Source organism: Podarcis liolepis, assembly GCF_965112155.1.
Source record: "Podarcis liolepis genome assembly, chromosome: 15".
NCBI lineage: Eukaryota > Metazoa > Chordata > Lepidosauria > Squamata > Lacertidae > Podarcis > Podarcis liolepis.
In genome coordinates this window covers 25,737,401-26,020,946 of record NC_139566.1, presented here as the reverse complement: position 1 = coordinate 26,020,946, position 283,546 = coordinate 25,737,401, and the positions used below count along the sequence as shown (strand labels likewise).

The 283,546-nt window shown below is 48.5% G+C and overlaps 8 protein-coding genes and 3 long non-coding RNA genes across 27 annotated transcripts in view; 5 read left to right on the top strand and 6 right to left on the bottom strand.

Moving 5' to 3' along the window:
- The window catches only part of POLE (DNA polymerase epsilon, catalytic subunit), a 54,454-nt gene extending 36,340 nt beyond the window's left edge, over window positions 1–18,114 (top strand). For both annotated transcript variants that reach the window (XM_083478399.1, XM_083478400.1), the window contains 17 exons: window positions 886–1,026; window positions 1,911–2,064; window positions 2,160–2,266; window positions 4,017–4,193; window positions 5,128–5,351; window positions 6,336–6,556; window positions 7,659–7,863; window positions 8,907–9,080; window positions 10,731–10,856; window positions 11,585–11,717; window positions 12,256–12,445; window positions 13,156–13,287; window positions 14,266–14,459; window positions 14,629–14,829; window positions 15,753–15,878; window positions 16,753–16,842; window positions 17,556–18,114. In XM_083478399.1, the coding sequence (XP_083334525.1) occupies window positions 886–1,026; window positions 1,911–2,064; window positions 2,160–2,266; window positions 4,017–4,193; window positions 5,128–5,351; window positions 6,336–6,556; window positions 7,659–7,863; window positions 8,907–9,080; window positions 10,731–10,856; window positions 11,585–11,717; window positions 12,256–12,445; window positions 13,156–13,287; window positions 14,266–14,459; window positions 14,629–14,829; window positions 15,753–15,878; window positions 16,753–16,842; window positions 17,556–17,669 (2,709 nt within the window). In that variant the 3' untranslated portion in view covers window positions 17,670–18,114. The remainder of the gene's footprint in view (window positions 1–885; window positions 1,027–1,910; window positions 2,065–2,159; window positions 2,267–4,016; window positions 4,194–5,127; window positions 5,352–6,335; window positions 6,557–7,658; window positions 7,864–8,906; window positions 9,081–10,730; window positions 10,857–11,584; window positions 11,718–12,255; window positions 12,446–13,155; window positions 13,288–14,265; window positions 14,460–14,628; window positions 14,830–15,752; window positions 15,879–16,752; window positions 16,843–17,555) is intronic.
- A 2,278-nt stretch (window positions 18,115–20,392) lies between these two features.
- On the top strand, window positions 20,393–24,139 carry LOC310695036. The gene is made up of 3 exons (XR_014519881.1): window positions 20,393–20,764; window positions 22,823–22,892; window positions 24,016–24,139. It is a non-coding gene; the product is annotated as an uncharacterized lncRNA (long non-coding RNA).
- P2RX2 (purinergic receptor P2X 2) lies at window positions 22,321–42,666 on the bottom strand (the record flags this gene model as incomplete). Its single annotated transcript, XM_083478769.1, has 12 exons — window positions 22,321–22,542; window positions 23,970–24,047; window positions 24,144–24,209; window positions 24,586–24,676; window positions 27,546–27,676; window positions 33,423–33,561; window positions 33,819–33,899; window positions 35,000–35,093; window positions 35,913–35,979; window positions 36,769–36,840; window positions 39,396–39,531; window positions 42,536–42,666. 12 exons carry the CDS (start codon window positions 42,664–42,666, stop codon window positions 22,438–22,440), a joined length of 1,191 nt encoding a protein of 396 aa, XP_083334895.1. The 3' UTR covers window positions 22,321–22,437.
- A 2,426-nt stretch (window positions 42,667–45,092) lies between these two features.
- LOC310694992 (ubiquitin-like protein ISG15) lies at window positions 45,093–48,819 on the bottom strand. Its single transcript, XM_083478950.1, has 2 exons — window positions 48,700–48,819; window positions 45,093–46,525 (listed from the first exon to the last, which is right to left on the bottom strand). Exons 1-2 carry the CDS (start codon window positions 48,700–48,702, stop codon window positions 46,031–46,033), a joined length of 498 nt encoding a protein of 165 aa, XP_083335076.1. The 5' UTR covers window positions 48,703–48,819; the 3' UTR covers window positions 45,093–46,030.
- A 5,267-nt stretch (window positions 48,820–54,086) lies between these two features.
- OAS1 (2'-5'-oligoadenylate synthetase 1) lies at window positions 54,087–66,484 on the bottom strand. Its single transcript, XM_083478824.1, has 6 exons — window positions 66,163–66,484; window positions 61,464–61,755; window positions 60,952–61,127; window positions 60,274–60,500; window positions 58,793–58,943; window positions 54,087–54,232 (listed from the first exon to the last, which is right to left on the bottom strand). Exons 1-6 carry the CDS (start codon window positions 66,343–66,345, stop codon window positions 54,188–54,190), a joined length of 1,074 nt encoding a protein of 357 aa, XP_083334950.1. The 5' UTR covers window positions 66,346–66,484; the 3' UTR covers window positions 54,087–54,187.
- Window positions 66,485–88,820: 22,336 nt separating this feature from the next.
- Window positions 88,821–101,620, top strand: PLA2G3 (phospholipase A2 group III). Its single transcript, XM_083478676.1, has 7 exons — window positions 88,821–89,491; window positions 92,309–92,441; window positions 94,776–94,910; window positions 96,224–96,750; window positions 97,400–97,529; window positions 99,707–99,841; window positions 100,765–101,620. Exons 1-7 carry the CDS (start codon window positions 88,933–88,935, stop codon window positions 100,922–100,924), a joined length of 1,779 nt encoding a protein of 592 aa, XP_083334802.1. The 5' UTR covers window positions 88,821–88,932; the 3' UTR covers window positions 100,925–101,620.
- A 137-nt stretch (window positions 101,621–101,757) lies between these two features.
- INPP5J (inositol polyphosphate-5-phosphatase J) lies at window positions 101,758–138,734 on the bottom strand. 3 transcript variants are annotated; one of them, XM_083478534.1, is made up of 13 exons: window positions 138,643–138,734; window positions 131,306–132,144; window positions 123,898–124,008; window positions 121,213–121,321; window positions 116,698–116,814; window positions 115,441–115,616; window positions 112,004–112,115; window positions 111,190–111,299; window positions 110,877–111,060; window positions 108,692–108,829; window positions 106,020–106,097; window positions 104,861–104,965; window positions 101,758–103,605 (listed from the first exon to the last, which is right to left on the bottom strand). In XM_083478534.1, exons 2-13 carry the CDS (start codon window positions 132,142–132,144, stop codon window positions 102,979–102,981), a joined length of 2,706 nt encoding a protein of 901 aa, XP_083334660.1. In that variant the 5' UTR covers window positions 138,643–138,734; the 3' UTR covers window positions 101,758–102,978. The 3 variants fall into 3 exon arrangements, with proteins under 3 accessions (XP_083334660.1, XP_083334659.1, XP_083334658.1); XM_083478533.1 differs by lacking the exon at window positions 138,643–138,734 and adding an exon at window positions 138,459–138,485; XM_083478532.1 differs by lacking the exon at window positions 138,643–138,734 and adding an exon at window positions 133,260–133,391.
- Window positions 105,110–272,967, top strand: LOC310695039. Its single transcript, XR_014519884.1, has 2 exons — window positions 105,110–105,590; window positions 272,862–272,967. It is a non-coding gene; the product is annotated as an uncharacterized lncRNA (long non-coding RNA).
- SELENOM (selenoprotein M) lies at window positions 133,459–168,375 on the top strand. Of its 2 annotated transcripts, none has more exons than XM_083478952.1 (5): window positions 133,459–133,569; window positions 163,619–163,654; window positions 164,114–164,148; window positions 165,238–165,316; window positions 167,009–168,375. In XM_083478952.1, the coding sequence occupies exons 1-5, from the start codon at window positions 133,540–133,542 to the stop codon at window positions 167,204–167,206; spliced, it is 378 nt and encodes a 125-aa protein (XP_083335078.1). In that variant the 5' UTR covers window positions 133,459–133,539; the 3' UTR covers window positions 167,207–168,375. The 2 variants fall into 2 exon arrangements, with proteins under 2 accessions (XP_083335078.1, XP_083335077.1); XM_083478951.1 differs by lacking the exon at window positions 133,459–133,569 and adding an exon at window positions 159,912–160,440.
- Window positions 169,280–255,256, bottom strand: SMTN (smoothelin). 13 transcript variants are annotated; one of them, XM_083478519.1, is made up of 22 exons: window positions 255,119–255,256; window positions 253,263–253,458; window positions 228,639–228,799; window positions 227,937–228,039; window positions 226,340–226,418; window positions 224,024–224,127; window positions 221,255–221,339; window positions 220,807–221,156; window positions 218,600–218,654; window positions 215,225–215,329; window positions 210,422–211,069; window positions 206,203–206,303; window positions 195,383–195,541; window positions 191,299–191,374; window positions 189,696–189,848; window positions 186,441–186,503; window positions 185,396–185,462; window positions 182,991–183,161; window positions 182,339–182,462; window positions 180,997–181,148; window positions 176,586–176,752; window positions 169,280–171,641 (listed from the first exon to the last, which is right to left on the bottom strand). In XM_083478519.1, exons 2-21 carry the CDS (start codon window positions 253,311–253,313, stop codon window positions 176,608–176,610), a joined length of 2,952 nt encoding a protein of 983 aa, XP_083334645.1. In that variant the 5' UTR covers window positions 253,314–253,458; window positions 255,119–255,256; the 3' UTR covers window positions 169,280–171,641; window positions 176,586–176,607. The 13 variants fall into 13 exon arrangements, with proteins under 13 accessions (XP_083334645.1, XP_083334648.1, XP_083334640.1 ...); XM_083478522.1 differs by having other exon boundaries at window positions 185,396–185,459; window positions 255,119–255,228; XM_083478514.1 differs by lacking the exon at window positions 189,696–189,848 and having other exon boundaries at window positions 255,119–255,229.
- Window positions 266,793–278,046, bottom strand: LOC310695037. Its single transcript, XR_014519882.1, has 3 exons — window positions 277,717–278,046; window positions 274,479–274,585; window positions 266,793–267,205 (listed from the first exon to the last, which is right to left on the bottom strand). It is a non-coding gene; the product is annotated as an uncharacterized lncRNA (long non-coding RNA).
- Window positions 278,047–283,546: the final 5,500 nt, after the last annotated feature.

The following is a 283,546-nucleotide window of genomic DNA, read 5'->3' as shown; positions in this document are numbered from 1 at the left end:
AATGAGGGCCTGTATGGTGTCCTGGTTAGAGTGTCAGACTAATTGCTTGGAAGACCAGGGTTTAAGGCCTCACTCAGCCAAATAATAATAATAATAATAATAATAATAATAATAATAATAACAACAACTATTATTATTACCGTATTTTTTGCTCTATAAGACTCACTTTTTCCCTTCCAAAAAGTAAGGGGAAATGTGTGTGCGTCTTATGGAGCGAATACAGGCTGCGCAGCTATCCCAGAAGCCAGAACAGCAAGAAGGATTGCTGCTTTCACTGCGCAGCGATCCCTCTTGCTGTTCTGGCTTCTGAGATTCAGAATATTATTTTTTCTTGTTTTCCTCCTCCAAAAACTAGGTGCGTCTTATGGTCTGGTGCATCTTATAGAGCGAAAAATACGGTATTTTATTTGTACCCTGCCCATCTGACTGGGTTATCTGAAGCCACTCCCTGAAGCTCACTGGGTGACGGTGAGCCAGTCACTGCCTCTCAGGCTAGGCTACCTCACAGGGCTCTTTTGTGGATGAAACAGGGAGGGGAAGAATCATGTACGTCACCTTGTGCTCACTGGAGGAAAGGCAATATATAGACATATTAAATAAACAGCGTGGAAGTATTCAAGAGTTATAATGTATGACTGCACATGACTTTTTTGGCAACTCAGAGCCAGGTTAGTCCAAAAGCGAAAGGCTTTTCGTTTGAAGCCAGTGAGAGATGTCTACAATTCTGGGGCAGAGTTGCCAGTTGACCCCGAACTACTATGACAAGGAAAGGAGAGTGTGGTTGTCCCCACCCTTCCACCTACCCATCCGTGCCCCACATGGTAAAAACAGGTGCAGATAGACTTGAGGGGGGTCTCACCTGAGTCCTTGTTATCATCTCTGCAGGTAAACAGGATCCTTCCTCGCTCCAACTTGGTTTACAACCTCTATGAGTATTCTGTGCCCGAGGAAATGTACCAGGAGCACATCAACGAAATCAACGCCAGCCTCTCTGCCCCAGATATAGAGGGGGTATACGAGACCCAGGTAACTAACTCCCTTTGGCTGGTCTGATGCGGGAAAAGGGGAGCTCTAGGTCTGGGGATGAGACGTAGGGTTGCACCCCATGCTAGTCCGAGTAGACTCAATGGACACAATTGACACTTGAGGTGTATATTTATAAGACCCGCCTTATTCCTGTGATTATAATTGTTTTAAATGGTTTTTTGTGTTTTAATGTGACCTGCCCTGAGACCTTAGGGTGAAGGGCATGTAATATAGTAAATTTGGAGGGTATACTCAGAATAGAATTGGCTAGAACCCCTTTTTCTTTCTTTTGAGACTTGAAGTTGATTTGAAAATACTACCATCTGTGTCATTTATGCTTTCTCTTCACTTGCCTTCCATAAATGGTTTTTTTCAGGCTTCTCGTTTCAAAATCCTCTACCTAGGCAGAAGCCACAGGTGAAACCTGCTGCATTCCGCATCCTCCTTGGCTTTCCTTTTGAAACCTCTGAGGCAGTAGCACGGAGCATCTTGCTCTGGGTAGTTCACTATGTTTAAATCCAATTTAAATGTAAATAAATCCAATTTAAATTTTTGAAAAATGATTTTTTTGGATTTTTTTTTTTTTTGAAAAAACAACATTGATTTTTATCCACCCTGGTTTCCTGGTTTCCTGTAACTTCAGTTCTCGTACTGCGGGTTTTTAAAAACCAAAGGGCTTTTCTTCTAGAAAAAGAAGAATAAAAGATGCCCGTACTGTATACCCTTGAGTGCCTCCTGAAAAAAAGCTCTGGGGCCAGATACCCTTGCCGGTTGACTTCAGATCATAGCTGGAGATTTACCAGTAGATCCTACCCTGCCAGAAGATTTGCCAGTTCTTCTCACCCCTGGTGTAACCTCTGATTCCTCTTCTCCTCCCTGCCCAGATCCCATTACTTCTGCGGGCCCTGATCCGCCTGGGCTGCGTCTGCATGGTCAACAGGAACTTGGTAAGGCACCTCACCGGCCGGGAGGCTGAAACCTTCAACCTGGAGCACCTCGAGATGCGCTCCCTGGCCCAGTTCAGCTACCTGGAGCCAGGTAAGAAGACTCGCCCCCGATACTCAGGTGGCTGGCAAGAACTAGGAAGGCAGTTCCTGCTCTCTAACGCGAGGCTCTGTTCCGTGTCTGTTTAGGTAGCATCCGGCACATCTACCTGTACCACAACTCCCAAGGCAACAAGGCACTGTTTGGCCTCTTCATCCCATCTCAGCGGAAGGCATCTGTTTTTGTGCTTGACACGGTAAGGTCGGAGGCCAGGGGGGTGGGGCTTGCTGACACTCATTGAAATATTGTCCTTTCATTTACAGTGGTACCTCGGGTTAAACGCTTAATTCATTCCGGAGGTCCGTTCTTAACCTGAAACTGTTCTTAACCTGAAGCACCACTTTAGCTAATGGGGCCTCCTGCTGCTGCCGCGCTGCCGGAGCACGATTTCTGTTCTCAACCTGAAGCAAAGTTCTTAACCTGAAGCACTATATCTGGGTTAGCGGAGTATGTGACCTGAAGCGTATGTAACCTGATGTATCATAGTATTTTAATATTCTTTTGGAAGCCGCCCAGAGTGGCTGGGGAAACCCAGCCAGATGGGCGGGGTATAAATAATAAATTATTATTATTATTATTATTATTATTATTATTATTATTATTATTATTATTATTATTATTATTAATATATATATTATATACCACTGTATTATATTTCTACGCCACTTTTTCACTCACCTGAGTCACAAAGCGGCTCGCGTACAGTAAATATCAACATAGCAGAACATCACAATTGCAACATAAGTTGTATACAGTGATACCTCGGTTTTCAAACGTTGATGAACGTTTCAGAATCCGGACGCCGAAAACCCGGAAGTAGATGCTTCCGTTGTGGGATGGCTTGCGCTGCGTGTTTTTCAATTTTCCCAATTGAATTTGCAGACAGCCCTTTGCGCCTCGGTTTTTGAACGTTTCGGAACTCGAACAATTTTCTGGAACTGATTACGTTCAAGAACGGAGGTACCACTGTATATTAAAAAATAACAAATCCTCAGTAAAACAACTCCCTTCTATAAAGCACTATTAAACAGCACAACCGCAAGAAAAGTCACATTGTAAAATTCTCAAAGCATTACAGCACTCGTAATCCACAAAACGATACGAACAACATTAACAAGCTAACAACCAAAAACAAACCGCTGGATTCACACACTTTCTCGCCACCCGCAGGTCTCATAGTCTTCCATTCAGTTCATGACAAAAACCCACATTCACATAATGATCTGTTCTCAGCTCAGCTCAGCTCAGAATGGACTGTTTTACCTGGGTGGAAATCAGGGTTCTGATAACAACTTGTAAAATTTCCCCAATCTTTATTAAATTTTATTTAAAAGGACACTGTAAACAATTAAAAACATTGGCAGGATTTTAGAAAACACAAGTGAGAACTATGGTGAGAATGGAGTACAGTCAAACCTTGGCTCCTGAACACCTCCTTTTTGAAACATTTTGGCTCCCAAATTCCACAAACCCAAAAGTAAATGTTCTGGTTTTTGAACGTTTTTTGGAAGCCACACGTCCGATGCAGCTTCTGCTTGAGTACAGGGAAGCTCCTGCAACCGATCAGAAGCCAAATGGGCTTCCGGAACGGATTACGTTCGACATCCGAGGTTTGACTGTATTAAGAAAATATAAAGAACATTATAAGATGCAGTTGGAAAAGAATAATGATGTAGGGAAATCTGGAGATTCAGAGAATCCTGTGTGTATATGATTTAATTGTGATGATAATTGTTGAAGGCAAAAATGAGTAAAAAATACTTATTTTTAAAAAGGGGGAAATCAGGTTTCTATGGGTATTGGGTTCTGCGGTTTTAGAAGCCCGGTTGGCAGCTGCAGATTCCTCGGCTTCCCCGCCTGAGGGTCCTTTCATCCAGATGGTTTCACGGAGCCAGATCTTTACCTGCAGCTGTGTCTCCAGCATCCTTCTCTCCCCTCGGCTCCAGGTGCGGAGCAACCAGATGCCCAACCTCAACAACATGTACTCGGCGGAGCACAGCGCCATGGTGGCGAAGGTGGGCGAGGAACTCCTTCCGCCCAACAAGCACGCCTTCGAGGTGCGAGCGGAGACAGACCTCAAGACCGTCTGCAGGGCCATCCAGCGCCTCCTGCTGGGCTACAAGGTAACAGCAGGGAAATCCAGCGCTCGCCTCCGTTCCTTAGCCAACCCTGAGCCCCCCAGCAGTGGCGGACTTTGGGCTCTCCAATTCCAGCGGCGCTAAAATTCAGTGCCTGCCTCTTGCACTCCATTTTCCAGCACTGTTGTGGTGCCCCCTGCAGCATGGCACTCAGTGTGGGCACCCTAAAGCTAGCCCTGCTTGCTGCCAGCCAGGGTGGATTCGATTTAAATCAAATCGATTTAAATCACTAGTCACTAAGACTTGATTTAAATTGGGGGTTTTTTTACATAAAGACTCATTCTTGCTGGTTATAATCTTAATATTTGCAACCAGATGAAGGTTTCATTTTTGGAATAATACATTTTCAGAGTAGCTTTTACAGTTATAGCAAAAAACACTGACTTGGTTATACTATTCAAAATACATAGACCGATAATTATGAAATTATTGTGAAGTTTAATGAGTTAACTATGTTTATATTTGGAGAACTTTTCTGCTGTACTTTATTGGGAGGAAAAAAACAATTTCCTTAATAACAATTTAAACCATTTAATTAACTAAATCAGTAACATGATACCATATATATCCTTGTTTGTTAGCTGATGTGGGTTTTTTTAAAAAAAAGCAGACTGAGTTTTAGCACACATGAAAAACTTAAAACAAATCCTTATTTCCTGATGAATAGCCTTTGAACTATAATGTAACTTAAATAGAAAACTATCTTTGGAAATATTTTCCCTTCAAAATTAATTTATTTTTAAAATCCAATTTAAATTTTAAAAATCTGATCTTCTTGATTTTTTTAAAAAAAATTAATTGGTTTTTATCTACCCTGCTGCCAGCTCTTGGGAAAGCCCCTACCCGCATCCCTTGAGGGCACCGTCCTGCCTTATGCCACCATCCTTTGCGTTCATCCGCTGTCTCCCTATTATCTCAGGATGAGCGCCGGGGCCCCACCCTCATTGCCGTGCAGTCCAATTGGGACTTGAAGAGGCTGGTCGGAGGGATGCCCGTCTTGGAGGAGTTCCCGCTGGTTCCCGTCCAGGTGGCCGACGACGTCAACTACAGCATCCTGGACTGGCAGCGCCATGCTGCACGGCACATGATCCGGCGCTACCTCAGCTTGGACACCTGCCTTTCTCAGGCCTTTGAGATGAGCAGGTGGGGCAGGCAGCGGCACAGGCACACGGGTTCTGGGAAACGGCAAGGGTCTTGTTTTTATTTTATATTTTATTTCTAAATTCCAAAAGTTTACAAGATGGTGCAAACTTCCAAATACACATCCACTTCTCTTTCGACTTCCCCTCCATGGTTCCCCCCGTAATTTCTAAATTTGCTGCATATTGTAGATATTCTGTGCCTTGCCTATTCCACATTATGGTTAACTGCTGTTCTTCATTCAAATCCTACGTGCATTTTATAAGAAATCAAGATAACAAACTTTTTACAAATGAAGGCAGTTTATTGAATATTCACAGATAAATTGCAAACGGATAAAAACATCGGCAGGATTGTTGTAATAACCTGCAGTTTCATAAGAGTTTATATTTAAAGTAGATAGTTAAATGGGCAAATTAAATGAATTTGTATTTGCAGAAGATATTAAAAAATAAATTTAAGGGAACGCAGAAAGAGGGGGAAGGGTGTCAAACTTTGAAATGTTAACATGATTGTAAAATTAATGAAAAGTATAAATTTGAGAAGTATAAATAAAAACTTAAGAAAACAAAAACAAATCCAAAGTACATTCTAGCATGTGTACAGTAGTTCTTTAAATATTCAACAAAAGGTTTCCGCTCCTGCATTTCTTGATCTCTAACTTTCATAGTTAAGTTTAGTGCTTTTTTTCAGGGAGTACTCCAGGGCACACAGTACCAGCACCTCTTTTTTGTTGTTGTTAAAAAAGTGTGGCATTTCCTGTAACCATGGTGAGGACTGGCACCTATTTTTCCAGGGGGAAAAGCACTGGTTAAGTCAGAAGGGTGAGACGTGCTGGCCGTGGTGGTGGCGGCTGAATCAGTATGCCGAATTCCTAAAAAAAAGTCCAGGTTAAGGCAGTTAGCCTGTTTCTGCAGTTCCAATCCTGCTTCTGGCTGATGTTCTGAAGATCGTCTTCTCCCCGTTCCACCCCTCTCTTCTGCCCAGGTACTACCACATCCCCATCGGGAACCTCCCTGACGACATCTCCACCTTTGGCACGGACCTCTTCTTCTCCCGCCATCTCCACCGCCACAACCACCTCCTGTGGCTCTCTCCCACCTCCCGCCCGGACCTGGGGGGCAAGGAGGCAGACGACAGCCGCCTGGTCATGGAGTTCGATGAGAGGGTCTCCGTCGAGATCAATAACCCGGGCTGCTATTCCACAGGTGAGCAACGAGAAAGACAGGACTGCAGTTCTCTGCTCCATGGGTGTTCAAATATTCAAACAGAATATTAGAAGATGACCTGACGAGTCTCTGAGGGTTGCTAATACCAGCATTAAGGAAGGCGTTGCCATAACCACCTATCAGGGAACGCGGCAGGTCCAATTTGTCCTGCAGAGTCATTGTTCATATGTTGAGTACATGGCAACCAGTTCACCATGAAAGTCTCTGTTTTCTTTTTCATGGACTCTGGTCGCTTGAAGTTTTCATGTTGGGTTTCTCAGTAAGCGCCATCTCCCAAATGACAGTATGCCATCCTGTATACCTGAAGGAGCGTCTCTACCCCCATCATCCAACCCAGAACTGAGGTCCAGTGCCGAGGGCCTTCTGGCAGTTCCCTCACTGCGAGAAGTGAGGTTACAGGGAACCAGGCAGAGGGCCTTCTCAGTAGTGGCACCCGACCTGTGGAACACCCTCCCATCAGATGTCAAAAGAATAAACAACTACAGTGGTACCTCGGGTTACATATGCTTCAGGTTACAGACTCGGATAACCCAGAAATAGTACCTATGGTTAAGAACTTTGCTTCAGGATGAGAACAGAAATCGTGCTCCAGCGGTGCGGCGGCAGCAGGAGGCCCCATTAGCTAAAATGGTGCTTCAGGTTAAGAACGGACCTCTGGAACGAATTAAGTACTTGACCCGAGGTACCACTGTATATGACATTTAGAAGACATCTGAAGGCAGCCCTGTTTGGGGAAGTTTTTTAATGACTGATGTTTAAATGTATTTTTAGTCTCCTGTTGGAAGCCACCCAGAGTGGCTGGGGAAACCCAGCCAGATGGGTGGAGTATAAATAATAAATTATTATTATCATTATTATCATGATGATGATGATGATGATGATTATATTATCATCATCATCATCATCATCATCATTATTATTAGCTTCCCTTCTAGTTTCTAGTAGTCAGAGGTCTTCATTCATAGCAAGCCTTTCCCCTTGGGATGGTGAGAGAGATGTTCCTTTTGGCCAGGGTTTGCGATGCAGCTCTGGGCTTTCCTGCCCTTGAACCCAGGACCCTGCCTCACTCTTTTCACTGCAGTCTGCGTGGAGCTCGACATCCAAAGCCTGGCAGTGAACACCGTCCTGCAGTCGCATCACGTCAACGACATGGAGGGGGCCTCCAGTATGTGCATCAGCTTTGACGTGATCCAGCCGGCGTCGCTGGAGGACATGGTCACGGGGAACCAGGCAACCAGCACCCTGGCCAGCTATGACGAAACAGCCCTCTGCTCCAACACGTTCAGGTCTGGCCCGTGGCTTGGCTTTGCAGGGAATCCTGCCCTGTCCCCTACAAGCTGGCCACCCCTGGTGGTGGAATATGTGAGGTATCCCACCCCACTGGCTCTCCAGACTGCCATAGGCTTGGGAGATTATAGGGGGTTTTTTTAATGGGGAAAAAACCCTGTTCTTCAGCTGTAAAAGCCTCCCAGAACTGCTTACAAATACAGTTGTGCCTTGGTTCTCAAACGACTTGGTACTCGTACATTTGGTTCCTAAACGCCGCAAACCTGGGAGTAAGTGTTTCGGTTTGCGAACATTTTTCAGAAGCCGAACATCCAGCGCGGCTTCCGCTTGACTGCAGGAAGCTCCTGCAGCCAATTGGAAGCCGTGCCCTGGTTTTTGGTTTTGGGAGTCGAACGGACTCCCGGAACTGATGAAGTTCGAGAACCAAGATATGACTGTAGCTTAAAAGGAAAACTTTTGTTTTTTTTAAGGGACCCTCAGACTTCCATTTTGATAAGATGCAGCACAAAAGGGAAAAAGGGTTTGGGAGGGAGGAGGAACTAACCAACCACCTTTTCGGTTTTGGATACCGTATTTTTTGCCCTATAGGGCGCACTGGCCCATAGGGCGCACCTGGTTTTTTGGGGGGGAAATAAATAAAAATTATTTCCCGCCCCCCCCCCCCCAGTCGCGGGGCTGGGGCGGGGGAAGCCCAGCCCCCAGAACAGGCTGCTATCCGGATAGCTTCCTGAAGCCTTGCGGATAGCTTCCTGAAGCCTGGAGAGCGAGAGGGGTCGGTGCGCACCGATGCCTCTCGCTCTCCAGGCTTCAGCGAAAGCTGCATTCACCCCATAGGACGCACACACATTTCCCCTTCATTTTTGGAGGGGAAAAGGTGCGTCCTATAGGGCGAAAAATACGGTACATCGGGGAAAAATAGAAGAATGGGCAGACAGTGGAAAGCAGCAATGGCGTCAGAAGAGAAATTGCTTGGGTTTCTGGGATTTCTAGTTGCAGCTCTGTAGATCTAGTGGCCAGCTTCCACCTTTCTGCTCGCTCACAGGGTCTTGAAGAGCGTGGTGGTTGGCTGGGTGAAGGAGATCACGCAGTACCACAACGTCTACGCCGACAACCAGGTGATTCATTTCTACCGCTGGCTGCGCTCCCCGACTTCGCTGCTCTACGATCCTGCCTTGCACCGCATGTTGCACGGCATGATGAAGAAGCTCTTCCTCCAGTGAGTCCATATCTCTCTCTCTCTCTCTCTCTTTCTCTTGTGTGTGTGTTTATAAAAAATATAGATAGCCAACTTGCCTATTGTACATTTTGGGGAGTGGTTTGTTCCTCTCTCCTCTTCGCATTCAGATGCCTCTTGAGATAAAAAGGTACAGGGGCCCCTGACCATAAGGTCCAGTCGTGACGGACACTGGGGTTGCAGCACTTATCTCGCTTTATCGGCTGAGGGAGCCGGCGTACAGCTTCCAGGTCATGTGGCCAGCATGACTAAGCCGCTTCTGGCAAACCAGAGCAGTGCACGGAAACGCCGTTTACCTTCCTGCCGGAGCTGTACCTATTTATCTACTTGCACTTCATGCTTTCAAACTGCTAGGTTGGCAGGAGCAGGGACCGAGCAACTGCAGCTCACCCCGTCGCGGGGATTCGAACCGCCGACCTTCTGATCGGCAAGCCCTAGGCTCTGTGGTTTAACCCACAGCGCCACCCCTGTCCCTCCTCTTGTGATACCATTGCCAAATTTGGCACAAATCTGGAGGAGATTGTTTTTTGGCTGTGGTTGGACACCCATCACGTGCCATTTTGAATCAAGGTGGTGGACCCAAACCATTCTGAATTGCAGTGATTTAGACACCTCTGAAGATATTCACCACCCAATTTGGTGCAATCTCTTCCTGCGATTGAAGAGAGAGTTTTGATGTACGGATGTATTGCTTCAGGTGCCATTCTGAATCAAGATGGCAGGCTCAAATGTTCCCCCCAAAAATTGTTTCTATGGATTCCCAAGCAATGGTGGTTGATTTCTGGTGGTGTGAAAAACATCCAAAAACTTATTCGCCTCTGTAATCCTGGACTAGCCCACTAGGTGGTCCTCTCTGCCGTGCTCAGCAATCCCTTTTTATCATTACAAACTTTCTGATGTGCAAATGTTTTTTCTTTAAAAACATATTTTATGTATCATACAGTTATGCGCAAATTTAACAACAGAGAGGGGAGGGAAAATAGAAGGACCATAAATACATTTTTTAAGAATGGAAAAAGAAATAATAATAAATGAAAACCACCATCAACTCTCATGAAATATATAATAACCATCAGTACATCTTTTTAAGTTAAACATGCAGGTTAATATCAGCATGTTTGGGTGGACCTCAACCTGGTGGATTTTTTTTTTTTACAACCTCCCCCCCCCCCCCCGCAACAACAACAAAACTTATAGAGAAAGCAGAGTAGTGGAGGGAGAATTGGCTGCTCAAGTCCTAAATAGGAGGATTAGATTTGTGGGATGTGGTGCATAATGAGGTTTAAAACTCCCTTCCCTGTATCAGACGGTTTCAGGAGGGAAGGATATCTTTTCCTTTCTCCAGACTCAGGACCCCTGGTATATAGCCCCCACACACACACAAAAAAAAGCCCACCAGATTTGGGACTGGTGACTTTTTACCTCCTAAATTTTCCACTGAGCAAGCCCACAAGAGCCCGCTTTCCTATGGAGGGCTGGAACCCTGCATCAGATCCACATTCCTTTTTGGGGGTCAGAGACGCGCATGCCACATTTTTGTCCCAGGTCACCACTTGTACATAGCATACAACTGCAACATCAGCTACCCCTTTTCTCCTTCCTTTTCACCTTCCACACTCTCTTTTTCCCCAGGTTGGTGGCAGAGTTCAAGCGCCTCGGCTCCTCGGTGGTTTACGCCAATTTCAACCGCATCATCCTATGCACCAAGAAGCGGCGCATCGAAGATGCCCTGGCCTATGTAGAGTACATCACCAACAGGTGCTTCTAGAACCCCTTCAAGTGTCCACCCCCCCCCTTTTGACGTTCAAATGCCTGGTGAAGGACCCTGTGTTCAGACGTGCCTTTTGGCTTTGCGCCTAGTCTAAATCTTCCCTTAGTCTCCTTCGCTCCATTAATTTCCTTCTTGGTTTCCACTTGTTAGCCACCATGAAAGGAGACTGACCTTTTTCATTTTGTTTCTATTTCGTTGTAATTTTACCCCTCCTCTCCTCAAAGAAGCGCAAGGAGGTATACATCATCATCATCATTTCATTCTTGATACGCTGCCCATCTGGCTGGCTTTCCCCAGCCACTCTGGGCAGCTAACAGCACATAAAAAATGGTAGTAGTTCTGTTCCTCCTCCTTTTGCCCTCACAACAACCCTTTGAGGTAGGTTAGGCTGAGGGAGCTTCATGGGGATTTGAACCTGGGTCTCTCAGCTTCTAGTCCAACTCTCTAACCACTGCACCATGCCAGTTCTCTTTTAATATGGGGAGGGTGATAAAGGCACCCCGGACTTGCCAGCCCATGCTCCTTGTAGCCTCGTGTCCCTTCAGGGCCATGGCTGCTACACAACAGACTTGCTTCTGGTCAAGGGAGTTGGCGGCTAGCTTTTCTCATAGTCACATTGTGGCTGTTCTCCTGACGGCTCCATCTGGGGCTGCGGAGGGATCTCTCTCTTCCTCCCTGAGAGATTCTGCATGGCTCACCCTCCTTCCTCTTCCAGCATCCATTCGAGAGAAATCTTCCACTCTTTGACCATTTCTTTCTCGCGCTGCTGGGAGTTCTTGCTGTGGATGGACCCAGCTAATTACGGCGGGATCAAAGGCAAAGTGCCGTCCCAGATCCACTACGGGGAGGTAAGAAAACCAGCAAAGAAGGCGCATTTGGGGAGTACAGTGGTACCTCGGTTGTCAGACGTAATCTGTTCCGGAAGACCGTCTGACTTCCGAAACGTTCGACAACTCAAAGGGAGAATTTCAATTTCAGTGGTGAAAACCGTTCAACTTCCAAGGCACATTCGAAAACGGAAACAATTACTTCCGGGTTTTACAATTACTTCCCCAGCCACACACCCCTCTCCAATGTTTCCCCCTGGCTGGAATATGTCCTTGAACTCTAACATTGCCCTTCCTTCTCTAGATGGAGGATAGGGAGTTGTGTTTGTAGCAACTAGCCTACTATACAAAAGATTTATTTATTTATTTGAAGTCTATTGCTCCGCCCACTTTTGCCTCTGGCCCCGCCCACCACTGCCATGTGCCCCTCGGCAGGTTTCCCAGAAACAAAGGCGGCCCTTGGCCTGAGAAAGGGTTCCCTGCCCCAGGTCCAGAAACCGTGTGGGAAGAGGGCATTTGCCATATTGTCTGCATCTTGTCTTCCGTCCCCTCCTTGCAGGGGATCAGTGATAAACAGGCAGTCTCCGTCGAAGGCAGTGAAGGGGAGGAAGAAGAAGAAGAAGAGGAGAAGGAAGAAGGGGCTGAAGAGGACAATGGCGTGGAAGAACTGCTGGAGAACAATTGGAACATCATGCAGTACCTGCCCCAAGCAGCCTCCTGCCAGAATTACTTCCTCATGATCGTGTCTGGTGAGGCAGCGCTCCTAGGTTTGCCCCAGTGTTTGAAGCTGAATCCTATCTGGGGGAGGAGGACAAAGGGTTTCGCTTCTAGCACTGAGAGCCCCTCTCCTCCCTCAAGTTCTGCAACCATCCCAGAGTCTGCTCAGATCCCATTTGCTGCCTGTTTCCCCTATGACTTGCATGCTTGCTTATTTATTGCATTATTTCCCACCTTTCCATCCAAGGAACTCAAGATAACATACATGGTTCTCTCCCTCGTTTATCCCCCACAACAACCCTGCGAGCTCGTGGTGGTGATGAGAGGCAGTAACTGGATCACCCAGTGACCTGGGTTGTGTTTTTCCAGGTCCTCTTCTGACACTCTAACCACTATGACAGGGTTTCCCAAACTTGGGTCTCCAGCTGTGGTTTGTTTTTGGGTTTTTTGGACTACAACCCCCATCATCCTTAGCTTGCAGGACCAGCGGTCAGGGATGATGGGAATTGTAGTCCAAAAACAACTGGAGGCTCATGCTGTGGCTCCCAAGAAGGCCCTGCTTAGGGGAAAGCAGTTGCATGCGGGGAGGGGATATGCTTGACCCTTCAGGTGCCCGCCATTTTTTTCACAAACGGGGGTGAAGCAGGTGGGGCTGGGAGGAGCCAGAGAGGTCCCTGCAAGCAGAGTTTGAGGCAAACGTGTCTCTACTTGTCCTCTCATGACTCCATTGCCATTTCCCCAGCATACATCGTTGCTGTCTACCACAGCATGAAGGAAGAGATGCGTCGGAGCGCTCCTGGGAGCACCCCCATCAAGAGGCGAGCAAGCAGCCAGGTCTCCCAGGAGCCTGTGGGAGAGGCAGGTGTCATGCCTGGTGAGTACCCAGCCACGTCCCTCCCTGGTCTTGCACCCTTGGGTGAGATAGCCCAGTCCTGGGGGTCTCTGGCTCAAATCTTGCCTCCACCGTGAATTAATCGAGATGGAGGTAACCTTAGGCCAATTCCCATTTCCCTTTGCTGCCCGACCAAACCCTTATAGGTAGGGCTTTTGAACAACACTCTATAAATCTTGGAAGTATTTTTAATTATGACTGCTAGGCAAGTCGCTTCTTCCTGTTTCGTGCATGCAGGTAACTTTGACATTTTTTTAAAAAACCCACATCCACAATTTAAAACAAAGGGACAATTTCCTGAAGGGGTAGGCAGATCACTATGGCCAGGTCTTGGTTTCCCCACCTGTGAAATAGGGATTTTGTTATTTACCGTATTTTTCTATGTATAAGACAATGCTTTTTGCTTTAAAAAAAATATATAGGCAAAATTTGGGTGTTGTCTTATACACAGATAGTAAATGCAGATTAATGGCAGCAGCCCCCCCACCCCGAAATTGTTTAATTCGGTTTTGTTGTTTATGTTTTAATGTGGCAAGATTCAATTTGATTTATTATTAACTGGAATGTCTTTAATTGAATATTAATATAAAATATTTACAAAAATAAGAATTAATGGCAGCAGCAAGCAGGAGATTGGCAGCGGCGATTGGGCGGGTGATTGGTGGTTGCAGCAAGGCCTGCTGGCGATTGGCTGCGGCAACTGGTCAGGCGAAGGGTGGGTGGGTTGTTGGTGGCAGCAAGCGGGTAGCCAATTGGCAGCTGTGGCAAGGTGTCCGATCGGCAGCGGTGGGCAGGCAGGTGAGCGATTGGCGGAAGTGACACCCCCCCCCCCCATAAAGCTAAGCAACTTAATTTCGGGTTAAAAAAAATAAGGGTCGTCCTATACATGGAAAAATATGGTATTTTCTGAGCCGCAGCGCATTTTCAGATACATCTTCTTCCTCTCTCCCGCCCCTTCAGGCATGATCACCTTCTCCCAGGAGTACGTCACCAACGAGCTCACCCAGAGCTTCTTCACCATCACCCAGAAGGTGCAGAAGAAGGTGACCGGTTCCCGACAGACCACGGAGCCCTCCGAGATGTTCCCTGCTCTGCCCGGCTCCCACCTGATGCTCAACAATCCAGCGCTGGAGTTTGTGAAGTACGTCTGCAAGGTGAGCATCACTGTAGGCAGAGGGGAGAGACAGCTGTGACCATGTCAGCGATGGATGAACTGTGATCTCACAATGGGGCCTTGTTCTCTCTCCTGCTCCCTCCCACCTCACTCTGTAAGAGCCCAGTTGGCTCATCTGCTGTTTCTCTTCTGCCCTCCCACCCCTAAAGGTATTGTCTCTGGACACAAACATCGCCAACCAGGTGAGCAAACTGAAACGGGACCTGCTCCGCCTGATTGAAGTGGGGGAGTTCTCAGAAGAGGCCCAGTTCCGGGACCCCTGTCGCTCTTACGTCATCCCAGAGATGATCTGCAGGAACTGCAACTTCTGCCGAGACCTGGACCTCTGCAAGGACCCGGCCCTCTCTCAGGTACCAGCTAAGTCCTGATCGTCGATTGACTCCAAAGCACTGCTTTTTAGTTTAGAGAACAGGCGATAGAAGAATATACAGCCTCCCCTCTCTGCTTTTGTTCAGGCTGTTTATCCTTGCAGCCCCATACTGTCTACTCTGGGTGGCAGTGGCTCTCTGAGGTTGAATCCTGACAAGACAGAAGTACTCTTTTGGGGGGACAGGGGGCAGGTGTGGAGGACTCCCTGGTCCTGAATGGCATAACTGCCCCTGAAGGACCAGGTGCGCAGCCTGGGAGTCATTTTGGACTCACAGCTGTCCATGGAGGGGCAGGTCAATTTTGTGTCCAGGGCAGCTGTCTACCACCTCCATCTGGTATGCAGGCTAAGACCCTACCTGCCCACAGACTGTCTTGCCAGAGTGGTGCATGCTCTGGTTATCTCCCACTTGGACTACTGCAATGTGCTATCCGTGGAGCTACCTTTGAAGGTAACCCGGAAACTACAACTAATCCAGAATGCAGCAGCTAAACTGGTGACTGGGAGTGGCCACCAAGACCATATAACGCTGATCCTGAAAGACCTACATTGGCTCCCAGTATGTTTCCAAGCACAATTCAAGGTGTTGACCTTTAAAGCCCTAAACAGCCTTGGCCCAGTATACCTGAAGGAGCATCTCCACCTCCATCGTTCAGCCTGAGGTCCAGCTCCGGTGGTGGCGCCTGCCCTGTGGAATGCCCTCCCATCAAATGTCAAGGAAATAAACAACTATCTGACTTTTAGAAGACTTCTAAAGGCAGCCCTGTTTAGGGAAGTTTTTAATGTTTGATGTTTTATTATGTTTTTAATCTGTTGGGTTAGGGTTAGGGTTAGGCTTCCTGCTCAGCCTGTCCAACTTGAAGCCCTCTCACAGTCATCGCTTTCTCTCTTCTCCTTCCCTCCCAGGATGGCTCTGTGCTTCCTACCTGGGCCTGCTCCAACTGCCAGGCCCAGTATGACTCGGATGCCATCGAGATGGCCCTGGTGGAAGCCCTGCAAAAGAAGCTGATGGCCTTCACCCTTCAAGATCTGGTAAGGAGAGACGAGAGGCAATTCCCAGCTTGCCTGTGCAGAGCCCCACTCAGCTCCTCAACCACAGTGGGAGCTCCTGCAACCTTCCCATGCCCCCTTGATTCCTGACCCCAGAGAGCGCTGAAACACAAGCTAGACCAGGGGCCAGGCATTTAATGAGACTGGTCTGCTGAAGCTTGGTGGGTCCTGGAGAAGTTTTCTCTGTGCAATTTCCATATTGAGAACCAGCACATCTTAAAGAAAAGTGTGTGTACGCGCGCACACATATGCATGCCAGTCTTCCCCAACCTGGTGCTCCCCAAATGCTTTGGACTACAAATTCCATTGGTGGACATCTGTCAGGAATTCTTTAGCCATGATTCCTGCATTGCAGGGGGTAGATGATCCTTGGGGGGGGGGGTACCTTCAATCTTGCGATTCCGTGATCTAGACGACACGAAGCTGGGAGAGGCTGACCTAGACAGGCAAGGCACATACACACACCTCCCTAGTATACGGGGGAAGCGTTCAGTCGTGCAGTTTCACACCTGCAATTTTGCAAGCGCTTCCTGTGCACCCCTTATCTCATCCTGCCCTTTGCAACATCCTGCGCATTGCAGGGAGTTAAACTAGAAGGCCCTGTGGGTCCCTTCCAACTCTGTGATTCCATGATCTGCACCCACCAAGCCGGGGTGGGGGGTGCTGTTTCTCTTTCTGCCACTCTGTGTGCAGGCAGGGGTCTCCTGGTCCTTTTTGGCTTTGTGATTCTGCACTAGAGGAGAGGTTGAGGCTGCTCCCCAGCAGGGAGGGCTCAAGCACTGCAAGATGCGGCAGGGGCAGCGTGTGGACCAGGCAGGCAGGCAGGGCCTTATCCCAAGCACCGCTTGTGTTTCAGGTGTGCCTCAAGTGCAAAGGCATCAAAGACACCCACATGCCTGTGTACTGCAGCTGCGCTGGAGATTTCGACCTCCTGCTGCCCACCAAGGTACGTGTTGGTTGACCCTGCCAACCTCCCCTTTTCCACCCTGTTCCTCAAACCATCACAGTCCCCTTCCCTTGGATGTGGCTGTTCTCCTCCCAGAAACTTAGGAAGCTGTCATATACAGCGTTGGTTTATTGGTCCTTCTAGGTCAAGATTGTCTGCACTGACTGGTAGCAGCCCTCCAGGGTTTCAGAAAGAGGGGATGCTGGGGGTTGAACCAGCGACCTTTTGCATGCAAGGCAGGTGCCCACCCACTAAGCTATGCCCCTTCCTCTACCGTGATGCTGTGGTCTAAACCACTGAGCCTCTTGGGCTTGCCGATCGGAAGGTCGGTGGTTCAAATCCCCACAACGGGGTGAGCTCCCGTTGCTCTGTCCCAGCTCCTGCCAACATAGCAGTTCGAAAGCACAAAGTGCAAGTAGATAAATAGGTACCACTCTGGCGGGAAGGTAAACGGCATTTCCATGCACTCTGGTTTCCATCACAGTGTCCCATTGTGCCAGAAGTGGTTTAGTCCTGCTGGCCACATGACCCAGAAAGCTGTCTGTGGACAAACACCAGCTCCCTCAGCCTGAAAGCACGATGAGCACCGCAACCCCATAGTTGCCTTTGACTGGACTTAACCGTCCAGGGGCCCTTTACCTTTTACCTTGCCTCAAGCAGATCCATCCTATAGAAACTTCCCCTCATTGCCTCTTCTTCTCTTACTTTCTCAGGCCTTCTTGGAACAGCTGAAGGTCTTTCAAAGCATCGCCCGGCACTACAACATGGGCTACCTGCTGGAGAATATTAAATGGCTGCTTCAGATGAACCCTCAGCTTCTCTTGTAACATGAGGATGCTATCGCTGTGGACAGGCTGGCGCACACCTGCACCTCAGCATAAGAGCCCCCCCACACCTGCCATGGGGTCCTGGGACCTAGACTATTCTCCTGGCCAGGCTGCAGGTTCAGCTTCGCCCGCCCTGGGACAAAAATATTCAGAGGCTTGACGTTTGTTGCATGCTGCAGGGAAGCAGGCAACGCCTTCTGGCGAGCGAATCGGGAGGGGGGGGTACCGTCTTCTGAAACCAAGACCCAGGAGCAAGTGAAGAGGCCTCCACAAATAGGCTACCTAACTTGCTGCTTCTTTGATCTCCTTTTGCTGGGATTTGGGAGTGCAAGATACAGAAAAAAACCTTCAATTACGGAGCTCTCTTTTTTGCCCCAATTTTATTCTGTGTTTGTGTGTGTGTGTTTTTTAATGCTGTAAATAAATCCTTTTTCCACATTGTTAATTGCTAATATGCTAGATGCCTAGTCCTACGGACACACACTCTCAATCCTGCTCTCGCTACTCTCCTGCTGTGGTTGGGAAGGCAGCGGCTGTCCCTGTCGTTGTTCTGCAAGGAGTATAAGCGAAGCTTTGGCATTTAGTTGCAAGCAGACAAAAGAGCATCAAGGAGTCCTTTAACGGAGATAACACAGGATTCTAGGCAGACCTTGGAAGCACCTAAGGAGAGCCTGGCTACTGGATCTTTCCAAAGGCCCATCTAGTCCACATCCTGGGGGGCAGTTCTGACCTGGGGAAGTAGTGTGGGCAAGACATTTAAGCATCTCCCAGCCCTGTACAGTGGTACCTCGGGTTAATAACTTAATTTGTTCTGGAGGTCTATTCTTAACCTGAAACTGCTCTTAACCTGAAGCACCACTCTAGCTAATGGGGCCTCCTACTGCTGCTGCCGCACCGCCGAAGCACGATTTCTGTTCTCATCCTGAAGCAAAGTTCTTAACCCGAAGTACTATTTCTGGGTTAGTGGAGTCTGTAACCTGAAGCGTCTGTAACACGAGGTACCACTGTAGTTCTAATCAAGTATGGAGCCACCCACACACCTCTCGTTTGCACGTGAGAGCCTGCCTGCAGGATCAGGCCAGTGGCTCATCTAGTCCAGCATCCTGTTCTCACATTGGCCGACCAGATGCCTGTAGGAAACCCACAAGCAGGATTTGAGCAAAAGAGCAATTCTCCCCTCCAGCGGTTTCCAGCACCGTCTACAAGTGCACCTCTGCCTCCAACCACAGAGGCAGAGCATAACCGTCATGACTAGTAGCAGCCCATGGCCTTCTTCCCCATGAATTTGTCTAATCATTTATGAAAGCCATTTAGGTTCGTTGCCATCACTGCCTCCTGTGGAAGTGAGTTCCATAGTTGCGTGAATGAAGAAGTACTTGTATCTGTCCTGGAAAAACATGGATGTCCTCAAGCTCTAGCATCGTGAGAGAGGAAGAAGAGTTGTTCCCTGCCGTGCATCATTTTATAAACTGCAACCATGTCACCTCTTGCCTTTTCTTTAAACCTGTGGTTCCCAATTTGGGGCACATGCCCCACAGGGGGGCAATTTGATTTTTAAGGGGGGACAATTCGAGAATGAGTTACTAACAGTTAATGGCCTTTTAGGTGTCCTCTACATGGGTAGGAGTTCACTTTTGAAATATAATAATTATATGTCACAGGTGGGGGGAGGATATCAGGATTTGAGAGATGCTTAGGTGGGGCATGGCCTGAAAAATGGTTGGGAACCACTGCTCTAAAATGCAACTGAAGGCTGTCATCCCTGGCCTTCAACCATGCTAGCCAGAGCTGATGGGAAATGTAGTTCAGCATCTGGAGGGCCAAAGCTTCATTTAATTTCATCAGATAAAATAATAATACTCGATTCTGCACTGCTGCCATGCCCTGTGGCTTTGATCTCTCAATGAAGCCTCTCTTTCCCCATACCTGTGATATGCATCAGTGGGCGTGACCATTACAGGAAACCCAGGAGCCCACCTGGGGGAGTGGCTCTGGAGGGGCCCCACCTCTGACCTTTTTCATATACTGTATATTACAAAAACAGCTGAATCAGTAAACATTCCCTTCAAAAAGTCTGAGCAACCTGAGAATTCTCCAAAGAATTCTGGAAACTAATTAGACTGCAAAAGCCGACTGATTCAATTAGTGCCAGTCTTTTTTATCTGCCTGACTCTCTCTTTCTCTCTTTCCCCCTGTCCTTGGGAAGGAGATGGAAGGATGCCAAAAATGCTGCGATGGTTAAAGTTTACTCGGTGCGGAGGGAGAAATCTTCGCCCGCAGTCTCCTTTTGGATACCTGCGGAGAGGATGCCAAGGGACTTCTTCCTCAAGGGGAAAAGTCCGGCAAGTATGTTTGCGTGGCCTTCAGAACATAAGGAGAGCTCTGCTGGATCAGGCCGGTGGCCAGCTGGTCCAGCATCCCATTCTCACAATGGCCAACCAGGTGCCCATTTATGGAAAGAAAAGTTATATTGGGCTGGCTCAGTGACAAAAGTGATTTTCTGGAGGCCTAGGATGAAAAATTTGAGAAAATGCCATTTAGCAGAATAGGAGAAAAGCTGGGTATTATATGCAACAAGGAAACCACCCTGGAGTGTATGGGCTAAATAATTTGAGTAATTGCAATATATATAATTGGAAGATAGAGAGGTGGAAGTATCTTTCTCCCTCTCTTTATCTCCCTCTCTCCTGTATCTTTTATTTCTCTGTTTTTCTGCATTGTTTATATTTAATTTTTAGAAGTCCTCTGTTTTGGATTGATGAGGACATGCAAAGAAAGCTCAGACAGGTGCGCTCTGTGTTTGAGCGACAGGATAGAAAGAAACTCCCAGGTGAGCTCTGAGAAGGTCTACTTTTCTGTAGTCAGTTGTATCTTGGTTCTTGAACAGAATGTGTTCCAGGAGTCGGTTCAACTCCCGGAACCGTTCGAAAACCAAGGCGCAGCTTCTGATTGGCTGCAGGAGCGTCCTGCAGCCAATCGGAAGCCGGGATGGATGTTTGGCTTCTGAAAATTGTTCAAAAACTGGAACACTCACTTCTAGGTTTCGATCGTTTGGGAACCGATTTGTTCGGGAGCCAAGGCATTTGAGATCCCAGGTACAACTATGGATAAAGGATATGATACAGTTGAGGGGGGGTTATATTCCTTTTCTTTTTTATAGTTGCTTGGTTTTTATTGTCTCATATGTTGAAAACTTTAAATAAAAATAGTTTTAAAAACTCGTAAGCAGGACCCCAAGCCCAAAAGGACTCTCCCCCTCTGGCTTCCAGCAAGGGTATTTCTTCTGAAATTTGTTCCCGGAGAGCCTGCCTGCTGCTGCTTTTCCAGGGGTCTTGCAATGCCCACTTGCTGCCTCTGGAATAACATCACACTCTCCCCCCAGCAAAGATACTGAATTTTTTATATTTGCCAAGGGGGAGCAGAGGGAACCGGAGAATTATTGTCGGCTGCTGTTCTCTCCTTAATGGGGTTGAGGGGAGCCTATAATGTGTTGGGATTTGCTCTGGGAACAGAAGAGGTGGGCAATCTGATTAGGGGGAGAAATATCTTCCCCCGAGCTGGCTCAATTACCTCTGAATGGTTTTCTAATTGACTTAGCGCTTCTCTGTGAGCACTTAGCTAGGTCAAACGCCTGCCGTCGAGCGAAGCGGCTGGTGGGCTTGATATGACGTATTCATTCCCAATTCCCAAATGGAACAGAGGAAGTGAGTTTTGATGGCAGAAGCTGGGACGTTTGTGGAGGAGGGGGCGCTGCAAAAGCGAGAGAAGGAAGACTCCGCTTAGCTGGTTTTGAGCCCAGTTTTAAAACAAGGGGTTTTTCCAGAATTCGGCTGTTATCAGGTGGGATTCAGTCATACAAGAACAGGCTGCGTCAGACTAGTGGTCTGTCTAATGTTGTCTACACTGACTGGTGGGACGCAGGTGGCGCTGCAGGTTAAACCACAGAGCCTAAGACTTGCCGATCAGAAGGTTGGCGGTTTGAATCCCCACGACGGGGTGAGCTCCCGTTCCTCGGTCCGTTCGTGCCAACCTAGCAGTTCTAAAGCACGTCAAAGTGCAAGTAGATAAATAGGTACTGCTCCGGCGGGAAGGTAAACGGTGTTTCTGTGTGCTGTTCTAGTTCGCCAGAAGCAGCTTAGTCATGCTGGCCACATGACCTGGAAGCTGTACGCCGGCTCCCTCGGCCAATAAAGCGAGATGAGCACCGCAACCCCAGAGTCGGCCACAACTGGACTTAATGTTCAGGGGTCTCTTACACTGACTGGCAGCAGCTCTTTAGAGTTCCAGGCAGGGAAGATCATGCTATGTTGGCCGATGGAGGCAGTGGGCCTTTGTAAACCAATTTCTGAGAACAACAGGTGGGGAGAGCCCTGCTGCACTCAGGCACTGCTTGTGGGCTTCCCAAAAGAGGCTTTGGGTTGACCACTGTTGAGAACACGATGCTGGATTAGATAGGCCTTTGGTCTGATCCAGCAACGCTGTCCTTCCTTTGCCGGGATAAAGCCAGGTCTGGCAGGTTGTAAGTCTGCAATGGCTCAGTTCCTCCCTGCTCCTCCCAATCTCTCAGGAATTTCAGAGGGCTGTTTTGGTACCCTGAGAAGAACCAATTCCACCGGTCTTGTGGTCAAAATGAGACTCCTCTCCCGACACCTTCAGGACCGACTCAATTTATTGTGCCAGGGGCCACAGGAGAATGAAGCTGCCTTTTATCAGATGCAGAGAAGACCATCCTGAGAAAAGATGGGACAGGAAAGGAGCTCCTGAACCCTCAGAGATGGATGGGTGCTTTGGAGTCTGCGGGCGAGGAGGCTTGAGTGCAGGAATCGGTGATGCTGCAGTCCGTCGTCGGAGTTCCCTCTTGGAGCTTGGGCATCTGGCCAGATGTGGGAGAAAGGGCAAGCCATTAGTAGTGTTATAAGAATCCTAAGGTCTCAAATATAAATTAAACGCTCATAAATGTACAAGGCAAACACATACATAAGTATATAAACCACGTGTCTGAAATAGTACAGAAGAGCAATCCTGAAGCCATGTTGACTCTCCCAGTGACCTCAAATATTCCTCTGCAGTAAGGGAGGAAAATTGGGAAAGCTTTCCCATTTTCGTTTTTTGCTTACAAATCCTGTCTTAAGGGCGTATTTGTGTATGAATAGGGTGAGCCTGTGACCTGGAACGCAGGAACTAAAGTATTAACCATCACAAAAGAATGGCCAGACTGCCCAGGTAATGCAATCAGTGACCAATGTCAGGTATCCTGGCAGACAGGATTTCTGCTGTAGACCGCCTCCTTCTGTGATGTATGTATGATGTTTTGGGGGTGGTCTTGGGCTACAGGGTGGGCAATTTCAAAAGTATATATAAGGGTTTGCGCACCATTGTTCAGGGTTCTCCTCCCTCCTGCGTGTGGTGAGTGGGGACCCTGTTGCAACAGTTCCTTGAATAAAGATCAGGATTACTAGCCGCTTTGCTTCTCAATATACTCTAGTTGGCCTCTGTTATTTTCTCCTACCAATAGGGAACCCACTTAAGGACTCTATACAGGCTCTTAGATACCCCATAAGGCTCTTAGATACCCCATAAGGGAAAATGAGCCGTTTTTTCTTATAAAAGTTGCAAGACTGATCAGAGCCCACCCAGCCTGAGGCTACCTAGAGGCTTTGCTCACCCCACCCCCTCAATGGTTCAGCCTGACCTACACTCGCAGGAAAGCGAGATGATGGAACAGACTGTTCCATTTTAGGTGCATGGAGGACTCTTAGCACAAACGATGAAAAAGGCCTTGGGGCTCTTTGGCGCAGGGAGGGGTGCAATATAAATAGGTGGGGGGGTTTAATCAGAATTATAGAGTTGGAAGGGACCTGAAGTATCATCTCGTCCAACCCCTTGCAATACAGGAAGTGGAACCAATGGCAGGCAGAGACACCAGACTGGTTGTAAGAAAGGAGGCAGGCAGGTCGTGGGGCTGGCAGAGGCCGGACTGAGGTTGGTGGGGCAGTGCCCCATTTGCCTTCTGATGGACCAGCCTCCAGGGCTCTTTCCTCTGTGCACTGAGCAACATTCAGGTGCATTTTGATAGTCCATCGTTGAATGTCGCTTGGCCAACAAGCTGGTGTGAGAAAGAGCCCCAGTTCTGCCAAGCTGGGAGGGGCGCTCTTTGAGAACTCCTGCCCCTCTCGACTGGCCCAGGGTTGGCAGAGCTCCCCAGGGAATTTGTCACAGAGCACAGGCATTTTGGGTCTAGGATCACAGATGGCCTGAGCTCCATCTGTTCCATCCATTCAGGGGCACCCTCCCAGCTACCTGGTCAAACTTCCGGGCACTGTAGACTTCGTTCTTGTTCATGAAGGTCAGCAAGATCCAGTCGCAGAGGAAGGAGCCCTGTTGGAGGAGGAGGAGAGTGATTAATCAACACCAGAGCAGGAAAAGAAAAAACTGAATGAAGCAAGAGAGGAGGCCATGCTCTGCGATACTCACCACTCCCACTGACGTCAGCGCCGTGGCCAGATTAATGATTGTGGGGATAAGGCTGAACTTCCCTGCCTAAGGGGAGAAAGGGACAGAATCGCTATTAGCCCTGCTTGCAGTGACCTTGAAGAATTTAACTGATGTGACAGTATGTCTGGTTTTGATGACTATTTTGACTGTGCGATGCATTTTATTCTGCTTCTACTCTGTTTTGAGCATTTTTTCTTTTGTAGTGGCTTTGGCTAGTCAAAGTAAATAAATAAATGATAACGATAATAGTGCTTTTGACATGTCTGGAACATGTCCTTGAACCAGGGCCATGCTGCTTGCTTACCCGTGAGACTTCCAACAGTCTGGAATGTAAACAGAGTCTTGTGACTCCAAAAACTGCACAGTGGCATAAACAGAAATCTAACATGTCCCTCCTATAGCAAGCATCTCTGTCCCTTACCTGCCCGTGCACAATCACATCGATGCGGATGCCGTAAGCCTTGATCAAGGTGCGGGTGCTCTTGCCCCTGTGCTTGTAGTACTTGGCAAACCTGGGGGTCAAAAGCAAGGGGCGTGAGGAAGGCTGGCTGCTGCCATAAAATGCCCAGAACCTTGGCACAGAGAAACCTGGCCCTCCTGCATGGCTGCATTGGCAGCAAGCAAGGCTGTTGAGAAAATACTTACTTCCCCCACCTAAACATACACCACCTGGTAGAAAATGTTGGAGCTTAAAAGGTCACTATTATAATGGTGAGTGCTGCTCCACTCACTCATTGGCTGAACGCCTGTGATGTCACAGAATGTATGTGCACTCTTCCCTCCCCCGGCCACACCCCTCACTAGAATGCGCCATTGAACTCTGATCATGCCTCTTGCTTCTGTGGATGGAGGAGTGATAGGGAGCTGGAGAAACAAGCCTACTCCACCCACTTTTGGCCCTGGCCCTGGCATGTTCCCCCCACCCACCCAAAAGGGAATGTGACCCTCAAGCTGAAAAAGGTCCCCCACTCCCCAGAGCTATGAGTCTTAATGTCAGCAGATCGGGGCTGGGAAGAGGGGCTCCAGGCCTTGGATGATGTGGAACCTGCAACACCCTTTGCAAAAGAAAAACCCTCCCTTGCACGCAGGTCAGCTCAAGTTACATGACCCCCTCTTCCTTCTACTGCTTACATCATAGCTCTGGCTGCCGTGAGATGTGGGAATGGCTGCTATTGGGGGGAGGGCTTTGAAAGGGGATCAGACAAATTTGAAGGAGGAATAGGGAGGTCCATCTGTTTAGCGCATGGGTAGGCAAACTAAGGCCCAGGGGCCGGATCCAGCCCAATCGCCTTCTAAATCTGGCCCGCAGACAGTCCAGGAACCAGCATGTTTTTACATGAGTAGAATGTATTCAAAATGCATCTCTGGGTTATTTGTGGGGCATAGAATAAGAGGAGGAAGAGTTTGGATTTGATATCCCGCTTTATCACTACCCTAAGGAGTCTCAAAGCAGCTAACAATCTCCTTTTCCCTTCCTCCCTCACAACAAACACTCTGTGAGGTGAGTGAGGCTGAGAGACTTCAGAGAAGTGTGACTGGCCCAAGGTCACCCAGCAGCTGCATGTGGAGGAGCAGGGAAACGAACCTAGTTCACCAGATTACAAGTCCACTGCTCTCAACTACTACACCACACTGGCTCTCATTCATATATATTTTTTCCAAAATATAGTTGGGCCCCCACATGGTCTGAGGGACAGTGGACCGGGCCCCTGCTGAAACAGTTTGCTGCCCCCTGGTTTAGCATGGTGGCTACATGGAAGCAACAGCACTGTGGGAGGACTATGGCTTTCATGCGCCGCTTGTGGGCATCCTGGAGGCATCTGATTGGCGACTGGAACAAACTGGCTACTAAATTCCAGCTCCACAGTTAAGGGGTTGCCCTGCGGAGTTATCTCTACGCGGATCAGTGTGGAACAAGAGGCTGCTCTGATCACCTTCGGGCAGCTAAATGTCTTGAGTTGGCTCTGGCCCCGTACAAGCGAGCCAGGAGATGCCTTTGTCCCATGCACACCACACCACACCACACCACAAACACACAAATGCACCAGTGGCCTCTGGTCAGTGGACCAGGGGGATTAGACTAGTTCCCCAAATGTTCCAGGTAAATTAGAGTATTAAAGCCTGGCGCCTTCTTCCCGGAGCCCAGGAAGCTTCTGCCTGGCTTAGGGAAGAGGCATGATGCTCCGACAGGATCCAAGCGCTCTCCTGCCATCTTCCCAAAGCTTGTCCAGCTTTGGAAAGGAGGCAGCAGGGCTCCATAATCCTGTCAGAGGCCTGGTGTGTCCTTCCCAAAGCCCAGGAAGCTTCTGCCCTCCCCAATCGCCATTGCATGCTGGCACCTCTGGCCCTACGAAAAGTTTCACCGCACACCACTGAAATGCACCAATACATCCCACCAACACAAACAATACAAGTATTATAAGAATTCTAAGGTCCCAGATACAAAATAAATGCTCACAAATGTACAGTGATATCTCGGGTTACAGACGCTTCAGGTTACAGACACTTCAGGTTACAGACTCCACTAATCCAGAAATAGTACCTCAGGTTAAGAACTTTGCTTCAGGATGAGAACAGAAATTGTGCGGCAGCCGGAGGCCCCATTAGCTAAAGTAGTGCTTCAGGTTAAGAACAGTTTCAGGTTAAGAACGGACCTCCAGAATGAATTAAGTTCTTAACCTGAGGTACCATTGTACAAGGCAAACACATACATAAATATATAAACCACGTGTCTGAAATAGTACAGGAGAGCAATCCTGAAGCCAGTTTGACTCTCCCAAATTGACCTCCAATATTTCTCTGCAAGGAGGAAGGAAATGGGAAAGCCTCTCCACTGTCTTTTGCTTACCTGTCTTAAGGGCGTATTTGTGTATGAATAGAGTGAGTCTGTGCCCTGGAACTCAGGAACTAAAGTCTTAATCATCACACAAGAATAGTCAGGCTGCCCAGGTAAAACAATCAGTGACCATTGTCAGGTATCCTGGCAGACAGGATTTCTGCTGTAGACAACCTCCTTCTGTGATGTATGTATGATGTATTGGGGGTGGTCTTGGGCTACAGGGTGGGCGATTTCAGAAGTCTATATAAGGGCTTACGCACCATTGTTCTGGGTTCCTCCTCCCTCCTGCGTGTGGTGAGTGGGGACCCTGTTGTTCCTTGAATAAAGATCTGGCTTACTAGCCGCTTTGCTTCTCAATATAGTTGGCCTCTGTTATTTTCTCCTACCGATAGGGAACCCACTTAAGGACTCTATATGGGCTCTTGGATACCCCAGAAGGGAAAAGGAACAGCTTTTTCTTATAACACAAGCAAGGGATCCTCCTTTGCCAAGATAGCAAAACAGCTGGAACCTTTCCTTCCAGAACAAGGATGTGCTGTTACCTGTAATTGTATCCAGAGGAGGCCTGCGCCCACTTGGGGTCTAGCCTGCGGAAGGAATAGCGGGGGTTGCACATCGTATCCGGCAGGTCCAGGTTGCAATTCCAGTTAATGATCACCCCAATCACGCCGCCCTGCCAAGGGAAAGCGGGGTCAGCAAAGGGAGAGCACCTCTTTCCAAACACCTAGACCCAAAAATTTGGCAGAAGTTTGAAGGGATAATGAAAATTGGGCTACTCAACAGAAACCTGGGACTCTCGCTGGAGTGACTGGAAGTCATAATAGAAGTTGTGTTGTAAGAAATTAATGTATTTTTTGGTAATTTGTATCATCCTTTGGTTTTTGTTTTTTTCTTTGTTGACTGTTTTTTCTTTCTTTCCAATCAATAAAGCAATTTTTAAAAAAAGAAAAGAAAGTGGAGGTGCGAGTTTGCAGAAAGGGATCATAAAATGCAATTTGATGATAGTACTCTTGGCTCAGGCCAGCAACCTGCCTTTTTCCATCTTCCAGTGTGAGAGCCAGTGTGGTGTAGTGGTTAAGAGCGGTAGTCTTATAATCTGGTGAACCGGGTTCGCGTCTCCGCTCCTCCACATGCAGCTGCTGGGTGACCTTGGGCCAGTCACACTTCTCTGAAGTCTCTCAGCCCCACTTACCTCACAGAGTGTTTGTTGTGGGGGAGGAAGGGAAAGGAGAATGTTAGCCGCTTTGAGACTCCCTAGGGTAGTGATAAAGAGGGATATCAAATCCAAACTCTTCTTCTTCTTCTTCCTGCTCTCCTCCCATGGGCCAAACAGAAGCACATTTGGGCAGCCCTGGAGCAGGACCCAAATCGAACAGCATCCTCCCACTTTGCGGTTCACAGCAGCTGGTATTTAAAGGCATGATGCTTCTGTCAATGGAGGTAGTGCACAGCCTTTTATCCTCCATGAATTTGTCCAATCCTCTTTTAAAGCTATCCAAGTTGGTGACCATTGCTGCCTCCTGTGGCAGTGAGTTCCACAGTTTAACACAGTGCAGCACGGTGAAGTTCTTTCTTTTACCTGTCCTGATTTTCCAACATTCAGCTTCATCAGGTGTCCACGAAATCTGGTGTTATGAGAGAGAGAAACTTTTCTCTGTCCGCTCTCTCCAAGTCGTGCGTAATTTTATCAGATTCCATCATGTCGCCTCTTACCTTTTCTCTAAACTAAAAAGTCCCAAAGGCTGCAGACTTTCCTTGCACAGGAGTTGCTCCAAGCTCTTGATCGTTTTGGTTGAAACTTCTCCAACTCAGATTAAATCAAATAAACAAGGAATATTTGGTGCTATGTTGGAGGGGATGCCAGGAAACAGGGAATTATGTTCACATGTGGTGGGAGTGTAAATATGTACAATTTTTTGGCAAAGGGTGTTTAAGGGAATAACAGAAATCACTGGGTTAAAGCTGACCGAAAGTCTAGAGGTAGCATTATCATCAATTTAAGATGGGGTGGAAGGTTCACAGGTTACGAAGGACTTGCTCACAAATTTATTGACAGCTGCACTAATTATTATAGCTAGGAAGTAGAAGGGGCAAGCAGAATATAATATACTGTTGTTGTTGTTGTTGTTGTTGTTGTTGTTGTTGTTGTTGTTGTTAATACCCCACCATCTGGCAGGGTTTCCCCAGCCACTCTGGGCAGCACCCAACAGATTAAAAACAGAATAAAACATCATACATTAAAAAACTTCCCTAAAGAGGGTTGCCTTCAGAGGTCTTCTAAAAGTCAGATAGTTGTTTATTTCCTTGACATCTGATGCGAGGGCATTCCACAGGGCGGGCACCACCACCAAGAAGGCCCTTCTTCCTCTAAAATGGAAAGGTGGTATAAAGAGGTGTGGGATATAGCTATTAATGAAAAATTAACATGTGCCATTAAGGTAAGATGGGGAATATGCCGGAGAAATGATTTTGAGGAGATACGGGGGGGGGGGTTGTAGAATTTGTACCGTTAAAACGGAAAAGGACAAAATGGGTGGCGCTGTGGGTTAAACCACAGAGCCTAGGGCTTGCCAATCAGAAGGTTGGTGGTTCAAATACCCATGACGGAGTGAGCTCCCGTTGCTCGGTCCCTGCTCCTGCCCACCTAGCAGTTCGAAAGCACATCAATGTGCAAGTAGATAAATAGGTACCGCTCTGGCGGGAAGGTAAGCGGCGTTTCCGTGCGCTGCTCTGGTTCGCCAGAAACGGCTTAGTCATGCTGGCCACATGACCCGGAAGCTGTACGCCGGCTCCCTCGGCCAGTAAAGCCAGATGAGCGCCGCAACCCCAGAGTCGGTCATGACTGAACCTAATGGTCAGGGGTCCCTTTACCTTTAGCTTTTACTGCAAGAGGTGTTGAAATTTTGGGAGGTCAGATGGTAACAATGGAATGGTCTCGGTGGTGGGGTGCACTTTATTTATTTATTTATTTATTTATTTATTTATTTATTTATTTATTTATTTATTTATTTTATTGTCAAAAAAGAAAAAGAAAGAAACTTCTCCAACTCTACAGTATCCTTGTTGAGGACTAGAATGGCACACCATATTCCAAGCACAGCTGCTCCATAGATTTGTATGCTGGCCTTAGGATATCAGCAGTTTCATTTTCAATCCTGTTGATACAGAATCTACTGCCCCTCACAGCCTGGTAGCATTTGTTTATTGCATTTATATCCCACCTTTTTCACCCCAGGGAGCTTAAAGTGGCATATGGGGTTCTCTTCCTCCTCATTTTATCTCCACAGCAACCCTGCAAGGCTGAGAGCAAGCAACTGGGAAAGGGCCATAGCCCATCTGTCTTGCATGAGGGAGGTCCCAGGTTCAGTCCCCAGCATCTCCAGTAGGGTTGGGAGAGACTCCCCTGCCTGAAATCCTGGCGAGCTGCTGCCAGTCAGTGTAGACAATATGGAGCTAGATGGACCAAAGGTCTGGCTCACTATAAGGCAGCTTCTCATGTGCCTACGACTGGCCCAAGGTCGCGCCTAGAGAGCTTCACAGCCAAGTGGGGATTTGAACCCTGCTCTCCCAGGCGATAGTCCAGCACTCTAACCACTAGGCCACACTGACTCTCTGCCCCACTTCATTACTCCGCTGGTCAATGAAATCCTTGCTGGGGTAAGTAAGAGTGTGGAGTCCATCTAGCTGAAGAGCTAATCCCAGGGGGATTAGGAGCAGCCGGGATGGCTGAGAGATGAGCTTCACTGAAGCAACCGATAATATACCCTCCATCCCAGGAGAGCGATGAGAGTCGATTGGGGCTGATTGATATGAAGAGAAAGGCAATTAGAGGGCGGCCAGCTACCCGGAATTGGCAACCTGAGGGAGGTTGTGGGCATCCCACAAGTTGGCGGGGGTTGTGGAGCAGGAAGCATCAGGCTGGAGCTTCCGAAGGGGGCAAACTTGCCAAGTTGCCGGAAGATACGACGACGGGCAAATCCGTCAACTTCTGTTTCTCTCAGTGTGAGATTTTTCCAAACTTAAGTTCAGTTCTCCGTGTTTTCAAACGAGTTTGTGATTTATGAAAATCCACCAGCGTTTTAATGTGATTTTCCCCCACCTCCTAATATATATACATTTTGCATTCTGTGCATTATTTAAGCTACCATTTGCAATTTTTTTGCACCCGTTATTTAGGGGAAATCTGCAGGTATGCAAATTTCAAAGGACAGTTGTTTCGGTTTGAGTGTTGTTTTGGGAAGTGTGAATTAGGCAGGTGCTCCTTAAATTTGAATTGAATTGAATAGAATTGAATTGAATTTCTCTCCTCTGCACCCAGATAGAGGTTCTAAGCCATGGGTAGGCAAACTAAGGCCTGGGGGCCAGATCCGGCCCAATCGCCTTCTCAATCCGGCCCATGGATGGTCCGGGAATCAGTGTGTTTTTACATGAGTAGAATGTGTCCTTTCATTTAAAATGCATCTCTGGGTTATTTGTGGGGCACAGGAATTCATTCATTTTTTTTTTCTTTTCCAAAATATAGTCTGGCCCCCCACAAGGTCTGAGGGTCAGTGGACCGGCCCCCTGCTAAAAAAAGTTTGCTGACCCCTGTCTAAGCCATCCTTTCAAACCTGCTGCCCTCCAGAGGTCATTGGAGTTCCATCAGCCTCATCCAGCATGACCAACATTCAGGGACGATGTTTGCTGTTGGTTTTCAACACTTGCAATGGGGCTTGCATTTAGCAATGTTTAAATTTGCTGCCCAACGCAAGTCCTGTTAAGAACGCTTCCACTCAGGCATTCCTGATCTGATCCTGCCCCTGACAAAAGCAACACGACTTGCTTTCGGTACTGAGTTTGTTCCCAGTCACTCCTTCGATTGCATTTGGCACTGTTCAAGTTCAGTGCCGAATGCAAGCCTCCAAGCTCGGAGGCGCGAGGCGTCGGGTGAATGACAGGTGAGCAGCATGTTGCCAAGAGTCTCCTCAAACCCGAAGCCGTCCTTGTTATTATGTACAGCACTGGCCCCAGCACTGCATCTCTCCTCTGCAAAATCATCTTCCCTTTTAAAGAGATCATTTGAAGAAGAAGAAGAAGAGTTTGGATTTGATATCCCGCTTTATCACTACCCAAAGGAGTCTCAAAGCGGCTAACATTCTCCTTTCCCTTCCTCCCCCACAACAAACACTCTGTGAGGTGAGTGGGGCTGAAGGACTTCAGAGAAGTGTGACTGGCCCAAGGTCACCCAGCAGCTGCATGTGGAGGAGCGGGTAAGCGAATCCAGTTCCCCAGATTACGAGACTACCGCTCTCAACCACTACGCCACACTGGCAAGTGGCCTTCAGTAACCGCTTGCTCACGCAAGAAAATTCCACCAGGAAGGCCTGGCTGGAAAGAAGGCACCCCTGATGCAATAGCGGAAGGGTAGCTCAGTGGCAGAGCACCTGCTTGGCATGCAGAAGGTCCCAGGTTCAATCCCTGCCAGCATCTCCTGGTAGGAAAGACTCCTAGAACCCTGGAGAATCATTGGAAGGACCAGGGATCTATTTGAATACTAATCTACATGTTTAGTTCAGCACTACAGTGGTACCTTGGCTCTCAAACTTAATCTGTTCCGGAAGCCCATTCCAAAACCAAAGCATTCCAAAACCAAGGCGCGCTTTCCCATAGAAAGTAATGCAAAATGGATTCATCCGTTCCAGACTTTTAAAAACAACCCCTAAAACAGCAATTGAACATGAATTTTACTATCTAACGAGACCATTGATCCATAAAATGAAAACAATAAACAATGTACTGCAGTCACACACATCAGTCAGTCAGTAGCTGAACTGGGTTCCACACAGTCACAAAAACAAAACAAAAAAGAGCCGCAAAAAACAAAAAAGCAAAAGAAGTAGCAAAAACAGACAGACCTCAGTGTAACACTCAAAATGGAAGTGTAACACTCAAAACGGAGCACATTCAGCTTCCGAAAAAAGTTCGCAAACCGGAGCACTTACTTCCGGGTTTGCAGTGTTTGGGTTCCAAGTTGTTTGAGTACCATGGCGTTTGAGAACCAAGGTACCACTGCAAAAATATTGGGGGGCCTGTGTAAGCCCCACTATGGATGTAGCCAAGGGGGAGGCAGGTGGGCAGCTGCCCACCTAAATCGATCAAAAGCAATACAAATCAATACAAATCTGAGGTTCTGAACCAAGGTACCACTATATTTTTCTTACAATCATAAGGACTAGAAACCTAACTTCTCTTTCAGGGTACATACAACATGTTCTTTGCATGCAGAAGGTCCAACGTTCCATTCCCAGCAGCACCTCTAGGTAGGCTTGGGAGATACTGCCTTCCTGTAACCCTGGAGAGACACGGCTGCCGGCCAGTTCTGAACCAGATGGACCTGACTTTCTACAAAGCAGCTTCCTACATTCCTACACGACCTTTACCTTTTCAGCCAGCTGGGTGAAGTTCTCTCCCGCTTGCTCCACAATGAAGCCCAGCTTGAAGATGGGGCAGTAGAGGCCTGTGGTTTCGTTGAAGGTGCAGCTCTTCAGGTAGCTGTCATCGTTGTCCTTGACGTTCCCTCTGGAGAGAAGACGGAACAAGGATCAGGAGCAAAAACTCTCTGCCTATTTCCTGCTGGACTTTTTCTGGCACAGCAAAAATGCATCAGAAAAAGCCAAGTTGACACACAAGGGCAAATCCGCTGTCGGACATCATTCTGCATGCAACGCAGTCACCGGGCAGGTCAAGATTTTGGAAACCAGTTTGGGAACTTCCCTTCAAGGGCCTAGGACTTGAGTCAGGTGACCAACCCTACCTGGATGCGCTGGTGCTCTTACTTGGTAAACCGGAAGCGAGGGAAATGGATGTTGTTCTTTATGAGGATGGTGAACTCTGGGGCCATCTTTGACAAGTTCTCACTAGGAAGCAAAGATGTCTGCTGTTAAAGTCAGGGTAGAAAAGATCTCTCACACACAAACACACACACACAAGCATACACATATACAGTGGTACCTCGGGTTAAGAACTTAATTCGTTCTGGAGGTCCATTCTTAACCTGAAACTGTTCTTAACCTGAGGTACCATTTTAGCTAATGGGGCCTCCTGCTGCCGCTGCGCCGCCACCGCACAATTTCTGTTCTCATCCTGAAGCAAAGTTCTTAACCAAAAATAGAGGTACTATTTCTGGGTTAGCAGAGTCAGTACCTGAAGTGTCTGTAACCTGAAGTACCACTGTAACACTGTTCCTGAAAGACCTACATTGGCTCCCACTACGTTTCCAAGCACAATTCAAAGTGTTGGTGCTGACCTTTAAAGCCCTAAACGGCCTCGGCCCAATGTACCTGAAGGAGCGTCTCCACCCACAGGACACTGAGGTCCTCCTCTGAAGGTCTTTCGGTGGTTCCCCCACTGCAAGAAGTGAAGTTACAGGGAACCAGACAGAGGACCTTCTTGGTAGTGGCGCCCACCCTCCCATCAGATGTCAAGGAAATAAACAACTATTTGACTTTCAGAAAAGGCCAGCAGCGGAGGAAACCGCTTGGGTGCCTGGGGCGGCACGCCCAGGGTGGGGTGAGCTGCCCATAGGGGTGGGGCACACCGCAGGACCTCTGGAGTCTGCCTGCCTCCTCCCACTCAGCTGCCCTCCAGCTAGGAGGGAGGCAGCGGGCAGACCATTTGGGCAGCGCAGAGCCTGACACTAAGCCACCGTGTCTCTCCCAGGAGAGATGCGTGGCTCAGGTGCCCTGCAGGCCCTGAGGTGAGAGCCACCTGGCATTTTGTCACCCCCCTCAGTGGTGACACCCGGGGCGGCCTGCACCTACCACACATCCCTTCCTCCGCCCCTGCTGAAGGCAGCCCTGTTTAGGGAAGTCTTTCATGTTTGATGTTTTATTGCACTTTTAATTCTGTTAGGAGCTGCCCAGAGTGGCTGAGGAAACCCAGCCAGATGGGCAGAGTATAAATAATAAATTATTGTTACTGTTACTGTTACTGTTATTATCTCTTTGTCCCTCCTTACCTGACAGATGCTGCGTCCTCCACTGGGCACCAAGCTCTGATCTCACAGGTTTTCATGCTGTAGTTATAGGAGATACAGCGCCCTGTCTTCTCTCCTATAAGCAATGAAAGAACAGAGGCACAGGTGAAAGCTGGCCACCCCACAACCACATTTTTTGAGCCTGATGGGGTGTTGTCACCTCAATATTGCCAGGAGGGATGGCATCTGGGAGAATGGTTTCTGCACTAGAAAGCCTTCCCCAACCTAGTAACTGCTGGCTGTTTTGAACTACAACTCCCAGCAACCCCAGCCAGGGTAGCTGTGCTCCCATCAGCCATAGTGTCATGCAGCTGCGGAGGCCGGAGCTGATGGGAGTTGTAGTCCAAAATGGCTGTACTGACTGGGGCTAATAGGAGCTGTCGTAACAAATAATGTTGCTGGCTGGGGCTGATGGGAGTTGTATTCCCAAATGGCTGTGCTGACTGGGGCTAATAGGAGTTCTAGTACAAATGATGTTGCTGGCTGGGGCTGATGGGAATTGTAGTCCCAAATGGCTGTGCTGACTGGGGCTAATGGGAGTTGTAGTCACAAATGATGGTGCTGGCTGGGGTTGGTAGGAGTTGTAGTTCAAGAATATCTGGAAGGCAGAAGATTGGGAGGTTTGTAGCTGTGGGCTCCTAGGCATGGTCTGGAGAGGCACCACCTTGCTGAATTTCTAAACCTGCTCAGTGCCTGGGTGGGTGGCCACCTGGGAATTGCATGCACACCTGGGAACAGCCCAAGGTTCCACAACAGGTGAAAAGCAGAGTACAGATGCAAGAAAAAAAATAAATGGCTAAAAACCCAGGAGAGAGCCAAGCCGGGGATTTCACAACTCGCTTGCTTAGAGCCTGAGTCACGCCGGTTCCTGTCACGAGACAACCCCATTGCTCACCATTCCCCAACATATCCATCTCTCCTGCATGGCAGTCCCTGTCGGAGCGGCACAGAGCCCTCACGTTCTGCAAAAGGCGGACAAGAGAGAGTAGTTAGTGTGGGATGTGATACATAAGTAGCAGTCAAGTACAACATTCCTTGTTTTCCTAGATTGGACATGCGGGGGAATGTTTGGTCCAGCCAGTTGAAAACTTCCTGTTTCCTCCTGGCTGGGACATCCTTCCTTTGCATGTGACTAGATGTGGGCATGACCTTACCTGTCCAGGTAACAAAAGGGCAGGGCACACTGCACACACTCTCTCTTTGACTTCCTCCATCGTTGGAGCAGCTTTTTAGCTAGAGATGATCTGTTGGCTTCCAGCCAACACTGGGATTATCCCCATATGGGATAGATCCACATGTATATGCTTTGTAACTAAGTCTGCCTTCAAGGATCCAACTGTGAACTGATGTGAGTAAACAACTTTTATATACTTTTACACAATATTGTGGTTTATTCTTTTAAGAGGGATATAAGGGAACTTACCAGGAACCTAACAGCGAGAGGCTTACACAAGCCTGCAACCAGTTATCCACTGTGCTTTTAAAAGGGGAATGTAAAACTCTGCTAAGTAAAGGAACTTGCTAGCGCAAGTTAGGAAGGATATTAATAAACAATATATCCTCTCCTGCCTCCCTGAACATTCCCACAGTTAGAAGCACAGCAAGATCCACAGTTCCTGGGGCCCAACATCTGCCTCGACAGGATGGTTCGTAGTGCCTCTTTTGATGAACGGGCAAACTTTTGAGATAAAGGAATCGGGAAGTGGATAGCCAATCAGGGATGTGAAATATTTGGCACGGCCAATTCCTACCTCAGGGCAGGTGTCCTGAGTCTGTGAGGAGGTGACTTGGACGCGGGTGATGATGCTGAAAACACTGCCTCCCTGCAGATGAGACGGAGAGTTAGAGGTGTTACACGAATTTTTATAATGATGGGGGGGGTTGCCCCTCCAGCACGCAGTGTGCACCCACCCACCCTTTATTCACACACACAATGTCTCCTCAAAGCATCACATAACACACAACACCACACCATTCCAACTTCATTTGACTCAGGGAAAGGAATGGCTACCAAGGGGAAACTTGGGAAATGAGATAATAATAATAATAATAATAATAATAATAATAATAATAATAATTTTATTTATATCCTGCCCTCCCCAGCCGAAGCCGGGCTCAGGGCAGCTAACAACAATAAAATAATACAACATTCTAAAATCATTTCATTATAAAATTAATTCAAATCAAATTGACAGCCATAATCCCTGAAACCTGGGATCATGTACGCAGCAGCCCCAGCACAAGAGAGAATTACTGGCATCCTGGCAAATGGGTGCCAGACAGGTAGCCATCCCATGGAAAATAGCAAACCGTCCAGGAATGGATTAGCTCTCAGTCTGGACGAAGAAGTGCGATTACCTGGCCTGGAAAACCAGGGACTTGTAAATATTTCCATTGTATCACTGGATGGGTGTAAGGTGGAGAGCAAGGGAGGCTTAGAGGCAAACCTGATGAACCAGTTTCTGCCAGATGACCCTTCCCTGTTTGTGACATATGGATGATGTATCTGTGATGTATGCATGATGTTTCACCAAAGGTGTTTGTGGGCAAAGCATCCAACCAATCAGCCTCGTGAGAATCCTGGGCACTTTTAGAACAGGAGAAGAGAACCTGGCTGCTGGATCAGGCTAAAGGGGGGGAGGGGTCCCTCTAGCCGATAATCCAGTTCTCACAGTGACCAAACAGATACAGTGGTGCCTCGCAAGACGAAAAGAATCCGTTCTGTGATTCTCTTCGTCTAGCAGTTTTTTCGTCTTGCGAAGCAAGCCCATTGACGGATTAGCGGATTAGCGGCTATTAGCGGCTTATCTGCTGATCGGATCAGCTGATAAGCGGCTTAGCAGCTTAGAAAAAGGGGGGAAAGGGGAAAAAACCCGCAGGAACTCGCAAGGCATTGTTGTCTTGCGAAGCAAGCCCATAGGAAATTCGTTTTGCGAAGCACCTCCAAAACGGAAAACTCTTTCGTCTACCGAGTTTTCCGTCTTGCGAGGCATTCGTCTTGCGGGGCACCACTGTACTTCTGTGTTGGGCCGGCTCAAGACATTTTGGAACCTGAGGCAAACCACAAAATGGGTGTCCCTTTCCCACCAGGTAAGAAGAGGTGAGTGATGATCTACAAAGGGGGAATAAAGATACAGTTAGGATTTGTTGCCCCTGTGGATTCTGCCACCAGAGGCAATCGCCTCAACTTGCCTCATGGTTTGGCCGGCTCTGCCTCAGTGGAAATCCTGCAAGCAGGACCTGAGTACAAGCACTCTCCCTGTTTGAGTTATCCAATAAACATAATTGAGTCTCTCCCCCCCCCCCCCAAAAAAAGGGTTCTGGAGTTCCCCTCCCCCCCAAAAAAGAATGGTTCTGGAGGCAGAGCATTTGCCCTCTTTTTACCCCAAAGGCTCTACACAATGTCCCTGTGACGTTAACATATGAGAGTGCTGGAGGTGAAATAGTTAAACAGGTTACCCAATCAGAACCAGGGGGAGGAGTCAGAGGGACTATAAAACCAGCTCTGGGAGGGGCGAAAGGGGAGTTCGTTGGGAGGTGGGTGGTTGGTTGGAGTGGGAGTGAATTGGGATAGAGTCTGTGGGTAGGTTGAGTTAGTGTAGCGAAATAAGCTGAGTCAGGAACAGTTAGGGGCTAGGAAGACAAGTAAATATCTGAGAGGTGGTTTAGTGACTGAGAGCAGGTAGCGGAAGTTATAGGTCTGGATAGGCACCCCATGATTGTAATGGACCGATTCCATTTATGAAACCACACGCTTGTTAAACTGCAATAAATAAACAGAAGTTTATGTTCCAATTTAACCCTGGCTGGACTCAGTATTGTACCAGGTAGGGCCTGGGTGGTGGCAGCGAGAAATAAAGTGGTGGCACAGGGATCAATAGACGGTGAAACCTGTGTGATCGCCACAGTCCAACACAGGTTTTTATGACATGGCATTGTTGGAGACCTTATCATCGGGGAGAACGATTGTGGTGCCCTGCAGAGGCTGGGTTTCCCAGCATGCATCAGTCCCAGCCAGCATAGCCTGTGGCCACATCAGGAATCATGGGAGTTGTAGTCCAGAACCATCTGGAGGCATAGGAGCCAACTCCTTGGGGTACCTACACACACACACACAATATATAATAGTTGAGGGTGCTGGGCCACCCCAAGTTACTGGGCATTGCCATTCAAATGGTGTGCGTGTGTCATGTCATATGATTGATTATGCAGCCCCCCCCCAAATATTCTATTCAAGTTTGTACCCCTGACAGAAGGACACCCATTTGTCTCTTTTTGCCTCCCGTAATCCGGAAACAACATCCCTGTGCTTCTTCCGCCGCTGAGTTCAGGTGTGTGTTCCTCGCCCTGTCTGCAGAGGGCGCTCTCGCGTGCTCACCTCTGGAGGCTTCACATATTCCTCCACATCCCAGACCTTGTGCTGAGAGCGACTGACACCCTTCACTTTAGTGATGACGGAGCTTTCTGGGCCCGACTCGCTCTCCTGGTAGCCCTTCTGGATGATAAACACGTACCTGTTGAGAAACCAGCAGAGTCTTGTAGCACCTTTGTTATAAGAATCCTAAGGTCCCAAATATAAAATAAATGCTCATAAACGTACAAGGCAAACACATACATAAGTATATAAACCACATGTCTGAAATAGTACAGGAGAACAATCCTGAAGCCAGTTTGACTCGCCAATATTTCTCTGAAGGGGGAAGGAAATGGGAAAGCCTCTCCACTGTCTTTTGCTTACCTGCCTTAGGGCATATTTGTATATGCATACAGTGAGCCTGTGGACTGGATTCAGGAACTAAAGTATTTACCATCACACAAGAATGGTCAGGCTGCCCAGGTAAAGCAATCAGTGACCATTGTCAGGTATCCTGGCAGACAGGATTTCTGCTGTAGAACGCCTACTTCTATGATGTATGTATGATGTTTTTTGGGGTGGTCTTGGGCAATTTCAAAAGTCTATACAGTGGTACCTCTGCTTACGTACTTAATTTGTTCTGGAGGTCTGTTCTTAACCTGAAAGTGTTCTTAACCTGAAGCACCACTTTAGCTAATGGGGCCTCCCGCTGCTGCCGCGCTACTGCTGCCCGATTTCTGTTCTCATCCTGAAGCAAAGTTCTTAACCCAAGGTAATATTTCTGGGTTAGTGGAGTCTGTGACCTGAAGCGTATGTAACCAGAGGTACCACTGTATAAGGGCTTGCGCACCATTGTTCGAGGTTCTCCCCTCCCTCTTGTGTGTGGTGAGTGGGGACCCTGTTGCAACAGTTTAATAAAGATCAGGCTTACTAGCCGCTTTGCTTCTCAATATTCTCTGGTTGGCCTCTGTTACTTTCTCCTACCGATAGGGAACCCACTTAAGGACTCTATAACGGGCTCCTGGATACCCCATAAGGGAAAAGGAGCAGTTTTTTTCCTAGAACACCTGAAAGACTATAACCTTGTATTAAGAACATAAGGACAGCCTGGTGGGTCAGGTCACTGGCCCACCTAGTCCAGCCTCCTGCTCTCACAGTGGCCGCCGAGATGCCTGGGGGAAACCCCACAAGGAGGACCTGAACATAAGAGCAACATTCTCCCCACCTGTGGTTCCCAGCAACTGGGATTCAGAAGCACTGCTGCCTCCAGCTGTGGAGACAGAGCGTAGCCATCATTGCTAACAGCCATCGATAGCCCTCTCCTCCCTGAATTTGTCCAATCCTCCAGTCGGTGGCCATCGCTGCCTCCTGTGGCAGTGAGTTCCAATGTTGAACTATGCATTGTGTGAAGCACTTCATTTTATCTCTCCAGAATCTTCCAACAAAGGGGATGTCCACTAGTTCTAGTGTTCTGAGAGAGGGAGGAAAGATTCTCTCTATCCATCCTCTCCATCAGGTGTCAAGGAAATAAACAACTATCTGACTTTTAGAAGACATCTGAAGGCAGCCCTGTTTGGGGAAGTTTTTAAAGTTTGATGTTTTATCGTGTTTTTAATATTCTGTTGGGAGCTGCCCAGAGTGGCTGGGGAAACCCAGCCAGATGGGTGGGGTATTAATAATAATAATAATAATAATAATAATAATAATAATAATAATAAGATGGTGATGATGATGAAGATTATGCCATGCATAATTTTTAAAAACGTCTACCATGTGGCCACTTACTTGTCTGCTCTCTAAACTAAAAAGTCCCAAACACTACAACCTCTCCTTGTCTGTAGTCAGTCCATCATTACCTTGATCTCTTTGATTCTCCTTTTCCAATTCTACAATAGCCCTTCCGAGGTGTGATGACCAGAACTGTGCTCTAAATGTGGTCACACACCATCAATTTGTATCAACGGGGCTTTTTTATCCCATTCGAGCACCACTCAGGACGACGCCGTTGCCATTACAGTGGTACCTTGGGTTAAGAACTTAATTCGTTCTGGAGGACCGTTCTTAACCTGAAACTGTTCTCATCCTGAAGCCAAGTTCTTAACCCGAGGTACTATTTCTGAGTAACCTGAAGTGTTTGTAACCTGAAGCGTCTGTAACCCGAGGTACCACTGTATAAGAGAACAAGGGAGGCATTCATGGTGAGTTCCGGCCCCTCTATTTCTAGAAAAATAGCACTGATTATGATACTGACAGTTTTATTTTCGATTCCTTTCCAAATTATCTGTAGCATGGACTTTGCCCTTTTCACAGCAAAACCACACACTAGGTTGACATATTCCCCAAAATATCTGGTACAATCCCAAACTCTCCTCCCCAGTCTGTCACTGCCAGTTCAGATCCCATGAGTATCTATATGAAATTAAGATTATTGTTTTTTTGCCCTGACTTTAATTTGATGACACTGAATTGTATTTGCCATTTTACTGCCCGTTCACTCAGTTTGGAGAGAGGTCCTTTTGGTGCTCTCAGCAATCTCTCTTTCTTCTAACAACCTTGAACGATTTAGTATCATCAGCAAACGTCCCCACCTCACTGCTCACTCCTAATTCTAGATAATCGATGAACAAGTTAAAAAGCACATATAGCAGCCCACTAAGCAAAACAAGCAAAAGTCACCACCCCTCCCCCCAAAAAATGCAGCAGGGCTCACTTCCCACATTTATATGAAAGTTAACAGAAAATATATTTTCCCATCACTGGCCACCCCATTCAGTTCTGATCCTAGAACTGTAGAGTTGAAAAGGACACTGAGAATCTTCTAGCCAAATTGTCTGCAATGCAAGAATATGCAGCTGGGATCAAGCCTGCAACCTTGGTGTTATGGCACTCAGTGCTTTGGGGGGGGCGCATAGGTACGCATACCCCAAACATTTTGTGAATCTTTGCACTTTTTTCCATTTATTGTATTTATTTTCCCTGATTTGAACTATAAAATTGTGATTTTCTGGAGTCAAAATGAGAGGAGTACCCCTAAACATTTTTTTTTTTTTTTTGGAGGGGGAGCACTGTCGGCACCAACTGAGCTCTATCCAAATGCTCAGTTCTGAGTCTCAAAAAAAATAATCACCGGATTGCAACACTTCCCATAGACAGCCCAGACTTACCAGATGAAATAGACCAGGATGAGGAGCTGAACAAGTCTATAGATGACCCCAAGGTTCCTGTTCTTCACCACAATCACTTTGGGAGTCTCGTAGTTCCAGAACTCCCAGAAATAATCCAGGCACCCCATCATGTATTTCCCCCCAGGGTTGGAAGCGTGGGGGTGGGGATGGGGGCAGACTCCAGGCAAACAGCAGCACACAAACCCCCTGAGGTCTTCTTCTGGGGAGGTGTGATGGTGATGATGTGGATCTAGCTCTCCCTGCTGCAACCGTATAGTGTTTCACTCCATCAGGCTCTGCTCACCGTGTCCCAGCAAGAACCACCCCACCCTCAGTTTCCACATTCTGGTCCACACCAGGGAGACCACCTCCTCCCCGCTTGCTCCTTTCGCAAGGACCAAATCACATCTGCCTGGAGGCTCCTTTGGAGCAAGACAATAGACTCTCATCCCTGTGGCCGTGGCGCCCTCTGTGGCCAGAGAGCAACAGTGCGCCTCTGAGCCAGCACCTCATCCATCTCTCGAAGGTGGTGCATACACTAGAGGAGTCTCAACAAAAAATAATATGTAGAATATACTGGACTGTTGGGAAAGAATCATTCTGCACAGAAACATGTTTGTACCTTTAAGGACAGTTTGTGTGAGCTCTGGGCTGATTGGGTACAGCTGGCCGTGACTACAAAAGGGAAAAAAGCTGCAGTTTGAACTCTGCCTGCAGGAAAAACACCCACAAGCTTTGCTGTTTGTTGTTTTGAAATAAAACCTTTATTTAGTTTGGTTTTACACCGGTCTCATGGTGTCACAGTCTTCTGTCATCTGCCACCAGTGGAAAATCCCCCTCTAACACTACGCCCCCACTACGTTTGTTTTAAAAAAAGGGCTATCTAAGGTGTCTAGCTCTTGGAGATGCAATAGGGATAATGATTCTCTAAAACGTATGTTTTTTCATTCTCCCATACTGAAAGATTTTTGGCAGAAGGCAACTCCACAGAGCCTAGGCCTTGCTGATCAGAAGGTCGGCGGTTCGAATCCCCGCAATGTGGTGAGCTCCCGTTGCTCGGTCCCTGCTCCTGCCAACCTAGCAGTTCGAAAGCACGTCAAAGTGCAAGTAGATAAATAGGTACCGCTCCGGCAGGAAGGTAAACAGCGTTTCCGTGCGCTGCTGTGGTTCGCCAGAAGCGGCTTAGTCAAGCTGGCCACATGACCCGAAAGCTGTCTGTGGACAAATGCCGGCTCCCTCCACCTATAGAGTGAGATGAGCGCACAACCCCAGAGTTGTCTGTGACTGGACCTTACGGTCAGGGGTACCTTTTTCTTTACCTTTTAACTGAAACTCTCAACAGAACTGTACGGAACAACCTTACGTTTACAGAGCAAAAGGTCCTCTTGAATTACATACCCAGCGGGGTGCAAAGAGGCAAGTGGCAGCAGGGGACTTTACAGAAGGACAACACAAGTGGACTCTCTGTGCCCTTACCACAGCAAAAAGACCGATACTGATGAATTGGAAAAATAAAAATGTGGCTCCCTTCTACGATTGAAGATTTATACCAGGCATGTCCAACAGGGGGCGAACAGCGGCCTCTTGATCACTTGCACTGCCAGGGCGAAACAGGTGCAAAACGCCGGCACCCTGTTGCCTACAACTTCACTGTCTACAACTTCATAAACATCCATCTACAACTGCACTAGCATCTCTCGGTATTGTGAATAACACCGAACTTACCTTTTGTTGGCATCTTCATGAACTTATCTAAAAGACTGAGTTAAGCATTTGAAAAAATCTATTGAAACAAGACATTATAAGTTCATTTTAACCTGTGGCTTTGTTTAATGTTTTGTATTTTTCTCAGAAGGTTGATGACAAGCTGGCCGCTTCCTCGATAAGGTGGCAGACACAAAGGGGAGTCTTCTTCCTGTCTGGTTCTCAGAAAACAGCAGCTGGGCTGATAACCACAGTGCTCTTGACTCTTGCTAATCCTGAGTCACCAAGGTGGCAAAATCGTTGAGAGATATGTCCCGCTCCCTTCTCCATCTTAGAATCATAGAACTGTAGAGTTGGAAGGGACCACAAGGGCCATCTAGTCCAACCCCCTTCAATGCAAGAACATTTTGCCCTAATGTGGCGCTCAAGCCCAGTAAGCTCTGTGGCTGAATGAGGATTCGAACCCAGGTCTCCATAGCAGAAGTACAACTAACAGTCTTTGCCAACCTGGTGGCCTCCAGTTGTTGCAGGCTACCATCTGACCCGGGCATCAAGCACCATATTGACAATGCACATCTCCAATTCCCCCCCCCCAATGAATCTTGGGAACTGTAGTTTGCCCCTCACAGAACTACAGTTCCCAGCACTGTTCCCATGGGTCTATGGAGATGGGGGAATGCTCTTTAAATGTATGTACCCATCCCATGTCAGCTACCACACCCATAATTTCACAATGTGATCACCCCAATGCCCTAAAATGACTCACTGGGACCAATGACGTTGCCACATTTCACAGCTGTGCAAACCACAAAAAAATCTTTGTCAGCAGGAAGAGCAGCAATCAGACAAGTCATTTTTGTGTTTTCTTGTATTTATTTTTGAAAGCAGTGTAAAAGCAAGTACATAAAAGCTCTTGAGTACAATACGGAATCGAAGCCACGGAAGGACAAAATAATAATTAAAAAGCCAGTTAACACTTGCTATTTATTTTAAGCATTTTTGCCCCACTCTTCCCACCCCCCAAAAAAGGCTCCCAGAGCGGCTTACATAAAACAACGAAAGGAAAAAGGGGTGGTGAGGGAAGAGGAAAACAAGCAAGCCCAGGCACCCGGTTGTTGGAAGTTATAATTTCTGACAATAGCCAGCCTGAATGGAAAGAATTCAGGGCAAGGAGAAGCCAAGTGGCTACAGAGCAGAATGGCTACAGCCATGTGCGATGTCTGCAGCCAGATGGAATACCTGCTGCAACATTGCTATAATACTGAGGTCTATTGGCAAGGCTCTCTGTACCTGCGCTAGCTGGATTTTCATGTTGAGCAATGGAGGAATTCAACTCAGCAGTTGCACTGGCGGAAGCTCCTTGCGCAACAGGTGGCTCAACAAAGTTTCCAAAAATGCTCAGTACTGCTGCAAATACATAGAGCAGGGGTAGGTACCCAAGGCCCGGATGCGGCCCAATCGCCTTCTCAATCCGGCCCACGGATGGTCCGGGAATCAGCGTGTTTTTACATGAGTAGAATGTGTCCTTTTATTTAAAATGCATCTCTGGGTTATTTGTGGGGCATAGGAATTCGTTCATTTCTCTCCCCCCCCCCCAAAAAAACAAATATAGTTCGGCCCACCACATGGTCTGAGGGACGATGGACTGGCCCATGGCTGAAAAATGGTTGCTAACCCCTGACATAGACCGTAAGGCTGGTGGCATGCTGAAGATGGGGGCAGAGCATGACCTAACTTAGAAGCAAGTCAGAAAAGGCAGAGAGGAAACAGCCTGGGGGGTCCCGAGGTCTGCTAAGCTGGCCCACCCCCCAAATTGCAGCCCCCTCGGAGGCGGAAGTTCAAGTAGACGGTGCCGTGGGGAGCGATGTTGTAGTCAGACAGCTTCTTGCCATCATCCAGGGGTTTCCCTTCATACGTCAGCCAGAATTGATCAGCCTGGATGTTCTCCTGCCGCCGAATTCGAGCTTTGAAGTGGTCCACCGAATCCGAAGGCATGACGAGGTAGCTTTTGGTTTGGCCCCTGGCGTTATGCAGGAAGATGGGGATGGACTCCTCGCTCTTGACCACCAACAGTATGGTGTCCCCGGATTTCAGCCCGAATCTGGAGAGCTGGTCGCTGTCCTGAAGGTTGATGTTGCCGTTAGACTGGCAGGCCAGCTTCTGCTGATATGGGGACAACCCTGTCTTCTGGGCTACTTGGATTTTGAAATCCCAGACAGTTTTGCTGTCATGTGTGTCCAGGAAGTATTGCTCTCCTGACAGGAGTTTTACATTCAACCGCAGGGCCTGGGAAGGAAGCAGAGAGTGTGGTGTAGTGGTTAATGTCAGATTAGGACCCGGGAGATAAGGGTTATCTGTTGCCAAAGGAGCACGTGAGCCTGCTCTCAGGTCTTTCTCTTAGCCTAAACCAGTGTTTCTAACCACAAAGCGCTCTATGTGGAGCTACCTTTGAAGGTGATCTGGAAACTACAACTAATCTAGAATGTGGCCGCTGGACTGGTGACTGGAAGTGGCTGCCGAGACCACATAACACCGGTCCTGAAAGCATCTCGACCCCCATCATTCAGCCCCAGACACCGCGGTCCAGATCCAAGGGCCTTCTGGCAGTTCCCTCACTGCAAGAGGTAAGGCTGCAGGGAACCAGGCAGAGGGCCTTCTTGGTAGTGGCACCTGCCCTGTGGAACGCCCTCCCAACAGATGTCAAGGAAATAAACAACTATCTGACTTTTAGAAGACATCTGAAGGCAGCCCAGAATAGGGAAGTCTTTAATCTTTGATGTTTTACTATGTTTTTAATATCTTGTTAGTAGGTGCCCAGAGTTGCTGGGGAAACCCAGTATAATAATAAATTGCTGTTGTTGTTAGTGGCACTTGCCCTGTGGAACGCAGGTTTTACTAGGTTTTTAATATCTTGTTAGTAGCTGCCCCGAGATGCTGGGGAAACCCAGCCAGATGGGCACGGTTTAATAATAAATTGTTGTTATTTCCTGAACCAGAGTATCCAGCTTTTTTGGACTACAACTCCCATCATTCCTAGCTAGCAGGACCAGTGGTCAGGGATGTTGGGAATTGTAGTTCAAAAACAGCTGGAGACCCCAGTTTGGGAAACACTGGCCTAAACAATATCTTTGTTCATAAGTGATGTCAGTATCAATAAAATCAGAGAGTACTGCAAGGCAGCATAACGTAAAATTCAAATCTCTCTCTCTTTCACACACACACACACACACACACACACACACACACACACACACACTGTTCATGCAACCCATTCTCATTCGCTATCCATTCCACACAAAGAGCCATTGGTGGTGTAATGGTTAGAGCAGTGGACTAGGAGCTGGGAGACCAGGGTTCAAATCTCCACTCAGCCGTGGGGGGCAGTCACTGCCTTCTCTCAGCCTTACCTACCTCAGAGGGTTGTTGTGAGGGTTAAATAAGGAGGGGGAAGAACCGTGACTGCCACTCGTTAAGAGAAAAAAGGTGGGATAGAAATCCAATAAATTAAAAATTAGGCTCCATTATTGTCAGTGGGTCTACTCAGAGCAACAGAAATAAATAAAAACTAATTCTTTCTCGGGATGAAGATCTCAAAGTTAAGCTGCTCTTAAAGCCACAAGCGCTGTGGGTAAAACCTCAGCGCCTAGGACTTGCCGATCGCAGGGTCGGTGGTTCAAATCCCCGTGGCGGGGTGAGCTCCCGTCGTTCGGTCCCAGCTCCTGCCCACCTAGCAGTTCGAAAGCACCCCTAAGTGCAAGTAGATAAATAGGTACCGCTTTATAGCGGGAAGGTAAACGGCGTTCCATGTGCTGCGCTGGTGCAGGCTTGCCAGAGCAGCTTCGTCACGCTGGCCACGTGACCCGGAAGTGTCCTCGGACAGCGCTGGCCCCCGGCCTCTTAAGCGAGATGAGCGCGCAACCCTAGAGTCGGACACGACTGGCCCGTACGGGCAGGGGTACCTTTACCTTTACCTAAAGCCACAAGAGCAGTACAAACCCGTTTTTTTCGAGTCAGTTGGCAGCCCCATTTCCTCCTCTTCCTCACACACACCCCTATGGATGTTGGGGGGGCAGGTTAGGGTTAGGAGGCATCTGAAGGCAACCCTGTTTAGGGAAGTTTTTAATGTTTGATGTTTTATTGTGTTTTTAATATTCTGTTGGGAGCTGCCCAGAGTGGCTGGGGAAACCTAGGCAGATGGGCAGGTTATATATAATAAATTATTATTATTATTATTATTATTATTATTATTATTACAAAGATTTTGACAGATTTTCCTGAGCACTTGGGGTCAAAAGAAAGTAATTTAAAACAACTGTTGTTGAGATATTTCATTCCGAATCTGCTAGACAGAGCCAGAAAGAGGATGATGACAGACGGGTCCCCACTGCGCCCCCCAACCCCAGAAATCCTGGCTACACGCATTCAGGCACCCACACTCCGCTAGCGGTCCTTTTCCTTACCATCCTGCACTTTTGCCGTCTGGGTCGTAGCAACGCCTGAAGTCAGCGATTGGGACACCGAAGCCAACAGCTGCCGTCGGATGCTCAGCTGACGCGGTCTGGCAGCAGCTCTCCCTTCGACTGGCCTTTTATAGCCGCCTCGCTTTCGCGATTTCACCGGCAGGGGGCGCTTCTGAGGAAAGCAAAACGGAGCGAAGCGTCTCCGGGAGGATTTCGCTTTCCTTTTCCTGGGCAGGCAAAGGAGAAAACGAAACCGATTAGAGACCTTGACGATCTGGTCATTGTTTTGATCTTGCAGCAAAGGGCAAGAGAGAGAGAGAGAAGATAAAAGGGACGGAGCGGCTCCCGCAAGAGGAAAGATTTCGACACCTGGGACTTTTTAAGCTTAGAGAACAGGCTCGAGTAAATAGGGAGACGATGCTGGGAATCGCTATTCGGGGAGATAAAAGTGCATTTAGAAAAATGATGCGTGGCATGGAGAAAATGAAGTTTTTTCTCACGCTCTCATAACACTATAACTCGCGGGCTTCCCATGAAAGTGAATGCTGGGAGAATCAGGGAGATATTTACAGGCAGCACGTAGTTAAACCATGGAACTCACTGCCACCGGAGACAGCGACGGCCGCCCGCTTAGATGGCTTTACAAGGGGATTTGACAAATACACGGAACAGAAAGCTATCCATGGCAGCTAGCCACGAAGGCTATGCTCTGCCTTCACGGCTGGAGGTGGCGTTTGTTTGTTTGTTTGTTTGTTTGTTTGTATTCTGCTCTATAGGGACATGGGGGGCGCTGTGGGTTAAACCACTGAGCCTAGGGCTTGCCAATCAGAAGGTTGGCGGTTAGAATCCCCGTGATGGGGTGAGCACCCGTTGCTTGGTCCCTGCTCCTGCCAACCTAGCAGTTCAAAAGCATGTCAAAGTTCAAATAGATAAATAGGAACCGCTCCAGCGGGAAGGTAAACGGCGTTTCCGTGCGCTGCTCTGATTCTTCAGAAGCGGCTTAGTCATGCTGGCCACATGACCTGGAAAAACTGTCTGTGGACAAACACCGGCTTCCTCGGCCAGTAAAGCGAGATGAGCACCGCAACCCCAGAGGCGGCCACGACTGGACCTAATGGTCAGGGGTCCCTTTACCTTTTATTCTGCTCTATACCCACAGATCTCAAGGGCAGTCCACAACATAAAATCCCAATACAGTGCTACCTCGAGTTAAGTTCTTAATTCGTTCCGGAGGTCCGTACTTAACCTGAAACTGTTCTTAACCTGAAGCACCACTTTAGCTAATGGGGCCTCCTGCTGCTGCCGCATCGCCGGAGCACGATTTCTGTTCTCATCCTGAAGCAAAGTTCTTAACCCGAAGCACTATTTCTGGGTTAGTGGAATCTGTAACCTGAAGCGTATGTAACCCGAGGTACCACTGTATATAAACCACAAAATACATACAGTGGTACCTCGGGTTGCATACGCTTCATGTTACAGATGCTTCAGGTTACAGACTCTGCTAACCCAGAAATAGTACCTCAGGTTAAGAACTTTGCTTTAGGATGAGAACAGAAATCGTGCAGCAGCAGCACAGCAGCAGCAGGAGGCCCCATTAGCTAAAGTGGTGCTTCAGGTTAAGAACAGTTTCAGGTTAAGAACGGACCTCCAGAACGAATTAAGTACGTGACCAGAGGTACCACTGTAATCAAAACGAAACCAACTCAATAATGCCCCCTGCACACACATTTTAAAAGGGCACTGGATGTCAATCAGCCAAAGGCCTGGTTCAAGGGGCATGTTCTTGCCCATCACTAAACTGGGTGCCACTGCAGAAAAGGCCCTTTCTTGTGTTGCTGTCCTCTGGTGGAGGAGGGTCTTGAGGAGATGGGTTTTGAGGAGGTGCTTAAAACCTCCTTCTGCCACAGGTTCATCATCCCTGGTTTAAAAAACAAAACCGGCATCAGGATTTTTTGGGGGGACGGACGAGGACGACAGTGCTCTCATCCTCTGTTGAAGCAGTCCCTGGACGTGAAAGAAATGGGCATGTGATTCTCTGAGTTCTCTGTGGTTGCCATTGTTATGAGAGTGTATATATATATATATATATATATATATATATATATATATATATGATAAATGTTCATAACTGAATATATAAACCACATGTCTGAAACCCCACAGAAAAAGTCCTGAAACCATTTTGTGCCTCCCTAACTGACCTCAAATATTTCTCTGCAAGGTCAAAGGAAAATGGAAAAGCCTCCTCATTGTCTTTTCCTTCACAAATCCTGTCTTAAGGGTATGTCTGTGTATGAATAGGGTGAGCCTGTGACTTGGCTCAGGAACAAAGTATTTATCATTACAAAAGACTGGCCAGGCTCCCCAGGTAATCCAATCAAGTGACCATTAGCAGGTAACCTGGTACTCAGGTAACAAGGCACTCAGATTGCTGTTGTAGACCGCCTTTTCTGTGATGTAGGTATGATGTATCTGGGAGAGGGGGTCTTGAGCTACACCCCTTCTGTGATGTATGTGTGATGTTTCTGGGGGTGGTCTTGGACTCCGGGGCGGGGAAATTAAAATGTCTATATAAGGGCAGGCACACCTTTGTTGTGGGTCCTCCTCCATCCTCCTGCGTGTGAGAGGAGCACACTGTTGCAACAGCTTTAATAAAGATCAGGCTTACTAGCTGCTTTGCTTCTCAATATTCTCTGGTTGGCCTCTGTTATTTTCTCCTCCTGATAGGGAACCCACTTAAGGACTCTGTACGGCTCTTGGATACCCCATAAGGGAAGAAAGGCAGATTTTGTTTACAACACCATTGAGGATGACAGCACCATTGAGGGTGACGACACAGTCTTGCAATTTTGACCTTGGCCAAAAGCACTTGCTTCATTCGGATCTACTTTAACTTTCTGTTTCTATTTCCCCATTCCATTTCCCCCAACTGACTGGCACAAAAGAGCAGTTAGCCGTCAACCATTCTAAAAACAAAGTGGTGATTTGGGGGAAGAAGAGAAAACCTCACAGATGGGAGTTTGGACAATAAACCTCTTGAACAACAATGCCTGGGCTTGGGTTTTAATTCAAAACTGTTCTGGAAGCCACACATACTTGCAGCTAAATTGAAATCCTCTCACTCTATTCACTCTTTATTGCAGTTTTCCAGAGTTTGGGGGGGGGGGAGTTTAGTTGCCCCCACCGTTGAGGTATTTCAAAAGAAGATTGTGCCACAATTATTGTACGGTGCAGAGATTTGGGGATATATTAATGTCTTCCCATTAGAAATGGTGCAGAACTATTTCATGAAATCACTGTCGAATGTCCCCAAAGCTACACCCACCCCCTTTTTAAGAGCTGAAATAGGACTAATCTCCTTACAAACCAGTGTACATGTAGCGCTAGCCCTATACTAGCTGAGGTTGTCTAGCATGATTGATTGCGTGACTGCAGAAAGGAATAAAAAAAACCCATCCAAACAATGACTATCGGCAGTGCAGGTAAGAAAAATAAATAAATTTTAATTTTTATAATCTACAATACTGTCTTGTTTATTTTATAGTACAGTACATTGATTATTGCTTTCATTTTATGGATCAATGGTCTCGTTAGATAGTAAAATTAATGTGAAATGGCTGTTTTAGGGGTTGTTTTTAAAAGTCTGGAACGGATTGATCTGTTTTGCATTACTTTCTATGGGAAAGCGCACCTTGGTTTTGGAACACTTTGATTTTGGAACGGACCTCCGGAACGGATTAAGTTTGAGAACCAAGGTACCACTGTACTTGGCTTTATTTGCTCTGAGTAATAAAACTAAAAGGTTAAGAACAGTTTCAGGTTAAGAACGGACCTTCGGAACGAATTAAGTACTTAACCCGAGGCACCACTGTATCTGAGAAACAATAAACTTGCTAATACTTATAAAATAAACTTGTTTATTTGGTTCAGTTTTAACAACTGTACGAACTCAGTGTGTACCCGAGAGTAACGGGTTGGTGGCAGTGGGGAAGCGAGCACAGTGGTGGCACAGGGATCAATAGACCGTTAAACGTCCGGGGACCCTGTGTGATCACCAAACCGAGGTAGACTGTTTTTGCTTGTATTCCTTTGGTGGTGTGATGTTGGGGCTGGTCTAGGGCAGGAGTAGTCTCCCTTTTTATGCCTACCGCCCACTAATGCATCTTTCTTGATGGTAAAATTTCCTGACCGCCCACCAGTGCTCGATGGAAGAAGGATTCAGCTTGTGCCATAGAACCCGTTGCCGCCCACCTAGAATCCTGAAATGCCCACTAGTGGGCAGGTTGACAACCCCTGGTCTAGGGTGTGGTTGTTTGTTTGTGATTGGCTATGGTGAACTTTGTTTTCATCTCTGTGTGTGTTTGGATCAGGTTAGCCAGATTGATTTTAATGCTGTCAGCGGGTTCTTGTTGTCTTGTTGGGCTGTGTATGTGATAAAGGGGAGCCATACCGGGGTGAAGACGTCTTCTTCTATTTGTCCCTGTGTCAGTTTCAGTTTGTTGGTTAGTTTTTCTAATAAGGCTGTTTCCCATACTCTTTGATACCATTTTTCCATGCTTACTCCTGACAGGTCTCTCCAGTGTCTGGCTATGATGTTTCTGGCTGCTGAGAGAAGGTGGGCTATGAGCTCTTTATGATGTCAGTGGCATCCACTTCTATCCAGAAGAGACCAGAATGTTCATGGCTTTGGGCCTAGAGACCTCAGGCAACTATTAGCATTCAGAAACCCAGCTCCCAAGATGCATCTGTTGTAAACAAAATCTGCCCTTTCCCTTATGGGGTATCCGTATAGAGTCCTTATGTGGGTTCCCTATTGGTAGGAGAAAATAACAGAGGCCAACCAGAGAATATTGAGAAGCAAAGTGGCTACTAAGCCTGATCTTTATTGAACTGTCGCAACAGGGTGCTCCCCTCACACGCAGGAAAGGAGGAGGACCCAGAACCAAGGTATGCCTGCCCTTATATAGACATTTTAAATTCCATGCCCTGGAGGTCAAGACCACCCCTCCATACATCATACATACATCACAGAAGGGGTGTAACCCAAGACCACCCCCCACAAACATCATACCTACATCACAGAAAAGGTGGTCTACAACAGAAATTTGAATGCTGTTGTTTTTCCTGTCTGCCAGGCTATCTGATAATGCCTTATCTGATTGCCTTTCCTGGTAGTCTGGCTATTCCTTTGAGATGGTGATTACACAATTCCTGAGACAATGGGAGGGTTCCCTCACCCCCCCCCCTTCCTCCTTGCAAAGAAAACATTTGGTCAGTTTGGGAGTCAAAATGGTTTCAGGCTGGTCTTCCTGTGCTGCTCCAGACGTGTGGTTCACATATCTATGTACGTGCTAGATTGGTACATTTATGAACATTTATTATATATATAAGACCTTAAATTTTTTATTTCAATAGCTTGGAAAGCAATAGAAGCCTCTTCAGACACCCACGGAGAGTTTCTCTTACGACGAGGCTGGAAGGGGTCTCCTCAGAGTATGGTGCAAGAGTATGGCTCTTCCCAGGGCACTTGAAGCTGGAAGGAAAATGAACAAAAATGTAGTTTCCATCTTGCCCACATTTCATGTATTTTACACCCCACTTAATACTGGAACACTCTCTCAGAGGTTTATTAAGTGATACTTCCGGCAGAGCTTTGGAAATCTACACCTCACAAACAGAGACCTGTCTGTAAGTGATTCCTGGTGAATCCACAAGGTATGCTGGAATTATAAACATCTCTAACACAGGCAACAGTCACAGCATCCATTTAGAAGCACTGTGACACCACTTCCCCTGGCTTCCTCCAAAAGTATTCTGGGAGCTGTAGTTTGTTAAAAATGCCAAGACCTGTTAGAAAACCCCTATTCCACTCAGAGCTACAATTCCAGAGTGGTTTATAGTCAACCCCTCTTCACAGGGAGCTCTGTTGAAATGGTTAAGATTTTTTTTGTTTTGTTTTGTTGACTTTGTTTGTTTTAAATATGTATTCTGCAGTTGACCTCCTTTGTAATATTTTATTTTGAAATCTTTAAGATAATACTATTTTAGTTTCCTGTTAATTATGTTGCTTTAACTGTATACTTTATATTTGACTTCCTTCAGAAATGTTTGATTCTGGGTTGTTTTATTGATGTTTAATATGCTGTAAACCGCTTTGTGATTTTTCTTTAAAATATAAAGCGGTATAGAAATGAAATTATTATTATTATTATTATTATTATTATTATTATTATTAGCAACTCTGGAAGGGAAATATGTTTGGAAGCCCCTCTTCTCTCAGCAACCTCAACAAACTACACATCCCAGGCTTCTTTGCGGGGAAGCCCTGATTGTTTAAAACGGTGTTGAAATATAATTGGAGTCGAAAGTGGATTTCATGCTCTTTATTCAGCTCATAGTGGTGAGGAGGAATGGAAGTTCCCCCAGAATGTCTGCTTTATATACATTCTTTACACAACGAGTCGCACGTGATTGGCTAATTCCGGAATTCTCCTGTAGGCCAATCAGGTTTTGGATTCACTTCCGCCTGGAGCTGGATTGGGTGGCTCCTGCGGACCAATTATACTGCTGCATTGTTCTAGGAACAATCAAACTGCTGCATTCTGAATCCTATTGTTCTAGGACCAATCAGACTGCTGCATTTTGGATCCTATTCAACTCAGTACATAACAGGTGTCCTAACACTTTAAATGCATGGTGCTTGTTTACATCAGTGTGAATGTGGCCCTAGAAACCCCAGTTCCAGGGGCCACCAGGTGGCATGTTGGAAGATGGCCGACAATAACATCTCTCTGACCCATACGAGGTAATTAAGGGGCTGCTATGGGAAGTATGCAGTCTTCCTACCCCCCCAGGAGATGGGGGGACGCTGCCTTGCCAGCGGTGTTCACAATGCACCCCCTGATCCGAGAGATGGGGGTGCCGAACACTTGGCATGAGCCCTCGGTGAAGTCAGATCTTCCTGACGCCGATTCCAATTAGCGCGTGCTGGTTAGCTTCAGCTCGGAATTATAATTGGAAACATACGATTGGAATGAAGCTGAAGCACATATATCAAGTAATGTTCGAGAGATAAGACTGCTGAGTAATGGATCTCTGTGACTGGGAGTGACGGATGGATAAGTAAATCTTCTGATGAATCACCACTAGGAGACTGTATGTTTGGAATGAAGGGGGGGGGGTGGAGGAAAAAACTTTTTTTTTCTTTGCACGATTTGATATCAATAACCCTTCACCTCAGATAGAAATAAGATCGTTGCGTTTTTATTATTCACAAGCAGGAATTCAAGAACTGTGTGGGATGGATTATAACAGGAGAGAGGATTGGTGAACGGTGAGAAAGAGGAAAATTTTCATGACGCAGTTAAAAAATGGTGTCTCGCCAAGACAGGCTTGCCGGAGAAAGAAGGACAGGGGGAGGAGAATCAGGATCATTCGAAAGAGAAGGAATGTTGGAACACAAGCTTGACCTGACAGAGCCTCCTGATTCACTTGATTTATTTGGCAAGCCTGAGAAAAGTAAAGGGCAGACCGAAGATTAATTTTTTTTTTTTAATGGAAGCGTTGAACAGAGGCTGTCCCTGAGCGATATGATCTTTGGAGAGTACAAAACCCACACAAAGGATGCCTGTTTTCAATCTGCTTGTGAAAATTATCAGAGATCGCAAAGAAAGGAATATACGATAACAACAAGAAGAGAAAGAAAGTAATAAAGGACTATCTGGATTGAACTGGATAGAACTGTCTAATTAAAGCAGTAATATAAGTGATGTTTGGACTCGTTCGGAGTTTTGGACTCTTGCGGAGCTTGATGTATGGGTACCCCCAACAAAATTTAAAATTTGGCTGTATAATTTGGAACTAATGTGATTTGGATAATGTGATGTGATTGGCCCGTTAATAAAAATTATTTTTTTAAAAAAAGAAACCCCAGTTCCATTCAGGAGAGATGTTGGGGAAACAAAGCATTTCTGTGTACATAAATTGAGGGGCAAGCTTGCTTTCCCCCATCTGTTGCTTTTATTAGGGGAGGACTTGGAGGATGATTAAACTTTGGGTGGGAATAAGGAGGAGATACATAAATGCAGACGATATAGATTGGAGTTTCTGTTGAGTGTGCTCACCTGGATTGCAAATCCTCACTTAGCAGAGGTCAGTCCATCAGGGCAAATGGGGCATTGCCCCACCAACCCCCTGCTTCCTTACTTGCAACCAGTCCAAGGGGTGGCCACATCCACCGGCTCCCTCCTGAGTATCAGTGTTACCCTTCTAGGACTCAGCCGAGATAATATCGCTGCTTCTGGCTCCGACTGTTCTTGGCTAGGGCGCCACCTACTGTTGGCCTCCCTGCCTTCTGCACTACCAGTAATAAACACATTCCAGCCACCTTTGTCCCTAGCAAATGTCACCCACATCACACATTCTGCCATCTCAGTCCGTGAGAGCTGGTTGCTCTTTGAGGGCCACACTTAGGGGCCACATATCACCAGCACAGACTTGACAAGCTGGAATGTGAGCAGAGAAGGGCGACCAAAATGTTTAAGGGCCTGGAAGCCAACCTTATGAAAAGTGATTGTGGGAGTTGGGTATGTTTAGCCTGGCCGAGAGAAGATTGAAATATGAGAGCCGTCTTCAAATATCTGCAAGGCTTGTTTTCTGCTGCTCCAGAGGGTATGAACCAAACCAATGGATTCAAATGACAAGGATATTCCAACTCAAGTTTAGGAAGAACTTTCTAAGGATCAGAGCTGTTGGACAGTGAAACGAAATCCTTCGGAAGGTGGTGGGCTCTCCTTCAATGGAGGTTTTTAAACAGCGGTTGGATGGCCAGCTGTCAGGGATTATTTATTCCTGCATTGCAGGGGGTTGGACTAGATCAGTGTTTCTCAACCTGTAGGTCCCCAGATGTTGTTGGACTACAACTCCCATCATTCCTAGCCAGCATGACCAGTGGTCAGGGATGATGGGAGTTGTAGTCCAACAAAATCTGGGGACCAACAGGTTGAGAACCGCTGGACTAGGTGGTTGGCTTGGGGTCCCTTCCAACTCTACTGTTATAATAATTTTAAGGTTTCAAATATAAAATAAATATTCATAAATGCACACATATCTAAATATATAAACCATGTGTCTGAAATAGTACAGGAGAACAACCCTGAAGCCATTTTGACTCTCCCAATGACCTCAGATATTCCTCTGCAGTAAGGGAGGCAAATGGGGAAAGCCTTCCCATTGTCTTTTCCCTTACCAATCCTGTCTTAAGGGCGTATTTGTGTATGAATAGGGTGAGCCTGTGACCTGGATTCAGGAACTAAAGTATTAACCATCACGAAAGAATGGCCAGGCTGCCCAGGTAATGCAATCAAGTGACCATTATCAGGTATCTTGGCAGACAGGATTTCTCCTGGAGACTACCTCCTTCTGTGATGTATGTATGATGTATGGGGTGTGTGTCTTGGGCTACAGGGTGGGCAATTTCAAAAGTCTATATAAGCGTTTGTGCACCATTGTTCAGGGTTCTCTTCCCTCCTGTGTGTGGTGAGTGAAGACCCTGTTGCAACAGTTTAATAAAGATCAGGCTTACTAGCCGCTTTGCTTCTCAATATTAGAATCATAGAATCATAGAGTTGGAAGAGACCACAAGGGCCATCGAGTCCAACCCCCTGCCAAGCAGGAAACACCATCAGAGCACTCCTGACATATGGTTGTCAAGCCTCTGCTTAAAGACCTCCAAAGAAAGAGACTCCACCACACTCCTTGGCAGCAAATTCCACTGTCGAACAGCTCTTACTGTCAGGAAGTTCTTCCTAATGTTTAGGTGGAATCTTCTTTCTTGTAGTTTGGATCCATTGCTCCGTGTCCGCTTCTCTGGAGCAGCAGAAAACAACCCTTCTCCCTCCTCTATGTGACATCCTTTTATATATTTGAACGTGGCTATCATATCACCCCATATTCTCTGGTTGGCCTCTGTTATTTTCTCCTACCGATAGGGAACCCACTTAAGGACTCTATACGGGCTCTTGGATACCCCATAAGGGAAAGGGAGCAGTTTTTCTTATAACACTACAATACTATGAGTCTATGCTGCCCTCACCGGCACATTCCAGGGTTGAACCATGGAGCCATCGGGTTTCCTGAAGAAGCATGCCTGCCTAGCGCAATCCGCGGCCTTTTCTGCAAGTAGATCCCAGCGTTTCCCCTCTGCTACGTTCCCGGTTGGATCTGCTGGGTCAAGAATGACAGGCCTAAAATACAGAGACAGGAAAGATTCATTAGCCTCAGGAAGGAGCGAAAGAACCCTAGCCTAAAAACCAGGCCCACCTCCCACCAAGCAATTTTTGGGGGGTATAGACTCCCCCTCCAAACCCACTCATGGTGGTTGTGGGAAGCCAGAAGTATCAGGAGATGAGGAATCACCAGCCCTGAATAAAGATACCTCTCCTCACCTCTCACCACCACTGCTATGGTCTGTATTTGAATAGAAGCCCACACTGAAGATCTGCTGCATATATGCTGGTTTGTTTGTGATGTGCCTGTGTGTTCATGGGTTTGAGAGTGTGGGAAGGCAAGGCTCGCTTTCACCATGTCCATTTTCTGGCTCTGCTTGTTCTGAGCTCTGGCGCCACCTACTGTTGGCATCCCTGCCTTTTGCCCAACCAGTCCCAATAAGCCACACCCACTCTAGCCACACCCACTGCAGCATGTAGACCTCACAAAGCATGTAACCCCACCAACAGAAAAGGATTAGCAACCTCAGCCTAGGGATTTGCAGAAACCCCCAATGTTGAATAAATAACAGTGACACTAGATTAATGAGGGGACCCTAAGTAAAACTCACAAGGCCCACACCTCTGTTGCTCCTAGTTTTATCCAAATCATGTTCACTGACTCACCCCAAGCCCCCATTTCCTTTCAAGCACAATCAGAAAGGGCTCATTCCCAGTTTTGTTAGCTGTGGTCTAAACCACAGAGCCTAGGGCTTGCCAATCAGAAGGTTGGTGGTTCGAATCCCCATAACGGGATGAGCTCCTGCTGCTCGGTCCCTGTTCCTGCCAACCGCTTCTGGCAAACCAGAGCAGCACACGGAAACGCCGTTTACCTTCCCGCCGGAGCAGTACCTATTTATCTACTTGTACTTTGACGTGCTTTCAAACTGCTAGGTTGGCAGGAGCAGGGACCGAGCAATGGGAGCTCACCCCATCGCGGGGATTCGAACCGCCGACCTTCTGATCAGCAAGTCCTAGGCTCTGTAGTTAAAAGTAGAAGTTGGCAAATGTGTCGTCTTTTTTGCTCTTCGAAATATGGCAACTTTAGAGATCTCCTGCATCTCTCAGAGAACCACCATTCTCAGGATTTCAACTTTCACTTTAAACCTACAACAGATTTGCCCAAAGAACTCTCTCTATACAGGAAAACTCTATGGGGAAGGATGTAAAGTTGGGAAATATAGATGGAAGAGTTGCTGTTCATTTGATCCATGGTGCAGGAATAGGAGGGGTTACTAGTCCATAAGAGGTTCCCTATTTTCACCTGCAAAATGGCAGCGCCTAAGAGAGAGGCACAGAGAGTACTGACCTGGGTTTCCGGAGTTGAGTATGCAGGTATTGCTTGAGAGTCTCATTCTGAAAGTCATAGTACTTTGTCCAAAAGATGCAGAGGTTTTTGTACTGTTGGATGAGCCAAAGGACCGTCTGGAAACCTTCCGCCATGTCGAAATAAGTCCTCTCACCATCTTTTTCCCAGGCGTAGACAGCCAGCAACTCGAGTGCATACTTTGGGGGCTTTGATTGCAATTTCGGCAGCTACAGTTACATGGGAGAACGTATTAAGTATAACCCAAGGCAATACAATGGGTAGCACCAATGGAAGAATATGAAAGGATCAGGCAGCAGAATTCACAGCCATGCCCCCTTCTAAGTACATAACGGAACTTGCACCCTATTCTCTTGAAACTGAAGAACCTGGTGTTTTCAGTGTCCCAAAGTGCTTTTCTTTAGAGCAGGGTTTCCCAAATTTGGGTCTCCAGCTGTTTGGGGACTATAATTCCCATCATCCCTGATTGCTGGTCCTGCCACTTCACTGAAGACCTTTTATTTCCAGCAGGTTTCTAAACCGAATTCTGCTTTTTAGAGTTTGTACTCATTTTTAGCCTTGGGTTGTTTCCGTTCTCCCATTTACTGTTCACTCACTGAGTTTCCAGTGCTAGGCTTTTAATTTGAATTCACACGTGATCTGAAGTGTGTGTGTGTATACCTGTTTGTACCAGTATTTCACCAGACGGATGAGACTTTTCAGTTTGGTAGGGCGCTCCCTGATGAAGTCTTTCTGCAACTCGGTGAAGCAGGAAGAGAACTGACCCCCCTGGCCTCTGCTGCTGTCGATCAGTCTGATGTACACCTGGGGGTCAGGCATGCCACCCCTGTAGTGACCTGTTTTTCAAAACAAAGACAGAGTCACAGGTACAAGGAGAAAGAACAGCTTTGGCTTCCCTTCCTGGGAACTGTAGTTTGTTAAGGGTGCTGTGGCCCCATCCCTCCTTACAGAACTACAATTCCCACTGTTCCCTGTGATGAGGGATTAACTGCCAAACCGCTCTGGGAATGGTAGTCCCATGAGGGGATTAGAGGGGCTTCTGGCAGCTCTCAGTGCCCTTAATAAACTACAGTTCCCATGATTCCTTGGGGGAAGCCATGACTGCTCACAGTGCTATCAATAGTGCTTTAAATCATAGGTGGTGTGAGTGGGGCCTAGGCAAGTGGACTTACCAAGAGCATCAAAGGCCGGCAGGACATCAAAATCAATGTACTCCTCTGTGAAATCGCCAGAACGAAGCTGGAAGCTGAGCACCCATGGATTGTCCTGCTTTGGTTTTTCAATCAGTATTTCTATATCGCTCCCTATTAGTTCCCGGCATTGCTTGAGCCTCTTCTCAATCTCCTGGATGATAAAGCCCGTGTCTCTCTCCTGGTCTTCGTAGCCATTGAAGATGTCAAGGAACAGCACAAGGTCAGCATCTGAGCCCCCTTTCAGAGCTGTGCCTTTTCCAGATGAGCCACCCTAGGAAGGGAAATCCGATGATGCCTCATAGAATAGCCTTGTTTCCCTGCACCCTGACGAATGAGTACCAGGGGCTGATTCCAGGCAGGTCAATTTCTAGCTTGTGTCAATTTCACACGTATCAATCAATCAATCAATCAATCATAGAATTCTAGAGTTGGAAGGGAGTCAAAGGGTCATCTACTCCATCCCTCTGTGATACATAGATATTGGAATCAGGCTTTTGCGTGGGGGCAAGTACACTTCGAAATCCTTCATCCCATTGCTAGGGGTGTACGCCTGAGTCATACAAGGCCTGAATCCTGATCCAAATTGGACCCATTTAGAGGGATTCAGAATTCAATCTTGTGGGCTGCATGATGCTCTATCGCAAGCAGAAGCCGCATGCAAAGGAGCACTCCACAGAACTGATTCCCTCTGCTCTTGGTTGGGTTCAGTTAGGCTTCAGAATAACCTAATTAAACATTAGACTCATCTCTGAAGAACACGGAAAGAGCCTGCTAGAACAGACCAATGGCCCTTCAAGTCCAGCAGCCTCTTCTCATAGTGGCCCACCAAATGTCTGTGGTAAACTAGCAATCAGGATTTGAGCACAAGAGCCCTCTCCTCTCCTGCGTTTTCCAACAACTGGTATTCAGAAGCAAGGCTGCCTCTGGCAGTGGAAGCAGAGAATAGTCATTGTGGTTCGAAGCCATTGATAGTTTTCTCCTCTATGAATTTGCCCAATCATCTTGGAAAGCTATCCAAGTTGGTGGCCATCGCGGTCTCCTATGGGAGGGAGTTCCACAGCTTAACCGCCGTATTTTTCGCTCCATAAGATGCACCTGATCATAAGACCTGATCATAGTTTTTAGAGGAGGAACACAACGGAAAAAATATTCTGAACGAAACAGTGGATGTATGATTTTTGTGGTTCATGCTGTGACCACAGACATGATATGTGATTTGACGGTGGGTTTGGAGTGGCTCAGTGCAAAAATCCTGAAGATCCATGTGGATCCGTGCTTTGTAACCATGTTTTTGCGCCATTGCGGCCCCATGAAACAGTGGATGCGTGATTTTTTTTTATGCAGGCTGTAGCCATGGACATGCTATGTGATCTGATTGTGAATTTGGGGTGCCCCAATGCAAAAATCCTGAGATCCATGTGCTTTTACCTCCCCCCTCCTAGGCAGCCTCCTTTATCTCTAGAGTCTTTTATCTCCCTCCCGATCGCTTGCCGATCAGCTGCTCAGCGGCTTTGTTTCAACACCCCCTTTCCTCTTGTTTGTCTTAGTGTCTTTTCCTTAGCTGGAGCAGTTTTTTGCTCCTCCTTTTCTTCTAATTTCTCTCCTCGTTGCTTGTTTTAGTAATTCCTGTCTCCTCTCCTTGCAAGTTCACTGTCCTTACCTTCCTCCCCCCAGGCAGCCTCCTGTATCGCTAGAGTCTCTTATCTCCCTCCCGATGGCTTGCTGATCAGCTGCTCAGCGGCTTTGTTTCAACACCCCCTTCCCTCTTTCTTAAAAAAAAGCACAATCTGCATTTTGCCCATGGGCAATTCGGCTCCAGGGACCACACATTCACTCCATAAGACGCACAGACATTTCCCCTTACTTTTTAGGAGGAAAAAAGTGCGTCTTATGGAGTGAAAAATATGGTATGCGCTGCATAGGTGTATACCTGAAGGAGCGACTCCACTCCCATCGTTCAGCCGGGATACTGAGGTCCAGCTCTGAAGTCCTTCTGGCGGTTCCCTCCCTGCAAGAAGTGAGGTTACAGGGAACCAGGCAGAGGGCCTTCTCGGTGGTGGCGCCTGCCCTGTGGAATGCCCTCCCATCCGAGGAATGGGAGGAAATAAATATCTGACTTTTAAAAGACATCTGAAAGCAGCCCTGTTTAGGGAAGTTTTAAATGTTTAATGCTGTATTGTGATTTAATATTCAGTTGGGAGCCACCCAGAGTGGCTGGGGAAACCTAGCCAGATGGGCGGGGTATAAATAATAAATTAATATTAATATTAATGAAGAAGTCCTTTCCTTTCATCTGTTCCTCAATCTTCCAATATCCAACTTCATGGGATGTCCATGACTTCTAGTGTTATGAGAGAGTGATAAATACTTTCCCCTCTCTACGCCACAGACAATTTTATAAACTTTTATCCTGTCGCCTCTTACTGTACTCACCTATTCTCTAAACTGAAAAGACCCAACTGCTGCAACCTTTCTTCGTGGGGGAACTAATTCCAGACTTGATCCAGAATGGGGGGTTCCTGAGTTCGTGCAGGGTGTGGGTTTGCTTGAATGGGGCATGGGGGCCATGGGGCAGATTCGCTGGGGCGGGGGAGGCTATGCACAGTCCTACCCATTAGACACCTTCCATTCTGGGACTGCAAGACAGTAGTGGGTGGGTCCAGGGGCAAAAGTGGGCGGGGCAACCCAATGCAGGTGGTAGCTTTGCAGGTAAGGCAAGTTCCTGCGCACACCCCTCTCTGTCCTGCATTGAGGCAAGTGAAAGGGATGATGAGAGTTCAAGGATGCATCCCAGCCAGGGGAATGACTTGGGGAGAGTTCCAAGGGCCACATAGAGTGGCCCTCTGAACTCCCTTAAATTTCCATCCACTTTCAGAGCTGGGCTCAGTGGAGACTTGGTAGTGGCTCACTCACTGTCAAAAGTAAATATCATTTAAGTGTTTATCTACAGATTAGGCTTTCTCTGCCAACATCTCACTAACTGGGAGTGGGTCTCACCCATTCTGGCTGACTTGGATTTTCTCTGCTCCGAAAGTGGATTTTGCTCCTTCTGCATTTTGGGATTCCTGACTCACATTGTTATAACTTCATGGGTCCTGATTCATGAAAGGGCTACAACATTTAACCATTTAACCAGCTAGATTAGCTGATTAAAAGCTTTCTTATTTGCAAAAATAGGTGCCCCTAATTAATAGGCTGGCAGATCTTACTTTTTTGTACAAATGCATATATAAATGGAAAATGTTTAAGTAGCATTTTTTTAAAAAACACCTGCCATTACCAAACACTATCTTTAAGAAGTTATCCAGCTCATGAGAACTTCATTAGCCTTTAAGGCACCACAAAATATTGTCACTAATTATTATTATGATTACTATTGATTTTTACTATAACATTATCATTACTATTACACTACTGCTACTGCAAATGTGTTATTATTAGGTTGTATCCAATGAAGTCCTATTCAGGGTAGACACATAGAAATCAATTGGCTTAAGCTGGTCAAGTCCATTACTTTCAATGTGTCTACTCTGAGTAGGAGTGCAAAAGTTTAAGAAATTGGTTTTCTTGCCTGATAGTAAGTTCCCGGGGCAGGCTACAGCTATGTAAAAATGCATTGTTAAAATCAAGAGAATAGGGTGGGGTTCTAATATATACAGTCGTACCTTGGATCCTGAACATCTTGGTACTCAGATGTTTTGGCTCCCGAATGCTGCAAACCCAGAAGTGATTGTTCCAGTTTGTGAATGTTCATTGGAACTCAAACCTCCGAAATGCCTGCGCCTTGGTTTCTGAACGTTTTGGAAGTCAAACAGACTTCCGGATCAGATTCCATTTGATTTCCAAGGTACGACTGTATATTTCAGTTGTCAAAGACCAGGGTGAAGAGGCGTGTCATTAGCATATGGCTGAAGTCATAGGTATGCTTCATAAGGAATATATGCTTGAAAAGGAATTTAAAATGGTTTTACCAAGCCCTACCTCCCCTGTCCAAGGTGGAATGGACTGCAATTGAAAGGATTTATGGACCAGATCTGTAGAGAGGGAGAAAGGTGCCAAAGTGGATTATCTGGGGAAAGATTTTGTGTCAAGAAAAGAAGAGAGACCCAGTATCCCTCCACAACAGGACTGAGAACATTGATTTGAATGGCTACACATGTGAAAGGAAAATATACTTATGGGAAATAAAAAGAGTACTGTTTGTAAAGTTGATATATTGGCAGCTGTGAGAATGGTTTACATCTAGCAAAGATTTCAAGAAAAAAGGAAGTGACAACAACAGAAGAGATGGGCATATGCTGGCAACAGGAACAGGAAACCTGATTTTTAAAAGTTGTGTAAATAATTTTGGTTTGATTTGTATTTATTTGAAAAACTAATAAATGGCACTTCTGTGGGGAAGGAATTCCCCAGCTCAGGGAATATCCTTTCCTGGGCTCCCTTCTGAGGACGGTGGAGCTACCAAGAGCACCCTCTGCCTGTCTTAATATGAGAGTCACTTAGCAGCTCTGCGTACAACCGAAAGAAGTCTGGGAACTGTAGCTTACCCATCACAGAGCTGCAACCTACAATCTACAACCTTAACAATCTACACTCTCGTTCTCTTCCCCACTCCCATCACGCTCTCTTTGAACCTGCCCACACCGTTCTTTCTTAGCACCCAGACTGTGGCACTGACCTTGACAATCTTCAGCACCTTGGGTCCAGGAGGGGTCATATCCCTGAAGCAAGTAGATTTCAGGAATTCACAGATGATGTTGATGGCTTTGCACACCTGCCGATTAAATTTCCTATCAGGCTGGAGATTCTGAAAAATGAAATTGTCCAGTTCTTTTGGTCCACACCTGTAGAGGGGGTCCATGGTAGAGGGGTTGAGGCAGGAGAGACGATCCAGCAGCTTCTGGATCTGCTTTCACTTCTGCTGACAATAAAGAAGGAAACGCCTGCTTTTTGACCCTGTCTTGTGGTTTGTCAGTATTTGCTCTGCTCTACCCTGTTCAGTTTTGTTTCCTTCCGTTTTGTTCAGAATAGCGGCTTTAATCATAGCATAAACAGGGTCAGAACAGAAAGCAGGAGAGTCATTTCCCTAAGGCTCTTATAATAACAATAATTTATTACTTATACCCCACATATTTGGCCAGGCCTCCCCAGTCACTCTGGGTGGCTCCTACAAGGGATAGGGCAGAAATGTTGATTTGTTAAAGGCAAACTCTCTTTCTCTTTCTCTCTATATATGAGTTAAAGGCAAATTTCTTCCATTCAAAACCAGATGCAAACTGAAATGCAAGCCTCCATTGAAACGTGGAAATTCAAACTTTTCTGTGCTCTGGCCAAGTACGGTGCTCCACTATGCATGTACTAAGGCAGAGGATTCCAAATGTTTTAGGTCCACCTCCCCCTTGCAGGGACGCAGGTGGCGCTGTGGGTTAAACCACAGAGCCTAGGACTTGCCGATCACAAGGTCGGCGGTTCGAATCCCTGCGACGGGGTGAGCTCCCATTGCTCGGTCCCTGCTCCTGCCCACCTAGCAGTTCGAAAGCACGTCAAAGTGCAAGTAGATAAATAGGTAACACTCCAGCAGGATGGTAAACGGCGTTTCCGTGTGCTGCTCTGGTTCGCCAGAAGCAGCTTAGTCATGCTGGCCACATGACCCGGAAGCTGTGCGCCGGCTCCCTTGGCAAATGAAGCGAGATGAGCGCCGCAACCCCAGAGTCGGCCACGACTGGACCTAATGGTCAGGGGTCCCTTTACCTTTACCTTACCCCCTTGCTACCACAAATTCATCCCTAGTGCCTTACCCTCAGGGCTGGATCTACAGTCATACCTCGGGTTACATGTGCTTCAGGTTGAGTGTTTTCATGTTACGTTCTGTGGCGACCCAGAAGTAACGGAGTGCGTTACTTCCGGGTTTGGCCGCTCACGCATGCGCAGACGCTCAAAATGAGGTCACGCGCATGTGTGGAAGCAGCAAAATGCGGCACGCGCAGATGCGCAGACGCGTCTTACGTTTTACTCAGCATGCAAACGGGGCTCCAGAACAGATCCCGATGCATCCAGAGGTACCACTGTACTATGAAACTCAAACATATAAACAGTGGTACCTTTGTTCTCAAACGCCTTGGTTCCCAAACACCGGAAACCTGGAATTAAGTGTTCTGGTTTTTGAACGTTTTTCGGAAGCCAAACGTCTGATGCAGCTGTCGGCTATTGTTTCCGGGGAGCCTGCACCAATCAGAAGCTGCGCCTTGGTTTCCAAACATTTCAGAAGTCAAACGGACTTCCGGAATGGATTAAGTTTGAGAACCAAGGTACTACTGTATTTGGCGCTTTTGTTTTTGCTATTTATTTGGCATTTTTCTTTCTGAGGCTTTTTCGGTTAATACGTTTTTGTGACTGTGTGGAATCCAGTTCAGCTACTGATTGATTGATTGATTGTGTTCGAAAACCAAGGCACAGCTTCGGATTGGTTCAAAAACTGGTACACTTACTTCCGGGTTTTCAGCATTTGAGAACCAAGGCATTTGAGTACCAAGGTGTTTGAGAACCAAAGGTGCCATTGTATAAGGCACAGGAGCAGGGGTTGGTAGAAAAGTTGGCAACTTGTTCATTCTTTCAGCCTTAGTCAGGGACAGTTCCTTTCCTCCTCTTTCCATGAATGTAGTTGAACAAGATTCTCCATGGTGGCCTTCCATTCTATTGTTCTTCTTTATTATCCCTCCTTTCAACTAAGAAAACACATCCATGCCTTTTCTCAAAACAGGCCTTGCCTGTCCTGGGAGAGTCAGTCAGAGCCAGATAACTAAAGCCCAGCTGGAGAGGAGGCAATTAACATCTGAAGTTGAGGAGGGGAGAGAAAGAACTTTTCTGTTCTCACCCACAGTTTATTGGGCAGGTGCAATTCAAGACAAGCCATGATTATACCGTTTGGGGACTGTGTCTGTAACAAGGGGGAAAGAGGGGCATTTCAGGGCAAATACTCAAAGGAGGAGACTGTTTAATTAACTTGTTTGCTCCAGGCTTTGGGGGAAAGTCTGGTGGTGGTGGGAGCATATTTTAACTGATCTCCAATTGAGTTTCCCATCTGATAATAAAGTTGAGTCCTTTTCCCTTTGCTCTGCCTGGTGCACACAAAATTAAGCCAGGAAGGAGAGATAAGAAATTCAGTAAGTAATTTTTAAAAATACAAAAAGAAACAACATTACTATGTCACGTGAGCAACTGAGCTAATTTGGGTAAGCACATTTGGTATGGGAATCTGGGTCCACTGGGGCTGACCCCAGATGCGTCTGGCACAGCGTGTATTTGGTTACAGATGTTCATTTCATTATTTTCACTTTCAGGATACAGTACGGTACATAACCTTTCCTGCAATGTAAGGGTACTTCATCTGCAGTAAATGTGTTTAGCCAGGAGAGGGAAGCAGAGGAGAATTCCTTTTTATTCTTGTAAGAAGTCACGATTTTGCTATGACTTACTGCATCCAGATGACCTGTTTATTGAGCGTTCATACTGATTTGTTTGACAATCAGCTTAACTTTTGAATAAGCATACTGTAAATCTGAAGGGTGGTTGGATTGAACTATGACATTTTCAAATTACCAGAAGGCTCGCTTTTGGTTCATGTTTGTTTTTTAGGGAAAGCTACTAGCAAATTCCTCATTACTTTGCATATGCTTAATTATACTTCCCTTCATTAAAACAGCACTTATCTTGTAAGTATCACCAATGACATGTCTGGGTATTCGCTGTATCTTTAAAAATAAACCTCACAGAATTTGCTCCCCCCAAACTGCTCCATTCCTTGGGAACTGGACGCATTTGTATGTTAAGAGGCAATTTGGAAGATAACACATTAGAAACATCAAGCAGTTATAACGTAAATGAATCATTGAATGAGATTCCTGCATTGCAAACTGGGGGGGCGGGAATAGCAGGGGCAATTAGAATAAGATCTATTATTTGATTATTGATGTAAACCTCCAGAATGTATTTTGTATAGTTAAGTTTTTAACCTCTGTCTTCAGTGCATTTTATTTTATTGCTACGGCTAGTGGCTGATGCAAATACAGTGGTACCTCGGGTTAAGTACTTAATTCGTTCTGGAGGTCCGTACTTAACCTGAAACTGTTCTTAACTTGAGGTACCACTTTAGCTAATGGGGCCTCCTGATGCTGCTGCGCCGCCGCCGAAGCCCGATTTCTGTTCTTATCTTACACACCGAGCGTGTAAAGATTCTCCTGAACATCTTGGGCCAGTCCTGCCTATTCAGCAAATCAGATGGTTTTGCTAGTTACATAAAAGCTGCCTTTAACCTTTCAGCTGGACCAAAGGAACTGGCCAAGAGGACACTGCCCCTGTCATACGGCAAGGCAGGGTCTGTTTTCCTTTCTGATCCACAGGCCAAAATCTCTCTGTCTCTACATACATACAAACCTATCCCCTGCTGCTGCTTGGTCTTGCCCCATCTCAATTCCTCTGCTGTTTGACGCTGTGTTTACCTGCCGGGAAAGTTCAAAAGCGAGAGAGAGATAGCCGCCTCCTTTCTGCGGTGAGCCAAGTCACACAAGGTGAAGTGACTCCCCTTTGAGGAAAGGCTACAGCTTTTTGCAACTTTTTAATTTAGAGGAAAGACAAGTTAGAGGCAACATTATAGAAGTTTAAAACAAATAAGCCATGCACAGTGAAATAGAGTCAAGAGTGGATTTCATGCTCTTTATTCAGCTCATAGTGGTGAGGAAGAATGGAAGTCCCCTCAAAGTATCTGCTTTAGATACATTATTTACACAATGGGCCCCATGTGATTGGCTAATTCTGGAATTCTCCTGTAGGCCAATCAGGTTGTGGATTCACTTCTATCTGGAGCTGGATTGGGTGGCTCCTGCAGACCAGTCATACTGCTGCATTGTTCTAGGACCAATCAGACTGCTGCATTCTGAATCCTATTGTTCTAGGACCAATCGAACGGCTGCATTTTGGATCCTATTGTTCTAGGACCAATCAGACTGCTGCATTTTGGATCCTATTCAACTCAGTACATAATACACAGCATGGAGAAATACGTTTAGAGAAGATTGGAAAACGTTTATTGAATATATGGGAAATAACTGTTTACGGCTGAAAACGCTGTCAGCATTAAGATCAGTTCAGCAGTGTGAAAACTGTGTTCATTTAAAAACGCTGGTAGCATTAAGATAAATTCAACGGTGTAAATAAGTTTTGATGGATCTAACAATGATTCGCGGAATGGTTTAGTTCATGTAAAAAATGCAGAGATATTTGGTATGCAAAATGAACCATGGAAAGAGAAGAAGGGAAGTCATTGATTTTAGGCTGTTTAAATGAATATTTTGAAATGTAAATTAGAAAATTTAATTTAAAAAAGATAAATTCAACAGTGTAAATAAGTTATGATGGATGTAATCATGTTATACTGAATGGTATAGTTTCTGTAAAATAAGCAGGGATTTATGATATGTAAAATGAACTGTGGAAAGAGAGGAAGGGAAGTCACTGATATCTTAAGGATGTAAAGATGAGTACTTTAAATTGTAAAACAGAAAATTTAATAAAAGTTATAATATAAAAAAAGAGAAATTGGATACAGAAAAGTTTTCCTTCCTCTCTCATAACACGGGGACGTCATACCTTCTGACATGAAGCAACAGAAATCCGGGACGCCATCTTTCAGGTCTTTGCGCTCCCATGCGACAGCAGTGTACATGATCACTCCCCCCAAAAAAGCACTTTTTTGGGAGGGCAGCAATTTTGCGCAGCAGCCCAAAATGTGCGGTTTCAGGTGCCATACGTGAAAAAGTGCAGCCCGAGATCGCAGAGGCCATTTTATGAGAAAATAACAGGGTGCCCCTTTTTCCCAGGGCACTTGACAGGTATGCAGTGTGTGGGCATGTAACGAATCTGAATGTTGGAAGCTTTGTCGGGACAGATTTTTAAAAGGACTTCTTCACGCTGTGCATAGTTAAACTGTGGAACTCGCTTGTGCAGGAGGTGGTGACAGCCACCCACTTGGGGGGCTTTAAAAGGTACAGGGTAAAGGGACCCCTGACCGTTAGGTCCTGTCGCGGACGACTCTGAGTTGAGGCGCTCACCTCGCTTTATTGGCCAGAAACGCCGTTGACCTTCCCGCTGGAGCGGTACCTATTCATCTACTTGCACTTTGATGTGCCTTCGAACTGCTAGGTTGGCAGGAGCAGGGACCGAGCAACGGGAGCTCACCCCGTCGCGGGGATTCGAACCACTGACCTTCTGATCGGCAAGTCCTAGGCTCTGTGGTTTAACCCACAGCGCCGCCCGCTTCAAAAGATGCAGTAGAAAGGGTTTGACTATGGGACCCACGGAGGGGAGAAGTCCAGAGATTCATGGGAATCTTGTTTTTATGTCAAATCCTGGTGTATGGGTGTAAATTTTAAAATGTAAAACCAAATAAACAAATGGGGGAGAGAGAAAACTATGCGCCCTGAGCTATGCCCCCCCAGCCCTCCCCATGCTGTGCCCCTGCATAGGAAGGGTGCTCGGAGGCAAGGGGGCAACAGGGAGGTGCTGGAGGTGCAAATGACGATCAGAACTGGAAACGCTGGGAGCACAAGATCAAGTTCGTGACTCAATGTGCAATTAATTGTTACTGTTTTGGCTCTTATCGTGTTATCATCTTCCTTAGCGGGCCATGCAACTGCTTTTCTGAATAATGCTTTCGATCAGGTAGGGTAAGGAGCACTTGTGATGGGTTCGTGGAACCAATAATAATAATAATAATAATAATTTTTTATTTATACCCCGCCCATCTGGCTGGGCTTCCCCAGCCACTCTGGGTGGCTTCCAAAAGAATATTAAGATACAATAATACATCAAACATTAAAGCTTCCCGAAACAGGGCTGCCTTCAGATGTCTTCTAAAAGCCTGGTACAGTGGTACCCCGCAAGACGAATGCCTCGCAAGACGGAAAACCCGCAAGACGAAAGGGTTTTCTGTTTTGGAGGCGCTTCGCAAGACGAATTTCCCTATGGGCTTGCATCGCAAGACGAAAGCCCATAGGGAAATGCTGGCGGTCGGGAGCAAAGACTTTCGCCCACAGCCGGCCTTCAGAAGAGGACACGGGGAGATTCATTTGCACCTCCAGAACGGGACACGGGGAGATTCAATCTCCCCGTGTCCCGGGAAGGTTTTAAAATGCTGGGGGTCGGGAGCGAAGCGCTGCCGACCCCCAGCATTTTAAAATCTCCCCGTGTCCCGGGAAGGTTTTAAAATGCTGGGGGTCGGGAGCGAAGCGCTGCCGACCCCCAGCATTTTAAAACGCTGTTCCGAAGGGGGGGCGGGGACACCTGCCCCAGCCGCCCCACTTCGGAACGCTGTTCCGAAGCGGGGAGGGGGGGCGGGGACACCTGCCCCAGCCGCCCCACTTCGGAAAGCTGTTCCGAAGCGGGGAGGGGGGGCGGGGACACCTGCCCCAGCCGCCCCACTTCGGAAAGCTGTTCCGAAGCGGGGGGGGCGGGGACACCTGCCCCAGCTGCCCCACTTCGGAACGCTGTTCCGAAGCGGGGAGGGGGGCGGGGACACCTGCCCCAGCCGCCCCACTTCGGAACGCTGTTCCGAAGCGGGGAGGGGGGGCGGGGACACCTGCCCCAGCCGCCCCACTTCGGAACGCTGTTCCGAAGCGGGGCGGGGGGCGGGAACACCTTCTGAAGGCGGGCAGAGGGCGAAAGTCTTTGTCCCCCCTGCCTGCCTTCCCAGGGGCTTTTAAATCGCCCCGGACAGCGGAGAAGTCCTCCGCTGTCCGGGGCGATTTTAAAATGCCGCCCGCCAGCATTTTAAGATCGCCCCGGACAGCGGAGAAGTCCTCCGCTGTCCCAGGGTTTTTTAAAATGCTGGGGGTGGGAAGAAAAGCCCTTGTCCCCCCCCCCCAGCCTTCAGAAGAGGTCCGGGGACAGATTGTCCCCGGACCTGGTCTGAAGGTGGTTTCCCTAGGAACACATTAATTGATTTTCAATGCATTCCTATGGGAAACCGTGCATCGCAAGACGAAAAAACCGCAAGACGAAGAGACTTGCGGAACGAATTAATTTCGTCTTGCGAGGCACCACTGTAGTTGTTGTTCTCTTTGACATCTGGTGGGAGGGTGTTCCACAGGGAAGGCGCCACTACCGAGAAGGCCCTCTGCCTGCCCCCTGTAACCAAGGGGGCAATGCCCCGCCCTCCAAGTTTGGGAACCCCTGTCCTGGATGATCAACCAACTGAGTTAAAGCTACTTTGAGAAGAACTGGTTGTGCCCCTCCAGGCCCCTGTACATCTGAAGGCAACCCTGTTTAGGGAAGCTTTTAATGTTTAATAGACTATTGTATTTTAATATTCTGTTGGAAGCTGCGCAGAGTGGCTGGGGAAACCCAGACAAATGGGCGGGGTATAAATAATAAATTATTATTATATTATATTATAATTATTATTATACCTGGCCTTCAGGACTCTTTCCCAAGCCATAACTCTCACTTCCTGTCTTTCTTGAGTGTTTTTGCCCGGCTGTGACGTGTCCCTGAATTCTGATCCTGCCTTTTGCTCGTCTGGATGGAGGACAAAGAGCTGCGTGTAGAAACTGGCCTCCTGTACAAATGAGAGATTTACATCAGTTGCTCCGCCCACTTTTGTCCCGGTCACGCCCACCACCAGCAGACACCCCCCCCCCAGTTTATCCCAAAGGGACTGCTACCCTTGGGCTGAGAAAGGTCCCACACACCCCCACCCCCACACAGTGGCGTAGCGTGGGTTGTCAGCACCCGGGGCAAGGCAAGTAATTTGCGCCCCCTAACCCGTGGATTTGCGCCCCCTAGCCCGTGGATTTACGTCCCCTAACCCTAACCCCCAGATGTTGCGCCCGGTGCGGCCGGCCCCCCCTGCACCCCCCACTTTACGCCACTGCCCCCACATTGTTCCGTATCAAGAATCTGGAGCAGCCTCATTCTACAAGCAAAGGAAAAGAGATGGCTCCGTTTTTATGGCAAAGCTTCTATGCCTATAAAAGCCAGGCGGTCTGTAGTAATGCAACCATTAATTGCACCTCCTTGCAGCTTTTGAAGGCACACCCAGTTCTTGCCAAAAGGAAGAGCTGTCTGTCTGTGAGCGCACGCACCATTTGAGCAATGCTGGATTAAACCCTCTGGAGGCCCCTAGGCAATCGAAATCTCAGGCCGCCCCTCACAAATTATCTCCTAATATGCTTTCGTAATTTCAAAAATCAAATCCATATCATTTTGAACTCTTTTCACGGAGTCCCTAAAAGACGTAGGGCCCATAGGCCTACTCTGCCTATCTGGCAATCAGGCACCGCATTTAAGTGCCGCTGGGAAATGCAGTTACCCAGAGTAGTAGTTTTACTCAAAGATGACTTATTGGAATTAATGGACGTAAGTTAGCCACACTTGTTCATTTCAGTGGGTCCACGCTGAGTAAAGCATTGAATACCACCCTCTTTCCCCAGGAAAAACATCCCCTATGGATCACTATTCCTTTAAGGCAGGGGTCTGCAACCCGCGGCTCCGGAGCCGCATGTGGCTCTTTTACACCTTTGCCGCGGCTCCGGGGCGGATACTAGCGAGGGGAGGAGGCGCATTGTGCGCCCCGACACTCCCCACTGTGGCGGGCGCTGTACTGGCTGTGACGTCGCATGGGGGCGGTGCGTGCGTTAGTCACGCACCGTCCCGACGTCACCTTCCCACCCGCCCGCTACATTGTAAGGGGCATGTACGCTGGTCACTGTTTTGAAGGGGAGCGAAGAACACACACACACAAAAAGGTAACTTGTTAATTTAACGTTTTTTCTATGAGGAGGAGTAATTCTGAGGGGTCAAACAAAGAAATAATAAAAAAGTGACAAAAAAGTTATTTTTATAATGACGAGTTTTGCGGCTCCCAGTTTTTTTTTCTTCGGAAACGGGTCCAAGTGGCTCTTCTTCTCTTAAAGGTTGCAGACCCCTGATCTAAGGAAAAGGAAAGCACCCTTTCCCCATGAGAGTTGTAACAGCAACTCTCCACACTTCCGATTCCCAGCTATTGACATTCAGAGTCATTTACTGCCTCTGACAAAGGAGGTAGAACTGTGTCGCCCCGACCCCCGTGCCACCCAAATTTTGAAAAGGAAAGCTGGCCTCCTCCTAATCCTGTTGGAAATCCACGAAAGGTTTCAGTTGAAAGCATTCCAGACAGGATTCCTAACGGGATCAGAACTGGTGACCGATTCCTCCCTGAATCCAGCTACCCGCAGAGGAAGATGTTTTGGCAAAGCCACTTGCTTGGCTGGGGCTGAGTTTGCTCCCACTTCCGAGACAGGACATGATTGCGCAGTGTGCCTGAGAGATGCCACCCCCAGGAGGGACATAGCTGTGTCCTGGATTTTGCAGCGCCCTCGCCATCAACACCGCCACCCCTCCCCTCCGCCACCTGCTGAGAGACTAGGGTGCCGGGCAGGAGATTAAGCTTAGTGGTGCCTGTCAGCGCTCGGACCGGGGCTTAGCTCGCTGTGACCCTGTGATTTCGCCCCACAACACACCTCTCTTCTCAGCCTTTGTGGAATCTGCAAGGGCCACTCTCCCCATCTCATAAGGAGAGGCCCAGTCTGTTCTAGATAGACTACCCTGGTTTGTTTGTTTTTAATTATTTAATCATTTTTTCGATACAAACAACAACCGCAAAAGACACTACAACAAAAAACCATAATAACAATAAAAATAACAATAATAACAATTCAGATTTAAATACACTGATATACCTATGACTGGTGGGACGCGGGTGGCGCTGTGGGTTAAACCAAAGAGCCTAGGACTTGCCGATCAGAAGGGCGGTGGTTCGAATCCCCGGGATGGAATGAGCTCCCTGCTCCTGCCAACCTAGCAGTTTGAAAGCACATCAAAGTGCAAGTAGATAAATAGGTACTGCTCTGGCGGGAAGGTAAACATCGTTTCCGTACACTGCTCTGGTTCACCAGAAGTGGCTTAGTCCTGCTGGCCACATGACCCAGAAGCTGTACGCCGGCTCCCTCGGCCAATAAAGCGAGATGAGTGCCGCAACCCCAGAGTCGATCACGACTGGACCTAATGGTCAGGGGTCCCTTTACCTTTACTGAATCTTTTATAATAATCCAAATTTTTATATCTCCATTACAGAGGTACATTGGGTTACAGATGCTTCTGGTTACATACGCTTCAGGTTACAGACTCCACTAACCCAGAAATAGTACCTCGGGTTGGGAACAGAAATCACGCGGCAACAGCGGGAGGCCTCATTAGCTAAAGTGGTGCTTCAGGTTAAGAACAGTTTCAGGTTGAGAACGGACCTCCGGAACAAATTAAGTACTTAACCCGAGGTACCACTGTATGTCTATGGTTCTCGTTACATTACAAGTGCTATTCCAATTCCGCTAATGATTTTAACTGTTTCCAATGGTCTCCAAGGTAAATTATAAATTCCCCCCTTCCTTATTACAGTATTGGTCTTCCTGATTTCTGATTTTCCCGGTCATTTTTGCCATTTCGGCATACTCCATCAGCTTAATCTGCCACAGGGCGCATAATTTTCAGGGGGTATGAACTAGGCACTCCCATGCTGGGATCCCCACCCTGTTTGCCATCGAGGGTCTTTGGGCCCCGGAGCCCAGCCTTGCCAATGCACCTCTGGCCCTCAGGCCAAAGGCTGCATTGGCCGGCCAGCTGGGTTCCCCCCTGCGCAGGCAGACAGGCAAGCAGTGCAGTGGGGCCCCATGAACCTTCTGTGTCCCCTGCTCAAATGTTCTGCTGGCAGAGCAGGTTTTGTTTACCCTTGGCGCCCAGCCCTTGGTCCCACCTGTTGTAGCGCACAAGCCCCAGGCACCAATAAAGGATGCGACGCCACTGTTCGTAGGTAATCTGTTATCTACTGAGTTGAATAGGATCCAAAATGCAGCAGCCTGATTGGTCCTAGAACAATAGGATTCAGAATGCAGCAGTCTGATTGGTCCTAGAACAATAGGATTCAGAATGCAGCAGTCTGATTGGTCCACAGGAGCCACCCAATCCAGCTCCAGGTGGAAGTGAATCCGTGACCTGATTGGCCTACAGGTGAATCCCGGAATTAGCCAATCACGTGGGGCCCATTGTGTAAATAATGTATATAAATCAGACATTCTGGGGGAACTTCCATTCCTCCTCACCACTATGAGCTGAATAAAGAGCATGGAATCCACTCTCGACTCCGAGTACGGTATATTTCATAATCCCACTGCCCCCCAGGGGGTAGTACTGCTCACTTGGGGAACAGCTGATGTAGCAGATGAGATTATTGAAGTTATGGGCTCACTTCTGACGTGGACGGGCTCACAGACCAGCTGCAAGGAGGAGGGATGTTTTCTCTCTAGCACTGGAGTCTGTTCCCCCAACTGGAAGGTCCCAGGGAGGGTTGAAGGCTAAACGGCTTGGTGTCCTTCCCTTATCTGCCGAATAACCCAAACTTTGAGCAGGCAGGAGTCCCTGATGCAAGCTCAAGGTTGACAAGGAGGCCCACCCGTTGCCCTGTTTGCAGCCCTGGCCCAAGAACACAGGCAGTGACATCATTTATATCCGTCATCAGATCTTATTATTGTTTTTTCCCCCCGTTTTTGTAGAGAGACAGAGCTGCAAGTTCTCAGCCAGGCTCCCTCAACCTCGGCCCTCCAGATGCTTTGAGACTACAAGTCCCATCATCCCTGACCACTGGTCCTGCTAGCTAGGGATCATGGGAGTTGTAGGCCAAAAACATCTGGAGGGCCGAGGTTGAGGAAGCCTGTTCCAGGCCCCAAGAGACCATTGCAGAGAGGGGAGAACTCTCAGGGGTCATTTACCCATCACATCACCTGGAGGAAGTCTCCCTCTGGAGTGGCTCTTTAAATGGGGGTGGAGAACCACTAGCCCACGGGCTGGACATGATCCCATAGGCCAAATGTAACCCCTCCAGCCCACAGCACCCCCTCTTTGAACCTCCATTCACTAGGCAGGCTTGAAGCAAGCCTCCAATGGACAGATTGGGAAAGGCTTTGGAAGTCAGATATGGAATTTACTGCATGTACCGTACTCAGAGAGAATTATATGAAAATGATATATGGGTGGTATTTAACCCCGGTTAAACTAGCCAAAAGGGACGCGGGTGGCGCTGTGGGTTAAACCACAGAGCCTAGGACTTGCCGATCAGAAGGTCAGTGGTTTGAGTCCCCGCGACAGGGCGAGCTCCCGTTGCTCAGACCCTGCTCCTGCCAACCTAGCAGTTCGAAAGCACGTCAAAGTGCAAGTAGATAAATAGGTACTGCTCCAGCGGGAAGGTAAACGGCGTTTCCGTGCGCTGCTCTGGTTCGCCAGAAGCAGCTTAGTCATGCTGGCCACATGACCCGGAAGCTGTACACTGGCTCCCTCGGCCAATAAAGCGAGATGAGCGCTGCAACCCTAAAGTCGGTCACGACTGGACCTAATGGTCAGGGGTCCCTTTACCTTTAAACTAGCAAAAATATTTAGAACAAGATCTAATAAGTGTTGGAAATGTAAAGAAACAGAGGGTACATTTTATCATACGTGGTGGTGGAAATATAAGATGATTTTAAAATTCTGGGAAATGACTTATAATGAAATGAAAAACATGTTTAGAGTAACCTTTGTTAAAAAACCAGAAGCCTTTTTATTAGGTATTGTAGGAGCAGAGATTTCAAAAGACCAGAAGGAATTGTTTATGTATGCTACGACGGCCGCCTGGAGACTGTTCGCCCAAATATGGAGAAGAAGCAGTCCAGACCAAAGAAGATTGGCAAACCAAGTTCATGAACTATTCAAATCAAGGGTAAATCGGTGCCCTCTTTTGCTGGTGATGCATTCACCTTTTGAGGGGAGGGTGTAGAAGTGGACATCCTCCTCTGCGAGCATCTGGACCAGTCTAGAATCTGTCAGCAACAGGATGCTCGGAAGTGCCTCATCATCGGACTCAGGAAGCAGGCAGGATGCTGCAAAAAGCAAGCAGAGAGAGAGTGAAAAGCTATACAGTACAGTGGTACCTCAGGTTAAGTACTTAATTCATTCTGGAGGTCTGTACTTAACCTGAAACTGTTCTTAACCTGAAGCACTACTTTAGCTAATGGGGCCTCCCGCTGCCGCCACGCCGCCGGAGCCCGATTTCTGTTCTCATCCTGAAGCAAAGTTCTTAACCTGAAGCACTATTTCTGGGTTAGCGGAGTCTGTAACCTGAAGCGTATGTAACCCGAGGTACCACTGTACATTTGTGACTGCATATATCTGAGTGCGTGTGTGTAAAAGAGAGAAGGAAAGAGGAATGTTCTCTGTTGTTATCAGACAGCAATAGCACTTAGTGTGTGTGACTATAAAAGTTATAAATAAATTGAAGTACTTTTTTTTAAAAAAAAAAAGTGGCTTGCCAGGCACATTTCAGCCCTTGGAATTCTCCCCAGCATTAGCCACACCTTCTGCCTTTAGGCCACCTTCCTCCCTGTCCTTGCTTCATCCGTTTCTTTGATATGTTTGCCTGGATAGAGGACAGAGAGGCACGTGTACGAGTTCTGCGTAGAAAACAGCCTATTGTACAAAGGTAATATTGACATGCATTGCTCCACCCACTTTCCGCCTTTGCTTCCTGCCAGGAGAGCGTGTGGCCTTCATCACAGTGCCCAGAAGGGAATGCATCCCTCAGGCTGAAAAACAGTTCCCCATCTCTGAAGCAGGGATGTATCCTGGACCCAAACTGTTCCAACGCTTTTGCAGTAATAACTAGCACAGCTGGGAATGGATTGTGAAGTCCCACCCCCAACGCAGCTCAAAAAACCCACAGTGTATTGTAGACAAAACCTCTGGCTGAATTCAGGTGCCCTTTTCCATTTCCTGACAGGCCTCTGGTGCTTTCTTCACACAAGAGATTTTTATACACGCCTGAGTAGCTTTCTCGCCTGGCCCAGTGATGCAGCAAGGCTGTGAAAGCTGCACCAGTTGGACCAGCAGTGTCAAATCAGACAGCTGGATTTTGTTTTGCATATAAATGAGAATTTGAATGGACTCATGAGGGTTCTGTAGTCAGTGGCGTAGCGTGGGTTGTCAGCACCCGGGGCAAGGCAAGTAATTTGCGCCCCCTAACCCGTGGATTTGCGCCCCCTAACCCTAACCCCCAGATGTTGTGCCCGGTGCGGCCGGGCCCCCCTGCACCCCCCACGCTACGCCACTGCCTGTAGCCCAACCCCCTGCGATGCAGGAATCTTTTGCCTAATAATAATAATAATAATAATAATAATAATAATAATAATAATAATCTTTTGCCTAATAATAATAATAATTATTTGTACCCTGCCCATCTGGCTGGGTCTCCCCAGCCACTCTGGGTGGCTTCCAACAAAGATTAAAAATACATTAAAATGTCACACATTAAAAACTTCCCTAATGTGGGGCTCGAACTCCCAAACCCTGGAATTAAGAGTCTTGTGCTCTACTGAGTTTATTTATTTATTTCATAAACTTTATACAGTGCTTGATTAAAATAAACCTCAAAGCAGCTTGCAAAGAGAATAGAACGATGAAATTATCAGTAAAAAAAATAATCTTAAAAACATTCAAAAAAAGAATCTAGTGTCAGAATCCCCTGCAATCCAGGAATATGCAGCTGCCCCCCTTATCAGCACCATGCTCTAACCAAATGAGCTGTGTAGGCTTGCCTAAACAAAAATGCCCTGAAAAGGGTACAGCGAAGGCACCTCCCCAGGGTCAATAGGCAGGGAGTTCCAAAGTGTAGGTTTTGCAATGCTAAAAAACACATTTCTTACATATGTGGAGAAGGTACTATGCGGCTCCACAGATTGAAGCGTACACTGGGGTAAGGTGATCTCACAGGGAAACTAGTCCCAAGCTGTTAAGGACTTTATATATACTATAGTGGTACCTCGGGTTAAGTACTTAATTCGTTCCGGAGGTCCGTTCTTAACCTGAAACTGCTCTTAACCTGAAGCACCACTTTAGATAATGGGGCCTCCTGCTGCTGCCGCGCCGCTGCTGCATGATTTCTGTTCTCACCCTGAAGCAAAGTTCTTAACCTGAGGTGCTATTTCTGGGTTAGAGGAGTCTGTAACCTGAAGCGTATGTAACCTGAAGCGTATGTAACCCGAGGTACCACTGTGATTGTAACCTCTTGTACTTGGCTGGCCCAAGAGCCCCGCTTGGGGGTGGGCCGGGAGGCATACGAGGAGCAAAGAGCGAATCCTCTTTGTGTGGATTCTGAGCAAACACCGCTGCTGACCCAACATGCAGGCAAGCACACACCCCGGAGAGGAGGTTTCTGAATGCCTTGTTTGCAAACAGGGGCCCTGAGCGTGCGCCCTCCTCAAGGAGAGAAGCCAGCCAGGCTCCAGCCAGGCAAGACGTCCCTGACCAGCCGCAAGTGACATGGCAGCATGAGGGACCTTTGTGATGCCTCAGGGGACGGCAGCTGCACAGGAGCCATGTCACAGCCCCGCGCCTGGACTCTGGACCCATCGCTGCCACTTCTGCCTCGGGGGATTCACACCAGCCGAGCGGCAAAGCTCTAATCGCAGGCACTCTGGCGATAAGGGCTCAGGGGAGATAAGGGCCCGGGTTCAATGCCCAGCATCTCCAAGCAAAGCTGGGAATGTCCTTTCTCTGAGCTGCTGCCAGTCAGAGTAGGCAACACTGGGCTAGACGGACCAGTAGTCTGACTCAGTGTAGAAAAAAGGACACAGCTCAGCTCTGCATGCAGAAGGTCTCAGGCTCGACCCCCAGCATCTCTAGGGAGGGCTGGGAAATGATGGAGAGCTGCTGCCGGCCAGTGTAGACAATACTGGGCTGGCGTCAAGGATCAGGATGGTCAGGGAGGTGCTGAGGCCCCACACTGCCGCAGGGGGGCATAAGGAATAACTCTGGAGGGAAGAAGTTGTATTTCTTTCCCAGCTGGGCTTCTCAAGTGCCATCACAATCATGCCAGGGAGAGGTGTGGGCAGTCAGGTGGGCACTTCAGCTGAAGAGGGATGCCTGGTCCAGGCGATGCTTTGCATAGTTCTTGGCTTGTTGCGGGGGGGGGGGAGCTGGGAGGAGGGAATGGGGCTACCTGCCACCCCCCTCTTTGTAGACCTGCAGCCCCATAGGACGGGGCCATGTGGCGCCACTCTGGGGTGAAAGAGAGAGGTGCCGCCCCGCCTCAGCCTGAAGGGCGATTAAAACAGAGTCTGCCCGCGATTTCGTTATAACAGCATCCCCACCCACACTTCATGTGGTTGCTTCCTGGTGCCTAGCGATGGATTTGGCAAAGTTTCTCCTTTGCTGCCAAGGAAGTTGGGCAGCCTCTCTGTAGGATGAGAGGGGGGTGGGGAAGCTGACTCCCTGAATGAATCTGCTCCAGAATTAATGAATCCATGGCTTGCCTTTCCCCACACTAAGACAAGGCATCTCCATGCCCAGATTTGGGCCCCCTTCACAGGAGAACCAGGCAGATTCAGGATCTCCCCTCTTGTGGTTTCCTTTTTTTTTTAATGATATTTATTAAAATTTCAGAAAAAAGAATTACATAAAAACAAGAAGTACAAAAATAACAGACAAAACTAAGAATACAAAGAAAATATAAAATACAAAATACAGAATAAAAAAGTAGAAACACTTACAAAGGAAAAGAAAAAAGAAAAAAAAATCAATCTTTACAAGCCTTACATTCATATCCTTGTTTCCCTGACCTCCTCATACCTCCCTTTTTTGTGTTCCAATTCAATTAGTTAATTCAGCAATTTCTTTCCCTCTTTATTTTCTCCTAATCCTTTAACTTAATATAGTATAACTTTAAATTTTTACCTGATATCAATCCATTTTTACATACACCTTTATAGCATTACTGCTTAAACCACTTAACTTCATTCTAACATCATTCTAACATTCATTAATTTTACAATATTTCTGTAAATAATCTTTAAATTTCTTCCAATCTTCTTTCACCAACTCTTCTCCCTGGTCTTGGATTCTGCCATTCATTTCCGCCACTTCCATGTAGTCCATCACTTTCATCTGCCATTCTTCCAGAGTAGGTAGGTCTTGTGTCTTCCAATACTTTGCAATAAGTATTCTTGCTGCTGTTGTGGCATACATAAAGAAAGTCCTATCCTTCTTTGGTACCAATTGGCCGACTATGCCCAGGAGAAAGGCCTCTGGTTTCTTCAGGAAGGTATATTTAAATACCTTTTTCAATTCATTATAGATCATCTCCCAGAAAGCCTTAATCCTTGGGCACGTCCACCAAAGGTGAAAGACTGTACCTTCAGTTTCTTTACATTTCCATCCCCTTTTGTGGTTTCCGCCATCTGGTACAGTGGTACCTCAGGTTACAGACGCTTCAGGTTACAGACGCTTCAGGTTACAGACTCCTCTAACCCAGAAATAGGACCTCAGGTTAAGAACTTTGGCATGGGAGCCTAGCAGGAGCAAATGATGGTGGCAGGGGGAATGCAGTGAATTTCCTTCCTAGTATGCAAGTGTGGCAAGAGCAGGAGCAATCTGTGGCCATTGCAGGTTGGCGTTGGGGAGGGAGAATGCTGCACATATTGAACAGGAAGGCCTAGGAGATGTCGGGTTATGGCCAGTCCATCTTCTCCTCCAGGTACCGACTGAAAGGTACAGAGAGAGCGCTATAATCTCCACGCGGGTTAACATCCGAGACTCACCTGAGGCTATCAGCTCCAGCCAGCCAACAGAAGTCACTCGCAGGCTGATATGATTATCAGCAGCTTATCTCCCAAAGCTCCACGTCAACCAAAGATTGAACACAGAGCAACTTTCCCTGAGATGGAAGGAATCAACTTGGGTGCCATAAAAACAAAGGAAGATGCAAGTAAATAAATAAACCCTCTTCCCATGAGGCTGGTGCCCAGAGATTGGTCTGCAGCACATTTGCCCTGCTGTGTCCACCTCAATTTACCCCTATTTAGGGGGAGGGTTGGGACGCGGGTGGCACTGTGGTCTAAACCACAGAGCCTAGGGCTTTCTGATCAGAAGGTTGGCAGTTCAAATCCCTGTGACGGGGTGAGCTCCCGTTGCTCGGTCTCTGCTCCTGCCAACCTAGCAGTTCGAAAGCACGTCAAAGTGCAAGTAGATAAATAGGTACCACTCCGGTGGGAAGGTAAACAGCATTTCCATGTGCTGTTCTGATTCGCCAGAAGCGGCATAGTCATGCTGGCCACATGACCCAGAAGCTGTACGCCGACTCCCTCGGCCAATAAAGTGAGATGAGCGTTGCAACCCCAGAGTCGGCCACGACTGGACCTAATGGTCAGGGGTCCCTTTACCTTTACCTTTAGGGGGAGGGCTGTGTGGGTCAGTGGTTAGAGCATCTGCTTTGCACACAGAAGGTCCCGGGTTCAATCCCTGGTGTCTCCTCGTGCCTGACCATGGGCGTAGCTGGGATTTATGTTGGGGGTGGGGCACCGGACACCCGTCTGTCATCATCCTCTGTCTGACTCTGTCCAGCAGATTTGGAATGTAATTTCTTGACAACAATTGTTTTAAATTGCTTTCTTTTGACCCCAAGTGTCTGGGGAGGGGGGAATCTGTCCAAATCTTCAGTCATTTGAAAAGTGGGAAAGTAAATAATAATAATAATAAAATCAGGGAGTACCTTTTATGCATTTAATGTGTGTATTTTGCAAAATTACAAAGAACACGCCTTTTTTCATCGTGAGTTTTTTTTTAAAAAATCTAAACTAAAGCAAGTTTTCTTGGATTTGCTGAAAACCTTTCCTGCAGTTCCTTCTCAACTCCCTCCTTCTTTCCCCCCCAATGCAGCTTTTCTGTACGCACTCAGTAGGAATAGCCCCTTGAGATGCTCCCGTCATCGCCAAACGTAGCTAGATCTTTATTCTCCACAAGGTACTGAATGACCGTTCTATGGCACGAGTGGTGCATGGGTGAGCAAGAGAGATGGAGAGAGCCTTTTTTGTGGTAGGGTAAAAAAACCTCCACCGCTTTTACCAGATCTCCTTATGTTCAGCTCTTTTAACTGCTTTTTTGCTATCGCTCAGCCAGGTTGCCAGCTGTGTCACTTAGAATGCTCCACAACATCACCCACGTGAGCCCAGAGAGCATTTCGATTTCTGGTTATTTCTACTTTTACTTAAGTATTGCCAAAACAAAATAAAAAAATTCATTCCAGTAGCACCTTAGAGACCAACTAAGTTGGTTATTGGTATGAGCTTTCGTGTGCATGCACACTTCTTCAGTTACAGTGTGCATGCACACGAAAGCTCATACCAATAACCAACTTAGTTGGTCTCTAAGGTGCTACTGGAAGGATTTTTTTTTATTTTGTTTCGACTACAGCAGACCAACATGGCTACCTACCTGTAACTTTAAGTACTGCCATTTATTTACTTGATTTATGAGGAGGGCAGCTGCCCCCCCCCCCCCGCCCCCCTGGCTATGCCCACATGCCTGACATATTACCAGCGCTGCTGGAACATGAGAATGACAGGCATCAAACTTAAGACCTTCTGCATGAAACGTGTCCTGCTATGACCTCGCTCTCTGCCCCAATCTTGGCTTAGCTGAGTAGCGATGATCCTTTCCCATCAGATAGGCACAGATCCCTGTTCCTTCCAGAACATATGTCCATGGTGTTCGTTTGGAAAGGCTTCTGTGGTTTTTCTGCTCGTTATGCTGATGCTCTCCCGGGAGGACCAGGAGAGAACCATGCCTGAAATCCTGGGGATCTGCTGCCAGTCAGTGCAGGTAGCGCTGTGCTAGCTGGTATAGCAGTCAGCATAAGGCAGCTTTCTATGTTCCTCTGCCACACAGGATTTCCCAGGATTTCCCCCTTCATTTTGGATCTGCTGCTCTGCCTGCCTCCATGCGGTGAGGAGGGCGTGTTCTTTCCCAAGCATCACCATCGGATGATGAGGATGAGTCACAGGTGGCCTGTTCTGTGCCAGAGGAAAGGTGGAAGGCAACCAAATCTGGAGCTCTGGGCTGGGTGGCATATGGAGGGAGCAGCTGCCTTGGGAAAGAGAGATCGTTTCGCTTCCCTGGAGACTTCAAATGATGCCGCGTGACTTCTTAGCAAACTTCGAAGCAATTTTTAATGTTATTTTTTGAAGAAATAATCCACCACCTCTCCTTGTTAGCACTGATGGAAGGGGAAGTTTTCTTGCTGCCGATTTTTTGTGAGAGAAGTTTGATGTGACAAATAGGCCCTGGATGAGGTTTCGGGCGAGCAAATAATAATAATAACAGCCCCTCCAATTGTCCCTATTTTCCGGGGACAGTCCTGGGTTTGCAGAAGCCGTCCCAGTTTTTAATTGGATCCCACTTTTCCTTAGGCTGTCCCTATTTTCATCAGAGACATGTTGGAGGGTGTGGTAGGATGTCCCTATTTTCATTGGAGCGTATGGAGTTATGTGGCCCCTGAACCAAGGAGATACAAGTTTTAGAAGACATAGGAATGCAGCCTTGTATAGGGAAGGTTTTAAATGTTTAATGTTGTGTTGTGTGTTTTTTTTATATGTTGGAAGCCACCTAGAGTGGCTGGGGCAACCTAGTCTGATGGGCAAAGTATTATTATTATTATTATTATTATTATTATTATTATTATTATTTAGAACCTCCCTTTTTCCAACAGAAAAATGTTGGCGGGTGTGTTATAACAATAATTTTATTATTTATACCCTGCCCATTGATTGAATTAAGGAGCCCATTGATGGAAACCAGGATGTTTATTTTACTATATTTGTTTAAAGGGAATACCTTTGTGATAATTCACATTAGCTGTTTAGCTACTGATTGCATTTGTATTCCACTTTTCCCCACACAGTTCTCCCCTCTTGTCATTTAAACCCCACAACAACCCTGTGAGGCAGGCTGGGCTGAGAGGCTGCTCCATTGTTACCCAGTGAGCTTCAAATGGCTGCGTGGAGATTTGAACCCAGGTCCTAGTCTGACCACTTTAACCAGTGCACCACACTGCCTCTTTACTTATAACCCCCCAACACACACACACACACACCCCAGTCTCTCAGATGCTTCTGGGATGCTTGCTAATGGGACATGCACAGTTGCCCATCCACTTGGTACTCAGAGGTAGATGCCTCCTGAACATGGAGGTTCTGCTCCAAACCATCATGGTTCATAAGAGCTGCATTGCTGGATCACGGCAATCATATACTGAGCCCAAACGGAAGAAAATTTACCTGGAAAAAGTGGGACACTACCACCAACCTCAGTTGCCGCTGCTGCTGCCTCCTTACTTACAACCAGTGTGACCCAGCAAGACAGTTCCAGTATCCAATAAAAGTTGGTGGAATGGAGCCTCTCTGCTAAAGAGCAGTCTACCTCTGAGTACAAGATGCAGGAGACAGAGGATTGTGGTCCCCAAGGCCTACCTGGAAGCATCTCCACAGTATCTGACTGTGGGCTAGAGCGGTCCAGAGGGTCTGATCCGGCAATGGTTTTATCTCAAGGGACACCATTGAGGCTCCCAGCCTCTCCCTCTCCCTCTCCCTCTGTCTCTCTCTCTCTGTGTGTGTGTGCTTGTGTGCACAAATGAGTGTGGGGATGTGCCAAAGTGAGTCTTTGATCCGGGTGAAATGAAACCTAGTTTCACCCCCTGCTATTTGGGCCACACAAGTGCAAGCTGGATTTAGAAGAGGCAGAGGAACCAGGGACCAAAATGCAAACCTGCGCTGGATTATGGAGAAAGCTAGAGAGTTCCAGAAAGACATCTACTTCTGCTTCATTGACTATGCAAAAGCCTTTGACTGTGTCGACCACAGCAAACTATGGCAAGTTCTTAAAGAAATGGGAGTGCCTGATCACCTCACCTGTCTCCTGAGAAATCTCTATGTGGGACAAGAAGCTACAGTTAGAACTGGATATGGAACAACTGATTGTTTCAAAATTGGGAAAGAAGAACGACAAGGCTGTATATTGTCTCCCTGCTTGTTTAACTTATATGCAGAATTCATCATGCGAAGGGCTGGACTGGATGAAGACAGGAGTGCCTGGCGTGCTCTGGTCCATTGGGTCACGAAGAGTCGGACACGAGTAAACGACTAAACAACAACAACTGATCCAGCGGGCTGTCTTCTGGCGGGGGGGGCGCCTACTCTAAGTGGGCGTGCCCTTCGCAGGTGGCTTTCCCACGCCCATCCCTCCCCCTGCGTCAGAGCGCTCTATTCGAACCTAATCCGCGTGTTTGAATGAGTCACAGCGGAGGGGCGCGGCTGCGCGAGGGGGGGGGGTTGCCCAGAGCCGTCCAATGAGCGGCCGAGTTCTCTTCTTGTGAAAACCGGCGGCGGTGGGAGGGAGTACTTCATTCATTCATCGGCTGGCTTCCGAAGGAGTCGAGGAGAGCGTGCGCTGGCAATACGAACTAACTAGCCAGCTAGCCGTCGGGGAAGGAAGGTGTTTGTAGGCTCCCATGACGTCCCTGCGGCCCCTCTTGGCCTCCCTGCTGGCCCTCGCCCTCACGCTGCCTCCGGGCGCCTTGGGCTCCTGGAGCAAAGCCAACACCTTCTGCCACACGGTCGCCCCCGACGGCGACGGCCGCTCCCGGTTCATGAGCTTCTTGTGGCGGCGCCCCGACGGGCTCCCGCCCGCGCTGGTCCAAAGCGCGTGGGACTCCCGGGGGCGTCTTCAGGGCTGTGCTTGGAGGACGGAGCCGTCCCTTATCAGCCGCTACGCGGAGCTGTGCGCGCCGCCTCCACCGACGGGGCCCGGGAGCCGTCGAAGGAGCGGCGTGCCAGGGAACCCCCACGGCAGCCCTTTGATACGCTCCTCCTGGGCGCCGGAGCTGCAGCGACGGCTCGCCGCCTTGGACGCGCAGAAAGACTCCTGCAGGGCGCCTCCGGGAGAGGCCGGAGCTGGCCGTCGGGGGGTCTTGGAAGATCGGGGGCACAAGCGGGTCCGGAGGGGTTGGACGATGCCCGGGACGCTTTGGTGCGGAGCTGGCGACTCGGCAGGCAACTTCACCGAACTGGGTAAGGATAGTTGGAAGCGGGGCGGCGGCGGCAGCGGTGTTCGTGTGATGGAAATGGGATGGATTCAGTTTTGGCTGGCGTCGGATGGGTACAGAGGGTGCCAACTTGAAAAAAAAATATTGTGGGGTAAGCCCCACCCCGCATAATCGATCACATGACGCAGTGCGCACACGCACAATTTGAATGGGAATGCCCATCAACTTTATCGGGGGTCCAGCCCCCTTAAATATTTTATTGTGGGGGGTCAAAGCTCCTACAAGCCTTAGGAGTTGGCTCCTTTGACCGCAAGAGCAGCTGATTTCAAAACGGTCCTGGAACGTGGAGAACTAAGAAAGAGTTTCTGAGCATGTGCAGAGCGTTGCTCCTATCCTGCTGAGTCAGTGCCGCCACCCGGGAGATTTCTTTGGAAGAAGGAACAGGCGCTGTCTCCAGACAAAACAACTGTAGTTTTGAAGCTGGAAGGCTGATTCTGGAGGCTGATCAGTTATAGTGCTCATATCTTCTTCCTCTTCTTCTTTTAAAAGTCTATTTTTCTGTAATATGAAACTATTCTGGTGCCGCTCACGTGGGATTGGGGGCATATGAGCAATTATTCAAGCACTGGGCAACTTTCATACAATGCACGACTGACTTGCGGAACTCACTGCCACTAGATGTGGCTGGTGTTGCATAAGTTTAGATGGCTTCGGAAAGGATGGGCTGCAAAATTAGTTTTAGGGCAGGTCCCTGCAGGTCATTAACTCTGGCTCCCCCTACTATTGACCTCCACCCTGTTTGTGATGGCGCAGGAGGCCACTAGTAGGGGGAGCCAAAGTTAATGACCTGCAGGGCCAACTTATTTCTATCTTTCTTCCTGCCCTCCTCCTTGCTGAGCTCTACGAGGGCAATATTGAGAGGAGGAAGGTGGCAGGCAGGGCCACCCCCTGGAACAACTGCAAGTCCAAAGGCAGGCAGGTGGGGGGGTGAGAGGGGCCAGACTGATGGGGCAGTGCCCCTTTTGCCCTAATTCACCTGCTATTCATCCAGTGTGGGGAGAAGCCAAAAATGGAATCTAGGAAGCTGCCTTATCTGGAGTCAGATTATACTATACTAGACTATACTAGCAGTAGCTCTTCCAGGTCTGTTTTCTCCCACTCCTATCTGGAGACACTGGGGATTGAACTTGTGACCTTCAGCATGCAAAGCAGGGACTCTGCCACCGAGCCACCACAGATCTTCTCTTGAGCCACCTCCTCTGATGCACATCTGAGTTCATCCAGGACGTTGATTTCATTGCACCATCATGGCTGTCAGATTTTTGGGTACCAAAAGTTTGTTAGTTTGGAACAGATAACAGCTATGTTGCCTAACGCCCGGTTTAGTTGACAATGCCTTTATTGCTTCATCACTTTTGATGTTTGCCGTCTGGGACTTGTTTGGGAAGAAGGGCTGGGTATACAGTAAATCAAATGCGTTTCATAAGAATCCTTTGGCAAAACCTCTTTCCACTGTCGAAAGAGCAGAACTGTTGCTTCTCATGTGCTGCAGTGCACACACCCGAGACCACAAGGGGGCAGTGGTGGTATCGCCGTTTCTCCGTTTTTTTAATTGCTGCTACTCCAGAGCCATGATTTGCTGGGGGGGGGGAGGGCACTGCAAGTCTTGTTGGTGGTGAGCTGAGCAGTGGGTACAAGGAGGGAGGACAGTTCAAATGTCCTTGGGTTCATCAAATGAAGAATGCTCCCTCCCACCAAATTCAAAAATCCTGTTAGATGGCACTGTAGTCCGTTCAGCCCCAAATGCAGCAATAAAGTAAAGGTAAAGGGACCCCTGACCATTAGGTCCAGTCGTGACCGACTCTGGGGTTGCAGTGCTCATCTCGCTTTATTGGCCGAGGGAGCCGGCACACAGCTTCCGGGTCATGTGGCCAGCATGACTAAGCCGCTTCTGGCGAACCAGAGCAGCACACGGAAATGCCGTTTACCTTTCCGCCGGAGCGGTACCTATTTATCTACTTGCACTTTGACGTGCTTTCGAACTGCTAGGTTGGCAGGAGCAGGGACCGAGCAACGGGAGCTCACCCCGTCGTGGGGATTCGAACCGCCGACCTTCTGATTGGCAAGTCCTAGGCTCTGTGGTTTAACAATAGTTTCCAATAGTTGCCAATTAAGGTGTCGAAATCCTTGATGCCCACAAGTACAATGCACTCTTTGCTCATTCAGTGTCTACAAACAAGGGCTGTTTCCTGTCCAGATTAACCCCTTATTTTCCTCTTCTACTCTACCGTCATGGGCAATATTATGGTTTACAACATTGTGATGTATCACCACATCGTGATTGGCTGGCTTTGCGGTTTTTCCGCACATTGTGATTTTTGTATGGCACACACACATAATCATGATTTGTAATATATTGCCAGGTCAAAAAATATGAACCCGCTATCACAGTATGGACTTCAAACTGGTTTTGGATATTTTGCCCAGCCCTAGCCATGTAGCTGCTGTAGGAGTCACTGTTGCTTCAAGCACTGTGGCACCTACTCTGAGTAGACAAGATCTCCGCATTTGTGCTGTGGGTGCACACCCCCCCCCCGATCACTAGAGCAGCCTTTGATAATCGGGTGCCTTTGGGTGGACTACAACTCCCATGAGCTGCAGCCAGTCGTAGCCCTGCTATCATACGGCTAGGGGTGGCACGATCAGGAATAAATGTTGTGAGTGTCTTCTTCCCCCAGGCGTCTCCTTGCTCCTGTGGTCACTACACCCAGCCCTTACTCGGCCACAAGCTCTGGAGCTCTTGCACCCTTCCTTAGCCTGATCTCAGCATTTTCTCTTGCAGGCGTCTTCCAAGGCCCAGACGTGTGTTGTCGGGAGCACGACATGTGTGAAGCTCAGATCTCTGCGCTGGGCTACAAATTTGGGATGCGCAACTTCCGCCTGCACACAATATCTCACTGCGAGTGTGATGAGCGGTGAGTATTGGGTGGCGCCCGTCTAGAGCATGGCTCTTGTTCAGTGCCGGATTTACGTATAAGCTGAACAAGATATAGCTTAAGGCCCCACTCTCTTGGGGGCCCCAAAAAATATTTAAAGGAAAAAAAACCTGGATGTACAGTGGTACCTCGGATTACACACGCTTCAGGTTACAGACTCCACTAACCCAGAAATAGTGCTTCAGGTTAAGAACTTTGCTTCAGGATGAGAACAGAAATTGTGCTCCAGCGGCGCGGCAGCAGCAGGAGGTCCCATTAGCTAAAGTGGTGCTTCAGGTTAAGAACAGCTTCAGGTTACATACGGACCTCCAGAACAAATTAAGTACTTAACCTGAGGTACCACTGTACATTTCCAAAATATAAGATAAACAACAAATAAAATAAAACCTACATACAGCAAGAGTGTTTTGTGTTGCGTAGGCTCCTATGATGTAAGTAATGGGCGCCGCCTGCTAGCCTGCTCCCTAAAATATCACTGGTTTGCTCATTTCTATATATAGGGTGCCTACATTCTGCATGGGACACGGGTGGCACTCTGGGTTGAACCACAGAGCCTAGGACTTGCCGATCAGACTGGCCGCGTCAGTCCCTTCTCCCTCCTGGGGAAAAGCCCGCAAGAGCCGTGCGGAGCTTGTGTGTGGCTCTTGGGAACTTTTCCTGCCTGCCTCCCCCTGCATTCGCTCCATAAGACACACACACATTTCCCCTTACTTTTTAGGAGGGAAAAAGTGCATCTTATGGAGCGAAAAATACGGTAACTCTAAGTAGGCTTGCTAAGATGTATAAGACTGAATCAGGTAATTGCTGGAGATGCAAAGAGGTCAAGGGTACGTTCTTTCATATGTGGTGGACCTGTAAAAGGAGAAGAGTAATGGGAAATAATCCATAATGAATTGGGAAAAAAAACCTTTAAAATTATATTTCCAAACAAAAAAACCCAGAGTCCTTTTTGTTGGGGATAATTCAGACTGAAATTCCCAGGTGTCAAAAAAGGTTATGTATGCCACTACTGCGGCCTGTGTTTTGTTAGCCCAAAAATGGAAAAGGAGCGAGGTCCCAACTAATGAAAAATGGCAACTTAAGCTGACAGAATATGCGCAGCTTGCAGACGTAATATATTGAATAAGAGAACAAGAAAAACATATGTTTAGAGAAGATTGGAAAACGTTTATTGAATATATGGGAGGAAACTGTGTACACCTGAGAACGCTGGCAGCATTAAGATAAATTCAACAGTGTGAATACGTTTTGATGGATGCAATAATGGAATACTGAATGGTATAGCTTTTGTAAAGTATACAGGGGTTTATGTTATGCAAAATGAACCATGGAAAGAGAAGAAGGGAAGTCACTGATATTTTAAGGATGTTTAAATGAGTATTTTAAATTGTAAAATAGAATATACACACACACATACACACACACACACACACACACACACACACAGTACTTTTCTGTGTATAAGACGACCTCTTATTTTAAACTTCAAAAATTTAGGAAAAAATATAGTCTTATACGCGGATAGTGCATTTTCTTGATTTTGAGTTCCCCCAAAATAGGGGGCGTCTTATACATGGGGGTGTCGTATACACGAAAAATATGGTATATTCATCATTCCTTTCTCGCAGCGGCCAGCCAGATGCATGTTGAGAAACCCTCAAGCAAGACTTCTGCACATGAGCTCCCTCCCCTCCTGCGGTTTCTAGCATTCAGAAGCCTTACTGCCTCTGAATGAGGAGGAAGCGCACAGAATGATTGTGAATGGTTCGATACATATTCTGCTCCAGCAGACTTTCCCAGCTGGGTGAATAGCTGGTCCATTAGGCTGAAGGCGGTGCTACCCCATCAAACTGTGCCCTCGGCAAGCCCCCTTCTGACCTCAAACCAACCCAGGGGGCGGTTTTGCCTATCAGCCTCCTCCTGCATCTCTTCAGCACTGCCCAGACTCTGTATGGAAGAGGATGGGGCAAAACTAGTATGCATTTGCTCTGCCTTCCTTTGGCTCTGGCGCCCCCTACTGCTGGACTCCCTGCCTTCTGCCCAATGGGCATAAGCCTCCAAGGGTGGCCCGCTTCATATTATTTTTAAACACATATTCTGTAAATAATTTTTTTAAAAAAGCCATATGTGGAATGTGATCAATAAAATATCAGTAATAACAAAGTGGAAGCTTTGAAGTTGTCCTGTGTGACAGGCTAGCCTGCCCAGAAGGGACTTGGGGAGGGCTAAGGAGGGACCCACATCCCTGTCTCTCTCCCATGCCAGTTGCTCTGTGTAAACCAGCACTGATGGTTGTTCCGCTTCCATTGACAGGTTCAAGCAGTGCCTGTTGGATCAAAACGACACCATCTCCAACCTCGTGGGCATCAGCTTCTTCAACCTACTGGAGATTCCCTGCTTTGTCCTGGAGAACTCTGAGCAATGCCTGGAATGGCATTGGTGGGGAGGGTGAGTGTTTGGCTTTCTCTGGTCTTCCCTGACTATAGGGGGCTTGCTTTCCCTTTAGGTGGCGCTCATCTTATTTTACCCTGTGCACTGAACAATTATATATATCTATAACTTTATATTTATATCCTTTTTACTATCTATCTATCTATCTATCTATCTATCTATCTATCTATCTAATCTATCATCTGTCTATCTATTTACAGTGGTACCTTGCTTCTCAAACTCAATCTGTTCCGGAAGTCCATTCCAAAACCAAAGCGTTCCAAAACCAAGGCGCGCTTTCCCATAGAAAGTAATGCAAAATGAATTAATCCGTTCCAGACTTTTTAAAACAACCCCTAAAACAGCAATTTAACATGGATTTTACTGTCTAACGAGACCACTGATACATAAAATGAAAGCAATAATCAATGTACTATACTATAATATTTTATTTTTTTCTTACCTGCACTGATGATAGTCATCATTTGGATGGGGAGCTTTTATCCACGCAGTCACACAATCAATCAGTAGCTGAACTGGGTTCCACACAGTCACAAAAACCAATTAACCAAAAAAGCCTCAAAAACAAAAACGGCAAATAGCAAAAACAAAAGCACCAAACTTAAGCTGCTCTGGAAGTCCGTTGACTTCCAAAATGTTCAAAAACCAAGGTGCAGCTTCTGATTGGTGCAGGTGCCCTGGAAACAATAGCCGACAGCCACATCATGCGTTCGAGAACAGGAACACTTTCTTTTGGGTTTTCGGCGTTTGAGAACCAAGGTGCCACTGTCTGGTTTTTCAGATTAAAATTTCACAGTCACATATCCAACATAAAAAAAAGATTCCAGGGAATCTCTTGGACTTCCCTCCTCCCCTTTGTGGGTCCTATTGTTAATCATTTCCTCCTGCATCTTTTATGAAAATCCAAATCTTTTCCCTCCCAAAAATGGTCCAAAATTCACCATTAAACTACAAGTGATATTTTCAGTCCTACTAACAATTTTAACTCTTTACAATGGTCTTTAAGATAAGTTATAAATTTCCCCCATTCCTTCATAATACAATTTGGTCTTCCTGATTTCTGATTCTTCCGGTCATTTTAGCCATTTTGGCATAATCCATCAACCTGATCTGCCATTCTTCTCTGGTAGGGACTTTACCTTCTTTTTAGCTTTCAATAACGAATATATTTTCAAAAATGCCTGAAGCAGTATATTTAAAAGGCCTGTTGCTGGCTTGGATTCACACGCATCATTGGTGTCAGAAGTGGGATTAAATGTCAAGACATCACTCCTTGTCTTAACTCCTCCTCCTCCACCTTGCCTTTCCAGGTGCAAGGAGTATGGCCTAAAGCCATTGGCTCGCTTGGTGGAGCAGAGCCAGTACCATGCTGCCTTGCCATACGTCGAGAGCTCCAGCCCTGCCACGCCTCCACCCCCACCCAGAAGGCATTGGGCCAGGGGCAGGAAGCGCGGCTGGAAGAAGAACCGGAAACACCGGAAACATCCAGAACAGGATGCCTCAGAAAGCCTGCGCCCGCACCCGGATCACCCAGACGCCTCGGGTTCTGTGACTCGGCCAATCCTTACCTCCAAGCCAAATGGGATTCCACACTTCCCAGTACACACCAGTCCGGGAGCAGTCTCCGTGCACAAGGAGAGAGTGCCTTTGCCACCCACCCTCAGGACTAAGTCAAAACCAGACTTGTTCAGGTCAGGAGGCGTTCACACGACGGCACATTCAGATGTGCAGCAAACTGGTGCGATCGCCACAAGGCTACCCAACGAGGCAGGGCAGGAAGCAGTGTCGTCGTCTAACGCCAGCAAACACAACCGCACTCGTAAACCGGGTAAACTAGGTGAGTAAATGGCTGGGGGGGGGTTGTGTCTGTGCTTTCTGGCGGGGGGTGGTTTTTAGGAGGTTCCCTAATGTAGAAGTATTTGGGAATGGGGTGGGGAGCAAGAGAGCAGATCATGAGAGAGATATAGTTTGTCCCCCCACCCGACTGTGTTAGAATATGAATGGTCTTCTATTCCCCGCCCCCCTAACTTTTATTAAATTTTCTCTCTTACATTTTGGAGCATCCATTTAAATAACCTTAAAATATCAATGGCTTCCTTTCGTCTGTTTCCATGGTTCATTTTGCATAACATAAATCCTTGCATATTTTATATAAACCAAACCATTCTGTATTCCGTTATTACATCTGTCAAAACTTATTTACACTGTTGAATTTAACCTCAATGCTGCAAGAGATTCAGATGTCTTCTAAAGGATGTCTAGATACTTGTCTCCTTGGCTTGCATAACTCCATACCCTCCAGTATTTCTCGATGAAAATAGGGACATCCTAAGGAAATGCGAGACATTCCGGGATCAAATCAGAAACCGGGATGGCTTCTGTAAATCTGGGACTGTCCCTGGAAAATAAGGGACACTTGGAGGGTCTACTACCTCTGGGATTGTGGGCTCCTCCTGGTTTTAACTGCTTCCCGCTTTCCTCACCAGCCCGGTCGCGGAGCTGCAGCTGCTACCGACGCCTGGACCAGTGCCCGTACAGGATCGGGCCCAACGAGGTCAAATACCAGCTCCACAATGTGGACTCCCGCACCCTCTTCCACTGCAACTGCACCCGCAGGTAAGTGCAGGTGTTTTCCTCCCCCCACCCCATCCAAATTGCACCATCCCTGGGGCTGAGCAGCTGAACTGATGGGGAGGAAACCGCTGGGAAGGAGGCTCCATAGCCTGTAGACTTGGAGGAGGCGGGGTCTTGTGGGCCACACCCATTTCAACCCACTTCTTGGGACGTTTTCAACTGATGGTGGTCCAGCCTTCCTTGGAAGACTTCCAGCGAGGGAGACTGTATCAGGTGGCAGAGGAACCAAACCCCATGACAGGTTGCCAGGAACGAGTAAGACCAGTGCCGGATTTACCATATTTTTCGCTCTATAAGACGCACCAGACCACAAGACGCACCTAGTTTTTGGAGGAGGAAAACAAGAAAAAAAAATTCTGAATCTCAGAAGCCAGATGAGCAAGAGGGATTGCTGCGCAGTGAAAGCAGCAATCCCTCTTGCTGTTCTGACTTCTGGGATAGCTGCGCAGCCTGCATTCGCTCCATAAGACGCACACACATTTCCCCTTACTTTTTAGGAGGGAAAAAGTGAGTCTTATAGAGCAAAAAATACGGTACATATAAGCTAAATAAGCTATAGCTTAGGGCCCCACTCTCTTGGGGGGCCCCAAAAAAATTAAAGGAAAAAAACCCTGGATGTACATTTCCAAAATAGAAGATAAAAAACAAGTCAAATAAAACCTACATGCAGCAACAGTGTTCTGTGTTGTGTAGGCTCCTGTGATGTAAATAATGGGTCCCACCTGCTAGCCTGCTCCCTAAAAATGTCACTGGTTTGCTCATTTCTATATATAATAATTATTTCACTATTAATATACTTCTTAATTGTATTTCAGTTCAACAGTTACTTTGATAAAATTTTGTTATGTGCAAATGGCTTTAGATACCTATTAGGTCCATAAATTACCATATAGCATATATTCAACACAAAAAATAGAGACAATTTGTTGTTGACAAAGGACAGCTGGACATATAAAGGACCCCATTACCTTCAGTAGCTTAGGGCCTCATCAAACCTAATCCCGGCCTTGGATAAGACAAGGAAAAGTCCTTACCATCTGATTTTTTATTCAGTATTAACAGAGAGAGGCTTGGGAATGCAGCCTCTTGGAATACAGTGGTACCTCAGGTTACAGACGCTTCAGGTTGCAGACTCCGCTAACCCAGAAATAGTACCTTGGGTTAAGAACTTTGCTTCAGGATGAGAACAGAAATTGCGTGGTGGCGGCGCAGCGGCAGCAGGAGGCCCCATTAGCTAAAGTGGTGCCTCAGGTTAAGAACAGTTTCAGGTTAAGAACGGACCTCCAGAACGAATTAAGTTCTTAACCTGAGGTACCACTGTAATGGCGTTGTCCTGAGTGACTCTCCACCCCCTTCTCTCCCACTTCCTCATTTGTCATCTCTTCTACGGGTGGCATTGAGAGCCCTTTGCTTCTGAGCTCTTTGCTCTCCTACTTTCAATGCTCGCCAGGTTCTGGGAGAAGGGGGCTCGTCAATGCTTTCTAAAGACACTGAGTCCATCAACTGTCTCCCTTCTGGTGCTTCTTCTTCCTCCTCCTCCTCTCCCATTATTTCCCAGCTTTTCCCTTTGTCTTCCTCTGAGCTGGGACCTCCCTCAAAGCCCTGTTGTAGTTCTGAACTGTCTTCATCTTCTCTGGAAGAGTCAGGCTGGGCAGGAGGTCTCCACCATTCCTCTTCTACCCAGTCCCTGACACAGGTGCTCTGCCACTAAGCTGAAGTCCTTCCCCTGAAAATAAAGTAGATGGTTCTGAAAAGGAAGAGCTAGATTAAACAGGAAGCTGCCCTATTCCAAGCCAGACCATTGGTCCAGCTAGTTCAGTATTGTCTACACCAGCGGTTCTCAACCTGTGGGTCCCCAGATGTTGTTGGACTACAACTCCCATCATCCCTGAGCTCTGGCCTTGCTAGCTAGGGGTGATGGGAGTTGTAGTTCTACAACATCTGGGGACCCACAGGTGGAGAAAGGCTGGTCTACACTGACCAGCAGCTCTCCAGGGTTTCAGGCAGACATACCTGGAGACGCTGGCCCTTGAACCCGGGACAGCCTGCATGCAAGGAAGGCAGACTGCCACGGGGCTAAATCCTTTCCCTCGGCTTCCTGACTGGAGGGGTGGTGTGGGCTGGACGTCTCTAGCTTCTAAGCCTCTTTCTCCTTGCAGGCTGGCCCGGTTCCTCCGGAGGACGAAGGGTCCCAACGAGGTGGAAGAGGAGGTTCTCTCTGGCTACGTCTCCTCCTCGTGTTTCATCCTGCAGAGGCCTCCAGGTTGCATGGAAGGAGAGGGCAAGCAATCCAAGTGAGTGGCCTGTTCGTTGGTTGGGTAAAAGGTGGGCTTGGGCTTCTGGAAGGGAGGCTGGAGGCGGGGCCAACACAAGGCACATTGCTGCCCTAAGAGGCTACAGCAGCTAAATGGGATGGGTGTCCCTGACCAGCCCTTATGGTTGTACAGTCGTACCTTGGAAGTCGGAACGGAATCCATTCCAGAAGCCCGTTCCACTTCCAAAACGTTCAGAAACCAAGGCGCGGCTTCCGACTGGCTGTAGGTTTGCAGTGTTTGGGTTCCAAGTTGTTTGAGTACCAAGGCGTTTGAGAACCAAGGTAGTCGTTGATGCACCGTATTTTTCGCTCTATAAGACGCACCAGACCATAAGACGCACCTAGTTTTTCGAAGAGGAAAACAAGAAAAAATATATTCTGAATCCCAGAAACCAGGACAGCCAGCGGGATTGCAGCGCTGCGATCCCGTTGGCAGTCCTGGCTTCAGCGAAAGCAACGTGAAGCCTCCGGAGCACAGTGGGAGCTCCCACTGCGCTCCAGAGGCTTCAGGCAGCTATCCCTGAAGCCAAGAGAGCAAGAGGGGTCAGTGCGCACTGACCCCTCTTGCTCTCCTGGCTTCACGTTGCTTTCACTGAAGCCATTGAGCCTGCATTCGCTCCATAAGACGCACACACATTTCCCCTTTTTAGAAGGGGAAAAGTGTGTCTTATAGAGCGAAAAATACAGTAATTGAGGAAATTATGACTGCTGAACGGCCGAGCAAGAGTCTGTGTGGCAGAGGTGAGATTCAAACCAGGGTCCTTCCCATTCCTAGCTGTGGACCCGTTCTTGAGCATTTTTATCCAAAGCCCTTGGCAAAAAAAAACCCCAATAGAATTCCCCACCCCGTTTCCCCGGAGGCAGGGAAGGCTAACCTGTTCCTATTCCTTTGCCCTCTTTCAGTTGCATTGATGTGGGCAGAGCCGTCCTGGCCCCGGCACGGCACCTCACCAATCGGCTGGCGCGGACGCACAGGGGCTCCCACCTCAAGGTGAAGCGGCAGGAGTGGGCACCCCCCAACCAGCCTCTCCGACTGTTCGATAAATGCATGCAGCTGCTGTGAAGGCGCCCACCAGACCCAGCTCCGTTGAGCCGCAGGCAGTCTTTTTCCTTTGGACACTGATGGGGTGGGGGGTTGCAGCCAAGCTCGGCCCCCATGAAGTGGACTGCCCTGGCTTGACCATGGGGCTGCCTCTACTTCCGCTGATGCCACTGAGAATATGATGCCCCCCAGCTGTGCTGAGCGCAGCAGGGGAAAGGGCTTCCCTCTGGAGGCTGAGAAATCGGTGCTTACCAGTGCTCACCATCAGCACAACTTTGTGCAGAAGAGGCCAAGAAATGGCCCGGGGGGGTGGTAAAAGGGCTCTCTTTGCGGAGGGTGGGTTTGTCTTGACCTGAGAACAGACTGCTTATCTTCAGCAAACAAATCGGTTCCAACCCCTTTGAGGACCCACGGGGCGGGGGGGGGGAAACACTGGATTACGTGGCATGGAATGGAAGTGGGAGGGGAGAGGACCTCTGGTTCCCCCCGCCAAGGAGAAATGAGCCCCTCCTGCTCCTTAATGCTCTTCCTGCTCCTTTTCCCTTAATGGTGTATTTATTAAGAGAGCTCTTGCGGTGTGTTTTGTAGGATGTTGTCGGCTCGCAGCTGGACGTACCCCAAACTCTGCACCCTTGCTTATAATTTATTGGGAGGGGGGTGGTTCTTGCTGCAGCTACTGTAAATAGTGTACTAATGAATAAAAGTGGTTTTTCTGTATGCCTGGGTTCTGCTTAGCACAAGGAAAGATGCCCGAACGCTGAGGGGGAGAGGTGTGAACACAAATCCTATCCCACGTTGGCGGGGTTCTTTGCCACTGCCAGGGGGAGAGAGACACCAATGCGGTCATCCGTAAGTTGGTTTGTAGATGATTTTATTATTATTGGAAAGGAGGCGAAAGGGAAAAGTGAGGTAGGACAGATTGCATCAACTCTGAACTCGTCCCAGCGAAGGTCATGGATCTGTCTCGGGGGAGGCCAGCCCCCCCACCCTCCCCTTTCCCCAACCCCCCCAGGCAGCTCTCGTCATTTCTGGTTCCAAGGCACCTTGGTCACGTTGCCCCGACAACCTAGCCACACATACTGCCCCCTCGCACACACACACCCGTTCTGTTTTCGGCTTCCTGGGTCAGAGTTCTCTCCCCCACCCGCCTCGTAAGGCAATGGAACCCAAACTCTCCCCCCTGTACCTCCACGATCTCAACTGGGTTGCATCCACCTCCTTCCCTCCAGCAAGAACTTTCTGCAATTTGCAGTTCTCCCCCAGTTCCTCAGGGGCCCCCCAAGTCCTGCAGGGGGGGGATACCAACTGGGTCCTAACTGGACCTGAAGCACCAGCTTCCTCCTTCCTACCTGGGGCCCACATCTGTCTCCAAGAACTCTGATTTCCCATCCCCAACATATTGCACGTTCCGTATTTCGCCTCTTATGGTCTCAGCAGCTTCCTGCAAGCAGACTGGGCCTGGTCTTGCAACAGCCATTGGGTCCAGCCAAGCAGAGCTTTTGCAACCGATAGGAAAAGTGTGTCTTCATCCCGTACCCAGCCAAGCTTCTGGCATGCGCTCCTCTTTCTGCAGCTGCCCATTCCTCTATACTGCTCAATTGTCCTCCCGTCAGATTGCAAGTAGCAGGCTTTCCTCTTCTTCCTCCACCATCGTGCCTCAGGACAAGAACAGAGATGGCGCTAGGAGAGGCGGGTGGAGCTCCATCTCGACACCAAACTGGATGTTCAATGGGGAAGGGAGTTCTCATCAAAGGATGGGTCCCCCCCCCCCCAAAACAAGGAGTGGGGAGTTTCTATGGCTGAAACGGCCGAGGGGGCTGAGGGCTTTTTGCTTGCGTTGTTCAGCCCCCTACACAAAGGGAGGGAGGAAGTTGATTGTCAAGCATACTCGAGTCGGGAGACAGGGCCTGACAAGTGGCAGCCCCCATCCCCGGGTTTTCGTGTCATACACCGGGAGAGAGAAAGACACACACGGAGCAGAAAACTGGCAGGTAAAGGACACAGAGAGATAACACTGCAAGCTCACTACACGGGATGGTTGGACAGTGGGCTCATGGCGGCCGGCTGCGTCCCCCTCAGTGTCCCGCCTCACGGATGTGGTGGTTTGGACCCTGGTGGTCTGGGGATAACCCCTCCTTTGGGGAGGTGCTGAAGAGGTTGGCCAGGGCCACGGTCGGACTGGTGGGGCTCATCCTGCGGGGAGGCAGGCCCTGGTCGGCGGCACTCTCTCGCCGGGGGCCCATGACTTGATCGATGGTTTCCAGGCGCACGGCTGGCAGCAGCCCCAGGTTGCGGGGGTCTGTGCGGGCCAGGGGGTTCTCGTCAAAGCGCCAGGGGCTCTGGAGGCGAGGCCCAGCGAGGCTCTCTGCATTCTGGGCAGGCTCTCGCGACTTGGAGCGTTGGCGGGGGCTGTCCTTGGAGAACTGGATGCTGGGGATGTCGCTCTTGAGGATGCTGCTGCCCCGGCGGCCCTGGGGTGAGGGGCTGCGGCTGGCCGCATGGTCCCGGCTCGACGAGCGCAGGATGAGTCCATGGAACTTGGCCAAACTGGGGCTGCGGCTGCGGTGACGCTTCATCTTCCCGGGGCTGGGGCTGCGGGATTTGGGGCCCAGCAGGACCAGGGTGCTGTCGTCCTCCTCTTCTGAGGTGCTGCTGGAGCTGTCGGTGGGGCTGGTGGCTTGCTCCAAGGTGGGCAGTGAAATCTGTGTGCAGGGAGACGGAGAGAGGAGAGTCAATATTGACTTGGGAAGGCCGGGCCCAGCTGCTCCCCACTACCTGATAAATTTTGGGCTGGGCAGGTTGAGAGGAGGGGTAGGGGGAAAATTTCAAGTCTATCTAATTTGCACCTAACGAAGCAAGAAGCGAATTAAAACACAGCCAACCTTCACAATCTGCTCTTCTCCAGATTTTGCAATGTAAGGTGTACAGAAAAAAGGCATTTGATAGTGTAAAGTGTGCATAATGAAATTTGCAAAATGAAGCAAGCCATCTCAAAGTTTTTAAGCTTGGTTTACTAAACACCAGTGAAAGCACACATACTGAATTAGGTCACTCCACAGGGCAATAAATGCAAATTACCCTGTGCAAGTTATCCCAAGAAGTTTCCAGTTCATAACTTCCTGGAACATAGGAAACTTGCCTCAAAGCAAGTCAGACCCCGGGCCCAGTCAGCTCTGCACAGCCGCCAATTCCTAGGGGCCGAGGTCCCTTCAGCTTCCCCACCCCCCAAATAAAATATTTCAACTGCCAGACCCGTTTCTCAAGTTGATGAGCATTGCTATTCAAATGGGGGGGGGGCACGTCTTGTTATTATAAGGCGTAAAAGGTGGTGCTGTGGTCTAAACCACTGAGTCTCTTGGGCTTGCCGTTCAGAAGGTTGGGGGTTCGAATCCCCGTGACGGGGTGAGCTCCCGCTGCTCTGTCCCAGCTCCTGCCAACCTAGCAGTTCGAAAGCACACCAGTGCAAGTAGATAAATAGATACCGCGGCAGTGGGAAAGTAAACAGTGTTTACATGCACTCATGGTGTCTCGTTGCACCAGAAGCGGTTTAGTTATGCTGGCCACATGACCCAGAAAGCTGTCTGTGGACAAACGCCAGGTCCCTCGGCCTAAAAACGAGATGAGCACCACAACTTCATAGTCGCCTTTGACTGGACGTAACCATCCAGGGGTCCTTTACCTTTATATGGGGGAGGGAGGTTACCTGAGCCCACCAATATTTTATTCAAGTAGGCACGCCTGCAGCTTGGTATTGTCCACAATGACTCACAGTTGCTCTCCAGGATTTCAGACAGGGGTCTCTCCCAGTCCTACCTGGAGATGTCAGGGATCGAACCTGTGACCTTCTGCATTCAAAGCAGATGTTCTACCTACTGAGCTAGACCACTTTCCCCCCAACTCGCATTGCTGCTTAATGTCAACTAAGCATCCCTCTTGCACATCTGTCTCTGTGCTTACCTGGAAGGGCTCTGTCACACCCACCAAACAGCTGTAGCTGTTGCTGTAGTAACCCAGGATATAGTCACCCTTCCCTTTGGGTAGAGACTCCTCTGGAAACAGTAACTAAATATTTGGGAAGAGAAAACAGGGAACAGCTCTAAGGGTGGTCAAGAGCAGCAAAATCCCAACCTAAACAGCAGAGAGCCAGTGGTGGTAGTGTCTAATGCAATAATAAATATACACTTTGCATGTGCCATACAAACTCTAAATCACAGTTTCCAAAACTTGGGTCTCCAGATTTTTTTTTTTTATTTTACTACAACTCCCATCATCCCTAGCTAGCAGGACCAGTGGTCAGGATGATGGGAATTGTGGTCCAAAAAGAAGCTGGAGACCTAAGTTTCGGAAACCCTGCTCTAAATGATAACATAGGTATCAGTAAGAATATCATACAATGGTACCTTGGTTCTCAAACGGCAAAAACCCAGAAGTAAGTGTTCTGGTTTTCAAACGATTTTCGGAAGCCGAACGTCCAATGCGACTGTCAGCTATTGTTTCTGGAGCACTTGCACCAATCAGAAGCCGCGCCTTGGTTTTTTAACATTTCGGAGGTCAAACCGACTTCCTGAACCGATTAAGTTTGGTGCTTTTGTTTTTGCTATTTATTTTGCGTTTTTGTTTCTGAGGCTTTTTCGGTTTATTTGTTTTTGTGACTGTGTGGAACCCAGTTCAGCTACTGAGTGATTGTGTGACTGCGGAAATGGATAAAAGCCCCCCATCCAAACAATGACTATCATCAGTGCAGGTAAGAAAAAAAGAAATTTTTTATCCTCTACCACACTGTCTTATTTATTTTATAGTACCCAGTGCATTGATTATTGCTTTCATTTTATGGATCAATTATAGTAAAATTGATGTTAAATTGCTGTTTTAGAGGTTGTTTTTAAAAGTCTGGAACATATTCATCCATTTTGCATTACTTTCTATGGGAAAGAGCACCTTGGTTTTGGAACGCTTTGGTTTTGGAATGGAATTCTGGAACGGATTAAGTTTGAGAACCAAGGTACCACTATAATCCAACATATCCTATTATACAGCACTTTAAATACATACTCCCGTGATATAAGAATGCAAAATTGTTTACTGTTACCCCCCCCCCAAATTAATATTCCCATACCTGGTAAACGTTGCTTTCGGCTTCTTCCTGCTTTGCCCAGACATAGGCGACATAGTCCTTCAAGTGTCGGAAGCCCACCTGGGAGAGGAGAGAGAGGGAGGGGTCCAGAAAAACATCACCAGGGCTTTTCCCCAGCGGGATTGTGCATCCTCTCCCCCACCAAAAGAAACCCCTGACAGCCCTCCTATTATTGTGCTTTCCACCACAGGATCACTCTGCAGGTTAGAGCATGGTGCTGATAAGGCCAAGGTTGCAGGTTCGATCCCCGTATGGGGTAGCCGCATATTCCTGCATTGCAGGGGGTTGGACTAGATGATCCTTAGCAGTCCCTTCTGACTCTATGATTCTAGGATTATGATACAGCTATAAAGGGTCTGGGAGTGTCAGCTCTTGAAATAAATAAAAATGGACTTTAATTTGGAACCTGTAATATATACAGTGCTTTCCTTCTAAAAAGAATGTTTAAGGGTAATCTCATTTTGACTCAAGAAAATCACCATTTTACAATTCAAATCGGGGAATATAATTACAGTAAATGGACAAAAGTACAAAGATTCACAAAATGTTTCGGGGTATGCATACCCTGCGTCCCCCCAGAAAAAAAGCACAGAGTGTGTGTGGGTGCGCGTGCGTGTGCGCGCGTGTGTGTACACACACACACACACACAGAGTGGTACCTCAGGTTACAAACGCTTCAGGTTACAGACTCTGCTAACCCAGAAATAGTACCTCGGGTTAAGAACTTTGCCTCAGGATGAAACAGAAATTGCGCAGCGGTGGCGCGACAACAGCAGGAGGCCCCATTAGCTAAAGTGGTGCTTCAGGTTAAGAACAGTTTCAGGTTAAGAACAGACCTCTGGAACGAATTAAGTTCTTAACCCGAGGTACCACTGTACACACACACACACATTTTATTTTACTTTATTTCATTTGTATAGGTATATGTGTATATGTATACACATACACATATACATAGTAAAGGTAAAGGGACCCCTGACCATTAGGTCCGGTTGTGACCGACTCTGGGGTTGCGGCGTTCATCTCGCTTTATTGGCTGAGGGAGCCAGCGTACAGCTTCCGGGTCATGTGGCCAGCAGGACTAAGCTGCTTCTGGCAAACCAGAGCAGCGCGCGGAAACGCCGTTTACCTTCCCGCTGGAGAGGTACCTATTTATCTACTTGCACTTTGACGTGCTTTTGAACTGCTAGGTTGGCAGAAGCTGGGACCAGACAACAGGAGCTCACCCCATTGCGGGGATTCAAACCACCAACCTTCTGATCGGCAAGTCCTAGGCTCTGTGGTTTAACCCACAGCGCCACCCGCGTCCATATGCAAATGAAATAAAGTAAAATAAAATTAACCTGCTTAGCCAGAGGGTTTTGGGAAGGGACATAGTAGCAGAGCACATGCTTGGCATGTAGAAGGTATCTGCTTCAAACTCCAGCATCTCGAGGCAGGCCTGGGAAAGACCCCTGCCTGACTCCCTGGTGGGGACAATACCGAGCTAGTTAGACCGGGGGTCTGATTTGTCAGAAGCAATGACCCTTGGCTAGGTGACCTAAAGATCTGACGCTGTAAAAAATGGCTTTCCTGTGCACACCAAAACCTTTGGGTTCCTGCAAGGATTTTGGCAGCCTTCATTTGTGCTGTTTCTGAACCTCCCACAGCACAGAGCAAGCATCCCTGCTGATCATCGTTGTCATGTGGCTGTTTGTTGCTCCCTCCACCTTTGCAGCATGAATAATTTCAATAAGATGCCTTGGAGGTCTGGCCCTGAGAATCATCACTTTCTGGAAATCATCCTGAAATTGTTTTAATCCTAGCCCCCCCCCCCCAGATAGGTGGTGGAACAGAGCAGAGCGGAAAATGATCTTGCGAGAGCCTGTGCAGACCTGGTGGCCCAAAGTAATTTGCTTTATCTTAGCTACCTGCAGTAGCGGGAATAATAACGCAGTCCTACCCAATAGGGCTTTTATAAGAATGGTAGCAAGATTATGCTTGGAACACTTAAAAACATTGCATTTGTAATAATTGCGGTTCATCCAGGCTGCCTTTCGCAGTCAGGGATTATAAAATATTTATCGGCTTCCTGACACTTTCAGTGGAAAGAAACTAAATGAGGAACGAAGAGCTTCATTAATTGCTAAAACCACACCAAAAATAGTAATGGGTTTTGGTGTTATTAGATCGGGTTGTCAAAGATAAAACACAGGAGACAGAACTGTCAGGTTAAATATAATATCATCTGGCTGCCTTTCTGAAATGTATGTGCAGAATACAAAGATTGGGGGTTTTCCCACCCCTGAATTTCTTAACATCCCTTCCTGATGTCCTCTGAAAAGCACTGAGAGATAGACTAGCCCATGCACACACAAAAAGTTGTTTTCTTTTATTCTCATTCTTCGTTTTGTCTTAACAGTGATGGCAGAAAAAAGGAAACGGAATTGGGATATTGCATGCAGGGAAGGTGAGCTTTGCAAGAGGTCAGCTGCTGCGGGAGGGGGGGAGATAAGCTGTGCAAAATCTCACGGTGCACATCACAGCCCATTCCCCTGTGTGCAGAAGCAGGCACACTCAAAGCTTCTTTTATTTGATACGCTCTGCCCTCGTGTCGCTGCAACCCTCGGTCAGGTGTTACTGGAAAACCACTGTGTGCGGCAACTGCCTCTTACCCGGTAAAGAGCGACCCAGTCCCAGGAGCTGCGGTGATAGCTAGAAGACACCTTGTACCAGGTGACAGCTTGTTCGGGTTTCGTCCACTCATCAGCTACCTGAAGCTCCACCAGCGGCACGTCAGCCCTGGAAGCAAACTGCCAGAGAGAGAGAGAGAGAGAAAGGGGAACAGGTGGTTTATATGAAGATTACCCGCTCTGGATCCCACAGCTAATTCTCCCCTGGTCTCCTCGCTGGCCCAAATAGGACTAATTTAGCCAGCTAGTCCTGATGTTCATCTAATGTTTATTGGATTTTTGAATTCTGAATTTATTTTTATTCACGTTTTATACTGTATTTTATGCTGTTTTTTGTTGCATCAATTAAGTGTTTTAAATTTATTGCTAGCCGCCCTGAGCCTGGTTTTCTGAACCGGGAAGGGCAGGGTATAAATAAAAAATTATTATTATTATTATTATTATTATTATTATTATTAGACCCGGGCTTTGCTATGTTCGACAACTCACAGCAACCTGCTAAGAAACCCCTAGGAAGTGGTGGGATTCCCTAGGGGGACACCAAAAGGCAAGGGGGCAGCAGGGGGTGCTAAATGTGGGATGTAATCCATTGGAGCAGTCAAATGCAATATTCCTTGTTTCCCTAGAGTGGGCACAGGCAGGGGAACATCCAATCAGTGTGACTTCCTGTTCTACTGGTCTGGAGCGTCCTCCCCCTGAATGTGATCTGGGAGATGGGCGTGACCCTGGCTGACTCCATAAAAGAGCCGAGTCATGCAGCCACTTCTCTCTCTTGATGCCATGCTGCTCCCCTGCAGCCATTTTGTTCTCTTGATGCTGCTCCCTTAATGTATTTTGCTGTCTGCTGGCTCTCAGCTAGCAGCACATGGGCTCAATCCCCATAAGGGATGAACTCACACTATGTTCTGTAACTACAAGCTGACGTCTGCCTTCAGGGATCATACTGTGAACTGAATGTGAGTAAACTTCTTGTTACTTTTAAGGAAAGACTCCAGTGTCTTTATTCTTTTAAGAGGGATCAAAGGGGACACCAGGAATAATCCAGTCTGATCAAGCCAGACTGGATTGCTTAACTAAAGAGATTCAAACGAATCTGCAAACTAGCTTCCTGCTGTATTGAGGGGAATCTGCTCTGCTACATGACTCACTAGTGTGAGTGAAGGAAGGATAATATTTAATCACTATATCCTCTCCCACTGTCCTTAATATTCCCACAGTGGAGTCGTAAATGACTATCAGGCTTTAACAGCTGGTATCACGAGTTCATCAGTTTTGTGGAGTTAAACTAAATACAAGCAACCCCTGATTTGCAAGGGGGTTGTGTTATGTGTCATCACACGTTTGTAGCACATGTAAGCCTGTCATCACGACCCTGTTGCACCCTCTTCCAGGTCCGAACAGGATGTGTGGATGCACAGCTGAGCCTGCCTTGAATGTGTGCAGAATGGTCATTGCTAGTAATTTCAATTGGATTTTGAATACAGTGGTGCCCCGCAAGACGAATGCCTCGCAAGACGGAAAACCCGCTAGACGAAAGGGTTTTCCGTTTTGGAGGTGCTTCGCAAAACAAATTTCCTATGGGCTTGCTTCGCAAGACGAAAATGTCTTGCGAGTTCCTGCGGGGTTTTTTTCCTCCCCCCCCCTTTTTCCCAAGCCGCTAAGCCGCTTAACAGCTGATCCGCTAAGCCGCTTATCAGCTGAGCCACTAAGCCGCTTATCAGCTGATCCGCTAAGCCCGCTGAGCTGCTAATAGCGCTAAGCCGCTAATGGGCTTGCTTCGCAAGACGAAGAAACCGCAAGACGAAGAGACTCGCGGAAAGGATTCTTTTCGTCTTGCGAGGCACCACTGTAAATGTGCATCTTCCACTGTTTCTAATTTTATTATTATCTTCCTTAGTGGATCGTGCAAACCACTATAACGATTAATGCTTTGCATTGGGTAGAGTTTATGGAACCAAGGGGGCAGCAGAGGCCCCCCCAAAGTTTGGAAACCACAGTTTTAGGAGAATAATTCAATAGACAGAGCAAAATTCTCTGTCCCAGTTTATTGGTTGAAGAGAGGCCTTGATCTTCCCCACTCACAACAGCACAGACCTGACTTGGCGCACAGCCAGGACAGCCCAGAGATTCCCGGCTGCGTCACTTTCCACCAGGGCTCCAGACTCACCTTCACAGCAAAGATGGAGACCACCGGCTTGTGGTCACTGACGGTGTACTCCATGTGGCTGCAATAGCAAAGCTGGTTCACAGACAGGAGGCCGCAGATGGATCTCCCGGGATGCGTTGGTGCGCCAGTGCCTTTGATCTTCCACAGGATCCGGTCGGTCCAAGCCGGCTTCCTTTTCTTGGCGCTGTGAGGCACGTGAGAGAGCAGAATGAGCGGGCGCTAAAGGAAGTGCCAGAGGGCACAGCGGTTCTCCCCTATCCCTCCACTTAGGATAAGAATGCCCCGTCCAGTCCAGCCAGACACGCCCCATTACCTGGTGTCATACATGTCGGTGCCCACGTCAAACTTGAAGGTTGGGGGGAAGTTGAGGGGTCCCTCTTGGAAGCCTTTCAAGATAGGCCAGGTGTTCTTAGCGATGTTCAGCTGCATAGAACAAGAGCCGAGGCAAAGAGAGAGAAAGGCTGAAAGCACCTGAAGGAGCGTCTCCAACCCATTGTTCTGCCCGGACACTGAGGTCCAGCACCGAGGGCCTTCTGGCGGTTCCCTCACTGCGAGAAGCCAAGTTACAGGGAACCAGGCAGAGGGCCTTCTCAGTAGTGGCACCCACCCTGTGGAACACCTTCCCACCAGATGTCAAAGAGAAGAACAACTACCAGATTTTTAGAAGACATCTGAAGGCAGCCCTCTTTAAAAAGGTAAAGGACCCCTGACCATTAGGTCCAGTCGTGACCGATTCTGGGGTTGTGGCGCTCATCTCGCTTTATTGGCCGAGGGAGCCGGCGTACAACTTCCGGGTCATGTGGCCAGCATGACTAAGCCGCTTCTGGCGAACCAGAGCAGCGCTCAGAAACGCCACTTACCTTCCCGCCTGAGTGGTACCTACTTATCTACTTGCACTTTGATGTGCTTTCGAACTGCTAGGTTGGCAGGAGCAGGGACCAAGCAACAGGAGCTCACCCCGTCACAGGGATTCGAACTGCCGACCTTCTGATCGGCAAGTCCTAGGCTCTGTGGTTTAACCCACAGCGCCACACACATCCCAGGAGGAACCTACTGACACCTTATTACACACACACACAGAGAGAGAGAGAGAGAGAGAGAGAGAGAGCGAGAGAGAGAGCCCTCACCTGGTCCTTCTCCCAGAGCTGGTGGAGGATGTTGTTGTCAATGGCGTATTTCACAAAGCGGATGTCTAGGCTCTCAATGCGGAAGTTGAGGTCCCCAAACCAAAAGACGATGCTGGGGTTGGGGGGAGGGAAAGAAGACACAGGTGAGGCCGGGACCCTCGGCTGTTTGAGCCCACAGCACGGCCAAGTCAGGAGGGAAGGCAGAAAATAAGATACATTCACAGAGGACGTCTAGCGGTGTGGCTGTTCACCTAACTGGAGAACCTCCATGTAAAAGAGCAGGGCTATCAGATGTTGGAGAGCAAGGCAGCCAGGGAAAAGCTGTTCCTTGGTTGTGCGAATTCCTTGCAGTATCTCAATGGCTTGCTTAACTACCGCATTTTTTGCTCTATAAGACACAATTTTCCCCTCTTAAAAAGTAAGGGGAAATGTGTGTGCGTCTTATGGAACGAATGCAGGCGGGAGGCTCTGCTCAGCGCTCCCTTTAAAGGGCCGTGTGGATCGTGTGTGCAGCTCTTGGGGGCTTTTCCCCAAGGAGGGAGAAGTGCTGCCCTTCTCCCTCCTCGGGAAAAAGCCCCCAAGAGCCACACACATGCTCCGCGAGCTCTTTAAAGGGAGCGTGGCTCTTGGGGGAGCCTTCCTCCCACCGCCCAGGAGAGGCTTCGCCCAGCTATCCCAGAAGCCAGAACAGCAAGAGGCTATCCCAGAAGCCAGATCCCTCTTGCTGTTTCTGGGATTCAGAATATATTTTTTTCTTGTTTTCCTCCTCCAAAAACTAGGTGTGTCTTATGGTCTGCTGCGTCTTATAGAGCGAAAAATACGGTATCTGTTTGTGCTTTTATTGTGTGTTTTCATATTGGGAACAGCCCTGAGATCTTTTGATGAAAGGCAGTACAGTGGTACCTCGGGTTAAGTACTTAATTCATTCCGGAGGTCCGTACTTAACCTGAAACTGTTCTTAACCTGAAGCACCACTTTAGCTAATGGGGCCTCCTGCTGCTGCCGCGCTGCCGGAGCACAATTTCTGTTCTCATCCTGAAGCAAAGTTCTTAACCTGAAGCAATATTTCTGGGTTAGTGGAGTCTGTAACCTGAAGCGTATGTAAGCTAAAGTGTATGTAACCCGAGGTACCACTGTATTTAAATCTAATAAATAAAATACTTCTTTTTTAAAAAAATCAACCAGCCATTTCTCTCTCACACACACGCAAACAAACAACTGGGACACGATCGAGGGGAGAAGGAGCCCTCCCTTCCCAAGCAGCAGAGGAAGGAGGCTTTTTCTGGGAACAAACAGCAGTGGCTAAGCCGAGATTCTGAGCTGGGATGTAGGTCAACGCCAGCCGGAAGCCCTCCTGGCTGACTTCCAAACTGCTCCGCCACCGAATGGATCAGGTGGCCTGGACCATCGGCCTCAGCTTCGAGCGCCGCCTGGTTAGTCGAAGCCTCCCGATAAAGAGAGTCTCAGGCTTCAAGAGGGTCAGCTGTCACAGCAAGCCCTGCGTGTGCCACCCTGCCCACCTGGGCGGCCCACGAAGACACATTTCCACCAGCAGGAACCAGTCGGAATCAGATGGCAGAAGTGATGTGGGCAGATGGTGGGGGGGCAGGGAGACAGATTGCACTTAGCACTGATACCCTCCCATATATTTTTTCTTTTTTAAAAAAAATTGTCAGAAAGCAATCACTTTGAAGATGGAAATTCGCCTGTGAGTTCTGGGAATCTGGTTTGGGTTGGGCACAATTTCTGCGCAAATGCTTTCCGTCCATCGATTTCTCCCTACCCTCTCTCCCCACCCACCCCCGGATGTGTGAGAGAGACAGGGGGAGGGAGGGGAGGGAGTTAGCTTAGCCTGGAGAAGAGAAGAATGACGTGATCGCCTTCTTCAAATACCTAAAGGGCTGTTACAAGCTTGTTTTCTGCTGCTCCAGAGGGGAGGACTTGAATGAGAGCTGATCTACAGCGGAATGGACTCACTCAAAGTGATGGGCTCTGCTTCACTGAAGACTTTTAAACAGAGGTTGGATGGCCATCTGTCATGGACTTTTAGCCACAATTCCTTCGTTGCAGGGGGTTGGTCTAGATGACCCACAGGGGTCCCTTCCAACTCTGCAATTTTAGCCTCCATACTCCCTCACAGCTCCTTCAACTGCCCCACCTCATCCCTACTCAGCTCCTCTGTGTCCCTCTATCCCTGCTTCATTGCAACCTCTGCCATTATGTAAAACCTCCATTTAAAAAACTGCCCTTCTATTTTGTTCTCTTTCCCCCATCATGCAAATCCAAGAATGTGATGCAGTACCACAGATCCTCCAATGGGGGGACTGCGCGATGACAGCCTCACGTTTTTATGTATATAGGAAGATATATATCACTTAGAATCTGGATTGCTGTTTTATTAACATTCAGATTAAATGGCCTATGTGTCATTGCTGTTTTAAACACACACAAAAATGCCGCGGTCTTTCAAAAGTCTTAAAGTGCCTTGTTTCCAAAGTAATTTCATGATTACATAATCCCAGCTTTCTCAGTCCGGTGCTTTCCAGGCTATTCTGGCTGAGGTTGATGGAAGTCCAGAACAGCTGGAGGGCACCTGGCTAAGAAAGGCAGATGTAAGCTTTCTTATTAGTGTTCTGCCCTAGGAAAAAACAGCCTATAAATAAGTATGTGTGCATTAGGGGCTGGTTCCCCTGCTCACTCGGTTTGTCAACCCCGCCTACCCCTTTGCCCTTCCCCCGCACCTTCCCCCCACCCTTTAAATCTCACCCACCTATCCTCTCCATAGCTGACCTCCCCAACAGCTTTTGTGAGCCTGCCTGCCATTCCTCGTGGTGCAGCTGGTGTGGCCACCTGCTGGCAGCCGTGTGAACTACAGAGCGTGACAACACCTTACATTTCTATTTATATAGGAAGATATGTATTCGTACACATTGAAAAGGAGTCTCAGAGACCAGAATGACTGGGAAGAGGGGAAATAACCGAGGCAGTGGAACGGAGGCTGGGGTGGATTGGGAGTCCTGCCCATCTTCCTTCTTGCTTCTCTCTGCTCAAAATCGCCTTCCAACTAAACATCAGGAAGAACTTTTTGATGATAAGATCTGTTCGACAGTGGAATGGTCTCTCTCGGAAGGCAGTGGGGTGTCTCTTTCACTGGAGGTTTTTAAGCAGAGGTTGGGTGGCCATCTGTTCAGGTTTATTTAGTTGTGATTCCTGCATTGCAGGGGGTTGGACTAGATGAGCACTGGGGGGCCCTTTCCAACTCGATTATCCAGGAGAAAAGATCGGACTCTCTATCATACAGGAGAGCTTTTCAGCCACAGGGCCACATTCCCTTCCAGACAACGTTTGTGGGGGAGGGGGACATGCCAGGGGTGGGCGGGGCAAAGGAAAAATGGGCGGGGCAATTGAGATGCAATGCACCTGGGACCGAGACTTACTCGTGGTCAAGGATCCCGCTGGCTGACGGCCCTTCGAACTGCTGCATGTGGAGGATGGTGGTGAAGTCCTCCTTGCGCTGCTCTGCCTTCTCCATGTGTGCCGGTAGGTGGCAGTTTAGGAAGCAGACCATGTTGCCAAAGATGGAGAGGCGGATGCTCACCCCACCTTTATTGCCCTGCATTGGGGAGGGAGAAAGGTATGGATCAGCTGCCACCAGGGGCTATGCCTTCGCTCTGTGCCCTTGGACCCATGCACACTTTCTGCCAGGCTTCAGGGAATCAGCTTCCTCCCCCCGTGGCAGTAGATAAGCGGAACAAAGGAAAAGGAGTCTTCTTACCAGTTAGAAACTTTAATAATCACAGCGAGAGAACAAAGAACATTCCTCCTAGAAATCTGCAGCGTTCCCAATTAAGTTCCTTCCTCCCTCCGTCCCTATTAAACTACGTCACTCCTACGTCTTGTAATCTGAGCTTGGAGCTGCTGTGTTTTCTGTTCTGCCTATATATATATATATATATATATGATTTTCTTGATTTAACAAAGTGAGGGGGAAGATGGGTAGGGGTGAGGTTGGGTGGCGATGTTTCTATTTTACTTACTATATGTAGGGTTTTGTGTCAGCGTTGCTTGTGCAGGTTCTTTGCTGTTCGCTTGTGTTCCTTTGGTGGTGAGAGAGGTTGGGGTTGGCCTAGGGTGTGGTTGTTCATTTGTGGTTTGCTGTGGTGATCTTTGTTTTCATGTGTGAGTGGGGTGGGTGGGTGTTTTGGATCATGTTAGCCAGATTGATTTGTATGCTGTTGGTGGACTTTTGTCGTTGTCTTGCTGTGTTGTGTATGTGATAAAGGGGAGCCATGAAGGTGTCTTCTTCTATTTGTCCCTGTGTCAGTTTCAGTTTATTAGGTAATTTTTCTAGTAGGGCTGTTTCCCATATGATTTGGTACCATTGGTCCATGCTTACTCCTGACAGGTCTCTCCTGTTCTGCCACTTTCTGAGCTCTTCTTGACCTTGGGGAGAGTGGAGGAATGCTTTCCAGACAGTGAATCTGTTAACCCTCTCTCCCCCAGTGTTTCTTTTCCTAGCTGTTCCCCATCCAGCATTTCCCAGGTTCTGCCTTCTGAACTATGCCCCTCTGCAAACCGTTGTTCCAAATCTATACTGTCCTCCTGCTCCTGGGAAGATTCAGGATCAGGGGGAGGGGGTAGATCCCACCTTTTTCCTCAGTGTAGCCCTCCTCAGCATGGCCCCTGACACTTACCCAGTATCCTCCCAGTCCCGTCCTGGTGCAGTCCGTCTGGATGTCCTGTAGAAACGGCAGGTGGTAGTACTTGGCAAAGACCATCAGGATGACACCTTGCATCCGCACTGTGCTCACCTGGAAGAGCGAAAGGCAGTGAGAGAGCCAGGCAGCATGGTGCAATGGTTAGAGCACCTGGCTAGAGGGTTCATTTTCCCACTCGGCCATGATGAAGCTCGCCGGGTGATCTTGGGCCAGCCACCATTCCTCAGCGTGACCTACCTCACAGGGTTGTTGTGAGGGTTTAAAGTGAGGAGGTGTGGGGAGAACTACGTACACCACCCTTGAGCTCCTTGGGAGGGAAAGTGGGATATAAATTCAATAATGAATAAATACATCTCTCCGCCCTCACAGAAGGCACGGCACTCAGTTCGAATCCTGAACACACACACCCCAGACTCAGGATGGGAGGCTTGCAGGCTGATCTGCGACAGCAAAGTCTAATTAAGGAGAATGGAACAACAGAAGTATAGAATCGCAAAGTTGGAGGGGACCACTGAGGTCGTCTAGTCCAACCTTGTATCTCAATTTGACCCTTTTACACGGATTTGTATGTTTTGTGGTATTTTATGCATTGTGACTTGCCGTTATTTTTATTGATCATAGTTTAGTAATTCTTTATTGTAACTGATAAGTGTAAACTGTTTACTTATTATTTGTTGACCTTTAATTTTATTGTTCATTATTCTGTTACAATGGATTGCTGAATACAGTCATAGCTTCGACTTCCAAAACATTCGGAAACCAAAGCGTGCTTTCTGATTGGCTGCAGGAAGCTCCTGCAGCCAATCGGGAGCTGAGGAAGTCCTATTGGACATTTGGCTTCCAAAAATAGTTTGCGAACTGGAATACTCACTTTTTTTTGCGGCGTTCAAGAGCCAAAACATTCGAGAACTAGGCAGTTTGAAAACCAAGTTACGACTGTATTGCTTTATTTGATCTAAGTTGTTTCTTTCAAAGTTATTGTGACTTTTTTGGGGGGGTACTGGATCAGATTGTTATTATGTGTGTGACCTTTGCTGTCTATTTTCTTGTTTCTTCAGCTCGTGAATCACCTTATGTATGTATAGTAACATAGAAAGGCAGTGTTACAAATTAAAAGTGAACTGAAATGTACAGTTGTACCTCGGGTTAAGAACTTAATTCGTTCTGGAGGTCCGTTCTTAACCTGAAACTCTTCTTAACCTGAGGCACCACTTTAGCTAATGGGGCCTCCCACCGCCACCACGCAATTTCTGTTGTCATCCTGAAGCAAAGTTCTTAACCCGAGGTACTATTTCTGGGTTAGCAGAGTCTGTAACCTGAAGCGTCTGTAACCTGAAACGTCTGTAACCTGAGGTACCTCTGTACTGCAGGAATGTCAACTAAAGCGTCCATAACAGAAGGACATCCAAGCTCTGCTTAAAAACCTCCAAGGAGGGAGAGTCCAGGCTAGGGCCTAGAGGTGAGCTGCTGTCTGGAGAAATAAATGCAAAATATGTGTATTCATGGAAAGTCAGCTTATTGATGGCTACCACCCATGGAGACAGCAATGCTTCTGAATCCCAGTTGCTGGAAACCACAGGAGGGGAAAGTGGGGTCTTGTGCCCAGGTCCTGCTTGCAGGTTTCCAGCAGACATCTGGTCGGTCATGGTGAGAACATGATGGTGGACTAGATGGGCCATTGGCCTCATTCAGCTGGCCTCTTCTCATGTTCTTATGAGTTATGCACAGCGCTCCATTTTCAAAGTGCGTTTCCTTTCTGTATTCTATTACATCGTATGCCACAGCAAGAATAGCATATCCAATTCTAGAGCACAAAAGTAAAACATGCAAGGGAGATGGAGTTGTCCCAAGGTGATCTGGCGCGTTATGAATGTGTCCTGGAAAGCTCCGGTTGTGTGTGGGGTAGGCAGGGCGAGAGAGAGGGGGGGGAGAGGAGTAGAATCAGGCTGTCAGAACAAGCCCATCCCATCGCCCCAAGTCACACAGAGGCTGTCCTAAATAGGGAGACAGCACAGCAGGATCCTCAGCCCTTGAGAAACCAGCAGCCGCTCCTCTCCCCTTCGCCGTCACAACAGCCTCCCAAAGGAGGAGCTCTGATGCTCCTCGTCGCCATGGCATTGCCATGGAGACCGCTGTGACGTTATCGTCGGGAGCAGGGCAGGGTTCTGAGGTCATCCGAGGAACTCAGGCAGGCAAGCACCCGAAGCAGCACGCCTGGAGCACCCTGGCTTTGCCAAGGCTACTGGAGCCTCACACCCTCAAATCCTGGAGAGAGGGAGGTTGGCACCTGTGACGCTCACAAGGGGCATCGCCTCAGCCAGCCTTTGCGTCCCTGAATCCCACCAGCGCCACAGTCGCTGGGCCAGAAGGGACTGGTGCCATGCAGATCTTTGCAAACTGGGCTGTCGTCTGAGGTTTCGTGCGTGCCTTGGGGGTGCTTCTCTCTATGCGAACCTGCCTCCCTGTGTGATAACCTTCTCTCAGTGCTCTCGACGTCAGAGGGATCAACCAGAGAGAGCCTTTTCGGCGGCCGCTCCCAGGTTGTGAGGTTCCCTCCCAAGAGAGGTCAGACTGGCTTTCTCCATCTTATCCTCCCACTGGTAGGCTAAGAGAGGCCTTTGAAAGCTAAGGCTCAGATGATGCCGATCCACTGGGCTGCCATGCTGGCAAACTGGATTGGGACACCATATCAAGCTGCATCCCATAATGCGCTTTAGGACAGGAGTGGGAAGGAAATCTGTCTGGATCGACTGGGGGGCTGCCACATCGAGAGGGCAGAGTGAGGCTGTGGGTCAGAAGAGCAGACCCATGGGCAGTGAGGGACATTATGTGCATTGGTGTACAGTGGACGCTCGGGTTGCGAACGTGATCCATGCGGGAGGCACGTTCGCAACCCACAGCATCCGCAACCTGCAGCACCGTGTCTGTACATGTGCGGGTTGCAATTCGGAGCTTCTGTGCATGTGCAAAGTGTGATTCAGCGCTTCTGTGCATCTGCGAGCGCCGAAACCCAGAAGTAACCCATTCCGGTGCTTCCAGGTTTTGGCGCGTCCGTAACCCGAAAATGTGCAACCTGAAGCGTCTGTAACCCGAGGTATGATTGTATTTTAATGAACTGAACAGAGTGAAAGGTTATGAGTCATGGGGGTGCAGAGATGGGGTGTGTGACTGGGGGTATGAATGAACTTAGTACTTAGCTTATATCTTTAGTTACTATTTTGTTAATGTTTTTAATATTGCTTTGTGGATTCTAAATGCTGCATTGGTTTGTTAAACACACGACTTGTCACAATTGTGAGGTTTAGCTTATTTTTTAGTTGCTGTTTTGTTAAGTTTTTTATAGATTGCAATTTTTTTTGATAAATTCTTTTATATGACGTATGCTGTATTCACGATGTGCTATTATGTTTTATTATGTAATGGTTATTTATTGGTTGTTAAGCTGCTTTGAGATTCATTTGAATGAACAGTGGCATAGAAATGCAATCAATCAATCAATCAATCAACCACAGCTGCCCCACCCTTGGCTTATTGCCCACCACTATCATGGCCAGGGACCAGCGCATTGCCAACAGATGCTTGAGATCTGCAAGGCTAACTCCCCCAACACCTGTCCACCAGCTGATATCACTTGTGACATCATCTGATGAGTGGGAGGACAAGGTTAAATCCTGCATTGACAGTGTGTACCAGTTTTGAGCAAGGAACAGGGGCACATAGCCAAAGCAGCAGGATTTTACACACACATCCTGCTCATCAGCTGGTGAGTGGAGGGGTTAAATCCTGATCATTTCAGCAAAGTTCCTAATTCAGAACCCCTTGCTGAAACAGTCAAGGAAAGGAAGCATAGCAAAAGGAAACCTGGGAACCACAGCAGGGAGATCAGAAGTCATACTAGAATTAGTGAAGAATTAATGCGGGTGGCACTGTGGGTTAAACCACAGAGCCTAGGGCTTGCGGATCAGAAGGTCAGCGGTTCAAATCCCCGCGACGGGGTGAGCTCGGTCCCTGTTCCTGCCCTCCTCCTTGTAAAGTAACAAAGATTATGGATAATTTTGAAAAATGGAAGTAGTGGAGAACATATTGATATGCAGTCTTAATTATTGTAATAAGGGCCCATGCAGGAGATGGGGGGAAGTCACAAGTCAGAGAATCTCCTAAGATGATTATACAAATTGTTTGATTGTAAATTTCTATTGATAAAAATAAATAAAAAATATTTAAAACAACAACTGCGGGAATAATAACACAGCCCCTTAATTAAGTTTGCATTGGTCCTGGCTTTAAAAAAATAAATCTGTTAGTACAAACAACATTCTGAATCACTGTTGTTGTTTTGTGTAAAAATTAATTTTATCAGCCCTCTGATTATTTGCAGTTATTAAAAGCATTTGCATTCGTAACCAAAAAAGAAAAGAAAAGAAAGGAAGTCCCCCCCCCAATATTCTTAACCTGTCCTCAGCTTGTCACTGAGTTCCCCTTGGTGCTTACCAGTACAAAATTAAATGGACTCAACACCTCCATGAAGAGTTCGCTCCACTGGTCTGTGAAAAGAGCATCTTTGAGCCGTTTGTTGATCATGGAGTTCACCTCCTGGAGCCTGAAAACAATTCAAAATTGTCACCAGCTGGCAGGCAAACACTTTGGAAAGAACACTCTGCTCTCCAGGCACTTTCACGGGAAAGAAAATGGAGGAAAAGTCTCATGTTCTTATAAATAACCCCTCTTTTTTCCATCAAATTTATATACCAATTGATTGTAAAGCAAAAAGTCTCAAAGAGAATAAAACTATAAAACTAACTATAAAAACAATTCTTCAAAAGATAAAATCAGCAATGAACTAAAAACAGATTAAAACTTACAGCAATTTTTTAAAAAGGCTTTTCTAAAGAAAAATGGTTTTTTAGCAAACACCAAATAGAGGGCAGGGAAGGCACCTGCCTGGTGTCAATAGGCAGTGAGTTCCAGAGATTAAGTCCCACTCTAGACAAAAAAAAAAGATTGATTTCTTACAAATGCTTAATGGGTATTATGTGGGACCTAGAACAGCGCCAGTTCCGTAGTTCAAAGCAGCTGAGGATTTTTCAAGCCAAGGATCAGAGGGGGCTGAGCTCACCTCACCCACAGGGCTGAAATCCCTTCCTCCACCAACACAGTAGAAAAGACTCAGTGGCTCTAAAAAACCTCGCCCTGTACCAATTCAAAATCAAAAGGAGAACCTGTTCTTCTGATTCAAGATATGAGAGGGGGAAACCACATAATTGCCAGATAATGGAATCATAGAACTGTAGAGTTTGTTCTGAGGTTTGTGCTATGTCAAAAAAAATTATTGGGCATTGTCCTTTTGCAACCATTCTCCGTCTGTGTTACATTCTCCGTTATTGCTTTGGGACGGAAAGAAAAGGCCAAATGGAATATGGAAAAATGGAATGATTATGTGTTTGAATACGTACAATCAGAAATATTTGCACAGGTAGTGGCAGAGGATAGATGGGAAAACAAATGCCAAATAAATGGGCTTTTTACAGGGACTGGATAGAAAGAGGGGAAGCCAACCCTAACATACAAGATCGACTGAACAGAATGTGTACATGGATAAAGATATGAAGAAGGAAGGCCTGACCGGGGGAGGGGAGGGTTGGAGTGGGGGGGGGAGAGGTAAACCGGATGGTATTTTGAATGGATTTTGTTATGTAAGCCCTTTTTCAGAAACCATATATATTAATGCTAAGTAGGTATGCTTTGTAGTATGAATGAATTGTGTTTTGTATTCTTTGTTTTTAGAATATATATAATAATGTTACGCTACTAAGCAAATTTAATAAAACAGTTTAAAAAACCCATTCTACGTCAATTTAGGAGAAAGGAAATCGCATCTGAAAATTACAAAAGGGGAGGGAGAATTTGGGGTGACGTGCCTAGATTTGTGAAGATTGCATTAGGGAAACTTGGCTGCAAAAAAACAAACAAACCCTGCAACTCTGTGCAAAAATGTATATATTATTAAAATAAAGGTCGGCGGCGAATTTTAAAAAAGAAAAATCTACAAACTGATGTAGATTTTGAAGGAGCTGGGGATGTTTAGCCTGGAAAAGAGGAGGCTGAGAGGAGATATAATAGCCATCTTCAAATATCTGAAGGGCTGTCGCATGGAAGATGGAGCAAGCTTGTTTTCTCCTGCTCCAGAGGGTAGGACCCAAATTAATAGATTCAAGTTACAAGGAAAGAGATTCCAACTAAGCAGCAGGAAGAAATTTCTAACAGTAAGAGCGGTTCGAAAGTGGAGATTGTGGAATCTCCTATGTGGGGCTACCTTTGAAGGTAACCCGGAAACTGCAACTAATCCAGAATGTGGCAGCTAGACTGGTGACTGGGAGTGGCCGCTGAGGCCATATAACACCAGTCCTGGCTCCCAGTACGTTTCCAAGCACAATTCAAAGTGTTGATGCTGACCTTTAAAGCCCTAAATGGCCTCAGCCCAGTATACCTGAAGGAGCGTCTCCACCCCCATTGTTCAGCCCGGACACTGAGGTCCAGCTCTGAGGACCTTCTGGTGGTTCCCTCCCTCCGAGAAGTGAGGTTACAGGGAACCAGGCAGAGGGCCTTCTTGGTATTGGTGCCCGCCCTGCGGAATACCCTCCCATCAGATGTCAAGGAAATAAACAACAATCTGACTTTTAGAAGACATCTGAAGACATCTGTTTAGGGAAGTTTCTAATGTTTGATGTTTTATTGTGCTTTTAATTCTGTTGGGAGCTACCCAGAGTGGCTGGAGAAACCCAGCCAGATGGGTGGGGTATTTATTTTTCTTCGTCTTCGTTTGAGGGTTTTTTAAGCAGAAGTTTGATGGCCATCTGTCATGGATGCTTTAGTTGAGATTCCTGCATTTCAGGGGGCTGGACTAGATGTTCCCCCAAGGTCGCTTCCAACTCTACGATTCTAAGTAGGGAGAATGAAACTTAAAGGTTGGGGGGGGGGATGAGAAAGGGAGAGAAACTAAATCAGGCAGATTTGGCCATCTCTAGTCCCAGATGTTCACATCTGGCAATCACTGCCCTGAGCACCGTTCATTCACCCTGCAGAGTTGTGTTGGATGGGAGTTCACACACACTTAAACACACACTCTAGTGACATGCTCTGCAAAAAGGGCAGTCCATGGCGGATCCTTTTCCTTACCCAATGGTGATCATGTCTGTGTCGTTGGAGTCCCCAGTGTTGAGGTGCAGGAGCGAGGTCACGTCGGTGGGAGGCATGGCTGTACCAACGTTCCAGGTCACGATAGTGATGCTAAGAGGAAACAGGGAGCTTGGCGTCAAGGGTCATTAATATTAAACTCAAGGCTGGATGACTGTCACATACTTTATTTGGGGCTGCCCTTGGGCCTGGTTCGGAAGCTCCAGCTGGGGCAGAATGCTGAAGCCAGACTGCTGACGGGAGTTTCTGGTCAAGAACATGCACCCCCCTTGTTAGAACACCTCCACTGGCTGCCCATCTGAACAACTTAGGTCCAAGGTACCAAAGGGAAGACTTGAACCCAGTACGTTTCTGAGCACAATTCAAAGTGTTGGTGCTGACCTTTAAAGCCCTAAACGGCCTCGGCCCAGTATACCTGGGCCCACCCCCATCATTCAGCCTGGACACTGAGGTCCAGCTCTGAGGGCCTTCTGGTGGTTCCGTCACTGCGAGAAGTGAGGTTACAGGGAACTAAGCAGAGGGCCTTCTCGGTAGTGGTGCCTGAGCTGTGGAACGCCCTCCCATCAGATGTCAAGGAAATAAACAACAAGCTGACTTTTAGAAGACATCTGAGGGCAGCCCTGTTTAGGGAATTATTTAATGTTCAATGTTTTATCGTGTTTTTAATATTCTGTTTGGAGCCACCCAGAGTGGCTGGGGAGACCCGGCCAGAGGGGCGGGGTATTCTTCTTCTTATTATTATTATATGTCCTAGCTTGAGCACGGAAATCACCTGTAGGAGCATCATTGGTTGTTCCCCAAGTTGGTGAAGCTCATTTGACAACAAGAAAACAAGAAACCAAGTCTTTAGTGTCATCAGCCCAGTCCTATGGAACTCTTGGCCACTAGAGAGTCAGCAGGTGCCAACTTTTAAACACCTGCCAAAAACATTTCTACTCTGTCAGGCCTATGCAGGCAATTAAGAACACTGTTGGGATTCCACTGTTTACATTCCAGCACAGATTGCTGGCGTGAGCAGAACTTCCGCTCTGTATAGTTGTTGTTTTTAGCTCTCTCTCTCTGAGAAGACGACAAGGAGAGACGACATGTTTCTTTGTCCTGATTTATGTTTTATAAATGCGTAGCTCAGTATGTATCTACAGCCTCAAGCCTCTTCTGTTGCGCAGTATATACACTGCTGAGTAAAGTGTGCTCAGGTCTGTAAGCTTGGGTCACTGATGTACATCAGAGCAGAGGTCGAGGAATCTCCACAGCAACAAGGCTGAGAGGGAGACGTCCCAGTTGGGGCTGAGACCCCCCGATTCCAACAAACACACCCTTCCACATTGGTTAATTGATGTCTGTTTTTAACTCTCTAACCTTTTCACAGTTTTTATTTAACTATTTTTTTTGTTTTATTGCTGTAAAACACTTTGATTATTTTTTTTTTGACATACAAGTACAGTTAACCTTGGTTGTTGAACGCTCTGGACGTCGGACGTTTTGGCTTTGGAACGCCAACAACCCGGAAGTGAATGCTTCCGTTTTTGAATGATTTTTGGAAGTCGAACGGCTTTCGAGGTGCATGTCTCCATTTTTTTAAAGGGATTTTGCCAACAGCCCCATTGTGCCTAGGTTGTCAAACGTTTCAGAAGTCGAACCAGAATGTATTACATTCGACAACTGATGTTCCACTGTATTTTTGTACGTAAAATAAAATAATAATTATGGGAATTATGGGTTGTTATTAGTATCATCTTTGTGCCCTTCACCCTAAAGTCCCAAGGAAGGTTACAACATTAATTTACACTATTAAAAACAGTTTAAACAACTTACAGTCACAAAATAAGGTAGGTCCCTGATAGGGTTGCCATATTTTGAAGAGCAAAAAAGAGGACACATTTGCCAGCTTGCCGTATTTTCCCGTGTATAACACGCCTCCGTGTATAAGATGACCCCTATTTTATGGGACTCCAGATTAAGGAAATGGGGGGAGATTGCACAGAGTTGTTGAAGTTTGGGGTGGGGGATTGCCGACAATCACTCAACCGCCTGACCACCGCTGCCAATCACATGCCTCGACAAACCCACCAGTCATCTGCCCGCCAATTGCCTGCCCAATTGTCGCAGTAGCAGCCAATCGCCGTGCCACAACCACCAATCTCCCGCCCAATCGCCGCTGACATCTCCTGCTCGCAGCTGCCACCAATCACCCATCCTCACTCTGCACTATCTGTGTGTAAGATGACCCCCATATTTTAATAATAAAAAACGCGTCTTATACATGGAAAAATACGGTATACTTTTAACTATGGATCACTATGAAGAAAGAGGACATGTGCTGGAAAAAAGGACATATGGCAATCCTAAAACTGTCGAAAGCCAGAGTGGCAACCTAATGTAAGCTGGACTGAGGTTTGCTAGGCTGAGATTCAGCTAGCCAGAAACATTTATTTCACATTCACACCTGCACACCAGGCATGCAGGGAGGGTCTGTGCAGATGAAGTTGCCCCCCCCCCATCAACAAACCACAGACAGAGTTTCCTTGCCTCACCCCAGACACCATCATTCAGCTGCAGGCTTTTGAGACGTGGTGTTTCATCTACGACAAGCAGCTTCCGAAAATTTTGCAGATCAAGACAGTGACAGCCTTTGAACACCCCAGTATTTTATGCCTCAACCACCTCCTCATTAATTCAGAATTTGCTGCCTTCATAGGCATCTCCTAGGTGTAGTTTTAGACATCTTTAAAAGGTTATTTAGACAAGCTTACGCTGCCACGTGAGTGACCTAGTTTTGCATTTTTTGCCTTGCTGTTTTTTTTACCTCAGACTTCATTATGTTGATTATGTACAGGAGTGCTCCAAACATACAGCAGTATAGAAATTTATGCATAAATTAATACATATTTATAACTTCTTTTATTTATTACCTCTGCCTGCCACACTACAATATAAACTTCTTTGGGGCAGTTTAGAATAAATAAGGTTTGAAAAAACAGCTAAAAGCAAAAAGCAAAAGCAAAACATAAAACCGTTTAGGGGAGGGAGAATCCTGCATTACTTGTTATTTATAAAGCTTGGATGAACAGGAAAGTCTCTGTCTGGCACAAAAATGACCTCCAAGATAACACCACTTGAGCCTCCCTGGGAAATCTGTTCCATTACCAAGGGGCCACCACCAAAAAAGTCCCTCTCCTTAGTGGGGTCCAACAATACCTGGAGGCATCAGACCCCCTTGGATGCTGGCATCCACCAGACATTCAGATGATGTTAATAGACCCTCCAAGTGTCTCTGTTCTACAGATTTACAGAAGCTGTCCTAGTTTCTAATTTATTTTTCCTTAGGACATCCCTATTTTCATCAGAGAAATGTTGGAGAGTATGGAGTTATGTGACCCCCCTGAGCCAAGGCGATAACTAACTATACAACCTTTAGAAGACACCTGAAGGCAGCCCTGTATAAGGAAGTTTTTTAATGTTTTATGTTTTATGATGGTTTTATTATGGGACGTGAGTGGCGCTGTGGTGTAAACCACTGAGCCTTGGGCTTGCTGATCGGTAGGTCGGTGGTTCAAATCCCCGCAACGGGGTGAGCTCCCATTGCTCGGTCCCTGCTCCTGCCAACCTAGCAGTTCAAAAGCACGTCAAAGTGCAAGTAGATAAATAGGTACTGCTCTGGTGGGAAGGTAAACTGCATTTCTGTGTGCTGCTCTGGTTTGCCAGAAGCGGCTTAGTCATGCTGGCCACATGACCTGGAAAAACTGTCTGTGGACAAACGTAGGCTCCCTCGGCCAGTAAAGTGAGATGAGCACCGCAACCCCAGAGTCATTCGCAACTGGACTTAGCTGTAAGGGGTCCCTTTACCTATATATGTTGGAAGGTGCCCAGAGTGGCTGGGACAACCCTGTCAGATGGGTGGGGTCAGGGCTTTTTTCCTGGGGGGGGGACACAGGGGGATGCATACCCCTAAACATTTTGTGAATCTTTGTACTTTTGTCCGTTTACTGTATTTATTTTCCCTGATTTGAACTATAAAATGGTGGTTTTCCTTGAGGTCTAAATGAGAAAAAAAGTTTTTCTTAAACACTTTTTAAGGGGGGAAAAAGCACTGGGCAGAGTATCAATAAAACAACAACAACAACAACAATTGAATAAGATGTCCCTATTTTCATCGGATAAATGTTGGAGGGTATGTAATAATTTTATTATTTATTCCCCACTCATCGGACTGAGTTGCCCCAGCCACTCTGAGAGGCTTCCAGCAAAATATAAAAACGCAATAAAACCTCAAACATTTAAAAAAAATCACTATAAAGGGCTGCCTTCGGGTGGACTACAAAACTTTTGTTGGACTACAAAACCCATCAGATGCAGCCAGCATGGCCAATGATTATGGAACTGGAGTCCTGCAACAGCAAAGTCACGAGATACAAATGCAATAAATAAAGCACAACAACACTGAAGCCAACTAACCCCCAGTTAAAACCTCGCTTTGGCTACAAATGTACCAAAGGACCTTAGCAGAGACACTCTCTGGCTCAGTTGCTTAGAGCTGGGTCCTGATAATGCCAAGGTTGCAGGTTCAATCCTTGCATGAGACAGTTGCATATTCCTGCATCCCTATGATCTATGATTCTTTTGGCCTTCCCTGCAGGGCTGTCATTAGCCAGGGATGGGGCTGATGTCCTCATGATGTTCTCCAAGACTCCCGGCAGCCTGCACAGTGAGCGCTCAGGGATAACGGGAGCTGTCGTCAACCAACGGGCACTAACACAATTTCAGCACTCTTAATGGCACGTGCCATTTTCAGACACCGCTGTGCTAATATGATTGGCGTGGCCAGCTGGAATGCTCAGTGCCTGGCAGAAGCTCCCGGAGGGCCACTGGCCACGGCAGGCTCCCTGGCAATAAATCCCAGGGCATTAACACAATTAAACCGCATATGCGGGAAGGCGCCAGTTAGTGTCAGCAAAAAGGACTCGCTGCAGGTGCAAGGGGGGGAGAAGAGCTTGCTTGGTCCTCCAGCAGGAAAGAGCTGGTTCCAAGTTGCTGATGCCAGGCATCCTGGTAGCCCCATTGTGTGGGGGGCAGAGGGAATGACTGGTGCCTCTCTAGTTGTCGGATTCTCAGTTCCCATCAGCTCCAGCCAGCAGGATGCAATGTCCAGATTGGACCCAACCCTAGCCTGCATCGCTGGGAAGTTGGGTTGTGAAACGAGGGCACAATTTAGGAAGCCACAGAGGAGGACACACACAGAGAGAAACACCTACAGGGTTGCTCCTAAAGGAGCAAAGCCCAGTTTTTCTTACCAGCTCACTGGCACTATGCCGAAAGGGACAATAGTTATGAACCATAAAAACAAGCCTCAGTACAAAGGTCTTATGGCAAAGGCTTAAAGATAAGACCGGTTTGGCCCGTTTAATGTTGCAATAATTATAATGAGGTTTGCTGTAAAAAGGTGGTCTACTCTCTCATTCATAGTGTGAAGCAGCAGCAGCGGCGGCAAAAAAATAACAAAAAACAGGTTAATGCAATTCTAGGCTGCATCAATAGAAGTCCAGAGTCCAGATCAAGGGAAGTGATAGTGCCACTCTATTCTGCCTTGTTCAGACCACATCTGGGGTTCTGTGTCCAATTGTGGGCACCCCAGATTAAGTAGGCTAATGAGAAACTGGAAGGTGCGCAGAGGAGGGCAACCAAGATGATGAAGAGTCTGGAACTTAAGCCTTAAGAGAAACAGTTGAGGGAGTTATAATATCAATATTATAATAAGTTGCTGTTGTTGTTATATTTTATTATTTATTATTTATACCCCGCCCATCTGGCTGGGTTTCGCCAGCCACCCTGGGTGGCTCCCAACAGAATTAAAAGCACAATAAAACATCAAACATTAGAAACTTCCCTAAACAGGGCTGCCTTCAGATGTCTTCTAAAAGTCAGGTTGTTGTTTATTTTCTTGACATCTGATGGGAGGGCGTTCCACAGGGTGGGCACCACTACTGAGAAGGCCCTCTGCCTGGTTCCCGGCAACCTCACTTCTCACAATGAGGGAACTGCCAGAAGGCCCTCGGAGCTGGACCTCAGTGTCCGGGCTGAACGATGGGGGTGGAGATGCTCCTTCAGGTATATTGGGCTGAGGCCATTTAGGGCTTTAAAGGTCAGCACCAACACTTTGAATTGTGCTTGGAAACGTACTGGGAGCCAGTGTAGGTATTTCAGAACCGGTGTTATATGGTCTTAGTGGCCACTCCCAGTCACCAGTCTAGCTGCCGCATTCTGGGTATGTTTAGCCTGGAGGAGGAGACGGAGAGGTGATATGAGAGCTGTCTTCAAATATCTGAAGGAGGATATTGGATATGGGAAATGCAGCAAACTTATTATTTGCTGCTCCAGAGGGTAGGATCCAAAGCTGCTCAACAGGGGAATGGACTACCTGAGAAGGTAGCCAAACTCTCCTTCACTGGAGTTTCCTAAACAGAGGTTGAATGCTCATCTGTTAAGGGTTCTTTAGCTGTGATTCTGGAATTGCTGGGGGTGGACTAGACGATGCTTGGGGACAGCTTCGAACTCTATGATTCTACGACTGAATGTTGGGCATCGGGATTCATCAATATCTAGAGGGACAATACATGAAAGTCTTTCAATAAAAGCTACAGTGGTACCTCGCATTACAGACACTTCAGGTTACAGACTCCGCTAACCCAAAAATAGGACCTCGGGTTAAGAACTTTGCTTCAGGATGAGAACAGAAATTGTGCTCCGGTAGTGCGGCAGCAGGAGGCCCCATTAGCTAAAGTGGTACCTCAGGTTAAGAACAGTTTCAGGTTAAGAACAGACCTCCAGAATGAATTACGTTCTTAACCCAAGGTACCACTGTATATCTATCTATCTACAGTATCTATCTATCTATCTATCTATCTATCTATCTATCTATCTATCTGGACACAAGCTCCCCAACCCCAACACAATACAATTTGCATCTCACTGACCCTCCCCTGCTTCAAAATACAACCTTCCTCCTAACTCAGGGGTAGGCAACCAGGGGCCAGTCCCGGCCCAATCACCTTCTAAATCCAGCCTGCGGACGGTCCAGGAATCAGCGTGTTTTTACATGAGTAGAATGTGTCTTTTTATTTAAAATGCATCTCTGGATTATTTCTGGGGCCTGCCTGGTGTTTTTACATGAGTAGAATGTGTCTTTTTATTTAAAATGCATCTCTGGATTATTTGTGGGGCATAGGTATTCCTTCATTTCCCCCCCAAAATATAGTCCGGCCCACCACATGGTCTGAGGGACGGTGGACCAGTCCATGGCTGAAAAAGGTTGCTGACCCCTGTCCTAACTGCTCTTGTTCCCTCACCCCACCACCTGAGCCATCGCTCTCCCATCACGCCCAGTCTGCCTCACCGAAACTCGTTGTCCTGCTTGGTGTGGGGCTGGCCGAGTCGCAGCAGAAAGCTTTCCTTGGGATTCATGTTGCTGCTGCCCAGGTCCTGGGATTTGGGGGGCTGCCGGAGCCTGCCATACGAGACGATGTCCTCCGACTCAGCCTTGGAGAGCATGGCGGACTTAGAGGGGCCCACCCTTCCTCCGCCCGAGATGTACTCGCTCGAGATGGCTTTTGGGAGGGACATGGGCCGGTGCGAGGAGCCAGAGCGACCCATGTAGATGTGGTCACTGGATTCGGCCTTTGGGAGAGTGTCCTTGAGTTCCACCGTGGCGAGGATGCCAGAGGTCACTGGGTCCAGGCCGCAAAGTTCTGGGAGCACACCCCGGCTGGGTGACTGGCTGAGTTTCATGGAGGGAGAGACGTTGGATTGGGTTGACGAGCTGCCGGAAGCTGGAGACAAGGGCCGTAACTCTACCGGAGAACGCAGGTTTGGGGTGTTGAATGCATGGACGCCCCCAGAGCCCTCCGGCTGGGCTCTGTTGAGATCCAAGGAGAGAGGCTGGTTCTGTCTCTCAGACGCCGAATGGCGAGACCCGTCGGGCTGCAACCGGTTGTGGAAAGAGTCAAACAGCGAGTCAGGCCTAGTCCCACTTGGCAGGTTTCCTCCGGTATACATGGCATTGCTGGATCCCTCAGGCTGGTACCGGACTGTCCCATCTGAGGCGTACTGGTTGCTGGCAGGAGAGAACAGCCCTGGCGATGCCAATCCTGTGATACTGTTGCGTGGAGACACCGGCTGGGACCCGATGGGGGAGGACGGTCCTTGGTCCCTGCTGCCACGGTGACTGGACTCCATCTTGAAGAAGGGGGGAGAAAAGGGCAGAGCACATTAGACAGCTGTGTGGCATGTGAGGCCCTGCCTGCCAGCCTATCTTCACACAAAGATGCCCACAACGACCCTGGCAGGTGCGAGGAACCCGTCTCAATTTTGCCCACAAATTCTGCAGCAGCGTCCACAGAACAGAGCCAAGCAAGGTCATGGCTAGAGCTGGGCCCTGATGGGAATTCTCTGCAAGGAGGTTTTTGCAATACATCTGGCATGTCCCCGTGAGGTCACTGCAACCTCCTTCCTTCTCATCTTCTCCTCCAGGGCTGGCTACGACCACATTGCCCATGCAAGAGAACTTCCCTGACTCTTAACCTCAGGAACGGACAGACAGAGGGTACACCATGTCTCTGTATACAAACGCTGCCCTTTGAGATGACCTAGGCTCTCAGCATCCACTCCTAACCCTGCCTTCTTCTGCATGTTCACCAGACCTTCTGAAGAAGCCCTTGCAACACCCTGGGGCAATGAACTCCAGGCGGCAGTTGTGACACAGTGTGGATTCCTTCAGATAGCAGGCAGCTTGCTCCCAGCCCAAATTCAACAGAAACTGGGAACACAGGAAACTACCTTCTACTGAATCAGACCATTGGTCCATCCAGCTTGGTGTTGCCTCCACTGACTGGCTCTCCAGAGTTTCAGTCTCTCCTAGCCTTGCCTGGAGATGCCAGGGACTTAACCTGGAACCTTCCACATGGAAAAATAAATAAATACTCTGCCACTGAATGCCAGCCCTTTCTCCAAGTTGTTTTCAGTGACACACCAGTTTCCGTGGTTCCCAACAGCCTTTGACAACTCCCTGCTCTTTTTCCACACACAGGCACCTACAACATGGGTGGCTAGCCTGTCACCCTCCAGATGTTACTGGGCTCCCGTCATCCCTGACCCTTGACTGAGGGGTTAACAGGAGCTGGAGTCCCAACAATGTCTGGACAGTGGCCAAGGGAACTGTCCAATTCCTGAAGTTCCCATGCTCCCCTCCCCTCCCCTCCACCCCATAGCAAAGGAGCGATTATCATGAATTTCAGGTCAGATCTGAAACACATCAAGAGACTTCATTTCCCTGACGCTTCCTGGCACAGTACCCAAATCCATCCAAACAGGGAGAATTCATGGCCTTCCTCTGACGAATCACTTTCCATGCCACCATGCCCAGATTATCCAGGTGGCAGGAGGTTGGCATCGCTTTCCTGTGCCAACAGCCGTGGAACGTTGGGGCTGAGGGTTCTCTCTCCTGGGAAAGAAGCTTGGGCAAGTGGCCAGCAGCCAGCCAGGGTCTGAAGGGGGAAGGTTAGGGTTCAAGGTTATGACTGGTGGAGCCCTATATGGTTGGGACTCAGGTTACCAGAAAGACTATCTCCCTCTATGAACCTGCCCAGGTGGCACAACCCTCGGGTAAGCATCTCCTCTCAGTCCCAACAACATCATAGGCACAGCTTTCGGTGACACGAGGGAGAGCCTTTTCAGTGACTGCACCCAGATTGTGGGATTCCCTCCCCAGAGAGGACAGGCTGGCTCCTTCTGCCAGCAAGCTAACACCTTCCTGTTTCAAAGGCAGGCCTTTGAAAATTGTCACACAGGTGAGGCTGTCAGGGCAAACTGGGTTTGAAGTGCTGGCTCCAAATATGTTCTGATGTGGTTTAATAACTATTTTTAACAAGTTTGTTCACATTAAAGGTAAAGGTAAAGGGACCCCTGACTGTTAGGTCCAGTCGTGGACGACTCTGGGGTTGCAGCGCTCATCTCGCTTTACTGGCCAAGGGAGCCAGCGTACAGCTTCCGGGTCATGTGGCCAGCATGACTAAGCCACTTCTGGCGAACCAGAGCAGCACACGGAAACACCATTTACCTTCCCGCCGGAGGGGTATCTATTTATCTACTTGCACTTTAACGTGCTTTCAAACTGCTAGGTTGGCACAAGCAGGGACCGAGCAACGGGAGCTCACCCCGTCGCGGGGATTCAAACTGCTGACCTTCTGATCAGCAAGTCTAGAAATGATAATAATCATCATCATCATCATCCCAACGGTCCTCTCTAGACCAACCCTGGCAATGCAAGAATAACAGCTAAAGATGACCACCCAAACTCTGCCTTAAAAACCTCCAACAAAAGAGATTCAACTACGTTCCAAAGCGGTCTGTTCCACCATCTAACAGCTCTATTATTATATTAAGTCATTTTTAAAATTGTGTATAATCAGTAATTAGTTATTCTTATAAGAAGCACTGTAATAATACATTCAATATCACCATATCAGGGAAAGAGCCCTCGCCTGCCTCCTTTTAAAAATAAAAAATAAAAAAACAGACTCTAATTGCCTTGATAGCTCGGACAAAGAAACCGACTGAGTCAGGCTAACAGCAAATCAATATTCAACAATCTCCCCATACACAGCGAGAGGGTCTTCCCTGCAGAGCCCCCAACATATGCAGACAGCATTCCGTAAACAAGAAACTACAGTCCCCACCCCAGTTTCAGAGCAGAGAAACTAGCCAGCCACAGGGACTAGGGGCCATAGCTCAGTGGAAAAGCTCCTGTATTATTGCATGCCGAAGGACTCGGGTTCAATCCCTGGCCTCTCCAGATGAGGCTGGAAATGTCCCGAGTTCGAAAACCGCAGCCAGTGTAAACAATATTGAGCTAGATACTGAGCCTCGGTATAAGGCAACTTATTGTATTCTTATTACATAGGACTTATGCCAGGGTTAGACTCTGAGAGCTGGTGTGGCACAGTAGTTAGAGTGTCAGACTAGGACCTGGGAGACCAAGGTTCGAATCCCCGCTTCAGTCATGAAGCTCCTTACCTTGGCCCAGTCGCTGCCTCTTGGCTCACAGGGTAGTTGTGACTATAAAACTGGGGAGGGGACGAGTGAGCTCCTTGGAGGATAAGTGGAATAAGTTTAAAAATAAATACATAGGTTGAGCTTTTAACAGCATGATCATACAGACTGTGTTTTTTTGCACTGTGGTTTAACAATCCCTCTTCTCAGGGAGCTGTGGGAACTGTAGCTCTGTGATGGGAATAGGGAAGTCTCCTAACAGCTCTCAGCACCTCCAACAAACTACAGCTCCCAAAATTATTATTTGGGGGGAGGGGAGTCATGGTTGCTCAAAGAGGTATTGCAGTGTTTTAAATGGATGGGGCAAATGTGACCTAACATGGCTTCTCACTCCAGAAAGCTTTTCAAAGAGGGAATGGCAGGGACTGGAGGCTGGAGCATCTGTACGGGCTTCACCAGTGAGTTTCAGCCTGCTCCTGTCGGAGAGGCCTGAGGCCTTCAGCCTGCCAGAAAGACCCACTGCCAACACCTGCACTAGAAGACAAACGGTGCTGACAGCACTGTCCAAGAGAAATGCACTCTGCACATGCTCTTGAGCGCTCCCTTGTTGGCAATGACATCGCTCGTCTCTGGGGCTCAAAACCTGGTAGTGAAAATGAGCTCTGAGGCTCGGATCCTGCGTGCGAGCAAAGAACTACATGGAGTTTTTGAAAGGGCTGGACCACCCACTCTCAACTTCAATACAGGGTTAAACACACACACACACACACACACACACACACACACACACACACTTTTTCTGCCCTCGGGAAATCTTACAGGAAGTAATTTCAACACGGTATTCATTACATGCTAAATCCTCAAAGAAAGGAAAGATTAACCTTTCTCCAAGCTTCCTTGGGCTGACCCCTCCTTCCCTTGCACAAATGGGGGAAAATAGCAGCTTTTTTAGCTTTCTGAGGAAAAGTCCCTCCTGCCTCAGTTTCCCCATCTGTGCACTTAATTTATTTATTGCATTTTTCTCCATGGAGCTCAAGGTGGGATGAAGAGTGTTCCTTCCCTTTAAGCCACACAACCACCCTCTGGAGTGGGTTTCGGCTGAGAGGCAGCGGCCACCAGCCCAAGGTCGCTTTGTGGCCGAGTGGGGATTTGAACCCGGGTCTCGTCCGACACTTTCACCTCTATGCCACACCGCTCTGCAAAAAGGGAGTCTGCTAGGGCTCACAATCAAAATCAGTGGGGGCTGTTTTATTAGTGCCATTGTGGAAAACAGGCCCACCAACCTCAGCCAGCCCCCACCTGCCAGCCTTCTTAGAGACATCCGGTCCAGGGGGTGGCACTGCCAAAACCGCTTCCTCCTCCTCCTCCTCTGTCAGTGTTGCCCTTGGCAAACTCAGCACAGAGGAGGATGGGGACAAAACAAAACTAGAATGCGATGGTGCTGTCTATTTGGGGGGCAGCCCCCACTTTCCACCCCAGCAGTCCCAACTAGCACCACCTGCGATAGAGGACTGGTGGGCACCCTCTGCCCTCCACAGTGCCCATCTCTCGCAGCTTACGTGCCCTTCATTTCCCTTCCCCTCTCTCTCCTGCTCTGCCCGGCTGGATGCAGAGCTCCCAGTCCTGCTGACAGCGAGAAAGGTAGAGGACGTCCTCTCTCCCCGGCTCCCTTTCCCCAGAAGAGAGCTTCCTCTCCCAGCCTCCCCTCCCTCTCTGCCTAGGCCTGCCCAATGCCCACCCTGCTGCTGCTGCTGCTGCTGCCAGGTGGGCATATTCATTCACCTTGGCATCCATGCTTTTGCATCTCCCGAAAGCAGGAAGCGGGCACAGAGTGCCTGCGGCAGGCAGACCCCGGGCGCTTTTGCCACCAGCAGGAGGAGAGAGGAAAAGGGGGTGTTTGCTCGACAGTGCCAGCTGCAGACTAAAAAAAAAAAAAAGGATTTGCCCGCAGACCAGCTGGCACTAGAATGGGCAAGGGCACCAAAGGAGTTTGGCCCCAGCAAGAGCTGGAGAAAAGGGATGGGGAAAAGGTGTAGCTTAGACACCAGGATGGCAGCTGGCAAGGGGGTGTAACGAAGGGGCATCCAGGAAAGATTTAAAAGGCACATTTTCCTGGAAAGATGACACGGGACATCTGGTGGCATCAGACAGGGGGTGTCCATGTAAACCCACCACTTCTGCAAAGCCCCTCGTTCAACCCCACACACCCAATCTACACACACACACACACACCATCTGAAACAAAGGCCATGTAGGCGTTTAAAGCTGACTTTCAAGATTCCTCCATCTGCCGTTATCCTTACTTCACCCCAAACCCCCCCCCACGTGTCTAAAATTAGATTGTAAGCCGTTTGGGGCAGGGAACCACCCTTTGCATATTTTGCTCTACAGAGCCCCCTATCACTAATTGATTATAATATTGTGCCAATGTTGATGATGATGATAGTAATAATAATAATAATAGCAAGGGAGATGGCCTTAGCAGAGTAGGGGGGTTGTGTGGGGTGGGGGGGGGGTCTGGCTGTCCATCACCACTATGTCACCCTCTTCCCCATAAGCAAAGGCTGAGAGCCAGCAGGTTGTCGTGGTTAGAATGTCTGGCTGAGACCAGGGTTCAAATCCTCCACTCAGCCACATGAAACTTACGGGGTGATCTTGGGTGACAAACCAGGTTCACAGGGTTGTCCTGAGGAATAAATAAGGGGGGGGAGGAGATCTGAATCCCTTGTTCAGCCACAGAACTCATTGGGTGATCTTGGGTGCCAATCACTGCCTCTCAGCCTAGCCCACCTCACAGGGTTGTTGTTGCGGGGGTTAACTGAGGGGAGAACCACATATACCACCTTGAGCTCATCGGAGGAAAATAAGGTAGGATATAAATGTTATGAGCAGATAATAAATAAACAAGCAAGCAAGCAACCTGGAATCTGGGGCAGGGGGAGGAGAGAACAGAGCGCCTCTTGGAAACAGCGGCAGAGCCCAGCGCGCTACAATGGGCACCTCAGAGTCTTCTTGCGGGGAGGGGAAAATCCATCCCGGACCGATCCAGAAAATAGGCTCGCGTGCAGCCCCAGATGCACACCTGTCAGAATCGGAAGCTCACCCTTGCACCGAATGGACCACCACACGCACGCTAAAAAGGGGGTGGCGGCGGCAGGAGGGGGGGGGTCCCTTCTCAAAACCTGGCTGGCGCTTCTGAGATGCGGTGCTCGGTGGTCTTCAAGCATCCCCCGTCCCACCTCCCCGGTGCTGCAAGCACTCACACGTGCGCGCACACAATGGGCAGATTAGCTCCTCTGAACGCCCCCCCCCCGCAATGCTTAAGAACCAGCCCCCTCCACCCACCACCCCACACCTAGAAGCTAGCCCCCTCCTTTCTGCCCAGACTCTGCGTGTACCCATTTCCCAGAGGAGGTGGGGGGGATGAGCGAGCCAGACAGCCGCTCGCTAAGTCCCGGGAGGCTCCCCCTCCCACGCACCCGGAGCGTGCCTAACTTACACACCTGAGCCCCCATGCTGGGATTCCGGATTCCTGGCTCCCTCCCCACCGTCGCCCCTTCGCCTCCCCAGCCAGGGCCACCTTCGCCTTCTCCTTCACCTGCCCGGCCATTGGCTCCGGGGCCCTCCGGCTCCGCCAATGGCCTCCGTCCACCTGCGGCCAGGAGGGCCGGCCCCGTCCGCGCTCACCTGGCGCCGCTCGGACGCCCCCGAGGCGGCTCGGCCCCTGGCCAGCGCCTGCTTCCTCCGGCTGCTGTTGGCGCTGCTGAGCGGCGGCGGCGGCGGCGGCTGCTGCTGCTCCATCGCGTGCGCAGCTCCTTCCCCGGCGATGCTGAGCTCGCTCCCGCAGCCCGGGCAGCCCGTGACGTCACCGGAGCCGGCAACCTGCCGGAGGATTTAAAGGCGCAGGAGCGCGCTGCGGCCAGCCGCGGGGGGGCGCTGCGGAAAAGAAGCGCGGCTTTCCTTTGCTAAAAATATAAGCAGCTAGTCCTCGTGAGCAGCAGGCGCCGGAAAGCGGCGCCGGAGGAGATTCCCAACGGAGTCCGATGATGATGATGATACAGTGGTACCTCGGGTTACATACGCTTCAGGTTACAGACTCCGCTAACCCAGAAATAGTACTTCGGGTTAAGAACTTTGCTTCAGGATGAGAACAGAAATCGTGCTCCGGTGGCGCGGCAGCATCAGGAGGCCCCATTAGCTAAAGTGGTGCTTCAGGTTAAGAACAATTTCAGGTTAAGAACGGACCTCCGGAACGAATTAAGTTCTTAATCCGAGGTACCACTGTAATAATAATATTAATAACAACAACAACAAAAATATTATTTATATCCTGCTCATCTGGCTGGGTTGGAAGGGCTACTGCTCCTTGATCTTTCCAAGAGGAGTGCCAGCTTGAATACAGTGGCACCTTGGTTCTCAGACTTAATCTGTTCTGGTAGTCCGTTCCAAAACCAAAGTGTTCCAAAGCCAAGGCATGCTTTCCCATAGAAAGTAATGCAAAACGGATTCATCCTTTCCAGACGTTTAAAAACAACCCCTAAAACAGCAGTTTAACATGAATTTTACAGTACTATCTAACGAGACCATTGATCCATAAAATGAAAGCAATAATCAATGTACTGCAGTCACACAATCAGTCAATCAATCAATCAGTAGCTGAACCGGGTTCCACACAATCACAAAAACAAATCAAAAAAGAGCTACAAAAATGCAAAATAAGTAGCAAAACCAGACAGACCTCAGCGTAACACTCAAAACGGAAGTGTGGCACTCAAAATGGAAGCATAACACTTAAAACGGAGCATGTTTGGCTTCCAAAAAAAGTTCGCAAACCGGAAAACTTACTTCCAGGTTTGCAGCGTTTGGGTTCCAAGTTGTTTGAGAACCAAGGTACCACTGTGAAATATTGGAGGGCCCATGTAAGCCCCACTATGGGTGTAGTCAAGGGGGAGGCAGGTGGGCAGCTGCCCACCTAAATCAATACAAATCAATACAAATCTGAGGTTCTGCCCCCGCCCCAACAAAAGCCTGCCTGCTAACAAAAATCCTGGCTACATCCATGAGCCCCACAGAATTCATCACAAGATATGGCACAGGGACAGCATTTGAATGGCAATGTCCATCAACTTTGAAGGGACTTGGCCCCCTCAATTTAGGGGGGGGGGTGGTAGAAGGGACCTCGGCCCCTAGGAATTGGCTCCTATTTTTCTAAGTCAGGGTGTACCCAAGGCAGGTCAACTTATTGTGGCACCTGAATCTCACAAGAAGTACCCCTTCTTGGGAGGAAGAGGAGAGGTACTACTACTAAAGGTAAAGGGACCCCTGACCATTAGATCCAGTCGTGGCCGACTCTGGGGTTACGGCGCTCATCTCGCTTTATTGGCCGAGGGAGACAGCATACAGCTTCTGGGTCATGTGGCCAGCATGACTAAGCCGCTTCTGGCGAACCAGAGCAGTACACTGAAACGCCATTTACCTTCCCGCCGGAGCAGTACCTATTTATCTACTTGCACTTCATGCTTTCAAACTGCTAGGTTGGCAGGAGCAGGGACCAAGCAGCGGGAGCTCACCCCGTCATGGGGATTCGAACCGCCGACCTTCTGATCGGCAAGTCCTAGGCTCTGTGGTTTAACCCACAGCACCACCCGCGTCCCAACTACTAATGATAATCATAATAACGCTAATATAACTCTTATAGAAAAAACTGGGGTTGGCTTTTACAGCCCAACTCTCCATCAAGGCATTCAGTGCCCCCCTAAGTTATTGGTCAGAGGTAACTGAGCAGAGGCAGGATCCAGTGAATGCGAGGAAGAGCTTTATTTTTTCTGTGGCAACAGCTGATGATATTTTGCTGCAGTTTCGTGCACACGTGCTGGCTGGGGGTGATGGAAGCGATCTCCCCAAATGGCCATGCTTGCTGGGGGGCCAGCTGGGGGTGGGGTCCAGGTCAGGGGAGGCTGCTTTGACCCCTGCAAGGTTGCTGCTTCCTCCTGTTTCCCTCTCCTTTTTCTCGGTTGTACTTCAAACTAGGTCACTGTCCCAAAGAGAGGGGTGGGGCTGCTGTTTTTTTGCCCTTTTACAGCCCTTCAGCGCTAAAGCACACATATCCACTCACCCACCCCATCGTCTTGTTTCTATTGATTATATGTAAGGCACACTGGCTCTCGGCTGCAGGGCAGGGTGAAAAACGTTTCAGACAGGAAAATAAATAGCCCATCTCGTTCGTCGACCTTCCCAAAGTCACGGATGCATGTGCCCTTCCTTGCTTGATTCAGTTCGGCTGGGGATCGGCATGTGTGGAATCCGGTTCGATTCCTTCTTCACCGAAATCGATCAACAAATATCCTGTTTGAATTCCAGGCGGCCCTGAGTGCACGGACGCCCCCACCAACATTTGGCCACTGTGAGAACAGGATGCTACACTAGATGGCCCGGTCTGGCAAGACGCTTCTTATGGAGGGCGATTCTGATAGAACCTCCATGCTCAGGCACAGTCTACCTCTGTATACCAGAAAATAGGGAGAGCGACAATCGGAGAGTACTGCTGCACTCAGGTACTGCCATTTGGGATAGTTCAGTTGGTAGAGTGTGAGGCTCTTAATATCTGGTAGAGTGTGAGGCTCTTAATATCAGGGTTGTGGGTTCGAGCCCCACATTGGGGCAAAAGATTCCTGCATTTCAGGGGGGTTGGGCTAAATGACCCTTGTGGTCCCTTCCAACTCTATGATTCTTTGCTTGGCGGGCTTCCCATAATGGGCATCTGATCAGCCACTGTGAGAACAGGATGCCATCGCAGCAGGGCTATGTTCTTTTTTTATATACATATAATTTTTTATTAAATTTTGTTTTTTACACTCTAGAATATTCATTTAAACAACCTTAACATGTCAGTGACTTCCCTTCTTATCTTTCCATGGTTCATTTTGCATAGCATAAATCCCTGCATATTTAACAGAAACTATACCATTCAGTATTCCATTATTACATCCAACAAAAATTGAATTTATCTTAATGCTCCCAACGTTTTCACATGCACACAATTCCCACCCACCCCCATATATTCAATAAGCATTTTCCAGTCTTCTATGTTCTTATCATTGTCACCTGCTTGCCTCTGTTACAAGCACGTGTATCAAGGAGACGCCCAATGTCATGAAGTCTGGAGAAGGTACAGGTCTGCCTGGCCTCAGGCCTGCACTGAGATGCCTCCAGAATCTCTGGAGAAGCAATGCCTGAGCTGCCCACAACAGAGGACCCAAAGAGAGCTGAGGGTAAAGAGGTTGACTTACCTGAAGCAGCTCCTCTCTCACCTGTAGACTCAGGGATGGGATGTCTTCCCTGGTCAGTCCACACAAGGCTTCAGCTGGCTGGAGCTCCCTGCAGAGGCAACATGTCTTGGGCCTAAACAGAAGAATCTGGCTGCTGGATCAGGCCAATGGCCCTTCTAGTCCAGCATCCTTGTTCTCACAGTGGTCAACCAGACAGATAAAAGGTAAAGGACCCCTGGATGGTTAAGTCCAGTCAAAGGCGACTGTGGGGATGCGGCACTCATCTTGCTTTCAGGCTGAGGGAGCCGGCGTTTGTCCACAGACAGCTTTCTGGGTCATGTGGCCAGCAGGACTAAACCACAACGGGATGCTGTGATCAGTGGCAGAGCTTCATGCTCTGGCACCGGGGGGCGGGGGAGAGCAGGCAGGGATGGGGCTGGCGCGTGTCCTGGGGACGTGGCGCACCTCCCATAGGGACGTGGTGTGCCATCCGTAAGAGCATGGTACCCAGCACGGGCGGGGGGCAGCTGCGATGGCACCCCACAGGTATCATGCTGCTGGGGGCGGTGCACTCCCCCCGCACGCCTCTTCCTCCGCCACTGACTGCGATGGAAGCCAGAGTGCACGGAAACACCATTTGCCTTCCCGCCGGAGGGGTACCTATTTATCTACTTGCACTGATGTGCTTTCAAACTGCTAGGTTGACAGGAGCTAGGACAGAGCAATGGGAGCTCACTCCGTCATGGGGATTCGAACTGCCGACCTTCTGAACGGCAAACCCAAGAGGCTCAGTGGTTTAGACCACAGCGCCACCCACATCCCATGGCCAACCCGATACCCCTATAGGAAACTAGCAAGCAGGATTCGAGCACCAGAGCAATTCCCCCTCTTGTGGCTTCCAGGAACTGGTATTCAGAAGCATTGCTCCCTCCAACCATGGAGTCAGAGGATAGCCATCATGGCTAGTAGCCACAGATAGCCTTCTGCTCCATGGATTTGTCCAATCCTCTTTTAAAATATTATGATTATTTATCAAACTTGTATGCTGCCCTTCATGCACAGATCTCAAGGCACTTCACAACATAAAAATACGACATTAAAGCATGAAATACATGACCAAGAAAAACAAGAATGGCGTGGGGAGAAAAACAATATATTATTTAAAATGCTCTAAGTTGGTGGTCATCACTGCCTCCTGTGGCAGTGAGTTCCACAGTTTATGCTCTGTGTGAAGATGGACTTTATTTCCAACTTCCAACATCCACCTTCGTTGGATGTCCATGAATTCTAGGACTATGACAGGGGAAGGGAAAACTTTTTTTCAGTCCTCTTTCTCCATGCAATGCATGATTTCATAAACTTCTATCATGGCATTGCCTAGCTGTCTTTTCTCTAAACTTGTTGTTGTTGTTGTTGTTTAGTCGTTTAGTCGTGTCCAACTCTTCGTGACCCCCTGGACCAGAGCACACCAGGCACTCCTGTCTTCCACTGCCTCCTGCAGTTTGGTCAAACTCATGTTGGTAGCTTTGAGAACACTGTCCAACCATCTCGTCCTCTGTCGTCCCCTTCTCCTTGTGCCCTCCATCTTTCCCAACATCAGGGTCTTTTCCAGGGAGTCTTCTCTTCTCATGAGGTGGCCAAAGTATTGGAGCCTCAGCTTCACGATCTGTCCTTCCAGTGAGCACTCAGGGCTGATTTCCTTCAGAATGGAGAGGTTTGATCTTCTTGCAGTCCATGGGGCTCTCAAGAGTCTCCTCCAGCACCATAATTCAAAAGCATCAATTCTTCGGTGATCAGCCTTCTTTATGGTCCAGCTCTCACTTCCATACATCACCACTGGGAAAACCATAGCTTAAAAAGCCCAAAATCCTAGAATTGGAAGGGACTTTGAGGATCATCCAACCCCCAGCAATGCAGGAATATGCAGCTGCCCCATACAGGGATTGAACCTGCAGCCTTGGTGTTATTAGCACCACGCTCTAACCAACTGAGCTATCCAGGCTGCAGCCTCTCCTCTTCCTTCCATCCCCTGGATCACTTTGCTTGCCTCTCATGAACCTTTCCCAACTCTGCAATAGCCTTTTTGAGGTGAAGCCGCATGAACAGTACAGGGTCCCTGGGAGCTCTCCAAGGTCCTGGTCCTAGCTGTGCTCTTCTGGATTGGGTTGCTCCTGTGAGACTCAAGATCCCCCCAGACCTGGACAGAGCAGGGAAATCTCACTAAAGCCCTCATGATGGCTGAGAGGCTTCCATTGCAAGGATGGAAGGACAACAATCTTCCTCCTGGTCTCCCTGCCCTTCCTGGGTTTGTATGCACAGCTTATCAGTGTCGATTTCATTCAGACACATGTTTGGATATTTGGGCTGCCTGCATTAATTTACAAGGCTACATCAGCACGGATGGGATATTCTTATTGTTAAGGTCATCTTGCAATGGATTTTTGTTGTCTGTTCTCTGTGGTTGTTTTTTTTAAAGTTAACATTACTGTTTTATCATTTGTTTCTTTTTCTTTCTTTTTACTTTTCTATTACATTCACAAATTTTTCAAAAAATATTTATTTTATTTTTCTTTCTTTTTTGAATTTATATACTGCTCTATACCCGGAGGTCTCAGGGCAGCTCACAGAAAATGGAAGGAAGGGTGGGGGGAAGGTTGAGGGCTGCCTGTGCTGCCCCCCCCCCCCCCCGGGCAGGCTTCTCTCTATGGATCCCCTGGGATCCTCCCTGCTCTGTGCTTTTGATCTGGCTGGGTTGAGTCCTTCAGCTCCAAAAATGAGCAGATTGAATCCATACATTCCAAGCACATTCAACACTCATTTAAAGCACATGACGTCCCTCAAATAATCCTAGGAACTTTCATCTGTTAAGGGTTCTTCGAACTGCAGCTCAGTGGGGCAGAAACTACATTTCCCAGGATCCTCATTGGAGAGGAAGGTGTGTTGAATGTGCTTTAAATGTATGCATAGACCTGCCTTGATATCAGCTCTTCCTTGCCTGGAACCTCAAAGAGCTGCTGCCAGTCAGTGCAGACAACACTGAACTAGATGGACCCAGTGGTCTAATGTAGTGTAGTGAGGGGCTGCAGCTCAGCGGTAGAGCACTTTGCATGCAGAAGGTCCTAGGTTAAGTCCTTGGTATATCCAGCTTGGGCTGGGGAAAGACTCCCGGCCTGGACCCTGGGCAGCTGCTGCCAGTCAGTGTTTACAATACTGAGCTAGATGGACCACTGGTCTGACTCAGTATAAGGCAGCCTTCCTGTTCCTGTGTGCTTTTCTTCCTATCTTTTAATATACTGGATATGATAATATTTTATTCTCTTGTTAATTATGCTGTTTTAAATGTGCATTTTATATTTGTCTTCAGTTAGCAATTTTTTTGAAATGTTTAAGATTTCTTTTTGTTAACTTTGTTTGTATTAAATATTTATTCTCTAGCTGACCACCTTTCTAATGTTTTATTCTGAAATCTAATATTTTAGTTTTCTGTTAATTATGTTGCTTTGACTGTATACTCTATATTTGACTTTCTTCAGAAATGTTTCGTTTTGGATTGTTTTATTGATGTTTTAATATGCTGTAAACAGCTTTGAGATTTTTCTTAAAAATATAAAGCGGTATTGAAATGAAATGAAACGAAACGAATGTTTCAGCCATTGCACCACACCAGCTCACATATCTGGAAGTATTTATTTCCCATGCAGTGTCCTTTTCCTTTACAACAGGTGCACAGACCGCAGTGAACTTTGGATGGCCTCAAGGCTTTTTCCTGAGCATCATACACACAACCTTTCAAGCATGCGCCAAACTCCCTGGGGCTGAGCACTCAGCACAGGGAGGAATCTCTGCCCCCTGGTGGTTCATGGCAGGACTGCAGCCAAATGGCTGATCTCAGAAAACCCTTCCAGACTGAAGCTCTTTTCCAGTGGGATTCAGTCCCATCCAGGCTGTGCAATCCAAGTTCATTTGGTGCATCTGTAGTAATGCACCAGAAAACGTGGGATCAATAAAAACTTGAGACAATGGCATCTCACCTCCCCACAACAAATCAGAATGGTTGCCCAATAAGGAGATTGTCTGGAAGTACAGTGGTACCTCGGGTTAAGTACTTAATTCATTCCAGAGGTCCGTTCTTAACCTGAAAGTGTTCTTAACCTGAAGCACCACTTTAGCTAATGGGGCCTCCTGCTGCTGCTGCACGATTTCTGTTCTCGTCCTGAAGCAAAGTTCTTAACCCAAGGTACTATTTCTGGGTTAGTGGAGTCTGTATCCTGAAGTGTATGTAACCTGAGGTACCACTGTAGTCAGAGACAACAACGAGGAAAAAACAGATCACCACGATAACATTTAGGCCTGGCCCGCCTGTGTAATAGAATCATAAAATAGTATAGGAGGAGATCACGTTTTGGGATGCTCTCAGTCCCCACACAGAAACAATATCCCCTGCAAATTAAACTAGCATAATGCGAAGGGAGGAAAGTCTAGTTTAGCCTGCTCCCTGATGTGCTACTTTTCCACTTGCAGGGGGAGCGTGTGTCTTTACGGTATGGGAGCTTTCAAAAACAGGGCACAGCCTTTTGTACCCTCTTATCCAGCTGCTTCTGCAGACCAGGACTCCTCTGTTGGGGTGGGGGCTTCCAAAGGCACCATGATGCAGGCCAAGGTGGGCCACAGGCCCATAGCTGCCAACTTTCCCCTTTTCTTGCGAGGAATCCTATTCGGAAACAGGGAATTTCCCTTTAAAAAGGGGAAACATTGACAGCTATGCACAGGCGTGATCCTGCCCAGCTTATCTTTCTTTTTTTCTTTTTTTCTATTAATTTTCCAAAAAGAAAAATTAAACAAACAAACAAATAGGCAAACAGACATAAATCTCAGCCATATTTAAACCAATCTTAGTAACATTGTTAAGTGACTTCCTCGTATCCCCCTGGTTGAATTTCAGTGTATATCATTTCAACACTTCTCCAAAACCAATATTCTTATAAAATTAACTTAATCACTTAACATCTTTCTTTCTTTCAAATTTGGCATTGAACATATTAATTCATCACATTACATATTTAAATCCCAAGCCTATCTGGTATTTGCAAGCTTTTCCAATTAAGTTAACTCAACATATTTAACTAAATAGTCTTTAAATTTCGTCCATTCCTCCTGGTACTCCTCCTCCTTCTGGTCACAGACTCTTCCAGTCAGGTCGGCTAGCTCCGAAAAATCCATCATCTTCATCTGCCACCTGCCCAGATCATCTTACTTTGCACCACACAGTGGTTCTGAGTGAATGTTCAGGCTACTTTGGAAAGACTAAGAACTCAATGTGATTGTGGCCCTCGCAGTCCTCATCACCTGGTCCCCAGGACTCTCCCCAGCCTGTGCTTACACTCCCTACAAGCCCTGATCCAGACCCCCCCAAGTGCTTCCACCCACATGGAGCACATCCTTTACACTGCCTGGATGAAAGGTGGAAAGACGTTTCTGTCCAAACCTCCGACTTGCGTAGCCGGAATGCAGCCAAACTGTATGAAGGCAGGAGTTGCATTCGTGACTCCACCCATGTTTGCCTCTGGCCTCAACCATCCCTGGTGTACGGCCCCCAACTGGCAGCCCACAAGGGAATGTGGCCCCCCAGGCTGAAAGAAAGGTCCCCTAATATAAAGCTGATGCCCTATTGCTGGTTTTGGAATCCTACCCCCACACACACACTGCTGAGACTTGCGATATTTCTCTAATTAGAGGTTTCTCTGCTGCTCTGACATTCATTCCAGAATACGTTCCCACCCCCTTCCACGCTTTGATCGCTGTTCCATAACAGCTTGCACTGGTTATTATTAGGCTCTGTAATTGAACCTGAGAGGTCGAGGGTTCCATACCCTCCAACATTTCTCCAATGAAAATAGGGGTGTCCTATCTAATAATAGGAACGCAGGTGGCGCTGTGGGTTAAACCACAGAGCCTAGGACTTGCCGATCAGAAGGTCGGCGGTTCGAATCCCAGCGACGGGATGAGCTCCCGTTGCTCGGTCCCTGCTCCTGCCAACCTAGCAGTTCAAAAGCACAAAGTGCAAGTAGGTAAATAGGTACCGCTCTGGTGGGAAGGTAAACGGCGTTTCCGTGTGCTGCTCTGGTTCGCCAGAAGTGGCTTAGTCCTGCTGGCCACATGACCCAGAAGCTGTACACCGGCTCCCTCGGCCAATAAAGTGAGATGAGCGCCGCAACCCCACAGTCGTCCGCGACTAGACCTAACAGTCAGGGGTCCCTTTACCTTTTTATCCCATAATAATAATAATGTTACTATTTATACCCCACCCATCGGACTGGGTTGCCCCCCAGCCACTATGGGCACCTTCCAACATAGATAAAAACATAATAAAACATTAAACATTTTTAAAAACGAAAACTTCCCTATACAGAGCTGCCTTCAGATGTGTTCTAAAGCTTGTCCAGTTACTTATCTCCTTGGCTTTCATAACTCCATAGCCTCCAGTATTTTGATGAAAATAGGGGCGTCCAGTGCTTTTTTCTGGGGGTCGCAGGGGTACGCATACCCCTAAACATTTTGTGAATCTTTGTACTTTTCTCCATTTACTGTATTTATTGTTCCCCGATTTGAACTATAAAATGATGATTTTTTTCTTGAGTCAAAATGAGAATACCCCTAAACATTTTTTAAGGAAAAAAGCACTGGGGATGTCCTAAGGAAAAGTGGGACATTCCAGGTTCCAGTCAAAAACTGGGATGGCTTCTCTAAAAATCAGGGATGTCCCTGGAAAACAGGGACATTTGGAGAGTCTGGGGTTCCAATATCATAGAATCATAGAATCATAGAGTTGGAAGAGACCACAAGGGCCATCGAGTCCAACCCCCTGCCAAGCAGGAAACACCATCAGAGCACTCCTGACATATGGTTGTCAAGCCTCTGCTTAAAGACCTCCAAAGTAGGAGACTCCACCACACTCCTTGGCAGCAAATTCCACTGTCAAACAGCTCTTACTGTCAGGAGGTTCTTCCTAATGTTTAGGTGGAATCTTCTTTCTTGTAGTTTGGATCCATTGCTCCGTGTCCGCTTCTCTGGAGCAGCAGAAAACAACCTTTCTCCCTCCTCTATGTGACATCCTTTTATATATTTGAACATGGCTATCATATCACCCCTTAACCATCTCACAGTGGCCAACCAGATGGGAAGCCCATAAGCAGGAACTGAACCCAACAGACACTGCTCCCCAGCTCAGCCACAAGAACATGAACAGAATCCGCTGGATCAGGCCAGCGACCCACCTCGTCCAGCATCCTGTTCTCACAGAGGCCGACCAGAGGCCTGTAGGAAACCCTCAAGCACGATATGAGTGCAACAGCGCTCTGTCTACCTGTGGTTCCTAGCAATGTTCAGAAGCATTACTGCCTTTGACCATGAAAGCAGAGCATAACCATCATGGTTAGCAGCCACTGATAGCCTTGTCCTCAAAACATTTGCCTAAACCTCTTTTCGAGCCATCTGGGTCGGTGGCCATCGATGCCTCCTGTGGCAGGGAGTTCCACAGATTTAACTCTGCTCTGCGGGAAGAAGTTATTTCTTTCGCCAGTCCTGACTCTGCCAACATTCAATGGCATGTCCCATGTTATGAGAGAGGGAGTAAAAAATTTCTCTATAATTTTTATTAAATTTTCTGTTTTACATTTTAGAATATTTATTTAAACAACCTAAAAATATCAGTGACTTCCCTTCTTCCCTTTCCATGGTTCATGTTGCATAACATAAATCCCTGCATATTTTACATAAATGAAACCTTTCAGTATTCCATTATTAAACCTATATCCTTCTTGTTCTCTTGTCCTATATGTTAGGCCTGCAAGCTGGGCATATTCCATCAGCTCGTTTTCCATTTTTGGGCTAACAAAACACGGGCTACAGTAGTGGCATACATAAACAACCTTTTTTGACACCTGGGAATCTTTGTCTGGATTATTCTGAATGAAAAGGACTCTGGTTGTTTGGGGGAAGTACTTTTAGGGATGCAGGTGGCGCTGTGGTGTAAACCACTGAGCCTTGGACTTGCAGATCAGAAGCAGCTTAGTCATGCTGGCCATATGACCCGGAAAAACTGTCTGTGGACAAACGCCGGCTCCCTCGGCCAATAAAGCGAGATGAGCACCGCAGCCCCAGAGTCGTTTGCGACTGGACTTAACTGTCAGGGGTCCCTTTACCTTTACCTTTTTACTTTTAGGGAGTAAATTTTTTCTCTATCCACTTTCTCCATGCCATGCCATCATTTCATAATACTCTATCATCTCCCTTCTTACTTGCCTTTTCTCTAAACTAAAAAGTCCCAAGTGTTGCAACCTTTCCTCCTAGGGGAGAGGGGTCTTGTGTTTGAATCCTGATTTCAGGTTTGCCACAGGCATCTGGTTGGCCACTTTGAGAGCAGGAGTCTGGACTAGATGGAGCATTGGCCTGATCCAGCAGGCTCGGTTTATGTTCTTATCCCTCAGCAGTAGCCAGTGCTGGTTGGGGCTGATGAGAATTGTAGCAAAACGTCATCCTGAGTGCCATATGCACACACACACCCCACACCCACTACAAGGAGCCATAGGGACTTGTGGCCAACCAGAGGATGTTACACTGCAAGCACATCGGTTGCAGAGCCACTGTCAGCAGAATTGTCAAGGGCTAAGGTGGTACTGTGGGTTAAAACACAGAGCCTAGGACTTGCTGATCAGAAGGTCGGCGGTTCGAATCCCTGCGACGGGGTGAGCTCCTGTTGCTCGGCCCCTGCTCCTGCCCACCTAGCAGTTCGAAAGCAGGTCAAAGTGCAAGTAGATAAATAGGTACCACGCCGGCGGGAAGTTAAACAGCGTTTCCGTGCGCTGCCCTGGTTCGCCAGAAGCAGCTTAGTCATGCTGGCCACATGACCTGGAAGCTGTACGCCGGCTCCCTCGGCCAATAAAGCGAGATGAGCGCCGCAAGCCCAGAGTCGGCCACAACTGGACCTAATGGTCAGGGGTCCCTTTACCTTTACGGCTCCCCACTCCAAGGCTCTTTCACTCCAAGCTGCGGAAATGGGGTGAGAGTGGGGTGTCACATGCATGAAGGAATGCTCCCTCCCCCTGAAAACACCTCCCTGCTCCCCACCCACATGCAAGGGGAAAAAACAGCACCAGAGAAATGGTATTTGGAAGCTGCCGCCTCTTCCCTGACACTCTAGCTTTCCGCTTGCGGAACACTTCCCACATGCCACTCAGGCCAGGCAGCCACCCACCCACTTCTGCAGCTCCCCCCACACACACCCTTCCTTGCTTCACAGGGGGAAAGTCTGACTCACAGAGGACAGCGCCCCCTGTTGAGAGACCCCCGCGTGACCCTGCTCAGCACGGAGAGCTCAGCCGAACCCTGCAATTCTGCCTGACTCACAGGCTCCCTGGCGGCTTTTTAATTTACCCACATTTGCCGTGACTCATCCATTCTCCGCTTGCAAAGGCAGGAGACCGTCAGGGTTTATTATTATCCCCCGTTATTATTAGAAGTGTAGCATTCTTCCTCAATGAAGGCTGAGCAATATGCTTTTCTGGGCAGAGGAAAGAAGCTGCCAGCTTCTGGGTGTCAGAGGAACTGTCCCCCACTTGGGCAAGGAACTATTCCCCATGGGGCCAAAATCCCGCCTTGTGACTCTTGCCTGGTGACTCTCAAGAGTCTTCCTGGGTCACAAGTTTCCTTATTGGGATGGATGGATAGAGCCCTGGCGGACCATAGCTCAGTGGCTGGAGCATCTACTTGGGATGTAGAATGCCCCAGGTTCAATTCCTGCCATCGCCAGGTAGAGCTGGCCATGTCCCTTGTTTGCAACCCTGGAGAAGTTGCTGCCAGTCAGCGATTTGTTTGTGGGTGGGTGGGTATTTTTTCCTGGCAGGCCTCTTTACTAGCTATCTGCCAGGCAGAAATCCAACAGGTGCAGCTTTCCTTAACATGAAGGTGCAGTGACAGGTTGGTGTGAGTGGCGAGTAACAACAACAACAATTTTTTTTTATACCCCGCCCTCCCCAGCCAAGACCAGGCTCAGGGCGGCTAACGACCAATAATAAAAACAAATTGATTGAAATACACCTTAAAAACAAGATTAAAATACAACATTAAAACAATTAAACATTAAAATGCAGCCTCATCACAGGAAGAGAAAGGAAAAAAGAAAGGGGGGGGGAATCAAATTGTAAGGGATGTAGATCTTGTTCATTTTCTTTCTCTACATCCTTCATGCGTAATTCTTTGCGCCTCTACCCTCTTATTCACCTTTTCTCTGAACTGCAAATGTCATAACTGTTCCTCTTCAGCTGAGAAGAGGGCATCTGCATTTTGCACCTGAAACTCAAGTCTGTAGTAGCTCTGTTTCTGAAGTCAATATTTTTGGGAAATCAACCCCTGGGAGGGGACTGGCTGGCCTACCTCAGGCCAGCCAGAGAAACAGCTGCCTGTGGCTATTTTCTCTTCAGCAGTTCCTCCCTGATAATGGCAATCATGAGCCAAGCTGGAATCAACAGAGGCACAGGTGGGTCTTGTTAGCTCAACCAGCTGCGGTTGGCAGGCTCCCTTGAGCAATCCTGGAGGAGAATAGCATCAGGAGGAGAGACTGAGCAAATGATCAGGAGCTAGGGGCGAGCGCCCGATTATTCAGGGTAGTTAAAACCAAAATATGGGATGCGGGTGGCGCTGTGGGTTAAACCACAGAACCTAGGGCTTCCCGATCAGAAGGTTGGCGGTTCGAATCCCCGTGACTGAGTGAGCTCCCGTTGCTCAGTCCCAGCTCCTGCCAACCTAGCAGCTCGAAAGCACGTCAAAGTGCAAGTAGATAAATAGGTACCGCTCCGGCGGGAAGGTAAACGGCGTTTCCATGCGCTGCTCTGGTTCTCCAGAAGCAGCTTAGTCATGCTGGCCACATGACCCGGAAGCTGTCTGCGGACAAACGCCGGCTCCCTCGGCCAACAAAGCGAGATGAGCGCCGCAACCCCAGAGTTGGTCACGACTGGACCTAAAGGTCAGGGGTCCCTTTACCTTTTTAAAACCAAAATGGGACCACAAGGAGCTCTGAAAAACGTCTCTCCCAAAACTGGGTGAATCGGCATTAAAACAGCACATGCAATTCAATGTGAGAAAGTGTGAAGTGATGGACATTGGTGCAGAAAGGAGAATACTAAGAACGTAAGGCGAGTCTGCTAATGGATCAGGCCAGAATGCATCTCATCCAGAATCCAGTTTTCAAAGCCCCAATGGGAAGCTGTAAGTAGGACCCGAGCACAAGAGCATTTTCCCCGTCCTGTGGTTTCCAGTAACTGGTATTCAGAATCATAACTGCCTTTGTATGCATACCCTCCAACATTTTGCATGAAAATAGGGACATTCTATTGTTTTAGGGACGTGGGTGGCACTGTGGGTTAAACCACAGAGCCTAGGACTTGCCGATCAGAAGGTCAGCAGTTCGAATCCCCGCAACGTGGTGAGCTCCCATTGCTCGGTCCCTGCTCCTTCCAACCTAGCAGTTCGAAAGCACGTCAAGTGCAAGTAGATAAACAAGTACCGCTCCGGCGGAAAGGTAAATGGCGTTTCCGTGCACTGCTCTGGTTTGCCAGAAGTGGCTTAGTCATGCTGGCCTCATGACCTGTACGCCGGCTCCCTCGGCCAATAAAGCGAGATGAGTGCCGCAACCCCAGATTCGGTCGCGTCTGGACCTAATGGTCAGGGGTCCCTTTACCTTTACCTTTACCTTTACAGCTGTGATTCTGCTTTCCCAGTAGAAATTTCTGCAGGGGCAGCCATGTTTGTCTGTTGCAGCCAAATCAGCAGATGCTCTTGGAGCATCTCAGATACTTGTCAGAATTTTTTTTCTCACATCCTTGAAAAACTTACACCACAATGCCCCCCCCCCCCAGTGTCGCAAGACAGCTGCGACCTTCACAAAACTGCTGTTCTCCAGAGCCAGATTGGGTTCATGGGAGTTGTAGTCCAGAAAATCTGGAGGGCACCAGGTTGGCAAAGTCTGCTCTGATTTCCCTTGATCTGTGCACCTTCCTCTTTGGCCTAAAAAAAAAAATCCTGCTTTGCTTCTCTTCAAGTGCTTTGATCATCCACGGAAAGATTCCTAGCAGGGTTCTTATTCTGAGAAACGGTGAATAATTTAGGGCATGCCTTGTCTCCAACGCTCCCTGATCAAAAGCTGTGTGTTAGCATTTGTTGGCTGTTGTCAGCATTTGTTAGGGGGGAGTTGGTAGTGCGTATTGTTTTTGTCTGTTTCATTCTGTCTGTTTTAAAATGATTCAAGTTTCCACACACAGAAAGAAAAAGGGTATATAGAGGAGTCCTTCATGTGGAGGACTCCCTGGTCCTGAATGGGGTAACTGTGCCCCTAAAGGACCAGGTGTGCAGCCTGGGAGTCATTCTGGACGCACAGCTCTCCATGGAGGCACAGGTCAATTCTGTGTCCAGGGCAGCTGCTTATCAGCTCCATCTGGTAGGCAGGCTAAGACCCTACCTGCCCGCAGACTGTCTCACCAGAGTGGTGCATGCTCTTGTTATCTCTCGCTTGGACTACTGCAATGCGCTCAATGTGGGGCTACCTTTGAAGGTGACCTGGAAATTACAACTAATCCAGAATGCGGCAGCTAGACTGGTGACTGGGAGTGGCCACCGAGACCATATAACACCGGTCCTGAAAGACCTACACTGGCTCCCAGTATGTTTCCGAGCACAATTCAAAGTGTTGGTGCTGACCTTTAAAGCCCTAAATGGCCTCGGTCCAGTATACTTGAAGGAGCGTCTCCACCTCCATCGTTCTGCCCGGACACTGAGGGCCAGCGCCGAGGGCCTTCTGGCGGTTCCCTCGCTATGAGAAGCCGAGTTACAGGGAACCAGGCAGAGGGCCTTCTCGATAGTGGTGTCCGCCCTGTGAAACGCCCTCCCACCAGATGTCAAAGAGAAAAACAACTACCAGACTTTTAGAAGACATCTGAAGGCAGCCCTGTTTAGGGAAGCTTTTAATGTTTAATAGGTTATTGTATTTTAGTGTTCTGTTGGAAGCTGCCCAGAGTGGCTGGGGAAACCCAGCTAGATGGGTGGGGTATAAATAAATTATTATTATTATATTATTATAGACTTATAAATCATTTGCAGCTGTTGTATAAGGGATTGCTGTTATGAATGGAATGGAACTGAAATCAGTAAGATTATGGAACGCAGAAATAAAGTAAATTATCAAACCATCAATTCTAGCATGCAGGTGGGAGGCACCTAAATTATGTAATTGGATATTTGAATGATTGATATTGGGAATTGTTATTGTAATTTGGCATTGATATAATGATATATTTGATATTTGATATATTTGGATTATTATAATTGAGATCTAATAGAATTATTATCAAGAATAAAATGATGCAAATTTCAGAAGACTCCTGGTGTGGCAAAGGTGAAGCACAGCACTTCCCAATTTTTTTTGAACTTGGGCCCTGCTCCTAAAATAAGAACAGAGGAAGAGTCTGATGGTTCAGGCCATTGACCCACCTAGTCCAGCACCCTGGTCTCACAATGGCCAACCAGATGCCTGTGGGAAACTTGCAAGCAGCCCCTGACGGTAGCAGCACTTTCTCCTCCTGTGGTTTTCAGCAACTGGTATTCAGAAAAATTACAAACTCTGACCATGGAGGCAGAGCAGAGCCATCATGGCTAGCAGACATCGTTAGTTTTCTCCTCCATCCATTTGTCCAGGCCTCTTTTAAAGCCATCAAAGTTGGCCATCACTGCTTCCTGTGGGAGGGAGTTCCACAGGAACACACACACAACCCCAGCAGGCCGAAGTACTTTGAACACATGGAGATTCTTGACTTGCAGCGGCAAATAAGATGATCAGAGGGAGCTGCCTGATGCCAATTCAGACCAGTGGTCCATCTAGCTCAGTACTGTCTACACGGTGTGGCAGCAGCTCGCCAGGATTTCAGACAGGGAATCCCTTCCAGGCCTACTTGGATGTGCCAGAGATGGACTTTCTGCATGCAAAACAGATGCTCTACCACTGAGCTATAACCCTTTCCTAACTAGGAACTTGGGAAGATACCTTACACGGAGTCTGACCAGCTGGTGCATCTAGCTCAGTATTGTCTACTCTGACTGGCAGCAGCTCTCAGGATTTCAGGCAGGGTCTCTCCCAGCCTTACCTAGAGATGCTGGGGATTGGACCTGGGACCTTCTGCAGGCAGAGCAGGTGCTCGACACGGCTGTTTTGTTTAAAGCAGATTTTCCAGTAGCAAAAATTCCCTGTCAGACACCCACACTTGGTTTTATTATTACGATTTTTTATTCAACGATCACAAAGTGTTACTTTGCTTCTTGCTTACACCCTTTATTCTTGGCGGCTTCTCCATAGGAGTCAGTAATTCTTATCTACTAACTATACTGTATAGTGATGAATCGTTTCTCCATCTGCCTTCTTCTGTAACTAACCAGAGCAAAAACAAGGAGGACTTTAATACGGGGGGTTTGCAAGGATGCAACAAAATGTTACCTGCTCAAAGATTATTAATAATAATAATAATAATAATAATAATAATAATAATAATAATTTATTATTTATACCCCGCCCATCTGGCTGAGTCTCCCCAGCCACTCTGAGCGGCTCCCAATCGTGTTAAAAACAGTACAGCATTAAATATTAAAAACTTCCCAGAGCAGGGCTGCCTTCAGATGTCTTTTAAAGATAGGGTAGCTGCTTATTTCCTTCACATCTGAAAGGAGGGTGTTCCACAGGGTGGGCGCCACTACCGAGAAGGCCCTCTGCCTGGTTCCCTGTAGCTTAGCTTCTTGCAGTGAGGGAACCGCCAGAAGGCCCTCAGCACTGGACCTCAGTGTCCGGGCTGAACGATGGGGGTGGAGACGCTCCTTCAGGTATACAGGACCGAGGCCGTTTAGGGCTTTCAAGGTCAGCACCAACACTTTGAATTGTGCACTTTGACTTGTATAGCAGAAGGTGGAGATTCCAGCCCCACAGAAGAAGCCATTTTGATGTGGTTGCTTTTAAGCATGGAAACAGAGCATGTTCTGTCCTTATGCAATTTGTGTACATGCTGTTCTTGACATTGCCAGTCATTAAGCACTTAATAAACACATTTGCATACCACACCCACCACCAACCCTTGTTCAAGCTGCACATTATCAGCTTTCCAACTGAACAGCTTTCCCCACCAGTTCTGCGTTTTCTACCCAACTGCAGCAAACGCTATTTATTTGTTTATTGTGTTGATATCCCAGCTTTGTTTCTCCAGGGAGCTCAAGGTGACCCCTTCCTCATTTAATCCCCACAACAACCCGGCAAGGTAGGTTAGACTGAGAAGCAGCGACTGGTCTAAATCATGGGTAGGCAAACTACGGCCCGGGGGCCGGATCCAGCCCAATCACATTCTGAATCCGGCCAGCGGCCGGTCCGGGAATCAGTGTGTTTTTACATGAGTAGAATGTGTCCTTTTATTTAAAATGCATCTCTGGGTTATTTGTGGGGCATAGGAATTCGTTCATTCCCCCCCAAAAATAGTCTGGCCCCCCACAAGGTCTGAGGGACAGTGGATCGGCCCCCTGCTGAAAATGTTTGCTGACCCCTGGTCTAGGATCACACCCAGCTAGCTTCATGATGGCCAAGTGTGGATTTGAACCCAGGTCTCCTGGTCCGAGCCTGATACTCTAACTACTGCACCACACTGTCTCTCTTGTAGGGGGGGGGTGAGGCAGTTAAACACCATTTCTCTACCACCAAGTTGCAGCCCCTTTTGGGGTGTGGTGCAAAGTTTGCCGTGTGGAGGTGAAAGGACATTAAATAATGTTTTAGCAAAAGTGCTAACCCCAATATCTTACTGAGCAATGGGGTCTTCCCCGGTGCTCCCAGCATTAGCAGGGAAGAGCAGGTATCGTGCAGCTCTGGGATGAATGCCAGAGATGTACAAAACTGTCATAAAGAATTGTAATAAAAAAATTAAGGTCATATATATATAAATAAAATAAATGTTCATAAACGTACCAACCAAGCATGTACATACAGATATGTGGACCACATGTCTGGAGCAGCACAGGAAGACCGTCCTGAAACCATTTTGACTCCCAAACTGACCAAATGTTTACTCTGCAAGCAGTGGCGTAGCGTGGGTTGTCAGCACCCGGGGCAAGGCAAGTAATTTGCACCCCCTAACCCGTGGATTTGCGCCCCCTAACCTGTGGATTTGCGCCCCCTAACCCTAACCCCCAGATGTTGCGCCCGGTGCGGCCAGCCCCCCCTGCACCCCCCACGCTACGCCACTGTCTGCAAGGAGGGAGGGTGTGAGGGAACCTTCCCATTGTCTCAGGAATTGGGTAATCACCATCTCAAAGGAATGGCCAGACCACCAGGAAAGGCAATCAGATAAGGCATTATCAGATAACCTGGCAGACAGGAAAAACAACAACATTCAAATTTCTGTTGTAGACCGCCTTTTCTGTGATGTAGGTATGATGTTTGTGGGTTACACCCCTTCTGTGATGTATGTATGATGTATGGAGGGGTGGTCTTGAGCTCCAGGGCAGAGAATTTAAAATGTCTATAAGGGCAGGCACACCTTGGTTCTGGGTTACTCCTCCCTCCCTGTTGCAACAGTTCAATAAAGATCAGGCTTACGAGCTGCTTTGCTTCTCAATATTCTCTGGTTGGCCTCTGTTATTTTCTCCGACCGATAGAGAACCTACAAAGGACTTTATAATGGCTCTTGTGTCTCCCATAAGGGAATAAGGGCAGATTTTGTTTATTACAGAATGAAGAAGACATCTGAGCATATACAAAGTTTATTTTCCCCCCACCCACCGAAATTCCAAGGCTTATAAAGAATTTCAGCTGTGGATTATTATTTTTTAAGTTGGAGTAATAAACGAACATAGCTCAGTGTTAGATCATCTGCTTAGCATGTAGAAGATCCCAGGTTCAATTTGCAATCCCAGACAGCCGCTGCCAGTCAATGCGGATAACACTGAGCTAGATTGCTGAAGGCCTGATTCAGTAAAAGGCAGCTGCATACGCTCCAACTTTTCTCCAGTGGAAATAGGGAAGTCCCATTCCATAATACTATTTTTACTTTTTATACCCCACACATCTTACTGGGTTGTCCCAGCCACTTGGGGCAGCTTCCAACATATAGAAAAACATAATAAAATATTAAACAGTTAAAAAAAGAAAATTCCTATACAGGATTGCCTTCAGACGGCTCAGGGGTCGGATAACTCTATACCCTCCAGGATAACTCCATACTCTCCAATGAAAATGGGGACATTTTCACACGCTCCAACATTTCTCCAATGAAAATAGGGACAGCTAAGGAAAAGTGGAATCAAATCAGAAACCGCGGTGGCTTCTCTAAATCAGGGACGTCCCTGGAAAATAGGGACACTTGGAGGGTGTGCAACTGCCTGCGTTCCTAACGGAGAGATGCAAAGTGGCGTAGCGGTTAAACTTTAAAGTCTCGAATTGAGGCCAAATCCACACCACGCCGTTCAAAGCGCGTCCAGCATACATTTAAAGCGCACGGCTCTCTCGCAACGAATCTTGGGAGCTGTAGTTTTTTAAGGGTCCTAGTAATTGTCATCTGCGAAGGGGCAACTACAGCTCCCAGGAAACCTCGGGGGTAAGTCGTGTGGTTTCGTTGTGCGCGGCAGGCGCCTTCAATGTGCAGGATGCTCCATCATGAGACCAAAGGTGTAAAGAAAGCATCGGGCCTCTGAGCATGTGCAGAGAGTAAGCAGCGCTAGTAGCACTGTGCAAGCACCCGGGTAGGGGACACTCAGGTCTTCCGAGGTGCCCCCGTCGCCGATCCTCTTTTTCCTTTGGAGAGCCGCTAATCCCCGAGCTCCGCCTTGCCCTGCCCAGATGATGCTCCTCCCTGGAGAGCCGGGCGGCGGGGCGAGGCTTGCCGGCCGAGGCTCCTCCGCCTTCCCTTCGCGGGGGCTCCGCCCGATCTGACGTGGCAGCGGCTCCAGCAAGCCGGAGGCCGCCGCGTCCGGAGCGCAGAGCGCACAGCCAAGAGCGCAGCGCGCGTCGCTGGAGTAAAGGTGCCCGATGGCACGTCCGCGCTTCGTGCTGCTGGTGGCGCTGGTGGTGCTCTCGGGATCGGGGCTGCTCCGCGGCTACGAGCCGGACTGGCGCCGCCTGGAGGGCCTGGCGAGAGGGAAAGTGGAGGTGAGGCCAAGCCTGGAGGGCGGAGGGAGCTGGGTGCCTTAGAGCATGTGCAGAGGGCCTGATGCGCCGGGGCCCGCCAGCTCCCTGGATTGAAGTCCCCACCCCAAACAAATGTGGTCTCCCCACCACTTGACAGATGAAGCGTAAAATGCGCTGGGCAGGCTTGAGAGAAGCGCTGGCCCTCAGCCGGAGCTTAGCCTCCCTCGCAAGGCTGTAGTGAGGCTCTGTGAACAGGCGGCAGTCACCGCCGCAAGCCTTTGAAATGCGGGCGGGACATGAGAAAGAATTAAGGATGTAGCGTGTGTGTTGTTTTTTAATATTGCTGGTGTTGTTGAAAGGCAGTATATTGGGGGGGGGGGTTCGTAAAAAAATAGAAAAGTGAGATTTGCTTTGCAACAGATCATGCCAAACAACTATTAAGCCTAGCATCAGACAGAGATTGCGCAGAGCTTCCAAGAAGGATGTCTGTCTTGTCTTGGCTGTTCTTTTGCTATTCAGAGGTATACTGCCCTGGCATGTGGATTTTCTATTTTACCATCATTCAGAGGGATATACCGTGGTACCTCGGGTTACAGACGCTTCAGGTTACAGATGCTTCGGGTTACAAACTCCACTAACCAGGAAGTGGTTGCTCCAGGTTAAGAACTTTGCCCCAGGGTAAGAATGGAAATCACACACCAGCGTGGCAGCAGCAGCAGCAGGAGGCCCCATTAGCAAAAGCACGCCTCAGGTTAAGAACCGTTTCAGGTTAAGAATGGACCTCTGGAACAAATTAAGTTCTTAACCCAAGGTACAACTGTATGGGTTACCCTAGTTGAAGCTTAGAGCAGGGCTTCCCACAGTGTAGTCTGCAGGCCACTGAAGTTTCAGGCAAGTCTGCGGACCATAATTTACCATGTCTTTGAAGAACACTTACAGCTGGAATTCAGATTGTTGTACTATGGTTGACCTCTAGGACTCCCTGCCACAAGAGGCAGTGATGACCACTAACTTGGATGGCTTTCAAGGAAGACTAGACAAATTCATGGGGGGGAGAGAGGGCTATTGATGGCTTCTAGCCACAATGGCTCTGCTCTGCTTCCGCAGTCAGAAGCAGTGATGCTATTGAATCCCAGTTGCTGGAAACCACAGGAGGGGAGAATTGCTCTTGTGGTCAGGTCCAGCTTGCAGGTTTGAGGGCCTCTTTGATAAGGTGGTCTAGATAGGCCACTGGCCTGTTGCAGCAGGCTCTTCTTAGCATTCTTAATGCTTCTGAATACCAGTTTGCATCTAGCACAGTGCAATAGAATTGCTGAAACAGGAGGGGAAAGTCATCTTCTAAAACCCTCTGCAATTTTCAGGTGGTCTGGGGCACAGGGGGGGGTGCAGTTTGAGAACCACGGGCTTAGAGGACTAAGGAGAAATTTGGTGCTATTCCCACATATTCCCAAGTCTGTCCTTGTAGCCATTTTATTTTAGAGGTGGGAGGAGACTCTAATAAAGCCCATTTATCCCTGAAGATGACGTGGTTGCATTGGTGGGTGGGGGGGTGTTTTTCAGTCTGCTAACAGGTGGCCTTGGGCACACCTGCCGCGGCAGGTTCTGACAAGCCCTTGGAAAGGATTGTCAAGGGAACAGGGGGCCGGGGAACAGCTGTTTTTTCATGGTGGAAGGGAAAGGCTGCAGAGGGCGAATGTATTTGTGGGGTTGTCAACAAGTGTCCTGGGACGCAGGTGGCGCTGTAGGGAGCATAGGACTTGACGATCAGAAGGCCAGTGGTTTGAATCCGCATGACGGAGTGAGCTCCCGTTGCTCGGTCCCTTCTCCTGCCAACCTAGCAGTTCAAAACCACGTCAAAGTGCAAGTAGATAAATAGGTACCGCTCTGGCGGGAAGGTAAACAGCATTTCTGTGCCCTGCTCTGGTTTGCCAGAAGCGGTTTAGTCATGCTGGCCACATGACCCGGAAGCTGTACGCCAGCTCCCTCAGCCAGTAAAGCGAGATGAGTGCCGCAACCCCAGAGTCAGCCACGACTGGACCGAGTGGGGTCCCTTTACCTTTACAACAAGTGTCCTGGGCTTGCAGAAGTTTCTCCAAGAGCATCATAGAAACGTGGAATTGTAGAGTTGGAAGGGACCCTGAGGAGCATCTAGTCCCCTTGGTGTCCCATACGGGGATCGAACCTGCGAACCTGGCGTTACCAGCCCCACGCTCTAACAACTGAGCTGGACTCCCAACTCCCCATCAGACCCAGAAACCATCACAGTCAGTGGCCAAGGACAGTGGGGGTTGACAACACAAGAAGAGAGCACTCGCCCAGCCTTCAGTTTCCAGCCATTGCTGTCTCCAACTGTGGAGGCAGGGCACAGCCATTATGCCTAGTAGCCGTTGTTCCAGAGATTTAATTACGTGTTCCATCAATAAGCCCTATCTTTTATCTGTCTTGACTCTTCCCAACGTTCGGCTTCATTCGGTTTCTCTGTCCACTTCCTCCGCACCTTGACATTTTTTATAAACTTTTATCGTGTCACCTCTTTATTGCCCTTTCTCTAAGCCAGGGGTAGGCAACCTAAGGCCCGGGGGCCGGATGCAGCCCAATTGCTTTCTCAATCCAGCCCATGGATGGTCCGGGAATCGGCGTGTTTTTACATGAGTAGAATGTGTCCTTTTATTTAAAATGCATCTCTGGGTTATTTGTGGGGCATAGGAATTCTTTTCCCCCAAAAAAATATAGTCCGGCCCCACACATGGTCTGAGGGATGGTGGACCTGGCCATGGCTGAAAAAGGTTGCTGACCCTTCTCTAAGCTAAAGAGCCCTCAAAGCTGCAGGCTTTCCTCAAAGGGCAATCACTCCATCCTTTATCGTTTTGGTTGCCCTGACCTGGGATAGCTCAGTCGGTAGAGCAGGAAACTCTTAATCTCAGGGCTGTGGGTTCGAGCCCCACATTGGGTAAAAGATTCCTGCACTGCAGGGGGTTGGACTAGATGACCCTCATGGCCCCTTCCAACTCTACAATTCTATAAAGGAGAATTGAGTTTTTTGCTGGCTGGCTGATGAGCTGTTGGGAGTTGGGTGTCGGACAACACCTGGAGGTTTGCAGGCTCCCCGTCCTTCCACTGCATGAATCAAGTCTGGATTTATTGGGAAGTGTGTTTGTGTTTGATGGTGTATTCATATTCTGTTTCCTCCCTTTTAAAGAGCTGTGGGGGATGACGGCTGAACCGCCTGCCAGAGGTAAGTATTGCTTCGTTCCTTCTCGCCAGCACCTATCACTCACTTCCCCTGGGTGAAGAAGTGCTGCAACGGCTCATAAGACAGAAGGCAGGGAGCCCAACAGTAGGTGGCGCCAGAGAGCCAATGACAGGCAAAACCAAACACATTCTAGGTTTCCCCCCATCCTCCCCCCTGCCAGAATGGAGATGGAGGAGAAAGAAGTTGACAGGCACAGCCACCTCCTAGACTGACTGAAAGTAGGGAGGTGGGAAGGTGGGGACTGGCTGAAAGCAGTCTGGGGTTGGTGGGGCAGACTGGAGCAGTCTGTGGTTTCTGGGGAGCCACCACCGGAAAGGCCCTGTCACTAACAAAGCCTCGCCTGTTTATTGTAGGTTCCGAGAATAAACTGGGCTGGTGGGGCAGGGGGAGCTGTCTTATTTCATGTGTAATATTTGCATCTCATTCATTCCCCCCCCCCAGGCGAAGGCCTTCATCAATGAGGACTTGCCTCTGTAGTATCCTTTTTGTATGTTTGTGCAGGGCCTAAGCATTGGAGGTAGGGGAGGGAGGTAAAAGGGGGACATGAGCAAGGTCCCCAGGCAGCCAGCTTCGGCTGCAAGCCATCGCCCCCCAAATTATTTATTTATCCTCTCTGGCCCAGGAGCCCAAACTTGAGAAATTCTGAACTGCTGAGCCTGATGCCCTTTAGCATGCTGTCTGGGGCTGACGAGGGTCATAATCCAAAACCTCTGGACAGGGCTGTCTTAAGCATATGCGGCACCGGGGTGCAAAGAGCCACCCGGCGCCCACCCCCCAGGTTGCCCAGTCCCAGGCTCGCAGGAGAGCGGAGCCAGCCAGCCGCCTCAGCGTCTCACTGGCTCGGTCGCCCCCAAACTCATGGCGCAGAAGAGCACGCCATGGCGCTCTGACCGACGGATGGGCTCTTCCCTGGATTCAACTCTCTTTTTTTTCCCCCAACAAATTTTTTATTCATTTTATAACGCAAATAAACAACACAAACAGAAAAACAAACAATACAAACAGATTCTTGTCTTATCCTTATTTTTCCTAAACATTGTTAGGTGGGCTTCCCCAAGTCCTCTCTATCTGATTTCCATTTTACCTCAACTTTAGCAGTTTACATATCATAATTGCTAACCATTTTTTAAAATCACCCTTACTTTAACCATAAAAAACCTTCACATTTTATCACTTACAAATAATACTATTTGAAAATACACTTCTATCCCTACAGCCTAAATCCACTTCCAAAGCTATTCTAAGATTCCCTGGACTCAACTCTCGGGCCCTGGACTCTTGGCCTGGCACCCCTGAGAGCCCGGCGCCAAGGGGCCCCGCACCCTTAGCGCCTATGGGTAAGACAGCCCTGCCTCTGGAGGGCACCAGGTTGGCAGTCTAACCAGGCAGCTGATTTGCTAAACCTGCTGGCCAACGCAACAGAACTTGGGTGTCCTCACTCACCCTTGCCTGAAACCCCTGGAGAGATGCTGCCAGTCAGTGTAGACAATATTGAGCTAGATGAGCCTGTGGTCTGGCTGTGTTAGGCAGCTTCCTTCGCACATACCCTTAACTGCCTTTTCCAGCCACAACCTTGACATGAAGCACCTCGCTGGAGCAGACCCCGAACTCATCCTGTTGAACTCACACTACAGAGAGCTGGAGGTGAGAGGGAGTTTTGATCTTCCTACACTGGTGTGACCCACCGGAGGATTTTTAGCTTCAGGCAGAACTGGTAGAGGTGATGCTCTTCATGGAATATGCAATTGCAGGAATAGTTTTGCTTGTGTTTCTGAATCGAACATGTAGGGCCCGCAACAAAACGTTGCAGCGCAGCGCCAAGAATCCATCTCCCTAACAATCATGGGGGTTTCTTTTGAAATCTTATTTTTCAAGGAGGTTTCAATGGCATTGAAGGGATGCTTGAAAGTATGTGGGCAGCAGGTTGGTAAATCACAGCCAGATTGGTTATTGTTGTCCAGCAAGCCAGTGAGTGGGACTTTTACAGTGGTGCCTCGCAAGACGAAAAGAATCCGTTCTGTGATTCTCTTCATCTAGCGGTTTTTTCGTCTTGCGAAGCAAGCCCATTGAAGGATTAGCGGATTAGCGCTATTAGCGGCTTTTAGCGGCTTATCTGCTGATCGGATCAGCTGATAAGCGGCTTACCGGCTTAGAAAAAGGGGGGGGAGGGGAAAAAAACCAGCAGGAACTCGCAAGACATTGTCATCTTGCGAAGCAAGCCCATAGGAAATTTGTTTTGCGAAGCACCTCCAAAACGGAAAACTCTTTCGTCTAGCGAGTTTTCCGTCTTGTGAGGCATTCGTCTTGCGGGGCACCACTCTAATTCCTCCTCCGCTGGACTAGCAAGATTAAGTTACATAGCACTTTAAAAACTCCAGGAATATTCAAAAGTAGAGGGACCGGGTGCAGCAGGCCTTTGGAGGCTTCTCTTCTGGAATCCATCTGCCAGATTTCAGCCATGGGCAGGTAAGATGCAAATCTTGCTCTGTGATGCTTAACAGGCTAATTAACGTGCTGCTCACACAGCAAAGGAGCAAAGGTCCGTCAAATATGGGTGTAGCCAGAATTTATGGCGGGGGTGAGGCAGGACACACATCCTCTGTCTTAGCAGATTCGGAATGAAACGTCTCAGCAAGTTGTTTTAAATTACTTCCCTTTGAACCCAAGCGTTCAGAAAAATCTGCCAAAATCTCCAGCCATTTGAAAACCAGGAAGTTAAATAAAAAAAATTAACATCCGGGAGTAGCTTTCATGCAGTTAACGAGTCTATTTTCCAAAATTATAAAGAGCATGCCTTTTTAATCTTATTTTTTAAAATCTAAACTAAAACAAGTTTCCTTGGGTTTGTTGAAAAGCTTTTCAGCTATTCCTTCTCTCATTTCTTTTTTTCCAATGCAGTTTTTCTGGACGCATTCAGTAAGCATAGGCAATTTCTACTTTAAATTAAACATTTTTATTTACTTACTTGATGGGGGCGGTTTCTGTCCTCTGGCTATGCCCATAGGTCCAATGCCATCTGCATTTGGATATGCTGGCACCAATCCAGCTGGGTCTCAGCATGTTGTTGCCACCTGCAAGTTTCTGGTTGACCAGGGGAAGAAGGACTGTGGCTCTGTGCTAGGACATCTGCTTTGCTTGCAGAAGGTCCCTGTTTCAATTCTCACTAGCATCTCCAGGTAGGGCAAGGAAGGTCTTTGGTCTGAAGCCCTGGAGTGCTGCTGCCCATCAGTGTAGCTCAGGGGTAGAGCATCTGCCAGCCCGTGTAAGCAGCCCTGAGCTAGGTGGACCAATGCCCTGACTTGGCTTAAGGCAGCGCCTTATGCATTTATTTTGCAGAGAATTCCACTGAGCGATATGTCCCGCAAAGAAATCAACGAGCTGGTGCAGAAGCTGGGCTTCTACCGGAAGGAGAAACCCGATTCGCCTGTTCCCAAAGAGTTCCAGCTTGCTCCTGCCCGGCCGCCCCCTGGTTCAGAAGGCGCCAAGGGAGAGCGTGTGACGGAGAGCAAAGGGGTTGCGGGTGGAGAACTCTAGATCTGTTGTGCTCTTAAAAACCTCAGGGGTGTCTTGTGTGCGAGTGTGCGCAAGGGTTGAGAGCGTGGCTCATGTTTTAATACATGCACAAGCATAGCTGTACCGGTGGGTGTGCATGGTAGGATATGTTGTTAGTATACGCAGGGTTGTATGTGCACACCTGCCAAGGAATGTGGCCTGGGCTGTAGAATCAATCCTTTTTTAAAAAAAAAAAGAAAACACAGGTTTCTAGACCTCATGGTTGGAAAGGTGTACGTGAAAGCGCCTGGGCAGCGCCTGCTGATCTCCCAAGAGGCCCGAAGAGGGCTGCACTAAATGACTCTTTAGGTCCCTTTATAATCTACAATTTTATGAAGATTTGCAGCGGTCTTGAGCATGGGGGTCTGCTCTTCAACCCCCCACCAGCAAAAATAGCAAGATACGTATATGCAAAAAACGAATGTGCCACATTTGCAGGATATGCAACCAAATGCAATGTCCCCTCGTTGCAGAAATTTGGATTTCATTCTTTAATTTGTTCTAGAGTAACGGGCACACACTGCCCTGTCTGTGGAACATGAGTAAAAAGTGGTGTGGAAGAATCTGGGGTGCGGATTCGGGAGGGAAAGTGTGCTCTCCCCAATGCCTGGAGAAACAGCCAGACCGGAACCAGGTCACCTTGAGTCCCACCTTGGTCTGCGCACCATTTCTGTCTAGATTCATTTGATCATGCATAGCCCAGTCAGAAAGTTTGGCTCCGTGCCTCTTTGTATAGCTCAGAAACCGGGAACCTGTGGCCTTCCAGGTGTTGCTGGATTCCTCGCCCCTCTCCCCCCCCAACAAAGTTTTAGTTTTGCTGACTGAGGGGAGCTGGAGACCACCAACATCCAGAGGGGACCACAGGTTCTTCCCTCCTGCTTTCGGTTCAGGTCACACTCCCTAGCTGCTGTTCCTTGCTCCAGGCCATAAGCAAGCCTTCGTGTTTTTCTGCAGCTGTGCCCCGTCTGCATGAGACAGGATGATACCCTCGGCCGAAAGCTCTTGGTGCCCAGGGTGGATAGTCAGTGTCCCATCAGGCTTCGGAGCACAGCGCGCTAAAGAACACGAGCTCAGTCACCCACCCTGCAAAAAACAACAACAACAACCCTCTTGCAGTTGTGCCTAGAAACAGTAAAGTCTTTTACATCCACTCTGCCGGTATATGTGTCTCTGTTGCTGGATAATTAAAAGTCCCAGGCTGAACTGGTCAAGGTGTTCCCTTGGGTCCTCGCCCCATCCCACCTTCAGAAGCTCACTGTGATGAGGTGGCGAGGTGACCTTTTTCTTCCTTGAAGAGCATGGGGAGCTGAAGTAGTTGGAAGTTGCAACCTGTGGGTCCCCAGATGTTGTTGAACTACAACTCCCATCACCCCTAGCTAGCAAGGCCAGAGCTCAGGGATGATGGGAGTTGTAGTCCAACAACATCTGGGGACCCACAGGTTGAGAACCGCTGTCTAGAGACTCTGTCCTGCCTCACCTGAGCAGCATGTTGAGTTGCTGGGAGATGTGTCCTTGCATCCCTCAGCCGTGTGGTGTCCCCTGCCGGTGGGGGAGGCAGGTGGAGGGTAAGACTCAAGGTGGTGGCAGCGCCCAGGCTCGAGGCGTGCACCCACCCATGCCCAGCTGCTGTTCTGCAGTTCTGCGCCGCATGGAGGCACCGGTTAGGAAGCACAGTCCTTGCTTTAGGGGTCACAATGCTTTCCATGCCCCGGGTGTTGGCAACCCATGCTACACCACTGCTACTAATCCGCCTCACAGGGTTGTTGTGGGGATAAAATGGTTCGTGTGAGCTCCTTTAAGGAAAAGGTGGGGTGTAAATGCAAGGACAGGAATACAAACTCCCCTAATCCCTGACCCCTGGGCCAAGGCTGATGGAAGCCGGGAATCCAGCAACATCTCAGTGGCTCAAGAGGTACCCATATCTTGCTGCACACCAGCCTGCCGCTGGCATTCTCCAACAGCGGGAAGGCGCCAAGTTGCGCTAGGTGTACGCTAACCTTAAAAGGACCGAGCCCTGGAGGTTGGAGAACAGTACGAAGCAGAAACGGCCGTCAAAACAGTCTATCCAAACTTTTATTGTCTTGCTGGTGCCTACATAAACATCCTTGTGCTAGTGCAAGAACCGTTACAATCGGGCGCGTGGCTGAGTGCTGAGAGCGGTGTCAGAGGAGCACATCCCGCTGCCCGTCCCTCGCTCCAGGCTCCAGTCGGTCTCAGCTGGCTCATCTGCCCCAACCTTCCCGTATTAATCAGGGCCTCAAAAGGGAAGGAGACTTCTGCAAAGGGCTGAAGGCTGATGCGCTGGGGAATCCCAGGAACAGAGTGGACATTGCTTGATGGTGCGCAGGCAGGAGAGCTGTTCCATACAGAGAGGCCACACCAGTGAAACCCACATGGTTTCCCCCCTCTCCTGCCATGTCTAAGCACCCAGAGTTGACCACAATCGCTCCTGGGCTGGCAGAGCCATGGGTGAATACATAGGACACATGGATGGGCAATACTTGATTTCAGCAAACTTGGTGGCCAAGAGATAGGAACTGGCATGTCCTTTGCTTGCAAGGGAGCCTCTGAGCTGGTGCAGAGTGTGCCCTTCATCACCACCATTCAGACAGGGAACACAGTTTGTTTCTCTTTAAAAAAAATATCTGTCCTCTCTACCCCAAGCAGCAAAGAAAACTCACATCTCTGTCCAGTTACCCCACAACTTCAAAAACTGCACTTTTCTAAACGAGCTGATTTCAGGAGGCGTTTCGGTCAGGATTCAGGGGTGGCCCTGAGGTCTCCTCCTATCCCTCGTCCAACTTTCACCCTTTCTTGGCCAGGAAAGAAGCTATTTGCCATCTGAAAAAGCCTTGCTTCTCCTACCCACTGGTGCCAGCAGGGTTCAATCCAGAAGAGGCACAGTCCCAGCCCAGTGGGGCCTGTGCACTACATTTATAATTGGGTTCCTCTTCTGGAAGTGTGGGGAGGGAGGCACGAAGAAAGTGCAAGACCTCTGCCTCAAAGGTGTTGAAGGAAGAGGCCCTCTGCCATAGCTCAGCGGTAGAGAATCTGCTTTGCATGCAGAATGTCTCAGGTTCAATCCCCAGGCAGGGCTGGGGGAGAGCCTCCCTATCAAAAATCCTAGAGAGCCACTGCCAGTCAGTGTAGACAATACTGAGCTAGATGGATCAACAGTCAGAAGCTGTATAGGAAAAGGCTGCATTCAGCTTTATGGCAGGACATCTGCTTGGCATGCAGAAGGTCCCAGGTTCAAGTCCCGGCAGCACCTCCAGCTAGGGCTGGGGGAGTCTCCCTATTAAAAATCCTAGAGAGCCACTGCCAGTCAGTGTAGACAATACTGAGCTAGATGGATCAACAGAAGCAGTATAGGAAAAAGCTGCATTTAGCTTTATGGTAGAACATCTGCTTGGCATGCAGAAGGTCCCAGGTTTAAGTCCCGGCAGCATCTCCAGCTAGGGCTGCAAATGTCTCCTGAAAGCCTAGAGAGCCACTCGCAAGTCATGGTTGCCAATACTAAGATAGAAAGGACCAGCGGTTTGGCTTGACAGAAGGTAGCTATCTACGTTCCTAACGCCTGGTGTGGGGGGGGGGCACCTATATCCTGCTGAGCAGGCTCTGCACTTGCAACGATCATCGCAGTTCAAGGATTTGGGGGAGGTGGGAAGCAGGGACGAGTTAAGATCTGGACACACAGACGACAACGCCCCCCCCCTTTAGCACGCTCCAGCATTTAGCCGTTCAAAGGTACAGACAAGACGCGTGGTCAGTCAATCACACCTGCACAGGTCTCTGCCCGTAATGCTGCTCGGCTGTGCACGATGCAAAAAAAGGGAGTTTCGAAAAAGGAGGAAACGGGAATAACTTACAGTAAATAACGACAACAACAACAATAATATAAAAAGCACGTGCGGATGAGAAGGGCAGTCCCGGTTCTCTCCGTAGAGCGGTCTAAGCTCGGCCGGTCCCCTCCAAACCGGCCTGGATTGCCAACTGCCCAGCCTGCTGTAGCGGGGGGTGGGGTGGGGGGGTGTTGGTTCCTCTTGCCTTTTTGCTGCTGCGGGTGACTCCTGCCCATAGTAAGAGTTCTCTGAAAGCAGGGGGGAGGAGGTGGGGCTGCAGGAACATGGATCGGGACCAGAGGAGCAAGCGAAGACATCCTCCTTTCCCCTGATGCCGCACCCGGGGTGGGTGGGTTGGTGGGGGACAGGCTAGGCTGGATGTTTCGGAGGGAAGGGGGGGTGAGGGGGGGGCGGGAGAGGAAGGCTAGAAGCGCTGCTGCCTCATCTGGAGCTCGTGGCGCCGCAGGTGGTTGTAGAGGGACTGCACGTAGGTGAAGACGCACTTGGCGTCGGGACGTTTCCCCATGATCATCATGTCTTCCACGTCCACCAAGGGCACGCAGTCCACAAGCACCCTGCAAAAGGGGGGGGGAGAGAAAGGGGGAGAGTAAGTGGTCAAGGTCAAGGTCCCCTGGACAGTTAAGTCCAGTCAAAGGCGACTATGGGGTTGCGGCACTCATCTTGCTTTCAGGTCGAGGGAGCCGGTGTTTGTCCACAGACAGCTTCCCGATCATGTGGCCAGCATGACCAGAGGCGGAGGAAGAAGAAGAGTTTGGATTTGATATCCCGCTTTATCACTACCTTGAGGAGTCTCAAAGCAGCTAACAATCTCCTTTCCCTTCCTCCCTCACAACAAACACTCTGTGAGGTGAGTGGGGCTGAGAGACTCCAAAGAAGTGTGACTGGCCCAAGGTCACCCAGCAGCTGCATGTGGAGGAGCGGAGATGCGAACCTGGTTCACCAGATTACGAGTCCACCGCTCTTAACCACTACACCACACTGGGGGGTGCGGAGGTGCGGCCTGCTCCGGGTGTCAACACTGAGGGCGGGTGATAAAATGCTGGGCAGCATTCACCTCAGGGCCTGCAGCGCGCCAGAGCCACGTGTCTCTCTTGGGAGAGATGTGGTGGGTTGGGTGCCCGCAGGCTCCACGCTGCCCAAATGGTCCGCCCACTGTCTCCCCCCCCCCCGCTGTAGGGCGGCTGAGTGGGAGGAGGCAGGCAGACCCCAGAGGCCCTCGCCCTGCCTATCCATGTGCCCTCGCGGCTTCCTCCACCACTGAGCATGACCAAACCACTTCTGGCACAACGGGACACAGTGACGGAAGCCAGAGCACATGGAAACACCATTTACCTTCCCGTCGCAGTACAGTGGTGCCTCGCAAGACGAAAAGAATCCGTTCTGTGATTCTCTTCGTCTAGCGGTTTTTTCGTCTTGCGAAGCAAGCCCATTGACAGATTAGCGGATTAGCGCTATTAGTGTCTTCTAGCGGCTTATCTGCTGATCGGATCAGCTGATAAGCGGCTTAGCGGCTTAGAAAAAGGGGGGGGAAGGAAAAAAAACCAGCAGGAACTCGCAAGACATTGTCGTCTTGCAAAGCAAGCCCATAGGAAATTCGTTTTGTGAAGCACCTCCAAAACGGAAAACTCTTTCGTCTAGCGAGTTTTCCGTCTTGCGAGGCATTCGTCTTGCGGGGCACCACTGTAGTACCTATTTATCGACTTGCACTGGTGTGCTTTCGAACTGCTAGGTTGGCAAGAGCTGGGACAGAGCAACGGGAGCTCACCCTGCCCAGGGGATTCGAACTGCCAACCTTCTGTTCGGCGAGCCCAAGAGGCTCAGTGGTTTAGACTGATTCTTCCACCCACCCCCACGCCCATAAACTAACCCCACGTTGTAGTGCAGGTTGGCAACAACAACTACCAGCACTTATCCCCGCCCCTCGGGGCTTGGGTGCAAATCCGAAGAAGTAACTACCCAGGTTTTTCCACCGCTATTCATTTCTGCAAGAACAGCCTTTGCACAGATGGGGAGACTGCAGAGATAACCTGGGGAGGTCAAAGGAGCCATTGGTTATTGCAAACGGCAAGGAAACCTTTGATCCTGAAAAGAGAAAAGTTGCCCCTTCAGGAGTCTAGCCAGAACAACACTTGAGAAGGTTGCTAGCGTCTCGTTTTGAAAGTGTGAGCAGCCGCCTGGTGTTTATAACTTTGCAAAACATCTTTTAGCGCAGGGGTTGCCCTCCCCTATATTGATGCTCCAAGAACAGTTCGCGCCTGTGAAAAAGCTGGTTTGGCCAGCGTGAGGACAGGATTCTGGACTAGTTGGGCCCTGGGCCTGATCCGACACGTTTCCACTTATGCTCTTAATGCCCACCTTCAATGTTAAGACCCTGAACCCCTTTCGGCTAGCGGTCTTTGCATCAGCTTTGCGCTGGTTTCCCGCCCGGCCTCCCCAGTCCTCAGCCTCGGGGTCAAGCATGTGCAGAGGGGGTGGGGGTGTGCAGGGAGGTAACCGCGAGGTTTAACGGGCTCCCTCCTCTCAGGCGATGGAAAATCTCCTGAGCGAGCCAGTGTGCCCTTATAAAGCCTTTGTTTAGCCTGTGTGATGGGCTGTTGTACCCAGTGTCCCGGGAGAACGAGGCTCTAGGGAGGCAAAGATATTAACAAGGAGTGCCTGAGTCACTTTTTCCAAGGCTCTCTAGCTCCTCCGAGACATATATGGCCGGGGCAAAATAAATAAAAATAAAAACCCACCCCCCTCCAAAAGAAGGAGAAAATAAGAAGAAACCATCTCCATCACCTGTCCGTCTCTCTTTCTCTGCACCCTGGCCTGCGGAAGCAAGGGATTCTGGGAAAGGCAGGCACTGTCGCCACCGTTACCTGGCAGTTGTCAAAAATTAACTGCCCCTCCCGCAAAAGTGAGAGTTTAAAAATTTATTTTTACGATTGGTATTCGATTTCTTCCCCGGCCTTGACTGTGAGCTCCCATTGTGGGCTAAAGCAATCTAAAAACACAACATGGAAGAGCTAGTAACACTGGGAACAAGTAATATCGGGAGCCAGTGTGGTGTGGTGTAGTGGTTAGAGCATTAGGCTGGAATCCGGGAGACCAAGGTTCAAATCCCCCCACAGCCACAAAGTTCACCGGGTGTGACACTAGGCCAGTCGTTGCCTCTTGGCCTGACCTCCCTCGCAGGGGTGTTGTGGGGGTTAAACAAGGAGGGTGTCTGTCCCCTTGAGATCCTTGGAGAAAAAGGTGGAATAAAGTTGTGGATTCTCCTTCCTTGGAGGTTCTGAAGCGGAGGTCGGGTGAACCTCTGTCATGGATGCTTTAGCTAAGATTCCTGCACTGCAGGGGTTGGACTAGATGGCCCTTGGAGTTCCCTTCCAACGCCACAATTCTATGATTCTATGAGATGCGGAAAGGAAAGATAAACATGGCACCTTCAACTCCTTGTGAGGGGGCAGGAAAGGTAATGCTTAAATGCAACCAGTCCATCAATAATAAACTGTGCCAGGGTGGCGAGATGAAATATATCCAGTTTAGCACCATTGTACAATGGCAGATCCTCTCAGCACCAACCGGCCCACTACGAAGAGCAGGCTGGATATTTTTTTCTTATTGATAAATGTCTTGATAATAACCCGTCCTTCGCCAGCAGGTCTCCCAGAATTAAAAACAGGCCCTAGGGTGGGTCTCAAAAACAAGACATCTTAAGGGTAAAGAGGGAAGTCACAGGGAAGGTGCCAGACGCATTGCGGTGGGGAGGGAATTCCACAACTTTGGGGCCACCACAGAGAAGGCCCTCTGCTGGCCTGTCACCACCAACACCGAGGGCTGAGGAACTATCAAGAGGTGCCCTGCCTGCCGATCCCAGCACCCAAGGAGGTAGCCTTTCAGGTATTTGAGGCCTGTGTCATTCAAGGCCTTGAACACGAATGTGAGTGCCTTGAATTGGGCCCAGAAACAAAACAGCCACCAGTGCAATTGCCTTAAAATGGGGTTTTTAATGTGATATCGCAACAGAACCAATCCTCTTCCTCACCCTTTTATTTGAACTCCACCCATCTAACTGCCCCAGCCACCCTGGGCAGCTTCTGACATATATTAAACACAAAAATACATTTAAAAACTTCCCTGCAGGGCTGCATTCAAATGCCCTTGAAAGGTTGCATAGCTGTTTATCTCCTTGACATCTGATGGGAGGGCGTTCCACAGGGCGGGCGTCACTACCGAGAAGGTCCTCTGCCTGGTTCCCTGTAACCTTGCTTCTCGCAGTGAGGGAACTACCAGAAGGCCCTCAGAGCTGGACCTCAGTGTCTCCACTGAACAACGGGGGTGAAGATTCTCTTTCATGTATACTGGGCTGAGTCCATTTAGGGCTCTAAAGGTCAGCACCAACACTTTGAATTGTGTTCGGAAACATACTGGGAGCCAATGTAGATCCTTTAGGACTGGTGCTATATGGCCTGAGCGGCCACTCCCAATCACCAGTCTCGCTGCCACGTTATGGATTCGTTGTGGTTTCCGAGTCACCTTCAAAGGGGCTATTGGGGTTGAGGGGCTATTGGGTTGTTGTTTTTACAGTGGTGCCTCGCAAAACGAAATTAATTCGTTCCACGAGTTTTGTCATCTTGCGATTTTTTCCGTCTTGCGAAGCACGGTGTCGGGAAAGTTTTGGAAAAGCTTCAAAAATCACCAAAGTCTTTAAAAACCTCAAAAAAGGCTACCACACCGCGTTCTATGAGTTGCTCCTCGAAGTCAAGTCGCAACTGTATTAGCGGTGTTAAGAAAAAGGAAACAAACTTGCTAGACGTTTCCGTCTTGCGAAGCAAGCCCATAGGGAAAATCGTCTTGCGAAGCAGCTCAAAAAACAAAAAACCCTTTCGTCTTGCGAGTTTTTTGTCTTGCGAGGCATTCGTCTTGCGAGGTACCACTGTATTTTCATTATGTATACAAGTGGTTGCTCAGGTTGCAAACGTGACCCGTGCGGGATGCACATTCACAACCTGCAACGTTCGCAACCCGCAGGGTCACATCTACGCACATGCGGGTTGCGATTCTGCGCATGCGCAAAGTGCAATTTAGTGCTTCTGCGCATGCGCGCCTGCCAAAACCCAGAAGTAACCCGTTCTTGTACTTCCAGGTTTTGGCGGGTGTGTAACCCGAAAAAACGCAAACTGAAGCGGCTGTAACCCGAGGTATGACTGTATTGTGGTTTTGTATCTTGATTTTATTCTGTGAGACCCCCGGGTATAGGGCGGTAAGTAAGTAAGTAAGTAAGTAAGTAAGTAAGTAAATAAATAAATGGCCCACGTACTGAAGGTCCCCAAGTAAGGTAGCTTCTGAAGGAACTACCAAGGAACTACCATCTGCCTCTCCCACCCTCCGAATTTCCCAGCCTCCCAGCGTGGAAACGTTTTGCAACCACAATGCACACATGCAGAGACACGTATCTCCCCCCCCTCACCCCTCCGCCCCCCCCAATAAATCAAGAAGGAGGAGGAGATTCTCACCATTGCTCCGCGGGTAGGAAGGTTAGGACTTTTTGGTTTTAACCAGCCCCTTCTGAACCAGGCACCGGTAGAACTCCTGGATGTACGTGTAAACGCACTTCCAATCGGGCTCCCTCATCCGGACCATGTCCTCCACATCCAGTAACTGGGGGCACTCCGCGTGCGTCCTGGGTGGTGGGGCAGGGTGGTGGGGTGCCAGGAAAGGGGAGGGAGAAGCCAGTGATCACAGCCCGGACAGATTTGGAAAGGGGGCAGGGAGGGACGGAGAGGAAAAAGAAGAGAGACAGAAGGAAAAAAACAGAAGAAATACATAAATCCATTTCACATTCCTTTGTGTGTGTGCGCGTCAAACTTACATACATGCTTTTGGGGGGTGTCTCTCTGGCGTGCAATACAAACGAGGGTGGAAGGAGGGGGGGTCCATTGCACACGTGCGCCTGGGAGTCATTCCTTATATGGGGGGGTGGGATAGGAAGGGTAGGGTGAGCGTGGCCAGAAGTGCTGTTGTCGGGGGCAGGTGCCACGAGCAGGTGTGGGGAACTCGAACCCGGATCTCGACAGCAAGGACAGTCCGACAGATGGAAAGGGGTTGGGGGGGGAGAAAAGGAGATGGGTTGGGTTGGGAAGAAAGGCGCTGTGCTCTGGTGCCTATTCCAAGGTGGGGCCTTCCTTCTATATGGACGCATATAGAGAGAGCGGATGAGGGGGGCCAGAATGCACCCCGCTGCCTCATCCCATCCTACCCCAGCCTTGCAACAGCGCTGCGGCACAGCCGGGGTGCCTGAAGCTGGTAGAGGGGGGCGGGCACAGGACGACAGCGACACAGGAGGGAGAGCAAAAGCAGCCCAGGAAAGCACCTCTGGTCCAGATCGTGGAAGGAGGGGGTCGGTCGCTCTCGTGGTCCACGGAGAGGAGAGGGGAGCGAGGAAGAGGCAAGTGGGGGTCTCTGGCAGGCGAAACCCTTCGCAGGCAAACGCCCCTTCCCCTCCTCTTGGGACAGGACACTGCATTAGGCCCGCAAGGGGGAGACCTGGCTCAGAGAAGAGGAAACCCATCGTCCCGCCAGCCTGGGACATCAACAGAACGAGCAACTAGGAGTCATTGTGCAGACCACCAGGCTCCTGCAGCAAGGCTTTGGCACTCGTGAAAACGTCCTTTAAAAAGGGAATCACCCTCAGGTCCGCTAGTAAAGCAGGCAGCAACGAAGCAATTCAGGAGCGGGGGAAATGGAGGCCCTCAGTTTGACCCTCGGAAATCTCTGCAGGCCGCACCCCGAGTGGTTTGTGCCTGGCCGGGGCTTGGCCTTGAATGCAGATCATGCCTCTTGCTTTCACACAGGAAGCTAGTGTGGAAACCAGTCTACAGTGGTGCCTTGGTTCTCAAACACCTGGTACTCAAACAACTTGGAACCCAAACACTGCAAATCTGGAAGTAAGTGTTCCGGTTTGCAAACTTTTTTTGGAAGTCGAACGTGCTCAGTTTTGAGTGTTACACTTCAGTTTTGTCTGTCTGATTTTGCAATTTATTTTGCATTTTTGTTTTTGCGCCTCTTTTTGCTTTGTGTTTGTGATTGTGTGGAACCCAATTCAGCTACTGATTGATTGACTGTGTGACTGCAGTACATTGGTTATTGCTTTCATTTTGTGGATCAGTGGTCTTGTTAAGATAGTAAAATTATGTGAAACTGCTGTTTTAGGGGTCGTTTTTGAAAGTCTGGAACGGATTAATCCGTTTTGCATTCCTTTCTATGGGAAAGTGCGCCTTGGTTTGGAATGCTTTGGTTTTGGAAGGGACTTCCAGAATGGATTAAGTTTGACAACCAAGGTACCACTGTACTGTAAAAAGCTAAAATTTGCACTGCTTGCTTCGCACACTTTAGATCGACTTCGCCCACCAGGGACTCCAGCCCTTGGGTGGAAAAAGGGTTCAAAAAAGTGCTAAAATGCAGCATTATTTTGTTGTGGTGGTTCCGTATTTTTAGGGCAAGGCATGTTCAAAAACACTTATCCTGAGACCTGCAAATGTGGGCGAGCAGTCCTGACTTTCCTGGGTGCTGTGGTCTGCAGGATCAGCCCAAACCTCTCCAGAGTGCCAAATCTTGCAAGCGGCCTGGCTCTCCAAATTTGCATGTGGAGAGGCAGGAGAAGCAGTTGCTCAATGCTGCTCTGGGGAGGCCGGCTGTCCACCTCTCGTTGGGAAGGGGACAAGCAGCCCACAGGGGGAGTAATAAGAGACGAGAAAGCAAGACAGAGAGAGAACTCCCTTCCTTGTCTTTCTGCTCAGACCCGTTCCAGGCACAGCACCCAGGGGTGTCCAGCCTCAAAAAGCGGCAGCAGCGTGCCCAGCCAGGCCCCGAGGGCGTCCGCAGCCCCGAAGTCGCTCTCACCACGCAACCCCAAGCTGCAACAGCGCACACCCTTACAAGAAAGACCTTGCAAAGAGGTGCAGGCACTCTCCCGCTCCTCCACACCAGCTCACAGTGTCCCACGTGCGCCACCGCCAAATCCCAAATTTTCCAGAGGATCCAGAACGCCTTCTGGTGTGGAAGAGCTCCTGCGCTCTGCGTAAATAGCTGAGCCCCCTTTCCTTCCTACCTTGTGTGTGAGAAAGCAGCACGCATCTAGCCGCAGCCGGGAAAGGTCTGTCTGCAGGTTACGGGGCAAAATCCCAGCACGCTTGTGAGGCCCCGCCATGAATGGTTAGCTGGCTTGGGTGGTGCAAGAGGACAGTGAGGTATAGTGGTTACAGCAGTCCTCCCAAAGTGGGCAGTACTGCCCCCCTGGTGGGAGGCAGAAGGATTAACCGGGGGAGGGGGGAGATAAGAAGCAAGGCGAAGCAGGGGCACAGTGGAGGTGTAAATCAGACTTTGAAAAGTTGGAGTCTCTGGTCCAAGCCCACCAGTTTTGCTGGATTAATTAAACCAAATAGTTTTAATTGGATTTTGAGTGTGATTAACCGTTACTGTTTTGAAACTCTTATTCTGTTCTGGAGCGGGTCATGCAAGCTGTTGTTCTGAATAATGCTTTTTCTAGGGTAGCGGGCATGGGGGATGAATTTATGGAACCAAGTCTGAAAAAGTTTGGGAACCACTGAGTTAGAGTATCGGACTAAGACCTGGGAGACCAGGTTTGAATCTCTGCTTGGCCACGTGAAGCTCACCGGATGTGACCCTGGCTGCCAGTCACCTCTCTCAAAACTAAACCTACTGTAAAGGGTTGTTGTGGGGATTAAAAGAAGGAGAGAGGGAAGACCACATGGGACAAATGCAATAAGATAAATAAATATTGATCAAACAGCCACCTGTGCCCTTACACGCCTCAAGAGATGCCTTTTGCCAGAACTGCGTGTTTGTTGCGATTCTGCAGGTAACCATCAAAGGTACAACTGGGGCTTCAATCTTCCTAACAACCCCAATCTTGCATTTTAAAAAAAAGCCGAACAAGCATGTTTCTAGACCTCATGGTTGCAAAAGTACACTTTGATTTTCCCAGTGGACAGCCGAGACACCCTAGAAGTCAGAGAGGGATGGCTGAGTAGAATTTGTGTCCTCTCCCTTCCCCAGGACTAGCAAAAATGAAATAAACTGTAAGCATTCCAGAAGCCTGCAAAAATAAATAAATCAGATTTTGCTTTTCTCAAGCCCAGTTCTTTCTTCCTTTTGATGTGGCGAGGGCCTGCTATGTGACACCAGCCTTCTCCAACCTGGGGCCCTCCGGATAGTGTTGGACAGACAGCGTGGGCTAATGGTCAGAGGTTTGTGGTCTAGCAACGCCTGGAGGTTGGGAAAGGCTGGTGTCTGCACAGAGGGAGCGCTGCTTTCTGTCTAGACAACACAGCTTAGGAAGAAGAACAGGGGACGAGAGGCAAGCCTTATTCCCCACCTTGAGGCTTTACTGGGAGGTCTCTCCCACCCCCCAAGTCGTCCGCCCAGTGAGACATTTTCTGGTTGAGAACCTCCCAGCCGGAAGCACCACAGGTTTGTGCGCAACTGAGCAGGAAACAGCCACAGCCCTGGTTAACTCATTGCCACAGGATAGTTAAGCCAGCCTTCCGCACTATGGTGCCCTCTAGATTGCTTTAGATGCTACAACTCCCATCATCCCCTGCCAATACAGCCATTTTGGACTACAACTCCCATCGGCCTCAGCCAGCACAGACGGTTTGGACTACAACTCCCATCATCCCCTGCTCTAATGGCCCTTTTGGACTTCTAGCTCCCCTCACAGCTGTAGCACAAAGCCCATAGAGAGCACCAGATTGGCCAAGGCTGCGTTAGGCAAAGAAAGAGAGAGAGCACAGGTATGCCAATAACCCGGAAAAGGCGCTAGACCTCTTGAAGGAAAAACTGGCCCTGCACCCGCGCTTCTCTCCCACGCCCGGCGGGGGGCAGGAGCAGCTAAGGGGTACATACTCAGCCGCCGAGAACGCCATCTCGAAGTTGCGCCGCCGGTCCTGTGGTGAAAGCTGGGCATAATCGAAGGCCTCTGGGAAGAAGTTGTGCACGAGGGCGCAGAAGGCCATGCCGTCGCTCCAGCTGGAGGAAAAGTTCTGGATGTCGACGTGCTGCCGAGTAAAATAAAACCAAATTTTGAAAATTTTGTTTTATTTTTTTTTTAAATTTGATTTGAAAACAAAAAACCTCAAAGCGGGGGTTTGCCAAAAAAAGAGAGAAATAATGTTAGCAGTAAGAAGAATGAGCCACACTAACTTAAAAATTTCAAAAAGGGAAGAATGCACGTTTAAAGAAGACTGGGAAATGTTTACTGAATATATGGGTGAAAATTGTGTTCATTTAAAAACACTGGTAGCATTAAGTTAAATTCAACAGTATAAATCAGTTTTGATGGATGTAACAATGGATTACTGAATGGTTTAGTTCATGTAGAAGATGCAGGAATGTATGGTATGTAAAACGGACCATGGAAATAGAAGAAGGGAAGTAATTAAGGTTATTTAAATGAATATTTTGAAATGTAATTTAGAAAATTTAATAAAAATTATTGTGTGTGTGTGTGTGTGTGTGTGTGTGTGTGTGTGTTTTAAAGACAACTATAGACTAAAAAAAAGAGATCAACACTCAGATAAACTGCTTTAGGCTTGTCTAACAGAATATTTTTAGCAGGCTCTGAAAAAAGTACAGTGAAGGCATCTGCCTGATATCAATCAGCAGGGAGTTCCAAAGTGTAGGCAATACAACACAAAGATCCAAGTTCTTACGACTGCAGAGCAGGTATTATGTGGCCTCTGAAAAAGGGCCAGTTCCGCTGATTGAAGCTGTTGAATGGGGTATGTGGGGTAAGGCGATCTCTCAATCTGGGGAAGCCCGGGCAGAAAGGGGCAGGGAAGTGGGCACAGGCGAATGGCAAACTAAGGTGTTGGACTGTGCTGAAATGGCAAAACTGACCGGAAAGCTCAGAAACCAGGGAGACCAAAACTTTAATAAGGAATGGGGGGAAATTATAATTTACCTAGAAGACCACTGTTAGCAGTTGAAAACACTAGCGGGATTGCAATAACACTCGTAACGTCACGAGAACTATGGACATAATGGGGTTATTAAAAAAAATGGACTATTGAATAAACATGCAGTAGAAAAGGGACCTGTGGAGGGAAGATGGGAAGTCCAGAGATTCAGAGGAATCTTTTAACTGTGGATCTGTCGTGGTAGGATTATAACTTTAAATTTGTAAAACCAAATAAAAATTATTTTTTAAAAAGGAAAGTGGGCACAGGCCCGCCGGGGGCACACTCACCTCATAGCCCCGTGTCTTAGCGCGGCACCAATCCAACAGCATTTGCTTGATGCTGCTGGCGTTGGGGACCCCAAAGCTGCCCGAGCGCTGGACTGCCACCCGGGACATGACTGGGTTGGCTGGGCTGCGGAGAGAAGAGGAGAGCGTAAGAAGTTGCCGTATCCCAAACTAAAGCGCTGCTCCCATTGGAAGAAGGAAACGGCCTCCGATCGTGGGGGGCTTGCTTGGAATACCGTATTTTCCGCTCTATAAGACGGACCAGACGATAAGACGCACCTAGTTGTTGGAGGAGGAAAACAAGAAAAAAAATATATTCTGAATCCCAGAGGCCAGAACAGCAGGAGGGATCTGGCTCCTGGGATAGCCCACAAAGCCTCCACAGGGCAGCGGGATGAAGGCACAGCGCTCCCTCTCCCTCTTCTAGCTTCTGGCTTAGCCGCACAGCCTGCATTCACTCCCTAAGACGCACACACATTTTCCCTTATTTTTCAGGAGGGGAAAAAGGGCGTCTTATGCAGCAAAAAAAATGTTACATCTGCAAAGGAACGCAGGCGACTGCCTGCCACCTTCCCTAAAGCCGAGCACTGCCACCCACCCCAGGACTTCTGCGCCAGCCAGCCACACCTCATCCGAACACGGCGGGGCTCCTCACCTGCCGCTTTCCTTCTCCAGCTTCTCGATCATGGCCTTCCGGGCTTGCGAAGCCGACGTCTTGGGCAGGCTCTGGGCCTTCATGAGCTCCTTCTTCTTCTCAGCCTGGCGACGTTCCAGGGCGGCCAGGCTGCCAGCACGCCCAGAGGTCTCGTCCTCTCGCTCGAAGATGCTGCCAGAAAGGGACAAAGGTGAGAAAGGGCAGCAGGGGCTTTGAAGGAGACTAGGAGGTCAACGCTGGCTTCTCGCTGGTTCCCCGCTTCCCTCTGCAAGTCTTATGACCCTAGGGCGGCCTTACTGTGACTGGGAGTGGCCACCAAGACCATGTAACACCAGTCCTGAAAGATCTACGTTAGTTCCCAGTACATTTCCAAGCACAATTCAAAGTGTTGGTGCTGACCTGTAAAGCCCTAGATGGCCTCGGCCCAGTATACCTGAAGGAGTTTCTCCACCCCCATCATTGAGCCTGGACACTGAGGTCCAGCTCTGAGGACCTTCTGGCGGTTCCCTCCCTGCAAGAAGTGAGGTTGCAGGGAACCAGGCAGAGGGCCTTCTCAACACCCGCCCTGTGGAACGCCCTCCCATCAGATGTCAAGGAAATAAACAACTATAGTGGTACCTCAGGTTAAGTACTTAATTCATTCCGGAGGTCTGTTCTTAACCTGAAACTGTTCTTAACCTGAAGCACCACTTTAGCTAATGGGGCCTCCTGCTGCTGCTGTGCCACCGGAGCACGATTTCTGTTCTCATCCTGAAGCAAAGTTCTTAACCCAAGGTACTATTTCTGGGTTAGCGGAGTCTGTAACCTGAAGCGTATGTAACCTAAAGCGTATGTAACCTGAGGTACCACTGTATCTGACTTTTAGAAGACACCTGAAGCCAGCCCTGTATAGGTATGCTTTTAATTTTTGACATCTTTTCACTTTTAAAAATTATTATTAATATTCTGTTGGGAGCCACCCAGAGTGGCTGGGGAAACCCAACCAGTTGGGCGGGGTATAAATAATTTGTTGTTGTTGCTGTTGTTGTTATAGTAGAGCCAGGGGGCCTTCGTCAGTGGGTCTTTTGCTAGGGTGACCCACACCAGCGGATGCCCAACACAGGGTGTTGAAGAACACCCTGTCCCCATTTTGGATGTGAACTCCCATCAGGGCTGTTTTGAACAACAATTCCCATCAGCCCTCAGCCAGCATGGCCATATTGGACTACGATTCCCACAAGCTCCCAGCCAGCACAGCCATATTAGACTACAACTCCCATCAGTCTCAGCCAGTGGGGCTGTTTTGGACTAGAACTCCCAGGAATGCCTTTTGCTTGCCTGGATGAAGACAGCAAGGGAAGCACAAGCGCATGTAGAACCTAACAAACCTCACAAAATGTAGTTTCTAAAAATCCATTGCTCCTCCCACTTTCGCCGCTGTGCCCTTCCAGGCGCTGGCATGTGGGCCCCAGAAGCAAATCCATCTCTCTGCCTGAAAAAGGTTCTCTGCCCCTGGGCTTAGCAGCTAAACCTCAACTGCAGAAAGAAAACATGGAAGATGGCTGCCACGGAGCAAGCAAGAGGCAAGAGTCATGGCCGTCTTCCCGCACATGCCTTGCATCCTGCGATCCCTGCGTGGTAGGGGGTTGGATTAGATGACCCTGTGTAGGGGTGCAAATATCCAGAGTGTGGGGGTCAGGTGGGATTGCTATGAGGAATTATGAAAACTGAGGCAAGCCATTTGTGTCCGTGATGAACGCATTGCGTTGACTGGGTTTGATTCATTGACAATAGTTTCTGATCGAATCCCACAAGCCTCTCCACCTCTACCATTTGCTTTCTCTACACCTGACAGGCATGTATAAGCATTCTGAAACACAGACCAGTCGCTTCATTGGGCATCCTCAGTACATAAAGATAATAGGTTATTTTGATGTAGTTTGTTAATCTTTAGATAGATCTTAAGGGCCAGGAAGAGAGTTCACAAGGAGATGGTAAATCCTGCCTCTCCTGTTTATGACCTCCGGGGTCTCCTAAAAGTATTCCTCCTTGCTTCCTCTTTTATTTACTCTGGACTACTATGCATGTTCAAATTAGCTCTTTGTAGTTTTAACTTTTAACTTTGTCCCACATGGCAGTTTTGAAATGCTCAGAGGAAATCTGATTGGTTCTTACGAACACTGTGTAAAAAGTTCTTTTGTGAATAAAACGACCTGGGCCAAGGGGTGGACAGGAATTATTATTGGCACCTCCTCCCAGAGTCTTGCTGGTCAAGCCTCATGTGTATTCTATTAATCAGAGTCCAATCCTTCCCTGTTTTGGGAACGCCACAACCCTGGCGTCCCCCTGCCCACTCCACAATTCTGTCGTTCTGTGAATGCGACAGGAGCTGTGCAACTGGGAGAGGAGCTCCAGGAAGGACTCACCTGCCGACTTTCTTGGAAGACGATGTGCTGTAGGACGATTTGGTCTGGACAAAGGTGTTGCCGTCTGCTAAAAGGTTGAAGCGTGGAGAGGGGTGGGAGACAAACATAAAGACCTCAGGTACCACGGAGGCAACAGGGCGACATGCCACAGACTGCGCCAAAACATCACCCTTTCACGGGTTTTGAATTTTACCGTGTTTTTAGCTTCCTTAACGGGTCGTGCAAACCGCTCTTCCGAAGAATGCTTTTTTATAGCGTGGGAGGCACCAAGGATGAGTTTATGGAACCAAAGGGACAGTGGCCGAAAAAGGTTTGAAAACCACTGAGTGGGTGTGTTGGACCCGGACCTATGAGACTCGGGTTCGAATCCCCACTCAGCAATCTAAAGCTCACTGGGCCAAGTGGCTGCCTCTCAGCTTAAACCTACTTCACAGGGTTGTTGTGGGGAATAAATAAGATGGGGGGGGGAGAGAGAGAACCATGTGAGAAGGGGGCAGTGGTCCCAAAAAGTGTGGAAACCGCTTCTCTAACCACTACACAACCCTGCAGTAACTTATTATGCTTTGTCTTCCAATGTATTGGTGCTGACCTTTAAAGCCCTAAATGGCCTCAGTCCAGTATACCTGAAGGAACATATCCACCCCCCTCGTTCTGCCCAGACACTGAGGTCCAGCTCAAAGGGCCTTCTGCCAGTTCCCTCGCTGCAAGAAGCCAAGTTACAGGGAACCAGGCAGAGGGCCTTCTCGGTAGTGGCACCCACCCTGTGGAACACCCTCCCACCAGATGTCAGAGAAAAACAACTACCAGACTTTTAGAAGACTTCTGAAGGCAGCCCTGTTTAGGGAAGCTTTTAATGTTTAACAGGTTATTGTATTTTAGTGTTCTGCTGGAAGCCGCCCAGAGGGGCTGGGGAAACAGAGAAACACTCAACACCGCAGTAAATCTGCTCTCAGTCCCATTTAGCTTGGCAAGAAAGAATAGCCCTCCCTCTTCCTGGGAGCCCCTCACCACAAGGAAAGAAAACAAGATGCAGGCAGAGCCTTACTTTCCGATCTCTTCACATAGCTGGACTCCATCATCATCGTGCGGGAAGTCTTGCTGCCATCATCTGGGAGGGGGAAAGCATAAGAGGGTAAGCAGAGTGTTTATGGATCAGGCCAGAGGCCTACCTTGCCTGGCGCCCTGTTCCCCACAGTGGGAAGCCCCAAAGCGAGACTTGTAAGCTTTAGGCTTCTCTCCCTTTGTTATTCTGCCTCTGATCCTGGTGACCATCAGGACCAGCCTCTCAGAATCAGAGTTGGAAGGTGTACTAAAGGCTAATGGATGATCTAGGCGAGATTCCTGCACCGCAAGGGGGTTGGACTAGATGACCCTCGGGGTCCCTTCCAACTCTACAATTCTGGGATCTAGTCTGACCTCTCCTGCCCAATGCAGGAAATCCAGTGGCAGCAGATGGTTGCCACCCTCTGCCTCAAGTCCTCCAGCAAGAAAGAGCTCTCCAAACTTCTACCAAACAAAAACATCTTGGAGGTCCCAGGCCACAGGGAGGTTAGGCTGGCCTCAACCAGAGCCAGGGCTTTTTCGGCTGTGGCTCCGATCTGGTGGAACGCTCTGCCACAAGAGACTAGGGCCCTGCGGGACTTGACATCTTTCCGCAGGGCCTGCAAGACAGAGCTGTTCCACCAGGCCTTTGGCCAAGGCACAGTCTGACCCCCTCCTTTGGTCAGAACTATAGCCCAATGGTTGCCATTAATTTGATTCTGAATTGATTTTAGAATGTATGTTAATTAATTGACTGTGATTTTATTTAAATTATGCTATTTTTACTGTTGTTAGCCGCTCTGAGCCTGGCTTTGGCTGGGGAGGGCGGGATATAAATAAATTATTATTATTATTATTATTATTATTATTATTATTATTATTATTATTATTATTACCAAGCAGCTATTAGGGTCAAGAAGGAACATTTCCCTAAAATATTCTCCCCAAATCTACCCTCCTATAACTCCATCCCCAGATAGACCCAATCTTGTTCTCAGGGGAAACAGAGAAGAAGACTTTGCCCCCTTCTGCCTGATGACAGCCCTTCAGATAATACACTCCTCCTCTGCCTGCTTTTCTCCCGGGTAAAAATAAACAAGTTTCCTTATTTTATTTACACCTGACCATCTTGTCTTCCTCTGGGCCTGCTCCAATCCAACTAAATCCTTCTTAAAGCACAGCACTCAGAACTGGACACCGGACTCCAAGCAAAGAAAAAAGCAAAAGTATTATTTCTCACGATTTGGAAACTCTGGTGCAGGCGACGCCGTCTAAAATTGCATCAGCCCTTTTCGCAGCCGCATCACAGGGCTGGCTTGTTACCAGTGGCCGTTGCTACTAGCCTTGTTCTCCACACATTTGTCTAATCCCCTTTAGCGCCCTCCCAAGTTGGGAGCTGTCATCATTTGCAAAATTCAGAGTCCAGCTAGCTGCTGCATGAAGAATCTTTTTGCCTGCCCTGAATCTTCCAACATTCAGATTCATTGGATGACGCAGAGCTCCAGTATTTGGCAAAATGCATCTCCCTATCTTTTTTCAGGGACACGGGTGGCACTGTGGGTTAAACCACAGAGCCTAGGACTTGCCGATCAGAAGGTCGGCAGTTCGAATCCCCGCAATGGGGTGAGCTCCCGTTGCTCGGTCCCTGCTCCTGCCAACCTAGCAGTTTGAAAGCACGTCAAAGTGCAAGTAGATAAATAGGTACCACTCTGGCGAGAAGGTAAACGGTGTTTCCGTGTGCTGCTCTGGTTCGCCAGAAGCGGCTTAGTCATGCTGGCCACATGACCCGGAAGCTGTCTGCGGACAAACGGCGGCCCCCTCGGCCTATACAGCGAGATGAGCGCGCATCCCCAGAGTCGGTCACGACTAGACCTAATGTTCAGGGGTCCCTTTACCTTTTACCTATCTTTTATACCCCTTTATCATGAATTTTATACCGCTTTATCATGTTCCCTCATGCTCACCGTTTTCCCTAAACTAAAAAGAAGCAAGCATTGCGAAAATATTTTCCTTGTAAGGAAGTTGCCCCAAACCTCTTAAACCAGGCTTCCTCAACCTCAGCTCTCCAGATGTTTTGAGACTACAATTCCCAGCATCCCTGACCACTGGTCCTGCTAGCTAGGGATCATGGGAGTTGTAGGCCAAAAAACATCTGGAGGACCAAGGAAGCCTGTCTTAAACATTGAGCTTGTGCTTTTCCAAACCTCTCTCAGCTCCTACAATATCCTTTCTGAGGAGAGGCTGTGATGGGTCAAGTGGAAGCCCTTAGCTTTGAAGCCAAGAAGCTGCCTTAAAACAGGCCATCAGGGACATAGAAGCTGCCTGACACACAAAAAATCACTGTGTCCATCTAGGTCAGTACTGTCTACACTGACCGGCAGCAGCTCTCTGGAGATTAAAATAAGGGACACTGACAGGAATTGAACCTGGGACCTTCTGCACCAAAAGCAGATGCTTTACCACTGAGCTACAGCTCTTCCCTTAAGCTGTCTGGCAATTGGTCCTCCTAGCTTAGTACTGTCCACACTGACTGGCAGCAGTTCTGCAGGATTTCAGACAAGAAGTCTCTCGCAGGTGTACTTGGAGATGCTTTTGGGGACTGAATCCGGAACCTTTTGCGCTCAAAGGAGATGCTCTGATGGCCCTTCCTCACGCGTCCATCCCTCTATCCATCCCAGTGCTGCCTACTCTGACTTGCAGCCACAGCTCTCCAGGGTGCCAGCCAAAGGGAGGGCTTTCTGAGCCTTGCTGAGCCCCTTTTAACTGGAGAGGCCTTGGATTCGAGGGTGTAAAAGGTACTTCATCCCATCGTTCTCCCTACAATGGAGGAAGTCCCGGGAAGTGGACGGCATGAGTCAGGGCCGAGCGAGGAGCGCTTACGTCCCAAAAGAAAAGACTAACTCAGATGCTCTAAAACATGGCCAAAGAACAGAGAACAGAGGACAGAGAGAGAGAGACGAGCCATTCCAAGCTTCAGTGGGCAGGATGAGGCCGCGGAGACGGCCGGAGAAGGCACCAACCATCCCGGTGCAAAAAGAGAAGAAAAACTGCCAGCCGTGACCCCCGATGCAAAGAGGAGAAATCAGGACAGTTTCCAGAGCAGAAAGAAGAAGGCGTCTCTCCACAGGGAGAGCAAGGACCCCAAAGAGGCCTGAGGTGACGTCTGGGATGCGTGCTGTGCGTCTCCCCCCGGAAGCCATGCGCTCGGAAGGAAAGGCGGAGCGTCCCCAAACCCCCCTCCGGCCCAGCTGCTCCTTACTGGACTGGACAAGGCGCTGGGTCTTGGTGACGGTGCTGATGGCTGAGCCATCGGCGGACATGGCGCTCTGCCGGGCCGTGGTCTCTGTGGTGTGGGTGGCCCCTCTCGATTTGGCTTCCTGGATCCGCAAGCTGCGCTCCTTTTCTCGTTGCTCTGCAAAACGCCACGTCCCAGAGGGGTCAGGAACGGCGGCAAGAATGGCGGGAGGAGGGCAAGGCTACAGGAGCCACGGGGGGCCTTGTTGTGCCTTTTTAACAAACCAATCTTTTAGCGCTGGAACTCCCTGCCTATTGACAACCAGGCAGACCCCTTCCTTGCACAACACCGGCCGAAGACATTTTTGTTTAGGGCAAAGCTTATCCAGACATGTAGGAAACTGGTCTGTGTTTTGTGTTGTTTTCAGTTCACTGTTCCTTTTCATTTCCCTGAAGATGTCTTACAACTGTTGCTTTCGACAGCTTTTACTGATACAGCCATACTATGGAAGTCAAAAGGAATCCATTCCGGAAGTCCATTCGACTTCCAAAACGTTTGGAAACCAAAGCGCGGCTTCTGATTGGCTGCAGGATGGTAATGGTAAAAGTAAGTGTAATTTTAAAAATGGTTAAAAATTATGATATATGTAAACTGCTAAAGATGAGGTAAAATGAAAATCAGATGGGGGGACTTGGGGAAGCTCACTTAACAATGTTTAGAAAAAATAAGGATAAGAGAAGAATTTGTTTGTTTTTCTGATTGTGTTGTTTATTAGTGTTATAAAATCAATAAAAAAATGGGGGGGGGAGCTCCCTGCAGCCAATCAGAAGCCATGGAAACCCTGTCAGACGTTTGGCTTCCAAAGAAATGTTAAAAAACTGGAACACTCACTTCTGGTCTTTTCTATCTTCCAGGAGCCAGAACATTCGACTCCCAAGGCGTTCCGGAGCCAAGGTGCAACTGTAGTTTCATAGTTCTATACTTTTTGGAAACCGCTTTAAGGATTTTGTTTTATGAGAACAAAGCAGTACATAAACCTTTGGGAGTAAAATATACTGTGGCCGGGAACCCTCTCTTTATTTCACAGATTCGTTAAATTTTAAATCTCACCCTTCCTCCAAGGAGCTCAACGGTAGCAGCTATGAGTCTCCTAAAACACCACTGGCTTGATCCTCACAGCAGCCCTTGGGGGGGTGAGTTAGGTCAAGGGACAGTAACTGCCTCAATGTCACCCAGTGAGGAGGGGGGTTTCTTCACTCAACTGCAAATACGTACAGATCACTGCATATCTTAGGAACACAGGAAGCTGCTTTACTCCGAGTCCATCCAGCTCAATATTTTCCACACCGACTGGCAGCAGCTCTCCAGGCTGTGGCACCAGCATGGCCATAAAATGGACAATGCAGCCATGCTGGCTGGGGGCTGACAGGACTCGTAATCCAGTTGTAGTCCAACAGCAGGCTGGCGAATACTTGTGTGAATCCGGTGGCTTTTGCACAGCAATTCTTAGTGCCCATTTGCCTCCCACTCCTCTATAGTTTAAGTCTTCTCATTTGAGGACTAGATTTCTTGAAGTGTGCAATTATAAAGCTCCCCACCCCCCCAAAAAAAATTCCCAGGCAGGTACCTCGCTTCCGCTGGCGCAATTCCCGCATGGCGGCCCGTATCAGCCGCCGCTCCTCAAAGTCTGTGGTCTGATCCAGCTGCAGGGAGAGGGAAAGAGGGGTTATTACTACCACTACTACTTCTCTCTCTCTCCCCCCCCCTCTCTCTCTCTCTCACACACACAGCTTTTCTCCCTTCATTTAAAAAGAAGAAGAGGAGTTTGAATTTGATATCCTGCTTTATCACTACCCAAAGGAGTCTCAAAGCGGCTAACATTCTCCTATCCCTTCCTCCCCCACAACAAACACTCCGTGAGGTGAGTGGGGCTGAGAGACTTCAGAGAAGTGTGACTGGCCCAAGGTCACCCAGCAGCTGCATGTGGAGGAGCGGGGAAGCGAACCCGGTTCACCAGATTACGAGACTACTGCTCTTAACCACTACACCACGCTGGCATGAAAACTGCTCCCAACAAGGAAAAGCCGCTCAGAGAAATTTAATTCACACAGATGTAATCCTGCAAGCATGCAGGCGAAGGACATTCAAGTTTAATTTTATTTTTAAAAATCTGGAGAAATGCTGCCAGTCAGTGCTGACAATGAGAAGTTAGATTCTAGATCCTTGGGTTTTATTATTTATGTTGAGAAGGACCAGCGGCCTAACTCAGTATAAGGCAACTTCCAAATTTGATCATCCCTTTATTTTGGAACCACGAGGACTAGGAACTTATCTTATTTTGAAGTAAAGCCCTTGGCTCAGTGGTAAAACATCAGTTTTGCATTATGTTTCCATGATCATTCTGGCTGCACCTGTCATGGGCCAGGAATCGGCTTCACCTGCTGAGCAGGTCCGTTCTTAACCTGAAACTGTTCTTAACCTGAGACACCACTTTAGCTAATGGGGTCTGCCACTGCTGCTGCCGCACCGCAGAGCACGATTTCTGTTCTCAACCTGAAGCAAAGTTCTTAACCTGAGGTACTATTTCTGGGTTAGTGGAATCTGTAACCTGAAGCGTATGTAACCTGAAGCGTATGTAACCTGAGGTACCACTGTATATAAATGCAATAAATAACAATAATGTCGGTTCTCATCAGCCACAGCCAGCGTGACCAATGATTAATCTCCCCTAGTGCATTGATATAGTCCTCCTGTCACTTTCATTAAACACCTTTCGGCGCCAGGCAAAAACGTTCCTCTTTAATCAGGCCTTTGTCCGATTAACATTCTTATGTCCTTTATAATGCGTTGGGGTGGTGCTGGTTATGGGTTTTGTTCTTGTTTTTATTCTGCTTTTATTTTGTATTTGGAACGTGTGCAGAAGAGGGCAGCCAAGACGACCAAGCGTCTCGTCTTATGAGGAGTGTTTGAAGGAGCTGGATATGTTTAGCCTGGAAAAGAGGAGGCTGAGAGGAGATACGATCGCTGTCTTAAGAGCCGTCACGTGGGAGAAGGGAGCAAGCTTGCTTTCTCCTGCTCCGGACGGTAGCACTCAAAACCAATGGCTTCAAGTTACAAGAAAGGGGATTCCAACTGACTTTCTGACATTCAGAGCTGTTCAACAGGGGAACGGTCTCCCTCAGGAGGTTGTAGACTCTACTTCCTTGGAGGCTTTTAAGCGGAGGTTAGATGGCCATTTGTCATGGATGCTTTAGCTGAGGTTCCTGCACTGCAGGGGACTGGACTAGAGGACCCTTGAGGGGCCCTTCCAACTTTGATTTTCTGCCACCCTGAAATCTTCAAATGAAGGGTGGTATACAAAATTTAATAAACACCCTTTCGCCGGTATGGCTCCCCTTTATCACATACACAGCCCAACAGGACAGTGACAATAATCCACCAACAGCATACAAATCAATATGGCTAACCTGATCCAAAACACCCACCCACCTCACCCACACACGAAAACAAAGATCGCCACAGCCAATCACAAGCAAACAATCACACCCTAGGCCAACCCCAGCCTCTCTCACCACCAAAGGAACACAAGTGAACAACACAAGCAACGCTGACACCAAACTCTACATACATTAAAAATAATAGAAACACCGCCACCCGACCCCACCCCTATCCATCTTCCCTCTCTCCACCCCCCTTTCTTTTTTCTTTTCTTCTCCCCCTAATGCCTCAATAAATGAAACGGATTTGTAAAAATGAAACGGATTTGTAAAAAAAATACGAGGCACTACACTTCTGTAAAACAAGAAAATCCTGAGTAAAATATATATTAAAAATAAAAATAAAATAAACACCCTTTCAGAGGCTCCCTCAACTGCGAGAAGCAAAGCTACAGGGAACCAGGCAGAGGGCCTTCTCGGTAGTGGCGCCCGCCCTGTGGAACGCCCTTCCAGCGGATGTCAAAACGATAAACAACTACCTGACATTCAGAAGACATCTGAAGGCAGCCCTGTTCAGGGAAGTTTTTAACGTGTGATATTTTACTGTATTTTTGGTTTTTATGGAAGCCGCCCAGAGTGGCTGGGGACACCCAGCCAGATGGGCGGGGTATAAATAATAAATTATTATTATTATTATTATTATTATTATTATTATTATTATTATTATCCCTAGCGAGCAAAATGACACCCGCTTGTGGCAGGAGGCGACCCACCCCAGATCCAAACCCTCTCCCAAACATTATTTCTTTATTTATTTTGTTGTTGTTGTTGTTGTTGTTGTTGTTCATTGAATTTATTTATATACTACCCGGAGGTCTCAGGGCAGTTCACAGAAGAAAAACATTTGCTCCAGACACACAGACATACATGCACACACACTTAAAGGGAAAGGGAAAGGGACCCCGACCATTAGGTCCAGTCGTGACCAACTCTGGGGTTGCGGCGCTCATCTCGCTTTATTGGCCGAGGGAGCCAGCGTACAGCTTCCGGGCCAAGTGGCCAGCATGACTAAGCCGCTTCTGGCAAACCAGAGCAACACATGGAAACGCTGTTTACCTTCCCACCAGAGTCGTACCTATTTATCTACTTGCACTTTGACATGCTTTCGAACTGTTAGGTTGGCAGGAGCTGGGACAGAGCAATGGGAGCTCACTCTGTCGCAAGGATTCGAACCGCCAACCTTCCAATCGGCAAGCCCAAGGCTCAGTGGTTTAAACCACAGCGCCACACACCCTTACCCGACCCTAGATATGTGAAATGTATCATCACTGAAGCAGTCAAATACAACATTTCCTGTTGCCCACATTGGACACACAGGGGAATGATGCTCCAGACAGGGAAAACTTCCTGTCATACAAGCTCTGGAGCGTCCTCCCCCTGTCTGTGACCAGGTAGATGGGCGTGACCCTGGCAGACCCTGAAAAGGGGCTAGTCACACAGCCATCTTCCTCTTACTCATTTGCCTTTTTTTGCTCTCTGTTGGCTCTTAGCCAGCAGCACATGGCTCCTTAGAGGATGGAAGCCACAAGGGAGAAAGTCCGAGGCCTAGCTCAGACTTCTTTTCTCTACAAATGTAACTGTAACCACAAGATAAAGCCTGCCTCCAGAATATTACAGTGCTACCTCGGGTTACATACGCTTCAGGTTACATACGCTTCAGGTTACAGACTCCGCTAACCCAGAAATAGTACCTCAGGTTAAGAACTTTGCTTCAGGATGAGAACAGAAATCGTGCTCCGGCGGCACGGCAGCAGCAGGAGGCCCCATTAGCTAAAGTGGTACCTCAGGTTAAGAACAGTTTCAGGTTAAGAACAGACCTTCGGAACGAATTAAGTACTTAACCCGAGGTACCACTGTACTGTGGACTGAATGTTAAGTAAACTTTACTCTTACTTTCAATCAAGACAGTTGCATTATTATTATTTTTAAGAGGGAAATAAAAGGTGAAACTTGCTAGGAACAAGCCAGACAGGATTGCTCAACTGAAATGATTCTAACGAATCCATCAACTTGCTTCCAGCAATCTCCAGGGGAATATGCTCTGCTGCTTGCACACTAGCGTCAGTGAGGAGGGCTAATATTTAATCCATATATCCTCTCCTACTTTCCTTAACATTCCCACAAGATACCCAACCCAGAAAATCAGCTACGACTGTTACCACCCCGCTGTGTGCCACGGAGTCCCAAATTCACACCGCTGTCGCCAACACGTACCATCTTATCCAACACATGCTCTTCCTCGATCTTGCTCAGCTCTTCGGCGCTCAGGCGGCTTCGCTGGTGCAGCGCCTGGGTCTGTGGCTTCTCTTTCTCGGTGCCGTTTGACAATGCCGAGTCCGCTGCCTCGCGGGGCACCGGCACCTCGGCTTCCATCTGAAGCAAAAAAAGAGGATGGCACCAATGTAGGTCAAGAGCAACTTGGAAGATCATACACGGGATCTTCCACGCTGATTATTTTTTCTTTTCTTTTTTTTACTCATTCCATTTATAGTCTTGCCTTCTTCCCTCCAAGGAGTTCAAGGTGGCTTAGTTAGTCCCCCCCCCCCAGTCCCCTGTTTTCCCATGCATTTTTTTTAAAAAAAAAGTAAGAAAAAGAAAAGTTTGCAGAAGGAAAATAAGTGATGAGAGAGAATGCCGGAAGCAAAGTAGCGTCAGTGCAAACATGGAACACAAATGCAGCCGAAATATAGCCGTACCTCGGAAGTCAGACGGAATCCGTTCCGGAATTCCGTTCAACTTCCAAAATGTTTGGAAACCAAGGCACGGCTTCCGATTGGCCACAGGAAGCTCCTGCAGCCAATTGGAAGCTGCGGAAGTTGTGTCGGACGTTCGGGTTCCAATGAACGCTCGCAAGCCGGAACACTCACTTCCTTTTCTTTTTTTTAATAATTTTTATTAACAGACCAATCAAATCAAATCACATTAATTCCAAATTGCAGAGCCAAATTTTAAATTTTAAACACACCCACTGAGCTTCATGGCTGAGTGGGGATTCGAACCCTGGTCTCCCGGGTCCTAGTCCAACACTCTAACCACTACCACACACTCTTTTTCAACTGCTAAGCCAAAGCTAGTGTTCATTAGGAAGGGAGAGGGTGGCAGATCGGAGATGATCAAACTCCATCGGTAGAGCATGAGACTCTGAAGCGCAAGGTTGTGGGTTCGAGTCTCACAACGGGCAAAAGGTTCCTGCATTGCAGGGAATTGGATGAGACGACCCTTGTGGTCCTATGATTAAAAGGCACAGAAGCTGCACTCTCTAAACATGGTGCTTCATAAAGACGTTCTGCGCACGAGAAAGCTACAAACTTTTTCCTCTTTAAAAAAAAGGAAATTTAAAACACTAATGTTCTATAACACTTGTCGGATCCTGGGGTACAAAATACCGAGTGACAAGCAACCAGAGTTGCCCCTTGCCCCCAAGAAATGATCGATTCTAACACGTGCAAACTGAGGATATCTGCACAACAGTCCTTATTTTGTCTAAACTTTTCTCTTTTTTGCTCATTCCTTTGCATAATTTGTGCATGTCTTCCAATCACTGAAAGACGATGGACCCAAGAAGGACCCTTGAACCTCTTTCCTCTGAGCGCTGGAAATCTCATTCAGTGACATCTAGGGCTCCTAGAATTCCAAGCACAGTTTTGCAAACGAGAAGGACTAGAAACTTGATTTCATTCTTTAAAAAGAGAGCCGAGATTCTCCAAGAGGTGAGTTCCATACTTAAGAAACACTTGTTTTCAAATACACACAGGGCTGCATCTACCGAGGGAACAGCGGCTCTTTGGTTAATGGGCCGGCTCCAACACGAAGCTCCCTGATAAACCGTGTCAGGGGATTTCTAGGGGGAGATTAGAAGGGCTTACTCAGAAGCGGTTTGCTGATCAGGGATCAAGGTGGAGCTGGCACCTCATCGCAGGGACTCGGGAGCACAATGCCAGCTCCCTGTCAACACGACCCACACACAATGCCACTTGGGATGACCGCCAGGTTTAAAAGACACCACAAGGGCACTGGCACTTGCATGGAGCAGACAAGGGGGTGCGGGGCAGCAATAGCCATTGCTATTATTCATTAAGTCTCCACCCTGCCTTTCAGCAGAGAATCACAGGCCAGTTTACAATACAGAAGCACAAAAACACATGCCGTAATAACAAACAAAAACGATTACGCTTCCCCCCAGTTTAGAAGGCCATAGAGTATTTAACCATTGAAGCCTAAAGATACACAATGTTGTTGTTTTTTAAATGCTATTTATTAAAGCTTCATAGAAAAACAGTAGGTTCAAAATTTAAACATAAAATACAAAAGCCAATAGAAATAACAAAAACAGAAAAATCACAAAACAAAACACATACAAAATACACAATAAAAAGAGTTAACATAATAACAGAAAAAAGAGCAAAAGAGTAAAAAAGATTAGTATGTTCTTATCTTATCTTTCAATCAATCACTAGTTTCTTGACCTCCTCACACCTCCCTTTTTGTATTCCAGTTGAGATATTTAGTTCAGCAAATCCTTACCCTCTATCACTTAACCTTACTCAACATCTTAACCTGTATTAAAAATACATTTTCCATCATTATCAATCCATATTTACATATTCTTATTAATCTTTTTACCAACACCACTTGTTTTCAATCCAACATCCATTTAACATTCATTAATTTTACAGTATTTCTGTAGATAGTCTAAATTTTTTCCAATCTTCTTCCACCGCCTCTTCTCCCTGGTCTCGGATTCTGCCAGTCATTTCTCTAAAGATACATAATGAAAGCACCAGGCAAGCCCCACTGGGGAGAGCATCCCACAAGCAGGGTGCCACCACAGAAAAGGCCTGTTTTCGCAGTGCCACCCTCCATACCTTTCATGCCAATGCCAAACTAATCCCCCCCAGAGCAGGCGTGGCCAAACTTGGCCCTCCAGCTGTTTTGGGACTACAATTCCCATCATCCCTGACAACTGGTCCTGTTAGCTAGGAATGATGGGAGTTGTAGTCCCAAAACAGATGGAGGGCCAAGTTTGGCCATGCCTGCCCTAGAGTAAAGGATACATCAAGGGGCTTAGCTTGGTCAGGATTGAGCAGACACTTCCAGTGTTAACGCTAAATAAATGTCTTCTGGTAAATGAGCTGCTAGAGGGCCGTGAAAATTTGTGCCCTGGTCTTTTTAGATTCATCTACCCATGTACCAGCTGAAGACAAAGGGGTGCATCGGATACCAGATGTGAAATATGTTGGCATTGCAGTCATACCTCGGAAGTCGAATGGATTCCGTTCCGGAAGTCCGTTCGACTTCTAAAGTGCGACTTCCGATTGGCTGCAAGAAGCTGATGCAGCCAATCGGAGGCTCCGCCAGACATTTGGCTTCCAAAAATAGTTTGCAAACCAGAACAGTCACTTCTGGGTTTGTGGCGTTCGGGAGCCAAAACGTTCAGGAAATAAGCTGTTCAAAAACCAAGGTACAGTGGTACCTTGGGTTACATACACTTCAGGTTATAGACTCCGCTAACCCAGAAATAGTGCTTCAGGTTAAGAACTTTGCTTCAGGATGAGAACAGAAATCGTGCTCTGGCGGCAGCAGGAGGCCCCATTAGTAGTGCTTCAGGTTAAGAACAGTTTCAGATTAAGAACGGACCTCCAGAACGAATTAAGTACTTAACCCAAGATACCACCGTACGACTGTATTTTCAGCTCTCCTATGCCACTAGAGGAATCTGCCAATGCGTCTCTGTGTGGGATGATGGGAGTTGTAGTTCATTTGAACAGCCGCCGGCTTGTCATCCCAAGAAAAGCACACCCACTGTTGCATGTAGGGGGTTATGGGTGCTCCAAACAAGGAACGGAAGGGAATTGGCAGAAATGACTGGCAGAATCTGTGACCAGGGAGAAGAGTCGGTGGAAGAAGATTGGAAGAAATTTAAAGATTACATGCAGAAATACTGTAAAATTAAGGAAAGTTAAAATGATGTTGGATGGAAAATAAGTGGTATTGGTAAAAAGTTTCTTAAGAGCATGCAAGTATGGATTGTTAACACTTAGAAATATATATTTACAATAGGTGATGACACAGAGTTATGAAAAATGACAGGATAAGGATTTGCTGAAAGGACTTCTTAAATAGGAATACAAAAGGGGAGGTGTGAGGGGGTCTAAGAATCAAGGTAATGAGATAAAGGAGGATTGAAGGATGGAATTAATTTTAAACTTTTTATGCTTGTTTTTTCTTTCTTTCTTTTTTTTTTACATATCCAATCAGTGTTTTTTTTCCTCTTTTGTCTATATAATATTTTCTCTATGTGTATTTTCTTTTTGTCTTATTCCTCTCTTTATTTTTTTTAAAATTGTTATTTGTGTGAACTGTATTGTATAATTCTATGTTTATTTCTAAAATCTTAATAAATATTATTTAAAAAAAAAAAAAGGAACGGAAGATCACTTTTCTAGTTAACCACAGAATCACAGCTAAGCAACCTGCACGCCACAGTCCCCCGCTCTGTCCGCAAAAGCTCCAATTTACAACTTGACAGGTCCTTGTTGACGGCAGGACGCTGTCCTGCAGGCTTCCGGCAAATCCCAGCACAAAACCGCCAGCGCCACGAGATCAACAACAGGAGAGGGGCCCAGCTGTTAGCGGGGCTTGCAGATTCCTGGCTGGGGCCCCCCGAGCTCAGCTGCTTGTAAAGAGAAGGAGCCTTTCTAACAAGCCGGGGCTGGGGAGGCTGCCACTCACGCGCCTCCCCGGCTCTCGGCCACTGAAAGGCGACCCTGGGCAGCTGCTTGGGCAGGAGTTTCGCATCACCCACCCCAGCTGGCATGAAGAGGAGGAGGAGGAGGAGGAAGGGCCTGGCTGGCGCAGGTAAAGTGCCAAGCCACAACCACTGGGCTCTGCACACCTGTCGCCCGAGCAGGCGGCTGTAATCCCAAACAGAGAGGCAGCTAATCCAGCCTGGGTGGGTTGAGCGGGGGGTGCAAACAGCCTGCTCCAATCCAAGAGGGGTGTGCTTGCCAGCCTGGCGCCGCAACAAGCAGGAGAGGGCTGGCGTGACATTTGCCCGCGAGAAAGGGTGGCCATGAACTTCCGAACTTCCTCCCACAAACCCACCAACTGGTGTCAGGGGAGAATGTTGCTTAAACGATATACAGTACATATATGTTTATTTCTAAATGTGTGTGTGTGTGTGTGTGTGTGTGTGTAGCCCTGGCTTCTGGGAGAAGCCTGACGTTCACCCTTAACCCCACAGGCAGTAGCAGCACCTGGTCATCTTGGCACTCTGCACATGCCCAGAGGCACCCTTCTTTATTATGTAACATTACTTCAAATTGCTGTTTCTTTAATGAAGCGGAGTGGCTGGTGTTGGGGAGGCAGGAGCGGGGAACATGCTAGGGCTGGGAAACCATGACGGACGTTGCTTTTTCCTACAAACACCACAAAAGTCAATTGGGGCAGCAGAAGGGCTCTAGCTAAAGGGCAGGGCATGTGCTTCGCAAACAGAAAGTCCTAGGGTTTGATCCCTGACAACAGAGCGGGGAGGAAGAAGGCAGTGGCCGGCCACGCAGACGACCAGCGCCACTGCGTGCAGCTTCTGCCACAGGTGCATCAGCCAGAGCACGGTATGACATTGCACCGCTGGATCCCTGGAGATGCCAGCTGCAGCTTAACCCAATGATAGCCTCCCACCGGCGCCATGCAAGCGGCAGCTACTGGGAGCCACCCTCCAGAGCACCATGCAAGGCACAGAGGTGGCTCTGTGATCGGTGCAAAGGAAAAAGGGAATGAGGAGGCTGCCCGCTGGCACTCGCACAGCCAGAGAAAAAAATGAGGGCAGGGCTGGCAGGCAGGCAAGCCCCACTCTATCTATCTATCATTTTTATTTCCAGTTTTTACAAATAACTCTTGCACTCAAATATAATCAATTTTCTCTGAATCCTTGGACTTCCCTCCACTCGCCTGTGATTTCCAACATACTTCCTTTTATACTGTATCCTATAATATCATCCAAACTTACATTCAAATTTCCATTTTGTAACCACAGAATAATTACCTTACAAAGTGTTATATTGGTCCTGCTAACATTTTTAACTGTGTAAAGGTAAAGGGACCCCTGACCATTAGGTCTAGTCGTGGCCAACTCTGGGGTTGCGGCACTCATCTGGCTTTATTAGCCGAGGGAGCCGGCGTACAGCTTCCGGGTCATGTGGCCAGCATGACTAAGCCGCTTCTGGCGAACCAGAGCAGCACACGGAAATGCCGTTTACCTTTCCGCCGGAGCGGTACCTATTTATCTACTTGCACTTTGACGTGCTTTCAAACTGCTAGGTTGGCAGGAGCAGGGACTGAGCAATGGGAGCTCACCCCGTCACAGGGATTCGAACCGCTGACCTTCTGATCGGCAAGTCCTAGGCTCTGTGGTTTAACCCACAGCACCACCCACGTCCCAGATTTTAACTGTGTACAGTGTTCTTTAAGATAATCTATATTTTTTCTTTCCATTCTTTATTAAATTTCTTATCATCCTGGTTTCTGATTCTCCCTGTCACTTTTGCCATTTTGGCATAATCCATCTTGAGCATGCAATCTTCTCTGCTTGGGACCTTGTCCTCCTTCCCCACCCTTGTCTTGGGCTCCGGGGGGGGGGGGGGCAGGAGCGGGCAAGTATCAGGTGGCCTGGCCAGGCTCTCCATATTGAAGCATGCAACACCGCTGCAGCCGGGGGCAAGCGGGGATTCACAATACATCGCCTGCTCCGAAATCCATCTCGCAACTTTAACTTTCAACCGGTTTCAGGCAATGTATTGCTACGTCGCCCAAGGCTAAATACAACACCTGTCGGATGGGAGGAAGATGGGCAGGCAGGGCACAAGAGCGGGCACACCTCCCTGCACGCCAAAGCCCCTAACCCGTCCCTACCCATGTTTGGCATAAGAGCCATGACTCACAAAACTCCCGCTGCAAGAGAGGTGGACCTCCGAGTGCCTCCTGGTGCTGGCGAAGGTGGGCGGGTGGGCGGTCGGCTGCCCGGCCTCCTCGGTACCCTCAAAGTGGGCGCAGGGATCTTCCGCCTCCAGCAACAGGGTGCTGGGGTCCTTCTCCTCCTCGCCCAGGTAGAGGGTGAGCAGCGCCACGTCCCGGCTGAGCCGCCGCTGCTCGGCCCGCAGGGCGGCATTCTCCTCCCGCAGCTGGGCGAGGGCAGCAGCCAGCGGGCGCACCGAGCCCAGGGCCACCTCCACGCGGTGCTCGACGGCCTGGCGCCATGCCTGCAACTCCTGGCGGACCTCCTGCAGGGCCTGCCGCAGGGGAGCCTCCTCGAACGGGGGCGGCTCAGGGCTGGGGGTGGGCACCCCGGGCATGGCGCAGAGGGGCAGCGCCAGGAGAGAAAGTGCAAAGGAGCCCCGAATGGCGGGACCACGGCTCTCTGGTGACCGGCGGGGCTGAGCGGGGTCTTTTGTGTGGCCGGGGCAGCTATTCTTGTCCCGCAGAGGGACGCTTCCCGGTGACAGACAAAGACAGGATGATGGAGTTGGGCCAGGTGGCCGGGCTGTGTGGGTGGGGGGCAGGCTGGACCCAGTGCAGGGAGAGGCAGGGGCTGCCTTGTGATGGCAGGGGAAGGGTGCCCCCTGGGGGCTGCAGAGGCTGGTGCCGTTAGAAGGGCCATCCTCTGGGCAATTCAGAGCAGATGAACAAGAAGAAGAAGAAGAAGAGGAGGAGGAGGAGGAGGAGTCTGGATTTGATATCCGGCTTTATCACTACCCGAAGGAGTCTCAAAGCGGCTAACATTCTCCTTTCCCTTCCTCCCCCACAACAAACACTCTGTGAGGTTAGTAAGGCTGAGAGACTTCAGAGAAGTGTGACTGGCCCAAGGTCACCCAGCAGCTGCATGTGGAGGAGTGGAGATGCGAACCCGGTTCCCCAGATTACGAGACTACCGCTCTTAACCACTACACCACACTGGTGAAGGAGGGAAGAGTGCGACTGCTGCAAACAGGGATCGGCAGCTTGCTTTGAAAGAAAAAGATGGAAGGAAAAGGAAACGCCAACCAAGGAAGAGTAGATAGTGAAAATTACGGACTACAGTGGTACCTCAGGTTACATACGCTTCAGGTTACAGACTCCGCTAACCCAGAAATAGTGCTTCAGGGTAAGAACTTTGCTTCAGGATAAGAACAGAAATCGGGCTCTGGCGGCGCGGCAGCAGCAGGAGGCCCCATTAGCTAAAGTGGTGCTTCAGGTTAAGAACAGTTTCAGGTTAAGAACGGACCTCCGGAACGAATTAAGTACATAACCCGAGGTACCACTGTGTGTCAAAATGGCAAAAATGACTAGGAAGATGATAGTAAATTTTAAAAAGAATGGTATAAATTTATAGAGTACATTAAAGAACAATGTAAAGATTTGAAAATGTTAGAAGGATTGATATAGCGCTTGTAAATTTATAACAGGTAAAGCATTTAACTAAAGTTGGATAAATGTAATTAGATGTGGTTAAAATAAAATAAAAACGTATCTGTGGAAAACCAGAAGGGGGAGGAATGGAGTTCAGGGGTTCAAGGAATCCCGCAAGTGTACAAATACTGCTGAAATTAAGTTTGAAGGATGTTAATGATGAAAAGCTGAAAATATTTTTTTTTTAAAAAAAAAGAATGAAAAAGAGGAAGAATCTCAGGACATCCAAGTTAGCACCTGAGAGCCAAAATCCCAGCCCAAACAGTCGAAATGGGGTTCTTGTTATTGTTAATTGAATTTATATAGCGCCCTATACCCGGGAGTCTCAGGGCGGTTCACAGAATAAAATCAAGATATAAAACCACAAAATACCTAATAAAAATAAAAACGACAAGCCTACAGCCCCCCCCCCGGCAAAAAACCACACACATATTAAACGGGCATTGTATGTAAATTGGATTAACCAAAGGCCTGGTTAAAAAGGAATGTTTTTGCCTGGCACCTAAAGGTGTATAATGAAGACGCCAGGCAAACTTCCCTGGGGAGCACATAATGGTCATGTATGGAGCTGCAGGGCAGCCCTGGGTTCACAGGTGTGTGGGTATGAGAACTACTGGAAAAAACCATTCAGGGATAAAGGAGACCATCTCTCCTATCACAGAGGCAGGAAACAAGGCATACCAACAACAGATAAGGCGATCAACTTGTGTCTGAACTGAAACGCATCACTACAAATCGCAGGCGAGGAATCATATCGTCAAATGGTTTTACACGGGGGGACCCCTGCAGTGAGAAAGCTAGTACATGGAAAAGAGGAACCTTTCTTCCTGAGGAGCTAGCTTTCCCTGTGCATGGATTTTTAAAAAAAAAATGTTATGGGGGAGCATTTAAGCACTCAATCCCCTACCTGGGGTCTGAAGCAGCACAGACTGGCACGGCCTCCCTCTGCTGTGGCTGCGAAGCAAGGACAAAATCCCAACCCACCACCTACTCCTGGCTGCTGGACCACCTTGCTGTTTGTCCCGGTCGTCAGACACGCTGCAAGGCAGCAGAGGCGAGGAGTGGGGGAACACACACACACACACACACATGACACAGAGTTCCGACACAGCTGCCGCTGCTCAGATGGCCTGGCCAAGGTACAGGGATATTGCTCCAACCTGAAGATGGGGGCTGCAGGACAGGAATGCGGGGAGAGGGACGGAAGAAGGAGGCCAGCTCTGCTCACCTGAGCAACTATTTCCAGGCCCAGCTCCAGCCTCCTGCACAGCTTCCTGAATAATGCACATGGCTGATGAAAAGAGCGAGTGATCGGATTCCCGGCCCTCTGTTGTTGTTCTGTCCCGCTCAGAGCATCCCCTGCCCTACAAACTGCCTGAGCTCCTGCTCATAACTGCAATCTCGCTCTTCACTTCCACCCTCCTGGCCGGCTGCCACACACACACACACACACCCGTCCGTCCCGGGACCAGGATCCTTCCCACGCCCTCACCTGCAGGGGACGGTCACCCAGAGGCCCACCCAGAGCGAGTTGGCACAACCCTGTCGCCTGTCGGCACAGCTCCTCGCGGCAGCCCACCCGGATTCCGGAGCCGCAGGTCGGCTAATGCCTTAACGAGAGGCGACAGGCCGGCAGGGACAAGCGGGACGAGGCATTAGGCTAATTAGCCCGGGCAGGAGAGCTGCCGGCTTGCTCCACAACCAGGCTGTGAGAGGCAGCCAGGGCATGGCTGGGAGCGCTGGCAGAGTGGGGGGGGGGTGTTGCAGAGCTGGTTCAGAAAAGGGCACCCCAAATGGTTCACGTCCCCCATGAGGGAAAGTGGCATCACCTGGAGTTTTTTTAAAGTTTAGAGCAGGGTCTTTAAGCTGTCTTCGGACTACAACTCCCATCATCCCTACCTAGCAGGACCAGTGGTCAGGGATGATGGGAGTTGTAGTCCCAAAACAGCTGGAGGCCCAAGTCTGGGAAACCCTGGTTTAGAAGGAAGGCGAGTAAGATTGAGGTGTAAAAAAAATTATGCCTGGCAAAGAGAATGTGGATAGAGAAAAGTTTGGTCTCTCTCATAACACTAGAACTCAGGGACATCCAATGAATTTTGAAGAGGGGAAAAGACCCTCTTAATGCAGTGCATAGTTAGACTGTGGAACTCCCTGCCACAGGAGCTGGTGACAGCTTTAAAAGAAGATTGGGCAAATTCACAGAGGAGAGGGCTATCCATGGCTACTATAGCCATAGGGACTACGCTCTGGTTCCACCATTGGAGGCAGCAAGGCTTCCGAATCCCAAATCTTGTGCTGGGGTCCTGCTTGCTGGTTACCCACTGGAGGGCCCTTGTAAGAACAGGATGCTGGGCATTAGACAGTCACTGCCTCTCCTGCGCAAAGCCCAAGTTGTGCCCTTCGCTCTGCCTCTCACAGCTGCAGAACTGACGCAGCCCTCCGCCCTCCCTGAGGCTCCACGGCTTTGTGGAGGGCCAAGGGGACTTTTTAAGTTTCCCCCACCTGCAGAAATAGGCATGATCAGAGGAAGGAAGGAAGGAAGGAAGGAAGGAAGGGAAAGCAGAAGAAGGGCAGGGAGCGGGAAGACTCACCTTATTAAGGCTGGAGCTGCTGCCGCCATAGCTGGAGCTGTCGACGCTGCTGCTGGTGGTGGTGATTCGAATGGGAGTGCTTCTCAACCCCAGGGTGAGTTCTGTGGCATGGGGAGAAGGCACAGGTGTGAGCACCAGCGGCCAGGGGTCGGGGCAAGAGGAGGGCTCCAAACTGGGGCTTTGGGATTTTGCCAGCTTTTAAGCCCGCAAGTTGCCAGTCCGCATGAAATGCACAAGTTACTAGTCCACATTAAGTTCTTGGTTCCCTTTGTAGGTAAGGAACCACAAAGGACACAAGCCGGGGAGGGCCTGTTTTTTCGCCAGCGTAGACTTGGCGCATTGCCACCCGCCCTTCTCCCCAAGCCCTGGAGATTTGGTGGGCTACAAACCAGATGCTTTTTTAAAAGCGGCTGGCGCTCTCCTAATAGAAAACAGAAAGCGGCAAGCTGCAGTCAGGTAATGTAGCGGAGATCGTGGAATATATCCAAGTTTCTGACACTGTGCGCCAGCCTTCGTAACGCTCCGGGAATGAGCCTGTTCTAGATGGGGAAGGGAGTGGATCGCATGGCAAATCGACTTCCAAGCTGCTCCCAAGCGACCCACCAAGTGCCCAGAGTTGCTTTCTCTAATCTGCTGCCTTTCCAGGTGTTTTGAACTACAGTTCCCATCAGCTTTTTAATCAGCACAGCCGTAAGGCTGACGGAAGGTGCCTTCCAGAACCTCTGGAGGGCGGCAGGTTGGCAGACGTTGTCGTAGAGAACTGGGTCAAATCAAAAATTAGGATGATTACTTTACAAAGTATCTGAAGACGCAACAGCGAACTGGACTCCTTAGCAGGTTTTGAATAAACATTCACAAACCTTTTATTGATAATAATCAGCTAAATAGTTTGAGGATCTATACAACTTTGTAACATGCAGAAAACAGCATTTGTAGAGAAACCAAAGACCAAAGAAGTAAGGTGGGGGGTGGGGGGTGGGGGAGGGGGGAGGGAGGAAAAATGGGGGGGGACAAGGATGATATGTTTTTGGATAATATGTCTTGTTATAATTTTGAATAAAAAATAAATTAAAAAAATTAGGATGATTAAAGGAAACAACACCACGATGCGGTGTTTCGAACCTTGAAATGGTTTTCACATATCACTGTTGCATTCGTCGCTTTGACATTTTAAAATGAAATTGCAGCATAAAAGGGTATGTGCATGTTTATGTTTATATCCTGCCTTTTTCTCCCCGCTCCTCATTTAATCCCCTCAGCAACCCTGTGAGGTGGGCTAGGCTGAGAAGGTGTGACGGACCAAAGGGGGCAACCTCAGTGAGCTTCATGGCCAAGAGGGGGATTCGAACCCTGTTCTCCCCTGTCCTAAGTCCAACCACAGCATCACCAAGGGCTCAAAATAAAAAGTCAAGACTTCAAAGGCTTCATGGGGGGGGTAATCTGAATTTGCACCCAATCCCTGAGAAGATCAATCCGACACACTCTGGCCACAGCGACAGAAGTTTATCCCACCAGGACCAGGAAAGTTTCCAAGTGCGGAGACCACACACACAAACAGAGGAGCTGCTGCACCCGTGCCAACCTGTCACCGGCCTCTCTGTCTCTATCTCACTGGAAACATCATGCAAATACAGTGGTACCTCTGGTTACATACTTAATTCGTTCCGGAGGTCCGTTCTTAACCTGAAACTGTTCTTAACCTGAAGCACCACTTTAGCTAATAGGGCCTCCCGCTGCGTCGCCAGAGCACTATTTCTGTTCTCATCCTGAAGCAAAGTTCTTAACCCGAGATACTATTTCTGGGTTAGCGGAGTCTGTAACCTGAAGCGTATGTAACCTGAAGCGTATGTAACCCGAGGTACCACTGTATGGCAAAGTGTTCTGGCTCAGTGGTAGAGCAAGCCCTAAACGGCCTCGGTCCAGTACAGTGGTACCTCGGGTTACATACGCTTCAGGTTACACACTCCGCTAACCCAGAAATAGTGCTTCAGGTTAAGAACTTTGCTTCAGGATAAGAACAGAAATCGGGCTCCGGCGGCAACATGTGGCCCCATCAGCTAAAGTGGTGCTTCAGGTTAAGAACAGTTTCAGGTTAAGAACGGACCTCCAGAATGAATTAAGTACTTAACCCAAGGTACCACTATATATCTGAAGGAGCGTCTCCACCCCCATCGTTCTACCCAGACACTGAGGTCCAGTGCCGAGGGCCTTCTGAAGGTTCCCTAACTGCGAGAAGTGAGGCTACAGGGAACCAGGCAAAGGGCCTTCTCGGTGGTGGCGCCCGCCCTGTGGAACGCCCTCCCATCAGATGTCAAAGAGAACAACAACTACCAGACTTTTAGAAGACATCTGAAGGCAGCCCTGTTTAGGGAAGCTTTTAATGTTTAATAGGTTATTGTAGTTTAATATTCTGTTGGAAGCCGCCCAGAGTGGCTGGGGAAACCCAACCAGATGGGCGGGGTATGTATGTATGTATGTATGTATGTATGTATGTATGTATGTATGTATAAATAAAGAAATAATAATAATAATTGCAGGAGTTCCCAAGTTCAATCCCCGCCAGCATCTCCCGAGACGGCTGGCAATGATTCCTACTTGAAACCCTGAATAGTTGCTGCTGGACAGACCAGCGTCCTGATTCAATATTAGGCAGCGTCCTATTTAATTCAGCACTTTTTTAAAAAATGCAAACCAAAACCCTGGGGACTAAAATCTTAATTTATCCTCAAGAGAAGGGCTGTAAACTCAGCGGGGCAGATTATCTGCTTGCTTTGCATGCAAAAGGTCGCAGGTTCAATCTCCGGCAGCCCCTCCAGGCGGGGCTGGGAATGTCTCCTGCCTGAAAACCCCTGGAGAGCTGCTGCCGGTCAGTGCAAACAATGCTGAGCTGGATGGGCCAACAGCATAAGGCAGTTTGCTGAATTACCTATGCAACCCGCAGCTGCAAATTCCCACTGGCCAGAGAAGCCCTTGTCACCCAAATCTCTAGCCTTTTAAACCTTATGGATAACAGATATTTTCCCTTATGAAGGGGCAGCAGCAACCTGGGAGCAACCTGGGAGAGGAGAGTGCTTTAAGTCCCTGCCACAAAATGCAGTTTTGCAGAATAGAGGGTTGTAGCTTCATGCAAAAAGCTCTGGTGGAAGGTCATCGTTTCAGCCTCTCCAGGTTGGGCTGGGAAGGATTCCCTGCAGAGCTGTTGCTGCCAGTCAGTGAAGGCAACACTGACCTAGATGGATCAACATTCTGACTTGCGCTGCACGAAGTAACTCTGGAAGGGGGTTCCTGGTGCAAAGCAGCACTTGCAACTCTGCAGCGGGAGACAATCCTCTGCCGGCAAAGCAGAGGCTGCCATTTCCATGCAAGCTTGTGGCATTTTGTCCAAACTTCTCTGAAGATTTTCGACTCTCCCTGCAGAAGGTTTGCCAGACCAAACTACACACACACACCCAAGTCTGTCCTGCAATTTCATATTTTGGGGGCAAATCGGCTGGCATTTTGTGGGCAAAGGCTCTGAGCTTTAATGCGTGCAGAAAAGGGAGAAATTCAACAAGCAGGTAGTGCCACAGACAGGGAAAGATGCTTCTCTGGGCAGAACTTTAATCAGGGGAGAAATCCACAAGGTGCAAAACACACATTCTCTGCCCTGCCTGCTGTCCTGGAAATTCCACTCCTTTCAGCAAAATTCTCCTCGCTTGCCTTGAAGGTTCCTACAAGACCAGGTCCACTTCAAAAGTCACTTTATGGGATGTCTGGTGGCAATTGTGTCATCATGGAATAGTTAGAGTGTCCGACTAGAAACCGGGAGGGATTGAGGTTCGAATCTACACTCAACCAGGTGAAACTCACTGGGCAACTCTAGATCAGTCATGATCTCTCAGCCTGACCTACCTCACAGCGTTGTTGTGAGAACGGAGGAAGAACCACATGCGCTGCCTTGAGCTCTTTCCAGGAAAGAAACACAGTAAATAAACGATTCTGTCCAAAAGGAGCCAAATCGAAAAGAAGCAGAATCACAGAGTGGGGGGCAGGGACCCTCATGGGTTGTCTAGTCTGACCCACCGCAATGCAGGAATCACAGCGAACAAATTGCTGGGTGCTCTCCCTAAGGAACTTCCACAGAGCGGGCAAGAAGCGCCTCTAAGACACTTTTGCCCCCGTGCCAACTTCCGAGGGCGCCGGACGGTAATGCAAATGCACAGCCCGCGGTGCCACTCACCTGCCCGCTGGTTCCCTGGGGTCCCCACGATTTGGCTCCTGAGGGGCTGGCTGCGGCCATCCTTGATCTCAATGGTGAAGAGGGTCTTCATCTCGTCGCTGGGCTCGGGAGCGCCGAGGTTGCGCGCTCGGGCTGGCAGAGGGCTGCTGGAGGAGGAAGAGCTCAACGGGGGGACATGGGGCTCCTTTGAGCCGGAGGAGCTCCCCGGAGTGTTTTCAGCAGAGGGGCGGGCAGGTGCCCACTTGCTCCCCTGCCATTGGCCGGCCTGGCTCCGCCCCCGAGGGCCGGCCGCCTCTTTAGGGCCAGCCGGACTCTCGGCGGGAGGCCTCACTGTCCCGGTCTTTGCCTGGATGGCGGAGGGCTTGGCCGGCTGCTGCTGCTCCTCTGCACCCCGCTGCCTGCTGGCATCCTGGAGGGCACGGCCGGCAGTGCCACTGCTGCCACCCCGTGCCCCGGCAGGTAAGTCTCCTGCACGCGGGGGGTTCAGGAGCTGCTGCTGCTGCTGCAGGATCCGGGCGCCTTTGCCCGCACTCTCCACCTTCCGGGGTGGGGCCGCAGAGCCGGCCGGCTTGGGGGGCTCCGAGCTGAACTTTCGTGCGCGGTCCAACACAGAGCCGGATCGCTGGAAGGGCTGATCCCGGCGGGAATCTGCAAGACAGAGAGAGGGAAAGGGGCGTGCTTGTCGGCTTGGGAACAGAGGAGAGTTTATGCATCACCCAGCTGGGAATCTGGCCAAGAAGGCTTCTGAGCTCCTCCCAGAGTTTATACGCATTTAAAACAATAACAGAAGGAGCATCGCCAGCACAGGCAGTGTGAGCGACTCCCAGAGTCCTTCCCTGTCCCAAGAAGGAAGATCAAAGTTAGGAAGCTCCAAATCTCCAGCTTGTCAAAGAAACATAGAATCGTAGATTTGGAAGGGAACCTAAAGGTAAAGGTAAAGGGATCCCTGGACATTAGGTCCAGTCATGGCCAACTCTGGGGTTGCGGCGCTCATCTCACTTTATTGGCCGAGGGAGCCGGCGTTTGTCCGCAGACAGCTTCCGGGTCATGTGGCCAGCATGACTAAGCCGCTTCTGGCGAACCAGAGCAGCACACGGAAACGCCGTTTACCTTCCCACCAGAGCGGTACCTATTTATCTACTTGCACTTTGACATGCTTTCGAACTGCTAGGTGGACAGGAGCAGGGACCGAGCAACGGGAGCTCACCCCATTGCGGGGATTTGAACCACCGACCTTCTGATCAGCGAGTCCTAGGCTCTGTGCTTTAACCCATAGCACCACCCACGTCCCAATAGGGAAGGGACCCTAAGGATCATTTGATCCAGTGTTTCCCAAACTTGGTTCTCCAGCCGTTTTCAGACCACAGTTCCCATCAGCCCTGACCACTAGTCCTGCTAGCTAGGGATAATTGGAATAGCTGTTTACTTGGCTGTTTTCGTATGTTGTGAAGGCTGAAATTTCAATTCAGTGGAGCAGGGTCAAGATATTAACTGATATGCATGAAATTTCAGATACAGCTATATAATCCCTAGTGTAGTAAGATAAGACATTTGGAGAAGGCATGGGGGGGGGAGTTTTTTTATGAACCACCCTATTGATCAGCCAAAGGCCTGTTGAAAGAGGAACATTTTTGCCTTAAGGGTTATAATGAAGGCACCAGGCAAACTTCCCTGGGGAAAGCATTCCACAGACGGGGAGCCACTGCAGAGAAGGCCCTGCTCTTGTGTTGCCATCCTCTGGACCTCTCGAGGAGGCACATGAGCAAGGGCCTCAGAATATGTTTTCAGGGTCCGGGTAGGTTCATATGGAAAGAGGCGTTCCTTGAGGTATTGCGTTACTGAGCCGTTTAAGGCTTTATAGGTCAAAACCAGCACTCTGAGTTGGAGCTGGAAACTACCGTAATTGGTTCAGATGCTGGTGGGTGTCAGTTGCCAAAATAAAACTTACTCTGAGCTCCTCTGGGGGCCAAGCATCATCTCTCTCACACCACTAAATGCAGAACCCCTCCTCACACCACCCCCAGCAAATAAACGCTGCCCCCCCCCATTTAGCCACATGACCGAGCTGAGAAAATCCAAAGACTCACTCATGCAGCCTTCCCCAACCTGATGCCCTCCAGATGTTTCAGACTACAACTTGGCTGTGCTGGCTAAGGCTGAGAGATGTTGTAATCTATTCGCACTCTTTGGAACTCCCTGCCAATTGATATTAGACAGTGTCTTCACTGCACTCTTTGTGGTGTCTGCTACAAAAAAATTGGTTTAGGCAAACCCTACTCAGACATATAAAAGGCTGACAGGTGTTTTGATTGGAGGGGGGAGTTTATCAGTGATGTTAATTATTTTTCGGAAGGTTTTAAATAGTTGTTTTTATTTTATTTTTTTACTGATGATTCCATTGTTTAATTTTTTTTAATGAGGGTTTTTCTTTCTATTTTCTACAATCCAGCAGTATACACAATTAACTAAAATAAGCACTATGTACTATTAAGATGACTATGTACTATTAATGACCTGCTGTCATTTTTTGTATTGTTGTTAACGTTTTGTAAAGCTATAACGTTTTGTAAAGCTATTTTTATTCCATTTTCTAACATTTACTTAAGCAAAAAATGTATATGCTGCTTGATTGTTGGAAAACCTCTTGGTAGTTTGCAAATATATAAAAGAAAACTTTTTTTAAAAAAAAAGCTCAATTTAAAAACAGGTATAAAAAGGTAAAAGACCCCTGGCAGTTAAGTCCAGTTGTAGACAACTCTGGGGTTGCAGCGCTCATCTCGCTTTCAGGCCAAGGGAGCCGGTGTTTGTCCGCAGCTGGTTTTTCTGGGTCATGTGGCCAGCATGACTAAGCCGCTTCTGCTGCAACGGAACACCGAAACCAGAGCAGTGCACGGAAACGCCGTTTACCTTCCTGCCGGAGCGGTACCTATTTATCTACTTGCACTTGACGTGCTTTCGAACTGCTAGGTAGGCAGGACCTGGGACAGAGCAACGGAAGCTCACCCAGTGACGGGGATTCGAACCACCGACCTTTTGATTGGCAAGCCCAAGAGGAGGGTCAGCAAACTTTTTCAGTAGGGGGCCGGGTCCCAGACCTTGTGGGGGGCCGGACTAAATTGGGGGGGGGGAATGAATGAATTCCTATGCCCCACAAATAGCCCAGAGATGTGTTTTAAATAAATGGACACATTCTACTCATGTAAAAACACGCTGATTCCTGGACAGGCCACAGGCCAGATTTAGAAGGCGATTGGGCCGGATCCGGCCCCCGGGCCTTAGTTTGCCTACCCATGCCCAAGAGGCTCAGTGGTTTAGAACACAGCGCCATCCTAAAGAGGGATAAAACACATCTCAGTATCCTGAATGTCTGGGTAGTCTTGCTTAAACAAAAATGTTTCAAGCAGGCATCTAACTGAGTAGAGCAAAGGCACTTTCCTGATGTCCAGGCAGAGAGTCCCAAAATGTAGGTGCTATTATACTAAATGACCGATTTCTGCCGTGAGGTGCTTCTGCTTTGCATGCAGAGCGCCCCGGATTCAAATCCCCGCAATCTCTAAGTAGGGCTGGGAGAAACCTAAAACACTGGCGAGCTCCTGCTGCCGCCCAGTGTAAACGACATGGAGCTAGATGGAGCGATGAGGGGACTCAGTATAAAGGCAGCTTCCTATGTTCCTGTTTAAAAAGGGCCACGGCTTAACGGTAAGAGCAGCTGCCTGGCATGCAGAAGGCCACAGGTTCGATCCCCAACAGCACCTCCAGGTAGGGCAGAAAACGTCCCCTGCTTGAAACCCTGGAGAGCTGCTGCCAGTCAGTGTCGACACTACTGAGGTAGATGGACCAACGGTCTGAATCAGTATAAAGAAGCTTCGTATATTCCTATGTCTAATGTTGGGCCTGGATAGCTTAGTTGGTAGCACCAAGGATGCAGGTTCAATCCCCGTATGAGACTGTTGCATATTCCTGCATTGCAGGGGATTGAACTAGACCAGTGGTTGCCAACCATTTTTTGGCCATGCCCCACCTAGGTAAAGGTAAAGGGACCCCTGACCATTAGGTCCAGTCGTGGCCGACTCTGGGGTTGCGGTGCTCATCTCACTTTATTGGCCGAGGGAGCTGGCCTACAGCTTCCAGGTCATGTGGCCAGCATGACTAAGCCGCTTCTGGCGAACCAGAGCAGCGCACGGAAACGCCGTTTACCTTCCCACTGGAGCGGTGCCTATTTATCTACTTGCACTTTGACATGCTTTCAAACTGCTAGGTTGGCAGGAGCAGGGACCAAGCAACGGGAGCTCACCCCATTGCAGGGATTCGAACCACCAACCTTCTGATCGGCAAGTCCTAGGCTCTGTGGTTTAACCCACAGTGCCACCCGCATCCCATGCCCCACCTAAGCATCTCTAAAATCCTGACACCCCCCCCACTGGTGACATATAATTCTTTTCTTATTCACATGGAGGAAGCCTAAAAGACCATTAACTTGGTCTAAACAAGCTTCCAAATTGCCCCCCCCCCTTAAACATGTGCCCCACGTCGGGAACCACCCTGAGATGATTCTCAGGGTCCCTTCCCACTTTACATTTCTATGATTCTAAGGCAGCTTCCTTTGGAAGGCATAATAAAAATAAAAATCATGTCAAACACCTGGGAGGGGGCTGAAACCAAACCCACACAATGCCATCTCTGGCACCAAGGTTCCCCTGTCCTGTTAGATAAGTAGCAACTATGCCACAGAGAAATAGAGAGAGAGAATGAACTTCCCCCACTGCCAAGAAGCAATCCGTTGCTAGGCCAGATGGTTGTTACCTGTGCTGGTTGCCTGGCGTGGCGTCGGTTGTGTGGTTTCACCGCAGCGGGCATCTGGAGGGGCAGGGGTCTGGGGGGCGGCACTGGATGGAGCTGCTGAGGAAACTGTCAAGGGGGGGGGATGAAGCTATGTTAAACGAAAGGTTCTGAAGCTTCTCAAGGGCTTAAACCAGTGGTTCCCAGCCTTTTTTTTTGGCCATGCCCCACCTAAGCACCCCTAAAATCCTGATACCCCTACCCCACCCCGTGACATATAAATTCTTATTATTCAAAAAGTGAACTCCTATTCACATGGAGGAAGCCTAAAAGGCCATTCAGTGTTAATAGCTCATTCTCGAATTGCCCCCCTTAAAAATCAAACTCCCCCCTCCGTGGGGTGTGCGCCCAACGCTGGGAACCACGGGGTTAGACAAAGGGGTTCTCCAGCAGGGAAGGAGCATAGCTTGGTGGCAGAGCACCTGCTTGGATTGCAGAAGGCCCCAGGTGAAACCCCAATGGCCCCTCCAGGCATCTCCTTTGGAGAGCTGCTGCCAGTCAGTGTCGACAACACCAAGCTGAATTTTCCCAGCCCTGCCCAGAGGACTGAACCTGAGACCTACTTATGCACAAAGCAGGCGCCATCTGTCACTGAGTTTGTGGCACCTTCCACTTAAAAAAGAGCTAAGATTCTAGTCCTCACTGTTCTGGATAAAAGGCCAGATTGAAGTGGAATGTAGTAGTAGTAATAATAATAATAATAATAATAATAATAATAATTTATTTATTTATATCCCGTCCTCCCCAGCCGAAGCCAGGCTCAGAGCGGCTAACAACAATAAAAGTAACACAGTTTACATAAAATCACTATCAATTAATCAAAATACATTCTAAAATCAATTCATTCTAAAATCAATGTAGGAAGCTGCCTTTGGTATAAGTCAGGCCATTGGGTCCACCTAGCTCAGTACTGTCCACTCGGACTGGCAGCAGCTCTCCAGGGATTCAGGCAGGGGTCTTTTCTCAGCAGAGGATTGAACTCAGGACCTTGCGCAGGCAAGGCTGATGTCGTGTCACTCAGTTACAGCCATAATAATAGCTGCGAAGGGAGGTGATGGTGCCTGGCCTTAATAGACAATAATGATGCAAAAAGCCTTCAAAAACATGGGATAGCAAGACAGCCTGTCCCAGTTCCCCACTTCTAAGAATTCTCGTTGCCAGGGGTTCCCATTCCATGTGTGTGTGTTTTTGTTGTGCAAGAAGAGCCACAACTTCTGCCCTGTGGCTGAACTTTGGGGCCAGAGGAAAGGACGACTCTTCATAATTATTCCTTTCCGACTGTTATTAAGCACTGGATTTACGATTCGCCCTCCCTCCCGAAAGATCCCAGGGTGATGAACTGCAGAAGAGCAACAAAAGACGTCAATGTGTTTTTTTATTTTTTTAAAAACCACCTCCCGTCGGTTTCCGCAGCCGGCCTCGCCAAACTCTTGGGAGTCTCTGCACCCTTCGGGAAAGTTAAGAAGGCGAGAGGGGCAACAAGGAACGTGACCGAAGATTGGAGATTCGGTTGAAGTGGAGGGAGAATGTGTTTGCAAAAGGGGGCCCTGGAGCCTCCTTGATCTGCCAGGGAACAAGGGGGGGGGGAGAGAGAGAGACTGGGACAGAGCAAAGCCCAAAGGAGAAAGGAAGACGGGGTGGGGGGGTGGGAGGGAGAAGGCAGCTGAGGATGGAGCGAGGAGCCGTTCCTGACCTTATTGGGAGAAGGAATGCAAAAGGTCCAGCTTGGCGGAGCAACAGATTCCCTTTCATGGCCCTTGGAGGAAGCCTTAGACGCTGCCTGGCAGAAGGGGGGAAAGCAGGGAGGGGATGCAAGGACAACCGCAGAGAGAGGCCCAGAACCCAAAACAGGGGGCACGTCTCCCAGGGCCAGGGCAGACCCCAGACTCGCTTTGCAGCAGATCCGGGTCGAGGGGCCTGAGCCCATCTTTGTGGAGCCTTACAGAGGATGGGACAGGGGTGGCCGGAGTTTTTCCAAAATTGCAGCTGGGGTGAAGAGAGGGCGAGGTCTAAGGCTTGGGCAAGGATGTTGCCGGGATTAAAGGCTAGATGAGGCATCTCCAGCCAGATGGACGGGGGGTATAAATAATAAATTATTAAATTATTATTATTATCTCTCCCAGGGCTTGCGCTCAGCTCTCGTAAGCAAGCGACACCGCGCCGTCAAGGCCAGCCTGCGGCCAGAGAGCTCTGGGATGCCTTAGAGGGCCTGCTACACACACACACACACACACACACACACACCATGATTCCAGACACGGGTAGGGTTTCTAGAAAGGAAGGTGTGGGCTGCCGGTTGGGGCTGGTGGGAGTACATGCACGATGAACACACAGCTCTCTTTCGGCAGAAGGGAAAGGACGCCACTCGGGGATGGAACACAGCTCAGCGGTAATGCATCCGTTTTGCATGCAAAAGGTTCCAGGTTCAATCCCCGATGACATCTCCGGGTACAGTTGTGAATTCCTGGAGAGCTGCTGCAGGTCAGTGGAGGCAGCACTGGCTTAGGTGGACCAATAGGTCACTGGCCAGGCATCTAATTTGCGTGCAAAAGGTGCCTGGCTCAATCCCCAGAGGCATCTACAGGTAGGGCAGGAAGAGGCCCTGGTCTGAAACTCCGGGAAGCTGCTGCCAGTCAGTGTTGACAGTACTGAGCTAGATGGACTTAACATAAAGCAGCTTCCTGTGATATGGGGGAAGGTCATAGGTCAGCAGTAGAGCATCTGCTTTGCATGCAGAATGTCGCAGGTGGAATTCCCAAGATCTCCAGGCATGGCTGGGAAACGCAGGTGGTTGGTGTAGATCAGGCATCCAGATGTTTTGGGACTACAACTCCCATCATCCCTGACCACTGGTCCTGTTAGCTAGGGATGATGGGAGTTGTAGTCCCAAAACATCTGGAGGGCCAAGTTTGGGGATGCCTGGTGTAGATAGAAAATACTGAGCCAGATTGACCAGGTTTCTGGCTCAAGTATGGCGAAGGGCCACCAGCTCAGCCGTAGTGCATCTGTTCTGCATGCAGAAGGTGCCGGGTTCACTGCCATGCAACATCTCCAGTTAGGACTGGAAAGGAAATATCCCTGTCCCAAAACCACCGGAGGGCTGCTGCCGGTCAGTGTAGACAACACTGAGCCAGATGAAGCAAGGGCTTTGGCTCCGTCGAAGGCACGTTTCGACATCCTCATGTTTAAGGGGCCTACAATTCCCCAGCCACACTGGCTGCAGCTAACCCACAGCATCTCAAAGGCAGCCCCCCTCTCAGTAGGCTCAGCACCCCCAGTGCAACCCAGCACCCGTCAGCCAATGTCCACCAGCCGGTTATGCTTGGCTCAAGACCTTACCACTTTCTCTGCTGTCCACGACATCTACTTCCTGCTCTGGGGCTTGAGGTGCATCCTGCGGGGGGAGGGGGGGAGAAAATAGGGTAAAAATCAAACCCATTGCCCAGCCACGCAGGCTGGCAGAACTCAAAAGAGCAGCCAGAATTCACCCCCCCAGATCTGTGTCTGCCCCTCTCTTCCTCACGGGCCAAATTTTGCCCGAGGCAGGTCCCACCCACCTGCTGACCACCCGATTTATTGCCTTTACAGTGGTACCTCGGTTTACGAACCCTATCCGTTCCAGAAGTCCGTTCTTAAACCAAAATCGTTCTTAAGCTGAGGTGCGCTTTCCCTAATGAGGCCTCCCACCACCGGTGCCCTTCCACCGTTCGGATTCCGCTCTTAAACCGAGGTAAAGTTCTCAAACCAGGACACTACTTCCGGTTTTGTGGAGTTTGTAAACCGAGGTACCAAACTGTTCGTAAACAGGGCTGTTCTTAAACCAAGGTACCGCTGTATAGGCTATCAGCTGAAGGCTGGCGCACATGGTTCTCCTCATTTAATCCCCACAGCAACCCTGGGAGGTAGGTTTAGGCTGAGAAAGCGCTGATAACATCAAAGTTGCAGGTTCAATCCCTGACACTTCCTATTCCTAAATTGGAGGCGATTGGACTACTTGATCCTCAGGTCCCTATGATTCTATATGGCCAAGTGGGGTTTTGAACCTTGATCTCCCAAGGTCTTAGTCCGATACTCTAACTCAGTGGTTCCCAAACCTTTTCAGGCCACCATACCCTTAGCTCCATAAACTCATCTCTGGTTCCCCCTACCCTGTAAAAAAAGCATTACAGTGGTACCTTGGTACTCGAACGGCTAGGCTCTCAAACAAATCAGCTCCCGAACGCCGCAAACCTGGAAGTAAGTGTTCCAGTTTGTGAACGTTTTTCGGAAGCCGAACGTCCGACGCAGTTTCTGCTTGAGTGCAGGAAGCTCCTGCAGCCAATCAGAAGCTGCGCCTTGGTTTTCGAATGGTTTCGGGAGTCAAACAGACTCCCGGAACGGATTAAGTTCGAGAACCAAGGTAACACTGTATTCAGAAAAGCAGTTTGCATGGCTCGTTAAGGAGGAGAATGGCCCAATGAAATTCAAAACAGTAATGATGAATTTCACATTTATTCAAACTCCAACCATTTAGCTGAATTAGTTCAACCAAATTGATGAACTTGATCTAGAGATAGCAGCCTTTCAAACTCTGATGGTCATTCACACACACACCCCCGCCCCGCTGCTGCCTCTTCATGCCTCTTACCGCCTCCCCAGGCAATCCCCCCACCCTACCACCCACTTTGGGAACCGCTGCTGTAACCACTACACCTCACTGTCTCTCTGTTGTAGTGACATCGGGTGACAAGCCTCTCTGACGATGACGGGCTCAAGGACCAGGATGGGTGGGCTGGGGTGGGGTTGCACTGAACACCTCTGCTAAAACAGAGGTCTTTCCCCTTCATTTTACGAAGGGGGTTCTCAGTGCGACCCCTCTCGGGATCCTGGAGCGAGGGCCATCCACTGCTAGCTGCTTCCTCTCTAGCAAAAAATAATAATAATGTCGGGAGTTACAGCAGTGTTTCCATTCTGCTGTAGTTCCTGTCCCACCAAAAACAACATTGTTTTCTTCTCTTGCTTTTTGCATGTGTTACCTCGGGTTAATTACTTCATTCGTTCCAGAGGTCCATTCTTAACCTGAAATTGTTCTTAACCTGAAGCACCACTTTAGCTAATGGGGCCTCCTGCTGCCGCTGCGCCGCCAGAGCCCGATTTCTGTTCTCACCCTGAAGCAAAGTTCTTAACCCGAGGTACTATTTCTGGGTTAGTGGAGTCTGTAACCTGAAGCGTATGTAACCCTGGTACCACTGTACTAGGCAGAAGGGCAAATGATGCCTTCCTCCCTCCCTCCCTACCAGCCACACAGCACCCCACATGTACCCTGAAAGTTCCTGCTTGCCTAAAATGTGTCCTCGGACCCTCAAAACGAAGGATGGAGAGCTGTATAGAAACTACCCTACTGTAGAATGTGCATTCGTTGCCCCGCCCACTTTGACCCCTGACCTCTCGCATCTCCACCATGCGGCCCCTGGAAAGGGAAGGTGGCCCTTGAGTCGCAAACCTTTCCCCACACTTGCACTATTCATCCCCTTCCAGTGAGGTTAGGGGGAATGGCGCACACGTACCCGTTCTCTCGGAGTCTCTTCACTCAGTAATTTCGGGGAAGCCTCCTCTTCCTGGGAGGAATCGCTCGCTGCGCTCGGAGCATCTGGCAGCCCTTGCAGAGGCTCGCTGGAAGCGGACGCTCCTTCGGGAGCTCTCAACCCCTCACGGTCTTCTGGAGCGGAAATGCGGCTGGTGCCCGTCTCCTCCTCGGAAGCGGGAGGCGATTCAGTCCTGGAGTCGCTGTCTCGGGAGCTGGCCTCGGCACTCGACTCTGGATCCGGCCCGCTCTCTGACAGCGAGGGTGGCTCGGCGGGTGCTTGCCCGGCGACAGGGTCCAGCAGCAGGAGAGTTCCCGCGGGGGTGGAGGAATCTGCCGGAAAGGATGGACAGGAAGGAAGGTCACGACCGGCGGAAGAGAGAAACCCCACCCCTTAGTTCCCCGACCCTTGATCGCAGAGGTAGACTCACCCGGCATGTCTGCTGGCTTCGCGTCCTGACGCTGCTGGCTTCGCAGCTCCCGGATCTGGGCCCTGATCAATTCCCGCTCCTGCACCTGAGGAGAGATGGGAGAGGGAGAGCGCGGTGTCAGCCGGCATCACTCTGCATACGACTCGGCGACCTCACCTGAGCACACCTGCAGCCGCAAACATCCACTCGCATACTGCCACACCCATTCGATCCAATGCCCGATTAGAAAAGTAGCTCCCAAAGGATGGGCTTTTCACCCTTACGGGCGTCTGTGCATGTGCAGAGTGGCAGCAGCGACCTGCATTTGCGACGGCAAGCCCAGAGGCGAGAGGGTTCTGAATCGGCACGGAATCAAGGATCCAGGTTTTTTTATTTCATTTTTTAAGCAAGGTCTTTATTCACCTGCGGAGAGGTATCCCCAAATCACCACACAACAGGTTAGGTGAAGCACCTCGGAGGAAGAATCTGAGAGGCAGACAAAGGTTTGGTGACAGCCAGCTGAGGGCAGCATCCAGCAGATGTGTAGACACACACACACACACACACACACACACACACACACACACTACCTTGTCACACCCATCCAAACGCTCTCCTCAGGTCCTGCTCTCCAAAACAAGACGAGGGTCCAAAACTATGGGAGCCGTTGAAATTAGGGAGCCGATCCCCCTACCACAACGAACAATTAGGCAGAGCGTGCATCTATGTGGGAGCGGTTACTAAGCAACCAGATGCAGCCCCCTCCTCAAAATAATCCATCCATCCAGGTTAACTCTGGGTTGCTAGGCAACCACAGTCCCCGGTCCCCTGACTCTTTTTCAAAGATGCTGAACAGAATGTGGGAATTTGGGGGGGGGGGGAGATGCGTGGAGGGAGGAGAAATTTGAGAGGGGGCTTTGCATGGGGGGAGGCAACAGGGGAGAGACCACCCGCACGACGGTTTGAAGGCAGCCTTCGCCAAGCATCCAGTGCCCTCCAGGTGTTCCCGGACTACAACTTCCATCGGCCACAGTCAGTGCAGCCATTTTTGGATTGCAGCTTTCAACTCGGCTGGGGGGGGGAGGGTGGGCTGGAGGGAGTTGACGTCCAAAACTACCATAGGGCCCCCCCACCCACGCCCCATGTCTTTTCCAAAAAGCAACCTGGCGGAGGAAGGCAGTGATCTGGATTGGGGCCGCAGCATGTGCCAGTTTAAATGTAGAACACAGCTCTCTTTTTAAAAATTCACCATGATTGAATAAGGATGCAATATCTCTCTCCCCCCCCCCTCTCTCTCTATATATACATATATGTATCTGCCCGTCTTCATGGATTGGAGTTCAAAGTGAGCAAAACCCCACAGAGGGAAGACAAGTGTTTCTGCGTCCATCTAGGTTGGGGGGGGTGAGTTGGAGGGGGGGGTGAGCATGGCAACTCCAGACACCCTTCGTCAGAAACAAGCTTCTAAGCAAGGACCTGGGCTAGACCGAAATCTTCCTCTCTTTTTTCCCTGGGAGAAAACTGCCATCTAGTGGACAACTCACACCACTGCTCGGGAAACCCAAATCTGCAACGCAAACCCTGCAGGGCGCGATGCTCGCGGGTGAGCCCAGAGTCCTGCCAAACTGAACAAGGACCGAAACAGCAGCAACCGACAGCCCTTCCAAGAGGAAGCCCTGCAAACCACACCCCTCGGCTCACCCCAGACCTCCTAGGAGGAGGGGAATCTGTGGCCCTCCAAGCTAAAACTCCCACTGTCCCTGACCCCATTAGCTGTGCAACAACACCAGGACAGCCACGGCTCAGGTGGCCTGGGGGCCTGCTTTGCAGGCAGTACGATACAGGTTCGGTCACCAATGGCATCTCTACGTAGGGCAGGCAGAAAATCCATGCTTGGAATCCCGGAGAGCCGCTGCTGCTGCCAGTCAGTGTAGGCAATATTGAGATGGATGGATCAGGGGGTCTGACTACATCTAAGGCAGCTTCCCAGCAGGGACATAGCTAGGGGGTAGTGAGGAAGGCTCCCACCAGGGGTGCAGGCGAGGGGGGCCCTGCAAAATCGGCTTTAAAATATGTCCATGAATATGTCTATAAATAAAAATATCGATTATTGCCTCATAAGAAAAAGTTTTAAATAGACGGTCTTTATATGATATGCAGGGGCCCTGTTTTCCCCTATTTTTTTCAGTGTCACCTTCCTTTTTCTTTAAATTTCACAAACTCCAAATGCGCACTATTTCACGTTGCGTACTTAAGAATTACATGGGACGCAGGTGGCACTATGGGATGCCGGTGGCACTGTGAGTTAAACCACAGAGCCTAGGACTTGCCGATCAGAAGGTCGGTGGTTCGAATCCCCGCGACGGGGTGAGCGCCCATTGCTCGGTCCCTGCTCCTGCCCACCTAGCAGTTTGAAAGCACCTCAAAGTGCAAGTAGATAAATAGGTACCGCTCCGGCAGGAAGGTAAACAGCGTTTCCGTGCACTGCTCTGATTCGCCAGAAGCGGCTTAGTCATGCTGGCCACATGACCCGGAAGCTGTACGCCGGCTTCCCTCGACCAGTAAAGCGAGATGAGCGCCGCAACCCCAGAGTTGGCTACGACTGGACCTAATGGTCAGGGTCCTTACTTTACTTAGACTCACAACGTTTCGGCCAATCTGTGAAAGAATTCATTACAAGGTGAAGTGCATGAGGAATGGAATGGGTGGAGGGTGGAAGGTTGGAGGAGAGGCAGAGAGAAGAGCTGATTTGTACGTTTGTGACCTTCTTTTTGCACATGACCTGCTCACCTCAGAGATGCCCCCGTCCGCTGTGTTTCCTTCCCTTCCTTTGACCCCCAGGGCCTCATCCGTCTCCCGCCGGTTGTAGTAAGCTTTCCCCGCCAAAGCTGCAGCTTGAGAGGGGAAGAGAATAAATAAAGCAGGTTTCGCCTCTGGAGGTTCGCTTCCCGGAACTCATCGCATGCGGCCCTCAACTGACTTCTGCAAGGCCCCGTGCCCCCTCTCTTCCAGCAAGTGGATCCTCTTCCCCAGCACAGACCCGCACACCCTTTAGCTGTTCCCACCATCCTTCCGCCCGCTGCCACCCAACTAAAAGGCGGAATGCACCAATCAGCATGCCCCGCAGCTGTCCTCACTGCCAATTGGTTGGGAGGCATGCTTTTCTGCATACTTGACAGGTGGGTGGGGCCCAGGCCTGCCCACCACCAGCATGGATCCAGCCAATGGCTTATCTAGTCCAGCATCCACTTCTCCCAGTGGCCAACTAGATGCCTCACCTGGGAAACCCGCAAGCAGGATTCTCCCCAAAGAGCCATTCTCCCCCTCTGCAGTTTCCAGCAACCGGAATTCAGAAGCTTTGCCGCTTCCAATCATGGAGGCAGAGCGTAGGCATCATGGCTAGTAGCACTGAAAACCTCCACCACCTCAAATTTATCTGATCCTCTTTTAAAGCTGTCTACAGGGCCGTCTTGGGACGCGGGTGGCGCTGTGGTCTAAACCACAGGGCTTGCCGATCAGAAGGTCGGCAGTTCGAATCCCTGCGATGGGGTGAGCTCCCGTTGCTCGGCTCTTGCGCCTGCCAACCTAGCAGTTTGAAAGCACATCAAGTGCAAGTAGATAAACAGGTACCGCTCCGGCGGGAAGGTAAACGGCGTTTCCGTGCGCTGCTCTGGTTCGCCAGAAGCGGCTTAGTCATGCTGGCCACATGACCCAGAAGCTGTACGCCTGCTCCCTCGGCCAGTAAAGCGAGATGAGCGCTGCAACCCCAGAGTCGGTCACGACTGGACCTAATGGTCAGGGGTCCCTTTACAGGGCTGTCTTACCCATAGGCACTAGGGGTGAGGGGCACCCGGGCGCCGGGCTCTCAGGGGTGCCAGGCCAAGAGCCTGGGGCCCGAGAGTTGAGTCTGGGGGAGAGCCCGCCCATTGGTCAGAGCGCAGTGAAAGGCTCTTCTGCTGTGGGCGGCTCTGCGCCACAAGTTCGGGGGCGACTGAGTCAGCGAGAGGCTGAGGCCTAGGACTGGGCAACGGGGGGGCGCCAGGTGAATCTTTGCACCCCAGCGCCGTATATGCCTACAACAGTCCTGGCTGTCTAGGTTAGTGGCCATCACTGCCTCCTGAGGAAATGAGTTACGTAGTTCAACAATGTACCGTGCAAAGAGGTTCTCTCTTTTATCTGCCCTGAAGCTTCCAACAATGTCGGCTTCACTGGATATTCCCGAGGGCGGGATTCAATAATTTTAAAAAGCCGTACAGTGCGACCTCGGGTTAAGAACTTAATTCGTTCCGGAGGTCTGTTCTTAACCTGAAACTGTTCTTAACCTGAGGTACCACTTTAGCTAATGGGGCCTCCCACTGCTACCATGCTGCCGCTGCTCAATTTCTGTTCTCATCCTGAAGCAAAGTTCTTAACCCGAGGTACTATTTCTGAGTTAGCAGAGTCTGTAACCTGAAGCGTCTGTAACCCGAAGTGTTTTAAATACCACTGTATTTAAAACAAGTTTGTTAAGGAGCCACAATAATACACTAGGTCCTAAAAATATACAGTGGTACCTCGGTTTACATACGCTTCAGGTTACAGACACTTCAGGTTACAGACTCTGCTAACCCAGAAATAGTGCTTCAGGTTAAGAACAGAAATCATGCTCCGGCGGCGTGGCGGCAGCAGGAGGCCCCATTAGCTAAAGTGGTGCTTCAGGTTAAGAACAGTTTCAGGTTAAGAACAGACCTCCGAAACAAATTAAGTACCCTATTTTTTGCACCATAACACTCACTTTTTTCCTCCTAGAAAGTAAGGGGAAATGTCTGTGCGTGTTATGGAGGAAATGCCTACGGGTGGCATGCCTACGGATTTTCCTCCTCTAAAAACTACGTGCGTGTTATGGTCGGGTGCGTGTTATAGAGCGAAAAATACGGTACTTAACCCAAGGTACCACTGTATATAATAAGCAACAAATACAAATAAGCAAAATGGTCTCTTGGTTGTTCCTTCCGCACTTTTGCCAGCCCCGTCCTTTCTGGCTCTCACAAATCCTTGATGACACACACAAACACCCTGGGAAGGTTCATGTCTCTCTTCCTCCCCTTAAGTCAGAGCCCGTCGTACCTTCAATTTCTTCAGCGCGCAGTTTGCGAATGGCGGCGCGGATCAGTTTCCGTTCCTCGTATTCGCTGGCCGCCCGCATCTGATGGGAGAAAAGGAAAGGTCAGCCACTTTTACAGGTCTGCCTCATTCTCCCCAAGTCAAGGCCAGCTCTGGGCCAGCTGGGCGCAGGCAGGATCAATGCCGTGAGCCCCAACGTGCATGCGAATACCCACTGGTTAGACTAGTGTGTCATTTTTATTCTTTTTTTTTAATGAGGAGAAACATGGGTGATCTCCACATGGTGAAACAGAGGGGCCAACACTGAGAAGACCCTGCTTGCTTTTCAAGGAGGGGCCTGTTGGCTGCAAAGCACAGCTAGACACCCTAAAATGCAGCATTGAAGGGGTAGAGTGCAGAGACCAAACATGCCCCCCCCCCAAGGCATCTCTATCTAACCCTGGATGCTTTCCCAAGGACACACATCTTCAAAAGCCACGCCTCCTCTAATTGGGCCACACCCCTCTCCAGCTTTGCTTCACACCTTCCCTGGATACTTTTGAACAGCTGAGATTTTATTATTCTTATTTCACAAAATTTAGGCACTGCTTTATTGCAAAAAAAGGGGGTGGGGTTGGTTTACTTCAAAGGTCATACAATAAAATTATCATTCGGAAAAATTCGCAGGTAAAATAACAATAGAATATAAACAGATTAAAACTCGCATCAACGTTCTATGCATCTGGGTGGGCTTATCTATTTTTAAATAAATGTTTTTAGCGGGCTCTGAAAAGAGTACAGTGAAGTCGGCCGCCTGATATCAAGAGGCAGGGAGTTCCATAGGTGCTGCTGCACTGAAAGATCGATTTCTGACAACGGGGAACAAGATGTGTCCTGGGACTCTAACAGTGCCTCTTACTCTTACTTCCGCTGGAAGGCGGAAACAGGCAGGGGAGTGTCTGCAGAAACCAGCCTAGTGTCCTAAGGCAAAGTGCACATTCATTGCTCCATTTGACTTTGACTCTGGCCCTACCCGCCACCAGCATGTGGCCCTCAGAAGGTTGTCCAGGAGAGAATGTGGCCCTCTAGAGGAAAAGTGCCCCCCCAACAAAATCCCTGAAATACAGGAACAGTTACATGAGCTGGCCACTAAAGGGCACTCTTTCCTTGCCAAGGCACTTAGCAGCGGCCAGGGAAAGAGACAAACGAGGCAGTTATCTCCCCAGAGCCTGGAGAATGTCAGATCCAAAACTCCCAGCCAGCTCAGACCCAAGTAAAAAGCTGCAGGAAGGAAGCCAGCAGCCTGCCACATTGCAATCGTAAAGTTCATATTGACATCTGAAAATTCAGAGTGTTTCCCAGAAAGTTCCCGCACTAAAAGAACCCGTTTCTTACAAGTGCGGATCAAAGCGGTCGAGTGGGGGTAATCTCAGAAGTAAACGAGTCCCGAGTATATCGCAAACTGAGACAGGTTATACTGAGAGAGGATGGGGCTTGCCCAATAGCAAGTGACAGGATTCGAATGCGGGCCTTTGGCTGTTTGTTTGGTCTCTTCATCCCCTCTGCTTCAAAAGCCAAGGCAGGCACGTTCAAAAGAGGACAAGATCCCCAAGCCACTCACCAAAGCAGTCAGTTCCTCCACATCCTGGATGGTTTCCAACTTCCCGGATAGGATGTCCAGAGTTTTCTGCTGCTGCTTCTGCTCCTCCTCCAGCCGCAGTGATCTGTAGGGAACAAGGCACAAGGGACACATCAGGTGGGAGGTGATGGCTAAGATCTGTGAGACCATTGGGCCAGTAAGCTGGCAGGGAGGCGTCTTGGCTAACCCCCTCCAGCATATCAGGGACAGAAACCTTCCTAGAAAGTCGCTTTATACTGAATCAGATCAGTGGGGTCCATCTAGTTCAGTACTGCCTACACTGACTGGCAGAGGCTGTCTGGGATTTCAGATGGAGATCTTTCTTTCCCATCCCTACCTGGAGATGCCAGGAATTGAACCAGTGACCTTCTTTCTGCATGCAAAGCAGATGCTCTGCCTCTGAGCTACAGCCCTTCACTATCCCAAGTCAGACCATTGGTCCATCTAGCGCAATACAACCTACACTGGCTGGCAGCAGCTCTCCAGGGTTTCAGGAAGGGAGTCTTCCCCGATTCGCATGATACATGCGTAGAGGGCAATGCACATCAGCAAAGCCACCTGCAACCCTAGAGATTCCGCAACCCTAGAAATTCCGCAACTGATTCTGCAATTATTTAGAAGTAATGGGGGGAGAGGCTAAGCAAGCAGATTCGAGGGGGAAAGAAAGGGGTTCCCGGGACCTACCTCAGCACGTTCTCCTTGTTCTCCTGCCGTTCCGCACAGCGCTCCGTCCGGAAGCGCTTGGATGCCAGCGCCTCCTCGTCTCGCTCCAGCTCCTGCCGCCGCAGCTCCCGGATGGCGGAGCGGATCTGCCGCCGCTCGGTCAGGTCCAGCGTGGCCTCCAGCTGTGTGGGGAGGGAGGGGTGGCAGCAGCGAAAAAGGCAAATGGTCACTCCGGGACGGATAAAGGGCAACGTAGAGACCGGCTCCACCCACCCCACTCTGGCCCACCTCAGCTCAAAACCCTCGAGATTCCGGGCGATGCCGCACACAATGGAGGCAGTGTCCCGGCTGACACAGGGGACCAGTGTCCCTGCAGCCACCCACTCTCCCGGCACGGAGCCCAATGACTCACGCACGCGACTGCCGCTAAGCCTCGGACGGTGCCCAGGAGACCTCCACCCAAAGAATGGCATCGCTGGGCACACACACACGGGCCTGGGCAACAGGGAAAATCCCTAGAGGTGGTGGTCTCAAATTGGGAACCACAAACCCCACACAACACTTGCAGAGGTCAAGAGGCAGGGATAAACTCTCCTACCCTCCGGTTCTGAACACGCAGCGGGCAAGGATTGTCACGGTCACTTTAACAAATAAAAAAAGCCGATTTGTGCGATGCCCTCTGCCGTACATGAGGGCAGATACCAAAAGATTCCAACTGAGAAACAACTCTGGGAAATAGACGGAGATTACTTTCATATGTGGTGGACCTGTGGCAAGGTAAAAAGATTCTGGGAGTTAATCTATAATGAACTGAAGATATTTAAGTATACTTTTCCTAAAAGACCAGAGGCATTTTTGCTAGGTCTGGTGGGAAAAGAAATTAAAATAAAAGATCAGAACTTGTTCATGTATGCCACAGCCGCCGCAAGAACTTTACTGGCCCAAAGATGGAAAACAGAAGATTTACCAACCATCCAGGAGTGGCAGGTAAAGATGATAGATTTTGCGGAACTTGCCAAATTGACAGGAAGGATCCGGGACCAAGAGGACCAGAGATACAATAACAATTGGAATAAATTTATTGAATATATAAAGGAGAACAACAAAAATATTAAGACACTAGCAGGACTGGAATAACACCTCCAATGTAAAACAGTAGAGTTATGACACATGTTGAAAACAATAAAAATTTATTTGAAAGGGGAAAAAAGTGAAACAACTCTGCCCCTGTGAAGATGACAATCAGGAAACAGTGGCTCATGTTCTCCTGTCCTGTCCCCTTTATAAAGATCTGAGGAATGGGATCATTACCCCACTCTAACTTCCCATCCCAGGCAGCCCATCTGCGGCCACACTGTCCTTTCTTTTATCAGATCAAAATGATCAGACAACAGCAAAGGTTGCTAGGTTTATCGAGGGTGCAAGGAGATTAAGGGCCACTATCTGAACAACAATCTTGGTCATTTGATTGCCCTTTTTACCCATTGTCGTCTTTTTAATGGCATATACTGTTTGTTTTATGTTGCTACGGCCGTTGGCTAAAGCGAATAAAGTTTATCTCTCTATTTTCAAGCAGATTTGTGGCACCAGAGGGCCATCTGCAGTGAACCCTTAAAGCAGTATCGTGCTGGTTTGAACAGCCACAGACGGCTGCCTGCAAAGGCTCCTGGGAAATAAAGTTTGCGAGGGGTACTTTTAGGAGGTCCCTATTCCCTCCCTCGCAGAACTACGGTTTCCATGGTTCCCTGGGGATGGATTGTCAAGCCGCTCCAGGAATTGCAGCATTAAAAATACCAATAAAAATTGGACGTTAAGAGCAAGGGCTGCATTTGCACCATACGTTTAAAGTGCTATGGTGCCGCTTTTTAAATTCTTTTTGTTTTTTTGCATGAACCTTTTTTTCGCCCCAGAAGCAAGGTAACATACATGGTTCTCTCCCTCCTCATTTAGCCCACGCAACAACCCGGTGAGGTAGATTTAGACTGAGAAGCAGCAACGGGCCCAAGGTCACCCAGTGAACGCCACAAGACCAAGTGAGGATTTGAACCCGGGCCTTTCCCGGGTCCTAGTACAGTGGTACCTTGGTTCTCAAACTTAATCCACTCTGGAAGTCCCTTCCAAAACCAAAGTGTTCCAAAACCAAGGCGCGCTTTTCCATAGAAAGTACAGTGGTACCTCAGGTTAAGTATTTAATTCGTTCCGGAGGTCTGTTCTTAACCTGAAACTGTTCTTAACCTGAAGCACCACTTTAGCTAATGGGGCCTCCTGCTGCTGCCGTGCCACTGGAGCACAATTTCTGTTCTCATCCTGAAGCAAAGTTCTTAACCTGAAGCACTATTTCTGGGTTAGCGGAGTCTGTAACCTGAAGCGTATGTAACCTGAGGTACCACTGTAATGCAAAACGGATTAATCCATTCCAGACTTTTAAAAACAACCCCTAAAACAGCAGTTTCACATCATTTTTACTATCTAACAAGACCACTGATCAATAAAATGAAAGCAATAATCAATGTACTGCAGTCACACAATCAATCAATCAATCAGTAGCTGAACTGGGTTCCACACAGTCACAAACAAAACAAAACAAAACAAAACAACCACAAAAACGCAAGATAAATAGCAAAAACAGACAGACCTCAGTGTAGCACTCAAAATGGAAGTGTGGCACTCAGAATGGGGCACGTTTGGCTTCCGAAAAAGTTCGCAAACCGGATCACCTACTTCCGGTTTTGCAGTGTTTGGGTTCAAAGTTGTTTGACTATCAAGGCGTTTGAGAACCAAGGTACCGCTGTACAACACTCTATCCGCTACACCACCCTGGCTCTGATTTAAATTGTCATGGCTGCACACCTTTTCCTAGTAGGGAAATCTCTGGACTTCAATTCCCATCATCCCCAGCCAGCATGATCTGTAGCCGGGGATGATGGAAAAGTGCAGCCCGAGAACATCTGGAGGGAGAGACGTCCCCTGATCAAAGCCAAGCCACCACTGTGGGTGTCCCGCTTCCTGCTGGGCATGTCCACGACCCTCCCTCTCTTGATCTCTCTACCCCCAGCCCAGCCCTGTACAGCAGTCAGGCCCCGTCTCATTTCCTGGATGTGGGGTGGAGTAAGGGGTCATGCTTCCCAGCATTCAGCCTCGCCACAGCTGCATTTCCTGACCCCTTTTGTCTGAGTCAGGAAGGGTGCTGCAGAGGCTGCTCTCCGGAGCGATTGGATTCAGAGACGGAATATGGAGGAAAGGCAGCGATGGGAACAACGAAGACATTTCCTGCAGCATCTGCAGAGATCCTGCAGCATCTGCAGAGATCGCCAACACACATACACAGCTCACCTTGACAGCTGACAACAGCACTCTCACTCTCTTTCTCACACACACACAAGCACACAGATAAGAGGGGACGCGGGTGGCGCTGTGGTCTAAACCACTGAGCCTCTTGGGCTTGCCAATCAGAAGGTCAGCGGTTTGAATCCCCGCAACAGGGTGAGCTCCCGTTGCTCTGTCCCAGCTCCTGCCAACCTAGCGGTTTGAAAGCATACCAGTGCAAGTAGATAAATAGGTACCGCTCCAGCGGGAAGGTAAACAGTGTTTCCATGAGCTCTGGTTTCCATCACAGCATCCCACACTGGCCATATGATCCGGAAAGTTGTCTGTGGACAAACGCCGGCTCCCTCGTCCTAAAAGCAGGATGAACACTGCAACCCCATAGTTGCCTTTGACTGGACTTAACCATCCAGGGGTCCTTTACAGATAAGAGGAGAGGTGGCACTGCAACCAGAATAATCTTCCCCCAGCTGTTTTGGACTACAACTCCCATCAGCCCCAGGCAGCATGTAAGGTAGTTCAGCATTGCGATTCCCATATTGCAGACACAAGAATGGAAGGAGAGCTTGCTCAGTCAGGCCAATGGCCCATCCAGGCCAGCATCCTGTTCTCACAGTGGCCAGCCAGGTGCCTGAATGGAAAACTTGCAAGCGGGACCTGAGCACAAGAGCAATTCTTGCCTCCTGCGGTTTCCAGCAACTGGGATTCAGTAGCATCGCTGCCTCTGACCGTGGAAGCAGAGCAGAGCCATCATGGCTAGTAGCCATCAATAGCCCTCTCTCTCCCCCATGAATTTGTCTAGTCTTCCTTGAAAGCCATCCAAAGTTAGTGGTCATCACTGCTTCTTGTGGCAGGGAGTCCCAGAGGTCAACCATAGTACAATCATCTGAATTCCAGCTGTTAAGTGTTCTTCACAGACATGGTAAATTATGGTCCACAGATTCAGAAGCATTGCTGCCTCTGACTGGAGGCAGAGCATAACCGGCTCGATAGGCCTCTTCTCCATGAATTTATTTAATCCTCTTTTAAAGCCATCTAGGTCCCTATGGCTCCTGCCAACCTAGCAGTTCAAAAGCACTTCAAAAGTGCAGGTAGATAAATAGGTGGGAAGGTAAACGGTGTTTCCATGCACTGCTCTGGTTCGCCAGAAGCGGCTTAGTCATTCTGGCCACATGACCCGGAAGCTGTATGCCGGCTCCCTCGGCCAATAAAGCGAGATGAGCGCCACAACCCCAGAGTCGGCCACGACTGGACCTAATGGTCAGGGGTCCCTTTACCCTTAGGTCCCTATGGCAGGGAGTTCCAAAGTTTTAACCATGTGCTTTTGTGAAGTTCTCTCTTTTAATAACAAACTTTATTAAATAAAAGAATGGAAATGGGTTATTGAATATTTGATAGATAAATTGTATACAGATAAGAACACTGGTGGGATTATTGTAATAACCTGCAGTTTCATAAGAATATATATTTAAAGTAGATGGAATAAGTGAGCAGATTAAGTAAAGTTGGATAGGCAGAAGATATTAAAAATGAATTTAAGGAACCGCAGAAAGAGGGGGAAGGAAGTCAAGTTTTGAAATGTTAAAGTGATTGTAAAATTAGTGAAATGTATAAACCTGAAAAGCATAAATTTTAAAAAAATTATAAATAAGTTTTTTTTAAGCTTTAAACCACTGCACATAGAAGTGCTCTTTTGTGGGGGGCAGTGGGGGTAGGCAGAAGCCCAAGGCAACAGAGTGTTGTGAGATGTGCGCTGGGGTCTTCCTGTTGGTGCAGAAATAACTGGGGATTCATCTTGCCCACCTAACCTAGCCAAACAGCTCCTGCTCATGTGGCATGTGGGGCAATCAATGGCGGAAACATCTGTGCATCACCCACTAGGGCTCTCTCTCTCTCTCACCACCCTATTCTCCCTCGCATGGCTGGCCACTGGCACAGCTACAGTCAGACCGGGAAGGACAGTGCCAAGCCAAGCAACAAGGGAGGGACTCCACCGCGGCATTTCCCCTTGGATGCTGAAGGCAAGAATTCACAAACAGCTGCTGCAGCAGCTGGAAAGAGCCAGGGCACACCAGACCCACTTCAGAACTCTCCGCACAGCCTTGATGCTTCCTTAAAACACCCAAGAGTTGAGCTCCCTGCTCCAAGTTTCTCCAGCCCACTCGGAAAAGAGGGGGGCATACCCCTCATGATTTGCCACCCAATCAGTCCTCTATATACGCGAGCAGGGGGGGTGGCGGAAATCTTTGCCCAATGCATCATTAATTTACAGGATTTGCAGTCACAAGATGTGCTGAGCGAAGGTCACCGGCTTTAAAAGGCTATTAGACCAAATGCATGGAGAAGGGACCATTTAGCCACTGTTAGGCAGTAGAACCTGCAGGTCCAGCAGCAGTCTACCTCTGAAGAGAGAGCAGGCCTACAAGAGGATTGAGAGATGAGGCTGGTTGGCGCTACCACAGCCCCTGCCAGGTCTACTCTCCCAGCCAGCGCAAGTGTGGGTGGTTCTTTGCCTCGGCTGCCCTCCTCCTACACTCCGGGGGGGAAAGCCTTCCTAGGAAGGTAGAAAGCTGCCTTTTACAAAGCCAGACTGCACTGGCTGGCAGCAGCTCTCCAGTGCTTTATGAAGCAAGGCCGACCTGACGATCCCCTGCATACCAGGCAGATGCTCTCTACCACTGAGCTACATCCCTTTCCCAAGTGAGAACACTGGAAGGCGCCTTATAGCAAGTCAGACCACTGTCCCATCTAGCTCAGTACTGCCTACACTGACTGGCAGCAGCTCCGCTGGATTTCCGGCAGGGAGGCTCTCCCAGTCCTACCTGGGACCTTTCGCAAGCGCTTGAAGGCTGTGCAACCGTCACCCCTACCCAACAGACAAACGAAACAGGCAGAAACTTCAGACTTGCCTGGCTTCCAGGGGTCCGAGACAGACGGATGTGAAATGCTTGGAAAGGTTTTGGTTTTGAGGGGTGGGGGAAGCGATTGCAACTTGGGGGGGATTGGAAGAGAGAGAGAGACCCCAAGGCCACGTAAGCAGCCCAGGGAGGGCGGAGGCCAGAGGCAGCCCTCCGGGCCCTGCTGACAGGCCAGCCCCGCTCTGCGGCCAGAGGTTGCTGGGAGCCGCAGAGCAGATTCCAAGAGGAGCGCGCAGGGAGAATTCGGCGTCCTGGGCTGCCCTACACCCTGGGAAGAACAGGACATGCTGCGGCCCCAGCTCACGCTCCCCCGCCGGGCAGGAAATTAACGGTTACGAGCGGCCGGCCTAGAAAAACAGGGCCTCAATTTAAAGCAGGGAGTTAGCTAGGTGGAGAGGCAGCTGGAGGCAAGCAGGACTCTGCAGGGCCAAGACGCCGCTGTTTTCCCAGACCAGGAGTGGAGAGCAACAGGGAGCAGTGCCTTGAGAAGCAAAATCCAGATGTCGGAGCCTTCGATGCTTTCAGACAAGGCACCTTCCTTTCACCCAGATGTGCATTTCTTCATTTTCTCTTGTCTGTCTGTATTGTTACCAGAACTCTTAATAAAGATCAGCCTTGTTTCCACTGCCTGCGCTCATCCGTCTCCGACCAATAAACTTGGGGGAAACTTGATTCCATTTAGATGGGGAGTTCAGCCATTAAAAAAAGGCACTGCCTATTTTCTGGTGACAGTATGAACACCAGCGGCCTACGCCTACAGGCTAATATGGATAGGTGTAACCCAGGCTCAGGTTTCTGCGGACACGTACCCTCGCTAGATGGGACACGGAGGCGCTGTGGGTTAAACCGCTGAGCCTAGGACTTGCCGATCAGAAGGTCGGCGGTTCGAATCTCCGCAACGGGGTGAGCTCCCGTTCTTCGGCCCCTGCTCCTGCCAACCTAGCTGTTCGAAACCACGTCAAAGTGCAAGTAGATAAATAGGTACCACTCCAGCAGGAAGGTAAACATCGTTTCTGTGCACTGCTCTGGTTCACCAGAAGTGGCTTAGTCATGCTGGCCACATCACCTGGAAGCTGTATGCCGGCTCCCTCGGCCAATAAAGCGAGATGAGCGCCGCAACCCCCGAATCAGCCACGACTGGACCTAATGGTCAGGGGTCCCTTTACCTTTAACCTCGCTAGACCTTATAATGTAGTTTTTCAAAAATAAAATAGCATTCCACATCTGTATGATGCTCTTCCTCCAGGGAGCATGGGGCGGTCCCCTTTTATCCTCCTAACAGCCCTGGAAGGTAGGCCAAGCCGGAGCAAGCTTCAAACCAGCCCTCTCTAGCTGTGTATCTATTAGACAACTCCTGCCAGATATAACCCTCTTCCTACACTCCAGCTAAAACCACCACCTGCCCTCCATTTGCCCTGCAGTGGGACTTGGGGACTCCCTTGCAAAAAATAAATAAATCCTGAGAACTTACCGTATTTTTCGCTCTATAACACGCACCCGACCATAACACGCACATAGTTTTTAGAGGAGCAAAATCCGTAGGCATGCCACCCGTACGCATTCCCTCCATAACACGCACAGACATTTCCCCTTACTTTCTAGGAGGAAAAAAGTGAGTGTTATGGTGCAAAAAATACGGTAGTTTATGAAGGGTGCCGGGAACTAGGGTGCCGTGACAGGGTAAACTAGAGTTTCCAGGATTGTTTTTCATAGGGAAAAAGCCATGTGCTTTAAACATATGGTGTGCACAGAGTCAACATTTTTTTTTTATTTCCCATCAACCCTGAAAGGCAAACACCATCTCATACTGGAATAAGAAGTACGTAAAAAGTGAGTGGGGGAAACTTTCCCCCCAGACTTTTACTGCATTCAAGCTCTGAGTTTAATTTCACAACTGCCTTTAAGTTCCCTTTTGTTTTTAAGCATTCACAAATCATTTTTTGCCCTTTGTACCAGTTCTGGGAGAACCTCGTAAAAGAAAAAGAAAGCACAACTGAGTTTCTCTCCCCATACCGCCCTCTTTTCAAAAAGACTCCGTTCTTATGGGACTTTGAAAAGAATTCCCTTATATTTTTTTCAGGTTTTGCAGCTTGCAGTTTTTGAAGGGGGTGGAGGGGGCAGTAAAACAAGCACCCCCAAAATGAGGGAGGAGTCCAAAGATGGGCAGTTACAGCTGGAGAGTGTGTATTGGTGTGATCCAGGTACAAGACTGTGACCATTTGCCACCACTGCCCTATTGCTAAACAAAGCCAGGCCTCAGTGAGTAGTGAGTGGTGCTTAATTCACCAACTCGAATTAGCCAGGCTGGAATTCCAAAGGGATTCCCACCCACTTCCTTCTCCCACTACAAGCAGGCATTCCTGGACTCGGACTCACAGAGGCTGGAGGTAGCTGAGCATCCTGGTAACAAGATTTGCATCCCACACAGGCAGGAGCTCCAGAAGGACAGGGTGCAGGGGGAGGGAGCGAGCCACCCCTCCTTTTGAGAATGGTACGTTCCCAGACTCTGGTACACTGCCCTCACCCTGGAGGTTCCACTTAGCTCTCCTGGACAACAGCAGGAGAGAGAGATTGCAGTGGTACCTCGGGTTACATACGCTTCAGGTTACAGACTCAGCTAACCCAGAAATAGTGCTTCAGGTTAAGAACTTTGCTTCAGGATCCCGTTCACGTCTAGAGGTACCACTGTACCTCGGAAGTCTAACAGAATCCATTCCAGAGGTCTGTTCGACTTCCGAAACGTTCGACTTCCAAAGCGCAACTTCCGATTGGCTGCAGGAAGCTGCTGCAGCCAATTGGAAGCCGTGGAAGCCCCCCCCCCCGGATGTTCGGCTTCCAAAAGAACATTCGAAAACCAGAACACTCACTTCCGGGTTTTTGACTGACTCCCAAGGCGTTCGAGAGCTGAGGTACGACAGTATAAAATAAATGTTGATAATTACACAAGGTAAAGACACATACATAAGTATAAAAGCCACATGTCTAAAATAGGACAGGAGAGCAATCCAAAAACCATCTTGGCTCTCTTAAAGACTCTAAATATTTCCTCTGCCTCCTTACTCCTCTTTGCCTGAGAACAGGTAGGCAGATAGCAATCAGGGGAAGTTCCTGAAGGGATTCCACTCCTATATCTATGAACCTCCTTTGTATTGTCATTGTTTGCCTAGATGCTCTGCATTGAGGGATGTCTACTGGCATCCTGATGGTCTTATCAAATGCTGATGTTTTGTGTAAACTGTGTCTGGAACTATGTAAAACGTGCTATAGCACACCTTGGCCTGCCTGAGCCACAGCAACCCCACTTTCTGTGAGATGTAATTGCACATGTCCTGCTTCTCCACGCCAAAATGCAAACACTTAAAAGAGATGTTTCTTCTGAGCTCTGGGTCTCTCTTGCCTCCTTGCTTGGGGAGGAGGGAACTCTGTTGCAACAGAAAAATAAAGATCTGCCTTGCTTTCACTGCCTCCTGCCTCCACCCATTCATCTCTGACAGATCATGGACTTAGGGGACTCAGTCCCTTGGGGAGTTGGGCAGCAAAAGCCAACCACCCTTATTTTTCTATATCAGTTTTCAACCAGTGTCCTGTGGCACCCTGGGGTGCCTTGAATGTTGGTCAGGGGTGCCGCAGGCCACAGTGGCCTCAGTCCCTCTTTCCTTCTTGTTTATCTGCCTCCCAAAGGCTTGCACAGCTGTTTGTTACAGCAGCCCTGTCTACAAGCTCCCCAGGTGAATGGTGCCTCTGGGGCTGGCCAGGGGGTGCTTCTCGGGCCCCCATGGGGCAGTGTGAGGAGGCACCCCTCTTTGGGGCAGGGGCAGAGGCTCAGAGACCAGGGGCGGCAGCTGTAGCTGCCCAGAGGACTCCCAAGGAGAGGGGAGAGGAGGAAGAGGGAACACTCCCCCAGGGAGGGTGTTTGAAAAAGGGTGAGGGGCTGCCTGTTCTGCAGCCAAGGGGTGACGCAACTGGCTCCTGAGCCCCACAGGGGTGCTGCAGAAAGAATACAGTTGGTCCAGGGAGACGTGGACCCAAAAAGGTTGAAAACCTCTGATTAGAGCAGGGGTCAGCAAACTTTTTCAGCAGGGGGCCGGTCCACTGTCCCTCAGACCTTGTGGGGGGGGCGGACTATATTTATTGGGGGGGAATGAACGAATTCCTATGCCCCACAAATAACCCAGAGATGCATTTTAAATAAAAGGACACATTCTACTCATGTAAAAACATGCTGCAGATTTAGAAGGTGATTGGGCCGGATTCAGCCCCCGGGCCTTAGTTTGCCTACCCATGGATTAGAGAAAACACCCCGCTGAAATTAATAAAACCTATAGGGCCAGTGTGGAGGGGGCCCCCTCCACTTAAGAGCACAGGGCTAGTACTTGAAAGACCAGGGTTCGAATCCCCCACTCAGCCATTAAACCCTCTGAATGACCTTGGGCCAGTCCCTGTCGCTCAGTCTTATATTAAAACAATATTTTTTTATTTTAAAAAATCATTTAACATATTGATGATAAAAACCATTCACCCCCGCCTGGAATAGAAGAAAAAGCCCAAACCCTACAAAAATTCTATAATCCACCCCACTAGCAATACGGGGAGGGGACGGGGAATTGTTTCAGGAACTTAACCCACCCTCATTCCCATCTGCAGGGAGACACCCGCCAGAAGCAAAGGCGGCCTGCCACACCCCACATTTCCTCCTCCCCACCCAAAGGGGGCGGCCGCAACCTGGAGCCCTTGATTCAAGGTGAATGGGAGACAAAAGAGGCATTCAAACCAGCCAACCCGAGGACGGGTGGCACTCAGCCAGCACCTTGCCCTGTGCCAGCCAAGGCAGTGGCAGGCAGGATCCGGGAGGCAGCTTGTGCAGGTGTGCCAGCCAGCCTTCCCTTCGCCAACTAGCTCGGTGAACAGGTGAGCCCCAAGCAAGGTGGGGGAAGGGAGGAGTGCCAAACAGGTAAAGATTCAGAACTCCTTATCTTCCACCCCACCTGGCTGAAAAGGGGCTTAAGCTGTTCTCTCCCCACCCCTTGGGGGTTGGCCTGTTACCTGGCTAGGTAGGGAGGAGAGAGAAGGGCTGTGGTTCAGTGCCAGAGCATCTGCTTTGAATAATAATAATGTAGACAGTCCCAGTTTTGATCCCTAGCAAGTCCAGGTAGGGCCCTTGCTTGAAGTCCTGGATAGATGCTGCCAGTCCGTGTTGACAGTGCTGAGCTAGATGGACGTACTGGTCTGAACCAGTAAAGGGGCACAGCTTTGTAGTATAGAGCATCTATGTGTCTTACATGCATAAAGTCTCGGGTTAAATCCCTGGCAACTCTGAGTATCTGCTGCCAGTCAGTGCAGACAACACTGAGCTAGATGGGCCAACAGATAGCCGAATATCTGCTTAGCATATAGAAGGATCCCTGGTTCCATTCTCAACGGCATGTCTAGGTAGGGCTAGGAACATCCCCTGCCTGACACCCTGGAGAGCTGCTGCTGCTGCCGGTCAGAGTCAGCGATGCTGTGCCAGATGTACCAATCATCCTGAATCTGCCGTGGACTGCAGATGCGCACCAGCCCTTTTCCTTTTTCCACCCACCCTTTGCTGGAGCACACACAATCCCCTCCGTGCCCAGCCCTCAGGAATGCATTGGCAGGGGGGGAAAGTTATAGGGGGAATCTTGCTGGTATTTGGAGGGGGGCATGGATGGAGGCGGCAGTGGGGCAGAGGAATGCAAGCACAGGATGGGTAAAGACAGGGCAGAGAGGTGGGGAGGGGAGGAAACCTGGCTGAAGGGCAGGAGAGGAGAGAGAAGGGAGAGAAAGGGAGAAAGGGAAAAATAGAAAAGAGCATAGTTTTCTCCTTATATGGGCTAATCCCCTCTTAGCCCGAGTGAAGAAATAAGACCAGGCTCCAGTCTCCAAAAGTTCAGAGAGCAGGATCAAAATAACAAGGGAGAGACCTCCAAGCCCCCCACCACCAAAAAGACAGGGGTCCCAGTGGGGCAGGGGAATTCTAACCCTCCGGAATTTCATCATCGGGCTGGATAGCATAAAATAAAATAAGCCCGCACGGATCAATAACAATGTTGTTTGGCTGTTATTTTACAACAAATAAATCATTTCCACTGCAAAACTGCAACATCCTTGACTTCACGTTGTCTACTACTGCAACAGTTGCACTGTGCATCTGCTTAAACCTTTGTTGCCTGCATATTTTGAAAACCTGTGAATAAAAATATTTGCTGAAAAGTAATTTCTGACGGTGCACTTTTAACCAGGTCTTTTTTAGAGCCAGGTAGACACCACCTTGAGCTCACTGGCGGAAAGGCGAGATCTAAATGTAGTAAACAATGTTATCTGTGGGTTAAAGGAGGGCAGCTCTTGAACTCGCCTCCCGGGTCACCCCAAGGGAACCGCGACTGAGAACAGGTAGGGCTAATTGTCAAATATTGTAAAAATATCCCACGAAGCTGCTTTGAAGGAACTGGCTTGCAGCTTTAAAAATTGGCTTTTTGCTTTTTTAATAGACACAGCTATGTGTTATTTCAGTTTAATTTTCCTCTTCTTCTTTCTTATTAATTTTGCAACTGCAAGCAGACCTGGGCTTTTGAGCCAAGAGGGAAAGCGTTCTCATTTATATCTTCTCTAACATTGTTTAAAAAGGTAGATTAAATTAATATACTGCCTTGCTTTTTAAACTTTGCACAAAATTGTTGGCACATTATAAATTGAGTCATAATAATCCTTAGATTAACAGCTACATTTTTAAAAGGCAATTTCATTGTTTCCACACTAAAGAGTTGTAACTATTTACTTTCGGAGCTAACATAAGTATCAGATTGGTTGATGATTAAAGTTTTTTGTTGAGCTGAGGTAATGCTTTAAAACTACCCGACCAAATCTTTGACCCGCAGAACACGGAAGACCTACGAGAAGGTTATCGAAAGCCTGTTTTCAGAGCAGAGAGAGAGACTAAGAGCACCATTTTTCCTCACAACAACCCTGAGAGGTAGGCTAGGGTGGGAAAAAGAAATCCTGAATTGCTGCCCAGCACATACCTTACAGGCCACAGAACCAAGCAAGGATTGGAGCAGAGATTTCCCCATAGGCAAACCCAACACACTAAACCAGAATTAAAGGGTGCTGGAGATTTAGAGGGAAACAAGTCCGAGGAACTACAAGACAATTTTGGGCAAAACCTCCATGCCGTTCCAGGCAACAATTGGTTCTTGAACCTTTCTTTGCTGAAAACGATAGCTAACCCATATGACAGTCAAGTACTGTAGAGACAGAAGCTGACCAACAGAGCTCCTTGGAATGTACACTTCTTAATGAGGACTAGAACCACAGTTTTCCATCTTTAAACCGAAAACTGAATCAAATATCACATTCCATTATACTATGTCGGCAACAGAGTCTGGGTTCAAGGCTGGCCTGGAACAGAAGGGAAGATCTGTAGAAGCTGGTCTGGTTGCTATGCATCAGGGCACCTCTTAAGGTGCCTGGACAGCTCATTTAGTTAAGAGTGTGGTGCTGATAACGCCAAGGTTGCAGGTTCGATCCCCGTATGGGACAGCTGCATATTCCTGCCTTGCAGGGGGTTGGACTAGAATTCAGGCAAACTCGGCCCTCCAGATATTTTTGGCCAACAACTCCCATGATCCCTAGCTAACAGGAACAATGATCAGGGATGATGGGAATCGTAGTCCCAAAACATCTGGAGGGCCGAGTTTGCCTATGCCTGGAGGATCCTCAGGGTATCTCTTCTAACTTTATGATTCTATGATATCATAAAGGGGGGGGGGGAATTGCACGGTAGTTCCCGAGTCTGAAGGAGCAAATCTTAAGTCTATGCTTTACAACAAGGAGATGTAATTTTGAATCAGTCACTGGTTTCAAAGCCACAGTTTTTTTCGTCTTTTGAAATACCCAAAAGACAACCAGCTATGAGGCTGCTAATCAAGACATAAGGGCAACCAGGTAGGGTTAGCACATGCAGGCATGTGATTCCGCAATTCTGCTTCCTGTGTGCTCATCCAAACAGAACGAGAGCCTCTGGAGCAGGCTTCAAGAGATGGGAAGGACTGGAGAAAAACCAGAAAAATTGGGGGCGGGGTTTTCCCCCCTGTTTTCCTGGGGGGTTTTCCAGGCCTTCCCACCTCTAGGCTTTACATTTTCAAAAATAGGCCCTGTCAGGGAGAGGGAGGGTGGGATATAAAAAGTGCAGTCAAAACCAACAATTCACGATTGCTAGATAGGTGCAGGGTAAGAGCCGATACTCACAGAGTTTTCCTGTAAGTTTGCTAGGGAGAACTCTTGTGAGAAACACTCTCACTGTGTCCTCACAGAGAGAGGACATAGCTATATTGTGTTTTTCAGTTTATTTGTCGTGGCCATTTCAACCATCACTACAAAGAAATATGCCTTCTCTTCATATGATACAGAATGCACCTAGATACACCATTAAAAGACAGTGCATAGCTATACAGAGGTACCTCGGAAGTCCGTTCGACTTCCAAAATGTTCGGAAACCAAGGAGCGGCTTCCAATTGGCTGCAAGAAGTTCCTGCAGCCAATCGGAAGCCACGTCGGACGTTCAGGTTCCAAAGAACGTTCGCAAGCCAGAACACTCGCTTTGCGGTGTTCGGGAGCCAAAACATTCGACTTGCAAGGCATTCGGGATCCAAGGTACGAATATATATATATATATATATATATGCAGGTTTTGGTGTCCTCGGGTGTCTTCCCGTGTAAAAGTTGGGGTGTCTAGGCGACGTTTCGACGAGGTCTCACTCGTCATCTTCAGGCTGGTGCTTTCGGCTTCTTGTTACTGGAACAGAGCGGGATCTCAGTGTTTGAGTTCCTATAAATACTGTAGAGGGGTGTGGTGTATTGCCTCAAAAGTTCTGGGCAGAGGGGAAGTTCCCAGGCTAGTGTTCTTTTCTTCTTTTGTTCCTTAATTACTTGAGGGATATCTTGAGTGATTTCTTGAGTGATATTCTGAGTACCACTTAGGTGGGTCATTAGGTGTGGATTAGTTGCTAAAGCCTTCGTGTCTTGACCTCTTGAATTTGTGAAGAGTTTTTCTGGGAAGATGGCTGTACTGCACTTAGTTGTGCTTTGGCTTGGCTTCGTGTATAGGGGCGAGCTGTGGTTTTGTGCCCTGTGCCAGCCAGATCTGTGTAGGGATTGCAGGGGGGTGCAGCATCCGGAGGTGCCACTATGGTTTGGTTACTGGATGGTGTCTGTAATTTATCTGTGGAGAGGGTCTGGGTTTGGGTCTGGTGTGGTTGATTGGTGGTGGCGTTCTGTGTGCCTCTGGATCTGGTGTCGGTTTTTGTGGGGAGGGCTAATTTCCAGATGTCTGGCAGGCGGGACGTGTCGTCACGCTTGTTCATGTTGTGAGGGTGTTTCTCTATCTCGATGGCTTCCATGATTATTCTCTTGTGGTGATGTTCCATGTTAAAGAGCATGTTAAAGAGCAATCCACACCTAATGACCCACCTAAGTGGTACTCAGAATATCACTCAAGAAATCACTCAAGATATCCCTCAAGTAATTAAGGAACAAAAGAAGAAAAGAACACTAGCCTGGGAACTTCCCCTCTGCCCAGAACTTTTGAGGCAATACACCACACCCCTCTACAGTATTTATAGGAACTCAAACACTGAGATCCCGCTCTGTTCCAGTAACAAGAAGCCGAAAGCACCAGCCTGAAGATGACGAGTGAGACCTCGTCGAAACGTCGCCTAGACACCCCAACTTTTACACGGGAAGACACCCGAGGACACCAAAACCTGCATTCCTGTACCCGTGAAAATCTACGAAAAAAAAAAATATATATATATATATATATTCTGGATTGCTGATGAGATGAAGAGAACAAAGATCAATAAATTAAAATTAAAATCTAAGCTTCTTTTTAAGCTGCAAAGGGACACCACTCCTCACAAATGTGAGGAAGGATTATATCTAATAAATATATCCTAGCATCTATTCACATCCCTATAGGGAGTCTCCTCCACATAGCAGCCTGCTGGCACCACAGCCCATCATCTCATTCTGCAAATGACATTGTGTGCCTGCCGCAAAGGGCACAGAGGAGCAGGTGGCCAGCACCGGGTCCCAGACACACCTCTCTGCCTGACTTCCTGAAAAAGCAGCCGCCCCAGCGCACCTGTTCTCATTCTCCAACCGAGCACACAGAGCCTCAGAGCTGTCAGCTTAGGGAAACATCCCTGCTGGGTCATGTCACTGGAACATCTCCTCCAGGATGTTCCCACACCTACCTGGAGACACGAAGGACTGAAGCAGGGATCTTCTATACGCAAGCCAGATGCTGTACGGCTTAGGCCCAGTTTAAATCTATCTCCTTAAGTTAATTCATTTATTTACAGATTCATAATATAGCAAGGTGGACTCCGATGTACCGATAAAATCGGCAAAACATAGAGCGATCAGTAAAGCCATAAACAACCATCATCAACAAACCAAAGACCGATTCGATTAAAAGAAAAGATCACGTTGTAAAGTCCGGTCTAAACAACAACCACCAAGTTTTCAAAAGGCATGTGATGGTTACTGCTGAACCTCTAGTGGCAGGGAGTTCCACAGCACAAGGCATGCCACAGGCTCAGTCCCCAGCGAACGGCTGCCCCAGCGAAGGGCAGATCTCGGCGACAGAGGTGGAGCATAAGGAATCAGGTCTCTAAGGACTTTGGGCTCAAGTTACTTAGGGCTTTGTGAATTAGTGTGGCCCAGCAGCAAATCAGCAACCAGGGACACTCTCTCAGCCACAGAGCAACAGGTTGCCAGGAATAGGATCCTGTGATGCCTAGGCTTGAATGCAGGGACCTTGTTTGAAAGGCTGGTGCTGTTTCACATCCTTTACCCTCAAAAGAAATTAGGATTCTAGTCCTTATGGTTCTAGAAAGAAAGAGCTGAACTGAATGGAATGCTGCGTATTGTTTTCCTTTCTGTACCGCTTTATATTTTAAAGAACAGATCTCAAAGCGGCTGACAACACATTGAAACAGCAAATAAAACAATCCAGAATAAAACAAAGGAAAATATTTCAGATCCTTCTCTAAGTGACATTCTGCTGGACCCATGCTGGTCGCAAAATGTGCCTGGCACCTGGCTAATTTCGAACTCTGCCTCCAGCCTCTTAGGAAAAAACAGGTCTTGATCCTGCCTCCGATTGTCAGTCCTCATCACCTTGCCTCAAAGCAGATATAGTAGAGCTGGAAAGTGTTCAGAAAAGGGCAACCAAAATGATCAAAGAGGCAGAGCGACTCCCACATGATTGCAGCGTTTTGGACCTTTTTAGTTTGTAAAAAAAGGCAAATAAGAGGAGAAGTTTACACACAATTATGCACGGCGTGCAGAGTGGATATAGAAAAGGTTTTCTCCTGCCCTTGTTAATGCTAGAACTGGTAGAGACATCCAGTGAAGCTGGATATTCTGGATAGATAAAAGATAGTCCTCCACACAGCACAGAGACTGTGGAACTCCCTCCCACAGGAGACATTCATGGCCACCAACTTGAATGGCTTTAAAAGGGGTTTTGACGGTCAGTTTTGTCATCTCGGCATAGTCCATCAGCTTGGTTTGCCATTCTTCTCTGGGTAGGGACTTTATCTTTTTTTCCATCTCTGGGCTAGTAGCATCCGGGCGGCTGTTGCTCCGTACATGAAAAACTGACTGGAAAACTCAGAACCCAAAAGGACAAAAACTTTATAAAAGAACGGGGGAAATGTATAAGTTACTTAGGAGACCACTGTAAGCAGATGGAAACAAAAGCAGGATTTTGATTTCACTTGCAGTGTAAAAATTACCATGGTTTGATATAAAAATTGGAGTATGAATGAATATGCAGTAGTAGATGTTTAAAACGAGACCCCATGGAGAGGATTGGGGGGGGAGTCCTGAGATTCAGATAATCTATTTATATAGATATTTTTTTAAAAAAAAAATCTGTTTATTTGAACTTTGCATTTGTAAAACCAATAAAAATGATTTCAAAAAAACAAGAGAGGTTTTGACAAATCCATGAAGGCTATCAAGCCACAATGGCTATGCTGTCTCCATAGCTGGAAGCAGTAATGCTTTCGAAGACCAGTTTTGCTGGAAACAGCAGGAGTTTGGGCTCAGATATAGCTTGTTGGTTTCCCGCAGGTATCTTGGTGGGTCACTGTGAGCAGAAAATCCTGGACCAAAAGGGCCATTTGGCTTGATGCAGCAGGTTTGTCTTATATACGGCCGACTCTTGAGTAAACTTGTGCAGAAGGAAGGCTTGCAAAGCTAGGGACGTGGCCTGAGAATCACGTATCTTCTGGTCCATGGACAGAGCAATTTTCCTTGAATCAGCACCTGGGCATTTTCTTTGCACCAGCCCAGAAGGTAGCACGTTTGCCGATGGGAGAAGACAGCTGAGAATTAGCACAGGTCCTGATCACAGTGTGTTCCCAGCTTGAGGCAAACTAATCTTGTTGTGGCAGGAATGGGGGGGGGCAAGGGGGAGTTGCTGGTTAACCGAAACCTGGCATTATATGCACGTCACCAAGTTTTTAAGGGGCCTCTAGGCAAAAGCTTCTTTGGCACTCGGGCTGATGGATAAATCAAGCTAGCAGGTTGTATTTTTAAGCATCTCACAGAACAGGCTTTTTTTGCCCGTGAAGCCGGTATTTGCCACGACGTAGCAGCAAAACGGACAAACAGAACGACGCTTGTGCAAACAAATAGAAGAACGGGAGATAGCAGAAAACACAAGGACACGGTGTGCCAGTCACCTGCCTCTGGCAAACCGGAGACCAGAGCGAAAATAGCCCCAGGTGCTCAGAGAAGGCGATGGGACGAAGCAGGAAAAGGATTGCGTGAACTTTGAGACGGCACGATTTGGCAGCTCAAGTGTCCCCAAGTTGACATTTAGAGCATTGGACTAGGCCCTGGGAGAACAGGGTTCGAATCCCCACTCAGGAAGTTCATTGAGTTTCCTTGGGCCAGCCACCATCTCTGAGAATAACCTACATAGCAGGGTTGTTGTGACGATAAAATGGAGAGGTGGAGAATCACGTTCACCACCTTGAGCTCCTTGTTTGAAAGGTGGGATATAAACATAGTAATAGCAGTAGTAGTAGTAGCAGCAGTAGATAATAATAATACTAATACAATAATAATACAATAATAAGGTAGGCTGCTGTTATTCTTTCCATATTCTTCCCTGAGACCTCCAGGTATAGGGCGGTACAGTGGTACCTTAGTTCTCGAACTCAATCCATTCTGGCAGTCCATTTGACTCCCGAAACCATACAAAAACCAAGGTGCGGCTTCCAATTGGCTGCTTCCTGCACTCAAGTGGAAGTTGAGTCGGACGTTTGGCTTCTGAAAAACGTTCACAAACCGGAACACTTACTCTGGGTTTGCGGCATTCAGGAGCCGATTTGTTCAGGAGCCAAGCCATTCAAGAACCAAGGTATTGCTGTATATAAGTTCAATAAAGAATAACAACATTACAGATTGGATAGAGCTGCGAGGACAAAGGGCTACTATCTCCAGCACAGATGACGTGAGATTTGAAGCTGGGGTTCACAGCTCACGCTCAGCCCTGACACTACTTGCACTACGTTCTGAGGGGGTACAAGACGGAGCCATAGAACCAAGCTAGCGACAAGTTTGTGGGGGCTGTGAAGGAAGAGTCTATTGCAGAGAACGTCAACATGTAACTACTTGGGAAGGTAGCCTCCAACCATACCATTAAACCCAGAATAACTGCTCTTCAGCCACATTACACTATTCATTGAGGAAACAGCTCAGTTGGTTAGAGCGTGGTGCTGATAATGCCAAGGTCACAAGTTTGATCCCCCTAAGGGACGGCTGCATATTCCTGCATTGCAGGGGTTGGCCTAGATGACCCACGGGGTCCCTTCCAACTCTATGATTCTAGGATTCATTCAAAGCAGTTTAGAAATAGGAATGGCTTCCCCCAAAGAATCCTGGGAGCTGTAGTTTGTTAAGAGTGCTGAGTGGTCAGGAAACACTCCCTCATTCCCCCTCACAGAACTACAATTCCCAGAGTTCCCTGGGAAGAGGGACTGGCAGTTAAACCACTCTGGGGATTGAAGCCGGACAACCTTCTGCATGCAAAGCAAGTGCTCCACTGAGCTTAAGCATCCAGCTCAGTGTTGTTTACACTGACTAGCAGCAGCTCTCCAGGGTGTCAGGCAGGGGGGTCTTTTCCCAGCCCTACCTCAAGATCAGGGGTCAGCAACCTTTTTCAGCCGTGGGCTGGTCCACCATCCCTCAGACTTTGTGGGGGGCTGGACTATTTTTTTTGGGGGGGGGATGAACAAATCCCTATGCCTCACAAATAACCCAGAGATGCATTTTAAATAAAATCACACATTCTACTCATGTAAAAACACGCTGATTCCCGGACCTTCCACGGGCCAGATTTAGAAGGTGATTGGGCTGCATCCAGCCCCTGGGCCTTAGGTTATAATAATAATAATAATTTATTATTTATACCCCGCCCATCTGGCTGGGCTTCCCCAGCCACTCTGGGCGGCTTCCAAAAGAATATTAAAATACTATAATACATCAAACATTAAAAGCTTCCCGAAACAGGGCTGCCTTCAGATGTCTTCTAAAAGCCTGGTAGTTGTTGTTCTCTTTGACATCTGGTGGGAGGGTGTTCCACAGGGAAGGCGCCACTACCGAGAAGGCCCTCTGCCTGGTTCCCTGTAACTTGGCTTCTCGCAGTGATGGAACTGCCAGAAGGCCCTTGGTGCTGGACCTCAGTGTCCGGGTAGAACGATGGGGGTGGAGACGCTCCTTCAGCTCCTTCAGGTTGCCTACCCCTGCTCAAGATGCTATGGATTGAACCTTGGAGCTTCTGCATTCCACAAGGCAGATACTCTCCCACTAAGCTGCAGCATCTCCCAGGTCACTCAAACAAGGGACTTCCTCTCACACTGTTTCTCAAGCTTGGGTTCCCAAGTCATCGTTGGGACTACACCTCCCATCATCCCAACTAGCAGCGGCAGTGCTTAGGGATGATGGGAGTTGTAATCCAGCAATAGCTGAGAAACACAGCTAGGCCAGTTCTTTTAGAACTAGCACAGTAGCAAACAGCCCCTGCATCTCCCAGCCCACCCAACACCTCTCCAGGTGTGATGCTCAGCCCTGAACAATCTCCAGACATCTCTTATCCAAAGGGGATGGGTGGGGAGATGGAGAGGTCCAACAGGGAGAAGTTTCTCCAGGAGAGAGAAAGAGAGAGAGATGTTCCAAACTCCTTCTCCAGCTCTGAATGATGTATATCCCCTCCTGGGCAGGGCAGGGCACTGGAAACGGAATTTGGCACAGTGAAAAAGAGAGAGAGAGAGAGAGAGAGAGAAGACGATCTGGAAGGCACACAAAGAGCCCTTGTAAAGCTCATCGGCTCATTTCAAGGCCAACAGCTCCAGGGACCAGGTGAGCCAAAATGGGCTCAGGGACAGCTCATTTTCAAAGGGCGCCAGGCACCCGCTTGGTTTGGCAGGTAAAGGACACCTACAGAAGATGCAAAACTGGCAAACTTTTACGAGAGGAAAGAACGTCACGTGCCGGCCATAAAACCAACGGATGCCTGTTGCCTAAGAAGGTTCCACTTCCGCAGCCGGGAAGAGCCCTCCTGGATCAGGCCAGAGGCCTGTTTAGTGCAGCATCCTGTTCTCACAGTGGCCCTTGCCAGATGCTCAAAGGTAAAGGGGCCCCTGACCATTAGGTCCAGTCGCGGACGACTCTGGGGTTGCAGTGCTCATCTCACTTTACTGGCCAAGGGAGCTGGTGTACGGCTTCTGGGTCACGTGGACAGCATGACTAAGCTGCTTCTGGTGCACCAGAGTAGCGCATGGAAACACAGTTTACCTTCCCAGGTAACTATTGATCTACTTGCACTTTGACGTGCTTTCGAACTGCTAAGTTAGCAGGAGCAGGGACCGAGCAACGGGAGCTCACCCCGTCGCAGGGATTCAAACCGCCGACCTTCTGATCGGCAAGTCCTAGCCTCTGTGGTTTAACCCACCACGCCACCCAACCAGATGCTTATGAGACGCCTAAAAGCAGGATCTGAGTACCGCAGCAGCAGCAGTCTCCTCACTTGGGATTCCCAGCAACTGGCATTCAGTCATCCTGCCTTTGGAAGCAGAACACAGCCATCATGGAGGCGGAACATAGCCTGGCAATGTTGTCAGACTACAACTCCCATCAGCCCCAGCCAAGAACAGCCATATGAAGCAGGGGCTGATGGGAACCACAGCCCAGTGATACAGCAAGCCCTCAATTTGCCCAAGGTTACATTTCGGGGATCACACTTAAAGCCAAAATCAGGTGTAGTCAAAACACATTGAGATGAATAGCAGAAGGGACTGCCCAAGTTTACACACACCCACCCACACCCACATGCATGTCCTCTTTATACCCCCTTTTTAATTATTATTTTTTTAAGTTGCCAAGCGTGTAGAGCTGAATGTGCACAAGTCAAATGTGTGTTCATTCTGGGATTACTGTATATACAGGGCACCAGGCTGGAGCTGGGCTTACAAGAGTCCATGTTGCATTTCAAGTCTATTATTGGCAAGCGGAGTTCGTCTGCAAGGAGCCTGCGCCTTGCCTTTCCTTCCTAGCCCTCACCCGGTGGCTTACAATTTCTAAACAGAGGTCAGGATTGGGCCCTTCCTTTGTGCATATTCGGAAGCATGGTGCACTCAATAAGCTCCCTTGACATCAGCTGGGACTGATGGGAATTGCAGTCCAAAACATCTAGAGGACACTAGGTTGAGGCAGGCGGCCGTTGAGTTGCTTCTGGTCAGTGTAGGCAGTACTGGGTTAGATGGGATTGATGGACTGACTCAGCATACGATGGCCTCAAATTTTCACATGAGCTCATATATATGGGCCTCTACAAGCTCTGCAGAGAAGCCGGGCTCCTCCCTCCATCAGTTGTCACCTGGCAGCAATAGCCATTCCATCAGGATAAAGTAAGGAAGAAAGAGAAGGGATGCAGAGCCACTCCATTGATGCAACAGGGAAATCAGCACCTTTTTATGGCATCTCACCTTGAGCTTTTTCACTTCAGGTGGTCATGAGAACTTGTACCAGACTCTGCTTACTATTTCCTCTGCCCTCCCAGTCCATTTTCCTTTTGTGCCGTGTACTTTCAAGATTCTATGCCTGAAAGCAAGGTAAACCATCCTGCAAGGCTTCATTAAAGATTTTTAAAAGTAATAATATTGTAGTAATAATAATAATCAAGATTTATTGTATTCAGAAAAGATCCGCTAAACTATTGCCCATTCATTTTACTGGATCTACTACTCTGAGTATTACTTAGACTGGGGAAAATCCAGTCAGATGGGCGACATATAAATAATAAAATTATTCTTAGTAGTAGTAGTACTATTTTTCTCCCATTTCACGGTGGAAGAACATGTTATGGCCAACATTAGACAAGTCTAAGAACATAGATCTATCTAGCTCACTATTGTCTACACTAACTGGCAGCAGCTGGAACCTTTTGAATGCAAAGCAGATGCTCTCTCACTGAGCCAGAGACCTTCACTATACCTCATCAGACCACTGAGTCCATCTAGTTCAGTATTGTCTGCACTGACTGGCAGCACCTGTCCAGGGTTTCAGCCACAGGACGTTCCAAGCCCTACCTGGAGGGTTGGACCTGCGACTTTCTGCCTGCAAAGCAGTTGTTTCCAAACACTCTAGCCTGCGCATGGACAGAAGACTACCTGGGGGTCCCAAAATACACCACCTTTACTTCCATGGTGAAAGACAAATGCACACACACACACTAAAAAAGTCTGTCGTTCTTGCATCAAAGATCTGCAGACCTTCCAGGCTCTGAGAAGCAAGAAGGGTGCTGGGTGGAGAAGGCACTCTTTCAAGCTCCCTGGCTTCACTCCTGACCCTAAGAGCACATGAAGAACAGTGCTGGATGAAGCCAATATCCCATCTAGCCCAGCATCCTGTTCTCACAGTGGCCAACCAGATGCCTGTGGGAAACCCGCAAGCCGGACTTGAGCACATTTTGCCTTATCTTTAAACTAAAAAGTCCCAAACATTGAAACCTTTCCCCTTAGGGGAGTCACTCCACTCCCTTGATAATTTCAGCTGCCCCTTTCCAAGTTTTCAATACCCACTCTGAGATGAGGCTGCCAGAACGTACACGGTGCTCCCAATGGATTTGCACCATGGATTCGTACAACTGTGTTATATCGGCAGTTTCATTCACTCCTAACAATCCCTAGTGTGGAATTGGTGATCTGAACCCACAAGCAGCCAGCCATAGATAGCCAAAACTTTCTTACATCCTCTGCAGCAATCTGTGAACACCTTCCATAGGGCAGGCATCCCGGGAGGAACTCACCAATTTCCGGAGCGCCCCCTCGTCCATGCTTAACAGCCTCTCCTCCGACATGTCCCCCGGTCAACGTCCAGCTTCCCACCTTCTGCCCCCCACCAAAAAAAAGACCCTCACGGTGGTCTCAAGGCGCCGCTTCCGTATGCAAGCTCTGGGAGTGTGGCCCGGTCAGCATCCAAACAGCCGGCTTGGAGGAGGAATTCTGGAAGAGAACAAACCACAGCTGCGTTAGGCGTGGGGGGGGGGGAGAGGAGGGAAAGAGATAATAATTGGGAGGTCTTTCCCCCGGAGTCATTAAACAGGGTGTTGAAAGGCAAATGGAGTCAGGGCAGCCAGATTCACTGGCTGCTAATCCCCAAACTGGGAAAGGAGACCGTCTTAACGCCAGCCCTGGCTGAGAAGATCGTAGATCTCTCTTTCTCTCATACATACACACCGGCCAACTGGCTTCCAGGAAACTCTGATGAGTCCCTCAAGACACACAACCCCAGACCTAGAGAGAGAGAGACCTCTCCCCGTCTCTCAACTCCGTTTTCCAAGAGTTTGGCCAGGCAAGGAGCCTCAAGCAGAGCGCCAGAGTTTCTCAACTCATCAGGGAGAAAAGCTTTCCACCCAGCTCAGACGCATACCGATTCCAAAGCCTGCCAAAAAGGAAGCGGGCCAGCTAGCATCTTGCCCACCCAGATACCCAACTTTTTTTGGGGGGGGGGGAGAAGGGCTGACTCAGGAAAATAAGCCTCGCGGAAGTCGGCACAACTGACTACTCAGAAGAAATTGCTTCATTTTAATTGGGAGTGACAAAGAGCCAGGCAGCATACTTACCGGGCTGGTGTCATCACTGACACACACAGAGAGATATTATATATATCCAGACCCACGAGGTAACACAGGGCTGATAAGAAATGAATGGAAACTGATTTGGACCAGGAGAAAGAGGCTTCAGGTGCCTACTCGCACATCAGACTCCCTTTGATACTCGCAGGTTTGTTGAGAGGATCGAGCAGGCTGACCCAGACATAGATTAGCTTGAGCTTTTTTGGGGGGGGTCAAAAGACCCCCCAAAAAAATATATATATACAGTGTATATTGATTTAAGTCGTTATTTTAAAAAGTATCCATGGGAAGGATGGGGGTATAGCCCACAGCAGTTTAACGTGCGGTTATGCAAGGTCTTTCATCCAGAGTGGAACAAGAAACTCAATAGTTTCGAGGTTCAATAGATCTAGAAATAGAAGGTCCACATTGTTATGGCACAATGACTATTAAAATGGTGAAAAAGCAAGGGAATGCTAACTTTTAAATCTTTCCGCAGCTCCCAGGTAAGTGCCAACTGATGTCCACACACACACTCCAGCAACGACAGTACCTGGTACTTCAGGGGCCCAAAACCAGGTGTCAGGAAAGGGCAGCAACACACGAAGTGAACAGCAAGTATAGGAGGGAGGTGTGGGGTGAGAAATCCCATTTAATCCAGATTAAGGAATTTCATTGCACACGCACATCTCTTTAGTAGCGCTTAAATGTGTAGCTTTTCCTGAAACCGATGTCCAAGTTGCGCACCCATTTTCAGGATTACAGACGACAAACCAGACGCGCTGTCCAGATTTGGGACACACATCCTCTTCAATCCGGATCTACTAGCCTCACACATCCTCTGCAATCCGGATCTAGTCCACTGCGGTTCCCGAATCCAGTTAACCCGTTGACTTCTCTTCCTCTCAATAAAGACCCGCTTTAGGTTGGCAACACACCCTTCCCAGTCCGGATTAGCCATTCGCCTCCCCCCTCCGCTCACATTAATTCGGATTAACTATTTACTCCCTCCCTCCCGCCTCACACACAATCAAGAACAAGGCACGCACCTCGGCTGAACCGGCAGAGCCATGCAGGAGCCAAGCCCTGCCCCTATGCACTTTTCAAATCCCGATACAGATCCGCTCCCTCCGGCTCTCGAAGCACTTCTGAGCCAGCAACCCGCGCCGCGCCGCCAAATCCCAGCCTCCTCCTTCAAGACCCCGCCCCGATTTTCTCGAAGGGACCAATCACAGGGCGGATCTGGCTCCGAACGCTCGCGTAACAGCTCTCCGCCTTGCGCTATTGGTTCAATTCAATTGGGTGACCACGCCCCCTATGCCTGTAAGCCCGCCTTCCCCGCTTGGCATGCTGGGGGTTGTAGTTCAAGGGGGCACCCCGGGATTGAGGACAAGACTGGCTTGAACGACGTTTTTTAAGAGAAATTGAAATTAAAGGTACCTAGCAGCCATTTCTGACAAGCTGCTTAGAGTTATTGTATCTTATCGCGGAATTGCCTTGTTTATTTGCTTTTTGCATATAGTTCCCCTCCAAAAGATCATAATGTTATACTGATGGGAATGTCATTTACAGTAAGTAGAGGTTCTGTATATGTTATTTTCTAACACTTTGCTATCGGTTGTTAATTTTGTTGGAAGAGCGATAATCAAGCATCAAATCAAGTAAGTATTCCCCTTCATGACTAGGACCCATGGAGGGGATGGGGGGAAATCTGGAGATTCAGAGAAATCTCTAAACATGAACATGTATTTTGTATTGTTATAACTTTACGCTTGTAAAATAAAATAAAAATTATTTCAAAAACAAACAAACTATGAAACCCCAAATTAGGGATCCCCTCCAAACCTGTGCCAAAGTTTTGAAGTTGTTTTGCCGCAAAACACCCCCACGTTTTGTAGCTCCCCACAAACCGAGAAATTGATACATCAAACACAGGGTTCCCATATGTTGGGGTTCACAGTTAATGAGCCCCCCCAAAAAAGCAGTGTGCTCAGGATTCTTTTCCACACACTCTGTGTGTTCTTTAAACTCTCAGCCCAATTTGTGACCCATACCACTGGCAAGAGGTCTACTGAATGAACAGACCTGGGATAGTTAGGGTTTTAATATGCTTTTTCTATGTTTTCAGCTGCTCGGTTTTCACTGTTTTTACCGATCATTTTAATTTCTTGTATGCAGCTTTGAGGGCTTTTTTTGGTGACAATCCAGCAATATTCAAATTTTGTTAAATAGTAAGAAATCGGCAGGAGGGTTGGGCTATATGAGCTGTAAGGTGCCTCCAGTCCTTTTCTTTTTTAAAAACAACAACTTAACAATTGATGACAGGGGATCCTGGAACAGCAGCAGGCATCTCAGACAGCTAGGGAGTTCCTGCTTGCTCCTAGCCATTGTGCTGCTGACAATGAACAAGGATTAAGGGCTGCTCTGCCACAAACAAGCAAATGTAATTGTCTGGAATTTGGTTACCTTGGGCTTAAGGGTCCCAGCAGCTATTTGCTATGTGTCTGGCACATTTCAGTGCTGCCTGGTAGCCAAGCTTAAGTACACCGGTCATAAATACTGTGTTTTGCACGTCTGTTCCCTCCCCGTGAGGCAAGAGCGGGGAGCCATCCCTGCCAAAAGCTACGTATGCACAATAGGTTTAAAGCACTTCCCAATCAGTTCCCAATCATCCCGGGAACTGTAGTTTCCCCACATAGAATGATAGAATTGTAGAGTTGCAGGGGGCTCCAAAGGTCCTCTAGTCTGACCCCCCAGTGCAGGAATCGCAGCTACAGTGCTACAGATCCCAGCACCCATAACAAGTTACAGTTCCCATTGATTCTTTTGGGGGAAGCCATGTGCTTTTAATGTGTGGTTTGTGGATGTGTGTGTGGATGTGTGTATCTTCTTTTCTTCTTCTTCTTCTTCTTCTTCTTCTTCTTCTTCTTCTTCTTCTTCTTCTTCTTCCTCCTCCTCCTCCTCCTCTTCTTCGGCGATCACTCGTAGCCGAGTAAGATTGTCTTCCATAAACAGGGTTTTAGCAGTGAATCCGTAAGTGACTGTGGAGGTCAATTCTGAATCCACACATCCTTCCACAGTGCGGACATAGGTTTCCGGGCAGGAGTTGATCACCTTGAGAGTTTGCCAAATGTGCCTTCCTCTTAGCTTGTTTCTCCCTTTCGTCCTGAGTTTGAGTGTCTTCATCATCACAATCACCCAGCAGAGCCGTTTTCCTTACATGTCTCTGGCTTGATCCACAAGATGCAGATGGCTGCCTGCTCTCTTTCTTCAAACTTCTGCTGTCTCTACCCAGGAGGCGTTGGAAAGGGGGTGCGGCCCGCCCGGGTGTCATCCTTGAGGGAGGTGACAAAATGACACACCCTGGATGATTAGGTCCAGTCAAAGGCAACTATGGAGTTGCGGCGCTTATCTCGCTTTCAGGCCGAGGGAGCCGGCGTTTGTCCACAGACAGCTTTCCGGGTCATATGGCCAGCGTGGGATGCTGTGATGGAAACCAGAGCTCATGGAAACACTGTTTACCTTCCCGCTGGAGCTGTACCTATTTATCTACTTGCACTGGTATGCTTTCAAACCGCTAGGTTGGCAGGAGCTGGGACAGAGCAACGGGAGCTCACCCTGCCGCGGGGATTCAAACCGCCGACCTTCTGATCGGCAAGCCCAAGATGCTCAGTGGTTTAGACCACAGTGCCACCCATATCCTGAATACCATTTGCTAGCAACCACAGGAAGGAAAAGTGCTCTTGTCCTCGAATCCTGCTCGAATTCTGCTAGATGGGCCGTTGGCCTGGCTCATCAGGCTCTTCTGAGGTGCTTGTGTTGACCTCTGTCACCTTCTTTTAGCGGTTGTGCGTTGGCTTGTGACAACCGGATCTCTAAACCAACAAGAAATGGAGAGGAACAGCCATTGTGGAACAATCAGATATGGGGCAATAAATCATCCGCGTGCGCGCACACACACACCCCTCCCCAAAGGTTGTGTTGTGATGAGCTAGTGCTGGGGTCAGGGAGGAAGGCTGGGGCCAGTTACCAAGGCCGGAAGCAGCCAAGTGCGAAGGAAAATGACCTGATAAAGAGGACATTATGCCCTGAAAGAATTTTCAAGGTTCGAAAAAGAATTATTGGAGAGTAATGAGAAAATCTGATCGAAAATGTGTAAGCTGCTGCTAGAATGGGGCACTAAAGATGAAGAAGTTAAAGCTGTAATGATACACTGGGGAAAAGATGTGGGTTACAAAAATATCTTTTAATTTATAGAAAGAGAATTTAAAATTTACGGCTTGTTGTACATTGAAAGAAAACTACATGGAAATGATGTACCGTTGGTATTTGACTCCAGTAAAACTAGCAAAAATGTATAAAAATGTAAAGATAAAGAAGGTACTTTTTACCACATGTGGCAGACATGTAAAATAGTAACAGACTTCTGGGAAATGATATACAATGAATTTAAAAGAATGTTTAAGATAACTTTTATCAAAAAACCAGAAGCCTTTTTACTAGGGTTAACAGGAGATGAAATACCAAAAGAATTAAAAAGACTATTTACCGGTATGTATGCAACAACAGCCGCAAGAATGCTACTTGCCCAGAAGTGGAAGGGAGAGAAAGTCCCAACTAAAGAAGAATGAATAACCAAGATGATGGACTATGCCGAAATGGCAAAGATGACCGTGAGGATCAGGCACCAAAAGGACAAGAAATTCAGTCAAGAGTGGGTAAAGTTTAGAGAATATCTTAAAACCACTGTGTATACCTCAAAACGTTAGCAGGGTTATTGTAACATGTATAGTGTAATATTAGTTAAGGGGGGGGGAGAAACAAAATGGATTAGAAAAATGCAATTAGATGCAAAGAAATACGGGGAAATTTGGAAATGTTGGGGGGGGGGAAGTTCTGAGGTATCCAAGTAATTCAAGGAGTGCAAAATTTGAAAATGATGTGAATGTATAAAAATTTTGTTAAAAAAATGGAAATAAAATATTTTTTTAAAAGAGGACATTGTCAGATCCCCTGAAGTGGGGGGGGGGATGTTGCCTAAAACGCAACAAACACCCCCCCAAAAAAGGACGGGGAGGGAGGAGGAAAAAGCAAACTCTGGAGTCCATTTTCCTAAAGTTAAATAGAAGTTCCTATCATGGCCAGCTAGAATGGAAATAAATACTGTAACACTTGTTAATGACAATGGGAATTATATGGACAGAACTACCGAAATTGTATAGAAATCTATGTATGCGACTGCATACTACATACATGTATGTTACCAGCCCAAAAATGGAAAGAAGCAGAACTCACAGCAAAGGAAGAATGGATACAAAAAGTTACGGAATATGCAGAAACGGCGAAACTTACCGGAAGAATAAGAAATCAAGATAACAAACCTTTGATAAAAGAATGGAAATGGTTTGTTGAATATTTACAGATAAATTGCAAACAGATAAAAACACTGGCAGGATTATTGTAATAGCTTGCAGTTTCATAAGAGTATATATTTAAAGTAGATGAATAAATGAGCAAAGTAAACGAATTTGGATATGCAGAAGATATTAAAATAATAAATTTGAGGAACTGCAGAAAGAGGGGGAAGGAAGTCAGACTTTGAAATGTTAAAATGATTGTAACATTGATGAAATGTATAAATTTGGAAAGCATAAATAAAAACTTTAAAAAAAAACAACAACACTTGATAATGACTTGTTTCCCGTGTTAATTAGTGTTTGAGGATAGGGGGGATTTTTGCTAGGCACCAGCCCTGTCCCCAAGTTGAAACCTTCTTTGTTTTTCTGCGCTGCCAGGAGTCAAAGGAACAGCTAAGGTTGTGGAAGCCTTTGGCTGAATTGAGGTCACTGACCCTCACCTTAAGGCTTCTGTTTTTTGGACTTGCCTCTAAGAGGAGGGACCTCCTCAGTCTCACCGAAATCTGAAGGGGCCATCCTGCTTGACCTTTCACTGCAAGCTCCTCTAGTTTGTTCCTGGCTGCAGGGCAAGTGAGAAGGCGGGGATTGCTAGCCCCTCCTTCAGCGAAAACTGCAGAGGTGATGCTTTTCAGATCTGATAAGACTTGCATTGATACAGATCTTGCACCTCCAGCCCAGGCTATTGTGTTGTAAGAGCCCTATCCAGAGACTGTTGTTCCCTGAATTACCGTACTTCTGCCTCCTGATTCATCCGTCCTAAATTCTCATCTCGCAGTTGGAACATTTTGTATGTTTGTTTGTTTGCTTGCTTGCTCGCTCGCTTCACTGGCCGGCTGTTCGTTTTATCCAGACAATGGCAAAAGCGGTAGATGTTTCTTATTTGATAGTCTTGGGGTTTGGACCTGGGCCCTGGATGCCAAGATTAGACGCACACCCTCCCTTTCATTCTGAATGGAGGAGAGGTGCAAAAAGCTTCTCCCTGTGAGCAAGGATATCGGTGGCCGATGAAATAGTGATTTTACGCTTTCTGAGCTGTCTCCACTGCTTTTTCCATCGTCTTGCCATTTTGCCGATTCGGCAAAACCACCACACACACCCCATGCCATTTTTACACCTGAAATCCAGGACATGTCAGGGAGTTTCCTGACTTATGGCAAGCCTAGATGAAGGGAAGAACATATGAGCCTGCTGCTGGATCCGGCCCCCATCTGTTCTCACAGTCGCCACCCAGGGGCAGGGGCAAAACTAGGCTTTATTTCATCCGGGTCAAAGGCCTAGTTTGGTACACACACATACATACACACACACACACACACACACGCAGACACACACACAAAGGCTAGGAGCCTCAGTGGTGCCCCTCTGCAGGCTTAAAGGTAAAGGGACCCCTGACCATTAGGTCCAGTCGTGGCCGACTCTGGGGTTGCGGCGCTCATCTCACTTTATTGGCCGAGGGAGCCGGCGTACAGCTTCCAAGTCATGTGGCCAGTATGACTAAGCCACTTCTGGCGAACCAGAGCAGCACATGGAAATGCCATTTACCTTCCTGCCGGAGCGGTACCTATTTATCTACTTGCACTTTGAAGTGCTTTTGAACTGCTAGGTTGGCAGGAGCTGGGACTGGGCAACAGGAGCTCACCACGTCGCGGGGATTCGAACCGCCGACCTTCTGATCAGCAAGTCCTAGGCTCTGTGGTTTAACCCACAGCGCCACCCGCGTCCCTCCTCTGCAGGCTTCATCTAGGGGCAAAAAAACCCAGCATGCCCTCCCTCCATAGCTGTGGTTCTGCCCATAGCACAAGCAGGACCTGAGCACAATAGCCTTCTCCTGCCCTGCTCTTGTGGCTCCTTGCAAGTAGGATTTGGAAGCATGACTGACGATGGATGCAGAGCATAGCCATCATGGCCACTAGCTGGATGCAGAAGAGTCCTGGGAGGCACCAGTTGAGGAACCCCCAGGGGAAGAAAGCTCAGAGCCAGGAGACTGGTGGTGGGGAAACGATGAGTAGTCAGAGGGAGCAGACTGGGGGGAGAAGGAGGTGTCGGAAGCTGAAGAGCAGTCCAGAATCAGAGGCCGGAGAGGAGCAGGGGGGCCAGGAGATAGAGATGAGGCAGGCTGCTGAAGAACCCAGGGAGTCTTCCCCTCCTGCTGCTACCAGCTCTTCTCCACCCCAGTCTCCCAGAACACACAGAGAAATGAAAAGAGCAGAGGAGAGGTTGGTTGCAGACAGAAACAGTCTCTGATTGCTTGGCAGGGACCTGGAAAGGAGGGGACCTAGGCAGCTGTGGGAAAACAGGGACCTTGGCACAACCTCCTCGCCACTGCTTCCTTGGGGCAAGACCTACTGGGAAGGGTTGCTGTGACCTCCATGAGTGAGCTGTTTCTTTAAAGAAAGAGTTCACTGATACAGTAGAACCTTGCTTCTCGAACTTAATCTGTTCCGTTCGACAACCAAAACCATTCAAAAACCAAGGCCCAGCTTCTGATTGGCTGCAGGAGCTTCCTGCACTCAAGCGGAAGTCACGTCGGATGTTCAGGTTCTGAAAAACTTTCAAAAACTGGAACACCACCAGGTTTTTGTTCGTCAGCTAAGCCATTCGAGAACCAAGGTTCCGCTGTACTGGTGTCTTTTAAATGGCTGACCTACACCTGGCTCCGGATACCTCCTTAGTGTCAGTGCAAACCTTGCAGAACACAGCAGGGAGGAGGGTGGAGGCAAAACTAATTAACTGGCTCCGCCTTTCTTCAGCTCTGGCGCCACCTACTGTCAGGCTCCCTGCCTTGTGCCCCATCAGCCGCAATGGGTACCAGCCGCAGAAAATAATTCAGCGGAAAGGATGAGTGTTACCTTTAGGGTTTTCTGCACCATACCATCTTATGCAAGCCCTGCCTCCAGCCCATCCCAGGATCTTTGGGACCAGCCAGGGAAGGTGTCCAAAATCCCACAATTGTAAGTCCCAGGCCTGAAAGCCTTCAGCCAAAGGCATGTCTGATACCCAAAATAAGGCCTCCAAGTTTCCACTTTTAGGACAAGTAAACACAGTCTGGGCTGGGAGAATGACGAGTTGCCAGGCTGTGACTCCCATCTGCTGCCCAGCTTTGCTCTCCGCCGGGACTCCACACAGCTTGCCAAGGGCATCAAACCAGAGGGAAGGAAGAGCCAGCCATGCCAAGCCCCACCTGAAAGAGAAGTTCATGCAGCCAGCAAGCCCCAGCGTTGCAATCTGTGTGTTCCAGATCACAGTGGGTGGGAAGGGACCAAATAAATATGTAACAGGAGAGAGTTCAAAACTGGAGCGATGCAGCGATGGCCACAGACTTAGAATGATAAGAGTAGTACCTCTGGTGCGGGACACGTCATGCTCCTTCTGGGGTAGTTTGTCCACTTTTGGTCCCCATCCTGCACTCAGCTCTCACCTGCAGCTCCTAGAAGCTGTCAGCAAACAGCAGTAGCCGCACCCCGGGAACGGCTTTGACTGGCCGGCTAAAGCAAGTGAAGGTGGCAACACGAGAACGGGCCTTTTCTGTGGTGGCTCCCCATTTGAGGGCTGCTCCCCTCAGGGAGACTCACCTGGTGCCTTCATTGCAAATCTTTAGACGCCAAGCGAAAACATTTCTCTTTAACCAGGCCTTTGACTGAATAACTTTCTATGGCCTTTTAGAGGTGTGTGTTTTGTGTGTGTTTTTAGGGGGGGGGGTTGTTTTTGTTTTTATAGTGCGATTTCTGTTCTCCTTTTTGTATTTTTATGTTGTGATCCATCCTGCGATCTTTGGCTGAAGGGCAGTATACAAATTTAATTGACTGATAGATTGAATAGGGAAAAGTTGCCTCCAATTGATTTATTGATTAATAATAGAGAAGAAACTACCTCCAGCTCCCCACTTCACACTCTGCCAGGTCAACACTGCAAGCAACCAGCCCTGTGCCCAGTGGCAAGAGGGTCTGTTCTCTTTGCTCCCTCAAGCTGGGAAACAGTTCAGGCACCTCCTCAGACCCTTGACCCAGATGATTTCCATACTTCCTTCTGATTCCCTGTTCCCCTTGCAAAAAAACTCTGCTCTACAACGGTGTTTGGCAGCAGGGAAGATGGAAGGGAGGCTTGTTTGTTTTAAATAATAATAATAATAATAATAATTTTAATTTATATCCCGCCCTCCCCAGCCAAAGCCGGGCTCAGGGCGGCTAACAACAATCAAATAAACAATCAAATAATAACACATTCTAAAAATATTTCATTATAAAAATTAGTTAAAATCAAATTGATGGCAACCGATTAAACAAAATTCTGTGCAGGTTGCCAGAGGAGGGAGTCAGGCTGCGCTCTGACCAAAAGCCTGGCGGAACAACTCTGTCTTGCAGGCCCTGCGGAAAGATGTCAGGTCCCGCAGGGCCCTAGTCTCTTGTGACAGAGCATTCCACCAGTTTGGAGCCGCAGCCGAGAAGGCCCTGGCTCTAGTTGAGGCCAGCCTAACCTCTCTGAGGCCTGGGACCTTGAGGATGTTATTATTTGCAGACCGTAGGTTTCTCTGTGGGGCATACCAGGAGAGGCGGTCCCGTAGGTACGAGGGTCCTAGGCCGTATAGGGCTTTAAAGGTTAAAACCAGCACCTTAAACCTGATCCTGTACTCCACCGGGAGCCAGTGCAGCTGGTATAATACCGGATGAATGTGCTCTCGCAGCGAAGACCCCATAAGGAGTCTCGCCGCGGCATTCTGCACCCGCTGGAGTTTCTGGGTCAGTCTCAAGGGCAGCCCCACGTAGAGCGAGTTACAATAATCCAGTCTGGAGGTGACCGTCGCATGGATCACAGTGGCTAGGTCAGGACGAGAGAGATAAGGGGCCAACTGCTTAGCTTGGCGGAGATGAAAAAATGCCGCCTTTGTTATAGCTGTAATCTGCGACTCCATAGAGAGGGAGGTATCGAAGATTACACCCAAACTCTTAACGGACGGTGCTGGCACTAATTGCACCCCCGCAAGAGATGGGAGTTGCCCCCTCGATCCCATATCGTCCCGCCCCAGCCAGAGGACCTCTGTCTTCAAAGGATTTAAAGAGGAAAGTTGTTTCCAATGGAATGAAAAACAAAACCAAACACATCATGGAAATCTCTTGTGCTCTCTTGGGCTTCGATCAGCACCAGAAAAACCCCCAAATTTGGGTGTAATCTTGATCTGGCAGGTTCCTCGCTACACAAGTTGGCCCCTTAACTATTTCAGGACTGGTCTGGGTGCTGGAAATTCTTGTGGTATTTCCTCCCTGCTCCTCACCCCCCACCCCAGTCGCTGCCTGACAAGCACCCAGGAGAGAAGCCTTGCAGAGGGATGATGTGGAATTCTCCGAGTCAAGAGAGGCACCCAGGTGAACCTTGAAAGGGGCTGGACCAGGGATGTAAAACTTTTGTTCGACTCCACACCAATCATCCCTGATCATTGGCTGTGCTGGCTGCAAGGGATGATGGCAGTTGTAGTTCAGCAACATTAGGAGATCCACAGATGAGCCCTGGGAAGCACCACTGGCCCATTCAAGACCAGGAGTAGTCAACCTGATGCCCTGCAGATGTTGCTGGACTACAACTCCCATCATCCCTTACCAGGGGCCATGTTGGCTGCTAGGGATGATGGGAGTTGAAGTCTAACAACGTCTGTGTCAGGGACTGGCTGGACGAAGAGGAGTGGTGGGAGGCACCAGCCAAGGAACCTCCAAGGGAATCCCCAGAGGAGGAAGGCTCAGAACCAGGGGATTAGTGGTGGGACACTGAAGAGAGGACAGAAGGAGACGTTTGGGAGGAGGGGCTGATGCTGAAGGGGCAACAGGGTTTAGTGAGCAGGGAGAGTTGGTGGCAATGAGCAGTTCAGACTCCAAGGCTGAAGCAAAGATGGGGGTGGGGTCAAGAAGCTTCTGAAGACTCCAGAGAGTCTCCCCCTCCTGTTGCAAAAAGCTGCCCTCCTCCCTAGTCCCCAAGAATGCACAGAATAATGAGGAGGGCAGACCAGGAGGTGTGCAGACACAGCTTAAGACAGCTTGAGAATCATCTGGGAGAGGAGAAATCTTAGAAAGGGTTGAAGATAGGGGCTTTCAGTCCTGGCAACTGCTCCACAGGGGCAAGACCTACTGGGATGTGTTGCCAAGTTGTATACTATTTCCTTGAATAAAGAGTTAACTTCACTGGCAACTGGCTCTTTGTGATGATTTGCATCGGACTCCAACCCTGACAGTCTGGAGGGCACCTTGTTAGCTAACCCCAGGGTAGACAATCCCAGACCCTCCAAGTATCCCTATTTTCCAGGGACAGTCCCGGATTTACAGAAGCTAGTCAGTTTCTGATTGGATCCCACTTTTCCTTAGGACGTCTCTATTTTCATCAGAGAAATGTTGGAGGGTATGGAGATATGTGACCCCCAAGCCAAGGAGATACGTAACTATGCAACCTTTAGAAGACAGGCAGCCCTGTACAGTTGTACCTTGGAAGTCAAACAGCTTAGTTCCCGGACGTTTTGGCTCCTGAACATTGCATACCCGAAAGTGACTGTTCTGGTTTGCGAACTATTTTTGGAAGCCAAATATTTGATGGGGCTTCCAAGGCTTCTAATTGGCTGCAGGAGCTTCCTCCAGCCAATCTGAAACCATGCCTTGATTTTCAAACGTTTTGGAAGTCGAACGGACTTCTGGAACGGATTGCCTTCGACTTCCAAGGTATGACTGTATAGGGAAGTTTTTTTAATGTTTAATATATCATTATGTTTTTATATATGAGACGCGGGTGGCGCCGTGGGTTAAACCACAGAGCCTAGGACTTGCCAATCAGAAGGTCGGCGGTTCGAATCCCCGTGATGGCGTGAGCTCCCGTTGCTCAGTCCCTGCTCCTGCCAACCTAGCAGTTCGAAAGAACGTCAAGTGCAAGTAGATAAATAGGTACTGCTCCGGCGGGAAGGTAAACGGCGTTTCCGTGCGCTGCTCTGGTTCGCCAGAAGCGGCTTAGTCATGCTGGCCACATGACCCGGAAGCTGTACGCCGGCTCCCTCGGCCAGTAAAGTGAGATGAGCGCCGGAACCCCAGAGTCAGCCACGACTGGACCTAATGGTCAGGGGTCCCTTTACCCTTTACCTTTTATGTTTTTATATGTGTTGGAGGCCACCCAGAGTAGCTGGGGCATCCCAGTCAGATGAGTTGTTGTTGTTGTTGTTGTTGTTGTTGTTGTTGTTGTTGTTGTTGTTGTTGTTGTTAAATAGGACATCCCTGTTTTTATCGGGAAAATGTTGGAGGGTAAATTCTGAGCTGGGATGGACCCAGGTTCTGAATCACCCTAAGGCAGTTTGTTGTGCTCCTATGAAGGATACAGTGAGATGTCAAAGACCCACATTTTCCACACGCGACTCATTTCCATCCATCCATCTTTCTCTTTCATAATTGCAGCCCTTATCTCTGAGGGCAGCCTGCCTCCCCCTCCAGGCAATGGGGCTGTCATCCACAACTCCACCACCTTCTCCCCTCTTGGCTTGCAAATTCTACCAAAAAAAGAAATCCCTGCACTCCTTTGGCAAGCAAATGTGATCTTTTCCTCTGCACATGGAGGAGTAGGCCGATGGCTCATGGCTCTGGTATCCTTCAGGCTCTCCAGCCCTGTTCATATTTCTTCAGGGGGTCAATGACACCCTCTTGCAAATCCTTCCACCGAAAAGGAGTGCTTGCTGTTCTTGTGACCGAGGGCAGATGTCACCTAAAATTAGGAAGAATTTTTAAAAAATAAGAAAGAAGTGTTGTCACAGGATGAGAAGGTCGTCAAGAGCTTGCTATTTCTGTTAAGGAGGCAGAGAGGAGGAAGAAGCAGCAGCAGGAAATTTATGAGGTTTTTGGTGCAAGTTGAAACCTTGCATACTTTGGCTCATGAGAGCCAGCTAGCTGAGGCTGCAGGTACATGGGATCTGCTCTCCTCCTCAGCTTGGGACAACGTAAGATGACATCACTCCATAAAACAGCAGCGGCAGATCTGTCATCAGCAAATAAAATCAAACTGTCAAAGTTTGCCTGTCCAGACACAACCCGTTTGCCTCCAGAGTCAAGGAAGGAGAGATGGAGGTGTCCTCATTGCACTGTGCAACAATTATTATTAGTAGTAGCAGCAGCAGCAGTAGTAGTACAGTGGTACCTCGGGTTAAGTACTTAATTCGTTCCGGAGGTCCGTTCTTAACCTGAAACTGGTCTTAACCTGAAGCACCACTTTAGCTAATGGGGCCTCCTGCTGTCATTGCGCCGCCGGAGCACAATTTCTGTTCTCATCCTGAAGCAAAGTTCTTAACCTGAAGCACTATTTCTGGGTTAGCGGAGTCTGTAACCTGAAGCGTATGTAACCTGAGGTACCACTGTACAGTCATACTTCATGTTACGTTTGCTTCATGTGTGGTTTTTTCAGGCTGTGTCCCGCGGCGACCTGGAATTACTGGAAAGGGTTACCTCTAGGTTTCGCCGCTCACACATGCGCAGAAGCGCTAAATCGCACCGCGCACCTGCGCAGATACGGCGCTTCAGGTTGCGGGGTTTTCATGTTGCAAATGGGCCTCCGGAACGGATCCCATTCACAACCAGAGATACCAGTGTATTGTTATTTCCATTTACATCCCATTCTTTGGTCAAAAAGGCTTACATATGATCAATTAAAGCAAGACCGTTGCTCCTTCCTGCAAGTTTACAATCTAAAGAAACACAACACACAAGGGGAAAGGGACAGGGAGGAAAGAGGAGGAGAAATCAGACTCGGGCACCCGTTCTTAAACTGGTGTTCTTAAAATTCAATCGGTAGAGCATGAGACTGTTAATCTCAGGGTTGTGGGTTTGAGTCCAGTGTTGGGCAAAAGATTCCTGCAGTGGACTTAGATGACCCTCGTGGTCCCTTCCAACTTCACAAGTCTATGATTCTATAATGGCCAGCTGGCACAAGGCCCCTATTTGCCGTCCATTAAGTCTCGTGGAGGTGCATCACATTTCCTGGGTGGTTGGTTTCTCTTCGTGGATGGAAACATAATAATAATCATAATAATTTATTATTTATACCCTGCCTATCTGGCTGGGTTTCCCAGCAGAATATGAAGAACACTATAATTATCAACATCAAACATTAAAAACTTCTCTAAACAGGGTTGCCTTCAGATGTCTTTGATAAGTCGGATAGTTGTTTATTTCCTTGACATCTGATGGGAGGGTGTTGCATAGGGCGGCGCCACTACCGAGAAGGCCCTCTCCCTGATTCCCTGTAACCTCGCTTCTCGCAGAAAGGGAACCGCCAGAAGGCCCTCGGAGCTGGACCTCAGTGTCCGGGCTGAACAATGGGGGTGGAGATGCTCCTTCAGGTATACTGGGCCGAGGCTGTTTAGGGCATGGGTAGACAAACTAAGGCACGGGGACTGGATCTTGCCCAACTGCCTTCTAAATCCGGCCCACGGGCGGTCCGGGAATCAGCATGTTTTTACATGAGTAAAATGTGTCCTTTTATTTAAAATGCATCTCTGGGTTATTTGTGGGGCATAGGAATTCGTTCATATATTTTTTTCAAAATATAGTTTGCCGCCCCACAATGTCTGAGGGACAGTGGACCGGCCCCCCTGCTGAAAAAGTTTGCTGACCCTGGTTTAGGGCTTTAAAATCAGCCCCAATACTTTGAATTGTGCACGGAAACGTACTGGGAGCCAATGTAGGTCTTTCAGGACTGGTTTTATGTGGTCTTGGCAGCCACTCCCAGTCATCAGCTGAGCCCTGTTTGATGTCAGGCTAAAGGCCTGTCCATTCCATGTGCTTGGTGTTATGCCTTTGGGAAGCACAAAAGCAGAGCATGAGTGTATTTTGCCCCAGGAATTGATATTGAGAGGCTGATAACTGGGGGCAGCAGGAACATGGAAGCTGCCTTCTGCTGAGTCAGACCGTCTGTGGATAGGAATTTAAGGAAGCCCGTAATGATGTACACTCACCGTGCTTTAAAACTAAATTAAAAGGCAGTGACCCCGCCTCACCCCAAGGCATAGGGGAAGAGGCAAGACCTTTTTAAAAAAGAAGTTTTATTAATACTTTTCATAATTCAATAAAAAGAAACTAAACTAAAAATAATAAAAAGGAAAGAATGAAAAGAAAAAAGGATATTTAAAAAATACGAAGTCCTCTCTCAGGTGTACCTTAACTTTTGTTCTATACAGAAAAGGCTTTGCCCTCTCATTTTCTCACCTGAGGGCATCCATTTCTCCCCCCACCCTCTCTCATCCTGGAATATCTCATCTGCCTCTCACACAGGGTCAGGAAGAAACAAGACTGATGGCTTAACGCTTAATTTGGTAGTAGGTAGGCACAGGGGTCAAATTTGAGTCAGTTTGCGTTTAAAGGCAAACCTACCCAGTTGGTACCTCGTGAAACAATATACAAAGCATAATGCAGCCACCCTTGGGAATTCGCGCTTCTCCAAATTTTGCAATGCAGCTTTCCGGCCAAGTGTACAAAAAACCTATACCAGGGTAAAAATGAACATAAAAATACATATATTAGTGAAAAGGACATGCAAAAAAAAATTCATTATGTTAGTGGAAATTGCATGCAAGAATGCATTTTAGTCAAAACTGTGTACAAAAACATATTTATTAAGAGAAATTTCCACTAAAAGGCTGGTGAATTTTCTTCATTCTTTTTTTATTTAAAAAACACACACATATCACAAATGGTTGCAGAGACGTGGAGACCTGAATTTAAGATTGAAAGAAAAAAGAAAGAAACATGGAGAACTGAAGTTGACAATTTGTCCACCTGTCATTTTAGCAGCAGAAACTGTTCTACCCCAGCCCAAGGCTGAAAGATGTGGTATCTCTACGTTTGCCTTCTTCTTCATCCTGGTCTACTCTATATGGTTGCTTGTAAAGTTGATTGAGACAAATGTGAAGTGTTTTGAACCCTCAAAAGTGCACTATAAACGAAAAGTATAATTTATCACCATCCCTCTTTTATATTGTTCAGAGTTCTATTTCTTGCTCAGACAGAGCTGTGGTATCCAGCACGGCGTTCCATCAAGAGTGGAGTTAGGAGATCTTTAGGAATTTCCTGATTATATAGGAAGTCTGGAGAATGACAGCTTTTTTGTGTTGCATTAAGCAGAAACAGTTTTCCTTTGGAACTAAGCCCTGAGCTGTTACCAAAATCAGGATTATATGAATTGCCTTGATTTTCCAGACATGCTCTATTTCCACAGTGTTGTTTTCCTTTGACAGTCAGGTTTTTTAAATATTTTTTCATAGGTTTTTGTTGTAGTTGTTGTTACAATGCTATGAAATGTACATTATAATAGCCAATTTTAGATCTGCTTGTGAATATCATTCTCGGTCTGTTGTAATCTATCATTTTATCTGCTGTCCTTTCCTGGAATGGAGATGCAGTGACGATTAAAAGAAGAAGAAGCTTCACCTGTTGGATTATGGCCTGTGCAGGCAGCAGTTCAAAGCAGCAAGCCACAGCCCACTGCAATCTTGAGACCCTTTCTGCTATGTTTAGAACAGAAGAGGAGCCTGCTGGACCAGGCCAATGGCCCATCTAGTCCAGCATCCTGTTCTCACAGCTGTGCTGGTCCCAAGGGTTATCCGTGAGGCGAGGTCCGAGTCCAGTCCAAGGTTGAGGGTGCAGTAGGGAGACAGTGCATCAAAGCTGAAGCTGGGTCCAAGGCAGGGAGTCGGGTGAGGTCAGGAGCTCCGGCAGAGAAGCAGGACAGGGTGCAAGCAGGGACAGGCTACCAACAACGTTGCTCCCACAACCTGGGACTGGGGCTGGCTGGCTTTTATCTGCCCCAAGGCATAGGGTGGCCCTGGTCCACAGGTGACTCGCCTCTCCTGGCCTGGAGGTGAGCACTCCTCCTGCAGGAACTTAGTTCCCTCCGCCTCTCTGCCCTGAGCCTCTGCAGCTCAGAAGAGGCTAGAGGGTTACTGGACCCAGAGGCAACCTCAGCTTCCCCTGATGGGGCTGAAAGTGGAGCACCTGCAGGCAATGGGTCCTCCATCACCTCAGGAGCCAGAGCAGACTCAGCTGGTGTCTGCTTCTGAGGATCTGGCACAGGTGAGGACCCTTCAGGCTCAAGCCCCAGCCCCGGCTCAGCTGGTTCTGGAGGCGGGGAATCCTGTGCAGGCTGGGATTCCTCAGGTTCAGCCTCTGAGTCTGAATCCCAGGCCATCACAGCAGCGGCCAGCCAGTAGAAAAACACATACGGTTAGATCATCAAAGCTGGATTGCAGGGCTTCTTGCTTCAGTGAAATGGTGGTTCCGTTCGACTCGAGGGTTTCGGTTTAGGAAACGGACTGTCAGGCCCCACCACAATTTGCCCAGACGTTTCAATGGCCTTGTTTGTGTTTCTTGAAAGGATCCAGCTGTCTCTCTTTTCCCCCCTGGCATTCAGAAGATCTGTTTCCTCCTCCTGAGAACAGGAGGTTGGCTCCCCTTTGCTGCTTGGCAGCTGCAAGAGTTTGTGGAGAGATTCTTTGCTGACTGTGCCCTGAGGGCAGTGCTGAAATGGAGACGGAAGGCTGGATTGAAGCGCTGTGTTCCTGAGCCTTGTCTCTCTTCCTCTGCCCGGGGCTCGGCCTTACGACAGAATGGAACACGTAAAGGGACAGAGCTCCTCAGAGCATACACAGAGTGCATTTCGCTGACACCGTGGCTATTCATGCACTACTTTAGCTCGTGTTCAGATGCATAGGAAGGTGCCTTATACAGAGATAAACTCTTGGCCCATCAACCTCAGTACAGTGGTACCTCGGTTTTCGAACAGTTTAGTTCACTAACAACTTGGAACCCAAACGCTTCAACACCAGAAATAGATGTTCCGGTTTTCAAACTTTTTTCAAACTTCTTTTCGAAGCCGAACGTGCTCAGTTTTGAGTCCCCCTGTGTTTCCTGCTGCACTGCTCATATGCGTCCCCCCATTGTACAGTGGTGCCTCGCAAGACGAAATTAATCCGTTCCGCGAGTCTCGACTTGTGGTTTTTTCATCTTGCGAAGCACGGCTATTAGCGGCTTAGCGGCTATTAGCGGCTTAGCGGCTATTAACGGCTTAGTGGCTTTAAGAAAAAGGAAACAAACTCGCAAGAACTCGCAAGACGTTTCGTCTTGCGAAGCAAGCCCATAGGGAAATTCGTCTTGCAGAACAACTCAAAAAACGGAAAACTCTTTCGTCTAGCGAGTTTTTCATCTTGCGAGGCATTCGTCTTGCGGGGCACCACTGTAATACAAACCTTCTGTTTCTGATTGCAGTGTTCTGAGGTGATATTTGAAGCTTATATTTGGTGCTTTTGCCATTTATTTTGCGTTTTTGTTTTGAGGTTTTTTCAGTTAATTTGTTCTTGTGACTATGTGGATCCCAGTTCAGCTACTGATTGATTGATTGATTGATTGATTGATTGATTGATTGTGTGACTATGGAAATGGATAATCGCCTCCCATTCAAACAATGACTATCATCAATGCAGGGTTTTAGGGGTTGTTTTTAAAAGTCTGAAACGGATTGATCCGTTTTGCATTACTTTCTATGGGAAAGCGCACCTTGGTTTTGGAACGCTTTGGTTTTGGAACGGACTTCCGGAATGGATTAAGTTTGAGAACCAAGGTACCACTGTATTTCTAGGCAGTGGCTCTCTAGAATTTCAAGCAGGGGTCCACCTGGAGATGCTAGGTAATCTACCTGGGACCTTCTGTATGCAAAGCAGATGCTCTAGCACTGAGCTAAGGCCCCCTCCCCAATGCCCAGCCTGATAACTCATCTTTCGAAAGGGGCAAACATTGCTACGTTAATATCTTGCAATTACCCTTGAAACCTTGCAAGTTTCCATTCAAGCCGCTGATCACAATAATGCAACACTGCAATTTCAGGCCCCTTCTTGGGCCAAGACCTTGGAGCACTGAAATTGGGGTGGGGTGCTCCTGTCTGTCTGCTAGCATTCTTTCCTTTTTCTTGATTAGATGCACTTGCACACAGGCACAGGACTAACAGCTCGCAACCTCAGAAGGCTGACTTTTCTCTCTCCCGGTTTCATGGGCCTGACTTACCAACCTGCTCAGGCCTCTAGCTCAATGGGAAAGAGACTCATTTCTTTACCAGAGTTGGCATGCCACCAAAACCTGCGCAGGAATGCCAGACTGCCACCACCATCAAAAATCTTGCTCGGGCCTCCCTTGCAAGACACAGAGACGACACCAGCAAGAGAAGATTCTGGCTGGGATCCCCCTAGGGAGTCAGAGGCGCCACACCCGAGACAGAAGACGAAGGCGAAGATGGAGAAGAGTCTCAAGGCGGTTCGGTTTCCCTCTCTTCTCCCTCCAAGCAGAGAGCTGCCCCACTTCTTTTCTGTCTGGGGCATGGACCACTCTGTACCAAGACTCTCAGCTCGTCTTTCTTGCTCACAGGGGCTCCATCTGTGGGGTGGGGGGCAAGGACCCCCCAAAATTGTCAAGAAGGGGGCTGGGCCCCTCAAAATTCTGTGGCGGCCGTGCGTGCACGTGGCGCAACATGCTCAACTCACCTGCGCACGACGTGCAGTGTGCTCGCATCACAATCCGTCCGGCACGCAAACAGCATGCCAGCACATTGCCTGGCACGTGCAAGTGACGTCGGCATGTTGCAAGACATGTGCACATCACACGGCCCCCACAATTTCAGGGGCAAGCCAGCACACTTGCTCGCTCCTCTTTGTGTGGCTACAGTCACACCACACATTAAAAAAGCTATCATACCACTTTAAAAAGCCACAGCGTCCCACAAAGAACCCTGGGAGTTGTAGTCTGTTAAGGGTGCTGAGCGATGCTAGGAGACCCCCTATTCTCCTTCCAGAACTACACTTCCCAAAGTGCTTTAACCATCACTCCTTCTTCTCAGGAAACTCTGGGAACAGTAGCCAGAGGCATTCTCAGGGTCCCTTGTGCCCTTGGCAAGGAGCTGTATCTGTTCTCCCCACCCCCAAAAAAGAAATCACTTCACTGCTCACCTTTGTGTTGTGGTGTCAGGATGGGAAGATTCTCCCAGATTTGATCTTGCTGCAACAGCGGTGGGACATCATCACACACATAGGTGATTTTTGCATACGCCCCAGACCTGCGCCCCCAGCGAGGGGTCAATTTTGCCAGTCCCTAGATACACCTCTGATTGTATCTCGGGGGGGGGGGGAGTATATGGGTCTCCTAAGAAGGTCGGCGGTTCGAATCCCCGCGATGGGGTGAGCTCCCGTTGCTCGGTCCCTGTTCCTGCCAACCTAGCAGTTCGAAAGCACGTCAAAGTGCAAGTAGATAAATAGGTCCTTTCCTCTGGCGGGAAGGTAAACGGCATTTCCGTGTGCTGCTCTGGTTCGGCAGAAGCGGCTTAGTCATGTTGGCCACATGACCCAGAAGCTGTACGGTGGCTCCCTCGGCCAATAAAGCGAGATGAGCGCCGCAACCCCAGAGTCGGCCATGACAGAACCTAATGGTCAGGGGTCCCTTTACCTTTAACAACTCTCAGCACCCTTAACAAACTACTGTACATGTCCATTATTTAAACATGCCCTGTTTGTCTATTAGATTAGTTATCTGAAGTGTTGGTTCCATCTGTTTCCTGCTCCTGTTTCCCAAATAGTCCTACACACACCTCTCCGTTTATGGGTCCTGTGCTGAGCTAGTTCCGAGCACATGCCATGCCTTTGCATGAGGACAGAAGAAGAGCCTGCAGGATTAGGCCAAAGGAGTCCTACCTAGTCCAGCATCTTGTTCTCACAGTGGCTAAGCCAGGCATAGGCAAACTCGGCCCTCCAGATGTATTCCCATCATCCCTGACCACAGGTCCTGCTAGCTAGGGATCATGGGAGTTGTAGTCCCAAAACATCTGGAGGGCCAAGTCTGCCTATGCCTGGGCTAAGCAGATGCCTTGTGGGAAACCCTCGAGCAGGATCTGAGCACAAGATCCTCCTGTGACTTCCAACAAGTAGCGTTCTGAAGCATGGCTGCCTCCAGCTGCAGAGGCAGAGCATAGCCAGCCTGGCTAGCAGCCATCAACAGTCGTCCTCCATCAATTTGTCCAATCCTCTTTTGAAGCCATCCAAGTTGGGGAGGGGCCATCACTGCCTCCTCTGGGAATGAGTTCCGTGGTTCAGCTATGTGCTGTGTGAAGAAGGACTTGTGTTTATGTGTCTTGGATAGTCCAACATCCAACTTCTTTGGACGTCCACCAGTTCTAGTGCTACGAGAAAGGCAGAAAAACTTCTCTCTCTCTCTCTCTCTCTCTCCCCCCCCCCACTTTCCCCATAATTTTGTAAACTTATACCATGTTGCCTCTTACTCACCTGTCCTCCAAACTTTAAAAATTCCCAAACGCTGCAACCTTTCCACTTAGTGGATTTGCCCAACCCCCTGCATAATTTTTGGTTGCCCTTTTCTCAACCATCATGGCTAGGAGCCACAGATAGCTTCATAATCCATGAATTTAGACAAAGCTGAACGTTCCAGGGTTACGAGATGTTATAGGAATTTTAAGGTCTCAAATATAGAATAAATATTCATAAATGCACACATATCTAAATATATGAACCGTGTGTCTGAAATAGTACCGGAGAGCAATCCTGAAGCCATTTTGACTCTCCCAGTGACCTCAAATATTCCTCTGCAGTAAGGGAGGCAAATGGGGAAAGCCTTCCCATTGCTTTTTTGCTTGCAAATCCTGTCTTAAGGGTGTATTTGTGTATGAATAGGGTGAGTCTGTGACCTGGATTCAGGAACTAAAGTAGTAACCATCACGAAAGAATGGCCAGGCTACCCAGGTAATGCAATCAATAACCATTATCAGGTATCGTGGCAGACAGGATTTCTGCTATAGACCACCTCCTTCTGTGATGTATGTATGATGTTTTGGGGGTGGTCTTGGGCTACAGGGTGGGCAATTTCAAAAGTCTATATAAGGGCTTGCACACCATTGTTCAGGGTTCACCTCCTTCCTGTGTGTGGTACCCAGCACCTTCAACCGTTCCTCATAAGGCTTATCTTCTAGACCAGGGGTAGTCAACCTTTTTATTCCTACCGCCCACTAATACATCTTTCTTGATGGTAACATTTCCTGACCGCCCACCAGTGCTTGATGGAAGGAGGATTCAGCTTGTGCCGTAGAACCCGCTGCCGCCCACCTAGAATCCTGAAACTAACACTAGTGGGTGGTAGCGACCAGGTTGACAACCCCTGTTCTAGACCCTTGATCATCTTATTTACCCTCCTCTGTACACATTCCAGCTTGTCAACATGCAAATTGTGGGATGCGCAGGAAGTCAGGCCATCGGTCCCCTTGGCTCAGTGTTGTCAGTGACCGGCAACAGCTCTCCAAGGTTTTCAGGAAGGGGGCATTTCCAGCCCTACCTGGATATTTCTTGGGGATTGAACCTGGGCCTTTCTCCATGCAAGGCAGATTCTCTCCCACTTAGATATGGCCTGTCCCCAATCATAGGAAGCTGTCTCATACCAAGTGAGAAGAAGTTTGGGGAATGTCTGTGGCTCTCCAGATCTTGCTCAACTTCCAGCTCCCATCATCCCTGACCACTGGCCATGCTTAAAGGGGGTAAAGGGACCCCTGACCATTAGGTCCAGTTGTGACCGACTCTGGGGTTACAGCGCTCATCTCGCTTTATTGGCCGAGGGAGCCGGCATACAGCTTCAGGGTCATGTGGCCAGCATGACTAAGCCGCTTCTGGCAAACCAGAGCAGCACACGGAAATGCCGTTTCCCTTCCCGCCGGAGTGGTACCTATTTATCTACTTGCACTGGCGTGCTTTTGAACTGCTAGGTTGGCAGGAGCTGGGACCGAGCAACGGGAGCTCACTCCGTCGTAGGGATTAGAACCGCCGACCTGCTGATCAGCAAGTCCTAGGCTCCTAAGTCCTCATGCCGCTGTGGGAGAGCAATCCCTCCAGAGGCTTGGGAGGGAAGCTGCGCGCCCGCCAGCCATATGGTTGAGGGGGCACAGCTGGCGGGCGTGCAGAGAAAGGGGAGGCCGCTGGCAAAGCCGTGCAGCTCCCCCACTCGCTGGGGCGCCCCTGAGAGGCCGGCGCCCTGGTGCAACGCACCACTAAGCCCTATGGGAAAGACGGCTCTGCAAGGCAGATGCTCTCCCACTTAGATATGGCCTTTCCCCAATCATAGGGGGCTGTCTTATACCAAGTCAGAAGTAGTAGAAGGAGAGAACACCACCAAGCTATTTCAAACACGTCTTACAAGCGGCCACCCCATCTCCCCACTTCCGTCAAGGGAAAAATGTGGGAGTTATCAGCCTTTCCAGGACTCCAGGCCTTCCCCGTTTCCTGTGCCTCTTGAGGACTACGCTTCCTGTCTGTGTGCAAGAGCACACTGCTGCAAAGAGTCCTGTTTTGCCTGGATTATGATGTCACTCGACAACAACACCATGCGCGATGGGAGCCACGCTGCCGGGACTGCCTCACATCCTGCCCAGCCTCACATGCTGAGTCACACGCACTGAGTCACACGTGCCTCACTTGCTGCCTGTTCTCGCATGCCGTCAAGGCAGCCGTCCTTAAGCCTAGTTCATCTCCTCTGCAGTGGAAAAAGGGGTCCAGCAATGGGGCCTATGAGGTCTCTGACCTTTTCTCACCTTCCAAAATGCCATTGGCAGGGAACAAAGCGAACGGGAGCATTTTAATAAGGCAAATTGTCCAGCTTCTCTTTTTGGTCTGAAGGACAAGACGGATTTGATGAGCCCTTGTGGTCATTGAGAGATATATACGGTCGTACCTTGGTTCTTGAACAGAATCCGTTCCGTCAGTCCGCTCGACTTCTGAAAATGTTTGAAAACCAAGGCGCACCTTCCGATTGGCTTCAGGAGCTTCCTGCAGCCAATCGGAAGCCCCGTTGGACGTTTGGCTTCCAAAAAAAGTTCGCAAACCGGGACACTTACTTCCAGGTTTGCGGCATTCGGGAGCCAAAACATTTGAGTCACAAGGTCTTCGAGAACCAAGATACGACTGTACTGCCAAATCTGGAAGGTCAGGGCTGCATCATTCGTTTAAAGCACTGTTATATAATTCTAACAATCATGGCTTCCCCCAAAGAATCCTGGGAGTTGTGGTTTGCTAAGGGCACAAAGAGTTAGGAGACCCCTATTCCCCTCACAGAGCTAGCATTCCCAGAGTTCTCTGGGAAGAAGCATTGGTTGTTAAACCACTCTGGAACTGTAGATCTGTGAGGGCATGAGGGGCTTTCCTAGCAGCATGCACACCCATAACGAACTATAATTCACAGGATTCTTTTTTGGGGAGACGCCATTACTGTTATGAGTGGTATCATAGTTCTTTAAATGCATGGTGTCGAAGCAACCTAAATACTCACAATCTATTACAGAATATGAGCTTTTCGGTGGAGTTTCCTCCTTTTTCTTCCTACCCCCACTCCTCTCGCATTAGTATTTTTATAATTATTTCTCTCCCCCCCCCCCACACTTTGGTTTTTAAATTTCCTTAATAAACTTGCAATTAAAAAATAATTTTAAAATGCATTCTCCGCCAACCTGGCTCCCTCCAGATGTTATGAACTGCAGCTCCCATCAACCCCAGCTGGCAGAGCTGTAATGCACAGGATCTGTAGGTTCCCAAATTGGGCAAGGCTGAGTTAAGATTATATGAGTCACTCGACCCCAAATAACCTCTTCTGGCTGTTCCAATGTATCTCACTCGACTTGTTGCAAAAATAAAGTAAAATAAGGACATGTTGTGCTTCTTTTTACCATTGTTTTCCTGGTTTTTTTATTGTAATGTTCTTATTTAGTGAGATTTATATGCCGCTTAATCAAAAAGGTCTCGCTAATCAGTTCACATAAAATAGTATTAAAATAATCATTAAAAAATAGCAAATAAAACAGACTTTGAAAACAGTAGAAATAATAAAAATGATCAAAATATGAAGTTCAATAGATTTTGAAAACAAATGTAAATAATAAAATTACATGTCTGTGTGTGCTTAGAGTTAAGGCAGTGCTCCCCAATCCAAAAATCACAGAATCATAGAATTGCAGAGTAGGAAGGGACCCCCAAGGGTCATCTACTCCAACCCCCTGCAATGCAGGAACACCCTTCCTTTGGCTTCTGAATATTGCCCTTTTGGACGGCAATGTTGTGTCCCTTTGTAATTTTTCCTTGCAGTCTGGCTTCTTTGTGCCTTGCAGAAGGGCGTTTAGAGAGATATGGCCAGCTGAAATGCAGACCCTCCAAATGTCCCTATTTTCCATGGACAGTCCCGGATTTACAGGAGCTCTCTTGGTTTCTGATTTGATCCTAGAATGTCCAACATTTCCTTAGGATGTCCTGTTTTCATTGGAGAATTGGTGGAAGGATATGGAGTTAAGCAAGGAGATAAGTCACTATACAACCTTTAGAAGACATCCGAAGGCAGCCCTGTACTGTATAGGGAAGGTGTTTTTTTTAAAAAAAAGTTTGATGTTTTATTATGTTTGTATATATGTTGGAAGCTGCCCAGAGTGGCTGGGGCAACCCTGTCAGATGCGTGCCGTATTATTATTATTAGTCATTATCATCAGTGCTTTTTTCTGGGGGGACACAGGATTACGCATACCCCTAAACATTTTGCGAATCTTTGTACTTTTGTCCATTTACTGTATTTATTTTTCCCAATTTGAACTACGTATAAAATGGTGATTTTCTTGAGTCAAAATGAGAATACCCCTAAACATTTTTTAAGAAAAAAACACTTATTATTATTATTATTATTATTATTATTCAATAGGACGTCCCTATTTTCATGGGAGAAATGTTGGAGGATATGCAGCACCAGGATCCCCAGAAAGCAAACAGCAGGCTGGTCACTTGTGAAGCCAGCAGCCATCATGAGCCATTGAAAAAATATGTTCCATCCCTTAGTGCCTATTGAAACATCAGCTGATCATTAGCAGGCAATCTGTACAAAAGATAGCAACATCTTAGCTGTCAAAATACACAGGATATGCTGAGTTGTGCAGGAAGGACACACATCCTTCAGGGTGCTGAGACATCAGAGATGCCTGCTCTTTTTATTTTTATTTTTCCTGGATCCTTGCCACACCCACCATTATCATTCCTTGCCCTCCCTCTCAGCACGGGACATTCAGTGAGTGTCCCAGCATGCCTAAGGGGAGACTGATGGTTTAAGAGGAGAGTCTTGGGATACTGCCTTCTGGGCTGTTATGCAGCTATAACAGGAAATGGCCAATACAGAGAAGGAATCCCAGAAATGAAATGTGGGCGTGGAACTGCGTCCAAATCCAAGACTTGCACAACTGGGAAGCAGAGAGAAGATTTGTACCACACTGAACTGTACAGTGGTACCTCGTGTTAAGTATTTAATTCGTTCTGGAGGTCTGTTCTTAACCTGAAACTGTTTGTAACCTGAAGCACCACTTTAGCTAATGGGGCCTCCTGCTGCCACTGTGCTGCCGGAGCACGATTTCTGTTCTCATCCTGAAGCAAAGTTCTTAATCCGAGGTACTATTTCTGGGTTAGCGGAGTCTGCAACCTGAAGCGTATGTAACCCAAGGTACCACTGTATTTCTGAAACATGGGAGTGATTTAGTGGATCAGTGTGGGAACAATGAATCAGGAAAGTGTCTTGGACAAATGATCGCCTCTGCCATTAACTCACTAGCAGGGCCAGCCCAAAGTCTTTTGCTGCCCAAGGCAAAGGACCCTCATGTGTCCCCTTCCCATGCCAAGGACAGAATATGTCTGGACTGGTGATTAAATCTGTGCTGGTGAATGGAACGTGTCCTCTGTGACCAGACTACAGGGCCCAGGGCAAGCTGTGAGCCAACCGAAGGCAATGCTTGAGGTGGAGCTTTGCAGGGCTGCTGCCGCCCCCCAACATCTGCCACCTGAAGCAGTTTACTCACTCTGCCTAATGGTAGGGCTGACTCTGCTTATTAGGTAGTTTTAGATAGGCTGTTGTCTCTCAGCCTCCATCTGCAATATGGGGAATAAGAATAATACTGACGTAAGTTGGAGGACACGGGTGGCGCTGTGGGTTAAACCACAGAGCCTAGGACTTGCTGATCAGAAGGTTGGTGGTTCGAATCCCTGCGACGGGGTGAGCTCCTGTTGTTCGGTCCCTGCTCCTTGCTCCTGCCAACCTAGCAGTTTGAAAGCACATCAAAGTGCAAGTAGATAAATAGGTACCGCTCTGGTGGGAAGGTAAACGGCGTTTCTGTGCGCTGCTCTGGTTCGCCAGAAGCGGCTTAGTCGTGCTGGCCACATGACCCGGAAGCTGTACGCCGGCTCCCTCGGCCAATAAAGCGAGATGAGCGCCGCAACCCCAGAGTCGGCCACGACTGGACCTAATGGTCAGGGGTCCCTTTACCTTTACCTTTAAGTTGGAGGACAGTTGTGAGGATAGGAAACTAGTTAGTACTTTTCCCAGTACCTTTCCAAGCACAATTCAAAGGGTGACCTTTAAAGCCCTAAATGGCCTTGGCCCAGTATACCTGAAGGAGCGTCTCCAACCCATCATTCAGTCCAGACACTGAGGTCCAGCTTTGAAGGCCTTCTGGTGGTTCCCTCCCTGCGAGAAGTGAGGTTATAGGGAACCAGACAGAGGGCCTTCTCGGTAGTGGCGCCCACCCTGTGGAATGCCCTCCCATCAGGTGTCAAGGAAATAAACAACTATCTGACTTTTAGAAGACACCTGAAAGCAGCCCTCTTTAGGGACGTTTTTAATGTTTGATTTTTTTATCGTGTTTTTAATATTCTGTTGGGAGCCGCCCAGAGTGGCTGGGGAAACCCAGCCAGATGGGTAGGGTATAAGTAATAAATTATTATTATTATTATTATTATTATTATTATTATTATTATTATTATACAGCTGCATGAATGCTATGTCAGGGCAGGAAGTCCCCATCTAGTCACCCGTGGGCTGTTTAGTAGGGGGCGGCTGAAAGGATGAAAAGGCTTTGATATTGTACAAAAGCCTGCGATTGCAGCTTGCTCCTCTGCAAAAAGATCCGTTGCAAGGCTGTTGAAGCAGAGAGGGAAACTTGGTTCCTTTCAAACCTCTTAGAAGCGTCCACTTTGCAATTGCAAGCAAGCAATTTTGGGACCGCAATTACATTTTGAAGTCTGAGGATTTGAAAAGCTATAAGGCTGGGCTTGCCGTTCACCTGTGCACTGACGTTATTGGCATTCTTCTTCTGCAATTACGGAGTTCTTTTTCCAGACAGATAATGGGTGTTGCAGAGATTTTTAAAGAAACTAAACTGTGTAAAACGTGAAACTTGAGCGGAGTGACTAAGACCTCAATGTTTGCTTCTCTTTCGGTGGGAAATAGTTCTGTCTTTGTGAGTCGAGAGTGTGCAACTGTGTGGATCTAGCTCTGTGCACTATTGGAATTTGGGCCCCTGAGAGTTTTTCAACTGGATAATATGGCTCTCAGCTAAGGGAGAAAACATAAATCCTCACCCCTGTCCTAAGAACTGCCTTGCTGAATCAAGGTCAGAAGTATGACCCAGCCCAGTCCTCTGTCTCCAAGAGCGTTCATCAGCAATATCTAGGCAACACGATGACCATGTACATAAGCAATAGACAATCTTTATAGAATTCCTTCAAACCATAACAAGTACAAAATGAAATCTTTGAAGTGAATGAAATGAAGTCTCTGAAAATCTTTAAATGAAGTAAGGTACCAGACCTTGTATGATGAAAGACAAGCTGTGAAGCTTTGTGTATACAGCAAATATGATGTCCAGCACTGAACAGTGATTCCGGATATTGACTACTGTTTCGTAGAATTCTTCGTCAGTGTAGTGGGAGGATATAGAATTGCTTCATAAACCCATCTTATTTTGAATGAATGTATGTAAATGAAATATCAAATGCTGTGAAACAGTGCTCATGTAATAGCACTCCAACAGCGTTCAGCCTCTCAGAACGTTGCAAGCAGAGTTAGCCACGTTCCAGTGCTTGTCCTCAGCATCTGGTAATGAGGAACATGGAAACTCTATTTTCATTTATCGCTGCTGGTGGTCATGGATAGAATCACAGAACTGTAGAGTTGG

Bases quoted from the DNA above. Each gene is read 5' to 3' on its own strand.
- OAS1 (XM_083478824.1), bottom strand. From the start codon at position 66,345: ATGGACCCCCTCTACAGGTGTGGACCAAAAGAACTGGACAATTTCATT. The intron at 61,128-61,463 runs GTAAGTCCACTT...TTTGAAAAACAG, and splicing joins GCCGGCCTTTGATGCTCTTG to GTCACTACAGGGGTGGCATG. The intron at 54,233-58,792 runs GTGAGGGCAGCA...TTTTCCTTCCAG, and splicing joins TTCAACCCTGGAATGTGCCG to CTTCAAGTGCCCTGGGAAGA.
- INPP5J (XM_083478532.1), bottom strand. From the start codon at position 133,316: ATGGAAAGTGATTCGTCAGAGGAAGGCCATGAATTCTCCCTGTTTGGA. The intron at 106,098-108,691 runs GTAAGAGGCAGT...CTCCTCTCCCAG, and splicing joins ACTGGGTCGCTCTTTACCGG to GTGGGCTTCCGACACTTGAA. The intron at 104,966-106,019 runs GTATGGGAATAT...CCAAATATTTAG, and splicing joins CCGAAAGCAACGTTTACCAG to TTACTGTTTCCAGAGGAGTC.
- SMTN (XM_083478512.1), bottom strand. From the start codon at position 253,313: ATGTCGGAGGAGAGGCTGTTAAGCATGGACGAGGGGGCGCTCCGGAAA. The intron at 228,040-228,638 runs GTAGGTCCCGGG...TGTTCCCTACAG, and splicing joins AACAAGGAGAACGTGCTGAG to ATCACTGCGGCTGGAGGAGG. The intron at 215,330-218,599 runs GTAAGGTCTTGA...CCCCCTTGACAG, and splicing joins CGTGGACAGCAGAGAAAGTG to TTTCCTCAGCAGCTCCATCC.
- PLA2G3 (XM_083478676.1), top strand. From the start codon at position 88,933: ATGACGTCCCTGCGGCCCCTCTTGGCCTCCCTGCTGGCCCTCGCCCTC. The intron at 89,492-92,308 runs GTAAGGATAGTT...TTTCTCTTGCAG, and splicing joins AGGCAACTTCACCGAACTGG to GCGTCTTCCAAGGCCCAGAC. The intron at 96,751-97,399 runs GTGAGTAAATGG...TTTCCTCACCAG, and splicing joins TCGTAAACCGGGTAAACTAG to CCCGGTCGCGGAGCTGCAGC.